The sequence below is a fragment of the Podarcis erhardii genome, assembly GCF_964252035.2.
Source record: "Podarcis erhardii genome assembly, chromosome: 17".
In the NCBI taxonomy this organism is placed as follows: Eukaryota; Metazoa; Chordata; class Lepidosauria; order Squamata; family Lacertidae; genus Podarcis; species Podarcis erhardii.
The window spans coordinates 4,047,225-4,292,461 of NC_138515.1; the positions used below are offsets into that span (position 1 = coordinate 4,047,225).

A 245,237-nucleotide genomic window follows, 5' to 3' on the forward strand; every position below is an offset into this window, starting at 1 on the left:
GTGTCCCTATTGAAAATCATTTTGTTAGCTTGGGCCCAGTTCTCCAAACTGTTATGGTCATCTTGAATCCCGATTTTGGCTTCAGCATCAGTTGGGTGTCATCTGCAAATCTGACGAGCATCCCCTCAATTCCTTCATCCAAGTCATTTATAAAGATGTTGAGTAACAACAGAACCCTGCAGCACCTTACTTGCCATTTTTTTCCGGGGTGATGAGGAACTATTAGCAAGCACACTTTGGGCTTGTTACAGATAGGTAGCCGTGTTGGTCTGCCATAGTCAAAACAAAATAAAAAAATTCCTTCCAGTAGCACCTTAAAGACCAACTAAGTTAGTTCTTGGTATGAGCTTTCGTGTGCATGCACACTTCTTCAGATACACTGAAACAGAAGTCACCAGCCCCTTCTATATAGTGAGAAGGTGGGGAGGGGTATTACTCAGAAGGGTGGTGGGAATGGGTGATTGGCAGATAGCTGTGATGGGCCTGTTGACGACTCTTAACCGACTGCAATAGGTCTTACAATAGGTCTTAGGCTCATCACAGCTATCTGCCAATCACCCATTCCCACCACCCTTCTGAGTAATACCCCTCCCCACCTTCTCACTATATAGAAGGGGCTGGTGACTTCTGTTTCAGTGTATCTGAAGAAGTGTGCATGCACACGAAAGCTCATACCAAGAACTAACTTAGTTGGTCTTTAAGGTGCTACTGGAAGGAATTTTTTTATTTTGTTTTGACTTTGGGCTTGGTCAGTCAACCAGCTACAAACCCAGCAACCAGTTACCTCATCCAGCCCACATCTTACAAGCTTCTTCGCAAGAATATATTTGCCAAGCCTAAAATTATTTTACTTTTTCAACAACATGATGTGCCTAATTTACAACTTCTTTTAGCATATAAAATTGTACTATTTGGCATCTTAATGGAACTTAAGAGCAGTCCTGTGGATTTTTTAAACCCACGCCAATGAGTAGAGCCTGCTCCCAGATAATTGGAGCTTCAAAAGCATAAATGTCATGCAGTGTGGAATCCTATGCCTACTGAGAACTAAGCACCACTGAGTTTGGTTTGGATAGGTTTGCAACCTTGGTTTTGTACAAACAAAAAACCCAGGCCACTGGATGCAGGATTTGCCCCCTAGTATTTGCAAACCTAGTATTCTCTGAATTTACTATTTTTCTGGCCTTCACATTTTTAGGATAGGTGGGCACCAGAATGAGACTCCATAAGCTGAATCTGAACACAGGCAAGACGTTACCCAAGAGCCTGGATGGCTACCAGTTAATTTTGCACAAAGTTGTGGGGGTTTTGCGGTGCCTGCCTGATATTGTCAGCAAAATGCCAGCCAGGATCTCACCCGCCCCCTCCCAATTCTTATCCTTTCTGGGTGAAATTTATTAAGGTAGAAAAACCAGTTGCAAATGACCAGTTTACAATTTTAAGCCCCAATTTTATGCACCCCCAAGTTGCATTCATTTTAGTATTAATGTTAAGAACTGCCTTGCTCAATCAAAACAAGGTTTATCTGCCAATACTTTATTCTGTCTCTTGAGTTCCTCGCCAGCAGGGTATGACAGCAATAGCCATTCTCCTGTTCTTTGCACCTGCCGTTCTGAGTGATACATGGAAGTGCCATTTACCTACCCTACCTAATATAAAGCCAGTGATAAAACATAAAAAATAAGATGAGGCCACAGTCACCTTTGAGCAGGCAAGCCCCATGCCATATAAAATAGGGTGCTTGTGCAGCAGATGCTCCTAGCGGATTTTGCCGAGAAAGGGGGTCATTACAATGGGGAGAAAAACCTCTCTCGCACAACCTTTTCTCAAATGCAGTTGCTTCCCCTCTGCAATGCACTTAAACATGAGTTGGTGTTCCTCCATTCTGTTCCAATTCTTTATTGGACAGTCACAGAAGCTTCCTACGATCCCTCCAACATTTCTCTCCCCCTCCCCTTGCTTCTACTATTTCAACTTATATGTGAGCAGGTTGGGGGGGGGTGTCCTAAAAAACAACGCCCAACTTGGTTGCCCTGTTTTATGAGAGGCTCCTGGTGGGGGCTGTTGGTGCCTGTCCCAATTCTTTGTCATCCTCTTCCCATCCCCATCGTGGTGTAGAGCTAGTGCATGTAACTTTTATATTAAAAAAGTCAGTATTAAGGGATATACAAAATCTTACCAAAATAATATTTTATTGTTGCTCATGTACAGTGGCTGGCCACTACAGAGGATAGGGAAGGGGGCTTCTATTGAGAGAAGCGCCCTGGCCCACAACCAAGGATTTGTGTATTGTCCATGTTACTTTCTAGTTTCATTATTGTATTTGGTTTTCCATTGTCGTCTTTTTTTTTTAAAATACAGAATTTTGTTTTTCTGTTACGCTTATCTGTCTGTTTCAATAATGTCTAGAACGCAATCTTTCCCTTCGGGATGGGGTTGGGGGAAAAGATATGGGCCTGATTTAGTCTTCTGGGAGTTGAAGAGGAGGCAATGGAAATGTTGAAATCAGTGTCTTGCCATGGAAGAAGATATTTCCTTGCAAAAGAACCCACCCTGCTGCTAAAACAGCCGTTTTTAAGCACAAGGAGGTGGCAGAGGTGGAAGTTGGCCTCCTGTGCATTGAAAAGAAAATCCCTTCAAGGATCCTCAGCCCTTTGGGCCCTGAACCTGTATCCCCTTCAGCACAGGAGAGCCTTTACCAAGTGAGGAGCAGAGGGACCAAGCAGCTGTGTCTGCACAATATACTTAGGCCTGTGCAGAAGCCTCACACACTGAGACCAAAAACATCTCTGTCATCCAAGTTGCTCCTTTTGATGCTTTAAAAATAAATATTAGTCTCTTGCAGCTGGGGGTGAGGGGAATCACACAATCCCATTTCCCCAGCCATGTCCCTGCCGCACCAGCTCAACCAGAACTCCTGCAGTCGTGGTGCCTGCCCCTTGTTCTTCATTTCTTTTTCTTCCTCACCAAGGTCCAGCCATCTTCAGGATCTGCACCGGAGGAAGGTGGTGGGCTGGGCTGGGCTCCATTCATGCTGGGAGCAGCACTGCAGTCCATAGCCTGGGTAGGGGAGAAAATGAGACAATGTTATCGGTGACTGGATTTAATTGCTGTTTTCTGGTAATTTCTGTTTTTAACACTCTGGGCCAAAAACCCAGTTTGTAGCCTTCACTGTTTGAAAAATGCAGTAGTTCGTAGGATTTACAAAGGAACATGCTTCACAGAAACCTGTCTCTGGGCAAGTCCAAGGAGCCATGTTTCTCACCAACCAATTGCGGTCTAAATCTGCTGAATTAAATAGCCAGTTCCTTAACCTCATCATCGGACAAGTTTAGACTGGAGCAAATGGCTCCTGCCATCTGGACCTTGGTTATGCAACATAACGGTTATTTCTCCTTCCTTCATGGCATTCAGCCATGTTTCCCTCCTCTTCCCTCCATCCTTGTGTCAGCCTACTGAGTTATGAAGAAACTTGAAATCTGGTTCTGAATAAAGCCAGCAGATCAGAGGTTATGGAAAACAAGTGACAGGCTGGCTGTTTTCGTTTTCTGTGCAGTTTATTTGTCATACCTCTTCCTCAGTCCCCTGTTCCTCCTCACTGCTGCTTTCCTCTGCTGGCTTTGATTTTGCAGCTGCCACCTTTGCCTCTTGCTTCTTCTGAGCCAGCCGGACAATGGCTTCGTGCACTGCGGCTCCCTCTCCCTGCTGGCACTGACCAAAGAACAGGCGCAATTGCTGGCTTACCTACAGTGCGGGAAGAGGGTCAAGTCTCTTTCAGCGAGCAGAGCAAGAACTTCCACAGGGCTAACCGCTGCAGCAATGCCCTCCTCCAGAGCTGGCACTAGAACAGCATCTTCCATCAGACCACACACACAGCTCCTAGAGCAGAGAACGGAAGCCAAAGGTTCCCGTTCTCAACTTATCTGCATGTTTACTGCTGAAGTTGGCAGCCATCTCATTATACTTCTGTTCATACTAATAAAAATAGCCACAAGATACAGGAAAAAGAATGCCATTTATATTGGGGAGAGTTCTTTCCATCTGCATGCACATTTGAAGAGGGCTGAGCCAGGGTCAGAAATGGCTCTGGGGCCAAAATGCTACAGTGTGCAAGTCACAAGGCCTTGACATGCAGCCGTCCTAATGAAAAAAGAGACGTTGCCTTAAAAGCCCCTCCTCCTCCAGACTTTTCTCGCTGGGAGAAGTGTCTGCCAATTTTTTTCCAGCTTAGGAAGCTGATAGATGTTATGTTTTTATGCCACCCTTCCTCCAAGAAATTCAGAGTAACATACGAGCTTTCTCCCTCCTAATTTTATCCTCACATTAATCTTCTGGGAATGCCTAGGCTAAGAGGCAGTGATTGACCTAAGGTCACCCAGTAGCTAAGCAAGTCTCCCTGGTTTAAGGCTCTAGTTTGCTGCTATGCTGTGCTAACTTTCAGTTGACTGGATAAACCGATCCTACTCAAAAAGCAAGAGTAATTTTGTGTGTGTGGTTGTTCTAGCTACCGGTTTTAAGATGGGATTTCTTGCCTTGCAGAAAACTGACAAAAACCCTGCCTTTTCTCTGTTATACTATCCTCTGCTGTGCAAAAGGTGAGAAGCAGCATTTGGAAAAAATTGGCTTCCCAGATTTGGAAGGCAACTTCATCTGACATTTTCCTTCTCCACTGTTCTGTAGCTGCAGTGCCTCAATGTACAGTGCAAGAGTGCCCCACAGTGGTAAATGGCGGTCAGATCAGGGGGGAAAGAGGCAGTTGAAATGTCTAGGTCCTGGGGCTGGATTACGCGAATAAGGGAGAAATGGATACAGCTGGAGCAGAAGGTGTGACAAAGAAAGCAACCCTTTAAGGGCAGAAGAATCTATCCAAACACAAAAAAAGGAATAACTAGTTTGATGTGTTTGTGCTGCAAGGTCCAAAATTCATCTTCCTGCACTGCATCAAAGGCATCTATATGAGGCCTGAGAATTTGAGGGTTAGAAATATAAAGTTCTACTCATATTTACAGAAAGGCTTTGTAAAAGCAAAGTCTCAAGTGCATTTTTTTTTTTTTAAATCAGCTTGCTGTGAACTAGCGGAATTCATCTCAATGGCTGCAGGTTTGGGTCTGCCTTATAATAAGCTAACATTCCTACCCCAAATTTTGGGTTTTTTATATGTTTTCCTTCATATTGAGGGGACTGGGGCGAATGGTTTCAGCTCAGATTGGCTAGCAATCCTGGTGCTTTATTTGTGATTTACATCCTTGGCTTGCTTTTGCTCTCCAGTTGTGACACTTCATACAATGGATTGTGTAGGTTCCTTTGCAGGACACTGACACGGTATGCCCTGCCTTGCATTTGGACTTGGTGACTTTCTGGCCTTCTTCCAGCCCTATGATTTTTAAAAGCATCCAATCATCAGCAAGGAAAAATCAAGCCGTTCATGACCTCCCACGTGCCCTGGTGACTTGCAGACCAGTCTGCTAGACTATCTAAGGCCAACCCCACTTGAGGTGTCAACAAATACTGAAGCATGGTAAAGTGGGCACACCTGAGACTGGCTCTGGCTAGGTACAGAATGGGGAGAAAAAGGGGCTGAGTCCCATTTCAGTCTAGAGCAGGGGTCTGCAACCTTTAAGACAAAAAGAGCCACTTGGACCCGTTTCCGAAGAAAAAAAAACTGGGAGCCGCAAAACTCGTCATTATAAAAATAACTTTTTTGTCACTTTTTTATTATTTCTTTGTTTGACCCCTCAGAATTACTCCTCCTCATAGAAATAAACGTTAAATTAACAAGTTACCTTTTTTTGTGTGTCTGTTCTTCACTCCCCTTCAAAACAGTGACTAGCGTACATGCCCCTTACAATGTAGCGGGCGGGCAGGAAGGTGACGTCGGGACGGTGTGTGACTAACGCATGCACCACCCCCATGCGACATCATAGCCAGTACAGCACCCGCCACAGTGGGGAGTGTCGGGGCGCACAATGCGCCTCCTCCCCTCGCTAGTATCCGCCCCGGAGCCAGGGCAAAGGTGTAAAAGAGCCACATGCAGCTCCGGAGCCGCGGGTTGCAGACCCCTGGTCTAGAGGAAAGCAATGGTTTGGGGAGCTCTGGGAGTTGCAGGAAGAATCATTTCTGACACCAAAGCTTCACAACCAGCAGACAAAGTCACTCTGCTTCAGACTGTAAAGAGGGGATTGCTCATATGACTGAATGCTCCTTTGTACCCTAGGGACGCGGGTGGCGCTGTGGGTTACACCACAGGGCCTAGGACTTGCCGATCAGAAGGTCGGCGGTTCGAATCCCCATGACGGGGTGAGCTCCCGTTGCTCGGTCACTGCTCCTGCCAACCTAGCAGTTCGAAAGCACGTTAAAGTGCAAGGAGATAAATAGGTACTGCTCCAACAGGAAGGTAAACGGCATTTCCGTGCGCTGCTCTGGTTCGCCAGAAGTGGCTTAGTCATGCTGGCCACATGACCCGGAAGCTGTCTGCGGACAAACGCCGGCTCCCTCGGCCAATAAAGCAAGATGAGCGCCGCAAGCCCAGAGTCGGTCACGACTGGACCTAATGGTCAGGGGTCCCTTTACCTTCTTATCTTAAAAAAAAATATTCTAGATGTACAAAACTAGATGCAAGGGAGAAAAGTTCCGAGTGCAGCTTTCTCCCCAACATGATAATTTTGGAAGTGTAATTTTTTCTTTTTACACCAAGCAACATTCAGTCACATCAGCCCTTCTTTGCAGTTTGAAGTGGTGCAGGCTAGGTTTTCTCGCCTGCTGCTTGTGAGAAACAAGTCCTAAGAAATTCCACTGCACTATCAAAGGGAGACAGGAGATCCAAGACAAGAGATGATGCTCATTCTCAGTGGGAAAACCAGCCAGTGCAGGTTTGCAGGAAGGAAGCAAATGTGACACAGCCTGGGAAAGACCTATACAGTCCCTTGGAGCCTAGACTAGATGCTTCCATCCCAACAGAGAGGGTGTGTGTGTGTGTGTGTGTGTGTGTGTGCAGGTGTAAGGAAGAGAGGGCTTTGCATATACCTGAGCTAAGCTTCCATCTTCTATCATAGTGTCAAATTCATTGTTCATCAATTCGGCAAGGAAATCTTCTATCTCATCCAGCTCCAAGTCAGCTACAGAGAAGAAGGTAGACAAGGAGTTAAAAGTCTGTGTAGAAAAGAGGAAAGAATTCAGTGATTCAAGTGGCCAGGAACTCCATAAGAGATGCCAGAAAACAGGTATGGGGACCCGTTGGCCCTCTCAGATGTTGCTGCACTGCAGCTTCCATCATTCTTGACCACTGGCCTTGCTGGCTGGGGATGATGGGAGATGCAAGTCCAACAACATTGGATGAGGGGTGGTGCACAGGTTCCTCCATCCCAACCATAAAGGTGGGGATTCAGGCTCACAGATAGTACCCTGCCCAAATGAACCCCAAAGCCCCCAGATGTAATCATTCAACCTAACTCTCTTGCCAGATGCTCTGCTCGTTTCTGCAAGCACCTCTCTGGCTGCTACTTCTAGGTAACTGTGAGACCAGCCTGACTTGAGATGCCCACCACAACACAAAATAAAATGAGGCACCCACCATGTTGTGCCAAACACAGGGCAGACCCAAACTCTGTGGGTCTCCTGTCTGATGTTCTGCCTTTTAGTGGACCGGGTTAGTATTTGTCCTGTTCCTGATGTTCACAGATGAATACTTTTATTATTCTTATTTTCTGTTGTGGATTTTACATGTTTGATAAGTTGCTCTGTAATTTAATATTTCTTAAGTTGCTTTGAGATGTTTTGTTAACAGCTATGAGCACATATAATAGTAACAGGTTTATCTTCCATGGAGTCTGCTATCTGGTTCAACAGAACATTATCTTGTTTAGGGACCTCACCATTGCTTTGAAAGTATTGCTCCACAGCCTCCACCATCCATTCAGCTTTCTCTTGGCTGTACGCCCCTCCAAAGCCATTTTCAACTGCGACCTGCATCAGAAGATGACAAAGCTACATTCATAAAAGAGAGTAGTTAGGCAGTTCTGCAGGAAGCAAACTCCAAGCTAATGACTTGAGGTTGCTTGGAGTGAAGACACAGATATCAAGAGTACTGGGGCTGGTTTAATACTATCTTCACACAAGGTGATATCCAATGTTGATATAGCCAGAGTAGATCCATTGAAAATCAAATGACTTAAGTAACCAAACTCCATGGATTTTAATGGGCCAACTCTACATATGACTTAGCTGATACCACCCACATGTTTTCAGTCCTGGTTTGCACTACAATAATGTAACTAAACAGTTTTTGGGGTTTTCAGAAGATGAATTAGGGGAAAGTCACTTCCTCCCTTTGTCACAGATGTGTTATGGCCATGATGGGCAGGGCATCTACCGGGTAGCGTCAATGACATCACCAAGACCACCTCCAACAATCCTTGGAACCTTCATTTTTTCATTTAAGATGGAGAAACATAAATGTGTGTCAAAATAGTCTGCCTAAAGCACAAAGGAGGGGGCATGAGTGACAGCCCACATGTACAGTGACACAGCTTTCCATTTTCCTGTTTGTACTTTTGTACCACTTCAAACTGCAGATGAAGACCTCTGTATAATAACTAAAAATAAAGAAGTGACCCACATTGTCACCCCTGGTTATTTCAAATCTCCTGGTTCTTTTTTAAAATAAATTTTAATGGGGCTTATAAAGAAAAATATAAAGATTATTATCAAATATCATTTTTTTGTCCAAACTAAAACATTAATCTAAAAGCAAAAAAAGAGAAAGAGCTAGAAAAAAGGAATAGAAAAAGATTGAGAGAAATTAAGAAGCTAAAGAACTTCTGATTCCTCATCTGACCACTACAGTGGTACCTCTAGATACCACTCTAAATACCACTAGTTCCGGAGCCCTGTTCGTATCTAGAAGTAAACGTAAGTAGCGACGGCATGTCTGCGCACGCTCGTGTCGCTTTTCGCCGCTTCTGCGCATGACGTCATTTTGAGCTTCTGCGCATGCGCAAGCGGCGAAACCCGGAAGTAATGCGCTCCGTTACTTCTGGGTTGCGGAGGAGCGCAACTCGAACGCGCTCAACTCGAAGCGTATTCAACCTGAGGTATGACTGTATATACAAACATTCATTCACTCCACTTTTAACACCTAATAAAGCCACTTTCTAGTAATCATAACCTTCAATCCTCAAACCCAAATGTCATCATTTATTTTTCTTTTTAATGCAAAGCCTATGAGAGGTTTCCAGTCTTCAGTAAATATTAACAATGACTTTTCTCTGATTAAACATGTCAGTTTTGTCATCTCAGCTAAGTCCATTAATTTTAGCAAAATCTTTTGGTTCTTCAAAATCATGCAACATTGAGAACATCAGGCCTAAGGCCTCCCTAGTCCAGGATCCAGTTTCCTACAGTGCCCAACCAGAAGCCCACAGGCAGGGGAGAAGGACAATAGCACTTTCCCACTGCTGCTTCCTGACAGCTGGTGTTCAGAGAGGCATGCTGCCTGATTCTAGAGACAGCATGCAGCCATGACGGCTAGTAGTCATTGACAGCCTTACCCTCCATGAATAAGTCTATTCCATTTCAAAGCCGTCTAAGTTGGTAGCCATCACTACACCTTGGGGAAGCAAATTCTACAGGTTAACTGCACTGCTTGAATATCTTGCTGCCTTTTGTCTGGCATGTTTATTCAGATGTCAGTCGCAGAGTGCTTATGCCTAGGTGAGTGTTCTTTGGATTATAGCCAGAGTTTCCACCGGTATTATTTTTTCCAGGATGTTTATCAGGTGCACATAGTTGTGTAACGAGTTCCTATTCAACAGCAGAGTATGCTAACCAACTGTAACTATTAATTGGCTCAACACCAGTTGCGCATGTAGGTACCATATTGAACCCCTTTGGCACAGAGTTCAAAGTTCTGAAAATTATACTTATTCAGGAGGTATCTTTGTATGCCATATTAAAACTTTTACAGATCTGTGGCTTCTATATAGGAAAAAGGAGTACTTTTCTAGTTGTATTTTTGAAGTTGAGAATTCAGTTTTTGTGATAGCTACTCAGCCCCTAAAAAATTGATTCGTTTTAATTTATTCCATTCTTTTTCTGGACACATGCAGAACAGGGACCATGCTTAGAAACAGTGATGGGAGGTGGAAAATTTTCCAGTTCAATTTTTTTCTATGGATGTCTTTCAGTTTCATAAGGTTTCATAAGGTTCATAAGTAATAATGAATGAATGCCAGCTGCAAATATTGTACTGGGCAAGCTTGGCAGTTTCAAAGTTTTTAGCTTTGTTTATTAAATACAATTAAAATAAATATGTTAAATTAGATCACAATCTAGGCATCATAGAATTTTCCAATGCCAACTTACAAACATTTTGCAGTTTTCCAGAAAACCCACATCATGGCTTAGAAATACATCTAGCGGGAGCTGATATAATAAAGTTAAAAAGTAATGCTTAAAATGATGTCATGGTTGCAGAGAAAAGTTACCACCATTTGTACGTGTACATAAATAGCAGCAGAGAAGACACATTTACAGCCTCACCCAGTGCATTTTTACCCCTAAATCCTGGCCTGTATTTTGCCAGAACGAAGGTGGCAACCCTACACACCAGCAACCAAAGTGCACAGTAAAGTATGAAGTCCGCTTCCATCTGCCTCACACTTTGCTTTAAAAGCACATTTCCTTTTTCTACTATTATCTGAGCTCATGGGAAACAACATGAGGCAGTGATGGTCAACAATTTGGATGGATTTAAAGGACGATGAGACTAATAATAATAATAATAATAATAATAATAATAATAGTAATAATAAAATTTTATTTATACCCCACGCTCCCCACCCAGAGCCGGGCTCAGGGCGGCTAACACCAAATATAAATTACAATAAAACGTAATAGGGGGAAAAACAACAAACAAACAAACAATTAAAATATGGCTTAAAATACAGCTTAAAATGCAGCCTCATTTTAGTAGTAACTCAGAAATCAAGACCATCAAGGGAGGAAACATCAGATATTCACCCGAGCCAGCTATCCATGTTGTTCCTACATGGGCCAACAAAAAATCCAAGGGAAAATTTATATACCAAATCCTATATAAGGGGTCAAAGTGAGTCCAAGCCGAAGGCCAGGCAGAACAGCTGCGTCTTGCAGGCCATGCGGAAAGATGTCAAATCCTGCAGGGCCCTAGTCTCTTGTGACAGAGCGTTCCACCAAATCGGGGCCACTGCTGAAAGGGCCCTGGTCCTAGTTGGAACCAATCTAACCTCCCTGAGACTTGGGACCTCCAAAGTGTTATTTATGGACCTTAAGGTTCTCCGTGGGACATACCAGGAGATGCGGTCCTGTAGGTACGAGGGCCCTAAGCTGCATAGAGCTTTAAAGGTCAAAACCAGCACCTTAAACCTGACCCTGTACTCCACCGGGTGCCAGTGCAGCTGGTAAAGCACTGGATGAATGTGATCCCACGGCAAGGACCCTGTAAGGAGCCTCGCCACGGCATTCTGCACCCGCTGGAGTTTCTGGGTGAGCCCCGCGTAGAGCAAGTTACAGTAATCAAGCCTGGAGGTGACCATCACATGGATCACTGTGGCCAGATCAGGGCGAGAAAGGGAAGGGACCAACTGCTTAATACGACGGAGATGGGAAAATGCCACCTTTGCTGTGGCTGCAACCTGCGCCTCCATAGAAAGGGAGGTGTCAAAGGTTGCACCCAAACTCTTGATAGAATCCGTGTAGCAGAGAGCTATTGATGGCTATGAGCCAAGACAGCTTTGTTCTGCCTCCCCTGAAGGAGGCGGTATGCCTCTGAATGCCACATGCTGGAAGTGCAGGAGGGGAGAAAAGTCAGATTAGCCTCAACCAGAGCCAGGGCCTTTTCAACACTGGCCCCAGCCTGGTGGAACGCTCTGTCTCATGAGACCAGGGCCCTGCGGGATCTGATTTCTTTCTGCAGGGCCTGTAAGACAGAGTTGTTCCGCCTGGCCTTTGGCTTGGAATCAATTTGACTCTTTTTTGATTCTCTTTCTTTTTCCTTTCTCCTTCTGTGTTAGAATTCCTATTTGGGGACTTCCCTGGCTTTTTTCTGGCCCATGTAGGACCAGTCTACATAGTAAGCCTTGGTGAAGACTTAACGTTTTCACCCCCCCCCAAAAAAAGTTTTTGATTTGAGTTTCCACTGAAATGAGGCTGCAGTGTGATGTAGCGGTTAAGAGCGGTGGACTCGTAATTTGGTGAACCGGGTTTGCGTCTCCGCTCCTCCACCTGCAGCTGCTGGGTGACCTTGGGCCAGCCCCACTCACCCCACAGAGTGTTTGTTGTGGGGGAGGAAGGGAAAGGAGAATGTTATTCACTTTGAGACTCCATAGGGTAGCGATAAAGCGGGATCTCAAAGCCAAACTCTTCTTCTTTTAATGTTGTATTTTAATTTTTTTAAAGTTGTATTTCAATCAATTGTTTTTATATCGGGTGTTAGCCGCCCTGAGCCCAGTCTTGGCTGGGTATAAATGAAATTTATTTTTATTATTATTATTGCTTTGCTCCTGTCCTGCTTGCATGAGAGCAGGATGCTGGAGGAGATGCGCCACCCGCCTGATCCAGGGGGGCTCCTCTTATGTCCTTAAGCCAACTCCGCATTCTTTGAACCTGCGGCTACAGGAAGGAAATGCACTTTGCACATGCTTTGCCTCCGCCTCCCTCCCGCTCCCTGCCTGGGGCGATGAATCCTACCTGCAGAGCAGGCCAGCTGCCCAGGACAGCCTCGACCCCTTGTCGGAAGAGGCCACGTGCCTCCGCCCGCGGAGTCGCCATCACCGAGCGGCAGGCAGTCCCCAGGCCGAGCGCCGAGCTCTCGATCAGCAGAGGAAATGGCAGGCGGGCAGGCGGAAGGAGCCGAGCGCGGAGCCCGCGAGCGCCCCTCTCCTTTGTCAACAAAGGCAGAATCCGGCAGCAGAGCCGCTTCGAGCCCAGCCGGCGGCGCGTCCGCCTCCCGCCATCTAAACACAAGGCGATATGTTGCTGGTCTTCCTCCGATGCTTGTTGCCAAATGCCACTGGACGGCGTTGGAAACTCGGGGCTTCCCAGTAACCACGCTTGTGGGAACATTAACTTGGCAGACAGCCACAATCCGTACAGCTACGATTCAGGCATCATCATGGAAAGCTAGGCGATCTCAGCTGGAATCGCAGAAAGTCCCCGGACAGGCTGACTTTCTGTTTTTTTATATATATAAATATATTTATTTGTTTTTACAGAAAAAGAAGAAACATCACAAAAATACAGAACAACAAAAACAATCATAAATACACATAGAACAGATGAAGAGAGCAAAGTACAGAAAAAAGAAAATTCCATCCATCAAAAAAAGAAAAGATTAAACATAAAAACTCCAATTTTTAAATTCATGACTACAAAGCTTTCTTTCTTGACTTCCTCACGCCTCCCTTTTTTGTGTTCCTCTTTGTCCAATCAGATACAGCAAATCCTTACCCTCTTTAGAAACTCATTTCTAATTATTAAAATCAATTCTATTATGTCTCCGATCTTTCCTCCTTATGTTTAAATACCTTTAGCATATTATTTACTTTTGACATAATATGACTTTAATCTTTCACCCTTTTTCTATTACATTTTTGCATACTTTTTAACACTGTATCACTAATGCCATATTATTTTTATATCCAACATCATTTTAGCATTCATGAACTTTGCAGTATTTCTGCAGATAGTCCTTAAATTTCTTCCAGTCCTCTTCCACCGCTTCTTCTCCCAGGTCTCGGATTCTGCCAGTCATTTCTGCCAATTCCATTTAGTCTATTACTTGCATCTGCCATTCTTCCAAGGTGGGCAAATCTTGTGTCTTCCAATACTTTGCGATAAGTATTCTTGCTGCTGTTGTCACGTACATAAAGAACGTTCTATCTGTCTTTAACACCAATTGGCCGACTATACCCAAGAGAAAGGCCTCTGGTTTCTTAAGGAAGGTATATTTAAATACCTTTTTCAGTTCATTATATATCATCTCCCAGAAAGCCTTAATCTTCGGGCACGTCCACCAAAGGTGAAAGAAAGTACCCTCAGTTTCTTTACATTTCCAACATTTGTTATCAGGCAGGTGATAAATTTTAGCAAGCTTGACTGGGGTCATGTACCACCTATAAATCATTTTCATAATATTCTCACTTAGGGCATTACATGCCGTAAATTTCATACCGGTGGTCCACAACTTTTCCCAGTCAGCAAACAAAATGTTATGACCTATGTCCTGTGCCCATTTAATCATGGCTGATTTAACTGTTTCATCCTGAGTGTTCCATTTCAACAGCAAGTTATACATTCTTGAAAGGGTCTTAGTTTTAGGTTCTAACAGTTCTGTCTCCAGTTTCGATTTTTCCACCTGGAAGCCCAATTTTTTATCCAAATTATAGGCCTCTCTTATTTGATAATAATGAAGCCAATCTCGCACTTTGTCTTTTAATTTCTCAAAACTCTGCAAATTCATTTTGTCTCCTTCCTGTTCTAATATCTCCCAATACTTTGGCCATTTGGCCTCCATATTGAGTCTTTTCAGAGCCTTTGCTTCCATGGGTGACAACCACCTTGGGGTCTCGGACAGGCTGACTTTCTGAAGACTTCAGTGGGTGCCTGGCAGGATGCCACAGCCATGATCCTGCAGTTTTTTCCCTTCTGCTCTCACCACAGCGGCACCAGGAGCAACACCGCTCCCCTCCACCAACTGCCCGCTCCCACTGGGGTAAACTATGATGGCCAACAGCCACCATAGATGGAAACTGAGCTTTGCTTCCATTCAAAAGCAGCACTGCTGCCTGCCAAACCCTAAAATAGCTACCCTGGGGCATGGGCAGAGCTGGGGGGCACCTGCCCCCCCATTCAAGTAAATAAATGAAAATACTTAACTAACTGACCAATTGCATAGCAAATAACTCAGTTCCCCCTCCCAACATAAAGCCTGCCCCCTAAAACATCATTATTATTATTATTATTATTAATATATATCCTGCCCTCCCCAGCCGAAGCTGGGCTCAAAGCAGCTAACAACAATAAAAGTAACACAGCATTCTAAAATCAATTCAAAATCAAATTAATGGGTTAGAGTTCTATGAGGATTACCAAAGGAGGGGGTCAGACTCTGCCTTGGCCAAAGGCCTGGTGGAACAGCTCTGTCTTGCAGGCCCTGTGGAAAGATGTCAAGTCCCGCAGGGCCCTAGTCTCTTGTGACTGAGCGTTCCACCAGATCAGGGCCACAGCCGAAAAAGCCCTGGCTCTGGTTGAGGCCAGCCTAACCCCCTTGGGGCCTGGGACCTCCAAGATGTTTTTGTTTGAAGACCGTATGGTCCTCCGTGGGACATACCAGGAGAGGCGGTCCTGTAGGTACGAGGGTCCTAGGCTGTATAGGGCTTTAAAGGTTAAAACCAGCACCTTAAACCTGATCCTGTACTCCACCGGGAGCCAGTGCAGCTGGTAAAGCACTGGGTGAATGTGATCCCGCAGCAAGGACGCCGTAAGGAGTCTCACCGCAGCATTCTGCACCCGCTGGAGTTTCTGGGTCAGTCTCAAGGGCAGCCCCACGTAGACTGAGTTACAATAATCAAGTCTGGAGGTGACCGTCGCATGGATCACAGTGGCTAGGTCAGGGGCACAGTAAAATAAATTATGGCTGCGCCCATGCCCAGCGGGCCAATGAGTGATGGTGTGGTCATCAGACCATGACCCTTCTGAGACCTTTGGTCAGTGCCTGACTTAGCTAGCAGACCTGAAAAACATATCACAAACACGAATGTATCTTCTCTCCATGAATGGCAGGAAGCCATTTAGCTGGGGAAAACCTTTTCCGCCAAGGGCAAGCAGATACAAGATCTTTCTCAGGTCAAACCCGAGGACCAAATAAAGCCAAGAATGCTTCCAGATAACCTGCTTATTCTGATTTGTTTTCAGGGAGAGAAGACAGTGTTAGCTACTTATTGAGAATTCATTCAGACTTGTTTGTGGGGAGGTTAGATAATGTTGCATCAAGCAAATTTTATCCCACACTTTCAAGTGCATTTCCCTATCACTGTCCTTATCACAAAAAGTCCAGTCTTTTGGGGAAGAGGATTGGTTGTGCAATAACTCCCAAACAAGTATAAACTAGGAGTCTTGGTTGACCACAAACTTGACATGAGCCAACAGTGTGACGCGGCAGCTAAAAAAGCCAATGCAATTCTGGGCTGCATCAATAGGAGTATTGCATCTAGATCAAGGGAAGTAATAGTGCCACTGTATTCTGCTCTGGTCAGACCTCACCTGGAGTACTGTGTCCAGTTCTGGGCACCACAGTTCAAGAAGGACACTGACAAACTGGAACGTGTCCAGAGGAGGGCAACCAAAATGGTCAAAGGCCTGGAAACGATGCCTTATGAGGAACGGCTAAGGGAGCTGGGCATGTTTAGCCTGGAGAAGAGGAGGTTAAGGGGTGATATGATAGCCATGTTCAAATATATAAAAGGATGTCACATAGAGGAGGGAAAAAGGTTGTTTTCTGCTGCTCCAGAGAAGCGGACACGGAGCAATGGTTCCAAACTACAAGAAAAAATATTCCACCTAAACATTAGGAAGAACTTCCTGACAGTAAGAGCTGTTTGACAGTGGAATTTGCTGCCAAGGAGTGTGGTGGAGTCTCCTTCTTTGGAGGTCTTTAAGCAGAGGCTTGACAACCATATGTCAGAAGTGCTCTGATGGTGTTTCCTGCTTGGCAGGGGGTTGGACTCGATGGCCCTTGTGGTCTCTTCCAACTCTATGATTCTATGATTCTATGATTCTATAACGATACAATCTGAATTTGCCTGCAAGTGATTGAAAATCACACAAAAATAGTGCCAGTCTAGGAGCACCTTAAGAGAATTGTAGGAAGCAAGGAGAAGAATGTGGACTGATAACATCATGCATGATGGCAAAATAAAACCAGTCACAAGTATTTGGGTGCCTCCTTCCTCCCGTTCACAAAGTTCTGGATCCTGGAATTTCTGATCCTGACAGTGTCCTCAGTATTTATTTGAATTATAATTTCCCAGTGCAGATTCTCCTCACATTCCACCCAAAAAACATACCTCAGGACCCAATGTGAGATTATGAGAGTAGAAGATCTGCCCTACAATGGTGCAAAATCCTGGGTAGGGGATCTTTATTTATTTATTTATATTTATTTTTTACAGCCAGACACTAATTCCTGACTCTCATGATCACATCTCACATCTTTGCTGAATTCCATCAGGAAAATTATGGATCAGGTGCCTTGTGGCACAAAACCCACAAGAGCACAAATTGGCATTGTCCTCTGGTGACTTGCAACACAAACTGATTCATGTCTTCTACTCAGAAGTAAGCTCCACTGTATTCAATGGGATTTTCTCCCAGGGAATGGGTATATAGGAGTGCAGGAATATAATCTATATCTGTAGTTTCTTTCCAGAAAGATGCACATATTGTTTGAAGTTGATAACATTTGTTTTCTGCTGCTTTGTTTGGAAAAAAGGGGGACCATGGGCCAGCAGAAGATAGCATGCCGTGGATTAAAAAAGAAAAAAAAAACTTTTAAAAACCTGTTCCAGTAGAACAGTTGTTATAGAAAAAAAAATAGGGGTGTTGGCTTTTGCTGCCCAGTTCCCCAAGGGACTGAGTCCTCTAGTCCATGATTGGTCAGAGATGAATGGATGGAGGCAAGATCCATAGAAAGAAAGGCAGATTTTTGTTGCAAGAGTTCCCTCCCCTCCCTGCAAGGAGGTAGGAGAGACCCAGAACAATGATGCACAAGCCCCTATAAAGACAGCCCAAGACCACCCTCCAAAATATCATCCATGCATCACAGAAGGAGGCATTCTCCAGCAAAAAATTGAGTGCTGCTTCTCTCCTGCCAGGATACCTGATGATGCCTTACTTGGTTGCATTTTCTGGGTAGCCTGGCCATTTCTTTTCGAGGATAAATACTGTACTTTAGTTCCTGAATCTCTTATGCATATTGATAGTTTGTGCAGCCTAACTGATACTTGCCAGACCATATTTGCAAGGAGGTGCAAGCCCTTACAGTCCAAAGATAATTGGAAAGCTTTTCCCATTTCCTTCCTCCTTGCAGAGAAATATTCGAGGTCAATTTGGGAGTCAAAATGTGCTTCAGGATTGCTCTTCTGTACTATTTCAGTCACCTAGTTTATATACTTATGTTTTTGTGTTTGCCGTGTACATTTATGAACATTTATTCTACATTTGAGACCTTTGAATTCTGACAACTCAAGGCATGGCCCTCACGCCTTCTCTTGTCAACACTGAGGTAACTCCCGTTAAAATGCGCGGCAACGCAACGACCCCCCCCCCCAATCCCTTCCCATTACTGGAGGCAAAGCAAAATGGCCGACGTGGAATCTCACCCGCCGCTACTCTCCCGCCACATTCCCCGCCCGCCCGCCCGCCCGCATTCTTCCCACAAGAAGAAACTACAATTCCCAAGAAACCCCGCGCGCAAATAGTACGATGCCAAGGCTGGCGGGGGGGGGGGGCCTGCTGCTGGCAGACGCAGTCAAGTCAATGGGGATTATCTCCTCTCTCTCTCTCTCTCTCTCTCTCTCTCTCTCTCTCTCCGCCCTCCTTCCCCGCCTCGCCTCATCTTAGCGGGCGATGGTGAGGAAACGGAGGTTTCAGCATCTGGGTCTTTTCTGGGGGTAGTTTCAGTGGCTGTGGAGAAGTAGTTGCCCAAGAGTGAGGGGGGGCGCTTTACCCGCCCCCCCCCAAAGAAGAAAGGTCAGTGAACTAAAATGGAGGTTCGGTCGGAGAAGGTCTTGGGGAGCGGCGTGGTCCCGACGCCCGAGGCGGTCCGCTCCTCAGTGCCAAAGTCCCGCGAATCCCCTTTTCGCTTTTTTTTTTTTTTAATAATTTTTATTGGGTTTTTACATTTTATAACAACAAACACACACACAAAGACAAAAACACACAAACACACAAATACAATTACATACCCTAATTTTCTTTACCCACTTTCATTGACTTCCCCCCACCCCCTCCTCTTACATCCCAGTTCCAAAATTAATTCAGCAAGTTCTTACCTAACCTCTTAAACATAATTCATATTGTTTTTAAAAATTAAATTCTTTTTGTTTATCTATATTCAACTTATCCAATTCTCTTATAATCATTAATTTCTTTTTTTTTAAGGTCGATCTAACTTCCCTTCCACAAATTTTCCCTTTATTATATTAATTATAGGTCACATTGACCAAGTAAAACAAATCATAACATTTTATAGTTCTATTCTCTCTCCCCCCCCCTGCCCCGGTTTCTGTCCCTTCCCAGACAAATGTCCCAAAAACAAACAAAAAATAGTTCTTAGCCCGGATTCCTCACGTCCGAGGCGTCTGATTCTCTGTCAGTCCCTCTCTGCCAACTATATTGGTAATCCGCGAATCCCCTTTTCGAAAGCTCCCATACGTGCCCGGCTCTCTTGCAAGGGGCTCAAGGCAGGCTCCGGGCCGCCAGCCGCTTCCCTCCCCACAATAACCCGGTGAAGTAGGACGGGCTGAGAGAGGGGGGCCGCTGGCCTGAGGCCGCCCAGAAGGGACTGAAAGCGGTGTCTTGGCGGGCATCGCCTTCCTTGGCACTGCAACCACCGTAGCCTAGGCTGGGTCTCAAACGAAATGGGGATATGCTTGTGGGCATCGATCAAGCCGGAGTTTCTGAGCCCTGCAGCGTTTGGTTTTTGCCTTTGGTCCTCCTTCCTTTCGGTTGTCACTTTCCGCTGTAGATTTCCCTCACACATGTCCTAAATTCGGGAGGCAATATGCTTACAGTATTTGGCTATGGGAGCTAATCTGAATGAAACAGAAATTGGATAAGAATAAAGATGTGATCATATGGAGTCAGAAGGGGGACATTAGCTATGAGTACTTGTGCATGAAAGAACTGAAAGGTCCACTCTTCTTAATTCTGAGAATAACTAAAGCATGCCATTCCTTCACCCTGGCAGCAACACATTACAGGAATGCATTCCCTAGTTCATATTTTGAGGACATAAGGTTCCCAACTACTCTTTTATTGGTCATCCGCAGTGTGCTAGTTGCTGCTCCCGGATACAGTTTATATCTCTGTCCAAGGTTTTCCAACACACTTTCTGCTTGCAGGAAAGCAGGTAGCTTTTGGGATATTGGTCTCCTGTTTCTTACGGGCTTTCAATTAAAATCAACAACACATTTTTGAGTGGATGGTCAAACAAAGCAGTGCTATAAAAATGGCCCCTGTAATCGGAAGCATATTATTTTGGGACTGAGATTGTGTGTGTGTTTATCCCTGGATATGCAAGGGATTGAACCACTGCATTCAAAGTGGATGCTCCACCACTGAGCTATGGCCCTCCACGAGTGGTTTTCTTACACAGCAACGCTGACCTCAATATTTATGGGATATATCTTCCAGCACACCAAGGGTTGTACATCAACCAGTCTCTGAAGACTGATAAGGATTATGATTGGATCAACTGGCAATAGTTATAAATTCTGTATAGGATAGTAGTCCTGTGCCTTCACTAGGTCAGTGGTAGAACATCTGCTTTGCATACAGAAGGTTTCAAGTTCAATCTCTGGCATCTCCAGATAGGGGTGAGAGAGACTCCTGCCTGAAACCTTTGGGAGCTGCTGCTAGTCAGTGCAGGCAATACTGAGATAGGTGAACCAATGGTCTGACTCAGTATATGAAGGAATCTTATGTTCCTAACAGAAAAGGGAATTTCAGCATATGCAGGTTTTTCTACTATACTGTGATGGGAGGAAGTGCACTGTTTGGAATACTTCGTTTTACAAGGTTTAGGAGCCCTGTTTTTCATTGAAGCAGGTAGTACTAAGCGTGTTTTTTTGTGTGAATGCATTTCAGTAAGCGCCAAAAGCAATTGTCTCAGCAGAATAGTTGAAACGGAGTGGGTCTATTCAAAAACCATGAAAGCCAGCTTTTGGTGATTAGGCTCTAGTATCCCTCTTGTTCCATTAGTTTGGTGGTTTTCAATGTTCCTGTATTTGAGAAACCCCTTTCCCATTTATTTATTTTTGCTGGTGAGCCCTTGTGTGTTACAGTAGATTTTGGAAAATGGGGCACAGATTTCTCCTTAGGCTTGCTTTACTCATGGTACAGAAAGGGGTGCTAGAAATTGTATTTTATTACTTCAGACTGCAGGTGGGGTTACCATTTTTTATGCTCCTGCATGTAAAAATGTTCCCTGCAAGAAGAACACCAGCATGTTGAGAAGAAAAGGACTACTATCTACCACAACATTTTTGTTTGCTGCTTTAGCTTTTAACTGTGCAGCATTCAAAACTTTGTTGCCCAGCCTCCAGTCTGAAGTGGTACAATCCATTCTGCTTCCTCAGAACTCATACCCCCTTAGTCGCAGACTATTGAGTGGTATTCAGCTAAGTTTTACTTAGAATAGAACCACTGAAATGAATGAACATGATTAAGACCTGTCCATTAATTTCAATAGGTCTACTCTGAGTGAAATGTAATTGACTATTACTACTGTACTTTGTAAATGGGACGCGGGTGGCACTGTGGGTTAAACCACAGAGCCTAGGGCTTGCCGATCAGAAGGTCGGCGGTTCGAATCCCCGCGACGGGGTGAGCTCCTGTTGCTCGGTCCCTGCTCCTGCCAACCTAGCAGTTCGAAAGCACGTCAAAGTGCAAGTAGGTAAATAGGTATTGCTCCAGTAAAAAGGTAAACGGCGTTTCCGTGCGCTGCTCTGGTTCGCCAAAAGCGGCTTAGTCATATACGCCAACTCCCTCGGCCAGTAAAGCGAGATGAGCGCCACAACCCCAGAGTCGTCCACGACTGGACCTAATGATCAGGGGTCCCTTTATCTTTACCTTTACTGTACTTTGTGTTCTGATGATACACACATGTACTGCAGCAGGCACCAGCTCTTTTAAAATGGTGTTTGCCATGTTTGTTTTTATAATTTGTGTTTGTTTTTTAAATTTACATGTATTTAAACAATTTAAAATCCTGATTAATCAGTATGCCATTTTAATTAACAAAAGTTTTAAAATTGATTGAAGCTCTAGAATAAATGTGGAAGTATGTGTGATCTTTTCAGTGTTGTTTTTGGTTTTGGAAGATGAGAGAGAATTTTCAATGAAGTTTATGTTAGAAAGACAATGGTTGTGGAAATTGGTGTAATTTTCATGTTTTTATTTTCGCATTGAACTGTGAGCTTGGTAGTGTATGAGCATCAAATGTGATTTATTTCTGATTAAAATGTGCAAATTTGTGGTTGCTATGTATGCTATAGTTGCATTTGTAAATTTGTGGTTGATGTTCTGTTCCTGCACAAGAGCTGCTGAGAACGTGAGGCTGTCTGTGTGTGTGTGTGCGCACGCACGTTTTGCTGAGCTTGGCATAGTCATGCTAGCACATCTTTAAACCGACTAAATTAAATGGCATGTGTCTGCAGAAGTGAGCTAATACTATCACCATGTCTTATTTCTGCCTGCTTAATGCTCTCACAGAGAGTGGAAATCTCCACTGCTGAAGATGGGAAAGAACATATTCGTTTGACATCCGGGTGTTCTGCCTTTATACACCATCCATCTCTGTGTATCTTTCTCCCCCTCTCTTTTATAGGGCAGATGGTTTACCCCATGTAGTTTGCTTCATTGAGACTTTGTTGGCATGTCAAGCTGTACGAGGGCTGCCTCTGCTTCCATCTCCTCCTCCTCCTCCTCCTGCTCTCTGTGTATATATGGAGGGGTTTCCTCCGAATAGTACAGCCCAGGCAGAAGGTAGAAGGGAGAGGATTGCTCTTCACCTGCTTATCAGACGAGGTTCACCATTACCCGGAAGTTCTTCCTTGTAAGGAGGTGGGGGTCTTTTCCCCCCTTGATGCAGTAAGCGTCCCCCACCTCCTTTTTACTGCTTCCATGGGGTTTGTTTGAGAGGAGTCCACAGAGATGGAGAGATGCCTCCCCGCGGGCGCTAGCCCAAACCTTATACACTTGGGTAAGGAGGGGGTGGTCTAGGGATGGTTTTTGTTCCCTGAATGATGGGTGGGTAGTAAGAAGAGAGATCGCAAAAAGAGGAGGGGGTCTGGGCGGCTTTTGTGCATGTGACTACAGTATGTCTGGATGAATCGCCGTGCTGAGCACTGTTGGGAGTATTGGTGGTTGGAGTAGAAAATGGATCCGGCCGGGGATTTATGTTCTTATCTAAAGTACCAATACTTAGAAATTAAATTATTTGAAATCAACACGACTTAGTTCCTAGAAAATATGTGCAGCCTTGAGGTATCAATTAGTCCCCCCCCCCCCAGGCTGGGGGTGATTTAATCTGTGAGTGGTATTTGGTGTTCAAAAGACAGGTGTGTGGGGGGTCACGATGGATGGAATTTCTTTGTTGGGTGAGTCATGTGCTCAAAAATGATGAGGCAGGGAGGAACGATAGAGCTGGAATTTTATACTGATATTTTATTTAGCATGTGGAGGAAAGAGGCAGAGTACGTGTGTATAGAATTCCAATGGACTAGATAGGGGAAGAGAAGAAAGCCTCTTCTTAAATTATTTGTGGCTTTTACTCTCATTGTTCCACAATGTCCTATTAACCACATGCCTAAAAACCCCCTCTATTTTCCCTTTTGTATGTGCTTTCTATTATTGTTTGTTTGCATCTACCCTCCTGTGTTGTGGTATCAACCTCATTCTGCGGGATTTTTTTTTAAAAGACCTTTTGTGTGTGGCTGTGTAGTTCCTCCACCCCTAGGAATTTTGCAGACTGGATTCATCAGTGGGGTTTTTTTCCTCATAGAGGGGAGAGTGTATATGTAGATTGTGTTTGTTTTAAAATAACTGTGGCTACAATACTAAACACACTTCCTGGGGGAATATCCTCCACGGGACATCCTGGGACTTTCTTCTGAGTAAACATGCATAGGATTGTGCTGTTTGAGTAATTTAGCTTTGTTGGTGAAATATTTCAATTGGGATGGGTGGGTGGGGGGTTTGATCAGCACTTCCATCTGGGGCATCCCTCCTTGTCTGATCACCCAAGTTAAATATATAGTTCCTTTGCTTTCCTTAGATGGATTTTTATTAATTGTTCTTCAGAACCATTGCAGCTGTTTGTCTGTTTTGTACCTTATATCATGTTATTTTTTGATACTTTAATATCCAGCTGCCTTTAGGTTGCATATGAAATGAAAGTCATTTAATAACAGGGACAAATAGGTTGGTGAGTGCTTTCTGCATACTTTTGTTGTGCATTAAAAAGTATCAATCAGACAAACCCAGGTTTCCTAGTTGTATTATGAATTTTTGCTCATGGTTTGAGACTGTAAAAAAAGGCATTTAAATATATCCTGCAGCTATCTAGGTTCCTGGTTTAGTTCCTGTTGCCGGCAGAAAGGTAAGAACTTGGGAGCTGAGCAGCAGATTTTATTATCTGGGTCATGAAAGTGGAAATAAAGTCCCCCGTGACTTGGAATTTTGGCTGCTAGATATCCATTTGTCTCAGAAAGGTGCAATGCATAGATCAAGATTCCATTAAGCTCTTGTTGCTTTGGCAGTATGGAAGGATCTCTGGCAATAGGGTGGTGGTGGTGGGGTCCCTCAGAGGGTGTTGCTGTTGCAGAATTCTGTGATTTATTCACACCACTCATCAGAAGGAGCCCTCTGTCCCCTGTTCATGAGTTTATTGCTAGTGTCTGCAATTATGATTTTAAAAAAATACAAGGCTCCTTAGAACAGAACCTGAAAGCAGAAACAATTCAGATTATTTTAAGTTACTGTTGAAATGTACATTTTAAATAAAAGTCATGTAGAGTTCCAACAGTTCTTAAAAAAAATATTAGCCAGCTGTTATTTGTGTGCGTATCTTTCGGGAGCATAGCAGACAGTTTTGACTTGTAGCTGAACCCAAACACTGCTGTTGGTCAAAGACCAAGACTCCTTAAAAGAGGTTGGGTCCTTTACTGAATAGTTTAAGCATCAGAGACTATGCATTTCAGCACTAGCCTGGTAGCCATGGGCAACAAGGAATTCCATGTAGGTGAGTGAGATGGAGTGCTTTGTCCCTTTTCTGCAGCCAGCATAGAAACACAACAGACTGCAGAAGGGATCAAACTCATCATCACTCGTCAGCTAGCCCCAAGTAGGTTAGTATACATTTCTCCTTTTTGCATTCTTATAGCTTTTGTGGATTTCTTTACAAGGTTGTATTATTTTGTAGAGTTAACAACAATTCTACCTAATTTAGTATCTTATCCATCTTTTTAATTTATTTGTGGGTGACTTTTAAAAAGTGGCAGCAAATGACTCCTGTTGAAACCTGAGGCAGTTAGAACAGGACCAGAAAGGGACCAGAGCTCCCTTTATCAACCCTATTAAGCTAGATAAGCTTGGATTTTGTGTAAAATTTAAGAGAACTGTTCTGTTTCTTGGACCTAGTAGTAAACCCTAACACTAGACTTTGTACCTCTCTCAAAATAAGAGGTGGGCATTCCTTCCCTCCATAGGCATGGTTAGTTCTGGACTTCTCCTTGAGTGTTGGGCAGGAGATTGCTTTGGGATTATTGTTTTAGTTTTGTATGCTGCCTTTTTGCTTCCTATAGTCACTTCTCAATATCCAACATGATATGGATTCTTCCCTTTTTTAATATACCTGCCTTCTGAGCCATAGTAGGTGATGCTAGCAGTTTTTATTTTGCCTAAAGTATGGAGGAACATTGAGTAAAAGAGACAGTCAAAGACTGAATTGGAAGTATAGGTAGTTCTGTGAACATTGTGATCAAATATGGCGGACCAAATCACCATTCTGATAGTACAAATAGAGAAAGCATTGCTTTTAAGTCAGGGTTCCTGGTTTGTCTTATGTTTCTTTTCTACTGGCTAGAATATGTAGATTTAGCATAGTTACAATGCTTGTTTACTGATCATAATGAATATGGTACTATCTGTTTAAACTCTCCTAAATGCCTCAAACAGCTTTTTCCTAATTTGCAGGTGAACTTTTCCCAGTCCTGAATATAGCTTGAGTATATGGCGCTTTGTCAAATGATCAGCTACAAAGTCACAGCTGTTCTCTATTCCAAGAGTAGCAGACATTTTAAATGTTAAATCATTTTTTTCTGCATAGGTGAGGTTGAGACATTTCCTTGACATTTCTGAAGTCTCTGTTATGTTCAAGAGTTGATATTCTGGCAGATGCTGCATTTGTAACACTTCTGGCTCTTCCCATGCCTTGTCCAGGGTTTTCAACGTAGTCTTTAAGAATGAACACATGGGAAGATAGCTTTTGCATATTGTGAAGAAAGCGTACTGGAGAAAATCTTTTGGGTGAAATCCAGTTCAAGCGGAACAGCTTTCAATCCAGCTGAGGAGTCTGCTAACATAAGAGAAGGGAAGGTGATTTTTGCTGATTTTCTCCTTTCTACTGCAGCACCTTCCACACTATTCTGGAGGGTCACCCAACAGTTTGGAACAAATTTTCAACAGGCATGGTGGAAAGGGCAAATTGTCAAAAATCACCTCTCCTTGCTTAGTAGACACCTCAGGTGGGTCAAAAGCCATTCTATGAGCAAAATGGCAACGTTTTATTTCACCCTTTGTTTTTAGAAACATTAATGATGATCATGATGATGATGATCATGGAGTTTTAAAAGAACAAAATACCCTGTGATTTCATATTCTTCTTCTTCTTCTTCTTCTTCTTCTTCTTCCCATAAAATATTAATAGTCATTTAGATAGTGCTTTCTTAGTGTTGAGCCTTCTTTCTATATGTTATCAAAGTTATTCTAATAAAGATGAGGGGCTGAAGTTGAGTCTTCTCAGCAGCCACCCAGTGAGTTCATGGCTAAGGTTTGCTCCTGGCTTGCATCTAAAAAACCCTTAGTTCCTATGCTGCTGCTGCTTTCATTCATGCTGGACAGCTTATTTAAAGTGGCATAAGCTTCAATCACTTTTTGACTTAGCCAAAAACCAATCCTACATCTAATTTCTGGCTAACAGCTACTATACATCTATGTTCATAGCTTGTCTGATTGTGGAAGGTAGCCAAAACTTGTGAGCTGGCTCTTTTTAACTTTATAGATGTGCTGATTTGTTAACCAGAATCTCTATTTTTCTCTGTCAGTAAAACTGTAACCTCTTCCATCTATGAATGCTGTTTTGAAACAAAGTTCAGCATCAACTATGACTGTTGTTTCCTCATAAGAGACTTACAAGTAGGAACCAATGTAGAAATCATTTTGATGCTAAGGCAATTTCAGTTACTGTGGTTGTTAGAGATTTGTTTCTGACACTGAATGTGTTGATCATTTGTATTATAATTGTATGGCCAAGCTCACCCATCAAACTTCCTCAAAAGAAAATTTTCTGGACTGGCCTTTCTCATCCGTCATAGAGGACTCAGAGATCTCAGATCTCTTTATTGCAACCCTTCCTCCACCCTGCAAAGTTTTATACCCATGATAGCTAGAGACTCTGTTCCAAAATATTTATGTGCATTATTCAGATTACAGATATGATTAATCTTATAATTGAATCTGTTCTATTAGATGGCTAAGGTTTTGAAGAATCATGGATCAGGGAAGGGGAATCTGCTGTCTGGCCATTTGTTACCCTGCCCAAGTTTCTTTAATGTGAGTCAGAAGTTAATCCAGAAGCATTCAGTGCCAGAAGAGATATGATGGATTAGATAGTCATAGGTGGAAACAGCATTATTATTGTTTTTCTGCATAGAGTTGAATGGGACCTTGAAGATCATCCAGTTGAAGTCTCTGCAATGGTAGGTTTCCATTGTTCTGCCATTTTTTTTAAGGTTAAGGAAGATGATTGCATAACTTCTCTGGACGACTCATTCTAGTGCCCAACTATTTTTATAATATGGAAGAGTTTTCTGATATCCACCTTCAGCCTACTGCAACTCAAGCCTGTTACTCCCTCTTCTCATTGGCAGCCATATTTAAAATATATGTTTATTGGCATATTTTATAAAATATGGTTACCAGTGCTAGATAGCATTACTTTAGCCCTGTTTAGGGAAGTTTTTAATGTTTGATGTTTTATTGTGTTTTTCATACTCTGTTGGGAGCCACCTAGAGTGGCTGGGGCAGCCCGGTCAGATGGGCAGCATACAAATAATAAAATTACTATTATTATTATTAGCTGAGACCTAAGCAGTGCTAAACAAGGTCAGTATTGCTGCTTCCTATGGCTTAAATATAGCATTATGTTAAAGGAGATGAACCCAAAATGGCATAGTAGATGCGTTTTTTGGCAATCCTGTCTACTGCTGACTTGCTTTCAGTTGTGGCCAATTATAACCTTGGCCATTCTCCACTGTATTCAAGTCTAGATACTTTCTTCTATTTTGTTTTAAGTATTTTCCTCCCAAGTTGTAGCTGTTAAATTGCATTTTATTACTTTAAGACAAGACAGATAGCCAATGCTTTCTCTCAGTATTTTTTTATCTGTTCTACTAGTTTTAGTCTGGCTAATTTGTGGGCTCAGTGCATTGTAACCCAACCACATTCTCCATGGTTGGGATGACTAAAAGGTAAAACAAAATTGAACCCCGAATAAGTAAAAACATTAAATTGCCCCCAACATTTCTGTGATCACATAGTCTTTGTTTTCTAAAATGACATTGTGAGCAAATGAAGTAGTTGATTTAAAAAAGAACAAAAACAATGAACCTTTTTAAAACTAGCATTTGTGTATACAAGCTGGGGCTTCTCTGCAGTTAAGAGTCACCATGGGAATGTCACTGGCTCAGCTGGCTTTTGGCCTCAAGGGTGAACTGTTGATCATATGTCATATGTCTGCACCTGTTAGCATATTCGCTTAGTACCATTTTTGCTAATGACCTTGGCAGCAAAGTTGCACCTGTGAATTCATTCACATTTTGCCCCATCTTGTCTTTTTGGTGGTGCTGGGGTAGCTATTAATAACATTTATTGTTACAGAGTGAGCAGGTTGTTATGATTAATTTTCATAGCATATATGAATTTAGAATTTCTTTTAGCCTTTTGATTACATAAAGACAGCAGAGCTACATAAATGAGATATTGATAGAATTTCACTGGCTTCTTTGGTATAATGTATCCGCTGTGTTGATCTGAGTATCACTAATCATTTCCTAGCCATAACATGGTGGTGGCGGACCTGCTGGCAAAGGTTGCCACAAATCCTAGTTATTTTGAGATATTTTGTCAGATGATTTTTGAAAATCCAATTTAATAATGGCTTGATTATAGTTCTAGCTACATGTTTAGCAACAAGCTGAAAGACTTCTCAATATTTGGTGAAGCAAATACTTCTTTTTACAAACATTTCTTTTTGTATTGTATGTTCTGCTATAGCTTAATAACACTGTCTTTAATAATGCTGTTTATCAGCCACCTAAGACAGAAGGCTTGCCGATCAGAAGGTCGGTGGTTTGAATCCCCGCGACGGGGTGTGCTCCCATTGTTCAGTCCTGGCTCCTGCCCACCTTGCAGTTCAAAAGCACATCAAATTGCAAGTAGATAGATAGGTACTGCTCCAGCGGGAAGGTAAACGGTGTTTCCGTGAGCTGCTCTGGTTCGCCAAAAGCAGCTTAGTCATGTTTGCCACATAACCCGGAAGCTGTACGCTGGCTCCCTCGACCAGTAAAGCGAGATGAGCGCTGCAACCTCAGAGTTGTCCGCGACTGGACCTAATGGTCAGGGGTCCCTTTACCTTTACCTTTACCTTTAAGACAGAAGTAGACTGACAAGTCTGTAATATCCTTGGTCTACCTTTAAAAAAACTGGCATTGCTTTGACTACCTTCCAGTTTAAATATATAACTTAGTGATAAGTCACATACTTTTTGTAAAAGATCAGCAATTTCATACTTGAGTTCCTTTTAACTCTGGGTGAATGCCATCCAGCTTCAATAAGTTGCCAGTTTTGAACTTGACAATCAGTACTAAAACTACATCTAAAAATATTTGACATAGTTAGTCTGATGCAATCCGCCAACACAGTTGTTCAGGTACAGGTAGCTCTCCAAAAGTTTCTTCAATAAAGACAGAATTCATTTAGACTCCAGTACAATTTTCTTATCCATCTTCAGCACACATATTTATTTATTTATTTATTACATTTATATCTCATTATTCTCAGAGGAGCTCAAGGAGGCACACACAGTTCCCTCACCCCCATTTTATACTCACAGAAATTCCTGTGAGATAGATTAGGCTGAAAGATGGTGACAAACCCCAGATCACCCCATAAACTTTCTGGTTGAGTGGGAATTTGAACCCTGGTCCCCCAGTCCTAGTCCACCACTGTTAATCAGCACACCACTGGCTCCTTTTAATGGCTTGTCATTTGATGATTCTACTGTCCCCAGTTTCCTGCTTGGGATAAACCAGACTTCTGCAGCCTGGTGTCCTCCAGGACTATTTATGAGATTACTAAAAAGGAAGGTTGCTTTTTATTTCTGAGTCTTTGAAATATACTTCAACGGAATACAGTGGTGCCTCGCAAGACGATATTAATTCGTTCCGCGAGTTTTTTCATCTTGCGATTTTTTCGTCTTGCGAAGCACGGACTTTGGAAAAGCTTCAAAAATCACCAAAGTCTTCAAAAACCTCAAAAAAGGCTACCACACCGCGTGCTATGAGTTGCTCTTCGCAGTGAATGCACGGTTTTAAGAAAAAGGAAACAAACTTGCAAGACAAAGGAAACAAACTTGCAAGATGTTTTCGTCTTGCGAAGCAAGCCCATAGGGAAATCCGTCTTGCGAAGCAACTCAAGAAACGAAAAACCCTTTCGTTTTGCGAGTTTTTCGTCTTCCGAGGCATTCGTCTTGCGAGGTACCACTGTATTTTTTACCTGGTCTGTAATTATGAAATGTTGCTCAAAAGTGAACTGAGATTGTTGACGGAAAAGAATGCTTTAACCCACGGTTGCTTTGTGAGATAGTTCAAATATTTGTTTTCTTTCCCCCCCTTGTGTTATATTTCTTCCCATATTGAAAGCTCACATTCAGAATATGCTTTCACAAAGGAATATTTATTTAGCAGGGACCAGATACTTTTTGTCTTTAAAAGATGCTCAGGAGAACTGCAAAATAGTTTCCCGTAGACATGCTGTGATAATAGCTTCATAGGAGCCTTCTGTCAGGTACATTCTACTTAGCTGCTGAATGAACCACGAGGTTTCAGCTAGCTCTGTTTAAAATGAATACATTGTCTTCCCTACTTCCCCAAGATTAAACTTTGATAAAACAGCATGGTTGGACTGAATTATTTCAGAAACAAATTATATATTTAAAAGCCTTTGATGAGCTGGTTACAAAGTAAGGTGAAGGGAAGCCAAGTAGATGTGCCTTTGTTGCAGTACAGTACATATTTGTAAATAAACTTGGCATATGACTGCAAGTATCTAGAGGGTTTTAAAGGGAGTCCATTAACTCATCCATTTGCTTGAAGCTTTGTTGTTGTTGTATGCTAGCTGATTAAATGCATTTCCATTGAACAATTGATTTTTTTCTTTTTTACATTTGAAAGCTGTTAAAAAAAGCCTCAAAACCGCATTCAAAATCCCAAGCACTGTGGCCACAGTGCTACCTTCATAATACAACATGCTAGCAGGAAATACCAGTTTATCCAGACTTAATTATTAAGCATCCACAATGCACATTCATAACATGAGAATAGAAGTACTTCTTTCAGTTAATTTATAAGGAGCAATTGTGGTAAGGGCAGGACATAAGGGGAGTGGTGTCTAAGAAAAGCTGTTAGTTGGTTTCTGTTGTTCTGAGGCAGCATATGTCAATTTAGATACATACACTGCCTCAGATAAATGGCAGTACAGTATTAGGATTTTTGATCAACAGACTGGGGGTTCTGTTCCTTGCTCCCTTGTATGACCCAGTGGAAGCAATATGATTCCTGTGTGTGTATGTACATACTTCCTAATTTCTTTCTGTTTGAAAGTTTTTTGCATGGAGGTAGGCTTGAAAAAATGTTTTTATATAGTGTGAGGCCACAATATTCACTGGCCTGTCTAAGCATCCAATAAGAATTGGAATTTTGATATTTGTTTAGGTCAGGGGTCTGCAACCCGCGGCTCCGGAGCAGCATGTGGCTCTTTTACACCTTTGCCACGGCTCCGGGGCGGATATACTAGCAAGGGGAGGAGGCGCACTCCCCACTGTGGCGGGCGCTGTACTGGCTGTGACGTCGCATGGGGTGGTGCGTGCGTTAGTCACGCACCATCCCGACATCACCTTCCCGCCCGCCCGCTACATTGTAAGGGGCATGTACGCTGGTCACTGTTTTGAAGGGGAGTGAAGAACACACACACACACAAAAAGGTAACTTGTTAATTTAACGTTTATTTCTATGAGGAGGAGTAATTCTGAGGGGTCAAACAAAGAAACAATAAAAAAGTGACAAAAAAGTTATTTTTATAATGACAAGTTTTGCGGCTCCCAGGTTTTTTTTTCTTTGGAAATGGGTCTAAAAGGTTGCAGACCCCTGGTTTAGGTGAATGCAGTACTTTGTAATACAAATAATAAAGTGAGAGATGACCAACAGGAAAGGTGTATTTGAGAATGTTAGCATTAGTTCGGCTTTGGCAACTGAGTGAACTAATTTACAATACTGTAGTTGAGTAGGAGGGGAGGAGAGATACTTAGGTCAGCAAGTTCTTTTTGTACGTCAAACAATCAGTGCTTTTGTATACAGTATACTTGATGTAACAGAATATATTGAAGCCATTATTGTGTATGATTTGATCTATATTGCATGTAACTCTCATTGAGTTTAAAGCAATAATAAAGTTTCAGCAAAAAAAGAGGAAGAGCAAATAGGTTTGTGTTGCTGGGATTAAGGAAGACCAGATTAATTAAGTGAAAGCTGCGTTTTTGGTGGCTGGCTGCTTCGTATTTCACTTTCTAAAATGATTCTGTTTTCCCTCCCCTCCTTCTTGTTACAGGTTGCCATGGGAATCTTATGATAATCTGAGAGGAAATAAGTCCTGGTAACATTGCCGTTACTCATGATGTGCCTGAAGTGAAGAGGAAGGGAAACACTTAACATATCCAAGTGCCAAGGCTCTGCTGTGTCATGGCTACGGACTCTGGTGAATCAGCCAGCACAGAGGAATCAGAGAAACCTGATGGAGTCTCTTTGGAAGGTAGGGACTCCTCTGCTGTTGCCCCTTTGACCATGGAGACCAGGACCAAAGAGGATGTCAACACACCTGCCTCTGGGGCAACCACAGAGAGGAAAAGGTTTTTCCGAAAGAGTGTGGAGATAATGGAGGATGAAAAGGCCTTGGAACCCACTCCAAAGGATGAACAAGAGCAGTTTGTGGTGGGTGACCAGAGGGTGGCTCATCTTTCTTCCAGCGGTCTGGTGGCAGGCCAGGAGGCCAGATGTGAGCATGGCTCGAAGGTGAATTTGGAAGCTTCTAAGGAAAGAACCAAGAAAGAAATAGAAGAGGAGGCCGAGATGAAGGCTGTGGCTACATCGCCTGGAGGAAGGTTTCTGAAATTCGACATTGAGCTGGGGAGAGGGGCCTTCAAAACAGTGTTCAAGGGCCTGGACACAGAAACCTGGGTAGAAGTCGCTTGGTGTGAATTGCAGGTTAGTGTAGATGAGTTCCATCAGTCATTCATGTGTCTGTCTGGTGTTCAGAAGGGCTAACTTTGTCCAGCTTTTGAGAGGTACATTTTGGGATATCCAGAAACCTACATGACTAGAGTGGTCATACTGCAGAGGCTTCTAATGCAGGAACTAGCAACTTGTATGGCATCTTGAGAAAGCTGGCTTGCATTTTTTAAAAGAACAAGTTACTAGTCTTCATTGTTACAGATAAAAATATACAGTGGTACCTCGGGTTACATATGCTTCAGGTTACAGACGTTTCAGGTTACAGACTCCGCTAACCCAGAAATAGTACCTCGGGTTAAGAACTTTGCTTCAGGATGAGAACAGAAATCGTGCTCTGGCGGCACAGCAGCAGCGTGAGGCCCCATTAGCTAAAGTGGTGCTTCAGGTTAAGAACAGTTTCAGGTTAAGAACGGACCTCCGGAACGAATTAAGTACTTAACCCAAGGTACCACTATATTGTTATTTCTGCTAAATTCTTAGAAGCCAGAGATAATCTGCAATTGTTGGGCCACAGGTCTTTCCACTACTTCTGCCTCCTGCACTTCATTGCCACTTCTGAAGTATTAACAATTTTGACACCTTTTACTCAGTTCATGTCATAAACTGGGAAAACATCCAATCATGCAGTGCTTACCCCCTCCCAAATAAATAAACTGCACTAAATAAAGTACACATGTTAAGTAAATTTATGCAAATTGTCAACAGAACTGGGTTTTGTTGTGGCTTCAGTACGTTTTTTAAAGCACTGAATTTCAGCACCCCTTGGCTACATTCCTTGCCTATGATAGGATCTCGCCTGAGTTGGTATTACTTCATACAGACTTTTATAATATATAATATTGTGAGTATCTCAGATAGCAAGGAATTTCTTTTTTTCACCAGTTCACAAACCAACTGACTAATCAATATTTATTTATAAGTAAGCACGGGAAATAATTGCTTATAAATACATGGTTTACATATGGTTTCTGAGTGGTTTCCTAAGCAGACACTATTAATGGGTGGTTTCCTCTAATTTAGGAGGTGAAGTATCATGTACTATTATCTTAGTGGAATGTTCTCCCAGTGATGGAAGTGTATGTCGAAATGTGGCCATAAAGTTGGAGTATACACTAATTGCTCAGGAAAGTGCTTGCCTCAATTTCCATTCTCAACTAGACATTGCCTACATTGCTTTCCCTTGCCCTCTTTGCTTTTGCCCTCTATCCATCTCTTGCTTCCATAGCTTCTGTCCTTTGCTATATCTTGACCCTTACTTTAGGCTCCTGCCTCCTCCTCCACTTCTGTTCTGTCCTATTCAGATAGAACTTGTCCCTAGGATTACTTTAGGAAAAGGCCTCATCAAATGTTGGCATCATGTGTATGGAAACATTACTGAGGGATGGATGAATAATGATGCAGAAGTAGCCAAATTGGTGTGTTCTAGATGTTGTTGGACTACAACTCCTATCATTTCCAACCATTAGCTGTGCTGCCTGAGGCAGATGGGAGCTGAAGTCCATTAACATAAGGGGAGCACTCTTAGCTACGTCTGGGTTCTTTAAAAATTTGCTGCTTCTTCTCCAGGTCTAGTGTTGTCACTCACTTCTCTTTACAGCCAGTAGTTCTGCTGATGTTGCTGATGTTGCTCATGCCTATGTGTCCACATTCATTCTTAAGTCTTTGCTTCCTTCCAGGTCTGTTAAACACCACCACTTTTGCCCCTTGGTTGCTATGCTTGCCAACAGGATAGAGCTGCAAGTGGGCCGTGGTGTTATGGCTGGTGTGAGTGTCACAAGATGCTTTTTTTCCAAATGCAGGTGAAACCTTTTGTGTGCAGTTCATTTGTAGTGCTCTTTGCCAAGTTTCAGACAGTATTTCTGCCACAGGATGACCAGTTTTTTAAAAAGGGAAAGGTTCTTGTAACTATGGGCCTAGTCAGGATTTATTGGGGGGGCAGGGCACCCATCTGCCATCATCCTCTGTCTGGCTCTGTCTAGCAGATTCAGAATGAAATGTCTCAACAACAGTTCTTTAAAATTACTTTAAATTACATCCCCCCTCTGACCGTAACAACAACAAATGTAAGCTATGAACTCTGCACCAATCTGAATTCTGAACTTGAATAAACTAAACTATATCATTGACAAAGCCTGAGGGCTTTCTGTGGTATAAATAGCCTGTGAGAAACTTCCACTTGTTTCTACACAGGCCCTGCAGGTGCTTGCTTTCAGGAGAAAATGCTGGAAACTATGAGAAGCTTCCAGAACCAAATTACCTGTGATGTGACTGGTCAGTTGGCAGAAGCCACGCCTATCGCTCAGTTGGATTGACAGTTGCATCGCTAGAAAGCGCCACAACATACATCATCCAAATGACCTCCGCGAGAATTTCAATTTCAAATTTCCTGATTATTTCTACATTTACTAAAGTATTTTTATTTATTCACTTGATGGGGGGGGGCAGCCTGTAACTTTAATAGTTGTGTGTAAAAGGTGGCATTTTGGAAGGAGCAGGGATGACCAAAAACTCAAAACAATGAAAGATGCAGAAATTCTATTGTTTACATCTTGCCAGCAAAGCATTTTGGAGGTGGCAGCAAACAAGACACAAATAGACTTTGGGGTGAGGATATTAAAAAGGGACTAGACAAATTCCTGGTGAATGGGCCTATCAGAGGCTATTAGCCATTATAGCTTAAAGGAACTTCCAGGTTCAAAAACCTGTTGCTGAAGGAAAGTGGGAGAGCTGTTTCCTGCTAGCAAATTTCTTGGAAACAGATACTTGACTACTCTGGGAAACAGGCTGCTTGACTAGGTGGGCCCTGATCCAGCAGGACTCTTACAATGTTTGGCATCTCTATTGTCAAAGGTAGTTTATTTACTTGTCCTGTAATAATAAACTGGATGTGGGGTTGGACCAGATGAAGAAGAGTTTGTTTGGATTTGATATCCCGCCTTTCACTCCCCTTCAGGAGTCTCAAAGCGGCTCACATTCTCCTTTCCCTTCCTCCCCCACAACAAGCACTCTGTGAGGTGAGTGGGGCTGAGAGACTTCAAAAAAGTGTGACTGGCCCAAGGTCACCCAGCAGCTGCAGGTGGAGGAGCGGAGACTCGAACCCGGTTCCCCAGATTACGAGACTACCGCTCTTAAACACTACACCACACTGGCTCTCATGAACCTCGGGGGTCTCCCTTCCAACTTTCCAACTCTCTGATTCTATTGTGCCCCCATAGTTGTCCTGCTTTGGAACAGATAGACTGTAATAGAGGACTAAGCATATTATGGGAATAGCAGGTGAATGCATTAGAAAGACCATTCAGAGGGAAAGCACCATTTTAAAGCAAGCCAGGTCATTGCTTGCATTTTCTTTGTAATGGAAAATTGATTTGAGTAGCTATGATTCAAAAAACAGTGTGTGGTTGTTCCCTCACCCGCCCCCATATACCCATCAGTGGGTGGTGGAATAACTACTGAATGCCTAATAATTGGTTTAATCTCCTCCACAGCTAGTTTAGCCTAAGCTCATCAGAATTTTCCATGCCATGCATCTAAACAGCTCCTCTGCAGTGCTGGCTGAGTTTAAAGCAAAGCTTATGCTGTGCCATATTTGTAGCCTTATCAGTTACAACACTCATTGATCCAGCACCGCAATCTATATTCTTTCCTCCAGCATTGTCCTGAGCACATTAAAAGAGTAATTTAGCAGGGCTGTTTGTTTGGATACAATATCAAATCAATAAATACAATATGTGAGAATTTCAGTTGGTATGTTTGTTACTTAGACCTACTTTTAAATATATTTATTTCAAAGTAAGCCCTATTGGAAGCATCAGAATTAAACTTTCTGTGTTTATGAAAAATGTTACTAGCTATATTTTTAACTCATTAATTACTGAATGAAAGTAAATTCTGGTCCTCAAGCTTAAGGAACGTGTTTGACCCCAGATCTTGGTTGTGAATCAACTCCAAGTATTGTTGGTCTGCAAAGCTTATATAGGCTCTTTTCTTAAAATATAGATGAAGGCATTTTAGCTCTGAACTCTTGCTGTGGTAGCAGATTCCATAGCTGGACACCTCTCTGTGAAGAATGCTTTTGCTATCCCTGCCCAAATTGTTTGAGGGTAGAACATTGTCAGGAGACCTGGGTTTTATTCTTGGACTCGCTATTACTTTGCTGTGGGACTGGAATGTATCCTTTTTCTGTGCCCCATCAATAAAAAGTGGATGACATATTTGCAGGAAGATGTAAGGCTTCTTGAAAAGTGCAGTATGAGAAGTGCTGCATAACCTTTAGTCAAATCTTTTGGTACTTGTGATCATTCTAGGGCTTAGAGATGATTAATGCTAGACTGCATCTGCTCAGCTTTTGCTGGGGCTGCTTTAACTTTATCAGCCGTAATAACTCATTGCCCACTTTACTGTCAGAATCTATTTTAAATCCCTCTCAAAGTTTGCCCCAGAAACATTCCATGCTAATTCCTCTTTCCTTGTGTGCATTGCAGGTAAGGAAGTAATTAAGTCAAATATACATCCCAGCACTGACAAGATTAAAAGATGTTTTATACATGAATGTCAGATCTAGATCACTTCCAGATAGCCTGTTTATTGAGCATTTGTCCTGCTTTGTTTGCACATTTTCGGGGGGAGGTTAGATGAGATGGGCTGTTTATTGAGCTTTCGTTTGGAATGATTGATTTGCATAGAGGTTATATGACATTGCATCAAATGATTGCTCTCCCACACTTTTCAATGCATTTTTCCATCACTTTTTTTTAGCTGCATTGTATTTTTATATTTTATTAACAGGTAGAGTTGGTTTGTATTGGAAATAATGAACTGCTCTGTGGAGGAAGTTCCTCAATAAGCAGGATATATTAAAATAAGTTTTTTTAAACTCTTCCTGCCCTTTGTGATCCCAAGGACAGGTCACCATAGCAACTGTTATTTTTCATGTTCCAAAGATGCACATAACCACAGTCACTTAGAGACAACATGGGAGGGAGGGAGAATGAAATGTGTGTTCCATCCATCCTTGCTTCACATACTCCACTTAATTCATTACTTCCGGATTAATTATGTCGACCTGAAAAAGTTCAGAGGGTGGTGGTGCATAGGTGGGACTTTTCTGTGGTGGCTCCACGTAATGTCTACCTCCCTACCTTCTGCCCTATCAGTCTCAGTGAGCACTAACCTCTACTGGTTTATTTATATATGTATTTATAAATAAAAGAATAAACACACACACACACACACACACACACACACACACACACATACACCTTTCAACAAAACCCTCAAGGCAGCTTGGTTTATGGCATTCCACAGATTTCCATCTTGTTGTATAGCATCTACATAACTGGAAGGGGTTGTCTGAAGAGTTGGGGGCGTGGAGTCATCAGTAAGCTAAATGTCCTTTTCTATCAAGGAGAGCATGTTGAGCTGGTGTGTAGGATCAAACATCAGCTAACAAATTGGGATTTAATCAACTTCTGGGTGGTAGCTGTCTAAGTGATATTTAATCCAGACAAGATAGAGGTGTTTTTGGTTGATAGGACTAGTAATCCTGGGATAGTGATGCAGCTAGTTTGGGATGGGATTAGACTCACCATGGAAAATCAGGTCCACAGCCTGGGAATGCTCCTGGACCTGGCTTTGATCTGGATGGTCAAGTGGCAGAGTTTGCCCAATTTAAGCTGATATGCCAATGGTGCCTCTTTTGTGGGAGGGAAACTTGGGGCTGTATTCATCTAACCCTTATATGAAGTAGGTGCAAGAAATTAATGGACCTAAGTTAGTCATGGTGGATCTACTCTGAATGAAAATGTGTTGAATACAACCCCTGGGCGTGATCACTCATGCCTTATTTAAACTGACTGTCAGGAGCCATACTGTATCTCCAGAACTACAAAATCAATTTCATGCCCTCACCTCGGACACTGATTCTTGGCCAGAGGAGCAAGAACAGTGGTTGCAGATCTCAGAAGACACTGAGGTGGCAGTGAAAGGCACAGCGTACAGAATTCCTGCTGCTCCCCAGAGAAGGAAGAGACGTGTGGTGGTGGCAGCAGGTGACTCCCTACGGAGGGGGACAGAGGCAGCAGTGTGAGGAGGAATGGCTCCACTTGACCTGATTGTCTTCCTTTCTGAATGACTGCCATAAGTATTGGAACTGAGTGCCAGTCCATTGGAACAACTTCTTAGTGCTTCTTTCCAGCATGTGTATGTCTTTTCAAAAGGAAATTACATCCCTGTTGGTTGGAAATTAAATAAGAAAAAAAAGTCGTGTAGGAACAGCATGAAGGTTGCTCTCCCCTCTGAAAGCTTTGGTTACCAGCAGCATTAACAGCTAAACGCGTAATTCTAGTGCACGTTTGCAGCTGACCACTATGCTCACATTGTTTTTTGCAATCTATTTAGCATGGAATCCTTTGCTTTCACATTTTTTTTTTTTTTAAAAAAACTCTGCCTTCTACATAATGGCAGATTTAACTGTTTTTGGTCTTGCTAAACGGAAGTATCCAATATTGGTTCCTGTGTCTGGTAATTTTTATCCCCGAGTGAAGCACTTCACTGGCACTGTAAAATGTGTATCTGAAGAAGTGTGCATGCACACGAAAGCTCATACCAAGAACTGACTTAGTTGGTCTTTAAGGTGCTACTGGAAGGAATTTGTTTTGTTTTGACTGTAAAATGAGAAATACAAAACAGATAAAATGATACTTTTTATTATATTCTCTTCGGTTGTTGAAGACACATGCATACCTTGCAGTTACTTAGAGCTCTTTATCAACAGGAAGTTGGTTCAATAAAAGATCAGATTAATTAAAAGTGTTCTCTTTTCTACTTGCAATTTATGCACATTTAACTTGTGCACGTTCAGCTTTGCACACTGAACAAAAAAAAATCAAAAAGAGGTGGAAAGAGACTTTAGCAGTCCCATCCACCACTGAATCCAATTGGAACCCAACGTGTTTTGACTATACACAATTTTGGCTTTAGGCGATATCCCCACAGCATAACCCCCCTGCAAGTTAAGAGTTGCTTGTATGAGAAATTGATTCAAAAAGTATATGGTCTCAAAACATGGATTCAGTAAGGGTAGATCATATAATTGGTGGCAATACCAACAAGGCCATAAATTCATTATTTTACTACATTTAAAGAGATATTTGACCACATGGAATAAGGAAAGCAAATCTTTAATTTTAGAAAATGAAGATGAATGTAAGACTTTACAAGCATAAGTACCTTCTGCTTTTCATCAGTTGCCTATATGGCCCCCATCTTCCATCGCTTATATTTTTTAAGCCAGGCAAAATGTTTGCCCTTCTGCCCTCTAATATTAAGCAGCTATCAGATCTTCTGAGTGCCATTTAGACTATTGTTTATTTTGGCTTATTAAAAGGTAAGAGATTATGTTGGAACATCAGTCATTTTAAAAGGTAATCAACAAAAAGGAAACATAGAAACTGAACTAGTCATGGAAATTGGCTTCATAGGCAGGTGATCAGCACTTAAGTAAACAGTGGCTCTTTGTCTTTGTTCCAAAGCTGTTGGAAAAGTTTTGTCTTTGCAACTGCAAAGAGTGGCTGACGTTGGGATGTCTTACAAAGCATCAGGCACTTATGTGGAAGGAAAAGAAAGTTTGGTGACAGAGGTCTGCTTAATTCTCAGATAAGCTGGTTAAAGCAGCAATGGTAGTTATCAAGAGTAGAACAATGTATGTAGCTGCTCACTACAGATTTTAATATCTGTATGGATTGTAATTGCTGGCAGACATGGAGTGATTTATGGGAAGGTATTCTGTTGACCATAAGGGACGCGAGTGGTGCTGTGGGTTAAACCACGGAGCCTAGGGCTTGCCGATCAAAAGGTCGGCGGTTCAAATCCCTGCGACGGGGTGAGCTCCCGTTGCTTGGTCCCAGCTCCTGCCAACCTAGCAGTTCGAAAGCACAAAGTGCAAGTAGATAAATAAGTACAGCTCCAGCGGGAAGGTAAACAGCGTTTCTGTGTGCTGCTCTGGTTTGCCAGAAGTGACTTAGTCGTGATGGCCACATGACCCGGAAGCTGTACGCCGGCTCCCTTGGCCAATAAAGTGAGATGAGTGCCACAACCCCAGAGTCATCCGCGACTGGACCTAATGGTCAGGGGTCCCTTTACCTTTACCTTTATTCTGTTGACCAGTCAGCCAATACAGCCAGGATTTGTGGTGCTATATGGTTACATGTGCAAAGCCACCCAGGGGCTTTCTGTTCTTAGCTTGGATTGCACAGCTTTGCAGTAGAAAGGCTAGACTTGATGACCTAAGCCCAAACTGACTGGCTATGTTGCAGTTTCTGTACTATTTCTTGGGACCAGCTTTTAAGAGAAGATGATATATGAAAGAAATTGAAAGATCTGGACTGACTTCCCACTTTCTGCAGAAATCTATATTAGCATGGGTGGCATTCTTTAACCATTTGCAGCCCTTCGTTTCAACTATCTGCAAAAAATCGAGGGAAAAATTCTGTAAAACTCTTGTGAAGCTTTGATTGTTCTGCATACAGGGGTTAGTGAGTGCTGAAAGTGTATATGATTGTTTTTAGTTTCTAATGGTTAGAACCATCATGTTAATAATTATTGCACATGCTGTGTAAATGCAAACACTGCTCCATGTTCCAAAGAGGTTGTAGCTCAGAGGGCTTATGTAAGTGAACAAGAGTGAACTTTTGCTAAGTAAGCATATGTTTCTTTTATTTAGTCATGGAAAATAAAAGATGACCCTGGACAGCTAAACTGCGAAGAGAGTTTGGGATTAAAACCTACTGTAAAAAAATGACAATTGCATATGTTAAGAAAGGGAAGCATAAGACCATTACATAATTTAATACATTTTGCATAAAACTGTCTCTAAATGGTACGAACAGATAATTTGCCATTGTAACTTGTCACCTTTTTAAAAAGAACAACAAAACAAACAAAGGCTTTAAAATCTATGCTGTTGTTATGGAGGGAAAGAAATTAGCATATTATATAGTTCATTGAAGCAGAAAAGTTTCCTGTTCCAGTGCCTGTTTTGCTAATGGCTTGATTTCTTGGTGGGCCAATTAACCATTTTTATGTTTATGGATGGATAAACCTGCTTAACTGCTTGCTTGGAGTGCATTAGTGGGGATATTTAGCTTATAGTGAGTAGTCTCAGCAAGGCACTTTGTTGCATGACACCCACTAACATATACACCTTTCTATAACTAAGTGAGGACATTATACAGTAGTAAGTCCAACCATCTTAAGCATAAAACACCCCCAGCTGATGCCTGCCTTAATTTCTGAGGTAGGAGACAGCATATCTTCTTTCTGTACCTCATGCCACAGGATAACTGCTCTTCAATTTGGCAAGCTGTTTCTAATATGTAAATTTATTCTACTTTACAGTAGGTTATTTCTTGTCCTGTCTTCTGGGCAGGATGAACAATTCCCTGTTTTTCATTTTTTGAGATACATCTGTAAAACTCTCATATTAGCTCCCCGCCGCCTTTTCTTGAGGCCGTGTATAATGATCTGTTTCAAACTTTCTTCATGCTGTGTGCTTTCTAACCTAAACTTACTGTTTTCTAAATTATTTCCAGCTTAATGTTTCATGGAACAGAAATGCCCAGAACTGAACATGGCACTGCATGTGAGGTCTTGCTAGTGCTCAGTGAAATGCTACTAGCTATGTTTTACCTCCTCAGTTGGAGGCAGTATACCCCTGAAGGCCAGTTGCTGGGAATCACAACTGGGGAATGCTGTCATGCTCAGGTCTTTCTTACAGGCTTTCCTTTAGCATCTGGTCGGTCACTGAAAACAGAATCCTGAACTAGACAGATGTTCCACTGCCTTGATCCAGCAGGCTGTTCTTATGTACTTTTCCTGAGTCTTGCAAATGATAGTCCAGATTTCACATTCTCTGACCACTAGTACAAAGGCTGTTGTGCTAGCATAAGGGTGAGAATAATGGTTTGGCAAAATGAAATCCATCACAACTATTACACTAGCAGAAGTTGATGAAACTGGTTGTGCAACAGGAAGTATTTGTGCTATAGTCATCTGTTGTGCAACCAGTCACAAGAACCATGCTGGCTTCTTGCACCTTCCCATTTATTTATTTATTTATTTATTTTATTTGACTCCTTAGTCGCTTGTCACCTAGCAGGTGTCCAAGGGACAGAAGAACATAAACATAGGCACACTATAAAATAGAACCATTCTGCTAGTGCAACAGGGCTAAGGGACTTTCACTTAGCACCACATTGAACTTCGTTGATGGTTCTGCTGATCGCATAGCCAAAAATGGCATTTGTCTTTTGCATCCTAATTTTTGACTTATGGCTCAGTGGTTATTCTGGATAATCAGCTAACTGTTTAACCAGGAACTGAATTGTTGACAGTCAGCAATTGACCAATTAACAAAAGGTTCCATTTGAAACAAAGCTTGCTTGTTGTAAATTAACCTAGCGTGAATTTGGAGTGCAGTTTTAGGTGGGGCCTTTGATGCCAGTTCAGTTTGTGTGAACCAATGGGAAAAGGATGGTGTCCGATTCCTGAATGCTATTCAAAACTCATTATTGTCAATGGAAAATAAATGGCAAGTACAAATATATTATTTCTCCTCCCCAAGCTAAATGTGCGTTTGTGTGGGAAATTTTTTTTGGGTGCACTACATATGTCATGAGTTCAAGTTTCTGTGTCAACAGTATCTCTTTATGGAATTTTAGGGGGGGGGTGCTGAAAGTCATCTAGTCCAACCCCACAAAGAATGCAGGAATCTCAACCAAAGCATCCCGGACAGATGGCCAGCCAACCTCTGCTTTAAAACGTACAAGGAAAGAGAGTCTACCACTTTCTGAGAGAGTCCGTTCCACTGTCAAACAGCTCTTACTGCAAGCTGTTAAGTTGCATGACTTAATTGGTTGCATTAAGTCAATAACATCAAAAACAATTACTCTATAATCAGTTGCATTTCAACCAGCCTGAAGGAAACAATAAAATGTTTGCAGCTTTGCAAAATCACCCATCATCATTAATTTTGCAAATTGTTGCTTGCTGATCACTTGAACATAGGCACATAAAACAATTGAGTTGTTCGGAGATCCTTGATTTGTCTTTCCTGTAGAACTGTGTTGAGCGAAGTGGCTGTTCAGAGCCCCATCAGATGTGAAGAGGCCAGCAGTGCCCACTTCTCCTTGGGCTGTTGGGGGTGGAGGGAAGACTGCATCCTCTTGGCATCTGTCCCTTTCATTATTGCTCCTTCCCTTTCTCATTGTGTTTCCTGGCTTTGCTGCATATATGTGCTGCCAAATTTATGCTAACTGAGCATCAGCCAAAGGAATTAAAGGGGATTGTTAACTTACAATCACTCATTTGCCGTCATGTTGAGTAGGGCTGATGCATTTTGTGGTATTTTATTTGTAAAGAGAGAGTTCTCTTAAAAGTGTGTGTGTGTGTGTGTGTGTGTGTGTGTGTGTGTGTGTTGTACATGTCTGTCCTCTTTGCCTGAATGTTTGGTTTGGGTTTAAGGCAAGTTGGAAGTTTCGGTAGCAGGAAAAAGGAAATAATTTGCCTATGTATAACTTAGGTCAGCATTCATAACTGTTTTATTTTGATTCAATACTTAGATCATAAAGGCAGAAGTAGGTTGAAACATAGCCCAAGGCACATCTTACACTTTTACCCTCCTCTTAAACACAGAATCCTCTGTTGAGTTAGTATTTTGTTCTGTTGAGCTGAGTTTGCTGCATATGTCCTTGACAGAGGTTAGAGATCATCAGAAGCCTGGTACTGATATAAAGTGTTCTGAACTCAGCAAGTATTAAAATCATTTATTTTGACTTCCAGATGAGTGGCATCACTCCATAGTTCATCCACCAAAATGACCAGCAACCTCTGTGTTAGAACAAAACAGGACTGAAATAGACCTAGATAGTCTCATCTAGGAAACTGATTGCACAACAACCTACCACTCAAGCACTTGGGGTAGGAAGGGAATATTTGCAACTAGGTCTAGAGGGGAATTTTTCAGGATGAGTTGCAAAACTTCTTCATTTAGGGTGGTTGGAGAAGCCCTTCTTTGAAGGAAGTGTTGGTCCAATCTCTTCCAGGCTTGATATTATGAGCCAAGAAAAGCAAAGGGTTAAGTATATAGGTTGTATGTCCAAGGACTCTGTCCAGCAGCTGAAATTCATCCAATGAAACAAGCTTACGTGTGCTCTGGTTACCTTCCCTGGTGACCAAGTCAAGGCAAATATGAGTGGTTTCTATTCTCAAAGTGGTGGTGGTGGTGGTGGTGGTGATGATGATGATAATTTATATACCTCCCTTTATCAAAAGACCCCAGGATGGTGCACAATACCAGAAATGCACTACAAGACACCAACGATAAAAACATAATAAAAACATAGTAAAAAGCATACAGACAGCCTAATCGTAAAACAAACATATTAATAACACTCCTCTTTCCCTACACTTTTACAGGCCATAGATCGTTTAATAGCCATAGGCCTGGGTAAAGAGAAATGCTTTTTCCTGGTGTCTAAAGACATATAATGATTGCATCAGGGGAGTCTTTCTGGGAAGAGCATTCCACAATCGGAGCCATCACAGAAAAGACCCATTCTCTTGTTGCTACCCTCCAAAATTGGAGGGGGGGGGAGCTAGAGAAGGGCCTCAGATGACAGGCACCACAATGTGTCAGAATAAGCCTCTTGAGGATTTATTCACTTATACCTGGCCAAGCTGGAGAAGGCCTTAGGGCACCAGAAGGACCTCCACTGGATGACACTGTGAGGATGCAGCAGTGTTGGAGAAATAATGTTTCTTCGCTATCACTGCCACTATTGAGTAAACCAAAGAAGGAGCTTTTACCTGAAATTGCACAGACTTGCGGGGAGTCTTCTGCCATGTTCATTCAAATCAGCTTCCAAGCTGCGTCATAGCCTTCAGTTTTTTAGTATATCAGGGAGCCAATCGGGTCCTGCTTAGTATATATAATCTGTAAGTGTGTAAAAACCAAAGGCATCTGGGAAAACTTTCTTGAATGTTTTTCTTACTTTAATGCTCCCCACGAAACAAATTTCTAGAAGCTTAGAATTTCTAGAAGCAGCACTTTTCATTCTTTTTGCTGACTTGACTATGGCTGTATCCATTCATTGGGCAGTATCCAACGAAATACTGTAGGACTTCTAGTGGCGCATTCTAAGTTCCCCCTTCCTCTCCTCTTCCCATGCACTCCCTAAACCTGTTCTAGATTTCCTCACACAATCCAGAACAGAGGAAGGGGAGGGCATAGGTGTATGTGTGTAGGGGGAGAGGGAAGTGCAGGAGATTCTCTTCTGTTAATTGAACTGTTTTGTTGGATACCGCCCATTGCTTTTATCACTCGTGTTTGGTGTCTCTCTCACTGTGTGTTTAAAACAGCAGTGTGACCTATACTTGACCAACCTAGACCAGGAATAACAGCTACACCAAAACCAAGAAAGAGTCTTATGGAACCCGATATACTAACAAATTTGTTTTGACATAAGTTTAATTAGATGCTTGATAATTCTTACACAACATAACATAGTGATTCTTTGTACATCTTTTCTTCATTTTAGGACAGGAAGCTGACCAAAGCTGAGCAGCAGAGGTTTAAAGAAGAAGCTGAGATGCTCAAGGGATTGCAACATCCTAACATTGTCCGATTTTATGATTCCTGGGAATCAACTGTTAAAGGAAAGAAGTGCATTGTATTGGTAACTGAGCTGATGACATCTGGAACACTGAAGACGTATGTTTTTTCTTTCACAAATTTGATATAGTGTTTTTTTTTTTAAAAAAATGTATATTCACACCTGCTAGGACTGTTTTCACCCACTCCCCAATTTTGTGGTTGGCATTGTAGGCCAGCCACATCAAAGTTTAGGCACTTGGCACCAGAGCTGCATTGTGTCATATATGGGATATATGTAAATATCTTGCTACCCATCTGTGGCATGGTGGTTTGCTGATTAATCTGTATGGTTGAAATCTCCTTCATATCAGTACAGTGCACTAAACAGTTTTGAATTTGAATATGAGGCATTCAGATTCACAGACTTGTAAAGTCACAAGACTCATTGGTTGTCCTTGGGTAAACCCTTATATGATAGGTGGAATAAAGGAAACAAAAACTGAATACAAATAAGCCTTTTAAAGTTCTATAGAAATTATAACCAGTGTAGTTAGCATTGATGGTTAAGTTTTCTTTGGGGTGGGATGGGGGTAGAAATAGGAGAGTGTACTGAGAAGTCTCTTGAGCAGCGAAGATCAACTAAATTGCAAAATTGCTGCAGTTAACTGATTTTTAGGGATTACTGTTTTCAAGCTGACAGATCATATACGTTATGTGAGTTGGTTATAATCAGGAAAGAAAGAAAATGTGCTGGGAGTTTTGTACTGGGGCTGAGAAAGCATTGCTGACTATGTAGAAATTCTGTATAAAAGAATATTATGGAATACACAGCGTAACAAGAAAGATGGAATGTATGACTGAGGGACGGAAGCCTATTCTGTAATTTTGGTCTAGTCCTTCTCTAATTTCTACCACTACTTTCCCACCCCCAGGTGTAGAAAACTGTTCAGCAAAAATTAAGGCTGTTAAGATAAATTAAAAATGTCAAATAACTTCATTTTTACATTGATGCTACTACTTGAATTTATAAGACCCCCCCCCAAAAAAGAGAACTTGTGAGTTTACCTGTGTGAAATTTCAAATTTATGGTGGGTCTCCCTTGTGAAAAGAGCCTATAGCTCATCAATAAGTTACTGTATGAGATGTATAAATCAATGGGCCTTCTGTCAAGCTCCAAGAGAGCTGAATGGCTCAGGATGTAACAATCAATGGCACAATTTGTAATAGAAGCAAAAACCAAGAATGCTGCTGATAGCTAGAGAACAAACGAAATTAAATCATGCTTAATAGATATCAAAGGCATGGGAGACCTTTTCACTTGGAACTGAAAATGTCATAAAGTGGGTGCTTGTCAACTACGTATAGCTGGGCAGGGAATTCCAAAGTCTAGGTGCCACAGCAGAAAAGGTCCTGACTCGAGTAGCCACCCACCTTCCTTCTGAGCTGGGGTAGGAGTGAGGGGAGGGCCCTGGAAGCAGGGCCTGCAGATGATGGTAATGCAGTGGTGGATTTACATGTGAGGGAGCAGATAGTCCACCAAAAACTCCAGTTTTTTGTTTGTAAGCACAGATTTCTGCATGTAAGCACTGTATTAATACAATAACATCTGCATGTCCAAATTAATAATTGGGCAGTCAAATGATGGATCACTTGAGATTTCCACAAGACAGCGGTGCCATAGGTCAGTGTCTGGTTGTTGGTGGTTCATGCCCATTCAGGGACAGCTGTTGACAGGATTCCTACATTACAGGAGGTTGGATTATATGACCCTCGGGGTCCCTTCGGACTCTACAATTCTATGATTCTAAGGCCCACATATAGCACATTAGATGTGATTGTTATAAACAGTTGAGACAGATTTCCTTGTAGTATGCTGACTCCCTCTTTATCTTTTGGTATTCTAACCCAGTGATTATTTTTCATTTATGGAACCCCTGCTCATGTTGTGATATCCTGCAGAACCCAAACATCGCAAAAACTTATTAATATTATTGGAATATTACTCAGAATCACTGAAGTGTCAGTGTAAAATTCCACAGAAACTTGATTGAAAGCACTATGCAAGTGGATTAACTTGATGGTGTGGTTAACATCTGCGGTGTGGTGTTCTGTCTCATAGGTACTTAAAGCGTTTCAAAGTCATGAAGCCAAAGGTGTTAAGGAGCTGGTGCCGACAGATCTTGAAAGGGCTGCATTTTCTGCACACAAGGACCCCTCCTATCATCCACCGTGATTTGAAATGTGACAACATCTTCATCACGGGGCCCACTGGTTCAGTGAAGATTGGCGATCTGGGACTGGCCACCTTAATGCGCACATCGTTCGCTAAGAGTGTCATTGGTGAATATAGTGTGTTTGTGTACTCCACTGGAGAGCCACTTGTGGTGTCTCTCTCTTTGTCCGCAGTAGAGACTGGAATCTGCAATTGTATCCAAGCAGTGCTACTGCTATAGTGCATAAAGAGTTCAAGACCAGGCTTCCTAAAGTCTGCCTCTTGACTGGTTCCAGTGTAATGCTTCTGATCCACTGGAAGATTTTGACCATAAATGAAAAACATTTCTAACACACTCCAGTGTAATGTTTTTAGGTCCTAAATTCAGTACCTGAATTCTGCTGCCTCATAACTGAAATCTAGTGATTGAAGGGTGGACCCTAATACATGAGCCGCCATATTATGGTTACTCATCTGCATGAATTCATTCATGGGCCATTTGCTAGGTTGAAGCCCCTTGGCTTGTTCACACAAATCAAAGGCAGCTAACCAAAGTTTGAATACATGTGAAACATAAATCCAAACAAATAACAAGACTAAGCACACTAATAACAGAGTCCTTAACCATGATTCAATTGGCGTAGTCCCCAAAGGTCCGTACTGTGAAACATAGGAAGGAACATAGGAAGCTGCCTTATACTGAGTCAGACCATTGTTCCATCTTGCTCAGTGTTGTCTACACTGACTGGCAGTTGCTTTCCTGCATTTCAGAAAGAAATCTTTCCCAGTCATTCCTGGAGATACTAGGGATTGAAGCTAGGTTTGAACCAGTCAACCAGATGCTCTACCATTGAGCTTTGATCTTTCACCATAGATGGAGCCATCAGGGCCTTGCTATGTAGGGCATTCCAAAGTAAGGATGCCATGACTGAAAGAGTTCTGTTTCTGATACTTGCTCGTCAAATGCCTAATTCAAATGCTAGAGGTTCTGATAGAATAGAAGTATGATTGTTTCTTTTTATTTTCTTCTCCTTGGGGTTTTTCAGGAAGTCAGAATATGCAGAATTAGGGTGGACAGGTGGGATCTGCAGCAAATTTTTCTAGGCAGTCATATTGTCTTTTGGGATGTTCTATGCCATGTTTCTCCTGCAATTTTTTGGTCCCTCCTTCTAATGGTCAGTTAGCATTCTGTGTCAACTGAGTACAGTGTACTTGGTTGTTACTGAATTAATTTTACCTCCTCATATATTTTTGTTACAGTGGTGCCTCGCAAGACGAAAAGAATCCGTTCTGCGAGTCTCTTCTAGCGGTTTTTTCGTCTTGCGAAGCAAGCCCATTGACGGCTTAGTGGATTAGCGCTATTAGCACTATTAGCGGCTTTCAGCGGCTTTTAGTGGCTTATCTGCTTAGCAGATAAACGGCTTAGCAGCTTAGAAAAAGGGGGAGGGGGAGGGGAAAAAACCCGCAGGAACTCGCAAGACATTTTTGTTTTGCGAAGCAAGCCCATAGGAAATTCGTTTTGCGAAGCACCTCCAAAACGGAAAACCCTTTCGTCTAGCGGGTTTTCCGTCTTGCGAGGCATTCGTCTTGCGGGGCACCACTGTATTAGGTTTTTTATTGTTTTCCAAACTTGCTGTTTCCCCACAGCTAGTATCTTCCTCTTTTGTGTGAAATGCAGCAGTTTGGCTATCTAAGGATCCACATTCAGAGATTACGTTCGCTATTTTGTATTGTTACAAAAGTTGGGTGCCTCTCCCTCTCTCTGCTGAGCAGTAGCAAGAGTCCATAGGATTCCAGGCACTCACCTAGGGTCTGTGTTCCTTTGGAGAATTGAGACACGGCGGGGACTGTCATAGCTTTAAGACATATCCACCTATTTACAGCTTCAGTCTGCATGGAGGGAGTCCAGATCTTACACCATGGTCATTTCAGGAGGGGCTTGTCCCCCACAGCAGTGCAGCCATGGAATCTAAGGCATCTCTCCCAGCCAGCCTTCAGCCAGCCTGCCCAAGATGGATCCCCATCTTTCTTCCTCCTTCTTCCCGGAACAGCTTGCTAAAGACTCCCTTTTCCTGTCACTTCAAACACACACCCCATCACCTTGGCAACATCTATCTCCCCAGGCCAATGGACCCCTCTCAGATAGCCCATCAACCCATTTTGCTATGTTAACAGATTAGCTCTTTGCCAGGCTTGCCAGGCTGGTTTGCATAAGCCAGTCCAGGGATTCCTTGTCTGGCACAGTTCTGCAGCTTGTACTTTCATACATATCCCCGTTAATCAAAATCCTACCATTTATTAATTTCTAGGGTTTAGGGGGGTCCCCCCACCAAATCTATAACGGTATATAGGAGGCTACTGCATGGAAAGCAGCAGCACTTGCAAAATGCTTGTTGGTGGACTGCAGCAGTCCAAAATGTGGAAAAACGTTGGCTTCTTTTTACTTTTTCTCCAGGAACTCCTGAATTTATGGCTCCTGAGATGTATGAAGAACATTATGATGAGTCTGTTGATGTCTATGCTTTTGGAATGTGTATGCTGGAGATGGCGACCTCTGAATACCCATATTCTGAATGCCAAAACGCAGCTCAAATCTACCGAAAAGTCACCAGTGTAGGTGTAAATGTAACTTCTTTGTTAGGGTAAACTTGTATATTGGGAGCTTAAGGCAACTAAGCCAATTATTCAGAACTAATGCTAGTCCTGTTGCCCTGCAAAGCAGCTGCTAAACTTAGCCTGGACTTATCTAGACATTGCTGAGTTTTTTCTAGAGTGACTGATAGTTTCAGGTGTGTCATCTGCAGAAGAAGTTTAACTACTGTTTGGTGTTCAGATGGCACAATATGCAAGGGTAAGCTTGCTTATTTTAGGCCAAAAATTGAATGGATGGTTCCTTAACCAAACTTTGTCTATTTATTTATTTAATTTCTATACCACTCTTCACCTGAGGATCACAGGGCAGTTAACAATATTGAGCTGCATAAGTGTCAATCCCTGCATAATCTTTTCCTCCCAGCTTCATAGTCAGACTGGCAACTCAAATGATGTGTTCATTCAGACATCAAAAATAGCTTCCATGCATTTATTCTCTGGCTAATGTGTGTGGCTTGTTCTGTAGCTGTAATGAACTAGTTACACTGAAGGTCGGTGCATTGTGTGTGTGTGTGTGTGTGTGTGTGTGTGTGTGTCAGAAAACAGATCAGAGGAGAAGGATTTTGTGGAAGTATTTAATAGCAAAATCATAAGGATTCTGTCGGTCATTGCCAAAGGTGCTCCCTCAAGTTACCAGTAGTTGCAGTTTTCACACTTTACCATATTATGGTATTTTCCCACTTCGCAATAGAGGTTGGCCAGGACAAGGTCAAAACACAATGGTGGGACAGAAGGAAAACCCAAATGATACTCTCTTTCTACTAATTAACATGGATGCAATTTATTGAGAAGTTGTCTTGTGCAAACTGTATTGTCATGAACAGGAGCTACTGTGCTTTTGCACAGCTGTTTATTTCTACAGTGCTCTGCTCTTCCTGGCGAATTGTGCCCTGTGGGCCTGAGCTCTCATTTCCCCCTCTGCTGCCTGTAATGGCATCCAAAAACCAAACATTTGAAGCAGCTGCTTCACTTTGTCTCATGGTAGGGGAGCTGCTTCTGGGTATTGCCTAATGTAGTTTTTTTATATGTACATTCAGAGTACAATATTTTAGCATACTAGCCAGAGTACTCAGATAGTTTTGATGATATTTATGTTTCTCCATGATGAAACTGATACTTTCCTTGATTGTACATTACATTATAATTTCCAGGAGTTGAGGATACATCCTGGAAAGACACTTTAGAGGTATAGAAGACAAAGATTCTCAGCTTTGTGACAAAAACATTTTGCAGGACACTTGTGTGTTCTGTGTCCCCAAAGAAAGCAACATTGGGGTGTAGCTTATTCTTTATTAGGTTAAGTTTCATGCACAGGAGAGAAAAGTTCTTATTTCTGGCTGTGAATGGCCAGATAAGGGTAAGAAGAGATTAGTCAAATGAATTAGAATGATTTTTGACCCCTTTCACAATGCATATTACATAAAGCCTGGATATCCAGCTTGATTTTGTTTAGAAGCAAAAGCTGGGATTTTAAGAAAAGGAATAATGGCTGCAGTTTGCAAGTCATTTGGGTGGTATTCACTGTGACTTATTTCCAAGTGAAAGGGTTTATATGGTTAAGATCTACTGTACTAACTTAGGTTGCTTGGAAGAGCAGTTGGGGATTTTCCATAATTCTGTGTAGCGGCAATGGAGAGAACTCCTGCTGGGTATTATCTATTAACATCACTTCTATTCATCACTTCTCTCCTAGGGTATTAAACCTGCCAGTTTTAACAAGGTTATTGATCCAGAAGTGAAAGAGATCATTGAAGGTTGCATTCGACAAAACAAATCTGAAAGGTGAGCAGGTCTATTTTATTGTGCTCTTCCTCACTCCAAGTTGTGCACCCTAAATTTAAGGGGTGGTCATTGTGAGTTTAACTAGGGAGTTGTTGGTACAGTGGTGCCCCGCAAGACGAACGCCTCGCAAGACGGAAAACCCGCTAGACGAAACGGTTTTCCATTTTGGAGGCGCTTCGCAAAACGAATTTCCCTATGGGCTTGCTTCGCAAGACGAAAATGTCATGCGAGTTCCTGCGGGTTTTTTCCCCTCCCCCCCCCCTTTTCCTAAGCCCTAAGCCGCTTATCAGCTGTTCCGCTAAAAGCCGCTAAACCGCTAATAGCGCTAATCCGCTAAGCTGTCAATGGGCTTGCTTCGCAAGACGAAAAAACCGCTAGAGGAAGAGCCTCACGGAACGGATTAATTTCGTCTTGCGAGGCACTACTGTATAGGCAACAAAAAACCTGATTAAGCAAAGCATTCCAGCTTTGCATAGTGCTTTTAAGCACCTGCATAATGCCTTTCGAAGAAAACTGGGAAGCTTTTACTGTTTCACTTTCTCTCCCCTCCCTGCAACAGCATGGTCTTGAGTGAAGGGAAATTAAGGTGTCTGCTTGATTTCCCCTGAAATACTGCTAAGTGCTTAAACTGTAAAACAGTGCCCATGTGGTGCGTATAGCAAGATGTTGATGCAGTTCTGTCTCAGAGAAGCTTGTATCTGTCTTTAATTGGATCTTTAAAACTTTTTGTTTAGTATTTTTTTGATGTGTCATAAATGCTGGCTGTCCAATTTTGTTGTTTTTAAATGCGGTTTGTCAGTTTTTAAGCAATTGTTCTTGTTTTTAAATTTTGTTTGTTTTTTGTGTGCTGAATAGGTGAGTTATAAACTTATTGGATAAATAAATGTAACACCTATCACAGAAGTCCCTCAGGGAACTTTAATATGGGATGAAAGCAACCCACCAGTTGTCAGTTATACCACTGGTGTGGGTAGGGCCAGATTTAGGTTTGATGAGGCCCTAAGCTACTGATGGGGCCCTTTATATGTCCAGCTGTCCTTTGTCAACAACAAATTGTCACTGTTTTTTGTGTTGAATATATGCTATATGGTAATTTATGGACCTAACAGGTCCATACACAACACAAAACACTGTTGCTGTATGTAAGTTGTTCTTTTGTTTTTTGTTTGTTTTGGAAATGTACATCCCGTTCTCCCCCCCCCCCCTTTAAATTTCCCAAGGGAGTGGGACCCTAAGCTATACCATGTTTAGCTTATATGTAAATCCAGCACTGGGTGTGGGTATCATAAGACACTCTGTGATTGCCCATTATTTTGTTGCCAGGTTATCCATCAAAGACCTTTTGAATCATGCCTTCTTTGCTGAGGACACTGGACTTAGAGTGGAACTGGCAGAGGATGATGACGGACTGAATTCTTCCCTGGCTTTGAGACTTTGGGTAGAGGATCCCAAGAAGCTGAAAGGCAAGCACAAAGATAATGAAGCCCTTGAATTCAGCTTCAACTTGGAAACAGATGTCCCAGAGGAGGTGGCTTGTGAAATGGTATGTATTACAATTGCTTCCCTTACCTTTTTTCTTTCTGAGTTGACAGCATCTCCAGCCGCTTCTTATTTGCTAAATTCCGAACATGGGGTTTACTGAACCATTTTTTTTATTCCCACTTTTACACTTTCCTTTAGAGAGTGTTGCATTTTTATTCTTTATTTCTTTGCTACGCTTTTATGTTGCCCAGTCACTGATGCTTTCTGGGCAGTTTATAAGAAGGTTAAAACCATAAAACAAGACTATTGCCATGGACAGCATAGGACCAAACGTTTTCCGTAGGGGTAAATCTTGACTTCTTTGTTGCACACGGTTCAAAGATTTGGTTTATAAGGAGAAATATTTTTGCAACCCAGTCCTACAGAGGATGACACAGAAGCAAATGTTTAGGAACGTCTCCCTGAGAACTAGGCTAGGCTAGAACTTTCTCCATGGAGCCAAGCTACAAGTTAAGTGGGAGTTCTGTGCCTGGAACTCCCCACCATTTCTTAAAAAGAAACCGCACAGGAGCAAAGGGGTATAACATCCCATCTCCATTCCATGGCCTTGATCCAAAACTCTCTCTCCACCCATCTACCCAGCTGCTTTTCAAGAAACAAAAAAAGTCTGTGGGGGGAAAGTGGGGTTCCAGTCACAGAACTCCCACTTAACTTCAGCATAATAGTGCACTCCACCCTGCTCAGAGCTGCAAGTTTAGTTTTCTGTGTGCAGGGAGACATTTGGACAGGTAGTAGTGCATTTTACGTACAAGTCATAAGGTCACCTAAGGACTGGTCAGCTTCTTGCCAATGGGTGAGCATGATTTCTGAAGCTGTGGTTTTATACTCATTTACAGTATGTGAATCGTAAGCCAGCCAAGAGCTGATGAAGTTTTTGCATTAGTGTAAACAAGTCTCTTTCTCCCTCCTTTCCTCTTACGGTTTTGTTTCATTTATTCTCCTTTGCCCAAGTTATCTGTTTAGACTGCAGATTCTTCATTCTGCCTCACTGTTGCCTTGGTTTTGTTTTCACAAAACAATTGGCTACACAGCAACCAGACAAGTAACAGCTGATGGCTAATGATACTGCAAGGAGTCATAGCAGTGCATCTGCTCATATGTATATGCGCACAATTGACTCCTGCTTAAGCATCACCCTCCAGCCAGCTATGAAGTCTCCTAAATTGTTGCTTCAGGATGCTTTGTTCTGTGTCTTATGAATGGCTCTGTGATGTTGTGCTCTAAAGCTGTTGTTTGGGTCTATTTTCCCTTTATTTTTCAACTAGGTTTGGATGTGACTTTGCTAATAGTTGGTAGCTAAGAACCTCTTCTTTGATGGTTCCATTTTAATGCAACACCTGTGCTTGAATTCCTTGTCTTTTAAACTGGATCACTACTTGAAAATATAACTGTACGTCCCATCAGTAGAAATCTGTCATGGATAATTCAAGGATTTAGCAAGAGCCACTTGTTACGTGACTGTTTTCATAATAATTCCTTTTCTGGAGTAGGATGGACAGTATTGTGGTTATATTTATCTTGTTCTAATTAACTTGTTCTAATCAAGTAACATAAATATCAGAGGTGGGGAATATCTGGCCCATGAGCCAAATGTGGCCCACTAGGCCTCTCTCTCCATCCCTTGAGATTCCCCTAAGCCGTGCCCCTCACTGGCACGGCCTTGGACCTTACTTGAGTGTTCTTGCTTGCTTGGAATGTGTCCTTGAGCTGCAATGATGTCTCTTGTTTTCTGGAGAGGTGTGGCTTTTACATGCCTAGAACATAGTGTACTATCCAAAGGTAAGAGACAGATTTGTTGCTCTGTCCACTTTTGCTTCTGTCTCTACCCATTTTCATCACAGTACATTAATGTTGAAGACAGTCACATAAGTACTAATTAGTATTGATCCAGCCAATGTACTTGACCTTAACCCATAGCCAAAGTGTAGCAGCACTTGAATTTGTGGGTCTGTATCTTGCTTGCTGGACGCGGTGGCACTGTGGGTAAAACCTCAGCGCCTAGGACTTGCCGATCATATGGTCAGTGGTTTGAATCCCCGCGGCGGGGTGAGCTCCCGTCGTTCGGTCCCAGCTCCTGCCCACCTAGCAGTTTGAAAGCACTCTTAAGTGCAAGTAGATAAATAGGTACCACTTTATAGCGGGAAGGTAAACGGCGTTTCTGTGTGCTGCGCTGGTGCAGGCTCACCAGAGCAGCTTCGTCACGCTGGCCACATGACCCGGAAGTGTCTCCGGACAGCACTGGCCCCCGGCCTCTTAAGCGAGATGAGCGCGCAACCCCAGAGTCGGTCACGACTGGCCCGTACGGGCAGGGGTACCTTTACCTTTTTATCTTGCTTGCTGTATTGTTTGGCGCTCCATACAATAGGTGCAAGATTGATCTAGTATGTGGTCAATGCAAGTTCTGTTGTAATGGAACCCTGAGTTAATGTGGAATTACAGAAAAGCATTGCTAAACACCGATGGATACCAGTTCAGAGGAGCAGAGTTATACTTAATAGAACCGTTCTTTTTTGATGTCCAGGTGAAGTCAGGATTCTTCCACGAAAGTGATTCTAAAGCTGTGGCTAAGTCCATCCGGGATCGTGTCTCCCTAATCAAGAAGACAAGGGAGCGGAGGCAGGTGGGCTACCTGGAGGAGAGAAGAGACTCTCAAAGCAAGCTGCCAAGTGGGCTACCATTACTCCAGCCACAGGGCTCATCATTCACCGCTCCTTCCCAACAGAGCAGGACGGAGTGCGAGGAAACAGAGGTGGACCAACATGTCCGACAGCAAATCCTTCAACAAATGCAGCACAGCTCCTCCATTGCTGGTAATGAGCAACCAAAGGCAGCCTGTCCTCCCAAATGCTATCCTGAACTAAGGTTATAAAGAGTGAATCAGAGCATCATTTTGTTCATCCAGATGCATCTCCACAAGGCATTTATTGAACTCCTGGCACTTTTTCTGCTTTATTGGAGGTCAATTAGCATGTATACTGTGACATGTATCTGTGGCAGTTGCCCACAGTTTGAATTGTTGGCTAATATCATGTACATCGGTCTTTACCAATCTGATGCCCTCCAGATGCTTTGGACTAGAACTCCCATTAGATGTTTTGGGCTGAATCTCCCATCAGCCTCAGCCAGCACAGCCATGATGATCTGATGAGAGTTTTCTAATGGACAGCCCTTTTGCTCACAACCATTTGCCTACTCAAAATTGCTGCTCAGCCCAGCTTCTTTCTCCTTTACTGATACAAAGACTTGTACCATTTTTTTCCCCTCAGAAGGGAAAAGCAGCTTGGGGTAGCCAAGTTGTGTGGCCGTTTTGAGCCTTTTCCTCCTCTTCTATGCTGCAACTCTTCACACAACATAGAGCCACCTGCTTGCAGCCACTTTGCCCAATAAAAGAACATCTGAGGTCAGCAGCTACCCATGATGTTGCTCCCTGTTCAATTGATAGACGTGCCACACTGGAGTAGTGAAATTAGAACAGCAGGTTGAACGTACCTCCGTAGTACTGTTGGCCAGGCAGAGCCACAAATGAAGCAACCAATTAAAAAAGTGTAGAATATGAATACCATTTGCTGGGTATCCTAAGTGGGGAGAGTTCTCTTGAACTCAGGTCCTGCTTGCGGGCTTCCCATAGGCATCTGGTTGGCCACTGTGAGAAAAGGATTCTGGACAAGATGAGCCTTTGGCCTGATCCAGCAGGGTTTTTAAAAAACATTTTTTTCAAATGTAGTAGTTGTAGTAGTAGTAGTTGTTGTTGCTTACCCACCCTTCACCTTAAGGTCCCAGGCAGGTTACAACAATTAAAACGTAACATTAAAACAAGAGGGTCAAAACTAAGTACAATTCCAGTTACTGTACAATAAGACATTTGATTATTCCCAACCCAGAGTAATGTTCCATTACAAATCAGACCTTATTTGGTGTTCTGTTTCCTTGTCACCATTTGTTTGGCATAAACATGTGATAATATTGCTTGGTTCCTTCACAAACCGCTCCATAAGTGTTGAATATTTCTGATAAGGATGCTGGCTTAAAGGTCAGGAGTTTGTCCTTGCGAAAGAGCATATAGTTCCCAAAACAAGGCATGGTCATGGATTGGTGTCATTGGCAGAGCTGAGAAGAATTCAATGAAAAAGCCTTTGTTGCCTGATCAAAAGGCCCAGATTTCAGAATTTACATGGAATGCAAGTTTGCCATGTTTATGTCTGCATAGGATTATGTTCTGATAAGTAGCTTTATCCTCTTTTGTTTTCACAACCATCTTGTGAAGTAGGTTAGGTTATGGGAGCCTAAACCACTGAAGCTCATGGGCTTTGTAGGTCTGTGAACCCTAGTTTAAGCTCAGCACTCTATCCACTGCTCCAGACTGGCTCCTAGTAGAAGCAGGAGATAATATTCCAAAGAGGTTTGGGGCATATGTACCTGAAGCGTACAGTTCAGTGGCAGAGTACCTGGTTTGCATGCGTAATATTCCAGGTTCAAGCCATGACATCTCCACATAGACCTGAATTCTCATTTTTGTCTGAAACTCTGGAGAGTTTCTGCTAGCAAGTATAGACAACATAGACCAAACTGAATGCGGTGGACCAGTGTTCTTACTTGATTTAAAGCAGCTTCCTGTGTTCCATGTAGAAAACTTACTGATGCCAGCTTAAAAGCATAGGGTTGATTTTTATTTTTTTTAAAGATTGGATCACCCTTCCTTGCCCTCAACTAGAATGCAGGCTTGCATTTTCTTGTATTCTTTTCTCAAGTAAATATTTGATCCTTGTAGATGAGGCATTTGTAGACAGCTCCTGTTATGCCCCTTGAATTCAGTGTAGCACTATAGCAGTTGTTCCATCAGCTTTTCATCTTACCAGACAGAAAGATGTCTCCTCTCCTAGCCCCATACAGTGTTCCCAATTTTGGGAGGTGGGGTGTGGAGGGAGGAGAAGGGTGGGAAAGCTTCTTTGTACTAGTGGACATCCTTTTGTGGGATTCCACCAATGGGGCCTGTTCATTAAGTCCAAGTGGTTTGTCTGCATGAGGCAGTGATAGGGAGAAGGATGGGAATTGTTATGGATTCCTCTGAAACAGCTTATCTTTTGTCCTTTCCCTCCTCTTACACTGACGCAGCTGACAGTTTATCTGAGAGAGGAGCAGGTTCAGTTATACTTTCGGATGCCTCCAGCCAACATAGCCTGGCTTTCTCCTCGGAACAGATTATGGGCCCCCAGCAGGCCCCCAATCTCTCACAAGCTGAAAACAGTGTTCAAGGACACATCTACGCTTCCCAGCAGCTGGTGGGACATTACCAGTCGATGGCAGGGGTAAGTGACCTATCATTTTCTTAAATATGGTAAGAGAACTGCTTGTATCGAGTTTCTGGAAATGTTGTCATGACTGTGCTAGTCTTAGAGAAGGAATAAAATAAGATAGCTAAGGCAGTATCTTTTATTCAGTCGGCCTCTGTTGATTCAGGATACACAGAACTGAGAGCTGTGCAGAATTCTCTGACAATTATAAAACTTCCTGAGCTTAATGGTAGGATATAAGTTAAAAGGATATAAACAACATTTACTTGTATGGATTTTTCAGATAGAGGGGCATTAAACAAAATGGTGATTTCCCATCATTCTACCTTCCTTTTGCTCTCTGTGTATAGACCAGGCCTTTGTCTTTTTAAAAAAATATAGAAGTCAACCGTTTAAAGGTCCTAGGTTTCTCTAGTCTATACATGTAGTAGAATTAAGATAGCCTAGAATGGGAGGAGTCCTGAGCTTGTTCCACCATGTGTATCCAGAGGCACCCTTTATCATCCATTGAGTTTGCCTTTTCGTAGAATTATAGAATTGTAGAGTTGGAAGGGATCCCAAGGGATGCCTTGGAGGAGGAATGTTTTCCTAAGAATGGTAGTGAAAGGTGTAAGAGATGCGTGGGGGCCCTTCCATACATTCTCTTAAGCTGTTGGATTCTGCAGTAATGTAAGTAATGTTACAACAGTGTTTTGTGTGGCTCACTAATGGTATAGGTTCACAGTCTTTGCTGTGGGTAACATGTCTCAGGATGATGTATCATTTCCCCAGGAGAATACGTTGCCGTAGAATGCAGGCAGGGCAGCTGAGACCAGGAGAGCTGAAGCACAGGCAATCAATTAGTTTTTCTATGAACGGTCCATTTAATTATCTTTTTGTTAGGTGCAACAACAGCCAGCAAATGTGGCCCACCCCAGCGCTTTACCACTAATCCAGAGTCAGCCTTCAACCCTACCCACCCACAGCTTGGCCCCCCCTGTGGTTCCTCAAGCCCAGGCGTCTCCTGTTGCACTTCAGCAGTTCACACCGAGGCTGGTAAGGGCTTCCAGGGATAGTCCGACTGACCTGATGGTCCTTTCAAACCATCATTAAAATAGCATCTCACAAGGGCATCTTGGACTCTGAGCCATACGCCTACAAGGGACTTCACACCATGACGAGAGCAGGCAGTCACATAAAGTGGGAGATAATGTAGCAGGCGTTCTTGTTGTTGAAAAAGAAATCTGTCCGGATGATGTGTGTCGCTATGGAGAAGTTGCATGGGGCAAATGCGCAGCCTCTGGGTTGTGTTGGGGGGAACACCCCCCAAATGACATCAAATGTTGAACAGGTGATGGAGTTTGCTTCACAAGTCGAAGTTAAACTGCACATTGCAATATGTCCGTATGTAACACAAGCCTGATGGTCATTTCTTCACTGCAAAGGATTCTCAAGAGGGGGCAATTTGCAATGAAGAAATGACAGGGGAGAAAGAGTGTCACTTTTCTTCTGAAACTTTTACTTCAATCTGCTCCCCCCCCCCCCGGGGATTTCACAGACATTTTTCTGAAATAAACTTGGTCTGAAAAACTGGCAGAAGAAAAGTGCTTGGCGAGGGAAGGGTTAAACATCCCCCACCCTGCTGCTTCTGTTCATAAACTGTCTTGTCTTATGAACACTGTGCAGTGGAAGAGGAGACACTGATCTAATGTTTCACCTGCTTACATTTTAACAGGGGGTTTGGTCTTAAGTGCATCACAAAATGATACCTAGTAGGTGCCATGGCACTCCGGCACCCATACCCCAATCAGTGGTCACAATAACAAGAACATAGGAACATATGGAAGCTGCCTTATGCAGAGTCAGATCATTGTTCCCTCCATCTCAGTAGTGTACACGGCGGCTCTCCAGAGTTTCAGGTGGGTGTCTCTCTTAACTCTACCTGGAGATGACAGAGATTGAACTGAGGACCTTCTTCTGTATGCAGAGGAGATGCTCTGCCCCTGGGTTGTGGCCCTGTTCTGTCAGCATCAGGAGCAGTGGTGGTGGTGCAAACATTTTCATGTACAGAGTATTGCTCTTTTATCTCAAAAGTATACATTACATGCAAATGTGTGCAATGGTATGCTGAACTAACTGCTTTAGGAGGGATAAGTGGCAGAAGAAAGACATTGCTCAATCCTTTCTCTACCCATTGCTTTCATACATTTGTAGGTAAAGGTAGCTTAGCTCTGAACACTTGGAAACTGATATCTCTGCAACAAGTTGTGTGCAGCAAGTGGAGAAACGCACGTTGCATAAAAATTAATGGTGCAGAAAGGCTCTTGCACCAGGCTGGGGAATCTGCTTGATAGGTGGGGCCGTGGTGGTGTGGACCTCACAAGGTGCCATACTTTATTTACAAAAGCACTGCTTTGGGAGAGGATGGAAGAACTCCACATTCCAGCAACAAGAAGTGACTCTTGCCTCTGAGAAGTTCTCACACTTGAGATACATTAGTCACAATTAACCCCAAAATGGTCGCTTTTGTAAATAAATTATACCATTTCCTTTACCATCTTGTGGAAAAACCACTTTGTAATTTTTGGGTGTGTCTGGAATTGATGCTGTCCTCCTTTTCTTAAGGCAGCTGCCTGAGCAGGCGTGCTTTACTCTGAATATCTGATCCCGTGTCAGAGTTGTAGGAGTTTTTATATGATGCAGTGGAGGCTGAAGCTTGAATGATAAATTATGAGCTCTGTTTTAAGCAGAACTGAATGCACGCTAGGAAATGCTTGTAGAATGAAGCAGTGGCAGTCGGCTCCCTGTAGAATGTATTCATAGAATGGACCAACCTTCATGAAAAATACTGGTAGTTCTTCCTCAGGTACCCTAAACATAAGAATTCAATCCATCATCCCACTCCTTCATTCTAGTTGGAACATAGCTAAGTTAAATACTGGCTGTCCAGCTACTGAAATACTTTTGAAATTGCAAAGAAGTGTTAGTGGTTCTTTGCTACCCTTCATATAGCTTACAGATAAGGTGGTTATTTTGGAGCACTGAAAGTGTGTTGCCAAGGTGATGGAATTTTACAAGCGGCTGTTTATTAACTTATACAAAATCCCTTGAATGTTGATGTTCCTTCTACAAGTTCTTTTTGTTATAGTCTTCTCAGAGTGATTCTTCTGTTGGTGGTGATGGTGAGGTTCCTTATAGTAAGATTTGGAGAAGGGACGATCAGTTTAACCACTTTTTAAAATATCTTCTTCTCACCAGGCTCCAGATGCACAGATATCCTACAGTGCAGAAGGGCAGACATTGGATGGATCCATCATGGGAGTCCCCCAGCAGATCTTGACAGCCACTTCCCCTCAGACTATCCCTGCACCACAGATGGTGAACCAACACCTGCCAGCTAACATACCATTGACCTCTGCTGCTAGAATCGGCAGTCAGGCTCCAGCTGCTGCAGGATCAATGGAACTGGAGCATGCTTCTGCCGGCTTTGCACCTGCTGGTCATTCACCTGTGCTACAGGGGCAGCCTTCAGTTCAGTTTGTCAACAATATGCCAAGTTTAGCACAGGCTCTTCCTAACCCTTCAGCTCTGCCGTCAGTTCCACAGGGAGTTACATCCATTCAACAACCCCAGCAAGTTCCCCAGCAGGTGTCAGTTCAACAGATGCCCCAGCAAGTACCCCAGCAGGTGGCACCCATGCAGCAGCCCCAGCAAATTGTTCAGCAGGTGGCACCTACACAGCAGGCTCCTCAACACATGGTGTCAACGCAGCAGGTTCCCCAGCAGGTGGCACCCATGCAGCAGCCCCAGCAAGTTCCCCAGCAGGTGGGATCCATGCAGCAGACCCAGCAAGTTCCCCAGCAGGTGGCATCCATGCAGCAGACCCAGCAAGTTCCCCAACAGTTGGCACCCATGCAGCAGACCCAGCAAGTTCCCCAGCAGGTGGGATCCATGCAGCAGACCCAGCAAGTTCCCCAGCAGGTGGCATCCATGCAGCAGACCCAGCAAGTTCCCCAACAGTTGGCACCCATGCAGCAGACCCAGCAAGTTCCCCAACAGGTGGCATCCATGCAGCAGCCCCAGCAAGTTCCCCAGCAGGTGGCATCCATGCAGCAGACCCAGCAAGTTCCCCAACAGTTGGCACCCATGCAGCAGACCCAGCAAGTTCCCCAGCAGGTGGCACCCATGCAGCAGACCCAGCAGGTTCCCCAACAGGTGGCATCCATGCAGCAGACCCAGCAAGTTCCCCAACAGTTGGCACCCATGCAGCAGACCCAGCAAGTTCCCCAACAGTTGGCACCCATGCAGCAGACCCAGCAAGTTCCCCAACAGGTGGCATCCATGCAGCAGACCCAGCAAGTTCCCCAGCAGGTGGCACCCATGCAGCAGACCCAGCAAGTTCCCCAGCAGGTGGCACCCATGCAGCAGACCCAGCAAGTTCCCCAACAGGTGGCATCCATGCAGCAGACCCAGCAAGTTCCCCAGCAGGTGGCACCCATGCAGCAGACCCAGCAAGTTCCCCAACAGGTGGCATCCATGCAGCAGACCCAGCAAGTTCCCCAGCAGGTGGCACCCATGCAGCAGACCCAACAGGTGGCACCCATGCAGCAGCCCCAGCAAGTTCCCCAGCAGGTGACAATGCAGCAAGTTCCCCAGCAGGCGATGTCCATGCAGCAGACCCAGCAAGTTCCCCAGCAGGCGATGTCCATGCAGCAGACCCAGCATGTTCCTCAGCAAGCAACATCCATGCAGTCCCAGCACGTTCCTCAGCAGTTGTTGGCTATGCAACAGCCCCAGCAAGTTCCCCAGCAGGTGGCACCCATGCAGCAGCCCCAGCAAGTTCCATCCATGCAGCAGCCCCAGCAAATGGCCTCTATTCAACAGCTTCAACAGGCAGCAGTAATGCAGCAGTCTCAGCCTATTCCCCCACAAGTGGGCTCCATTCAGCAACCTCCACAAATTCCCCAGCAGGTTGGTTCCATTCAGCAGGCCCAGCAGGTTGTGCCAGTACATCAGGTCTCTGCCATGCCACAGCCGATTCAACTTCCACAGTGCCCACAGTATCCCACGCTGCCCCTCGATGCTTCGGCGCAGCCTTCCCTGGTGCAGCAAGAGCAGCAAGCTATTCAGATGCACCAATCCACAGATCAACATCCTTGTGTAGGGCAACAGATGTTATACCACCTGCCTTTACAGCAGCAGAAACAAGAGCAGTTTCTTTTCCAGGGCAGCTCTACGGAGCAGTTGGCAGCTGTCACTCAACAAGTTGTAGAAAAGCCGCAGCAGGCCGAGCTCTCGGGTTCAACTCCAGAGCAGGTGGCTTATCCCATCCAGTACCACCTGCAAGCCCCAGAACAGCTAATATATCAAACGCAGCCCCCCCACCAGCTCCCAGCTTCAGAGCAGCTGACACCTCAAGTGCAGCCCACCAACCAGCTCCAGGCACCAGAGCAAGCACCATGTCAGATGCGTGTCGCTTACACAATGCAAGGCTCCGATCAGCCTCCGTGCACAGAGCAACTGGTCTATGCAGTCCCTGGAGTGTATCCAGGACAGCCCTTGGACCAACCAACATATCCAATGCCATCTTTTTACCAAGGACAGGCAGCTTTCGTAACCCAACCAGCGCCATATCTAATTCCGCCTCCAGAGATCCAGCAGGCTCACTTAGCAGTACAGGTTGCAGATCAACGGAGTTTTGCCATGCGCTCTCCTGAGAAATCGTTATATACGGTGCAGGATAGTGGCGCTGGCTGCATGGAGCAGCAGGTTTGCCTAGGGCAACCGGTGGAGGCCCATGCTTATCCCTCCGAGCAGCTCCAGCCTGAGCCATCAACATATCTGATCCAGCAGGATTCCGGCATAGGGCACCAGCAGCTGCAGCCTCCTCAGGCGGGACACAAGTTTGCAGAAGGCCAACAGCCAGGATCGCAGGCCCCTTTTGTCCCATCTCAGCCATCTTTTATCCCACAAATGCAGCCACAGGCTCCCTATCAAGAGTTCAACCAGCATGCTATTCCTCAGCCCCTCAACGCCACAGTCCCACAGCCTGCCCCAAACGCACCACAGACTGTGTCTTCCATGCCAGAACAGTCAGAGCCAGCTCATGCAAGGCAACAGCCGCCAGAACTGCCCGGGCACCTGCATGGTCCTAGCCTCCTCCAGCAACCTCCAGCATTTCAGCCAGCTGATAATAACCAACCATTTACAGCTTCCTCAGTACAGTCAGCATATGTGCAGCAGCAGCAGCAGCAGCTGTCAATGTGCCAGGGGTCCATGTTGCCTGCAGAGCCAGTGGTCCAGAAGCAGTTCCCTTCAACGAGTTCTGGAGCAGCAGCAGCAGCCCTGAACCAGCAAGCATCACTTAGCGCAGGGACACAGCCACCCCAAGAACACGTTCAAGGACAAGACATTTCACAGGTATATCATTCGTTTTTTTAAAAAAATCTTGTTTCCTAGGATTCCCGCCCCCTTCGACAGAAAAGAGAGTCACAATAAAGTGGCTAAGTATTTTGACTTTTTAATGGTGATTGCATACTTTAGGGCCAAACTGGACGAGATGTTCCATGCTTCTGTATCTGGCTGTCAGGTCATGCACCTCCACACTGGCCTGGCTTGCTTGAGTGTGTTTGCGGGGCTGCAAAGCACCTTTGAGCTGTGGTACGATCATGGATTGGCTGGATGCAGAGCTGTGGTACGATCATGGATTGGCTGGATGCAGAGGAATGGTGGGAGGCACCAGCCGAGGAACCCCCCCCCCCAAGGGAAGAGGGCTCAGAGCCAGGGCCTTGGTGGTGGGTGGCCAGAGAGAGAAGAGGGTGAAGCAGAAGAGGTGACAGGGTTTAGTGAGAAGGGAGATACTGTGGCAGAGAGCAGTCCAGAGGCTGGGGAGGAATGGGGCCAGAAGGCAGAGGGGCTGGCTGCGGAAGAAGCCAGAGAGTCTCCCTCTCCTGATGCAACCAGCTCCTTTCCTGGTCTCCTAGAACACACAGAGAAATCAAGAGGGCAGGGCAGAGCCGGGTTGTGCGCAGATGCCGCCTGAGACTGAGTGGGAAAAACCCTGGAGAGGAGGAGTCCCAGTGGACCCTGGGAAGGCAGGCATCTTCAGCCCTCACAACTGCTTCATTGGGGCAAGACCTTGAAAGAGTTGCTGAGACTGACAGGCCAGACTTGTGGTTTGTTTCCATTGATTTATTGTTTTGTTGCTGCCCTATGCCTGAATCCAGCCCTGACAGATGTGCCCCTTGCTTCCTGAATGAAGAGTGGAGAGGCGTGGGTTGAAACCCAGAGTGTAGCCTCCTGTGTACCAAGGCAAGAGTTGCATCTGTTGCTCTGCCCGCTTTTGCCCATCCCGCTTCTGGCACACAGGCCCTGGAAGGCAGCCCAGGAGGAAATGCAGCTCTCCGGCAGAAAAAGCTTTCTCTCCCCTACACAGTCCCCACAGCTTGGGTTTGTTTAGCATGGGATGGTGGTGACATTTCCTTCTGCGCAAACAAGACTCAACCAGAAACTCTTGTTCTTTTGAGAGGGTGCAGAGTTAACCAAAAGTGTTTCCTGTTTTGTGTTTAATTTCTTGCTAATCAGATTTGTGTGCTTCTAATCTGCTTCACAAGTGGTATTTTTGACAACTGGCAGGCATAGCTTTCCATGAGTGCTATGTGCAAGACTGGATTTAAACAATGGAAAAATTGTTCTAATCCAGTAGCCCTGTCAGGAAAAAGAGGTCAACCCTAGTCCCTCCTTTCTTTGTCTATGGTCACACCTCTGCCAACCTAATGGTTGCCTTGTAGCTCTGTCAGCAGAGCATGAGACTCTTAATCTCGAGGTTATGCCCCACATTTGGCAAAAGATTCCTGCATTGCAGGGGGTTGGACTAGATGACCCTCGTGGTCCCAATTCTATGATTCTATGATTTTCTTCCTGCTTCATCTTAGCTGGCCCTGCTTTGTCCAGCCACACTATCTTTCAACCAGCAGTGTTCATCCAGCATTCTTCTCCACCCCTTTCCTGCCCATTTAATACAGCTTTGACTGCCTTGTTTCAATAGTCCTCTCCTTTTGTCGGTCACTTTCTTCCTTAATTCCCTGTCTCTTTTCCTCTGCTTCTACCATCTGCTGTTCTTTTAGGTTTCTGTGACTGCTTCCACACTGGACATGTACTGCTTCCTTACTCATGCAAGATGGCATGAACAAAACATTTTCCTTTCACTTTTTCCCTGTTCCACTTCCTTTTTTATGAGCTTAGAAAATGCAACTTTTTCTCAACTCTTTTCGTAGCTGCATACAGTACATTCCCTGGGCATTGGTGGGCTACTGTGCTGTTATTCTGGCCTATAGTGACCTGTATAGATTGTTCCACCCCTTTTCTAGATTGCTGTAGCTACTTTTTCTCTCTCTGGTTTGTTTCTCCTCTCTAGGAATTAGTTCTATCAGTTTGACCTTTCTCTTTCCAAAAAGTGTTGCACTCTTTCTCCCACTCCTTCTTACGTTGCAGCAATGGGGCGACATGATAAGGAGTACCGTGAAGGAGGAGGTAGTCTTCCCTTCCCCCTGGTCCTAATGGCCCCCCTCTCAGTAACTGGAGTTGGGAAAAGAGGACTCAGAACCTGGCTGCAGAACAAAGTGTTAGGGTCTGCCTTCAAGAAGTGTGGAGGCTGAATTGCTCTTCAACTTTCAGCTGAAAGCAGAACCAAAATGATGAGGGATTGCTAAATCATCCATACCTGGAAGCACCTTTTATCTCTGTTCATTGCAGACTCTTTCCCGTTCTTTTGGCTACCTGAGCCCCTTGTTCCTTAGCTTCATCATCTCCTGAGCCCTCTTCTTGCTCATCTTGCCTACCGTGACAAGATAGCACACAGTTTCAGTTCTAGACAACCTGATTTCTCATTTCTGAGGCGAAACTATCTGAGCATCCCCAGTTGCCTATTTTGTGTTCTCAGCACTTTCCTTGTTGCAGTTGTGTCTGTGGATAAAGGTTTCTCCATTCTCCTGCATATCTAATCATGCCACCAATGTCATTTGTAGCTATTTGTGACACCTTCAAACTGTGTACTGGATTATAGACTGTAATCTAGTGATCTAGCACAATGCTGTGTCTATTCCATAAAAAGGAAAAATGTTGTGGATAAACTAGGTTTAACCTCCTTAGAATGTTTTATCCTTTCTGCTGTGCATGCAAGAGGTGTTCATTCTAATGATCTTTAGAGATTGTATGTCTTTAACTGTAGAGTAACTTGCCTCAGCTTTCCACTTTAATAACTTTTATTTTCACTTTTTCTCCTGGGATTGCAAATAGCAAGCATACATTTCTGAGACTGTAAATATTTTCCTAACCATGGATGGGAAATATTTTCAAAGCAAATGCAAAGCTTGGAATAGAATCTCCAGAGCTAGATATTATTCAAGGTTATCTTTAGAACTGGTGCTGAATGCTACTAGAAGAAGAGGGGGGGGGGGGAACAGATCCGGGTCCTGAGGATGTCAGCCTGGAAAAGTATGATTGTGTTTCATTTCAAGCACACAAATTGTTTGCATTTTGTGTAATTACTTAATTTGCTTAGTATCGCTGCATCCAAGTGAGGATGGCAAATGCAGAACCAACATAATTAACTTTCTCCCTCCCTATTTCTAGGCTTCCATCTTGGTACCAGAACAACAGCCATCGGTTCAAAAGCAGGATTTTGTTCAAGGGTGAGTCTGCTCCAAGGTTATTTTTTTTGGCCTGGTGGAAGGCAGGAATGCTAAGTGCATGGAGATCAAAACTAGTGAACATCTCCATTTTCTATACAGAGAAGACAAGCTCAAGGCTTGCAGAGGGGTGGGAAGGGGGGAGTTCACTTCAACCAGAAGAAAGCTGGCAGAGTTGTGGTAGGAAGAAACATTATTGAAGCATATTGTACACAAAGATAGGAGCTCTCATCATTCTCTCCCTGCTAAGAACTTCAGTTAAATTTAGGGAAGTAAATACTTAGGATAACTGTTAGGAATTTTCTGATCAAAGCAGTAGTGTGCTAGAAAGTTAATTTATGGATTTCACTGGAAGACTTTAGGTTTGGGATTCCCAGAATTTGCCAGTCCTCAATGCCAGCGCCAAACCTTTTGCCAAATGAGATGTGAACTAAATGGCACCTTCCCTAGCCCCACCTCACAGACTAAGGTCACCAGTTGAAAAGCGGTTGCTACATCCATCTCTCCCTCCTCCCCAGTCATGTTACCACCCACTTGCTGCAGGGTCCAGCCTTGTGCCTTATTACCCTAAGGTAAGGACTAGTCCTGGTCCTCCCCATAACCCCCTTCTGTACATCTGCAAAGGTGCCATCTATCCATTAGCTTTCTCTGCATACCACCCCAAGCACCACTAAGACAAAGTAAAGAGAACAATAGTAAGAAAATGTTTGTGAAGTGCTTTTCCTGAGTGTTTGCAGTACTTTAGAAGACACTTCGTACACAACTACGAAGTTGTGTGGGAGCCAGTTCTCCATGGCTTCGCTACTTCCATTTTGTTGTAGTAACCTTGAGTTCAGTAATCTGGGCCTTTCTCACCTGATCATTGCCTAGAAGACAGCGGATGGAAGGGTGGGCATTGTTGGTCCCATCTATGTGGCACTGGGATGTTGAACATGACCACAGTGGCATAGAAAGAAGTCAGGGAAATCCCGCTGCCCCACAGATAGGGTAATGTATACAATAGGAGGACCATCAACAGCCCTGTAAGCTAAGCTAATATTCTCCCCATTACAGATGCGGTGTGTCTGTCTCTCTCTGTGTAGCTGAGACTGGGAGAAATGTGGTTTGTCCAAGGCACCCATGTGAATTGCACCCATGTGAATTTAAGTGTTTAACCATCAATGGTAATGTGACAAAATAAATGCATATACCATAGACAGCAATGTCTGCATACGGTACCTAGCCACCTTCAACTCACTTAAAAAGTAGTGTTTGCCAGCCCTACTTTGATCTATTTCCCTATTCAAATATTGAGTAGGTTTGCTGCTGTGAGGTAATGCAAGCCCTCATTTGGGCTAGTTGATAAAAGGAAAACAAAAATTTACTTAAATTAATGTTCAGAAGTTACAGAGAGTTTCCCCTCAGAAGTGTCTCGGTGTGCTCCTTCTAAGAGTGCTCACCTCTTTTCCTATCTTTTAAGACTGATCCCTGATGTAGCCATTCAGAAGGAAGGTGCCAATGGATGTGACCTTCCAAGTGGAAATGGCAAACAAGACAAAAGCAAGCAACGGAGAGCTTCATGTGCCCGAACAGAGAAGGGAACCAAATTTCAGCTCACTGTGCTGCAGGTATGTATGTTTTAACAATCTAGGCTAAACCATGCATAGCTCCAGAATAGAATTCAATTGAATAACATCTGTCTGGAAAATATATCTGAGGTTGTTTATCTGGGCTCTACTACCACCGTTGTACAAATTCCCATTTGCAAGCAATGCTTTAATGACTATAAATTCTGCAACTATGTGTGGAATTCAATTGGAGTATGTGTCCAGAGAATGAGATCCACTAATGCAATGAGACTTTTCCACCCTCTCCTTACCCTGAATGACCTCAAACCTTTTCTGGGTTTCCCCCCAGCCCCCCCCCGAGCAGATTTAAATGGTGCAGGAGGGTGCACAGGGGTAATAATAATAATAATAATAATAATAATAATAATAATAATAATAATTTTTTATTTATACCCCGCCCTCCCCAGCCAAGGCCAGGCTCAGAGCGGCTTACAAGCAATAATAAAAACAAGATGAATGATTACAACTTAAAAACAAAAATAAAATACAACATTAAAATAATGGAACATTAAAGTATTAAAATGTAGCCTCATCGCAGGAGGAGAAGGAAAAGAAAAAAAAAAGAGAGGGAGGGAGGGAATCAAATTGGCTCCAAGCCAAAGGCCTGGCGGAACAACTCTGTCTTACAGGCCCTGCGGAAAGAAATCAGATCCTGCAGGGCCCTGGTCTCATGAGGCAGAGCGTTCCACCAGGCCGGAGCCAGAGTTGAAAAGGCCCTGGCTCTGGTTGAAGCCAATCTAACTTCCTTAGGGCCAGAGACCACTAGGGTGTTGTTATTTATGGACCTTGAGGCTCTCCGTGGGGCATACCAGGAGAGGCGGTCCCGTAGGTACGAGGGTCCTAGGCCGTGAAGGGCTTTAAAGGTCAAAAGCAGCACCTTAAATCTGACCCTGTACTCCACCGGGAGCCAGTGCAGCTTGAAAAGCACTGGGTGAATATGCTCCCATGGCAGAGACCCCGTGAGGAGCCTCGCTGCAGCATTCTGTACCCGCTGGAGTTTCTGGGACAGCTTCAAGGGCAGCCCCGCGTAGAGCGAATTACAGTAGTCAAGCCTGGAGATGACCGTCGCATGGATCACTGTGGCCAAGTCGGGGCGGGAAAGGTAAGGGACCAACTGCTTGATGCGGCGAAGGTGGAAAAATGTCGTCTTAGCTGTTGTTGTAACCTGCGCCTCCATGGAAAAAGGGCATCAAGGATTACACCCAAACTCTTAACGGAAGGCAATGGGTAGGAGAGGATGGAAAGTTCCATTGTACGGGGACTCCTCATTCTGGACATGCAACAACTTAGTTGAATCCTGCCCTTGGACTCCAGATAATCATTTGTTTTTCTGGTTAATATATGTTAAGAAGAAGCTCTTTGGCTCAGTCAGTTCTTATATTCACAGATCATATTTCCGGGGGCACCTCAATATGGGGAAACAGAATAGCAAGTTGTTCTTTTAACACCATCTTTGAGCAGAAGAGCACTTTTATAACTTCTATAATCTCAGATTTGCCTAGAATCAGTCTTTGTGGATGGTAAATTGTGGGATGAATTTTGAGACTTGCAAAATGGACTGATTAAAACAATTGATTTATCCAATGTTGTACACAATTAATGTTTCTACTCTGGTTTGTGTGTCCGCTGTCAGAGATAGCAGATGACTTCACAGTTTTTTGTGTATCTTTTTAGCTTAAGTTTATTCTTGCAGCTTCACAAGATCAGAAAGGAATGGGTTCAGATCAGTTGCTTTTAAAACAACACAATGTGTGAACAGGATCTAGAATCCATTCCAAATGTTATTGAAGGCAAGTATTTGGAATCAGGTCATAACTGGAGGGAAAAATTTGAATATAGTCTTTGGGTGAAGAAGTATATTTTCAAGCCTCCAGAAAATGCTTATAAAGTCTTTTGATGGAATATTTGAAACTGAGGTCACTGAATCCCAAAGACCAAGTGCTGGCATTTTCAACAGATGCCAGATTCTACAGAAATGAATCGTTTCTCTATTCATTATCATACTATAGGACAACATATAATATGTACATAATTATCTATTTAAAACAACAACAAAGATAATGTGTAGTGTTAAACCTTTTTAGTTATTGGTGCTTTGCCACTTCAGCCTTTGGAAAAGTGCTGTCATTTTACAGGATTGGTGTCACACCAGTCAGGTAGAGGTCATCTTTGTTTGCTAAGAATTGGAGAAGAAGAGGCAGGTTCTGACTCTATCTAATTACTCAATTCCCCCCCCCCTTCAATCAGGTGTCAACATCGGGGGACAACACGGTGGAGTGCCAGCTTGAGACTCATAACAACAAGATGGTCACATTTAAATTTGATGTTGATGGAGATGCTCCGGAAGACATTGCTGACTACATGGCAAGTTTCATAGAGCCTGCTTTCCGCTAGAGATTTTTTGTTCAAATGCTTGGGTTGCTCGGGACAATGTGCAATAACCTTGTGTCTTGTTCATAGCATTTCTCAAGATATGGAAACCCCTGAGGTCTAACCTTAGTCTTCCACTTGACATGCCCTTGACTTGCACAGATTATTTTGAGAACTACCTTTGAGAGGCCTTGGGGCAAGATCCTAAAAATGGGGCTGCTAGAGGAATCAATGAAAACTGGGCTTGGAGGTTTGACTAAACTCAGCCTCCCAGGCACTGTCACCTTTGGAAACGTCGCATGTAAGGACTTCAGGACAAACGTTTTAAAAATCCTTAAACCATTTGAACTAACCTTCTAAGTTATTATTTCAGGTTTGCTGCAGACTCCTGCAGGACCATCTGTTGTTCCTTGGGTTAATAAGATTCAAAATGGTGTTTTAGCTCTAAACATTAGAAAATCGGGGGGGTGGGGAGTGCAGGTTGGATAAATTCATTTAATTCAATGGAAGAAGGTCTTGCCTCCTTATAGATACTCCCCCCTTTTCCTATTTCCTTCATTGCACAAGTTGTGTTTTTATATCTCGTTTATAATTTTATCCATTTCATTCACTTCTGAATTTTTTATTTTTCTTTGACTTTATCATCAAAAGCTCCTTGTATTAAACTTATATTATTTTGTTGTTAATGTTTGTTTTTCTCTCGTGTGTATTGTCTGCTTTTGTTGTTCAGTAAAATTTAATTTTAAAAAAAAAATAAGCGGCCAAAGACTTTGACAATAGTACACATTTCTTCTTTAGACATAAAATTTGCTGCCTGATCCTATACATCTTTTAACTTGGGTAGGGGGTTTGTATAGCCCCACTCAAGGTGTTGTGGATTACAAATCCCATCAAGCCTGATCCTTTATCACTGGCCATGCAAGATGGGCCTAATGGAGTTGTGGCTTCCATATCTCATCAGTTCGAAACAAAATAAAAAAATTCCTTCCAGTAGCACCTTAAAGACCAACTGAGTTAGTTCTAGGTATGAGCTTTCGTGTGCATGCACACTTCTTCAGATACCTTCTTCAGGTATCTGAAGAAGTGTGCATGCACACGAAAGCTCATACCTAGAACTAACTCAGTTGGTCTTTAAGGTGCTACTGGAAGGAATTTTTTTATTTTGTTTTGACCATGGCAGACCAACACGGCTACCTATCTGTAACTCATCAGTTCGAGGCAGCATGACCAGTGATCAAGAATACTGGGAGCTGTAAACCAACAGCATATGAAGGGTCACAGACTCCACATCCCTGATTTAATGGGACTCATTTCCAGGTACGTATGATAGGATTAAAACCTTAGATTAATACTACAGAAAATACTGAATGGAGGACATTGATCTCCGATGAGGATGTGGTGCAGGGGCTTGTAGTTTCAAGCTGGTTTGACACCTGATGCAGGAGCACACCTGGAACTATGTAGGTGTGGATTTGATCATTCCTTGGATGGAGACCCCATGTAAGAATGGGGTGTTTGTTGAAGACTTGGATCCCCCTGCTTACGTACAGTCGTGATTTCTAGTACTATGCAGGGGTGTGGAGTGAGAGTAGACTTTATCCTTTTTGCAGATGGCAGGCATCACTCAGGTAATGGATTCCACTGGATGCACTGAGGCTAAACCCCACCCAGGGAGCCATTGGGTGCTTCTAGGGGTGAGGCCAGGACCTGTGAGCAGATTTTGAGGGAAACTTTCTTCCTGTGGTTGGCTTCTGGATTATAATTAGGTCTGGGCCCTGATTTTGGCATTTTGCAAAATAATATGTTTAGAAAAAGGAATACTTAAGTATAGCGATACCATTTTAGAATGAGTATGTTTCTTCCTTATTACTGGGGAAACTTGAGATGGCTTCTTGCTACATAGACACTGGCACAATTTCAATTGTTTTGGCTATATATGAGTATTCCTTCAGCCAAACAATATTATTCATTTGGAAAGCTAAGATTTCTCTGATTGTATAAAATGTGATAGAAGATGCATTTACATCTTCTACCCTGTTTTTTCCTTCCCATGTTAGGTTGAAGATGACTTTGTGTTGGAAAATGAGAAAGAGAAATTTGTTGATGAATTGAAGGCTATTGTTTGCCAGGCCCAGGACATCATCCGCAGTCTTCCAGTTGAAGAGCGGACTACTGGCACAGAGTCTACACCTTCTGATCTTACCCAAGTAAGTTATGTTTGTTTAGTGATACCACTTTTCTGGGAAAGTGTGTGCTTGTATTGGGAAATTCCCTTTTTATATTTATCTATTCATTTTTAATTCAGACAGGATCTTCTGAACAAGTTCAGATAAACCCAGCATCTACTCAAACTGGCAGTAAGTAACTATTTTAAAACATTTAACATTGAAGGTCAAACAACAAAACAAAACAAAACCACCCTCCTTAAAGGTGAAAGTGATGAAAATAGTGGATATTTTGGCAGGAACTAAAGCAGATTTGTTCCTTGTCAGTTAGGCTGCCTTTCGTCTCTCAAATCTTCTTATGGTAGCTCACATCTTAGGTGGAGTCATCTTGGCACTTATAATTGATTCTCTGCAATGGTCCTGATAACTGTATGGGAAGATTCTAAAGATTTTGAGTGACATTATTCAAGGCTGAAATATGACATTTAGAAATCTTCTATCAATTAAGCAGTATATACATTTAAAATAAATAATAAACAAGTTCTTAATGAGTATAGCCAAATTGGTATCAATTCTGGGGGTGGTTTGATGTAGCTGAGCAAAGAAAAAGGTCTGGATTTTACCTTTAGGAAACTAGAATCCAAATTCCTTCATTGTGGTTGGTAGTAACTCTTCACATTATCCTAAAGCAGGTGAAGTTACAAGCCAGCTTTCATACTTATAGAAGGATAGCCAATTAGGTGCCCTCCAGATGTCATTGGAATACATGGCCAAATTGCCGGGGGCTGATGGGACTGGAGTAGGATAATAACTAGAGGGCGTCATTCTGTCTACCCCTAACTTACAGTTGGTGATGTGGTTTGAAGTGTCTGGAAATGTAGCCAGTTCAAAATTTCCTTTTTGAGGTTGACTACAAAAATACCCCTATGTTTATGTAGCAAATATCACGTGTGGTGTCATCAGATGTGAAATGTGGCGTGCACATTTAAATGGCTGAGTTTCCATTTAAGAAATACAGAAGCAATGGTTGAAAGAGGGAAAGATGCTCTCCCTTGTGTATGGGATTTTTCGTAGTGGAAAGTGAAATGCACACAGTCAACTGTGTTCCTTTATGTGATACGAATGCAGTTACTTACCATGATGGACTACTTTTCAAGCACATCAGAAGAGGCCAACATTTTGCTTGGCTACTCTTTGTTCCATTAACACTGAATGATCTCTTTTTCTCTGATTTTGGTATGACCTTTGTATCAACAGAACAATGCCAGTGGTATGTTTGTTTTTTACCCACAAGTTGAGCATCTGTCTGCTCTTGATTTGTTATTTCTTCCTGCTCCAGTGCACATATATTTTTGTGTCCCTGGAGGACTGGAACACTTTGGCCAGGATCCAACAAACCATAGTTCCGTGCAATTAAGGGGAACTTTGGGTGTGTTTCTGAAAGAGGAGTCTTCCTTACCGCATGTCAGAGCAATTCTGAAACTGAGGAGAACCTTTCAAAAGCAGACTGTGATATAGTATAGGGATCAGCTGTTCAAAGATATGTATATATATATATTTAAATCAAGCATGTTTAGACCCTGGGTAAGCCTGAAGTTATTGTGCTGAACACATTGCTAAATGTTTATTTGGACTACTAATAAGAGGTACATATTACAGTTACTTGTTTGTTAAATTTGTATCCCACCAAATGGTGTTCAAGGCAGCAAACAGTGCTCAAGCAATGAATGTAGATACTGTTCCTAATGGCAGAGTGTTACAGGTTTTTGTCTCATACCAGCAAATGTTCTTTAATACAGTATGATATAAGCAGAGTAAGCACTATGATAAAAATGAGATGTACAATGCCACCCAGGTCCAAATTGGAGAGTCCTCTCTTCTTGAGCCAGAAGGAAATACTGGATTAAAAGTAAATCTACTGAAACTGGATAATGGCCCTATTATTTTATGGATAATATTTGATTCATATGTTCTTGTTAAATGATTTAAGCTTCTTAACTTGCAGCCTAGAGTCACGGGCTAGTTTCTGGTAATTTGGTGGGACTGTTTGTGAGAAATAGTAGTGTAACAGAATATTCCTGTTGTCGTCTGAGCAATGTGACATGGAAAAACCTGCAACAAGTGCACCAATGCATGCCTGATCCTGACTTTATTTATTTATTGCATTTACCGTATTTTTCCAAGTATAAGACTAGGTTTCCCCCCCTAAAAACATGTCAAAAATTAGGGGGCATTTTATACACAGGGCCATCTCCCCACATTTTCTTAAGTCTGAGTCCCCCAGGATAGTCTTATGCATGGGGGTGTTTTATAGATGGAAAAATATGGTATATCCCATCTTTTCTCCAAGGAGCTCAACATGGCATACATAGCTCTCCCCCTCCTCATTTAACCCCCACAACAACCCTGTGAGGTAGGTTAGGCTGAGAGGCAGCGACTGGCCCAAGGTTACCCAGTGATCTTCATGGCCATGTGGGGATTTGAGGCCTGGTCTCTCAGACCCTAGTCTGACATTCTAATTTCCACACTGGCTTTAGTAAAGACAGGGATGGGAAAGGAGGTACATGCATGGCACAGTGCAGACTCTAAAGCAGAACTTTCCAAACTGTGTGTCATGACACGTTAGTGTGTCGGCTGCCATGTGTCGGTGTGTCGCACAAATGCTCCCCGCGCTCCTCCCAGGGCTGCAAAGGGGTTAGTTTAACTTCTGGTTTGCTAGTAAAACTGAATTAATGCGTTGCGAAATTGTGCATGTCAAAAAAAAAAAAGTGTCAGCAACATGAAAAGTCTGGAAAGCTTTAGTAGTCCCTATAAATAAAGGGGAAAGCAGCAGAACTCGGGCAAAGCCAAGGAAGGATGGCTTCACCGGCAGCACTCATTTTTTTCTGTGCAAGTACACTGATCCAAGGAAACCGGAGAAAGTCAGATCACATGGCTCCATGGCAACAATCCCACTCTGATCAACTGAGTTTACTCCTCCTTTAGTCTATTAGAATTGCAGCCATGGTGCCTTAAGGCCAATTCCAGAATCCTGACTGCTAGGCCTTGTTCCTAAGGCTTCTGCTCACAGCAGCAGTGATGTTCTCATAGTCCTGTTTAAGCACATCTTGATTTTGTTTACTTGTTATGCACATGAAAGATGGTAGAGGAATGATCATCTCCTGTACTTCTTTCTTTCCTCACAGGTGAATCCGCTCCTCAGTCATCCCCTGTTGGCCGCTGGAGATTTTGCATCAATCAAACAATAAGGAACAGAGAAACCCAGACACCTTGCACTCTTCTACAGTCAACTACAGCTGCCCCGGGGTGTCAGATAACAGGTGAACATGTGATGCTGTAGAAAGCCTGACTCAATTTTGACTTGTTTGTGGTAAAGTGTAGCATCCGTACAGTTTCAGAACCGTAGCCAGCACTGAGTCCAGGCTTTGTGTCTCAAGTAAGAATGGCTCAGAGTTTCAGAGTGGAAGTTTCCAGGTTTAAGTCTTTAATGCTGCTGAAGATCAGAAATCTCTTTGTGGGGAAGAATTCCCTTCCCTTGAAGGCAAGAAGTCATTCTCTATCCCTTGGCATAGCAACTCCTGTCTAGTACAGAAAGCATGGTCTTAAAATAATAGAATCACAGAATGGCAGAGTTGGAAGGGACCAAAAATACCAGTTGCTGGGGAACACAAGAGTAAAAGTGCTGTTGCCCTCATGTTCTACTTGTGGACTTCTCGTCGGCATCTCATTAGCTACTGTGAGAACAAGATGCTGGAACAGGATGCCTTTGGTCCTGATCCAGTAGGGTTTTTCTTATGTGTAACATATGACAAACTTCCTTACGGCATCCAATGCTCCTGACTCCTCCCCAGTTGATTCCCTGCCTTCACCCATTGCTTCATTGTTCCCTTCTTTGTGCTCCTCCCAAACAGATGTCCCTGTGCTACCCACTTCCTCCTCCTCCTCCTCCTCCTTCTTTTAAAATAATCTTTATCAATCTCTTTTTCTTGACTTTCCCTTCATCCTTTATCGCTCCTTCAGGTGGGCAGAAAGCCAGCAAGAAAGAAAGAAAAAAAATGCAACATATTAGGCTAGTTAAGGAAGAAAAATTTAAAAAGAAGCCCACTGCAGCTACTACGGAGCCTCCCACTGAGACCTTTATTAGCAAGAGCTAAATCACCTGTAGATTTGCAACTCTCACCTCCTGAGCCAGCTCAGCCGACATCCCAGGCAGCGTTTGTCTCCTTGGAGACCAGATCAGTCTCCAAAGAAGTACCCTTTCCATCTGCTTTGTAAAAAAAATAAAAAATTAGTTGAAATGAACACCAAGCCAACCAAACAAAAAGCCACCAGACTAGCTCAGAGGATTGTATACTGTTTCCCCTCAGGCAATGGAACAGTTAAAAGTCTCAGTTGTGGTTGCTGCAGTGGAAGTCCTTTTATTGGACTCAATCCCCCTAGGCGCAATGACACATTTTCCCGAGAAAAAAGTGGAAAGAAGGCAGACCACCTTACTTTAAAAAGTCCCATGAGGCTCCTGTCCTGGCTGCTGTCTTTACCTCTTTAAATTCTGCTATAGCTACGATTCTTTGGCTGGAGAATAGACTGCAAAATAAGGATCGAGACAACAATACCCATCAGAGGGTATTGGTCAGACTTACTACGGAATCAGCATTCATTCCAATGTCAACCTAGGTGCTGTTTAGCCTTCTTCAAGGATCATTGTAGCATTCACAGTAGCTAGAAGGTCTTGAACTTCCTGGTCAAATCAACCAAGAGACCCTTGGCACACATACGAAAAGGAAGCAACCTTACTCTTTTCAGCCCAATAGGACCTCCTTTGACCAAGGCTGTATAGAATTCCTAAGCTAGTGTAGTCTAGTTCCCATTTCTCCACTAGACCTCACGATTCCTCCACCAGACAGTCCAGAATACACCAGACAGCCCTGGCACCAGCTACAAAAAGCAAGACAACAGTTCTGGTGGTTAGGTGGCCTTGGCTACAAATAGCTCGGTTCTCAACTTCTGTCAGTGTAAGGACTTTTGACTGCACAATGAAACTTCTCTCCCTGCATGCCCTGGACCTCCTAAATCTGTTATGGGGTTTCTTTTAATCCCCTGGAGCTGATTTGGGAAGAGCGCAGGGTACACACAGGGAGAGAAGAGTAGGTAAAGCTAGGTACAAGTGCATTGACATGCTGGTGGATTTTTCAGTAGATCCCACCTCCTGCTTCAGGGCTTACATATATAGCCTAGGGTTGCCATATTTCAAAAAGTGAACATCCAGACAAAAAGGTGTTGAGCTTCTTGAGGGTGGGCATCAGAGTTGTTGAGCTTTTCTTGCAAAACAGCAAAAATAATTGCCATTTTTGAGCTATTTTGAATAATTATTTATGAAAATTGGCAAAAACGGCACTTCTGACATGGCTTGCCATATGTCCGGATTTTCTGGGACATCTTGCCAATTTCTGTCCAGACACTGCTTTCGCCCACAGTATTCTGGACATATGGCATCCCTAAGATAGCCTTTTCTCAGCTCTTCACCCCAAGACGGGGCTCATCTACACTTCCTAGTTACTCTGGCCTTTACAGAGCTACAGCTCCATAGATTAGCTCCCCCCAAACCATCTGACCCGTCCGGAAGACTTTACTGCTTAGTAACACAGTGGAACACCCACTTTATTGCTTAGGGACACAGTGGAAATGCTAATCTTCCTCCCAGCAATGACAGACCTCACCCCTGTCATCCAGCCTCTCTGGGAAGAACTTCAGAACCCTGGCAAACATCCACACAAGCACTGATTTCTCAGAGGCCTGTTTCTTCATGGCCACAGGAGCACACAAGTTCCTTGAGTTGAAAGGCCACCACATTTTTATCATTGTTATCCCAAAGTGTGTCCTTCCTAGTCCATGAGGTTTCAGAGCTGGGAGCCCTGGCACATCTTGTGACTTTTTCACGAGGGTAGAATAAATCTGTGCCACAGCCTTCTTTCCAAAAATGAACTCTGCTTTCCACCGAACAGAACAACTGATCTTGCCCTTCTTTTGCCCCAGCCTCCCTATCCCCTGTCACAGGCTTAGTCTTTACAGGGTTCTAAAGACTTGTCCCAGACGCACTCAAGCCTTCCATCAAACAGACTCCCCATTTGTATTCTTTAATCCCCAGGTCCCAGGTCCCTAGGGGAAAAAGACTTCACCCACCATATTAGTGAGATGGCCTAAAGCCTCCATGGTCTTGACCTATCTGGTTCAGCACCTCCCTACATCACAAAAATGTCATGGCACACACTCCACAAGAGCAGCACCAGCAACATCAGCAGCCATGCTTGCCCCTTCAGTTGCTGATGGCATGTAAGTGGTCATGTGGGAGCCTCCTCCTTCCTTTCCCTTTGCCTCCGTAGAGGTGACATTTGACAGCACGTTCCAGCATATTCTTCATCATTGTTATTCCCACTGGTTTATCTTAAATTCCCTCCCTAGAATCAGAGTACAGTGGTACCTCGCAAGACGAATGCCTCGTAAGACGAAAAACTCGCAAGACGAAAGAGTTTTTCGTTTTTTGAGTTGCTTCGCAAGACGATAATTTCCCTATGGGCTTGCTTCGCAAGACGAGAACGTCTTGCAAGTTTGTTTCCTTTGTCTTGCAAGTTTGTTTCCTTTTTCTTAAAACCGTGCATTCAGGGGGTGCAGTTGCGACTTGACTTTGAGGAGCAACTCATAGCACGCGGTGTGGTAGCCTTTTTTGAGGTTTTTGAAGACTTTGGTGATTTTTGAAGCTTTTCCAAAATCTGTGCTTTGCAAGACGAAAAAATCGCAAGACAAAAAAACTTGCAGAACGAATTAATTTCGTCTTGCGAGGTACCACTGTATCTTGAAAAGGTAAAGGACCCCTGACAGTTAAGTCCAGTCGCAGACGACTCTGGGGTTGCGGCTCTCATCTCGCTTTACCAGCCAAGGGAGCCGCTGTTTGTCTGCAGTCAGTTTTTCCGGGTCATGTGGCCAGCATGACTAAGCCGCTTCTGGCGCAAGGGAACACTGAAACCAGAGCAGCGTATGGAAACACCATTTACCTTCCCACCGGAGCGGGAAGCACATTTTTTGGCGTGCTTTTGAACTGCTAGGTTGGCAGGAGCTGGGACCGAACAACGGGAGCTCACCCTGTTGTGGGGATTCGAACCGCCGACCTTCTGATCAGCAAGCCCAGGAGGCTCAGTGGTTTGGACCACAGCGCCAGCCGCGTCCCTCAGAGTAGCTTAGGCATATCCCATTCCTGTTGGATGCCTCTTCAGGTTGAGAAAGGAACATGGAGCTCCTGTTGACCAGTGTGTCTTGGCACACACATTCATCTGCAGATACCTCCAGTCTGTGCTGAGTCATCTCTTACCTCTCTCTTCCTGTGTTTTGCCTTTTCCTTCTTTGACTCTGTCTCAACTTGGCCATGGGATGCAACTGGAGCAAGCATCATTTTAATAGATTATATATGATATGAATATAATTTTATTTCTTATGATGTTTGTTTTTTATTTTAATGATAGTTTTTTCTATGGTTTTAGCGAGTCTCGTTTTTATATGTAAGCCACCTTGAGTCCCATTAGGGAAAAGGTAGGGTAGTAATAATAATAATAATAATAATAATAATAATAATCAGCATCTAATGCAGCAACAAAGTTAGTCACGTGCTCCCTGCCTCATAGAAGGGTGCATTGTTTACCCCAAACAAGAAAGTACCTTCACAGTAAGCACTGAAAAAGCACTATACTTTTCTAACCAGAAATCAGGTTTATTTCTTTTCTTTTTTAAAAACCTGTTTTTCAGGGCAAGTTCCCTCACAAAGCAGTATGCAAAGACAGTTGTATAAAACATAAAGGAATAATTTAAAATCTACATTACACTTTAAAAAAATAGCAGTAAAATATCACTAAAATAAAATGTTGTAGATTGAAATAAAAAAAATACCTTTAATGTTCCTTTAAAATCATTAATGAAAGACCCATGCATACTTCATGGGGGAGAGCAGTGCATGGATCAGATCAGGTTTAAACAGAGATAAGAAATAATGTGTGGAATGAAGTGTGCTCACAGTTATTGTGGTCATGCAGTTGTCTTCTTTTTATTATTAAAAAAATACAGTCTTACTGTGCCAGGTGAAGACTTTTTTAATTGACTGAAGGTTTTAGTTGCCCCAATGTTTTTGTTTTGTCTTGACAGGTAATTTTATCTTGTGCTCACTTTTTCCTGCTGTTTTCACAACTTTACTGTGTTTCTATATTTATGAAAAGTATTATGAGGCTTTTGTAAAAAGTGGCATAGGAGTGTTCAAGATGAATACGGAATTACAATAGTGACTGGCCCTCATAGGACACATACATCACCTTGAGCTTGTTATATTTATATAATCATATACATTACACTCATTTATAAAAAATACTATGGAATTTATTTTATAATAGCCTAAAAGCTTGTTCTGCTGCAAATATGTTGGGCTTGTTTTTCTGAGCTGTTTCTGAAGCAGAGGTGGGAAACCTTTCAGCTCAAGGCATTTTCTCTTGAGCAACCTTCCCGGTGCCATATGGTGGGTGTGGGCAAAGAGAGGAGGCAGGGAAGTGAGAGGCAAAAATGGGCAGAGCAACAGATGCGATTCTTACAGTAGGCTGCATTCCAGCCAGGCAAAAAGCAGAGGTTTCTGCACACATGTGTTCACACCTCTCTCCTTCCAGGCAAGCAACAGGCATTATCACAATTCCAAGGACATAATCCAGCCAAGCAAAAGCAGTCAAGGAAGGCACCATTGAGGTGGAAAGGGGTGTGACCTGTGGAGACCCCATGGGCTGAATAGGAAGGTCAAATTTGCCCCCTGGCCTAAGTTACACACCCCTTCTCTAAAGCCAGCAACCCTGGTTTTTAAAGTCATAATTTTGAGAACTATCCCATCTTGAATTGCAAGTTTTAGAAGGGACACTCTCTGCAGTTAACAGGGGTTTTGTCCTTCTAAAGCAGGCTTCCTCAATCTCGGCCCTCCAGATGTTTTGAGACTACAATTCCCATCATCCCTGGCCACTGGTCCTGCTACCTAGGGATCATGGGAATTGTAGGCCAAAAACATCTGGAGGGCCGAGGTTGAGAAAGCCTGTTCTAAAGGGCCATACTGCAACATAGCTTTCCCTAGGGTGTTATTTGTCAACAGTTTTATCTCTTTGTGTTTTCAGACCATATAAAGGAGAGTAGCAAAGAAGATCACCCCCAGGATTGTCCACAGGCTGTGGAAAATCTCAGCAGCCAGCACAGAACGATCCCCTCTTCCAGCTCAAATGAGCTAAGTGACAGTATGGTATCTGAACCCCAAACATCGGAAACTGAGCAGTCAGCAATTCCTCACCAAGTGGAAGGCAGCATGGATAAGCTGCTGTCTTCCACTGCTGGTGACAATTATGATGTTACTGCTTCCGATTCTTCTGCTTGGCCAGAGTCTTTAGAGGCAGAGACCCAGGCTGACGAAACTCACTTATCTTCATATACACCCCATCCAACATCTGGCACTGCGGAGCAAAGTATGCCCACTGAGGCCTTTGTGGCCAGACCAACCACCTGCCACATCCCAACCACTGAGGAAGCAGATAACGCCATGAGCACAGAACAGGCCAGTGCTTTGGCTCAGACCCCTGGACAAGAAGGCGCCCCCTTCGCATCCACTCTGGAGTCAGACAGTGAGGGCCCCCCTAAGATGGACTTTGTCGACAACAACATCAAAACTCTGGATGAGAAGCTGCGGACGCTTCTGTATCAGGAACACAGCTTGTCGGGCACTTCCCCTGAGAGCCAGAAAGACACACAAAGTGCCGTGGAGTCTCCATTTTCCTCGTCTGCTGAAGAAACTCTTCCTGGCCCAGTTCTTGATGCACCAGACTCCCCCCAAGAGACCCAGCAAAGCCCCACCAAGCTTTCAGACCCCCAGGCTATGCTGATCCCATCTGCAAGTCATCCAGACAGTTTGCGAGGGCTGATGAGGGAGCCCAGTGCTATCACCTCTGCTCCCAGTGATCTCTGTGCGCATGTGAGTACTGACAGGGAGATTGGCTGGGGTTGAAATCTTTTCTTCCTGCAGCAAGAAATCTATAGCTATGCTAGATGGCTGTACAAACCCATTTGCTAGCTTAATGGGTGCTGGCAAGTGAGAGGTAAGTTTCCTTTTCTGGCATACTATTCCAACATTTTGTCCTGGATCAGTTTTATTAGAGTGCTTGATGAATATCTGGTATCTGGGAGTTACCAGTGCTGGGAGAGGCACAGGGTGGGAGTTAGATGATATTTTTACAGCAACAGTTTGCCTATATTAATACAGAACTGAACTTTACTAGGCCCTACTTGGGCTAAGAATTGGAAATGTCCTATTTGGAGAAAGGCATTGTAAAATTGTTGAGCAGTTACATATAACCTCCTAACCTGTCATTGGCTATTTTAACCTGACAAATTGATCTTTTTTAAAAATAGGCACTTCATTGAGCTTGGAGATTTGAATGTGCAACCCTCAGCAAGAAAGCAATCTCTAAAACAGAGATAGCTAACCAGGAGCCCTGCAGATGTTGTTGGACTCCCAGCTCCCACCAACCCCAGCCAGGATGGCCAGTGGTCCAGATGATGGGCATTGGTAGTCCAACAATACGTTGGCTACCCCTGCTCTAAAATATTTAAGGTTCGACTTGTATAGTGCAAGACTCCCCCTTGCCATTATTCAGACACCACTTTCTTCTGTCCCTTCCCCACCCACTTCTTTTGTTCAGGAGATGTCCCCGGAGGCTTCATTTCCTGAGAACCCTGTGGCCTGTCCTGCTTCAGCATCAAGTGGTGGAGCTGTGCACCTGCATGCAGGAGGTGGATATTTTGGCCTAAGCTTTACTTGCCCTAGTCTCAAAAACCCTATTAGCAAGAAATCCTGGACTCGCAAATTAAAAAGCTGGGCATACAGGCTACGGCAGACCAGCTTTTTCAAGAAATCAAAAGTCCGGCAAGGTAGTGTGCTTACAGTCAGGGATCTAGACTAGGTAACATCTGTTTTGATTTATTTAAGTATGGTTGTTTTATTTTCTCTCTCCCCCCTTTTTTAGCATTTCCTGCCTCTTCCATTTATACATTTTTGCTCCTTTACTCATTTGTGTAACATTTCACCCACCACCACTTTGTTTTCCAGTTTGATTAACCAGTTTTTTCATTCCACATAGAAGTGTAGGTCTTTAGATACAAAAAATAAAATAAAAAGCCTACATGTATAATAGAATCATTCTTTTTATAATGCAATGTTGCTTTTTAGTATTATCAGGGTCCCAGCTTTGCCTGACTGTGTTCTTTTTCTTTGTGTTCATTTTCGACAAAAATAAAATAAATTACACAACAGAGGAGATGACTGGCGATGTTGCCCCTGATTGGATTTCTCTCTCTGAGCATGCAACAGTGCAGAATAAAGCACCCGGTCAATCTGTGGCTGGATCATTCCAGCGAGGCCGATTTCAGGTGCGTATAATGTAATCCACAAAACCATGTAAATCCAAATATGCATGCAATGATTGTCTTACTTCAGCTGTTTGTTTTCATTACTACCTTGCTTTGCTCAAAATTGCTCAAGGGTGGGGGACTGTCTTCAGGCTAATGGCCACATTCCCATCTGGACAACCTTCTGGGAGAGTGTGTGACAGTGACAGAGGCAAAATGAAGGCAAAATTTACCATTGCCCCACCAACTCTTTTGATATGTTGACTATTAGGCATACCTCCTGGACCAGGTTTTGCTGGCATTTCCCCATATTTGGATTTTTTATTTTATTTTTTGCAGCTGGTGTAGGTTTGAGCCATCTTATTTTAACTAGATAAAGCATTTGATTTAATCTGAAGTTTGAACTACGGCTTTGTTGGAGATTTGCATTCTGCCTGTGGCTTGTTCGTTGCATTAAACCAGTAAAGGGCTTGGATAATTGGTCTAAAGTTATGATGCGCCAATTATGAGTTATATAATGCATGTTCAGTCCACTATTTCATTTATTGTGAAAATCACAGTTTCAGCTTTTGCCAAGTTTATCTATAGTTCGCATTTATGAAACAAATCTTTGTCACAGCTTCATATTGTGACTCAACTCATACTCTTGGAGGTATAAAACTTCAGGGAATGGGAGGTATAAAATTGGAGCCACCTAGTGGCAAGAAACAAATACTAGAATAAGGAGAGATCATTTTTACTGAACTTTCCAGGGACATAGTTGGTCTCTGCTCAGAGCTAATCTTTTGCTGTAAACCCTCCAGATGTGAGAGCTTTTAAAGGACTGTGAGCTGACTCTTCTGAAAGGAAGAGGCTGGTACTATTGCAAGCTTTGCTAATCTGATTCATGAAGAGTAAAGAAGCTGTTGTCATCTTAGTTTTTATCACTGCTTTGAGCTGAGCTAAGTGAGCTAAAATCCCTACTTGACATGGGTCTTTCTTTCCATCTACTCTTGTTCAGTTTGCTGAGTGGATATGAGAAACATCTCCCCACCCACAAACCCACACATCAGTCAGAGCATCACTGTGGAGCAAGCCATGTATTTTACAAAGAACAATGTTTTCCATTGAAGGTCACCCCATAAACAGAGTGCACAGGCTATTTGACAAAGCAGCCAGTTTTTCATGCTGTTGTTTCTTTCTTTTTTCTTTTTTGTAATTGGATTAAATACTTTTATTTTTACTACATCTCAGATCTGTGAGGGGGGGAGCCTTTACCCAAATAGACAAATTGAGGTCCAAATTTTCCTGAGTTGCAGCTTGAGCCAAAAGTTGTGTAAATGAAGATAACTCCTACAACTTTCTAGCAGGGAGGAAAGAATGGCAGATTGCCTAAGCCAGTCAGGACCCTAGGAAATCCCCAACAGCCCTGCTGGCTGAGTTTTGGAAAGCGGTGTCTCAGCAGAGAGCTAGGACCATCTGAAGCCTAAAGTAGGCTGGCAAGGTAGTTGGCCTCAACTACCTTGATGACCTAAAGGGCCTCGTCCTATTCTGCAAGCATTGATTCCTGTGCCATGGAAGGGATATCAATATTATTGGAGGCTCATTGTTTGAGGAAGGTTGAGAGCTCCGTTGTTGGGCCAGAAGAGCCCAGGGAGAGATGCTGAGGGCCCCTCTAAGTAAGGCAGCGTGTATTATTTCCTCATCAGTATCTTTCTCAGTGTAGTGCAAGAGCCTGGGATTGGGGTCATGATACCAAGAAAGCATTGGGTCATATAGACATTGGTCAACAGAGATCTGAAGACTTTGATGAGGATGTAGGGGGGGGGGAATTATGCAAGGTTGAGTTGGTTGCTCTTTAGGTGGGAAGGCACATTGCCTGAATGGCACACCCTGCGGGACAACTGTGTATACACCAAACTGAGTCTGGACACTTAGCAGTCATAAAAAGTATATTCAATACAAAATGTAGTTACTGGGAAGAAAAACCTTGTATACTTTCTAGAGCAACAGGAGAATACCTTTGCAGCTATGGTCTGGCAGTTTTTACTTTGAAACCAGTGCTCCCAGTGCTACAGTGATACATATTGTGGGGAAGATATTGGGGAGGATGCTAAAACCTTCCTGAAGCTTTTCCTTACTGAAAACTGAGGGTCCTCTGTGTACATGTTACCCAGGGATTGGGGAGGAACAATCTTCACGCATGAATCAAGCATATTACAGCACTGTACTAGAGATTAAAAAAGGAGGTGTTCTTCACATTCTCTGGCCTCAGTCACCCTTAGGCTCAAAGGAAGTCATAAAGGAGGTGGAGGCACTGCTTGGGGTGGGATCATTTCCCACTCTACAACCTTTCAGGCTGCAAGGTCTTGCCAGACTCCTTGGACTCAGATGACACATGCCCAGTACAGACCTCACTGTTGCATAATGTAGGAGGCAAAGGCTGCAGAATTGGGCAGTGGCCTTTTGAGAACACTGGCTGTTCCTCAGAGGGAGTGTGAACAATACCAGATCAGCCAGCCTCTGCACTCTGCTGAGGCAACAGTTCTCCTTGTGTGTAAATGCGAGCACATGAGCCAGCACCATCTGTGGTGCTCTGTCCAGGGTCCTGAAAAACCCCTGACTTGCCTGTTGTGACTCTCTGCTACCAGGAAGTGTGTCTGATACAGTCAGCTTCCCCTGAGCCTTGAGCTGTGTTCTTGCAATACGTGTGGCTTGCAACAGGTATCATACTCAGCCTACCAGAGAGGTAACCTCCCAAATCAGGGTACATGAATATTTAGAAGCTTTGGAACCTACATTTGGGAGTATGAAAAGTGCTGAGGAACTTATCTATAGATTTCATAGCAACATGCAAAGGTGATGAGAGGAGCTGTCTACCTACCTGCAGTGACTAGAGAAAATCCTGCAACAAGCGGTCTCAGAGGTGGCATGATGCTTGACCAGATGGGTCAAGGGAGTGTTGTCCTAATAGTAGAGGGGACTCTCTATGATAAACAGTTCTTAGTAAAAAATTGTCTGAAAGAATAGTTACTAGTGCCTATGGGTTCTTTTCAGATAATGAAAAGGGCTGTGTCTGTTGCTCGCATCTCTCTGCAGTAATTCTTCATGCACTATAAGTATTTTGCATTCTTATAGTGCATCTTTCCTGGTGAACCGTATGTAGGTCTGTACTGTATCATGTAGCTCCCTGTGCTTTAAATTGCTGTACGTTTTCCCCCTGTCTGTCTCTCACTCTCTCTGTTCCCCCATCAATGTATTGCAGTCCTTATAAAACCACTCAGTTTTGTCTTGACTGTGGATAGTTTTGCTGCAGTTGCTATAGGATCTCCTAGCAGGCCTTTGCAAGGCATATTAATGCATATTAATTCAAAGTAGTTTTTAAAGAAATCTATGAAGCTGATTATTGACAGTTTTCTTAGTGTATCTGGCATTTTCTCTTTGAAGTCCTCTCTTCATAGATATTTAATACATGGGGTGAGGGGAGTTTATTCTTTGTTTGGTGTGGTCTTTTTAGCAGTAGGGTCAGCTGACATTTATGTCCCTGTAGTCCAGGTCTCTCTTGGCATGACATGATACACTGTTTCCCCCTTTTTCTGAATGGAAGATAAGAATTTGCTCTCCTATTTAGGTCATGTAAGTCAAAGCTTTTATGTGCATTTAGTAGTTAACATACATAAAACCTTTTTATTTGTGCAAGGTGTGGTTGAACATTTAAAAAATATATATGCAATATTTTTAATATTTCATATTTTAAATCTATTTTAAATGATATTGTTATAAATGTATCTTGTTCCCGGGTTAAGCATTTGGAGATAAAGTAGGTTAAAAATCCAACTAAGGAAATGAAACCCCAGGAATCCTGGCTCTTTGCAACCCCTGCTCATTCCTTGTCAACTCTTAACTACAATCTGAGGCCCAGTAGTACAAGTGTGTCATGTTGAAGACACCAAAGTGGGAGCTGCCGCCTGGGCTTGAAGTTGTAAAAAAATATTCCTTGGGGACCAAATCCTGCCCATTTTTCTACCCCGCACTAGGCCAACTTTTCTATGAAAGGGAACCTACTCAGCTGACGTTCTCTTTCTGCCTCTCTCTTTCTCTGTGTGTGCTTCAGGTCATCACAGTGCCACAGGCTTCAGGTGGTTCAGATAGTGAACCCTGTGAGATGCCTCCTTCCTCAGAACCTGGTCCAGAAGAAGAGGCTCCCAGAAAAGGAGAAATTGCTATGTTGGCTGGTGCCATGGGTGAAACAGATGCATCCCCTACCACCCCTGAGCAGCGGGACCTGGAGGAGAAGTCTGCTATCGCTAGCAGGATGCAGTCCTTCTCAGAGCCATGGGCCAAAGGCAGTTTTGTGCGGAAGCAGCCTAGCTCTGACAGTGAACTTTCTGCCCCCATGGGTGGTAGCCTGGAGGGCTGGGAGCGAAGCCAGCAGTCGCAAGAGGAGAGGGATGGCACCCACGTAAAGAGGCGCAGTTCACTCTTTTACTCCCCCTCTTCCCCAATGAGCAGCGATGATGAGTCTGAGATTGAAGATGAGGACCTGAAGGTGGAGCTGCAGCGTTTGCGGGAGAAGTAAGGGCACTAAAATGGGGCCTTGTAACATATTCGTCAAGGTTCTCATTATAACAAGGGACTGAAATGTGGAAAGGGTGGAGCAGAGTCAGACTTTCTTTGTGCTCCCTTACATACATTTTTTGATTTTGAAGTTAGATAATATCACAAAGCTTCGGTAAGTCTGGGTCTGCTATTTCCAGATGATTCTGCCACTATTTAGCAAGCCAGATTGGATGGCCAATTTGATGAAGGAATTCTCAGGTGATCTGTCATACAACCAATCAATGTAACTGAATCTACATAAATTTTCATATGAAGGAAACTAATTCTGAAGGGGGGAGTCATTATTTCTTCCTTTTTTTAGATTATGTATAATTGTATCATAGTAGTCTTAATCTTAGAAGTGGCCTTCCCTTCTGGGTGAGAGAAGGAGCAATGCCTCTTCTAAGAAGGAACTTTCAGCCACAGAGTTGTAAGTACTTACCTTACAAATAATTACCTTACAAAATATTTTGCCTGGTTAGCAAAGGGCCGCTTTTTAATCAAAAAAGTTAATTAATACATCAGTCTAGGTGAATCTATTAAACACTGCAGCCCTTACGATAGATGTGTGATATATTAAGTAGAAGTAGGGCAGAGCAACCTTATCCTCTAGTACCCTAGGGAGACAGGGAAGCTGCCACTAAACTGGCACAACATTTGCCATATCCAACCCTTGCCTGTCACAGAAGGTGGGTGGGGGACACATGGCTCTGAAAAGAGTAGGGTGGAGCAGCAGCAGCTCCACCCCCAGCAGCCATGGCAACGCCACCTGCACTTAATGTTCATTTAATTGTGGCCAATGTGGCAAAAATGCCCTATGGCCACCAGACAGAGCCAATTGACTTATGCTGACATAGAGGCACCCCTGCTGCACCCGTGCCCCACCCGCAGCATGCAGTCTGCCAAATATACAATACAATACAAATATACAATGATGTCCCAGCACCTTCTGCTGTGCGAGTGGCCAAGAGCCGCAGGCATCCCTGAACAGAGGAGTCCAGTTCCTCTTACACTGCACACTGCTGACAAGTACTGTTTTTCTTCACAACACAAAAGAAAGGAAAGAGAAGCCATATAACACAACATCCGAACTGCTGCCTTGGGAGAATGCCTGCAAAGGGACGAGAATTCAAGGCCACCAAAGGAGAAAAAGAGCATTTTGCCACTTGGGGAAAGGGAAGGAGAGGATAGGCCCAAGAGGAGCCACAGCCACACATTGACAGCAGCAGCCTCCAGTAACTCACAGTGTAGGGAACATGGTTGGGAAACGAGAGATGCAAGAGCATGCCCCAACAAGGGGAATATGACTCCCATGCACTTTTAGTATGCCTGAGCCAGCTGTAGTCATCGCAGAGGCAAAAGACAGGGAGCTCGTGCACATGAACCCACACTGGAGACGCCACAGAACAGTTCCCTAACTATTTAGCCATTGCAGCAAACAGGAAGCAGATACCTTATGGGACATTTGCTTCCCTCAGTTTCAAGACATATGCTGGATTGAGACACGTCAAAGAAGCGATTCAGTTAAACGCGTTGCAAACTCATACAGGGAAATCTGGTAGGGAAAGACAGGACTCCACAGCGCCATCTGGTGTCACAGTGTCAGATTGCATATACAACGCATATAAAATGCTTTTTCTTTACCAGTCTAGCTGAGTCCATAGTCATATATACCAGGAACACATGGGCTGCAGGAGAAACCTCTCACCTGTGGAGCAGCTTAAGTTACACATGCTGTGTGTTCCAGGTCTCAATAAAAAGTACAATCCAATGCTACAAATGGGGGGGGGGGGCAGACTTAGGAACTGCTGAGCCAATTAGGAGGAGCCCTGCATGGGCCAAGAAGTCCTTTTGGCCTACCCCTCCCACAGCAACCCATGTGAGTGAGGAGAAGGTAAAGGAGCTCCTAACCCTGAGCCTTGGCACAAAAAAGTCTCTGCCTGTTCCCTGGGCTGAAAGTCTCACAGCTGGTCCATCACTCTTTGCCTGCATCTAGTGGCTGCTGAGGTGGGTATTGAGTAAGCCAGGGCTTGGCTTTGTCTTAAGGCTTTGTTCTCTTCCTCTTCTGTGTAGACACATTCAGGAGGTAGTGAACCTTCAGGCTCAACAGAACAGGGAGCTGCAGGAGTTGTATGAGCGACTGCGTTCCATCAAAGATAGCAGGTCAGAATCCTCTGACATCTCCCTGCAACTGTCGTCTCCACGCCGGCCCAAGTCTTTCAAAAGCAAGCTGCGTAGCAGGCCACAGTCTCTGTCGCATGTTGACAATGGCATCGTTGCTCCCGGTAAGAGATGGGAGTGGGAGGTGGTTCAGAATATGGGTGCCGGTGTAGGGAATTGTCAAAGCTGAAGGGTTCCTTAATGTAGAAGAAAAGTCCGAAGTTCACGAATGCATGAAAGAGTCCGGTTCACAAAATAAGTTTTCCTTTCCACTTTGCATTCTTTGCCATGGGAATTCTATATTATTTCCTTGTTGACTCATTACACGTGATGTAGTAGAAGTCTAGAGAGCTTCCCCATTGCCACTTTCCTTTGTTATGTTTTGCCTTGGTGAGCTGAACTTTTCAAAAATCTCTTGACAAGAGTCACTAGTTGGGTGCCCAAATCCCTTGGATACAGATCCATTCATTTGTCATCTTCTCCATTCCCACCCCATAGTTTTGTTACCTCTAATCATGTGCCTCCCCCCCAACTTTCCTTTGCCTTACAGAATGCTGTTGTGCTACCACTGCTGCCTCTGTGATAGACTATCAGTTGAGCATTCAGGCCCATTTGCTGCACCAGAGCTGTTCACAAGCAGAGACTAGCCAAGGTATTTGCACGTTCCATTCTTCTCTTCTGAAATGTCAGTGTTTTATATTTAATATCTTCCTGTTGGTAGATGACACCACCACTCCATTGTAGGTCTGTGGATGACAGATGTATATTTTGCAGACTAATAATTTTCACATCTCTGCAACTTCACCATGCAAACAGAATCTGATAGCTAGCATTGTGTGTGTGTGTGTGTGTGTGTGTGAGAGAGAGAGAGAGAGAGAGAGAGAGAGAGAGAGAGAGAGAGAGAAAGAAAGAAAGAAAGAAAGAGTGTGTAAAAACAAGTTTCTAGCTGCCATGACTGAGAGGTGATTCATATTTTATATAGTGCTTTTGGTACACCAGTATTTGCCGTAAACATCTAGAGTTTGGAAAGGGGATACATACTTCAGTACATGTTATAGAGGCATTGCAGGAGATTGCAAACTTCTGTGGCTTCCAATCTTCGAGTGTTTGGGGGATGCATCTCTTTCCACTTCACTTGTTTCTGCCCATCCTGTCAATGTAGTGTTGATGCTGTGTAAATGGTGAAGCTGAGAATCTGGGAAATAAGAAGGCAGTAACACAGGCTAAACCTTTAAAACACATTTTGCTTCTCAAAAAAATCTCAGCTTGTTTAATGGCTGCTGTCAATTGTAACTGTGAGGGGTAAACTACAGTGTGAGAATTAACTGAGGGGGGGGAATGTGCTTTAAAGGTTTAATGTATTTAGAAGCCCTGAAACTGGAGCCTGTGGGCAAACCTTCCCACCACTGGGTAGGACTGACTTACCTAGCTCCTTCTTTCACAACCAGTTCTAAACTATCGCCAGGCCACCTAACCTAAATCCCCTCGTTTTTCCCTCCCCCTGCTCCTCCTGTCATTGATTTAAAAGCAAATCTAAATTAAACGGCAACCTACATTTGGAGATAAAATAAAATAAGCTTATATATGCAAATCTGTTGAAGTGGCAAGGCTTACTCAGAGTGCAAATCTGATTTTCTTTGCTACGGAAAAATGTACTTTTTGAAGTTCAACACCATGGTCCTGCCTCTCATGATCGCTCTTCCCCTCGCCCAGTGGCATCACGTGGGCAGGGCCAGAGGGGCAGTGAGCTCGGGCGCATTGGGGCGGGCATTTTGCTCCTCACCGTCCTGCCAGCCCAGCGCTGTTTTGCGATGCTGCAGGACTGTGGGAGGAAGACGCAGCAGACAGGTGCCCTTCCCTGTTCCGGGTGCATGCCTGTTGCATCCTCCTCGCGCCAGGGGCGAACGAAGGCGTGTGACACCTGGGGCAGGGCATCACTATGTAGGGTGCATGTGTGGCGTCGCTACGTACGATGCATGCGCTGCACGTAGCAACACCGCACATACGCTGTACATAGTGTTTTGTCGGCGGCGCCGCTCCAGCGCCATATGGAACGGTGCCGGGATCCTCTGCTTGTGGCTGCAGTTGCGAACGGAAGATCCTCTACCCGCGTTACATACAGCGCATGCATGCGACGCCGCACATATGCTGTACATAGCGGTTTGCTGCCGACACCGGAATCCTCTGCTCGCGGCTGCAGCAGAGGCATCCGCGGGGTGCCTTCTTGTCACCCCCCCAATATGGCACCTGGGGCGCACTGCCCCCCCTTGTTGCAATGCCACTGCTTCACCCAGCCCTGCAGCATTGCTAAGTGGTGCAGAGCTGGAAGGCAGAGTGCGCCCTTAGGATATAGGTGCGTTGCGCCCTCCAAGGGCTGCAGGTGGCAGGGGTGCAGCTCAGCCCTACTTGGTGTCAGGGGGAGGGTACTCCAGCGGCATTAGTGGTGTGGGCTGGGTGAGGGCTCTGTACCCACATGTACCCACACCAGCCACGCAATCTACGCCGCTGCCCTCCCCTGTGGGAAGAGACCCAAACGGCACATCCCATTTTTACGGATTGTTTCTGCTTTCTATAATGTCCTTTAAAATATTTCCCATGCCCTCAGACCAGCTCTGCATCGTCAGCAGCACTGCTTCTTGTCAGCAGACGACGGCCAGTAAGAAAGGGATGTTCACAGATGACTTGCACAAACTGGTGGACGACTGGACAAAAGAAAAGGTGGGGAACTCCCTTATCAAGCCAAGTCTCAACCAGATCAAACAGAACAAGCATCGGCTGGACTCCGACAGCTGGAGCAAAGTATATGAGGTGAGGGGGGTGGGATTTCATAAAATAAAGTTCACAAGGGTGAGCTTGTGCAAGCTGAGATACCTTAGCTGTTGTCCTGCTGGGGGTGACCTTGCTCCCCACCCCCACTTAATCATTTTCACAACCCAGGCATTATGGGGAGGCACCTGTTTTTCTCTAGCTATTACACTATGTGTAATAGCTGGAGTCCATGTGAACTCAGGATTGTCACCTCTTCAGGGAGGGGAGGAGAGAGGGTTGCTCCTAGGTTTAATCTCCAAGACTTCACTCCAAAACTAGCAGAGTGGATCTAAACCAAAGAGTTATAGAAGCTCCCCCACCCCCCCGTCTTGCATTAATGGACCTGGGAAGCCGCAGAAGGACGGACAGATGGAGGAATGGGGACACAGGCACAACATCAGTTCTAGGATGCAAAAGTGGGAGCAGGTGTCTAAAAAGAGTAGCTTCTCCCTATAAAATTGTATAAGTCTTGGAAAAGAGATAAAGATCTGAAAGGAACATCCTTGCTTCCTCCCACGTGCCAGAATTTGTGCTTAAGTGTGTCTACCCACCTCTTAGAGTCTCTACAACAGTTGGAAATATTACCATATTGAGAGCCATCTCCAGTTCAGTTAGACTGGAAAAATCCAGGCTTTTAGTTTTCATGGTGATCATGAGGATTTATTTATTATATTTGTCTCCTGCCTTTCCTTTAAGGAGCTCAGCAGAGTTCAGGCTGCTCTCATTATTTTATCCTCAAAACAACACTGTGTAATAAGTTCAGCGGAGATATGATGACTGACCCAGTGCCACTCAGTTAACTCTGTGACTGTTTGAGGGTTTGAACCTGGGTCTCCTTAGTCCTCATTTGACTTCTTAGCCACTGGCAGGGTTGAGTTGTTTCACTTCCTACATTTCAATCCTCTCCTGTGCTCCTTTGTTAGGAAGATACAGCAAAAGGTACAGAATCAATTGAAGCAAGGACTTCCTCTCATTTTATGTAGTACCTCAAGTAGTGCCTCTTTCCCTATGAACCTACCCAGACCCTGAGGTCATCTTCTGAAGCCTTTCATCATGTGCCTCCTCCATAAGAGGTCCAGAGGGTGGCAACATGAGAATGGGCCTTTTCTGCAGTGGCTCCCCATTTGTCCCCCCCCCCCCAATTTTTTAATTAGTTTTCCACAAAATTTTTAAACACACAAACAAATAAACAAACAAACATAAATCCTAGCCTTATTAAAACTAATCTTATTAACATTGTTAAGCGAGTTCCTTGTATCCCCTTGGTTGAATTTCAGTGTATATCAGTTTAACGGTTTTCCAAAACCTATATTCTCATAAAATTAACTTAATCACTTAACATCTTTCTTTCTTTCCCAATCTAAATTTCAATTTTATCACATTACATGTTTAAATCCTAAGCCTATCTGGTATTTGCAAGTTTTCCAATTAATTTAACTTAAGATATTTAACTAAATAATCTTTAAATTTTGTCCATTCTTCCTGGTAATCCTCCACCTTCTGGTCACGGACTCTTCCAGTCAGGTCAGCTAGCTTCAAAAAATCCATCATCTTCATCTGCCAGTGTGGCTCCCTATTTGAGGAATGCTTTCCCCACGGAGGTTTGGCTGGCATCTTCATTATACACCTTTCCTTTTTAACCAGGCCTTTGGCTGATTGGCATGCCCTTTTAAAATGTGGGGGGCGGGGTGGTTATTGGGTTGTTTTTGTTTCTCTTATGTATTTTCTGTTTTTATATTGTGATTTTAAGCTGTGACTGCCCTGAGACATGCAGGTATAGGGCAGTATACAAATTTTAATAATACTAATAATCATCATAATAATAGTTTCTTGTTTCTTTTGTTTTTAAAGACGACAACATCTACAGTGGGCTACACGTCCACATGGATTTCCTCGCTTTCCCAGATCCGAGGGACCGTACCAGCTGCTTTGCCCCAAGGACTTCCCCTGTCCCCCTTTACCGGCACACTATCGCCATATGGAGTACCCCACGTATGCCAGTATAACACCATGACAGGGACAACTTACCCAGTGCAATGGGTGGGCATTTCAGGGACAGCCCAGCAGTCTGTTGTTGTCCCTGCCCAGCCTGTGGGACCATTTCAGCCAGGGATAAGCATGCCAGCCTTTCCAGCATCACCTGTGCAAAACCCAGCTCCCATCCCCCCAAGTCCCAAATGAAGGCGGACGGCTAAAAGGATGATAGATATGGGGACTGTGCCTATAACTCATGATTCCATTCCTCTGCCTTGCATTCTGCGGCCTGGATTTTGGGGTGAATTCCCCAGAGCAGCAATGTGGTGGGAGATTGCCTTTGCATTCTCTTATTTGAATACTTGATATAATATTCTTTGGGGGGTTTTTTTTATATCATACTTGAGAGAGCTTTGGCCTGTGCATCTCATTGTTCCTGAGATGGACAGCATGCACATGTGCTGCTTATTAATGACCCTTCCCTGTCATTCTGGCCCCAGGTCCCTTGAGTTTTTGAGGCTGATAGCAACCCTTTTTAAATTGTTCACATACTGGCATCTGAGTTAATTTATTGAAGGAGTGGGAGCAGCAGGGAAAGTGACACTTTGGATCCTCTTTTAATTTTACATTTCTGTCTGGTTTCATTGGCAGCTTTCATTGACGGGTGGTGGTGGGGAACAGATTTTATTTGCAGAAAGATTTGCTGTCACTGAATCCTGTCTTAAATTCTCCCCTCTCCTACCCCAAGTGACAGGGCTTTTACAGTTGGAGGACCATTGAAGGAAGAGACACAAATGCCACCTATTACCTGTTACTGAAAGGCTTGTAGTTGTTCTTGAGCAATTTAGTACAGCTGTTTATATAATGGCAGCTCAATCCTCATACGCACATGACATTCAGTGGATCCTTTGGGGCTGTTGGCCTAAAGTTAGTACTTGAGTTTGGGGGATGTAGCTTTTTAAAAATTTATTTTGCAGTTAGTTTGTTGTGGTGGAGAGGAAGCTGCAGAAAGGGTGGGAACAGAGTGGGAAATAGCCAAACGGTATTTAACAACATCTCCCATTTCACCCCTTTGCCTCTCTTTTATGATCCATACTTCACAGTTTTAAGGACTGAAACAGGTTGGAACAGGCGCACAGAGTTTTGCATTGGAACAGGTGCACAGAGTTTTGCATTGAGTTGTCTGCCTTACAGTGGATTCAAATGGATAGATGCTCCTACTTTTGATTAGTGTTGTCTCTTGCAGCATAAAACACCTAAGTGGTTGCTGTACTTTGATCACCTTCTGCCAAGATTAAGAAGTCCCATCTTTACGGAGAACTTTTGAAAACTGAGTAGGTTGTACATGCATTTATGATGGCAAGAAAGTAGTGCCAGGCTTTCTGGTTTTCTGACTTAAAGAGAAAAATGTGCCTGTTCAAAGATAGCAAGAGATCTAAAACTATTTTGAATAGGTTACATGCATGAAAGTCCATTTCCTGCTGGAGTCTTGTACCTCACATAACCCCCTTATTTTATAAACTATATTTCAGCTGCCCTATAAGGCCCATGCTTGCAAGTTCATCTCTACAGGAGACTAAGTCAGTTACATTGACCTTATTGGGCCAAGGGCAATGCAACATTGCACTATAGTTTAAACTATGGTTTAGCCTACATGAGTACCTTGCTCTTCCCCCATCCCTGACTGTGGAGCCAGGAAATAAGGCGAAGGCTTGTTTATCACAATGTGACATGTGAATCCTCACTTATGGTTTTTTTCTGCCCAGAGAATAGAAGCCAAGGTTTGTTCTTGGCTTACCACATGATTTATCTGCAGGAAACAAACCACAAACTTGTTGTGAATTCACACATCACAACAAGCCAGACTCTGGCTTGTTTCCCCCCTTGCATGATATAGCCCTGTGTTTTAAACCATACTTTATTTTAAACTATTATTTAATGTTACATGCGAACTGGGCCATAGACTATGGAGGTCTTAATTTACTGAGTTTTAAGACTATAAGACTTATAGTCTTAAACTTTTTTCAAGGTAATATTTCATGTAGCAGTTGATTCTTTTGGACCCCAGAATCCTTGAAATATATTCCTGATGCACAGGAATATTCTCCCTTGATATATCTGGACTGATATGTCAGGGAACTGATATTTCAAGCTCTGGTTCACTTTGAGTTAACAAAGTTAAATGTTTGTCTTCGGAGTGCTGTAAGAGATTTGCAATGCTGTTGAACATGGAAGCTGGCTTGCTTTGCTGATGGATATTTAGAGAATGAAGAGGAGGGAGGCTGTATCTCTCTACCTTAAAGTGATTGGGACTTCAACTAGATAAATCCTGTTTAAAATGATGGGATTAAATAAATCAGAGTACTTTGGTTTGGGCCTACCTGTAATCCCATCCCCTTTTTTGGAGTAGCTGCAAAAACTCAGCCTCTCAAAGGGACACTTGAAGCTCCAGTGAATTTGGGAGCCTCTGGAAGTTTTGTGGCTTTCCTTCCCTCCCCACCATGAACAAAAGATCCTGTTTCCCATGCATTATGCAGCCTCCTTGTTCTGCCTGCAAAGATTTGCAGTGCCTTGTGATAGATAATCTTTAGTATCTTTTCAGATTTTTACTGGAAAGTCAAAAAAAATAGTTCTAGTCTTTTGAAGTTTGATGATGTTTAAACAGTGCATTGCTGCATCTCTCATTAGGATCTGCAGCAGCTGAATTATATATACTTTGGGGTGGGGGTGGGGGTTCAGTTTGAAGAACTGAGAGAACAGTGTTATATATTTTTTCTTTCTTTTTTGCAAAATAGAAACACAATCCTGTTTGTTTTTTAAAAAAATGTTCCCCTGCTATCTCTTTAAAAACGGACACTTTGACTACAAATACATGTTTTCTAGTTAGGATAACTTGTAGGAAAGCATGGAATTGTGTGCTGTCTTTGAAAACTGTTGCCAAGTTAGCCGACTTGAAAGCCTTGAAAACACAAATCTGCTAGGAAATGGTAGAGGGCCTTATTTCCCCCAGCAATTGTGTGTGCCTTGGGTACACCAGTGGTACACCAGTGTTTTTTGTGGCAGACGTGCACAGTGCAAATGGCAAGCATGTGTCCTTGAACACTGGTGTTCATGTGTCAGGGTTCCATTGGTCCAATCAAGGTTTCCTGCTTATTGTTGTAAATCTCACGTTGTGTCTTGTGCACTGAGCCATCTGACCATTCCACGCTGCTCGGAGTTCCCAGAGCCATTGCTTCACATTTGACAATAGGGGACTCCCTTTTGCAAATCCTGACATGGTTTGTTCGTCTGTCTCACTTCTGATAATGGAATGAAAATGGTGGTCATGAAGTAACCTATGTTCGCCAGTGCTTATACCACTGTCTGTGGCATTAAAAGCTAGGATGGAATTAAGGATTACGTAGGGTAAGTGGCTGCTGACCCAAAGAACTGCCACCCCTCTCCTCCTCTTCCCCATAACCTCTGGCAAAGGAACTTGTGATGTGACATCATTGTGCTCACATATTCTTCTTGTAGAGTATGTGGGGCTACTGTTTTCAGCGGCTGCCATGTGTACTTTGTAACATCTGGTTTCCTGCCATATGTGGCCAAAAATCAGAGGATAAGTCCATACCAGGGTGTGATGGAGCCATTGTTGCCCTTAAGTGTGCGTGATTTTTTCCCTGCCCCACAATTCTTTGGTTAAACATGTGTTTGTGGGATTTTGAAACATAACCAAAGCCTGTTTCACCATCGGTGACAGTAGAGGGGGTGGCGAATCAGTGCACAGTGGGCAGTGATGCTTCTTCTCACATCACCTTCTAACTTCGGAGGAAATAAAGACAAACTTGACCTGACTCCCATCTCTGCAGCTAGGGAGACCTGAGTGAACCACAGTCTAGAAAATGGAGAGAGGCACTGAAATGTATGTTTGACAAAACAGGAAAAATATTTGGTATGTTTTATATGTTGGGTTTTGAATCTCTACATTTAATGCAAAACATTTACTATCCAGTCCCCCCCCCTTCCTTCTTACATTTTGCTGTTCTTTCAAACCTGAATCCTGACAAGGATCAAACTGTGAATTTGGTTTTGGGTTTTAAAAGGCACTTTTTCTGCTGTGATGCTTTGAGACTAAGCTTGTATGATGTTAATGGAATGTATCATTTTAATAACTGGGTGGATTTTTCAGTTGTATTCCAGCTGAGTTGCTTTTCCATGTTACATTTCAAGTTTCATTTTCTTATCTACCTCATTTGTTAGTGCTGTTTCAGTCTAGGCTGTGAACTAAACTACCATTCCTGTGTATTTCTTGTCTATTTTAAATTTGAGGTGGTGTTTTTACACACTTGGCTCTTCACTCCCCCCCCCAGCCCATTTCCCTGTTTGTAATTTGGCACTAGCCACTCAAGCTGTTTACTATTTTAAGGAGGATATTTAACTTTCACAAGGAAGACTTCAGAGATTTATTCATCACATTGAGTTAAACTTATAGCGACATGTGAATGAATAGAACAAGTTCATGCATTGTCTACTGTATGTTGCAACTGGTTGTGGCATCTTAGCAAAGTGTGTGACCCACTGCCTCATTAGTCTTCCATTTGACAATGGGAAAAATTAGTGCAAAAAGCTTGCTTTGTTTAGGAAGGAATTCTTCCTTTGTATATGCATTGAATTATTGCTGACAATTAAACTACTGAGGGTGGTGCCAACATAATGCTACTGATCTCTTAACCATGGTCAAGGGATCCACAGCAGAATGTGGAATTGCACTCCCTTCTTCAGTCTCTACTTTTTTGGGGTGCAAATTCCTCCCACCCTCCCCTTCTGCTGGCCTGACTCACAGTTATAGTTTGCGTTGGCCCCAGTCTCAACAGTGGTTAATGTTAAAACAAGGGTGTGCTGTTTCCCAGCTAAAGCCAAATTTCTGGTTAAAAGCAAACCCCCTTGTATTAGTCACAGCTAAGCTTTGTGGTTGGATCCAGAGTTTTTGTTCAGTTGATGGTAAGACTTCCGTGGGAACAGGGAGGGAAGCAATTTCCAGCTACTGCCTCGCCCCCCTGCAGCCCCCCCCCCCGCAAATCTGCTGTGGCCTCCCAATCCTCTGGAGCAGAGTTAGGATGGGAGTTGGGGGGCTGTAGGGGGAATCACAGAAAACGGATTGCCTCCCTATTGCACTGACAAAAAGAAGCCTAACCATCAGCTGAGTGACTCTGTTGGATGCAACCTGTTACCTTTAACTGTGATTAAGACCGATGTGGAGGGAACACACGGTCTCATCCCGCAGCTTGATGCCTTAACCAAGTTTAAAGTGTTGGGAGTGTTAGATTGGCATAAGCTCTGAACAAGGTGTGCAGGGTACCTTTGGAAGGCAGGGGCCTTCTGTTGCATTTAGGCAATAAAATGATACATTCCTGGTTATTTTGAATTCTGAAACCCAGCAACACTGTTATTGTAAGTGCTGTCATTTTTGTAGGCTGTACCTCTTTAAAGGTGAATTGTATTATTTCAGAGTTGCTTCAGTTAATCAACTGAAGTCCAGTTTAGCATCTCTCCTGGAATGTTGTCGTGGTTTTTTTTGTTTTGTTTTGTTTTGTTTTTGCAAGGGGGGGAAGGGTTGTGTATTTTTTATACTTATACAGCAGTTAGATGGTGGAACGGCAAAACTGATTCTGTAAGGAGTCACTATACAGACTTGGGTCATCCCCTGCCTCCTGGTTGTCTTCAAAAACTATTCTTCTTAGTAAATATTTATGGTGTCTATATTCCACCCCACACCTATAATTTATTCACATTTCATTGTATAAGAAGCTGTAACTGTGAGCAGTGTAGTACAAGAAAATTGGTTCACCAAACCAAATTCTACCCCTTGCATGTGAACAGTTGTTCACAAGGGCCTGGTACAACTGATGGGATGCTATTCTGCCCCTGCCCCCTCTAGAGCCCTGAGAATAAAATGCTGCTAAGGCATTATGCATTTTCTACTTACTACCTTGCAGCTCTCATTGAAGCTAATGGAACTGATCCAGCTTAAACCAGCAATGATTATCGCATATAGTATGTAAGAACAAATCCCCTCCTTTTTAAAAATCACCATTTATCTTATTCTTTTGGAGTGCGGAAGGAGTTGGTTTCCAATGAAAAAAAAAATCTTTAAAAGGCTAAGCATGAATTTATAAACTTTCTGCTAAACGGAGGCCTTACTTGTATCCTCCCGCATAAAATGCTTCCTTCACAGGATGTATTTCTTATGTAGAGACAATCTCCATGTAGAAAAATGTGGAATATGGCCATGGGCAACTGCTTTGCTGCAAGTCAGTAGAAAGCATGACTTTGGAAGCCAGTGCCTGTAAGAACCTGTATACTTGCCATATACTTCACATATGATGATGGACAATGCTTTTCCTACAGTGAGATTACCTGTATGTAGGGGGAAAAATTATGCATGAAGTAGCCCTTAGTGATGGTGCAGAAAGTGCAGAAAGTCCTGTGGAGCACGTTGTGGCCTGTTATGCTTCAACCAACCCCTTGTAGGGCACTTGTTATATACAAAGCTCTTTTTTCTCACTTCCATCTGACAGAAGGAAGAAGATGGTGGCTGCAGAGGAGGGAAAAAGAGGTGTCCCTGTCCTGTCAAGTGGCAAGGAAAACATTTTTTCTTGGAATCTGTGGTAAAATATATCCGAGTTGTACCACAGATAGAGGCAAGCACAAATATACATAAATTGTTGGAAGAAAATGCAAAAGAGTAAGGCTTTAATTCTCCCTTCCAGGGCCATAGATTTAATTTGCAAGACTAGGAACAAACTTCTGTTTTTGTATTTTCAAAGCATCCTAGAAGGGTGTTGTTTTGGTTCATTTATGCCTTAGAGAACCATACATTTTGGCAGCCATTTTGGAAGTGCAATTGTCTTTGAGGTTCCTAATGCAGCTTCAAACAAGCAAACAAAAGACCTCTCAGTTAAAACTACTATATTCTATTTAAAAAAGGTCTTTCATTCTGTTTTTTTGTTTTTGTTTTTGCTAGAGATTGCTGAGGAGCATGCAGGCCTACTAAAACAGCATGATAAATTCAGGTATATGCTGTGAATAAATGTCTCCTTAGATTTCCATACTTGCTAACAACTTCTGAATTTCAGAAATATTTTTTATGTATGTGAATTATACTTTAATGTAGCATCTTAGGACTTATTTTTTAAAAAACCCTTTCTTTACTTTTTTACATTAAGGCTGAGATTTTTATGGCTGCATAGAGGATGCAGGTGACCGGTTCATTGTTAACAGGGATGAGGCATCCCATTCAGTTTTTGAAAAATCATAGCCCAGAACTTTATGGTAGAAAACGAATGTCTTTTATCAGCAGTTGTTTCCATGTGTTTTTTTAATTATTTTTGCAAGCTGTGAGTTGACTTCATTTGTACACAACCATTAACAAATATTTTTTTAAACTGTTATAAAGGAAAATAAAGGCTGTGTTGAAAAAAAACCCCAATTAAATATAGTCTGGATGTTACTGCAATTTCTGCTAAAGAGGGGTGAGGGAAAGCCAAAGGAAATAAATAGTATTGCTGGAAAATACAGTGTAAATATTACGGCATTGTGGCTTCTTTCTTAGCAATACTTGTTCATCTACTAATTCATTGATACATTGCATTTTAGATACATTGAAGCCTGGGAGCGAAAACTTCAAGTGCTATGGAAGTTTGGGATAGGAAGTATGCCCTGAATATGCACTCTTCGTTTGTAACTTTGAAGAGTGCTCTAAAAACTTTTTGTTAGGATGGCAGAAAAATCTGTTAAATGAGTATATAAATTTAAAACACCAGCAGTCCAGAGAGATTCCAGAGGTAGAAAAAGAAAACACCAAGATATGGGGCGGCTGCATTCCCTTACCTCAAAACAATCTATTTAATTTCTGCTGTAATAGTTTGCACCTTCTTATCTAGTCTACAATCTTAGATAAAGGTGTGTTTAGTTTTTGTTTAAAAAACTGATTCATTCTTTATTTTTCAATTAATAAAGGTAAGTTATGGATTATATCCAGTCCTGATCAGTCACAAGAGAACCCCCCTCCCTAATATTCTATTATTCAAATTATTACTTTGTTGTGGCATGAATATCTATGTAATACTATCTATAATTTTATCTTGGCCTTCATACAAGGCAGTCAAAACAAAATAAAAAAATTCCCTCCAGTAGCACCTTAAAGACCAACTAAGTTAGTTCTTGGTATGAGCTTTCATGTGCATGCACACTTCTACAGATACTTCTTCAGGTATCTGAAGAAGTGTGCATGCACACGAAAGCTCATACCAAGAACTAACTTAGTTGGTCTTTAAGGTGCTACTGGAAGGAATTTTTTTATTTTGTTTTGACTATGGCAGACCAACACGGCTTTTGACTATGGCAGACCAACACGGCTACCTATCTGTAACTGATATAATTATTATTATTATTATTATTATTATTATTATTATTATTATTATTATTATTGTTATTATTATTATTATTATTTATTATTATTTGTACCCCGCCCATCTGGCTGGGCCTCCCCAGCCACTCTGGGCGGCTTCCATAAAAACCAAAAATACAGTAAAATATCACAGATTAAAAACTTCCCTGAACAGGGCTGCCTTAAGATGTCTTCTGAATGTCAGGTAGTTATTTATCGCTTTGACATCTGATGGGAGGGCGTTCCACAGGGCAGGCGCCACTACCGAGAAGGCCCTCTGCCTGGTTCCCTGTAGCTTTGCTTCTCGCAATGAGGGAACCGCCAGAAGGCCCTCGGCGCTGGACCTCAGCGTCCGGGCAGAACGATGGGGGTGGAGACGCTCCTTCAGGTATACTGGGCCGAGGCCATTTAGGGCTTTAAAGGTCAACACCAGCACTTTGAATTGTGCTCGGAAACGTACTGGGAGCCAATGTAGGTCTTTCAAGACGGGTGTTATGTGGTCTCGGCGGCCGCCCCCAGTCACCAGTCTAGCTGCCGCATTCTGGATTAGTTGTAGTTTCCGAGTCACCTTCAAAGGTAGCCCCACGTAGAGCGCATTGCAGTAGTCCAAGCGGGAGATAACCAGAGCATGCACCACTCTGGCGAGACAGTCCGCGGGCAGGTAGGGTCTCAGCCTACGTACCAGATGGAGCTGGTACACAGCTGCCCTGGATACAGAATTGACCTGCGCCTCCATGGACAGCTGTGAGTCCAAAATGACTCCCAGGCTGCGCACCTGGTCCTTCAGGGGCACAGTTACCCTATTCAGGACCAGGGAGTCCTCCACACCAGCCCGCCCCCTGTCCCCCAAAAACAGTACTTCTGTCTTGTCAGGATTCAACCTCAATCCATTAGCCGCCATCCATCCTCCAACCGCCTCCAGGCACTCACACAGGACCTTCACCGCCTTCACTGGTTAATCTTGTCCCCCAACCCCATCTATCCTCTTAACAGCCATGTGGGGTAAAAAATATTCTAAAATCCACGGTTATGCAGTACCTTTACTAGGAAAGTAGTAAATAAGTTTTTGAGTTCTTCAGCACTGTTCATCAGATTGGACATTAAGCAAAGCATTAGAACAGGATGGCCAACCCTTTTAGGTCTGTGGGGCACATTTCGATTTTTGAGTGAGCGTCATGGACATCACATCATTTAGTCATATTACCACACATACACTGAAAAGAAAGCGCACACATCCACTCACTTTCCCAAGGGATCTTGGTAAAATTTTGATCCAGTAGAATTAACTTGAGCCTTGAAAAGCAGAGTTGAAAGAGGAGTTGAAAAATAGTGCCACTCTTCTAACTTCTCTCAAGGAAGAAAAACCTCCCTTCCAACCCAAGGGGGCAGGCGGCTGAGGCTTTGTGGGCACTAGGGGGACACATGGAGGGTACCATGGCACACTGGCAATCCCTGCATTATGGCGATTAGCCACTTGGTGATCCTGGGTGCAACTTGAAACCTGTGCAATACCTGTTAAGAGCCTCATCCAGTTAAGCCTGCAATCTCCATGCTAAGAGTAATTGCACACATTGTCACTTCAATTTCAAGCAAGCTTTTTCCTATTACACCGTCACACATTTAATATCCAGAAGGATGAAGAGTTACGGAAAACCCAACAGCTGGCCCACTATTTTGAAGAAATTTTGGTTGGTCCCAATAATGCCCACTCTGGGATTGTGGATTTCTTTGTGTTTATTATCAGACACAGCTTCTTTGCTTCTCAGGGAAGGTAGGTGAGTGTTGCTGCCTCAGGCTTGGTTGCAAGCTAGCAGCATTTTGCTGGGTATGGTTGCAATTTCACCCATACCAATTGCCAGCAGTGGAGGACGGCGGAACCAGATCACCGTGCAATTGAGGCTGCGGTTCTTTTTATCGTTCCCTCCCACCCTATAAAATGCACATTGGTAAAAGAGTTATCTAGACAGAGGAGAAATTTGCCTAAATCCATGCTCACATTAAAAAGGGAAAATACCGTACACATGGCCATGAGCAATTTACCTTTAAAGGTAAAGGGTAAAGGGACTCCTGACCATAAGGTCCAGTCGCGGATGACTCTGGGGTTGCGGTGCTCATCTCGCTTTATTGGCTGAGGGAGCCAGCGTACAGCTTCCCGGTCATGTGGCCAGCAGGACTAAGCCGCTTCTGGCGAACCAGAGCAGTGCACATAAATGCCATTTACCTTCCTGCCAGAGTGGTACCTATTTATCTACTTGCACTTTGACATGTTTTTGAACTGCTAGGTGGGCAGGAGCAGGGACCGAGCAATGGGAGCTCACCCTGTCGCAGGGATTCGAACTGCTGACCTTCTGATCGGCAAGTCCTAGGCTCTGTGGTTTAGACCACAGCGCCATCTGCATCTCTAACATTTTACCTTTAGGAACGGTTTAAAAACAGGCTGTTTCCAGGCTGGAAACAATACTCCGAACTTGCTTAGAGGGTTGCCCCCCCCCCCCACAAAGAGGGCCAAAGTCTGGCAACCCTCATAAGATGCTCTGTCGCTGCTGAGCATGCAGCCCCGCCTGGCGAAATGTGCAGGGAAATATGCAGCCTCCCCTGACAGGTGTGTGCCGGCTGTGCTTGGGCAAGTAGGAGTGCATGGCTTGCCCTGGGAGAAGTTATTCCTTCCTTTTCATGGGAGGCTTGTGGCCCAATAGTCTTGTTACCACCGACAACATTGCAGTGGTCTAGGCCTTTAATTCCCCCATTTTCAGAAACTCGGCTTATCTCCTACTGCGCTTTCTTCCCGTGTGTGTGTGTTTCTTCATTTGTAGCATTCAGATCCCACTTTTTCTTCCAGAGATGCTGCGTTCCCCCATCCTCAGCTACTACCCCACAACTATCCTGTGAGATAGGCTAGGCTGAGAGGCAGCGACTGCCCCCCACCGGCCACATCCAGTGAGCTTCGTGGCCGAGCGGGAGATTTGAACTGTAGTCTCTCCCAGGTCCTAGTTGGGCCACTCTAACCAGTGTGCCACGCTGCCTCCGCACCGCCCCATCCGCCGGGCTCCGGGCGCCTCTGCCAAAGGCGGGCTGGGGTCTCAGGCCTTGTGCGAATCCTGAGGAAGCGGCTCTTCTTGTTTACACAGCAGCAGGAGAAGCCCCGACCCGACCCAAGTGGAGTGAAGATCTGCTTCGGGAGCAAGCAGGGAAGAAAGAGTTGCACGGGGATCTGCTGCCCGAGGCAGCTGTTAAGCTGTGGGTGAACATATCAGACGAGACACAGCAATTCTTCAAACAGCTCTTGTTTATTCACAGGCCAGAACAGAACTGAACTGAAGGGTTCAGCCAGCCGGCTTATATAGAGCTCCACTACAATGCAACTGTAACAACTTTCTGTAACTATCCAATCACTGAATGTCACTTTCAATCCCTTATTTGCATGTGTGGACCTGAGTGAAAACTACCTACAGTATCCCCCTGCTGGCCCAGGGCGAGAACTTCAGTACATACAGCAGTTACCTCGCCTTCCCTCATGGCGGGGCCAGTCTGCCTGGCAACCAGTCCCGCCTGATTCTGTCGGCGGCGTCCTTCCCAGCAAACACCGCGCGACTCCCGGCGGCGGCCTCGGCTCCTCTGAGGCCCTTCCTCGACCTGGCGATCCGGACTACGTCTCCCAGCATGCCAAGCGGGACACAGAAACGTGACAATATGGCGCCCAACGAAGGCCCAACCAGGCACCCGCTCCCCCTTCCGGGCGGCCTTTCTCCCGTTACTGGAGCCTATGAGCCGGTGAAACCGAGCGGCGAAATAAAAACGTACGAAGGCCTTCGTATGAGGCGGCGCGAGGCCGGCTGCAGGTTGTGGCGCTTTGCAAGTCTATGTTCGGCAATGAGCCTCCGACTTCCGCCCCTCCCTTGAGGCCGTGCAAACTCACAAGGGGGAGATCAGTCCGTACAGAAACATGGCGGACCCCTCAGGCCACCGGGAGTTGTAGTCCCAAGTCGGCCTAGTCCAGCTTTTGGCGGCCCGGAGAACAACTTTCCCCGAGACTACAAGTCCCATGAAGCTATGCGGCCCCTGGAAAGCGCGAAGAAATCATAACAAGATGGCGCCTTTCCCGCCCTGCCGGGAGTTGTAGTCCTGTGGCCTCGCATGGTCCTTCTGACTTAATGAGAGACCAGCAGAAACGGGACTACACTTCCCGACGGGCTCCGGTTTCAGCTGCGGGGGAAGGAGGAGGAGCGGAGGAGGAGAAGGAGAAGAAAGCTACAACATGGCGGCCGCGTCCATTCCCACGAACCGGGCGCTGTGAGGAGCCAAGCGCCAGGAGCTGGAGCAGCTCTGCCTGTGCCAGGTCCTGGTTCCGGGGGTGCCCGCCCCGTCGCGGAAGTGGGGCTCGCACCCCTCCGCCGCGCGCGGCCATGGGGGTGCAGGGCTTCCAGGAGTTCGTGGAGAAGCGCTGCCCGGGGGCTGTGGTGCCCGTGGACCTGTTGAAGCTGGCGCGGGCCGTGGGGGGCCGGGGCGGCGGGGGCCCTGCCTACTGCGCCGCCTTCCACCCGCCCCCCGCCGGCTACCCGCCCCCCGCCGGGCCCGCGCCGGGCCTGGGAGCCGTGGTGGGTGCTGGCCCCTACGGTCCCCCGCAGCCCTTGCCCGGCCCCGCCGCCGCCCCGTGCCCCGCTCGGCTCCTGGTGGATGCAGATTCGGCCTTGCAGCGCCTCTACGGCGGCTACCAGACGGACTGGGTGTGCGGGGGCCAGTGGAATGCTATGGTGGGCTACCTGGCTGCCCTCTCGCAGGCCTGCCTCTACCAAGGCGGGCTGGAGCTGGCTGTCATCTTCAACGGAGGGCTCGGCAAGGAGAGGCTGCCTGAGTGGGGCAGGAAGGCGCAGGCGGAGAGGCAGACAGCCCAGCTCATCGCGGGGCATGTGGGCAACAAGGGGACCCCGCCACCCCGGGCCTGGTTCCTTCCCCCGGCCTGCTTGGGGCACTGCGTCCGCTTGGCCATGATTCGATTCCGGGTCAAGGTAAGGCCCACACCACCACCCGAAACACATCCCATTGCATTTCGTAGAGTTCTGCTTCGCAAACGTTGACCATCTCTGTTGGTTCTTGCACGTCTTCACGCTCAATTGTTTCCTGACTCCCATTTCAGTGGGCATTTTTGTTATATTTCGTTCATCTGTTGCCCATCATGGTTTTCCAGGTTTCATTCTATCTCAGAATTCCTTGTCACTCAGCACCTGTTGCCTTCCCTGTCGAGCAGCTCTGGCACCTTTCTTTACAGCTAAGGCCCTCTGCCTACTAATTTTGCAAAAGTGTTGCCCTCACCTTGTCTGCCACTGATATTTCTTATTGCCTTCCTTTTATTTTGCCCTATGCATTTTTAATTCTAATGCCTAGACTATTATGTTCCTGACAAAGTCAATGTGTGAGTTGTAGTTCACCTGAGAGCCAAACATCAAGCAGTGGAGCATCCTTCTTGACATATAGCCTGGCCTTGCAAAAAAATAAAATAAAATCTGCGGAGGTTTCTAACTCTGGAAAACGTCTACTATGTTGTCCATCCAAGTGCATCTGTTTTCACTGGGCAGGGGTGGAGAACATGTGGCCTTCTAGATATTAATGGCTTTCATCTCCCATTAGCACCAGCAAGTGACATCTGGAGAGCCACAGTTTTCCTCACCCCTGATTTATGACATATTGGCAGCCTGAAACAATCAGTTTTCTACCTAGTTATAAAACCTCCACTGCTTGGTCAACTGGAAGTGATTCTTCCTTACCACAGGCACAGTTTTTACAAAGTTACCACAGGCTACAATTCTTCCTTAACACAAGTGACTGGCAGCTTATTAACCAAATCTGTACTGTGTCTTTTCACACTACCCATCCATTTTTCAAGCCTGTTACATTCTGTCCCTTCTCCTTCTTTATTCTATTTTTAAGTACTTAAATTTTTGTAATCTCTCTTTAATTGATTCATTAATATTTTTGAACCCAAGGTTTTTGGCGTTAGATTTTTCTTTGGCTGAAAGAATAACATGACTAATTCTGGGCAGATCTTCGCAGTGTAACCATCTGTGCAATAAGAAATAATAGCAAGAGTGTTTGCGTCACCTATTTAAGCCAAGCCTGGACAATTGTAGGATTGAAATTAGCAAAGTGTTATGGGTTGAGTTTTCTATGGCTGTATGAACTCTATATTGTTTACTTTTGCTAGGAAAACTAAAATTTCCTAGAAAAATGTGGACTGGACCAACACCTAAAGTTAGTATCTAGGACACAGTTGGATGTGCAGTTGCTTCTGTAGGCTTCTGGTATAAGAGCAAGGTGCATACTATGCTTTATACAAGAAAATGACATTCAACAGGATTAGAACCCACACCCTCATGCTCACACAGAAGTGCTCTAGTCTGAAGCATTATACTGCTAATCCAGATCAAAATATATTTGAATCATTTCGCCCTGTGAAGGGTGATTGTTTGCTCCCCATACCTAACAGTGGGCAAATGGCAGAAGTACTTTAGATGAAGTGATGTAAGGCAATATAGGGTAGCCCCCGCCAGCCCCCCCCCCATAGTAGGTAACACAGACACACTCCGGAAGAACAAGAATTGGTGAATCCCCTTACAGCATGGTATGATGCAGTGCTTCTTGTAGTCTTTGGTTCTGGCAACTGGAATTCAAATCTGAAATTGACCAAGAGAAGTCTCTGAGTTGCCCTGCCTGGACGTTGCACAGCATTTTGCATGATCCTTACAGGGTTAGGGGGCTGGTGGAAATGACAATCAAAAAGGTCTCTGTAGGCAGATGTGTGCGAGAAAAACCGAGCGGTGGGAATAGAATTGAGCAGCAGCAGTGGGAAAAGTGGGTATGTGAGCTTGTTCCATGTCAGCTGGTGTCACATAGTGGCTGTTAGCGTGAGGCCAGGAAGTTCCATGTTCAAATCTCACTTCGGCCACAAACCTGCTATGTGGTCTCAGGCAAGCCACTGTTCTCTCAGCCTCCCACATGGTCCCTCCCATATGCTGACCAACCTTACAGGGTTGGTGTCATGATTACTGATTGCTAATGTCTGCAAGCAATTTTAGAATGTAAAAGATGGACATTAGTTCAGGCTTCCTCAAACTCGGCCCTCCAGATGTTTTTGAGACTACAATTCCCATCATCCCTGACCACTGGTCCTGCTAGCTAGGGATCATGGGAGTTGTAGGCCAAAAACATCTGGAGGGCCGAGGTTGAGGAAGCCTGCATTAGTTAGTCCCTTCCTCCCTCTGTCTGTCTGTCTGTCTGTCTCTCTTTTCTCTCACACACACCTTTCAAAGCTGTGTGTAAAGCAAGTAAAGGCAAGCCCAAAGTTGTATATCCAATCCTTGTGATTTCTAGGTCCCTGTTACCAGGGTTTTCCAAATGTTGATCAACAAGTTCTTCACATTTGAGGATAGCCATTTGAGAATTCTAGAATAACTGCAGTATGCCCATGGTGAACTGGAACTTGGTTATCTTCTAGGGTCGTTTAAAAATGCAGCGCAATTGCTGTCATTCATGTGTGAGATATGAAATTGGTCACAGCGTTCAGTGATGAACAAGCTGCTCATCTCCTGTGTAGAACCTGATGGGTTTGCTGGCCTTTTTAAAGACACACATTAAAGACACTTACAAGAAGCACAAGCAACTCCTTGGCCAGTGTGAAAATAGGATGCAGACTAGATGGGCCTTTGGTATGATCCAACAAGACTGTTTGTATGGCGTGCTTGGAGCAACGTGTCTGGCTGTAGATGGAGAATACTGGAATTCAGCTATATTCCCTCAAATAGCTGCATGTAACCTCCTGAGGCCAAAGGTAAACTGGCAAGCAAAGGCTTGGAGATCAGCTGAAGCTGAATAAGCTTTGGAAACAGCTGACCTGAAACAGATGAGCTTTAAATACAGCCTCATTTAATAAATGATCAACCCATTTTTAAAAAGTGTGTTCTCAGCACCACTTTGAGTGCATTTGGAAAAGCAGTTTTACAATCTTGGGCACACTCTTTTAATAAAGCCCTGTTGATTTCAGAGAGAGAATTGAATCTGCCCTTAAATCATTCCATTTGAAATAAGTGAGACATAAAACGTACTTTAAATCTAGATTGTATGTTGTTCAGGGGTGGGAAACAGTTGAACCCAACTAGGTTTTGGTCTTGTACAGTTATCTCTGCAGTGGGCAGGATCCAAACAATTCCACATTAGGTCCCATATATCCAAAGAAGCTTTGAACGTGGGCTTCTCAAAATGTTAGTTCCCATACCACAGGGCAGTTTTGAAAACTGAGGGAGATTTCAAATGCAGATTATAATAATCCAGGTTGGTTGGCTGTTCCATTGTGTCAGGGCAGAGAAAAGAGGAATGGAACCCCACTGGGCATGCCCAAGCCTGGGCTGGTATAGGAGCAGTTCTTTGGATGCTGACCTGTGTATTTCTGTATATTGTGGGCTGGATGGATTGAAGGGAACCGAAGCCTCAAATCAGAGCAAAAGTTCTTAATAGTTTGCCGCTGAGCATTCCATTCCATTCTCCCTGTTCATTTTTGCTAAGAGGTCTTGGGTTTTGCGCTAAAGAAATCCCAGTCTCTCGCAGTTCAGAATCAGTGCTTCAAGTCCATTATGATTTGAAGCCTGTGTGTCTAAATTTTGCTCTGTTGCACGAAACCATTTTGTTTTCAATCCTGTGTGTCATGGGAGAGCAGGGAGTGAGGCTCTTAAAATGGTTGGAAGCAGTAAGTGTGTGGATATAAAGCAAGAGAGAGATGTGGAAGGATGGGGATTCATACACAGTGAAGTATGGCAACTTTCTGCTGGATTCTATACTGAGATACCATGTCACTTGTAGGCATTTAGCATAAATAGCCCTTCATGTTTTTAAGGTTCTCTTCCTGTAAAAAAGAGAGAGAGGGAGGGAGAGATCTAGGAATTTGCTCCCCCCCCCCTTCCTTAAAAGAAAAAACTACGGGGCTGTGTACTGGAGCAGAGGCCATGTTCTGTGCTGTCTATCATGATTGTGGCTTTAATCTCTTAAACGAAGATTTTAGTTACAAGAAATAACTTTTCAAATTCTTTTGTTGTTCATTTTTGGAATGTAAATTTGTGAGTGTGTTACCTTAGGAGTATAGTCTTTTCGAAGTGTGGATGGTTGGTCCTGAAACAGTGTTAGAAACTCATGTATATCAGCTAATCACCAAATGGCACCTTAAACCAAGGTTATGGTTGCCACAACGCAATGTCTATGCATCTTTTTTTAAATGAAGTTTGTTATGAGCAGCGGCGCCGAGACCTGTCGGGGCGGGGGGCGGAACGGGGTGTCCTGGGAGCACGTGGGTTGTGCTCCAAGTTTGTCCGCGTGCGTCTCTGCGGCCATGGAGGGAGCGAAGGCGGCTCCGGCTAAGGCGGCTCCGGCTCAGCCGGCCGACGAAGAAGCCGGGTCCGAGTGGAGCATCCCGGCCAACGCGCCCGCCTGCATGGAGCGGCACGTGGATGGGGCCCACTACCGGGCAGATGGTTCTTTGCTCCTGGGAGCTTCCAGTTTGAGTGGACGTTGCTGGGTGGGTTCTATTTGGGTGTTCAAGGACCCATCTAAAGCTCCTAATGAAGGCTTTTGCTCTGCGGGAGTTCAGACTGAAGCAGGAATAGCAGATCTGAAATGGGTTGCTGATAAAGGCATCTTGGTAGCTTCGGATTCAGGTGCCGTGGAACTTTGGGAACTAGATGAGAATGAAACTCTGATCGTGAACAAATTCTGTAAGTACGAGCACGATGACATTGTGACAACAGTGAGTGTCCTTGCCAACAACACACAGGCCGTCAGCGGCAGCAAAGACTTCAGTGTGAAGATCTGGGACATCCCTCAACAAACAGTACTCAACACCTATAGAGCTCATTCCAGTCCAGTGACATGTGTGGCCTCCTGTCCTGGAAAAGACACCGTGTTCCTGTCCTGTGCAGAGGATGGCAGGATTTTACTCTGGGATACCAGATCACCAAAACCAGCAACTCGGATTGCCTGCAGTGCCTTTAGTAACCTCCCTACCTCCCTGGTGTGGCATCCACACCGAACGGACACTTTTGTATTGGGTGACGAAAGTGGGACTGTTGTCCTTGTGGACACAAAGAACACAGACTCTGCCCTAAGCTCACCTGTGCACTCCCGAAGTGTCAACGGATTTGCTTTTTCTGCACATATCTCACCCCTGTTGGCTTCCATCAGTGAAGACTGCTCAGTAGTTGTTCTTGACTCAAGCTTCTCAGAAGTTTTTAGAAACCGGTCCCATCGAGACTTTGTGAAAGGCTTATCGTGGTCACCATTAAACAAAGTCTCACTGACGACGGTTGGATGGGACCACCAGGTTCTACATCATACAGTCCCAACGCAGAATAACCATCCTTCTGGAAAAAACAACATAACTTCATAGATCTGTGTGTTCCATTTGGGGTCATTCTCCCTGGAATAGCATCTTTTTTGCTTTCGGTTTTTTTGTTTTTGTTTTGGTCAAGTCCTGGGGATGAATATGGCCTTTGCAGCGATGAAGAAAAGTCCTGTAGCAATTTCATGTTAGGTGAGCACTAGCTCATTTCAGCCACTGTTTCAGCCAATGAGATTCTTTGAGCATCAGAAGTCTGATTGATGGTGACAGCGCAGTACAAAATCATAGATAATTGGGTTCATTTTGTTTTAGTTCTATTTTTTTAGAACCTCCAAAGTTGTAGAGAAGTGTGTGTGTAGCCCTTTTTTGAATGGGAAATTAATACAACCTTGCAGGAATTTCTAGGCTATTTTGGGGGCAGCCTTGCATTGGAGTTTTAATTATGACTTTGAGAGACTGTGAGGTAATCCTGCCAAATGTGGTCTAAATTGTCCCATCTTGAGGATGCAGTGTATTGTGATACGGAATCTCATCTGGGATAAAGTTATGTAGATATAGACATGAAAGCATGCTATATGTATAGCCAAGCAGTGGGTGAGATTGAACTCATGAGCCCCATCAGTGGAGAGTTTGAACTAAGGCTTAGTTTTTAGGTTGTGTCCTTGGAAGAGGGGACAACAAAGCATTCTTGTAGAACTTTGGTTTTGAACTGAGCTGCAGAGAATTGTGTGCAAGATTGGGATGGGGTGGGTATCACACCGCTCTACAGCTCTTGAAGCCTGCGGAACTACTTGCTCCCAGCTCTCAGGTTACATTATGTAGAGCAAAGAAGATAAGCTGATAGGAAGCCATTACCCCCCCCCCCTCAGAATTAGAAACTGACAACATTGGTGTTTGCAAATCTATGTAGTTGTTATGTGAAATCCCAACTGTTGTTGTGCGTCTACAGCCAGTATCCAAGCAGGAAGGCTCATCTGTTGTACATTTTGTTTTGTTTAATGTATTCACACCCATGTCCCATTGTGGAGTAGAAGATGTAAGGTGCGCATGCTGATGTCACACATCATGGTTTTGTAATGGGAGAACTGCTGGGAGGCATCCCCTTGTCTTCCATGATTTTCTGGAGCAAAGGAAGACAAACTGCTTATTTGATGTCAGCAGCAAGCACTACTCCAGGACGATTGTGACATGAAATGGATAGAGATGATCGCACGCAAAAGGGAAGGCAGTTTTTGAAATAAATCCCTTTTCATTTTTTTTTTTAAATGAAGTTTGTTATGATTATTTGTTTCATTTCTATACTGTTTTATATTTTAAAGAAAAAAATATCATAGCAGTTTACAAGACGTTAAAACAGCAAATAAAAGAATCCAGAATAAAACAAATTCAAGCTTCAAGGAAAATATTTCAGATCCTTCTCTAAGGGACATTTGATTTCCCCCATATTTATTTACCTTCCTAATTTATATAGGTGCCCCATGGCAGAAATACTCTAGGAAGCCAGGGTGGTGTAGTGGTTAGAGTCTCAGACCAGGACTGGGAGATCAGGGTTCAAATCTCCACTCAGTCTTGAAGCTCACTGGGTGACCATGGGCCAGTCACGGCCTCTTAACCTACCTCATAGGGTCATTGTAGGAATTAACTGAGGAAGGGGGTGAACCATGGACTCCTTGGAGGAAAAGGTGGGGTATAAATGCAATAAATACGCTCTTCTGCTTACCTGCTTAAGAAAGTTGGAGGGGCAGCCAGATGGAGATGTCAGTCGCCAACTTGGTGCTCAGAGATCTCCACGTGGTCACAATTGGACTTGCTCCAGTCGCAAAACACACCTGGCGCCTGGTGAAGTTCTAACACTGTCCTGAAATTATTGTGTCTTATTGTTGGCTTGTGTGGGGACAGATTGTGATGATGCTAGGTGTTGGTAACATACAGATAAATTGTATATCAGTATGTTGGTACTTGTCTTGCTATTTTTGTGGTGATTGCTATGGCTCTTAAGTGTTTCTCAGGGCAATGAACCTATAAGAAAGGAAGGACAGAGTATGATTTAAGCTCTTGGATGAAGTAAAACAATCAGCAGCAATACCAGCATTCTGTATTTACTGGGTGGGTGGGCATGTAATCATTCAATGCAGAAAACAGGAAAGGACACAAATAAAAATAATAATTGACAGATGTTTGAGAGGCGGCAGGAGAAGCAGAGACACACTTCGATTTCTGATCCAATGAAGTTAAATTTCCAAAATTGCAGGTGGGAGAAGGCAGCCAACTTTGCTGAATCAGCCTGATGTCTATGTAGTCTAGCAACCAGCCTAGTCTTTGGGAACACACAGGTGATGGCTTGCTCCTGGTATTCAGTAGGTTTTATGCCTCTGAATATCAAAGGTATTTATCATGGATGTGAGTATGGATGGTCATATTCTCCATGAATTTGACAAAAAATAGTTTATACAAGCTAATTGAGCTAGTGAACCATCACCGTGTCTTGTAGGAACGAATTCCATCATTTTATCCATTAACCCTCCCTAGCAAATTCTTCATCGTATTCAGGAGGCCCTTTTTCATGTTTTTCAGGGACAGGATCTTTAAGCCTTAGGGGTTTGCAAAATGTTCTTCTGAAAGGGCTAAAGATTTCAGCTAAAGGACCAACGATCACTAAGGAAATGCTAGTGGCCGCCATTTATAGCAAGAGTAACGTCTTGCTTCCCATTAAATGTCAAAAAAATTATTTATTTTTGGGTTGGGGCAGAGGAATAAAGCCTTAAGATTACTGTGACAGGACCCAATCCCTTAAATGTTCAATAGTTGGATAATAGGGTTGTCAAAAAAATCCCAGGATCTGCCTTTATATTGTTTTTTAAAATCCTGATTTGAAACTTTATAAACAGCCGTGTTCTCGCTGCTTTGCCATTAATCACCTTTGGTTTTTAAGAGTTTCTGTCTTTCTTCCAGTTTGTTTTGCTTGGTTTCTTTCTCACACTAAAATAGCTTTCCAGCCTCTGTCCCCTCTTGAGAAATATGTAGGGAATCGCAGTAAACCATTAACTGTATAGGTTACGGGTGCCAACCATTTTGGGCCTCTGGGCACATTTGGAGTGAGTGCTGTGGGTGCCATGCCCTCCGATAACTTCTCTTCTCCACCCTCACACCACTAGGACTGAACGATAGAAGTGCACACACTACACTTTCCCAAGGGGTCTAGGTAAAAGTCAGATCTGGGACTGTGAGTCCTGAGAAGCACATAGAGCTGAAAAGGGAAGTGACAAAGAACATCAGTCTTCCAGCTTTCTCCTTCAGACCTGTGTACTTTTCAAGTGAGAAACAGGTAACCATCCTCACCACCTCATTACCAAAGGGGGAAGGGAATAGAAAAACTCAGAAATTCATAGATGCCTGATGGCACCTGAAAGCAGCATAGTTGTGATCTCTCATGTTTATCATGTCTTTTTCTTGAGAAACAAGGAAGGTGTAATTTATATGTCTTTTTCTTGGGAAGAAAGGAAGGAAGGCTGTTGACCCACTTGATAGGAGATAAAACCTGTAGTGTGGGATGTCTCTTGAAAATTTTCAACACCTAAATCTAGTGTACATGTAATATTTTACAACCTCCTAATCATGGGATGCGGGTGGCGCTGTGGGTTAAACCACAGAGCCTAGGACTTGCCAATCAGAAGGTCGCCGGTTCGAATCCTCGCGACGGGGTGAGCTCCCGTTGTCTGGTCCCAGCTTCTGCCAACCTAGCAGTTTGAAAGCATGTCAAACTGCAAGTAGATAAATAGGTACCACTCCAGCGGGAAGGTAAACGGCGTTTCTGTGTGCTGCTCTGGTTCGCCAGAAGCAGCTTAGTCATGCTGGCCACATGACCCGGAAGCTGTACGCCGGCTCCCTCAGCCAATAAAGCGAGATGAGCGCCGCAACCCCAGAGTCGGTCACAACTGAACCTAATGGTCAGGGTTCCCTTTACCTTTAATCATGGTTAAGAGATAGGAACCTCCTTCCTCCCCACTCCCTTTCCCCATCTTATTCTCCTCCTTCCTCTTTAGTGTTCTATTTCCCCTGAATTTATCACAGACCACGGTTGACTTTAACCAGAGTTTGCAGAACAGCATGAAACTGAAATACATGATGTCTAGACACCTTGTTCTGATGACATTTTTGATATTCACATGCCATACCTTTCAGCTTCCAAAGGGAGGTGAACCGCTTTCCTGCATATATAAGCAGATGGAGTCTGTGGAGGAATTGCCCTGAAGTGAATTCTGTACTGGGTGGGCTTAACAGAAAGCACGAAAGAGCTTTGCTGCAGTGTGCCTTTTTACTCAGCCTCGTCCCTTCTTTTCTGCAGGTGTTCCAGAGCCTGGAGGATCATCATCAGGAAGTGGTATCCTTCTTCCGGGAGAATGGTTTCCATGGGCTCATTGCCCATGACTCTGAGTATGCTCTCTGCAACATACCTTCCTATTATAGCTCCCATGCCCTCAAACTGAGCTGGAATGGCAAGAACCTCACCACCAACCAGTTCCTGATGCAAGAAGTGGCCAAGCAGCTGGGCCTCAAGCTAAGCAGCTTTCCCATCTTCGCTGCCTTGCTCGGTATGTTGAAACTGGATTGGCTGAGTGGTGAAGTGAGTGAAGGTTTCAGAGGATTGGGTCCAATTCCCTGCTTGGGCAAAAAGCTCACTAGGCAGCCATGAGCAAGATGCTCTCCCTTGGCCTAACTCACCTCCCACAGTTGTTGTGAAGGCTGTAAAAAGAGTGAAACATTAAATCAGCAGGAGTAGGCAGTGGCACAGTTCAGCAGCATATATTTCAGTGCCTTGACTTTAAAATGAGGGGTACAAGTACTCAGAAAATTGTGTTAGTGAATTGTTTCACACACAGTCTTTTCTCTGCCTAACTATAGCATTCCCAGGGTGTCCCAAGATCCGGCTTAATTTTACACATGGAATGTGTGGTATCTCTCAAGCTAATGAGAGACCCAGGAAGGGCTGTCAGATCACAGGTGCTAAATTCATTTTCACACTCCCAACTTCCCCCCAACTTCAGTATTTGGTGCTACTCAAGCTGGGAGTGTCTGATCTGGGGGAAAGAAAAAGAGGGTTAGGATGTGTCCAGATACTGGCGAAGGGCTGCTGTGTATTTATTTATCTAATTATTATATTTATATCTCACCTTTCCTCCAAGGAGTTCAAGGTGGGACACATGGTTCTTCACCGCCACCCTTAATTATCTTCACCACAACCCTGTGAGGTAGGTTAGGCTAAGAGACTGACTGGCCCAAGGTCACCATTCATGGCTGAGTGGGGTCCTAGTGCAACACGCTAAATCACTACACTGCACTAGTATTGGTAGGAACTAGAAAGAAACTGGAAGGTTGTCTGAACATGTGAAGCTGCCTTCTGCTATATCTGATCCGTGCAGAGTTAGATCATCCTGCCTAGTATTGTCTGCTCTGACTGGCAGCAGCTCTCCTGGATAAGATATTTTTAACTGGGATGGCATTACCTCTGGGCTACAGCCCCATGCCAATGTGTGTCTTTTCAATATGAGAAAGAAGAGGAACGTGCAGTGAAGATGAGAGAGAACTTAAATTCTGTTCAGGACATGAGTGCTTAATATTTCCTCAGGGAAAAGGCTTTGAGTGAGGCTGGGAGCATCTGGAAAGTGGTTCTGTAAGTGATCCACCATACCTATGACCTCAGAAAACTTTAGGAGACGCCTTGGTCAAGGCCATAAGAACAATCCCTATGAGTCCAGCTGAACAGAAGTCTAGAATGTGGATGGAAGCCAAATATGCTTGCAGTTTCTGGGTCGTTGCTGGCATAAGAAGCTTCCACAGAGAGAAATTGAATGTGGACAGAGAATTCAAGTTGCTCCTCTCAGAATGAGGTATTGATAACTCCAGACATACTCTCCTTAGGAACTTCCGCCACCTTGGTTGGGCTTGGATTCAATTTGTGCTTTGTTTCAGCTGGAGGAATATGTGCAAATTAAGTAGCTTCATGCAAATGTTTATAACTTCTGTACTAGAATGTGGATATGTGTGTGTTGTGTGCAGGAGAGTCTTTAACATTACACTATACTTAATGTATGGAACGTGGGTGGCACTGTCGTTTAAACCACAGTGCCGCTTGGGCTTGCCGATTGGAAGGTTGGCGGTTTGAGGCCCTGCAACGGGGTGAGCTCCTGTTGTTCGGTCCCAGCTCCTGCCAACCTAGCAGTTCGAAAGCATGCAGTGCAAGTAGATAAATAGGTACCACTCTGGTGGGAAGGTGAACGGCGTTTCCGTGCAACCCCAGAGTCGTTCGCGACTGGACTTAAATGTCGGGTCCCATTACTTTTACCTTTATACTTAATGTGCTTAAACCTTAACACTAGCAGGTTCAGTCCAGTGAGACCTGTTTCTGCATACCTGTGTTTTACCTATTGGAAAGGCAGAGAAATAAATTGGATGGGGCGGGGGAGAGGGTTTGAATCCTCTTGTTTGTTCGCAGCTGTTCAGTTATTATCCTCTTTTTTGCTCCCAGGGAACCACATCCTTCCAGATGAAGATTTGGCTGCCTTCCATTGGAGCCTTCTTGGACCAGACCACCCACTAGCTTCACTCAAGGTAGTGCCAGCATCCCCTTGTCCTGTCTTGAGGGCAGCAAGGCGGGAAACCCTGGACTGAAAGGGCTGCAAATGGATTGCCCTTTGGGGAATGAACTGGTGCAGTGGTGACTTGTGAGGTGGATGGGAACTAGCACTCCAAAATCTTTTGTCCACAACTCTTGGGAGACATGATTGTTTCTGAGGAGCGGTGGGAGAGGCAGTGCTTTTGAAAACAGTTCTGGGAAAGGGTGGCTCTGATGTTTAGAGTGGTGATGCTGAGGATAGCTCTACTTGAACTCCGTACGACATTTGTCCTTCAGACAAGTGGGAGAAATGCAGTTTGGACCAAGGCTAATAAAAACTAAGATTTCTGTCCCTAGCTCTGGAAGAGGAGTGGAGCATATGGGGGCTGGTAGTTCTCCTGATGTTGGACTCCAACTCCCATCAGGCACAGCATAGCCAATGGTTAGACATGATGGAATTTGTAGTTCAGCAACTTCTGTATAGAGATATAATGGGGTTAGGCTAGGTCTAGAAAAAGGAGTCACAGCACGACTCTTGGGGGGTCAGGGTGCATTTTTTCAGCATCACATTTTTGTTTGTTTAGTTTTTTGTTTTTAAACTACTGCCACAGCTTCATATAGCTGGTGGACTTTTCATGGATATAGCCACACAACAAGAAGAGGAAATTCATGATGAACCTCTGGCATGGGTTACTCTCCTGTTCTCTGCCAGTGTCATGTGCCGTGCTGGCTGCTGTAAAGGAGCTAAGATCAGTACATGCTTTATGCCCTAGGCAGTCGTATTTGTCAGGTGTATGCCAGTGTTTGATTTGTGTTGTAAGTATCTTTATTTGTGTGAAAAGGTATGTCTACTAGCCCCACAAGGGTTCTCAAGGGGGCTTAGGAAACAGTTATAATAATGCCATACAAAACCTACATTGGAATTAGAACATCTTAAATCGATACAACAGCCAAGATAAAACCAAGTACATTAGTGATGCTTGCTCAAAGGACTAGCTAAACAGAAAGGTCTTGGGAAGTGAAAGGGGATAAGGAGGGTGCCATTCCTGAGAAGGCCATGCCCCTTAAAGTGACGGGAGCGCACCCAGAGAAGGGTCTCCCCTGATGGTTTGAGAAAATGAGTACCTCCCAAGTAACTTGGCAAACACAAAAATGTATGAAGAGGAGATAATATGACTTCAGACATGCAGTGGCAGGGAGCCGTAGCCGATTTGCAGCTTCCCTGGTATCTGCTCACTTCATATCCCTTCATGTTTAGAGATTCCAGCAGTCTTCCTTCATATTCCTTTACTATAGCAAATGCCAAACAATATGCTGTATCCCCAGCAAACATGATTGTTATGTGAATCTGCCCTTAAACTCTGGTGTCAAAGTCAGTGATGCGCAGAGGATCCTGCTTTAGGATAAGGCAGTTGAACCAGGTGAGCTTCTGTCACTAGCAAGAGGTGCATAATAGGGTGGAGCCATTTCAGGATCTGGGAGCACCATGCTTCTGCACTAGGGATCAGCAGCTGGGAGGCCCCAGGGCCAAATTTGGTCCCTGAAAGGTACAAGCCATGTATTTTCCTACGGCACCCCATTGCAAGTCCAGAGAAGAAAGAGACATGTAGAAAGGGTCTGCGGCAGTAGGACTTCTGTTCATCCACCTGGTGGGTGTGGGGACTGTCCCCAAAATAGCCCTCTGGTAGAAGTTGTTGCTTACCAGGTCTGTAGAGCACAGAGATGTTGCCTTGCTGCTGTTTGCCTTTTCCAGGGATTTTAAGTGCTTTGTGTGCTGGTTCTAGGTGCGCGCCCATCAACTGGTCCTGCCACCCTGTGATGTAGTCATCAAGGCTGTGTCCGAGTATGTCAGCTCCATCAAAAATCCCTCCAACTTGGATGTGATAGGGAGAGATGTCTTCAAGCACTCCCAGGTGAGACAGAGCCTGTGGTGCAGGGCTAAATTTCCACCTATCCTCGCGGCTGCTGTGAAAGTTGCAGGCAGTGGAGAGGTTTGGGATAAAGGGATCCACAGAAGGAAAAGAGGCTTATTTATGGGGACTGCTAAAATGAGGGTTACATCCTGGGTTCCCATTTCAGCGCTTCCACAGTCCACAGCAGCTGGTTGGTTCATAGTGGCCTGTGCCTCCAAGCCCATAACAGTAGCAGATCGCATAACATTAAAGCCCTCTGTGCTGGTCGGCTTGAGCAGGCAGTAGGATTTTCACACCGAATGCCATTGCGACTTGCAATTGGCTGCACTCCTGTCCCCGCCCCTGTCACTTTCTTTTCGTCTGGTTCCTCCCCAGTCCAGGACCGAAGATAAAATTGAGCGTTTCAAGAAGGCTGTAGAATACTATTCCGTGGCCACGAAGGCACCGCCTACCCCAGTGGGCCAGTCCCCGTATGTTCGTGAGTATCCAGGCGGCGCTGGTCAACCTCACCTCTCTCTCAGCCGTGTTTTCTCCCGCTGTCCAAGAAGGTGAGGCCCTGCCTGATACCCTATGGCGCCCTCCGCTGGGAGAGATCAAGTCTGCACTTTTCTCTAGAGTTGCCACCTCCTGGCCCAAAGAGGGCTTGGGTGCCTTTCATTAGCCACATGGCTGGAAGAAGTTTGGAGTGGCTTTTCCAGTGGCCATTACAGGGAGCCAGAAACTCCACCTTTTGAACTTCTCTGTGTCACGGTCTGCTAAAGGCACTGGAGCACCTTTCCAGGCCAGGGGCTGGTAATCTCATTGAGCCATTCACACATTCTGCCCTCATACAAAACTACTGTTACAGCCATTCCTCATTGTCCACAGTTGTGTGTTAAAGTTGCATAGCAAGAGTGCATTCTCAGGATCTCTTAACGAGGCATAGCTAATCTGGGTTAAGTGCCTCTGAATATGCCTACTTGTTTAAGGATATAGGTGCCTTGATGGACTTTAAATTCCCCTAGTCCAGCATCTTTTGCAAGAATCTCTATAATCAGAGGAAATATGGAATCTGTTGAAAATTGAACAATGGTTTGCCAGTGAACTGCAGTCTACTATTTACCTTTTGCTGGACAAGAGAACTGGCACCCCCTACTTTCTTTTTTTTTTGGTCTGGAGTGACTTTTCAGACAAAATTCTTCCAGGATTTCTGGACCAAAGTATGTGTCCTCATTCTGTATTGAAGACCACCCTCTTCTCAGGAGATTTACACAGATCTTTGAGAGCTACTTTCCTAAACCATGCTGCCATGTGCAGGGGTTCCAGCATGGCAGAGTACCATAAGGTTGGCCAAAGGTACAAAGTCAGAGTCACCAGCTTGGGAAAGACATAAATGACTTTCCTTCATAACACAAAAATATGACTCCCCCTGCTCACACCTGCTTTTTGAAATGTTCATCAACCACATCCTAGTTTAACCAACTTGTACATTGGCAGGTATCCACACTCAGTCTTTTTAGTGGTCCTGGCAGGGGTGTGCTGGGAAAATGGAGATTCCTGTATTTTAACAAGGTGACAATTCTGTGTTTCAGTTCCAGCTTTTGGGCCCAACCACTTTGGAGGGGCAGCACCTATGAACCGCAATCCAATGGTACCGCTCCCTTCTGGGAAGGCTGTGGTAAGTCCCCAGACTTGCTTTAGGCAGATGTTCAGCTTTTCTTGACAATTTTGTTCATTACTGTGTTCAAGATAGACAGGTCAGTGGCTGTGCCTCCTTATTGCTCATTGGGTTATTGAGGGGAGCCTACAACAAGCTTATTTGTATTTCAGTGGAGGGTGCGGTAGTAAAATTCTGGATTGTGCTACTTCAGGCAGCAAGGGGTATTCGTGTGTCATTTTTAAAAATGCTCTCTTATGCAAAAAGCCACATACGTATAACAGACTAGCACATAAAAAAGAGGCTTGTGATAAACATATTCCTCTAGTTTACAGCATTCAAAAACATGACTCCCTCTCTCTCCTGCACTCAGACTGAAGTAGTACAATCTGGAATTTTACCACAGTCTGTCTCATTCTTCATAAAGTATAAATCTGCTGACCAAGGCCAAATTCTGTGTTTGCAAAGGGTAGCTCTACACCTGCAATTCATTCATATGCAGGTGCTCTTGCAAGCATTTGGTTCCGTTTCAAGGAGAGCTATAAAACTGTACCATGAGAACGATCCCCTCCTGTTACCACTGCCCCCTTTAAAATCTGTTGCATTGCATCTTCTGCCAAGCCAGGGCTGTGCACATTCCGTGAGTCTGTGATACCATAATGGAGTGTGGCATCTGACGCATGTTATCATCATAGGCATCTCAGCCTTTAAAAAAATAAAAGTCATGTTACTAATTTTTATAGTTGCTTGAGCTATAGATGTAGACAGTACATGATCGCAGAAAGAGGATTGGACCATATCTCCCAAGGGAGAAATTTCAGTGCCTTGAACCCGCCCTCCCATGCAGAAACACATAAAAGTGCCTTATACTGAATCAGGCTACGGCTCCATCTATTTCTGACTGCCAGCCACTGTCCAGGGTTTCATGCAGAGCTCTCTCTCATCACTTGTTCTTTGAGCCCATTTTTTACTGCAGATGCTGGGGATTAGAGACCTGCCTGCAAAGCATGTTCTCTGCTGCTAAGCTGTGGCCCTTCTCCAGGTTTGCTCAGGTAGCTCCAATAACAATCTGTCAACTCTTTCCCCCCCTTTGCTTCCATCTCCAGTTTGCACCTCAGATGGGGCCAAAGATGCAGTACCATCCGCCTTCCACTCATGGCGGTGTTGCCACCTCTTCGTCTTTCCTTCCCGGCCCTGGCTCCAGTTTTCTCTTCTCTCCACATGGCCTGGTGGATGCAGCCCCTTTCCACGAGGACCCTGCTCTGAAGGGCGGACACTTCAACAACTGGCCTGTTTCATATGATAACTGCCCCGCCAAGTTCCCCAACCACCACCTGAGTTCCAAGCCCTCCCCATCGTCTGGGCCTGGGTCTTCGCCCTCCTCCTCTTCTGATGGAGAAGAGCACAACGGAACCAGCTCCAAGTGAGTGGGGACCTAGCGGCATTTTGAGATCTGCAGGACAGACTGGGGTGGCAGCTATGGATGTATGGAAGAAGGTGGATTGGAGGGGCCCATGACTGCCGTTCATGGGTCTGGGAAAGTGTGTAGCATTGAGCAGGGATGGTGGAACCAGGAGGATTCCTCAGTTTTGATCTCATGGTGTGGTGCGGTGGGGGAAGAAGCTGGATAGAAGGGCCAGGTCCTGGCTTTGCTGCTTGCTACAGGGTGTGAGACTGCTGACGTATCCCTTTCCTCTCACTGCTGCAGCCACGTCTCTGAATCCGGGCCTCGCAAGTCTGGCTGGGAGGATCCTGGGGCTGAGAAGAGGATGACTCAGGGCTGGGGGCAGCCACCTGGGGGAACTGGCAACTCGGAGAGGAGCCTGAGTGGGCCTGAGGCTCACATTCCTTCGCTGCTCTCCATGGCGACTCGCAACCACATGGACATCACCACCCCGCCCCTGCCCACTGTTGCCCCCGAGGTGCTTCGGGTGGCTGAGCACCGGCACCGGCGAGGGCTTATGTACCCATTCATCTACCATGTCCTAACAAAGGTGAGGTGGGGCAGTGGATCTTTTGAGTTATTTTAACTGGATCTCTGTGGGGTGGCCTGGAGGGCAGCACAGGGGCTGAGAGCCAGCAGTCCTGGACCCTCAGTTTCCAACCCTCCATTTCCAGGGTGAAATCAAGATCCCAGTGTGCATTGAAGACGAGTGCAACACCGAGCTGCCGCCAGCAGCTGTCCTTTTCCGGGCTGCGCGGCAACATATCTATGGTGTCCTCTTCAGTGTGGCTGAGACCCAGAGACGGATGGAACGGCTGGCTGTGCGCAAGCGTATCCCTGTGAAAAGTAGGTGATCCCTTCTTCAGCCTGTGGTTGCTTTACTGTTCCAGTGTTGTGTTTGTGAAAGTGGAAGGTGGGCCTCCCAGAGGTATCCTGGGCACTTTTTGGAATATGGAGATTCATTGGCAGCAAGGGGCTTTTTTTTTATTGCCCACTGTGTTGAACTGCGGTACAGGTTGGCCTTGACTTGCGGTACATGCCTGCTGAATAGGTTCGGTCGTCACTGATAGGCAGCATCCTGGTTTCCTGTATCTGTCCTCCAGGTGGGCTGGGTCCAAATGGTGTTTCTCCTGATCATGTGAGCTTGGGGAAGTGTATTCTGTATCTCCTTACAGGAACAGTGTGCAAGTGTTTTATCCTCGCAGTCAGATGGGCCCTGTTCTTTCCTCCATAGCTCCTCCTGTTATCGTCAAGGAATGGTCGGCGTACAAGGGGAAATCCCCACAGACTCCAGAATTGGTATCGGCCCTTGCTTTTCGAGAGTGGACATGTCCCAACCTCAAGAAGCTGTGGCTGGGCAAAGCAGTGGAGGACAAGAACCGACGCATGAGAGCCTTCTTGGCCTGTATGAAATCTGACACCCCCGGCATGCTCAATCCCGCCAATGTCCCCACACATCTGCTGCTTATGTGCTGTGTGCTACGGTGAGTGGGGCAGGTCTGGGTTTGATAGGTGGGAATGCTCAGGAAAGAGGGCTCCTGAGACAGGATGGGTGGAATGGCACAGCAGGATTTGGAAGAATTGTGGCTCTGGTGGAGTGCCAGTTACATCGTCTCCTGACTTGAGGCTTAAAACCTATTCTAGTAACTGAAAGTACATTTTATTTACTCATTTTGAGTTTCCAAGAAAATACAAGCTATTACAAATACAAGAAAATACCTATCTAGCTAGCTATTAATGTTGAGTTCCTGTTAAAATGCTTGTAACCTTCTCCTGCAATAAAGTTAAATAGAAAAAGAAGCTGGGCAGTGTCCCTTGTGTCTCCTTTCCTCCCCAGTATGTGGTGGGGTAACTTTTTTGATTTATAAATTATGTCATATTTTTAATTTTTTTTAAGATACATGATACAATGGCCTGGGGGTCGGATCCTGCATAGACATGAGTTGGACGCCTTCCTGGCCCAGGCTGTGTCTGCTCAGCTATATGAGCCAGATCAGCTTCAAGAACTGAAGGTAAGGTTGAGTTTGGATTTGATTTTTGCAATCTTTATACCCTTAGGGCAGGAGTGGGGAATCTAGGATAAGGTTACCAGACGTCCCTGTTTCCCGGGGACAGTCCCCAGATTTACAAATCAGTCCCCATACAAAACCCATTGAAGTTGAAAAGTGTCCCCGGATTCATTGAAAAAAATCTGGTAACCTTAATCTAGGAACCCTCTCAGATGCTGCTGGACTACAGTTCCCATAACCCCTGACTATGAGAGTTAATAGTCAAATTGCATTTGGAGGGCATTGATTCCCCATCTCTGTTGCAGGGAATCTGGAAGGCAGCTCAGTGGATTAGAGCTCGTGGGCTAAGGAAGGGGAACCTTTCTTGTCCATGAGAGGCAAAACCTTCCTGCAAATCATGCATTTTTTGCAGATGCACTCCCCTTGTCAATGCTTCCTTGCTGCCATTCACTCACCCATCCCACCCCATTCCATCCCATCTCCTCTCATACTGCTGCTGTTCCTGCTAACCCAAAACTTCTCATTTTGCAAAACCTGAAATTTCAGACTCCTGTCTTGTCTCTGATGGCAGATGATACAATGGGTGGAATTCAGTATTGTGCTAGGACAAAACATTCTGTCTGCGCAAGTATTGCAGCCCTTCTCCCTCCCTCTTTCCTCCTTGCAAGGTGTTTTGGATGTTCTCTTGATGCCTCCCTCACAAGTCAGTTTTGGGACTCATGCAGGGGGTGGGGGGAAACCCCATTGTGCAAGTGGAAGTCCTTGCACGGGGCTTCTGCTGACAAGGTTTGTTAGACTGGAATTCACCTATGTTTGGGCTGTTCTGCTCCAGACTGCAGGTGAGAGATCATATATTCCTTGTACATAGAGAATGAGCATGCAGGCTTTTGGTGGTGGTTGAGGGAGGGGTCTAGTCTAATATCTTGGCTTTCTTACTGGTATTCTAGTTTTCTGTGTACAGGGAACCTTTTCTGTGCATGAACATTCCATCATGAGAGCCCCGGTTACAGAGGGGCCATCCACAAATGGGTTTACTACCACTTCCTGTTGCTTATGACAACAAGACCTAAAACTTGTGATGTACATAAAGACATTCTGCATGTATGACATTGGATTGCATAGACCTTTAAGCAGAGGAATTTGATGTAGAGCAGTAGTGAAAGAAATCCGTGGCATAGTGTTTAGAGGTGTAACAGGAGGGCCACTGTGATCTTTAAAAGTTGTCTGAAGCAGGGACTTCTGGTTGGAACTATGGCAAACTGAAATAACGTCTGCTAGCGCTACACTAGCAGAGATGAGAGGTGGTCAGGGGATAAACCTGGCTACCTAACTCCCCTTGGGACTAAGGGATGTTGAAGAGCACAGCCTCAGATATTCTGAAGAAGACATTCATTGTCATACTGAGGGAAAGATAAATCTCTGTGGAGGTGAAATGTGGAGGATAAAAACAAAGATGGAAAGGATTTGCTGAAATATCTAATTGAACTAGAATACAAAAAAGGGAGGTGTGAGGAGGTCAAGGAAACAAGCAGATAAAAAATAAGTTATGGGAAGGTTTGATTTGCTTTTTGTTTGTATTTTTCTGTGTTGTTTTTTTTCCCCTCCCCCCCCTTTTTTTGTCTGTTTGTATCTACTATGATGTATTGCCTTGTTTTTTCTTGCCTAATTTAGTGTTTTCTTTTTGTAACCTTTAAAACTGGAATAAATATTTTTTTAAAAAAAGAAAGAAATGTGTCTACAGCGAGGTGAATATATTGGTTTGAGCACTGCATAATCGCTCTTAAACTAGAGCTTAAAGTTTGCACCCTCCTTATCTTAATTATTATTAGTAGGACTGGAAAGAAAGGAATATAAATTGGATTCTGTATTTGTCAATTAATAACACACAGAGGGAAAAGACTGCAGACAGTTAAAAGCAATAACAGATAACAGGCGGAAAGCCTTTTCAAGAAGATCTAAATAATTTACTGCCTGGAAATATTGGAGCTCAAAATTGCTTATAATTTATTTTTTACGTCTTTTGTAAACCCTTGTTTCCGTGTGCTGAGTTGATGGAAAATGAAAGTGGGAATTGCTGTCTGCGTCACAAAACACAGGGAAGCGAAGACAGCGTAATATATCATGCTGACACCAAAGACATCACTGATCCTTAAACTCATGCAAAGGCACAGCTAATAGACTTAAGAAACAGATTACAGGAGATGGTTAAGGAGATTGGGATACAGAATAACGAATGGGAGGTGTAGGATCTGCAGTCGGCGAACAGAGGGACCATTTTTGTCTATAAATGTGAAAAAAATACCAGATGGAGCTGAGGAGACAGATTTATGGCAGCCAGAAAGGTGGGAGCTGATGACGGAATCTGCTGTAAAATTGGAAATTTACTGACCGCAAAAACAGCTGATGACAGTTCAAAGCATAGTTTTTTATACTGAATGCGCTTTCAAAGCTGTGTCTGATGAGATGTGGAATAACAAATAGGCAAACAGAAAAGGAGATGGGGGGAAAGAAAAGAATGAAAAATGATTTAATGAAGATTTAACAGGCAAACAAAGATGAATTACCACATTACTGAGAAAGGTTGGAACCCCTGAGGAGAAACTCACCAAGAGGAACTGGGGGAAAATATACATATTGGACACTTGAAGATAACAATGCATAAATGAAGAGCTACATTATACTTCCTGAGTGAAAAAAGATGTCTAGGTGTCTGGGAAGAAAATTTGAGATCTAGAAGATCCCATCTAGCAGAATGGGGAAAACTGGATATTTCTGGAGTGTAAATGCTACATATTTTGAGTAATCGAAAATACAAATAATTGGCAGATAGAGAAGCGGAAGCCTTCCCCCCCTTTCATCCCCCCCCCTTTACTCTGTTTTCTTTATGATTGCTTATTTTTTATAGTTTATTTTTCTTTTGATTTCTTAAATACATACAGAGAGGTGATAGGAGAGGGTCTTTTCCAGGGTGTGAGACTGAGGAAGAGGTAAGCTCTCCCAGGTGACAGCTGAGAAGACTCTTCCTTATATGGGGATTGAAGTTTATGAGCAAGGGCTATATACATATAATTTGGTGTTTTATTATTATTACTATTATTGATGTTAATGTTTCCTATCTGTTCTTTTTCTGTCTCTTTTCTTCTTCTTCCCTCTCTCCTCTGTTTCTTGTCTTTTTGATTCTATTCGCCTTAGATACTATTTTATTGTATCGTGAAAACTTTAATAAAAATCTTTGGAGAAATAAAAGTTGCCTGAAGCAGTAGAACCAGCCCTCCTTTTGTTAAGGAAAGAGGTGCTGGGGCTCAGGTCTGCTTGAGAGCCAGAAACCATGCCCTCTGGAAGAGAGCCCTGCTTTTTTTAAAAAAATAAATAGAATTTTTATTAACAAGCCAATCAAATCACATTAGTTCCAAATCACATTAGTTCCAAATTATACAGCCAGTTTTTTAAATTTTGTTGGGGGTGCCCATAATCCAAGCTCCGGAAGGGGGTCCAAAAATCACTTATATTGCTGCTTTAATTAGACAGTTCTATCCAGTTCTGTCCAGATAGTCTCTTTATTACTTTCTTCATCTTGTTGTTGTTATCATCATATATTCCTTTCTTTGCGATCTCTGATAATCTTCACAAGCGGGTTGGAAAGAAACATCCTCTGTGTGGGTTTTACACTCTCCAAAAATCATATCTCATAGGGACAGACATCATTCCACACCTCCGTAAAGAATTTATCCTCGGTCTGTCCATTAATTTCCCTAGGCTTGCCAAGTATATCCGAGGGCTCTGCCAGGTTTAGATCACATTCCATTCATCATTCACATTCCGATGATCCTGGTCCTCCTCCCCCCATCTTTTTTAGACAAGCCTGTCTTAGCAAGACGCCATTTAAAACTGCGTCATAAAATTTTCCTCCGTTCTCCGATATTTACCAGTCCTCTCTTCAATCAATAATTCACTCCACACAGCTCTTGAGTTCCTGCTTGTGATTAATAAAATGCAACGATTCGTCTTTCTGGGGTGGAGGGTTATTAATACTCACATAGGGCAAAGAAAAGAAAAGTTTTTTCCTCCACCCACTACCTTTTCATTCCAAACATACCAGTCTCTTAATGGTGGTTCATCACTTGATTTATTTGTCCCTCCCGTCGCTCCGGTCACCGAGATGCATTAATCAGCAGTCTTAACTCCCGAACTTCGCTTGATGTATGTGCTTCAGCTTCTTTCCAATTATATTTTCGAGCTGAAGCAAACCAGAGCGCGATTGGAGAAAGCGTCCGGAAGAGCCGACTTCACCGAGGGCTTGTGCCAAGTGACCGGGCACCCCCTTCTTTCGATTCCAGGGGTGCATTATGGACACCGCTGGCAAGGCAGTCCCCCCCATCTCCTTGGGGGGTTGGGAAGGCTGCATACTTCCCATAGCAGCCTCTTATTTACCTCGTGTGGGTCGGAGAGATGTTATTGTCGGCCATCTTCCAATGCGCCACCTGGTGCCCCCCCCCGAGAGCCCTGCTTCTTAATATATTAAATATGGAGGGAGGGGACAGGTTGCAGGTACTCCCTGGGAACGAAGGACACATCATACATACCTGGAGGTATTTGCATCTATTATTTTTTTGTTCCATTAAAAACGGGGCATGGTCCAGCAAGGGATAGGTAGAAAAGCTAAGAGAAGAGAGGGTGGGAGTACGATACCCACATGAGCCGTGACTCCAGAGCGCATTGCCTAGTGTAGAGCCACTAAAAGTTTGGCGCACAGAGAACATCTGGCAGAGAGAGGTCTGCCCTGATGAGAGATGGGAAGATTTGGTGGAACAGGCCTGAGCCCTAACAAATTTTGGTATGGGGTATTTGCGTCCAGTTCCTGCTTCTGGCCCATTATGTAGTAGATTAATCTCTCCAGGGCTGGTGAGAGCAGGGACCTCAAAAAGACACTTTTAACCATGGGTAGGCAAACTAAGGCCCGGGGGGCGGATCCGGCCCAATCACCACCTAAATCCGGCCCGCGAATGGTCTGGGAATCAGCGTGATTTTACATGAGTAAAATGTGTGCTTTTATTTTAAATGCATCTCTGGGTTATTTGTGGGGCATAGGAATATGTTCATTATTTTTTTTTCAAAATATAGTCCGGCCCCCCCCAAGTGGACAGTGGACCGGCTCCCTGCTGAAAAAGTTTGCTGACCTCTACTTTTGACGGATATGCTCTCCTCTTTTTAACCCTGTGCTATTCATACAAGTAGGTCTGACTTGGTTGACTTTGGAGGTCAAAAATGAAAGCCCTGTGCTGTGTCTCAGGCTTCCATCTGATACTTATCATCATCATCATCATCATCATCATCATCATCATCACCATCACCATCATTTTCCTGTGCTAAGCCTCATTGTTGCTCTCTCCTGCATTACAAATACAGGCTTGTGGGTAACTCACTCAGTTACTAAGGTCTCCGTGACAAAGTGGGGGACTGTTACTAAACGGAGCTCCTTGATGGCTGAAGGTGTGTTGCTTCCATTGCAGATTGAGAAGCTGGATCCCCGGGGAGTTCAGCTGGCTGCCCTATTTATGAGTGGAGTGGACACAGCCCTTTTCGCCAATGATGCATGCGGGCAGCCCGTCCCTTGGGAACATTGCTGCCCATGGATCTACTTTGACGGGAAGCTTTTCCAGAGCAAGCTAATCAAAGCCACGTGGGAAAAGGCACCCCTGATAGACCTGTGTGATGGACAGGTAAGGGTTAGTGTTGTGTATTGAGTCAAAGGATTTTATATCTGTATTATTATTGTCTGTATTTGCATTAGGGTAAAGTAACTGCCTTTTGGTTCCAGAGGGTACAGCTACTATTGGTTCATTTAAGCTGCTGTATTTGGATCCTCTGTCTTATTGGTTTCCTCCAAAAGGCAGGACTGTGATTGCCTGATATTGTTCCCTCCAAAATGTATCCTTTCTAGCTAGTTCCCTGTCCCTATAAATGTAGCTCTCCCCTCCTCAGGTCTCAGTCTTGTTGCTTCAATAAAGAAGTGTTACTAGAGAACTGTCTCCAGCATATTATGTCAAGAGAGCTGAAATCACAAACCCCACGTCACAACAGTTAGCACTCCTAGAAGCAAGTGGCTGCTGAGCAGTTGATCCTGCTGCTGACTTCCTGAGTTGTTGCTGCTTAGTCCTTGATTCAGAGCCACATCTAGTTGTTCCTGTGCATTCTACACATGCTCACCTCCTAGTTGTAGGTGAAACTAAGAGTGTTGTCAAAAGTTCTCTGGCTGCTGCTGTCTAATGCCTTTAGTTACTCCCCCCCCCCCACCGCAGCACCCACCCACCAGCAGTATTCAACAGCTGAATGTGCTTTTTTGTGTATTGTTAAGCTGCAGGCACAAAGCTAATGAGAAACTGCCACTCTGCCTGGCCTGCTGCCATGACCAAGCCTCTGAGCAAAGTGGTATCTGGCTTCAATCTATTATCTGGAGAACGTACTTAATTACTTCATACTGAACAGAATACACCACAAGGCTCTCAGTCTCGTTAGGCATTTTTACATCCTACTGATTACAGTGGGGGAGTCAAAGTGCTTAACTTTGACGGGATCACATTCTCCATCGTCTGTTCAAATAGTTGTCAATGCAGCACATAATATGTGCCCTTGGCACCCTTCTTTCCAAGATCATACCCAGGGCAAACTGCCCTAACTGGCCCACCCTAGTTACACTCCATGACCTTGATACTGTTCTCCTTCGAAGACAGAGGTCCTATGGCTAGGTTGGGATGGCATAGGGATGAGGGACCAACTCCCTTCTCTTGCGGGGGCCCAATTAGTGCCATTGCCTTCCGTTAAGAGTTTGGGTGTAATCCTTGACGCCTCCCTTTCCATGGAGGCGCAGGTTACAGCAACAGCCAAGGCGACATTTTTCCACCTTCGCCGCATCAAGCAGTTGGTCCCTTACCTTTCCCGCCCTGACTTGGCCACAGTGATCCATGCGACGGTCATCTCCAGGCTTGACTACTGTAATTCGCTCTACGCGGGGCTGCCCTTGAAGCTGTCCCAGAAACTCCAGCGGGTACAGAATGCTGCAGCGAGGCTCCTCACGGGGTCTCTGCCATGGGAGCATATTCACCCAGTGCTTTTCAAGCTGCACTGGCTCCCGGTGGAGTACAGGGTCAGATTTAAGGTGCTGGTTTTGACCTTTAAAGCCCTTCACGGCCTAGGACCCTCATACCTACGGGACCGCCTCTCCTGGTATGCCCCACGGAGAGCCTCAAGGTCCATAAATAGCAACACCCTAGTGGTCTCTGGCCCTAAGGAAGTTAGATTGGCTTCAACCAGAGCCAGGGCCTTTTCAACTCTGGCTCCGGCCTGGTGGAACGCTCTGCCTCATGAGACCAGTGCCCTGCAGGATCTGATTTCTTTCCGCAGGGCCTGTAAGACAGAGTTGTTCCGCCAGGCCTTTGGCTTGGAGCCAATTTGATTGATTCCCTCCCTCCCTCTCTTTTTCTCCTTCTTTTCCTTCTCCTCCTGCGATGAGGCTACATTTTAATATTTTAATGTTCCATTCTTTTAATGTTGTATTTTATTTTTGTTTTTAAGTTTGTAATCATTCATCTTGTTTTTATTATTGCTTGTAAGCCGCTCTGAGCCCGGCCTTGGCTGGGGAGGGCGGGGTATAAATAAAAAATTATTATTATTATTATTATTACACTCTATGAACTTGATACTGTTCTACTGGAGGGATACGGCAGCGGGAAGTGCCTGGCACTTTTATAATACCATCAAACTCTGGTTCAGTTATTTTTTTGTCTCCCTCCTACTCCTCCTTGATCCACAGAATGAACAGGTGTCCAAGGTAGAGAAGATGAGGCAGAGCATCCTGGAAGGCATCAACTTCAACCGCCAGGCTCCGCCTCCCCTGCTCCCACCTCCACCCTTTGTATCTTCCATGGCCCCATCCTTTTACCCTATGCCTCTCTACCCTCGCGCCATTGGTTCTGTTCAGCCTTCAGCCCCTGGGAGGACCAGAGGCTTCACAGGTAAGTTGCTGTGCTTCCAGTTGCCTCTGTTACGTGTTTGCTTCATATGATATATAGCCTGCTTCTCTCTAGCAAATAGTGAGCCAGCCACTGGGAGTAACATCATATCCTATTTGCCCTGGCAGGAAGCTCTTGATCTAATTTGCACAAACTTCCTCCTGCAGGCTCCCCCCTCCCACTTATTAGGGGTGGGTTTCTTTTCTTTTTAGGCAAGCTGTTCCCCACCTGCAGTCTAAAGTAGTACAGCCCCAGAAACGGTTTTGCTTCCTCGCCTGCCCTCCGTCTGTGCAGTGATCTCTGTTGCATTTGCAGCAGGGCCATTTCTTTCCAACTCTCATGCTTTGACCTTGAGACCCTCAGCTGTCAGTGCAGGTGATCAAATTAGGGTGCAAACCAGCCTACTCTGCTTAGTTGCTTACTGATTCTTCCCTTTTCCTAGGTCTTCACCCTATCCCGCCACAAGGAGGCAAATTGGAGATTGCTGGCATGGTGGTGGGCCAGTGGGCTGGAAGCAAGCCATCCCGTGGGCAGGGTTCCTTCGGCATGCAAGTGGTATCCGTTGGAGGCCCAGGGAAAGGGTAGGTGCCACTAGACGGGTCACCTTGGCTTCGTATAGCCTTGGTTGTCAGGAAAGGGTCTTGTTTCCCTTTGTCCCCTGCTGTTTTATGAGATTTGGAGCTCCTAGTGAGGAGTGGGGAGCCTGGCCCCTGGATTCAGCACCTTTCTGTGGAAAGGGAAGATGAGTCTCAACAGTTTGGGAAAAGAACGAGAAGACCAGTAAATCGGGATTGAGTGGGGAGAATCTAGAGCAAGTTGAAAGATCTTAGAATTAATTAAAGATTAAAGCTGAATGAATCTGCCTTTTTAATGAATTAATTGTTTCATCAATTAGATTTTAACAGATACCTTTTGCGATAAAAGGATATATAACCAATTTGAGATTTAGGATACTAAGCTAACCAATTTAATAACTTACTACTTTGGATGGGGAACGTTATAAAATAACTCATTTCCATTCGTAAAATTGAGGTGCTGCACCTTTCTTTTCTGTTGCAGCCGTGGTCGTGATAACTCTGGAAAAACCCCCAAAGGAAACAAGAAAGTGAGCAAGCAAGTATGTGTCCCTGCCTCCCCTCTTGTTCCCTGTGCAGTATCCAAACCCTTTTTTATGTCACTGGTGGATCCTCCTTTCCCTGCTCTTCTAAAAGTATCTGCCAACTTGCTGCCAAGGGATACCACTGCAATGGCCCACTTTCTGGGTACTCTTCATGTCAGCCACTATGAGGCACACTTTGGAAGAAATAAAAATGGATGCTGCAAAATAGGGCTTTTGGAGGTCTGTCCCCCCCCCCCTTGGGAGAACCAAGCAAGGGGCCTTGGGAGAACCAAGAATCCTTTCTTTTGCCTGCTTATTTTCAGCTCCTTTTCCTTCTAGGGGTGGCTGAGTTTTCCATCCATAAAATGAGGGTGATGTTTTAGCCCATCGCCAGCAAAAGAAGCCTTTCAGTATAAAGATTAGCAGGTTGCAATTCACCTGTCTATTGAATGATTCCTAGGTGGAAAAGAGCTACCTGGGTATGAGAAATAAGAGAACTGTTTCTCTCCTTGGACTTCACGTCTTACACCTTTTTGGGGGGGGGGGTGACATTAATTTATTATGTTTGATTCTGCTACGGAATTCCCCCCCCCCCCCATGTTTAGTTCAAGGTATTCTGTTCCACTTTTGCTTTCTTTTATTTGGCACCTGTTATTATATTTCATATTATATTTATTATGTTATTATATTTCATATTATATTGCAAGTAGATAAATAGGTACTGCTCCAGCGGGAAGGTAAATGGCGTTTCTGTGCACTGCTCTGGTTTGCCAGAAGCGGCTTAGTCTTGCTGGCCACATGACCCGGAAGCTGTACGTTGGCTCCCTCGGCCAATAAAGCGAGATGAGCCCCAGAGTCGGTCACGACTGGACCTCATGGTCAGGGTTCCCTTTACCTTTACCTTTATTATATTTCATTATATTGCATCTTTTGGGATGGAAAAAACTCCTCATGATTTGGCAGTGTGATGCAGGTGAGCGAGTGGCTCTGAGGTTAAAAGAGTTCACCTCGTAGACTGGTTTGGAAAACAGTATGGACTCTGTGTGTTATGCTGCATGCAAGGCAAAGGATTTTGATAGAAGCAGCCTTCTGTCCCCATCTCAGAAGTGTTTGCATCTTTAGGCTGGATCTCTCTAGTCAATATCCCAGGACCTGGGTGTTCTACTTAGTTTTTCCAACTCCAACCCCCGCTAAAGGCCTCCTCTTGTACTTGCCAGGGCTCTGCAGAAGGAACTGCCAAGACACCAGAGTTCAACAACAACAACAATGGTGGTAACAGCAGTAGCAACAGCAGCAGCCGTCCTCAGTCCCAGGTGAACGGGAACGGGGGCACCACGCCCACAGGGGGCGAGGACCCAGGGGCTGGAGCCTGCCCCTCAGCCACATCACCTTGTGCCTTAGCCAGAGACGCTGACTCGTGCAATAACAACAGCCCGTTCTTTGGGACGCTGAGCGGGGATCCTGAACGGTGCCCGGAGAACAAGCTTTCCTTCCCAGCTCTGCAGAAAGAGGAGTGAATGGAAGCCGCCGTGGGTCCGATTGGCTGGCAGTGGGGCGGTGGAGAGAAGTGTCATGGTGTTGCAAGCTAGTGGGACAGGAGGGAGGATACACCACTTCTGCAAATCCCCAGAATGGAAACATTTGAGCTGGTGAGAATGGTTAAGTGGTGAGGATGTCCGGAGCAGAGCTTTCTTGACAACTCACATTTGGAGGGCTTGTGTCATGGGTGCTTCTTCTTCCCTGTGAGTAGCAGATGCAGCCCTGGAGGGGGGTGGAGTGACATGGGATGGCTTGGGGCTCTTGTCCCACCTTGGGTGACCACATCGGCACTTTTTGCTCTCTGCCCCTTGAATTTGCCATTGTGCCAATCGGATCCCAAAGAGCGGCATTTTTTGTTTCCTTTTAAATTTTTTATTTGAATTTGTTTTGATTTTTTTTAATTTTATAGGGGGGGAGTTGTTTTTAGGGTGCAAGATTTATGGTAATTCTGGATATGGGGAATGGGATATTTTTTAAAGGAGAAAAAGCCGGCAAGGTTTTATTTTAAAAAGGGGCAGATTTTTCCTGCCTGCCTTGTTAATTTCTTGCCAGCTCCCCCACCAGCAGGCCAAACAGCAGTGTTGCTTGGGCGGGGGGGATGGAGGCAAACAGCATGGAGCGAAGTTTTTTGGGGGGGGGGGTAGGAAAAGACAATGATTTTTAAAAGAGAGAGAGAGAGAGAGAGCAGCACAGCTACTGCACCTTATACTCCCAAGTGTGTATAGCAGTCAGCTTGTGCTTTTTATTATATATAAGAGAGAGAAAGAGAGAGATTATATTTATATATAACGTGAATAGAGCTATATATAAATATGAATGCGGCAAGCCCGGAAAGGGTGAAAACGTTCCCGGGAGACAACTTGCGTTCCGAAATGCGCTATGCGTTCTTAAAGGACCTGTGTCCCCAACGGCCAGCAGTTGGCCCTGCTAACAGGGCTGCTGGGGCAGATGAACCAGGCCTCCTGATATCAGACAGAATACTTCTTATCCTTCAAGCGGACGAGCACTTACTGTTACAATTCCAGGACTGTGAGCAAACGAATAGGGCTGGGGCTGTAAAGGGGTTTGGGGCTAAGGGTGGATTGTCCCCCTGTTGCCATGGGGCGGGTGGTGGGGAGGCTGGAAGTCAAAAGAATCAAACCGACCCAGAGCCTTGGGGGGGGGGCAAGAGAGGGAGGGGTAACCCAGGAGAACATACAGCAGTTCAAGTGATATTCTGTTCTATAGGCTGAGTTGTGTGCGCCCTGCAGCTTCAGCAAACAATCTCGAAATCAGTGCAGGGCTTGGCGTTCTCAAATCATAGCTTTTGGTTTCAAAGCAACAACTATCTTTTTTAAAAACAAAACAAAACCCCACTGATATTGAATAGGGAAATGTTTTCAAAGGGTTTCTTAGAAGAGCTAGTCAGGGTTTTCAGTGCATTTGTGAGATGGCTTGGGGAGGTTTTAGGGCCTTGCACAACTGCCACTGCTTTTCTTGTTGCTGGTATCTCCCCCACTCCCCATCTCTCACCATTCGTTTCTGCCCCTTTCATTCCACCCATGTCCAATGCCATCTTACAGTTCTCTTGGGGAAAAAATTTTAGAAGCTGAATGCAGTGGTACCTCAGGTTACAAACACTTCGGGTTACAAACTCCGCTAACCCAGAAGTAGTACCTCGGGTTGAGAACTTTGCCCCAGGATGAGAATGGCAGTGGGAGGCCCCATTAGCGAAAGCGCGCCTCAGGTTAAGAACGGTTTTCGGTTAAGAACAGACCTCCAGAACGAATTAAGTTCGTAACCCAAGGTACCACTGTAACTGCAAAAATAAGCCAGTTCTCACACACACACACATATGGCACAAGAGAGACTGTGTAGGGAAACTGGGTTGTTGTTTTTAGTGCAGAGTACACACAGTTTTGCTTATATAGAATGGATAAAATGGGTGGTTTTAAAGTGAAGAATCATATAACTGAGGTGGGAGTTTGGGTGAGCAGGATTAAAGTTCTGTTGAAAAGAGTACACTAACCAATTTTCCAGCTGCATACGTCCATGCAGTCTGATTTCTGACATCATCCATGGCATGTGCCTCAGTTACTAGATTGTGAGAGTGTCAGAATGACCACTCCAACCTGAAATGTGTGTTGATTTTTATTTCTGCCTTCTGCTATCAATCAATCAATCAATCAATCAATCCATTCTCCAGTAGGCTGAATCCCCCACCTGTGATTCTACCATAAGAGGAACAGATGAAAAACAGTTGGTCAGAAAAAATGTCCTGATGGCTATATCTGCCTCCTTGACCACAAACAGTATAGGCAAAAGAAAGTACTTCCTAACGATGCATAGCGAGCGTATGAAATTAACTGCCACAAGGGTATGGTGATGGTCGCTGCTGTAGATCCTTTTGACAAGGGCTTTCGACAAATCCATGGGCAGAAGTTTATTTATTATTTATTTATTAAATTTTCATCCTGCCCTTCCTTCCCAAGGAGTATGGGATGTCGGTTCTGTAAATGTCTACTAACCTTGATAGCTGGATGGAGTTCAGGGATGGAATACGTTTGAATTTCAGTTGCTTGGAAGCAACAACAAGAGTCTTTGGGAAAAGGTGGGAGGGGAATCTGCCCTGTCACCCACTCAGGAATCTCTTTCTGAACGTAAAAGGGCAGTTAAAATGTGCCTAAGGCCTACGGTGTAGTGTTCATACTGTGTGTTGGGATCTTCCAAGGAGCTGAAAGATTCTCTAGGAATGGGGTGTGCTGGACCTCTAGGGTGGGGTGTGACCTACAGCTGCTAGAAAAAGTCACCTCCTCTCTGTATCAGAAACTCTAGTGAGAACTCTGTAGCCAACAGTTGGGAGAAGGCAATGCTCTATTTAGGTTGACATCTAGAGCAGTTGGGCAAGAGGATGGCCTGTATAGCTGGGGAACCAGGCAGGATTTTAGGAAGCAAGGAAGGGTTTCCAAAGGTTGGAGGGGGCACTGATTTAAAGTGCAGGAGGGTAATTTGGATCGTAAGCTCTTAAAGGCAGCTTGATTCTCACCCACCTACCCTACACCCCAGTGGGGACCCTTTCCTATCTTGTTAAAATTATTGTTCAAAGCAGCTGAAAACCAAACTCCCCAAGTATTAGAAATTCCTGTTTGTTCAAATGTATTGAAAATGGAAACGTTTTCTTTTGCTGAAAATATGACTGGCAGTTCTGTTCTGAATAGCAGGGTGGGGAGGAATCCAGAAAGAAAAACGTTTTGTCAGATTTATATGCTATAAAGTATCCAAGCAGAAGCACATTTTAGGGGGCTCTGCAATACTGTATACATAAATCACCAAAGCCTACCTGCCCCCAAAGGCTTCTGATTCTCTATTGTTAGGGTTAGATGTTTCCAAAGCTGGGTGAAGTCTGTGATCCAGAAGAAGAATTTACAAAGCCCTTGCTGGATCAGACCCAAAGCCTATCTAGTCCAGCAAGCTGTTTGCCCCAGTGGGAGGCCCACAGGCAAGACCCTCTCCGATCGTGGTCTCCATTATGCCTCTGATACTAGTGGAGGCAACCTAGCGATCATGACTAGTAGCCATTGATAGCTTTATGGCCCATGCTTTTGTCCAATCTCCTTTTCATTGAGGCTTTAAGCCTGTAATCCTGTACCCCCCCCCCGGCACGGAGTACATTTCATTGAATTCAGTGGGACTTGCTTCTGAATAGACAGGTGTCAAATTGCTCTGTCTGAGCCTTAATTGTTGGGGTCTTGTGAGGATTCCAGTAAAGCTCAGTTTTCTAAAACTGGTTTCTAGCCTTTTTGATGGAGGTGCAATGTACCAGAGATTTCTGAGAATGGAAGAGCTACCTTGCTGAGTCAAACCAGAATTTTGCCACCTTGCTGAGTCAAACCAGAATTTTGGTAGTCTTGTTTCCAGTGGCAACAAGCTAGATGTCCTTAAGATGTTCACAGGAGGGCATAATGGGAATGTCTGTTTCCTATTGTTTGTCCATCAAACATTTATTTGGAAGGGGGGTGTGGGATGGGAAGGATGCAAGAGAAGTTTTTCGGCACAGTTGACCTTCCTTCTTTTCTTACCTATGTATTTCTAAGCCTTTTCCCAGTCCCTTTTGCAGTCATTAATTGGGAGTCATCAAACTTCAGGACTGTGGAATATACTTGGGTTTTTTGTTGTTGAATCAAGCTCTAGGACCCTAGTGCAAAATACATGCTTTTCAGAATTACCGTATTTTTCACTCTATAAGACGCATCAGACCACAAGACGCACCTAGTTTTTGGAGGAGGAAAACAAGAAAAAATATATTCTGAATCTCAGAAGCCAGAACAGCAAGAGGGATCGCTGCGCAGTGAAACGCACACACATTTCCCCTTACTTTTTAGGAGGGAAAAAGTGAGTCTTATAGAGCAAAAAATACGGTACATATCCCAGACTTGATTTAGAGTACAGGAAGTGAATGGAGCCATTCACTCTTGGTAATCTCACATCCTTCCTTCATTTCAGCAGATAGACAGACTTGTTTTGCTGTTGCTATTGTTAAACACATGTGAGTCAGAAATCCTTGTTCTACAGTTATCTCCGAATAGGTCTCAGTTTGTTACATATATTTATTTAATTGAAATTTGTCCATTGTTCATTGAAGTCCCTTGCAGAATTTGGCTTGTAGCTACTGGAATCTTGATAGACTCTTGAAATTCAGAATTGCAGTAGGTATATACTACACAGCATTGCAGGCTTCCAGAACCTGACTCTCCCATACATACATTCTTTTTAAAATTTATTTGCATATCAAATCTGAGTGTTAAATCCCCATTTTTTTCTGTAAAGTGGTAACAGGATGAACCAACTCACACTAAGAACAGTATTTTCAGCTAATAATTTTCGGGAAAGATCTTTCCCAGCTCCTAGAAATGATTTTACTAGAAAGGGTGTATGATCTGGGATTACAGTATATAGGAAGCAAAAAAGCATTGACTCTGAGCTATGAATCTCACCATTAAAGCTTCCTAATTAAGCATTAAATGTTCTAATTAAGCAATAGAAAGAGCCCAGTGTAGATTTTGAAACATTGCAGCTGTAGGCAGGGGTGCATTCCTTTCTGAATCATCTTCAGTCCTATTCTCATTGGTATGCTATGACTGTAAAGTGAGACAAAACTTAAAATTGCATATTGAGGGTTTTAGAATTAGGGTTTTCAGAAAAGGCCTCACTTCAGCCTCAAGTGGATTAAACCAACAGTCTTGGGAAACTGGTGGAGAACAAGGAAGTGTTTTAAGTTTTAATTGTGCCCTGTCGCTGAATGTTCTCTGATCTGGGTTTGGCTTGATGATAACAGAAAAACACTTTATTCCCAGGTGTGAAGAGTAAATGTAAATCTTCCTTACACGATAATACTTCCTGTCACAAATGAGACACTGTTCAACCTCTTCAGTTGGGCATGCAGTTGTCATATGAAGTTTGAGGAGTGGGATTGCAACTTTAAATGGTGAATTTGAGAGGAGAGATTTAACACTCTCTTTCTCTCTTGGGGGTGTTTCAGTTGCTTTTAGCTTTGACAGTATTTGCTGGGATGGAAGACAACTTCCTCTCCTGACCAATGGCACACATTTCCAAGCAACTTAACCATTGCCAGTTCTGAGGTCATACCCCAGAACTAGAAAGACGCCTGCCTGCTTGAGCCATGCCTGCACTCGCACAGGCCTCGCAGCTATATTGCTTTGATATCATGTAGCCCAGGGGAGCAGCTGGATCTGCGTCACAGGCTTCTGTGACACATTTCCTTATATACCATATTTCCAGTGCTTGAAACCTTTGCAACTGGAGCAGATTGGCCCCCCTTTTTTAACCTCTTAGCAATGCCACCAGGCAAGCTATTGATTAGGTGGCGGGATTGATTTGACTTTGTCTGTCTGTCTGTGCAGACTGTAGCCATTAGTGCAGTCCCATCTGTACTACACATCTGAAACAGTACCGTACCACTTTTAGCAGGGTGGTGTAACAATCCCTCTTGCCAGGAAATGCTGGGAATTGTAGCTGTGATGTGAATTGGGGTCTCCTAACAGCCCTCGGCACCCTAACAAATCATTTGAGGGAAGCCATGCTTTTTAAATGTATGGTGCAAATAGAGCCAAAAATAGGAAAGTTTTGGGAAGCCCTTATCCCAAACATTTATATATTCCGTGATTCTGTGGGAGTACAGAATGTGATACTGGGCCCAGTCTTTAAAAACGAATCTTTCTAATTTTTATGGATACTAAAATAAACCTCGGAAGTTTGTGGGCAGCAGGCCTGGCTGGATAAGTTTTTCACTTTCAGGGTAGGGCTTCCCCCCTATGTAGTGCCCATTAGAACCAGGCTAAATTTGGCAAAACCTTTTTAAAAAAACAAATAAATTATGCAAAATAAGACTGAAAATGTGTGTTACTTGCATAATTTATACAGGAAGAAGAATTCGGTATCTGAATATTTTTGATTTTATCTTGTTTTAACTGGGAAGTACACTTCAACATGGTCTCTTCCTTGCAAGCTAGGCAAAATAAAGTTTGAAGTCACTCTACTCTAGATTCACTTGACAAAAATCCTAGATAAGTTTTCCTTTAAATTCAAAAAACGGATGTGGTATTGTTCAGAATTGCTCACTGCTTGCTCAGCCAAAAAGGTAGCAGGCAACATGCATCTTTAAAATATCTCTTATGAGAATTGTGGATACTTCCAGGTGGGAAGGGGATCATTAATCTTGAGCAATTTAATTTGAAGCTCAGTGTTGCATGAACGCCAAAGAGGTAGATGAAAATTCCTAGGTTTCTCTTGCATAATAAATCCAAATGACAAAACACCCTTCATGCATATCTATGGACTTTAGTTTAATTGCAGTTGGATAATGCTACCATTCCCACTAGTGTTACTGAATGTAAAATAGCATCTCTGATGTGATGGACATCATGTTATGATGCAAGAGTCAAGCTAACCTGACCTATCTTTTATAAACCTAATGAGAAGCAATAACCGGATGATTGCCCTCAGATGTCTGGTTCCCCATTATTTAGAATGTACTGCAGTAAGCAAATACCTTTTTCCCCAAGCTTGTTTGGCTCCAGCATGCAGAATTGGAGCTGGTCATGTACAGACTGGAGACTGCAATTTGTGTGATACAAGAATTCAGGCATCACCACCCCTAAGCGCAAATGATCTATAGAGGCACTGAGATAAGTCTGCTGTGGTTGAGCTGGAAGATTCTAAAACTTGCAGTCCTGTAGAAGTTAGCCTTGCTTCTGGGGAAAGTGGAGAAGCTTTCGTTCCTTGGTGTTGATAGCACTCCTAGATCAGAAGTGTAGTTCAGCTATGACTGTTGGGCAAAGGTGGCTCTGCTTTGGTTGGAATGAGATGAGCCAAAGTCCTTTGAGAAAATGATACTTGACTATTGAAAGAGGGCTCTTTCTAACTCTTAAAGCAGCTTTATGTTGTCATATTTAACCTTGCGGCGAAACAGTGCTGGTTCCCCATTTCTTGCAGCTTTTGAATCTGAAGCTAATATCGGAGGTGCTTTTGCCTATAGAGCCAGGAACCAGGAGTCTCTGCAAATGCGCCTAGCCATAACTAGATGGCCCCATAGCTATTTTTTAATAACAAAAAAGTTTGCTTATTTAAAAATAATAATAATGAAGCCCTGATTTGCAAACTTCAATTTTTTTTTAAGTGCAGATTTCAAAATTCAGATCCTTTTGTGAGACCAGAAAGCTACAGTCCTTGAATGTAGATATAATAACTCTGAATATACTTCTCTTGATCCTAAGACGCACAAAAGGGGGAGGTCCGTACGTGGCCTTGCGATGGATGGATCAGTCTGTTTCATGTGTCTTCATTCATAAATCCATTCCATTCAGTTTCTGCATTACTCTGGATTAGTTTTGAATCCACATGAAAATTTGTATCTAAAAACGTATTTTAACTCTGTATATACATTTCTAAACATTTAAACTAGGAATTTTGTTACTTTTTTGAGACAATCCCTGTGTCTCATTAATTCAGATAAATGCAAAATCTAAGGATAACTAAATTCTAATTCACTGGGGGTCTGGATCGGGTCACTTTGCATCAGAATTCACAGAAATAAAATTCCTCAGGATTCCTCTGTAATGGAATTCCTCTGTAATGAGACCTCTTTTCTCCACGTTTCCAGAAATTAGTCACCTTAGCATTGCAGGCTGTCTGTAAAATTAAGGACTTTTCAAGCATCTTGCAGTTCTGCCTGTGGGAGCTATTGTATGACAAAGAGGCAAAAATGTAGAGCTTGAATGGATTGTGGCTTTGTGAAATGAATGTCCTAATCATGAACAAACATCAGGTTTCCCTTGTGAGGGTGACCCTGAGGTAATAGTGGCATCAGTTGGACCCAAAGATTATGTTGAGTTGCGTTGTTCATTCTTTGAGAGCGGAGCTCTCAAATGCGGCGTTCTTGCTTTTCATTTGGCCTGTGTAACACTTTGGACTCTCTCCAGGGCTGGATCCTTGGATGGTCCAATCTTGGCAGAGTTCCTTTGAAGTCACTGGATCTGCACCCCACACCCAGAGCCATTGATCCCCAATGGAGTAAGGTCCATTAACAACAGCTGTAGGGATCCTGTTTATTAAAAATAATTGCTGTGTTACTAACTTTGATGCTGAGAATTATCTGAAGTAATATGACTTTCCCCTGCACTGTGCAGTGGACCTTAAATGCTCATAAGGAAGGCAAAATATGTTCCTGTGTCCAAATCTTCTTCCTCTTAGCAGGGCTTTTTTTCAGCCAGAACTCACCGGAATTCAGTTCTGGCACCTCTTATGTGGGCGCTATTGCCATTATAAGAGAACAAGGGAGGAGTTCATGGTGAGTTCCGGCACCTCTTTTTCTAGAAAAATAGCACTGCCTCTAAGACAAAGAAAGGTTTCTTTTTAATATGAGTTGAAGTGGGAACAAATCTAATACTTTTAACTTCCTGTACTAGGCTCCAATTCAAGATTCTCCTCTAAGCATGTTTCTTGAAGTCTTCATAAGGATCTAAACCATACAATCAAAGGCATGGATTTTAGCATGCTGCCTTCATTGTTTTGTGGGGGTGGGGTGGGGGGGCCTTTTAAAGCCAGCCTATTGACCAATATTTCCTACATTTCTCTTCCAAATATTTCATCCCATCCGAAGGCAGCAATGCGGGATCTGACTCTGGCTAGCCGTTCCCAAGGATGGCTACTAGTCAACTTAGCCAACCAGTTAGAGGGTTTTTTTGTCCAAATATACTTAACAGTACTTGAAAAGACTTTGAAGCCTTTTCAGGGGCAGCTTTTAAACTTTTTCTGATGTCGTTTAGAATTCCACCTTTCCTTGGATTCATACGCAAACAAGCAAGCGAGCCCTTAGGTCCCTGGGGGGAAGTCACAGACAAACATTATACAGGGACTTGAATTCTTGTGGAGGGGAATAGGGGTATCCCGGTCCACAGATTAAACGTGTGTATGCTAGAGCCTTTGAGGAAGGCACAGGGCCACTCAGTGGCCAGTTGGCACAAAGCACCAACATTTCCCCCTATCACGCAACTGTAACCTAGGCTGCAAATCCTCAGTATACTTACTTGGGTGTAAGCCCACTGAAATAATGGTGTTTCTTTCCAAGTAAATGTTATTAGGATCAAGCTGCAAGATGAATCATAAGCTAACTACAATTTTTTTTTTTAAATCTTGTTAGCATAATTTTACTACCGAAGTTGAATCATTATAGTAGCTAACTTACCTGACATGTATTTTGCTAAATATGCATGTTCTTCTATTTTTAATTTTAATCCTTCCAATTACCCCCACACCAATCTATTTTGTAAGTCCATTTTTATTGTTTAAAAGAAATCTAACACACACCTGTTTAGAGATCTTTCAGTCTTTAATTGCTATTTACCGCTCATTACACAAAGTCAGATAGCGTCGCTCATTTTCTAGGTTTTTTTTTTAAGATTAGAATTTTTTTCTGACTCCGTTTTGAAAGACCAACCCCCCGCTTCCCCCGTACACTTTATCTGTCTATAATATTACCCTCGCAGACAGGATGTACACTTTTTCTGACTTATAACCATTGCTCTTGTATTTTGGTAGATGCTTTGTTGATAGTAACTAAATGCCTAGTAAGATTTTAAAAGTAAAAACTTCAATCTCAGTTGTTACTTTAAGCCAATCTTTCCCCTCACACACCCTCTTTGAATAACCTTGGAAGTTGCATTTTTACCATATATATCTCCCCATGACCACCTTTTAAAATGTTTAGCCTGAGATTTTAGCTTTAAAGGGAAAAAAAAGCATACAAACCAATTTTTGATGAACAGAGTAAATCTGATTTTTTCTTTTCTTGTTAGTGATCCCCTGTCAATTGCAAGTTCATGCTTTATTTATGTGGGATAAATTCATTATTCCCTTCTTTTTAAAAATGGATTTTCTTTTTATGCTATATTAACACCTGTTCTTAGTGGATGGATAAATGTTATCTTTACTACCCCAACCTTGATAAACAAATCCCCATCTCCCCAATCCTTGCACCCCACACCAAGCTCCATAGGTTGTTGGGTTTTTTAATCAGTGTAAGTTTGGACAGGTTGCTCTAAATCAGGGGAAACTCGCAGTAGGTTTGCAATCAGAAAGCTTGGGTGTCTTTTGGGAATGTTTTTTGCTGGTGGAATCCTGGCGCGTTGTTCATCTGTTGATGATGGAGAGAGACTTACAGTGCTTAATAAATTCTATTCTTTTAGTAAAAAATAAATAAATGGTGTGTTTGTACTCCTGTGTTTTAAGCTTTGTAAAGGTACAAGGTCTGAAAGAAAGGTGTCGTGTCACTTTCGGTGCTATGTGTCTGCTGCAGCTCTGCAGAAGTCAAGAATTCAGCCTCATCCGAATTTCAGGTGTTCCTTCATGGTGTCCCTGCAGCCACTCATTTGGTGTGACGTCCATCTAATTCATACTTGGAGTAGACCCATTGAACAAATAACTTCAAGTTACTTGAGTGAAAAGGAAAGTGCGGTGCAGAACTGCAGATATTTTAAAACATGTATAGTGTATGTAAACCTGTCCACAGGGGCAGCAGATCTGGCCTCCAAGGAACACATTGCCCGCTCTCCTTGGAGGCTGGGTCAGCCACTTGTAGATCTTCACTCGTCCCTTCTTCTGGCCAGTGGGATGCCGTTTTGTGGTTCACCTCAAGTGCCAAAATGTCTTGGGCTGGGCCTGCAGTGGACTTCCGTATTTTTCACTCCATAAGACCATAAGACGCACCTAGTTTTTAGAGGAGGAAAACAAGGGGGGGGGATTCTGAATCAAATGTTGTACTAAACTATTTAATAAACTACTGGTATATCAGAATAATATTTCAACCATGTACAGTGGTACCTCAGGTTACATATGCTTCAGGTTACATACGCTTCAGGTTACAGACTCCGCTAACCCAAAAATATTACCTCGGGTTAAGAACTTTGCTTCAGGATGAGAAGAGAAATCGTGCTCCGGCGGCGCAGCGGCAGCAGGAGGCCCCATTAGCTAAAGTGGTGCTTCAGGTTAAGAACAGTTTCGGGTTAAGAACGGACCTCCGGAACGAATTAAGTACTTAACCCGAGGTACCACTGCAAAGTGAACAGCAGTCAACAGTGGCATTAAGAACCTTCATCACTGTCATTAAAAAATGAAGAGAGACTTTATCCCCTAGTAAGGGGGGCAGGCAATGGAAATATATGAGCTTCTCACATTGAGTCCCTTAGATCTAAGGATTATATGGTTTGGTCCTACACAATTATTTTAATAAAGACAAAAGAAGTGGGACTTTCTTCCTTTTTGTTCCTTGCAAAGAGCTCTGGGGGCTTTCATATGAGGGAGGAATGAGGGAGAAATCTGATTCAATTCCCATTTAAAGTCAAACCTACCTAATTCACACCTTCGTAAACAACACAAGGACCAAACCACAGCCGCCCTTCAAATTTCACACTTCTGCAAAGGAAGGCACTACTGCCCACTGGCAAGACCAGTGGCAGAGGGAGGATCTTGCGTGGCGACACGTTACCTTGGTTGACCACAAACTTGACATGAGCCAACAGTGTGACGCGGCAGCTAAAAAAGCCAATGCAATTCTGGGCTGCATCAATAGGAGTATAGCATCTAGATCAAGGGAAGTAATAGTGCCACTGTATTCTGCTCTGGTCAGACCTCACCTGGAGTACTGTGTCCAGTTCTGGGCACCACAGTTCAAGAAGGACACTGACAAACTGGAACGTGTCCAGAGGAGGGCAACCAAAATGGTCAATGGCCTGGAAACGATGCCTTATGAGGAACGGCTAAGGGAGCTGGGCATGTTTAGCCTGGAGAAGAGGAGGTTAAGGGGTGATATGATAGCCATGTTCAAATATATAAAAGGATGTCACATAGAGGAGGGAGAAAGGTTGTTTTCTGCTGCTCCAGAGAAGCGGACACAGAGCAATGGTTCCAAACTACAAGAAAGAAGATTCCACCTAAACATTAGGAAGAACTTCCTGACAGTAAGAGCTGTTCGACAGTGGAATTTGCTGCCAAGGAGTGTGGTGGAGTCTCCTTCTTTGGAGGTCTTTAAGCAGAGGCTTGACAACCATATGTCAGGAGTGCTCTGATGGTGTTTCCTGCTTGGCAGGGGGTTGGACTCGATGGCCCTTGTGGTCTCTTCCAACTCTATGATTCTATGATTCTACCAATGGAGATGTGGGACGTTGCCCACGTGAGTGTCCCAAGGGGGTGGCGTGCGCCCGCCCATCCCAGTGAGGAGGGGTCAGGGGGATTACATGGTTCCCGCTGTCCTTGCTTTACACCCCTGTAAGCGGCTCCTGTCCCACTTTGCTGCTTTAAAGCAAGCCACGGGGGAGGGAAGGATGGGAGCCGTGGCTTCTGTCCGTCCCTCCTCCGCGCAGTATTCTCTTCATAAGACGCATAGAAATTTCCGCTTTTTAGGAGGAAAAAGGTGCGTCTTATGGAGCGAAAAATACAGTCTATTACAATATTGCAACAGGCCTCTGACATGCCTGTCCTTGTCCCCATCTTCATTCAAACTCCAACATTCAAGGCAAACAGTATTCTACAGCAGTGGGTAGGGGACCCTCGTGGCCCTCTTGACATAACTCCCATCATTCCTGGGGTGGCCAGTGACCCGACATGATGGGCATGTAGTCCCTCAAAAGGTCTAGGCCAGGGAGACCCACTGTTTTGTCTAGGCATGAGCTGCCACATCTCACTGCACTCTTCCCTGGATTTCCTTGCAGAACACCTGGCAACACAACGAGCCCCTGGTGGACATTCATTCACGTTTGCACACTGTCTGATTGTAAGAAACATCAAAGCGGTTTGAAAAAAAAGAGGGGAGAGGGGAACCATGTAGCTCCTTGGAGGAAAGGTGGATTCTAGCAGCTTAACATTGCAGATAATGCAAGTTCTCTCTTCACAACCAAACGGCAGCTACACTACAGGTGAAACTCAAAAAATTAGAATATTGTGGAAAAGTTCATTATTTCAGTAATTCAACTTAAAAGGTGAAACTAATATGTGAGAAAGACTCATGACATGCAAAGCGAGATATGCCAAGCCTTTATTTGTTATAATTGTGATGATCATGGTGTACAGCTTATGATGTCCCAGCTCAGTGGGAGAGCAGCCACTTTGCATGCAGATGGTCAATCCCTGATAGGTCTGGGAGCTACGCCTGTCTGTCCACCTGAAAAAGTGCAGATGGTCCTGTGCTAAATGGATGAGAGGCAGATTCCTCCGTCCCCAGGAAGTTGTCCTGTGTGCAGAAGCACAAGGATCCAAACACACGTCTTGCTCAGCACACCACTTTCTTTTACTTGCACCCCACTCTGCCTCCAAGTTATGCTCCAAACAGCCCTGCAGGGTGGGTCAGGCCAATAAACAGACTCATTCAAAAGGGTTCAGCTCCAAGGGCCTCCTGGCAGTTCCCTCCTGTGAGAAATGAGGTTACAGAGATCCAGGAAGAGGGCCTCCTTGGTGGTGGCACCCGCCCTGTGGAACGTCCTCCCATCAGATGTCAAGGAGATCAATAACTATACAACTTTTAGAAGACATCTAAAAGCAGCCCTGTATAGGGAAATTTTAAATGTTTTATGTTTTTATATCTATTGGAAGCTGCACAGAGTGGCTGGGGAAACCTGGTCACATGGGCGGGGTACAAATAATAAAACTGATGTTGTTGTTTAAACCCTGGTTGAAGTCCAACATGCCATCCATTACGGCGCCACCTTGTCTCTCATCTTCCTGCAGCTTGTGCAGGAGACCTTCCTGCAGGCTGCACAGGGGACTCAGAGCCCACCATCTGCCCCGACTGTCGCCACACCTTGCCTCTTGTAGAAGGGGGCGCCTGGCCAATACTCACACATGCAAGATGTCCTCCGTCACATCCAGTTCCTTGCTGATCCCTTCTCACTCTCTCTATTCAACGTCACTTTTGTAGTCTATGTTTAATATTTCTGGGAGAGCTTCTAGTCCCTGGTTTTTGACTGCGGAGCTCTGACACGGCCAGGCCAGAGCACTTCTGTGGCTTGTAACCAGGCCCAGAACATTGGTACCAAATGAGTGTCGCATTTAGTGTCATATGCACTTCATTCTAATACAGTAATATTGGAATTTTCTGGAAGAGGGGAATTACATGCACTAAAATAAATATTGGAAGAGGAAGTGTGAGTCATTGGTGCTCCCATTCCCCAATATACTCTCTGTGTGTGTGTGTGTGTGTGTGTGTGTGTGTGTGTGTGTGTGGTGTGTTTGTAGGAATTCTCACTGCAGGGGAAGGTGTGCTGTTCCCTTCAGCAACATACCGCCCTGAAGAAAGAAAGAAATTTTCACAAACTAATGTGGAAAACATTGCAAAATGCAATTCTGGCCCTCCTGAAGATCTGGGTGGATAGTTCTTCTAATGCCTGGGTATCCCTGACCTGCAGTGGCTCTGGAAGGATCTTTCTTAGCAGCCCTATCTGGAAATGCCTGGGACCCCACCTCCTGCATACAAAGCATGCACTCTGAAACGGAGCTATAGCCCTACCCCAACGTGCACTTACTAGGGAGTAAGTCTTTGGAAGCACTCCGACTTCCTTCAAAGTAAACTTACTTAGGGTCAAACTGCATTTCTCATGATCAGGAGAAAACAAAAGGGCCTGACTGAACATAAAATATTGCATCCCTAGATAACCCCAATTGCAGAAATTGGACATGTTGTTGCTTAGATGCACATTTAAAAATATTAGTAGTTTATCTCCTACTAAGTCATAGTCACTAGACCCAGTGATTTCAGTGATTCCGAGTATGACTTAGCTGGATATATGATATTACCTTGAGTATGACTGATGTGTTAGGTCACCCTATAGTTCTACAGGGGAATATTATACGTCTCACTGCAGTGGGGAAGACTGTGGCCTAGGTGGTTGTGCTTAGTCTGCTGCCGAGGTGATATCTGTTGATGGGCAACTTCAGTGTCCCTGCTCTTCCTTCTGTATCTTTCAGCCAGACCTGGAATGCCCGGCCATTCAAAGAGAGGACACCTTCATACAGAGGACTGTCACCTGCCCACATCTTAAGCCTCTGACAGCCCAGAAAACTGACAACTGCCTTCTGTAAAATAGGACACCTGAGCATCTTATATTTGCTCTTCCGCTTCTGCTAATGACTGAACATAATGCCATTTCCTCTTTCATCCCGGCCTTTTCCACATTCTGAATAATCTAAGTAGAAAAGACAGTCTTTTCTACAGTACGTATTTTGTTCCCTATGACAAGGAGTGCTAGGATGGGAAGCATCCATGTAATCCACCTTGTCTTAGACACACACCAGGGATGCATCAGAGGAGCACTTTGCTTCATTTAGTTCTTAAGGGGGAGAGATAGATAAAGAGAGAGAGAGAGAGAGGTTGCATTGGAAGTAAGCAGGGACACCGCAGGGGCTTGAACGCCGTCCTGGAAACCAGGAGCGCCAACCACCAGCGTCTTTTGCTTTTTTTTGGCCAATTCAACAAGGTGAAAAGCAGGTGGCGCTGTGGGTAAAACCTCAGTGCCTAGGACTTGCTGATCGTAAGGTCGGCGGTTCGAATCCCTGTGATGGGGTGAGCTCCCGTCGTTCGGTCCCAGCTCCTGTCAACCTAGCAGTTCGAAAGCACCCCTAAGTGCAAGTAGATAAATAGGAACCGCTTTATAGCGGGAAGGTAAACGGCGTTTCCGTGTGCGGCGCTGGTGCTGGCTCACCAGAGCAGCTTCGTCACGCTGGCCACGTGACCCGGAAGTGTCTTCGGACAGCGCCGGCTCCCGGCCTCTTGAGTGAGATGAGCACACAACCCTAGAGTCGGTCACGATTGACCCGGATGGGCAGGGGTACCTTTACCTTTACCTTTACCAGCCCTGAAAGCAAACTACAAAACTAAATACATTTTTCTGCACTAGTTATTTCTGAAACAGTCTTCAAGGATCGCCCCACTTACAGCGCATGGCAGTAATCCCACTCTGGAGGTTACCAGAGCATGGATAACTGGGCAAGACTATCCTGGTTCAGGATCAGCAATGGCTGGCAAGAAGCGCTCTTGGGTCTTTTTACACAAGCACAAACCCAGGTTTCAGCACGTGTGCCTTCAAGAGGGAGATGCAAGCTACAAGTGTAACTTTTGACAAATGCCAAACAGAAATCCAACAGGTGAAGCTTTCACCAGAATGCAAAGGTGGTGACCGAGGTGCGGGAGTTTTGCTTGCTGTTTAAAAATAGGAGCCTACCAAAAAGAAAGAAAAAAGGCAAATCTTGCTATATAAATAGGACTTCAAGGCCATGCCATCCGTTTTGGCTCCTCTGCCACTGGGCCACCTCCTCTTCCTCACTGCCAGCTATTAGCTGCTTTCCCCCTGGTGGCAAGAGAGACAGAGAGACGCAGCAATGGGAATGGGGAACCTGTGTCTCTCCCGGTGCTGCAACAACTACAACTCCCATTATCCCTGACCCTCGGCCATGCTGGATGGGGCCAAAGAGAACTGGAGTCCAGCAACACCTGGAGAAACACTCTGATTAAGATTTTGCTGGGGTTTGTGTAATTGATTAATCAATATGGTGAGCCGGCTCAAATATAATTAATCAGTTAACACATGCAGACTATAAAGTAAAGCTCACTGAACAATTTATTAAAGCACCAGATTCTATGTACTTTGTCTTATATCAAGGCAGTCCCAGGCTTGCCTGCTTCTCAGCACACAAAATCTATCAATGTCCAGAACACAAAGCCACATCTTGGCTCTAAGGATGGCATGTTCAGCGCCCCCTCTGACATCAGTAGTCCATGGGCAAGTCCAGAGTCCAGCCAAAATTATTGGGAAGCTTCCTGTTGCAACCATCTGTCAAACCACAGGAGGCCCAAACAGGTCCATCGTTTCCACAACCAAGCAGAGATGCTCCAGGAAGGAGCTGATGGACACACACAGAATCCGGGCTTCATCCGCTCTCCATCGACTGCAAAATAATAATAATAAATATATATATTGTGCAGACTGGAACATAAAACGTCAACACTTGCACTACACTTAACAGTCCAATGAACATGCCACTCCTTCTGCCAATATCCTCATTCTATTCCAGTCCTTCAGCTTCCGTTTTACTCTTGGCAGACACTGGGCACCTGGTCCAATAGATTTGGATGCCAGAAAATATACTGTTTCACTTAATTATTATTATAGCACTACCAGAATGCAAAGTACAGAACAGAGAGGAAGGGAGGAATTATTCTTATTATCCTCCTCCTCCATATAGTATCATCAGCTTCTATAGCACTATACAGAAAATACAAGGGGATAGATCTCTGCCCTGACAGGCTTACAGTTTAAAATTTAGCACAGGAGAGGCACGTGGGGGCAGGCGAAGGAGGCGATGATTTGACTGACAAGTGCTGAGCTTTAGTTACAGGCCTGGCAGCTGCCTCTAACTAAATCTTCTGGTAGACGGCTGTGTTGAGCCTGGCCTTAATGAAGCACAGTGGACCAACACCAGCTGATGACATGGCTCCCCAAATCTCTATTCTGATGAGAGCAGCTTTTGCATCTCATTTGGAAACCAAGGAGATTTTGGAGCACTTTGTGCTTCCTTCTGCAGACGAACTTTATGGGGGAGCTGACTTCATTTTCCATCAGGACCTTGGCACCTGCCCACACTGCCAAAAGTACCAAAACCTGGTTCAATGCCCATGGGAATGAATTACTGAAATAAATGAACTTTTCCACGATATTCTAATTTTTCGAGTTTCACCTGTAGAGTCCCGTTTATGTATCATTTATTTTATAAGATTTACACACTGCTTCATTGTGAAAAGCGAAAAGCCCTCAAAGCTGTTTACAAAAAGGTATATCAATAAGAACGAAAAAAATCACCGCCCCACTTTGAAACATGCATATACATATTAATTGCGTTTTGCCTTTCCGCAATTCAAACCACACTCAAGGCAGCTAAAACATGAAACGTACAACATAGGAAAAGTAGTCGTATACAGTAGATAAAATACATGCGATGGTCATCTCCAGGCTTGACTACTGTAATTCGCTCTACGCGGGGCTGCCCTTGAAGCTGTCCCAGAAACTCCAGCGGGTGCAGAATGCTGCAGCGAGGCTCCTCACGGGGTCTCTGCCATGGGAGCATATTCACCCAGTGCTTTTCAAGCTGCACTGGCTCCCGGTGGAGTACAGGGTCAGATTTAAGGTGCTGCTTTTGACCTTTAAAGCCCTTCACGGCCTAGGACCCTCATACCTACGGGACCGCCTCTCCTGGTATGCCCCACGGAGAGCCTCAAGGTCCATAAATAACAACACCCTAGTGGTCTCTGGCCCTAAGGAAGTTAGATTGGCTTCAACCAGAGCCAGGGCCTTTTCAACCCTGGCTCCGGCCTGGTGGAACGCTCTGCCTCATGAGACCAGGGCCCTGCAGGATCTGATTTCTTTCCGCAGGGCCTGTAAGACAGAGTTGTTCCGCCTGGCCTTTGGCTTGGAGCCAATTTGATTCCCTCCCTCTCTTTTTTTCTTTCCTTCTCCTCCTGCGTTGAGGCTACATTTTATTTTAATGTTGTAATATTTAATGTTGTATTTTAATTTTGTTTTTAAGCTGTAATCATTCAACTTGTTTTTATTATTGCTTGTAAGCTGCTCTGAGCCCGGCCTTGGCTGGGGAGGGTGGGGTATAAATAAAAAATTACACTGGGCAACAATTTTTTACATTTTGAATGTTGTCTAGATTTCTACAACTGATTTAGGGTATTTTTGCACTGCTGAATCAGGAAATGGCATCCACTTCTCTCCATCAGGTCAGGTTTACTGTAAACTGAATGGTGGGCATTGATAAAGGTAAGTACATATAAATTGCATGTTGCTTCACCATTTTTCAAACTTCAGGGCTTGAACTTCCGTTTCTTGGGACTCCTGGAATGCTCAGCGGCAGGGAGGTCTCTCTTCAGAGTCCAACAGTAGTCAGCCATCATGACTGTGTCCCAGCGACCCTGATACCTGGTCTCCATCTCTTTCATGTCCTGATGGAATCTCTTCCCCTGCTCGTCACTCATTGAACCCAGGTTCTCAGGAAACCGGTCCATATGTGAAAATAGGTAGTGCATCTTGATGCTCATGTTGCAGCCCAGGTTTCTGAAAGCAGTCAGCATGTTGTTGACAAGTTCTGCGTAGTTTCTGGCCTTATTGTTGCCAAGAAAGTTATTCACTACCAGAACAAATACCTTCCATGCTTCCAGTTCCACTTCGTTCATTGATTTTCCGAACTCTGGATCTCTGATGAGCTGACGGATCTGAGGACCGTCAAAGATGCCAGCTTTCAACATCTCCATGGTCAGTCCTGGAAAAGCATGGCACAAGTAAGTGAAGCAGTCACCATCTTTGTCCAGAGCCTTGGTGAACTGCTTGATTAAGCCAAGCTTGATGTGCAGCGGTGGGAAGAGTATTCTGTCTCTGTCCACCAGAGGGTCGTTGATGACGTTCCTTTCTTTGCAAGGCACCAATTCCTCCCGCACAGGCCAGTCCTTCTTCGTGTAATGCTGAGCACGGTCCCTACTATCCCACATGCACAGAAAACATGGGTACTTGGTGAAGCCAGACTGTTGTCCCAACAAAAAGTTCACCATCTTCAGGTCAACACAAATAAACCACTTATGCTGATCATAACCAATTTTCTCCAGCACATACTTCACCGCTTCATAGTTCTCCTTCATTGTACTCGAGTGAGCCAGGGGTATAGAGGCAAACTGGTTGCCGTTGTGTAGCAGAACACATTTCAGTGATTGCTTGCTGCTGTCAATGAACAGTCTCCAATCTTTGGGTTCGTACTGTGGCACTCCAAGCTTGAGCAGAAGCTGCGCGATATCTGCACAGTACACCAAGTCCTTCTCTTCCGAGAACAAACGGAGGTACTCTTGATGCCTGTTGCAGAAGAAGCTGATGCGAGCACTGTCAGAGAGGTTTTTTCCCTTCAATCTGGATGCCAACAGTTCGGCAGAGTCCTTTGACAAGCTGAGGTCGCGAACTAGATCATTCAACTCCTTTTGGGAAAATGGATGTGAAGCATCATCTTCAAGAACCACTTCTTCTTCTTCATGTCCTTCAACACTGGAGGCATCTTCGTCACTAATGTCAGGAAGTTCTCCGAAGATAGGCACTGGAATTTTATCACAATGAGCTACAGGACAACGTGCTGATTGAAGATCAGGATACTTTGTGGGGCCGCTGCCCCATTAACTTAGTTTTGATCCTCCAACTTTATGCTTTGCTGGACCAATTTATGGAAGATTTCGATGTTTTATGACTTCAAACTGATCCCTTTTTGACATAATCACCCAGAACTATCAGACCTGAATACTTCTTGTCATTAAAATAATCATTTCCAATCAAAACAATTATCTGACAAGGCATTTTACCCCCACAACTTCTTCTAAAATGCTCCACACAAGCGTACATGTGAACAAAAACGTAAAAAAAATGGCATGTGGTCATAGCTCAAAAACTTGACCTGATTGAGCAAAACCAATGTGATTTATGGATTCAGCGCATCAGATTCATCCTAAATCAACTGAAAAAATGCAGACAACAAATTTGTTAAAAAAATAATAAAAAAATTCTTTCCAGTAGCACCTTAAAGACCAACTATGACTATGGCAGACCAAATTTGTTGTTGTTGTTGTTGTTGTTGTTGTTGTTGTTGTTGTTGTTGTTGTTGTTGTTGTTGTTCTTCTTCTTCTTCTTCTTCTTCTTCTTCTTCTTCTTCTTCTTCTTCTTCTTCAAGCCTTTAAAAGAATCCACCACCAAACTGAATAATTTCTACACAAGTCACATGATCTGAAATAAAGATGCAACAAAACCCACCTCAACAACCGCCGCAACGAAACTCAGCAAGCAAGCACGAAAGTCAAAATACTGAAACAGATTCGCATTGCCTCGACTTTCTAAGCATCTGGGTAGGTTTGCTTAAGCAATGAGCTTCTTAGCAGGCGCTGAGAAAAGCAGAGCAAAAGGGCGCGCTGGATCTCATGAGGCAGGGAGTTCCGCAGTTCCCCGGCGCGGCCGCGCTAAAGAGCCGAACGGGGATCTGCGGTGTTTTGCTCCTCTCGCGAGGGGCGGGAATGGCGTCTATCCCGCCTTTCAGATGTGGAACGGCAGCTCTACCCCTTCGTATCTCTACGACGCAGGCCCCTCTTCCGTCCCTTCCCAAGATGGCTTCCCAAGCGTCCCGCGCTGCGCCTCCCCTAAGATGGCCGCCGGCGCCTCCTCGAGTCTCTCCCTCCCCCCTCCCCCCCCCCGTGGTTTTGAATAAACTTTATTGAGGAGCCGGAGCAAGAGCAGGATCCCGGGCCTGGCCGAGGCCTCTAGAGTCGCCGAGAAGCAGCGCAGCCGCTTGGGCGCCAGAAGGCCTCGATCCCCGCCGTGGAGTTAGGCGCTCCTGCCCGGAAGGGAGGAAGAAGCCCGGGACGGGGCGTGCGAGTCCGCGGTGCTTCGCCTCCGCTGCGGGCCCGGGGCGAGGCGTCTCTGGCCGCGACGAGGGAAGCCCCTCCGGACAAGACTCCTCCCGGGAGTCGAGGGGAGCCTGGCTGGGAAGTGGGGGGGGGGTGTATTTGGGGGGGGGGGCCTGACCGCGAGAGGAGCTGGACCCGAAGGTCGCCCCGGAGAGCGCGATGTCCCTCAGCGCCTTTGTCAGCAGCTGGGAATCTCCTGTGGGGAGAAACTGAGGCAGCGGGCAAGTTTGGGGCTGCAGCAGATGCAAGAGGGATCCTGCCCCCCGAAAAAATAAACCTGGGAAGTTTATCCCAGGAAGGCGAGGGGGGTCTCCCCCCCCAGTAGGGGGGAAGTGGGTGCAAACTTGGGGAGGCTGCCTTGGAGGGCTTCGGATGATCAGAAGCAGCCCATGAAACTTCAGGTCGAAACTTTGGGGTTCAAGAGACCGCCTGCAGCCAAGCCCTGCTGTGTTTTTGGGGGGGAGGAAGAGGACGCCACGGACATCGCAAGGATCCAACAAGCACGTTTTGCAAGGAAGTTGGTGCTTGGGAAGTTGGAGTGGGTAAGGGGGATGAAATAATTTAGCCCCCACTCAGCCGGGCCAAGACTGGCTCTCCTGCAGACTTCAGCATGACCACGTCCTTCAACTTGCCGTAGCGGACGCTTGGACGTCGTTTGGTTCCTGGAGGGTCTTCCTTCGCTTGAACTTGGTTCCGCCATGGCCTCTGTCCCTGTGTATTGTCTCTGCCGCCTGCCCTACGATGTCACCCGCTTCATGATTGAGTGCGACGTTTGCCAGGACTGGTTCCACGGCAGGTGAGAAGAAGGCGGCACTGGGTGGGAACTGACATTTGGAGGTAGCGGCTCCAAAGCCCCTGTTTCTTTAAATCCAGGTTATATCTGCTCTTGGAGGTGCTGCCTTTAATCGGGGGCCTTCATGGGTAGAATGCCAGTTATTCTCAAAGGGCTAGTTGCTCTAAGAATCACCTTGCTGGATCAGGCCAAGATTTAAAGCTTGATTCCTAAAAGTGGCCAGTCTGAGACCTCTTGAAGGCAGGAAGGGTCTTCCTCTATTGCTTGTCCTCATCATCTGGTGTTTAGGGTTGATCTGTCTTTGTGCATGGAAGCTTCTGGATGGTTGCCAGAAATCGATTGGGGGACCGTGACATTCATCCATAGGAACAGGAGTTGACCAGCGGACTTCATGTTTATACCTGCCAAACAGTTGACATGCCTTAAGTCATGGATGGGGAAACTAGCTCTTCAGGTGTCATCAGCCCCAGGAAGTGTGGCTGGTAGGAGTTCTCTGTCCCCCATCCCTGTCCTAAGCTCTTACAGTGTCAGTTGGTGTGGAGGCTTAAAATAAGTTAGCCGTTCCCCCAAACAGGTAAGCAATGTGCTTAAATCAGACCATACTGGCTATTAAGGGATCTGAAGTTATAGAAGTGCAGGATCTGAAGTTATAGAAGTGCGGGATCTGAAGTTACAGAAGTGCAGCAAAAATTTAAGAAGCTGTAATCCTGTTTCTATTGTGCTGTTTCAACCCCACACAGCTTCTTTTTGCACTTGCATGCAGTGCAGTCATGTTTCATGGAAGATGTGAGCATAGAACTGCTTTCTGTTGTGCCAGATTTATTTATTTTATTTTTATTGCAGTTGTTTATATCCCACCATTCAGGATACAGATCCTACCAAGGTGGCCTTCAAATACATATTCTAAAAATAAAATGAAAATAGTAACATATCAAAAACACGTTAGGGTCTTTTCTACATGATGGTTGTTGGCAGTTCATCCAGGGGTGGCCCATCGGGGGCATGTCCTGAGGTGAACTTCAGCTGCCTCCTTTTGCTCCTGGAATTCCTCTCATAGGGTTGATGGTAGAGTACTCTGTTTTTTGCCAAACTGTCAGACACCCATCACCAACAGTCGTATCTGGATTAAATTTCAGATTGTTCCTTCATTTAGCCAGCGTTTTTTTCAACTGGTAGCAACTGCATGCAGAGCCTCTCACACAGCTATTTCTCACACTCCCTTCTAGGACATTAATAGGTGAAGATGCCTTCACTACCAGGTCGCAGGATGGAACGGACAGACAGTTGATTAAAAAATGAGCAACTAGGTGCAACTTCTTAAACAAAGAGTGTGGATGTTGGAACGTGGGGTGTTTATCTTTTAAGGAGCATTTGGCTGCAATTCCATCTTGTCCTCAGGACATGCTGGCTTAGAATAGAAAGGGTTGCCTTAAACTGGAAAGGACCTGTCTAGCCAAGTGAAGTGTCCCATGTATCTTTGAGGTTTCTGGCAGATGACTGTCCCATTCCTCTTGAACTGGAGACATTATATATACAAACTAGGCGCTCTGACTTAGGGTACAGTTCCTGTGTTTCAGAGTTAGAAGAAACTGTCTCTGAGCTTGTACAGGGTGGTCATCTAGGGCTGGGTGGTTTAGATTTTGGGGATATTGCTTCTTTTAGAGCAAGTGGAGAACCTGTGACCTTCCAATTGTGGTTGGACTCCAGCTCCATCAGCCTCAGCCAGTATGGCCAGTGGTCAGGGATGATGGGAGTTGTAGTCTAATGACAGTTGGAGGCCACAGTCTTCCCATACCTGTTATAGTGGTTGTTGTCTGTCTTTTGGAGAGGTATGTGACTGACTTTCTCTCTTCAAGCTGTGTTGGAGTAGAAGAGGATGCAGCAGCCGACATTGACTTGTATCACTGCCCTAACTGCCAACTTCTTCATGGACCATCTGTCAGTAAGTTATGGTCCTGCTGTGATTTTTCAGTGGGGTGAAGGCTTAATAGGATATAATTGTATACTAATTCCTGCATGGATGCTGTCTCATCACAAATCACAAAATCTGGTGTATTGATCAAATCCCTATGAATGAGAGCTTCTCTCTTTTTAAAAGTGCTACTCCTTGTGGTTCGAGAGAGAAATTCTGTAATATAAAAACGCAATGTGTCTGCTAAAGGATGCAAGAACAGAGATCGGGGAAAGCATTTGTGGCTTTGCACAGTGCCTCAGGGACTCCTGTCCCAAATTTCCTGCCTCCCTTGCAGCTTTGCTGTTTTCAGTTCTCCAGTATTCAATCCAGTGTTTTTTGACTAATAAAGGTAAAGGTACCCCTGCCCGTATGGGCCAGTTGTGTCCGACTCTAGGGTTGTGCGCTCATCTCACTTAAGAGGCCGGGAGCCAGCGCTGTCCGGAGACACTTCCGGGTCACGTGGCCAGCGTGACAAAGCTGCTCTGGTGAGCCAGCACCAGCGCAGCACACGGAAACGCCGTTTACCTTCCCGCTATAAAGCGGTACCTATTTATCTACTTGCACTTAGGGGTGCTTTCGAACTGCTAGGTGGGCAGGAGCTGGGACCGAAAGACAGGAGCTCACCCTGCCACGGGGATTCGAACCGCCGACCATACGATCGGCAAGTCCTAGGCACTGAGGTTTTACCCACAGCGCCACCCGCGTCCCTGTCTAATAGTCAGGACTTAATTTTTCAGAACTGAGTACATAAAAATTCTGTACTGAGGCAAGCTGGTTCTGTAACCCTTACAAGTTATGCAGATGTGTGCTGTTCATCTCAATTGGCACAGTCTGTTTGCGTTTTGAATGTTTTACATCATTCCAGTTTATGCAGATTTGCATAAACTGTTTGCATTGTTCCATTATTTTACAGAGTTTATTTTTTAAAGTAATGTACAGTATTTGTTAGTTTAGAAGAGGGGTAAGGACCTCAGTCCAATCCTCTGGAAAGTTTCACCTACTCTTCTGGCTTCTGTAATTTCAGCAGGTATTGCCCACACACTTTCAAGCGAATCTTTTGCAACCACCAGGAGTGGAAATTTGGGTGGGTTTTTTTGTTTGTTTGTTTTTGAATGAAGGCTGAATTTTGTCCAATATCTCATTCAGTTCTTCTCCTCTGCTTTAGAACATTGTGGTGTATATGCATCTCTGCTGATGTTGGCATATCTCCATGTTTAATCATTGTGGGGATAAGGGAGTTCCAGCAGCAGTACAGAGTTTTTAGAAACTTATTCTTTGCAAGTTCTCTCATTTATGCAACCATTAAAGAAAGATACAGTGTTGAAAAATGGACTGTCCCTGGTCTAGCCCAATAGCTGACCCACAATTTAGGGTCTTAGGAGGACGCCTTTAGCTGGAGGTTTCCGCAGGGTGGTGTTTGCCAAACCTGATATACTTTCTAACACTCTACTATGGCCCTTCTTTGTTTAGCACAGACCTACTCATGTGTAGGCCCTTGACTACAGGTGTGTGTGTGTGTTTTGTTTGTTTGTAACCTCCTCATCAGGAGTATTCTCTTAGCTCCTTCAATATCTTTGTCACCTTCCTCTGCTTATGTCTTTTTCTCTCCCCACCCCCTTTTACTATCTTGCTTTCCCCTCCCCCTGACAGTGAAGCGGCGCCGGGGGACCCAAAAACAGCCCGACTCATGTGCAGTCAAAGAGGTTGGCAAGGCGGTGAAGACCGGAAGCAGTCTGTTCATCAAGGAACTTCGCAGCAGGACGTTCCCTAGGTGGGCACATGCTTGGTGATTTTTGGGTGACCCAAGAGGAAAGAAGGAAGACTTTACAAAATCCATGTTACAGGGTAGCTGGTATTCAGGTAGAGGGAAGCTTTCGTTCCAGAAGGCCAAGAATGCACTGTGGACAAGCCCTTTTTATTCCAAACCTGCCTGCTCGGGTAGAAGCTCTCTGTCTGGGGCTTTGTTTCCCAGCAACTTTGTGCAGGATGGGATGAATGGTACAGCTGTAACATCAGGGCTCTTTTAACATCAGGACTCCTTTAGCTATAGTTAAAATGAGGATTCATTTCCCTCTGCCTCTGCTTAGAGCAAATGTTCTCATTTCCACTGTAACTGTGGTTAAAGGGTAAGTCAGCGCCTATGTCAGGTATAGGCAAACTCCGGCCCTCCAGATGTTTGGGACTACAATTCCCATCATCCCTGACCACTGGTCCTGTTAGCTGGGGATGATGGGAATTGTAGTCCCAAACATCTGGAGGACTGGAGTTTGCCTATGCCTGACCTATGTTATCCTGAGTAAAGGTGACCAGGTTCAAAGTCCTCTATTAGTGACTCAGCTGCTAAAGGGGCTTGGTGGTGGTGGTGTACTTAAAATACAGCAAGTGGTCAGTTGTCCACCTCATGCAGTTCACGTGCAGGACTACAGAACCACTCCATATATTGGCTGAACTTGGTGAGCTCAGAGTGGCCTCTGTGCCTCTTGAGTGCTGCCTGTAAGATGGTCTCCACCACCTACTTTTCAATCAAAGATATTGTGCTTCACGCTTTTCCACCATTCCATGTGATCCTGATTTCTTACTCAATGGGCAGTTGAGCCCTGAGATGATTTCCCCCCAAGGTGATTTAGTAAAAATGATATGGAAGAAGAATGTATGAATGATTTGTTGCCTCAAGGTTGGAGTTCATTTTTCTGATGGTATTTTGAATCCATTAATCATGAAGCAGAGATGCATTCCAATGGGTTGAAGTCCAGTAGTCTGTTGAACTATTATTTTAGGTTTTTTTTTGTTTTTTTTAATAATAATTTTTATTAAGTTTTCACAACATAAACATAACAACATAAACATAACAAGAAAAAATAACAATACAACATAGAAAAAGAAAAAACACAGATCATACAAACTTGAAGACTTCCCCATACCTCTCCTGTTCTGCACCCTTATTTCACAATTCTCTCTAGCAACCCTTCAGTCAATTTTTACATATCACCTCCTTAAAACTTCTTCCCTATGGTTTATAGTTTACAGCTGTAAATCTTTATTTCTTACCCCTCGACATCTTTTCAGTCCTTAATTTGACAACAATTCTCAAGATACACTTTAAATTTCTTCCAGTCCTCCTCCACCGCCTCCTTCCTCTGGTCACGGATTCTGCCGGTCATCTCTGCCAGTCCCATATATTCAATCACCTTCGTTTGCCATTCTTCCAGAGTGGGTAGTTCTTGCAACTTCCAATACTTTGCTAGTAGTATTCTTGCTGCTGTAGTGGCGTACATAAAAAAAGTCCTATCCTTCTTTGGTACCAATTGGCCCACCATACCCAAGAGAAAGGCCTCTGGTTTCTTAGGAAATGTCCACTTAAGGACTTTCTTAATTTCATTATAGATCATTTCCCAGTAGGCCTTAATCTTTGGGCAGGTCCACCAAAGGTGATAAAAGGTTCCTTCAGACTCTTTACATTTCCAACATTTATTGTCAGGCAGATGATAGATCTTAGCCAGCTTGACTGGGGTCATGTACCACCTATAGATCATTTTCATTATGTTTTCTTTCAAGGCAGAACATGCCGTAAATTTCATGCCGGTGGTCCATAACTGTTCCCAGTCAGCAAACATAATATCATGACCTACATCTTGCGCCCACTTAATCATTGCTGATTTTACCGTTTCATCCTGTACATTCCATTTCAGCAGTAGATTATACATTCTAGAAAGATTCTTAGTATTGGAATCTAATAGCTCTGTTTCTAACTTAGACCTCTCACTCTGAAAGCCTATCTTCCTGTCTTGCTTAAATACTTCATTTATCTGATGATAATGCAACCAGTCTCGGACTTTTGACTTTAGCTTCTCGTAGCTCTTAAGTTTATATTTATCACCATCATGTTCCAAAATTTCTGAGTATTTTAACCAATCGGAGTCCATGTTGAGTCTTTTAACTGCCTTTGCTTCCATTGGTGATAACCATCTGGGGGTTTTACTTTCTAATAAATCCTTATATCTAATCCAAACATTATACAGCGCCTTTCTGACAATATGGTTTTTGAAACTCTTGTGTACTTTTACCTTGTCATACCATAAATACGCATGCCAACCAAAATTATTGTCATATCCTTCTAGATCCAAGATATCTGTGTCCTCAAGAAGTAGCCATGATTTCAGCCAGCAGAAAGCTGCTGCCTCGTAGTAAAGCCTTAAGTCCGGCAGGGCAAAACCCCCTCTATCTTTCGCATCTGTTAAAATCTTAAATTTAATTCTTGGCTTTTTGCCCTGCCAGACAAATTTAGAAATATCTTTTTGCCATCTTCTGAGGCACTCCACCTTGTCTAGAATTTGTAATGTTTGAAACAAAAACAGCACTCTTGGCAATACATTCATTTTAATAACAGCAATACGGCCTAGCAAGGAAAGTTTCAGCCTCGACCATGTGTCTAGATCTTTTTTAACTTCTGTCCAACATTTTTCATAATTGTCCTTAAATAAATTAATATTTTTTGATGTTACATCCACCCCCAGATATTTCACTTTCTTTACTATTTCCAAACCAGTTACACTCTGGAATCTATCTTTCTCTTCCAATGTCAATTTTTTTCCCAACACTTTCGTTTTTTGCTTATTCAGTTTAAACCCTGCCACTTGACCAAAAACTTCAATTAGTTCTAATACTCTTTTAGTACTCTCATCTGGCTGTTGCAGTGTTAACACCAGATCATCTGCATATGCCCTTAATTTATAGAATTTCACTCCGACCTGAATCCCTTTAACCAGCGGGTCCGCTCGAATCATATTTAATAAAACCTCCAGGACCGATATAAAAAGAAGGGGGGATATCGGGCATCCCTGTCGTGTCCCTTTTTCTATTGAGATTTCGTCCATAACCATACCATTCACTATCAGTTTAGCTTTTTGTTCAGAATATATCGCACCAATACCGTTTTCAAATCCCTGGCCTACCCCCATCCCATGGAGATTCTTCCTCATAAAACTCCAACAAATATTGTCAAAGGCTTTCTCCGCGTCCACAAAGATCAAAACTGCTTTTCTGTTAATCTCTCTTTCCAACAATTCCAAAATGTCTAAAATGTTCCTCACATTACTCGAGATATGTCTTCCTGGGAGAAAGCCTGCTTGGTCCTTATGAATCTCCCCTGCTAGAATTCCTTTAAATCTTTTTGCCAAAATGTCTGCAAAAATTTTGTAATCCACATTTAGTAAGGATATAGGCCGGTAGTTTTTAACCTGGTTTTTCCCAGTCTCTATCTTCGGTATAAGTGAGATAAATGCCTCTTTCCACGATTCAGGAGCCCTTTTCCCTTCTAGAATTTGATTACAAACCTCTTTTAACGGTTGGATTAACCAGTCTTTTAACATTTTATAATATCTTGCCGTTAAACCGTCTGGTCCTGGTGATTTCCCCACTTTCATATTCTGAATGGCACCCTCTATTTCGTGTTCTGTTATTCTCCCATTTAGGATCCTTCTACTTTGTTCTGGAATTCTTGATAGTCCATATTTTCCAATAAATTCCTCTATCTTTTGTTCATCTATTGGCCCTTGAGTATACAGTTTCTTGAAGAAACTCTGAAAACAATTGCTTATTTCATTTGGTCTGGTAATAATTTTCCCCTCTTCTTCAAGGGATGTCACGGTGTTCAGTTTTTGTCTTTTTTTCAATTGCCATGCTAGCAGTTTCCCACATTTATCTGCTGATTCAAAGGTCTTTTGTTTCATCTGTCTTATTTTCCATTCTATTTCCTGATTCATCAGTTCCATATATTGCATCTGATAGTATTTTATTTCTCTCAAAATTTGTTGTGACTTTGGATTAGATCTCAATTTTTTCTCTGCTTCTTTCATCTTATCTAGTATTTTCTCTTCCTTCTCCTTTTGCCTTTTCTTCTTCAAAGAATTCTGTTGAATAAGGAAACCGCGCATCACGGCTTTGCTTGCATCCCAAATTATTCTCTTCTCCACTTCTGTTCTTAGATTTATTTCAAAATAATCTTTTAATGTTTTTTGGGCCTTCTGATAGATTTCTTCATCTCTTAAGAGGGTGTCATTCATTCTCCATCTGAATGTTCCCGCTGTTGTTAATCTCATTTCCATCTTCACAGCATTATGGTCGGAGCATGTTTTAGGGCAGATTTCTGTTTTTTTCACTCTTGATGCCAGATTACTAGAAATCCAAATTTGGTCAATTCTAGTCCATGTCAATTTTGCTTCAGAGAAGAAGGTTCCCTCTCTTTCTAGAGGGTTCCTTGTTCTCCAGATATCTATAAGGTCCATGGTGTCAGTCATTTCAAAGAAGGTCTTTGGTAGTCTCCCATCCTTAGATATCACAAGTCTTTGTGCTTTATCCATGTTCGTGGAGACTACTCCATTCATATCGCCCATCATCACGATTTTATAGTCCATAAAGTCTGTTAGAGTCTCATGCAGCTTCTTGAAGAATTCCGCCTTCCCTTCGTTGGGAGCATACACTCCTACTATTAAAAGTTTTTCCCCTTGTAGTTGAATTTCCACTGCCAGATATCTTCCTTGCTCATCTTTAAATATCATTTTAGGAGCCAGTCTTTCTTTGATATACATCACAACGCCTCTTTTTTTAACTTTGTCCGATGATATAAATTCAAGGCCTAATCTTCTATTTATAAGGAGCTTCCTATGTGCCCTTGCAATGTGTGTTTCTTGAAGGCATATTAAGTCCAATTGTTCTTTCTTTAAGATATGAAAAACTTGTTTCCTTTTTCGGGGAAGGTTCAGGCCATTACAATTCCAGCTTAAAAGCTGCAGGGACATCTTTATTGATGGGTATCTGTTCCTCCAACCGCACCACTGAGTTGTTCTTCAGCCGATAGTGAATCAAGTCCAAATGATAAGTTAGCAATGTCAGTTGGTTCTTTTACGCTCACAGTTCCTTTCTGTAGATCTTCTGAAAATCTATCCAAAAACTGGTCCTTGTCCTGTATTGTTTTAATCTTTGTCTTCTTCCCTTTAAAACTGAAGGACAATCCTTGTGGAAATTCCCACCTAAATGGGATGTTATTTTTCTTCAGCAGGTCAACAAGATCTTTAAAGTAGGTTCTCACCTGTAGAATATACCGAGGGATATCCTTGAAGATCTGTACTTGAGAGTTCTTTATCTCCAAAGCTTTCTTGTAGTGTAGGTCTAAAATTTTGTCTCTCTCTTCTCTAGATCTTAATGTGATTAAGCAATCCCTTGGCTTGAACTATTATTTTAGAAAGTTGTGGCACAGCAGGTCCAGTGAGCAGCTTGTTAACGGTCTGATACAGTCTTGATAGCAGGCTGTTTCTTTGTTTTATGAACTGGTCTGCTATTTATTGTTTTCTGACTTTCCTTCTGACTCCTTGGGGAATCTCCCTGCAGCTGCTCACACCCTTGGTCCTGCCCCACCCCCCTGCTGCACAGAGCGTCTCCAAAGAGAGTCTTCTAGGCTGCAGCTGCGGGGGGGGGGGGAGCCTCCTCCCACCACAGCAAATAGCAAACCAAGTCATATAACATAGAAGGCTAGGGCAATCAGCTGAGTCTGTGGTGGACTCTCCGTGTTCTGTGACAGATGCACTAATAATAATAATAATAATAATAATAATAATTAATTATTATTATTATTATTATTATTATTATTATTATTATTATTATTTATTATTTATACCTCACCCATCTGGCTGGGTTTCTCCTGCCACTCTGGGTGGCTCCCAGCAAAATTTACCTAAGGGATAGAAACTTGGGATTGGCTTGTTGCTCTTGGGCCTGACTCCCCCCCCCCCACTGCTTCCCCAGTGCGGACGAGGTTATCCTAAAGCCAAGCGGGACCCAGCTGACCGTGGAGTTTCTGGAGGAGAACAGCTTCAGCGTCCCCATCCTTGTCCTGAAGAAGGATGGGCTGGGCATGACCCTTCCTCCGCCTTCCTTCACCGTGCGGGATGTGGAGCATTATGTGGGTGAGTAGCAGAGGAGCGTTGCCGGCAGAGTGGCCAAAGGAGACCTATGTGTTGGGTGCTTCATTCATTGCAGTCAGGAAAGGGAGCCAGCAAGTCACACAGCTTGGTGTAATGTTGTCCTTTCATCGCAGAGGCGGTGTGGTTACTTGCAATTGCACTTTGCGTATGATTGCATGGAGAGAAAAATACCGTATTTTTTCGCTCTGTAAGACGCACCTTTTCCCTCCTAAAAAGTAAGGGGAAATGTGTGTGCGTCTTATGGAGCAAATGCAGGCTGCACAGCTATCGCTGAAGCCAGAACAGCAAGAGGGATCTCTGCGCAGCGAAAGCAGCGATCCCTCTTGCTGTTCTGACTTCGCTTCGCTGGAGAGGCGCTGCACAGAGAAGGAAAGTTGAATCTGAATCTACGCAGCGCCTCCTCCTCTAAAACTAGGTGTGTCTTATGGTCAGGTGCGTCTTATAGGGCGAAAAATACGGTAGTTTGTGGGAATAATCTTATTCATCCTTTCTTCCGTGGTTGTGTTCGATGAGAATAAATAGGGAGAAGAAGTCTTATCTTTAGCCACGTGGGTTGGTTATCCCCCTAGAGCCATTATTCGTTTCCCAGCCTCTTGGAGGGTGCGTGTCTATGCTGACTTACTTATCCTCTTGCTCCACAAATGCCACCCCAAAGGCAAAAGATATGTGTGTGGAAGCAGCAGGTAATGGGGAACAGTGGGTTTCTGGCCCTTTGATAGCAGTTGCTGGCCAAGGTGCTGGAGGAGAGGAGCGGAGATGTTGGCAGTGCTGAACGTCTGACAGTTCATTGCGCCACATTGGTGGGGAAACCCTGCAAAGAGATTCCAACTAGCCATGAAGCTCGCGAGGGGTGAGAACAGGACTGCCCTGCCATCTCCCGCGACTGCAGCCTTCTCGGACACTTGCCCCATTATCTGAGCTGCCCGGAGTGTCGGTTCTTTTTTCAACAGGAGCTGACAAGGAGATTGATGTGATTGACGTGACTCGCCAGGCCGACCTGAAGATGCGCCTGGGTGACTTTGTCAGATATTACTCCAGCAGTCGCCGGGAGAAAGTACTGAACGTCATCAGCCTCGAATTCTCTGAGACCAGGCAAGGAAAAGGGGGATATGAAAGCAGCTATGTCTCCTTGTCCTTCATTTTCCCCAGTATTCACCCTACCCAGCAGAGAGAAACCCTGGAGCTGGAGAATCCCCACTTTTGCCATGAAGCTTTAGTATCTCCCGCCCTACTAAGCAGTAGTATCCCTCTCCTCGCTAAGTGTCTTTGTTATTGTGGGGGTGCAACAGAAATCTGTCTCTTCTTGTTCTTCCCTCTCTCACAAATGGGTGTGTGTCCATTCCCCCCCCCCCCGATAGATACGTTGCTTGTGTACCTGTTGGGCTTTTAGCAGGTCATTGGAAGCAGTTTTGAATATGAAAAAGAATATGGGCATTTCTTCTGAAAGCTCATGATACACATTAGTTGGAGTGCGAAGATCAGGTGTAGGGAACCAGTGGCCTCAAATTGATGTTTTGCTACAACTCATCAGCTTGACCATTGGCCAAGCTGATAAGCTGATGGGATCTGAAGTCAAACCACAGGGATAGGGATGCAGTCATCCTTGAGCTGGAGGGACAAAAAGAGAAGGAAGGCATTTTAAATTATATAGCAGCCAAGAGAATAACTGCTTAACCCTTTCCCTTCCCATTGTTTTCACATTCAATATTGCCCTTCCTAAGAGCTGCTCTCCTCATATATCATGCAGGGTCCACATTTCTTTTTGTTTGCAGATGGAAAAGCAGATGGAGTCTGTACAATTTTGAGTTTACAAAGAGTAGGAGGGGAAAGGGTTAAGCACCTGCTGCTTTTCCACTCACAGTTGCAGTTCCCAGGGTTCCTTTCCTGCCTTTATTTTAAAGTGTGTGTGTGGGGGGGGGGTCCTAGCACATTCTTCCCCATGTAATGGGTAGTTTGGCCCTTGATCAGGAACCTACTAAATGGGCTGAGGTGAGACACTGTTTTCTCAGCCTGAGTCCCTCTTCGCACCACCTGGGGATGATAGTTATACTGACTTATTCTTACAGCGATATATTGAGACAGTGTATTGTAATTTGAACACTCCAAAAGCCCTATATAAATATTAAAAATAGCTGCTATTATTATTGGGAACCAGACAGAGGGCCTTCTTGGTAGTGGTGCCCGCCCTGTGGAACGCCCTCCCATCAGATATCAAGGAAATAAGCAGCTATCCTATTTTTAAAAGACATCTGAAGGCAGCTCTGTTTAGGGAAGTTTTTAATATTTAATGCCCAGAGTGGCTGGGGAAGCTCAGCGAGATGGGTGAGGTATAAATAATAAATAATAAATTATTATTATTTAGATTTTAATCCCATCCCATCCTATGTGGTACCCATATTGCAGATGGAGAAATAAGGCAGAGAAAGAGAGTTACTTGCCCAGGTGACTCCTCGAATGAGTATGGATTTGAAATGCAATGTTCTTGGTCTAAATCCACTCATCTCTCTACAGTGGTGCCTCGCAAGACGAAAAGAATCTGTTCCGCGAGTCTCTTCGTCTTGCGGTCTTTTCGTCTTGCGAAGCAACCCTATTAGCGGATTAGCGCTATTAGTGGCAAAGCGGCTATTAGCGGCTTAGCGGCTTAGAAAAAGGGGGGGAAAGCGAAAAAAATTGCAAGACTCGCAAGACGTTTTCGTCTTGCGAAGCAAGCCCATAGGGAAATTCGTCTTGCGAAGCGCCTCGAAAAACGGAAAACCCTTTCATCTAGCGGGTTTTTCGTCTTGCGAGGCATTCGTCTTGTGGGGCACCACTGTACTGGATTACTGTTCTAAAATCCTGTCAGGAGAAATTTCTGCAAGATGGACGAGTTAACTTGTTCTTCCTTCACAATTTTTCAGGCTCTCTAATTTGGTGGAGACTCCAAAGATTGTGCGCAAATTGTCCTGGGTAGAGAACCTGTGGCCAGGCGAGTCGGTGTTTGAGCGTCCCAACGTGCAGAAGTACTGCCTGATGGGGGTGCGAGACAGCTACACGGACTTCCACATTGACTTTGGTGGCACCTCTGTCTGGTACCATGTGCTGCGGGTAAGAATATGAAGGCCTGGGGGTGGGCAGGAAGGGAGCTTGATCTTAGAGCTGAGCCACAGAACCAGCAGACCTCCCGGATGTACTTCCACTTCAGATTCTGGGTGATGGTTGAATGTTTCATTGTCTTTTTTCCACCCTCTCCCCAAATATTTTCATTTTGAAAGAAGTACATTTTGCACATGCTAAGGGTTGCATATGCTAAGGGTTCAAGAGCCATTTGCCTGAGTAGGAGGATAAAAATTAGCCTGGAGCACCAGGCCTGGAGTCTGAGGTGGCAACTGGTATACAGTCAGATGAGTCTGCCGTCCTTGTGTTTATGCTTTCTGTTCTATGAGGAATGAAGCTAGGCAGTTTGCTTAGCAATATGGGCTTGTTTGGAAGCTCCTGAAGGGTATCATGAGGTCTCTGCCAGGCCTAGCAAAACTGAGCAGCAGGGAGCGATTTCTTGCTTCCGGTTTGATCTTCACATCTCCTGTTCCATCCTTACTCCAGAAGCTGCTGGCTGTTTTTACTGCTGCTGCTCCTTTTCTGGAGCTGGTACTCTTCTTCATTTTCTTTTCTGGCAAGAACTGCCTCTTGTTAGGTGGTTGAAGCCCCCATAGACGGAGGCTGAAGAAACAGAGTATGTTGAGTTCAGAGAAGAAAGAGGATTAAGAATGGAATAGGTAAATTTCAGGTGCTTTAAAGGATGTCAGAAATTGGAGGGGTTTTTGACATCAACATTGTTTGAATGGCAGGAAAGTAGACCTGGCTGGGTGTGTGTGTGTCACAATTCCATACAAGCACACGGGGAAACCACAACAAGCATTGTGGTTGTCCTCTGTGTAATTCTCTGACACTCCAAATCAGCCTGCCTTGAGGTTGAGGCAAGGAGCTGGACTCTGCAGACTTGATAGCAGCCATGCTGTTTGCTTGCTGCACATTAAATGCCCCCTTGTGCAACAGGATGCTTCCTTCTGTTACCCCAGCCCTCTCTGCACTTCATAGCATCTGCTTTTGCCCTGTTTGCCAGCTCTTTTGCCCCTAAACATTAGAAGTGGTGTATCAGCTCCTTTTCACTACCATCTGTTCCTCGCAGGGAGAAAAGATCTTCTACCTAGTGCGTCCCACTGCTGCCAACTTGACCCTCTTTGAAGCCTGGAGCAGCTCTTCCAATCAGAACGAGTTGTTTTTTGGGGACCAGGTGGACCGATGTTATCGCTGCCCCGTCCGGCAGGGCCAGACACTCTTCATACCCACAGGTATTGAGTCAGTCCAGCCCGCTGCTACTCCTGGGGCCTTTGTTTTTCTCCCACTCAGGGACACCTCTCCTTCCATTGTGAGTGACTTGCATTGACACAGAATAAACTGCAGCTCAAAATGTGGTGAAGTCCAGCTGCATCTAGCAGCTGGGGGCACCCTTTCCCTTTCCTCTCATAAGCCATGAGTCCTTCTGGGAGGCCCAGTCCTTCGTCCATGTGACTGCTTCCTCCTTCCACTTTCAGGTTGGATCCATGCCGTGTTGACTCCTATTGACTGCCTGGCCTTTGGGGGAAACTTCCTACACAGTCTCAACATTGAGATGCAGCTCAAGTGAGTTTGGCTGTGAGCGCTTTGCTGGTCTGCAGCGAGGCATCTTGGGAAGTGGCGGGGAGGAGACTCGATCACCGGTGGAGCACACCCTTTGGCATGCAGAAGGTCCCTGATCCAGTCTCCACATAAGGGTGGGAATGACTCTGGTCTGAAACCCTGGAGAATCTCTGCCAGTCTGTACAGACAGACCAATGATCTAACTTGGTGTAAAAGCTTCCTTTATGTTCCTAAATGGGATCAGAGCCAGGAGAGAAACATAATCACAGAACAGAACGTGCTGCTCAGCACGATGCTTTGCGCCCCCTGCTCAGTGTTGGCTGGATCCAGAGCTGTGTGCATGTCTTGATTTCTGTGAGACCACAGAATGGGATACTGGGTGAATTTCAGTTTTTAAAAGTGCCAGTTTCTAGTCCTTATGGTTACACTGATAATGCTGGTGGAACTGCTGAGGAAGGCTTCTGGAGGTTGCCCGGCTGGGTCTTGAGGGGCCTTCGAAACTCCTTGTGCCTTCAAGCAGTTGGCAGCAGAGCAGGACAAAGGATTTGAAATTGTGCAAATAGATTTAATTTACAGAATTCGTTTTGGGGTGTATTTCTGATCACCAAATTTAAGTTCCTCTGGCACAGAATTCCATGGTTTTAGAGCCTACATAACCTCACTGGTCTTTTTGTTTCCTCCTGCCCAGGGCCTATGAGATTGAAAAGCGTCTCAGCACAGCAGACCTCTTCAAGTTTCCCAACTTTGAAACCATCTGCTGGTACGTTGGCAAACACCTCCTGGATATCTTCCGAGGTGGGTATTTGGTCCTCCCCTCCATGCAGTGCCCCTTCCGTGCCCCCACAAAGCTGCTGGGCATGAGAGCTCCGGCTGCTAATGCGCTCTGTCTCCCACAACAGGCCTTCGAGAGAATCGCAGACACCCGGCTGCTTATTTGGTTCACGGGGCCAAAGCCCTGAACACAGCCTTCCGCTCCTGGACTAAGAAGGAGGTAAAGTGTTGCAAGAAGGGCCTTTCTGGAGCTGCAGCTCTTTGTGTGGGGTTGCTGCCCAGGGTTCTGATGGACTCAGGGCAAAGCTTGCCTGCCCTCCTGCCAGCAGTCAAGAATAGACAAAAACACCTCATAGACTCCACCAGCCTGCACATCGGGGAGAGAGCGAGTCCATAAACTTTCTCCCTGGTGCATTTCCTTTCTGTGGACGCCATTTTTATTTTGTATGGAGAAGCATTCAGTCCTGAGCCTCCGCTTGCAGTCTGAAGCGGTGCAGCTTGGACACAGGTTGACCACCTCTGCAAGGTCTAGGCCCAAATCCCAAGAATTTGAAGGGGGAGGAAAGTTGTGGGTGGGATCCTGTGGCATTTCAGAAGTTGTTGGACTCCCAACTCCCTTCATCCCTGACCCCTGGGCCCTACTGGTTGGGGCTGCTGGGAGCTGAAGTCCCACTCCTTTTGGAGAGGTGCTTGCTGCCAGCCACACCCCTTTGCCAGTGGCACTTCAGTTGGGCACAGAGGGGCAGAGCTTGCAGCAACCTGATCTCCTCCTCCTCAGGCCCTGGCAGAGCACGAGGAAGAAATCCCTGGCACCGTGCGCCCAGCGCAGCTCATCAAAGACCTGGCCAAGGAGATCAGGCTCGTGGAAGTGAGTATGAGAAGGAAGCCGGACCATTTCCTCCTGGCATTGAGGGGCCTGTATTCCCAGATGGGGAGCAGCGTTGAGAGTAGCACCATTTCTGTCCAGCCTTGAGTGCCCTTTTCATCTCAGATGCAATTGCTATAGGAAAAGACTGTGAAGAGAATAATTGGGTGCACTCTTCCAGGTGCCATGAGAAAGCTGCAAAGATAGCGCAGGACAGTGCGCACCCCAGAAATGATCTCTTTCAGCTTCTGCCTTCTGGAAGAAGGCACAGGGTTATAAAGACTAGGACTAGCCGTCTGAGAAACAGTTTCTATTCAAATGCAATTTTGGTTTTAAATGCAGTGTAAGGTAGTCTCTATGGGAGTATACTGTATTTAATTATGGGGTATCAGAGTTTTTAGGGGGCTAACCAGGCTAGGATAGCGGGCTTGTTGGTTTTTGAATGTCTGATGTAGATTTTTTTCAATTTCGTTGTTCTGTATGGGACAATGACAATAAAGATTATCGTATCGTATCGTATATAAGAAAAAGGATGGCCACCAACTTGGATGGCTTCAAAAGATGATTAGACAAATTCATGCAAGGCTGTCTGGCTAAGAGCCAGGGTGGCTGTTCTCTGCCTCCGCAGCTGGGGCAGCCATGCTTCCAAAGACCACTTGCTGGAAATCACAGGAGGAGAGAAGGCTCTTGGGCTCAGGTTCTGTTTGCTGGTTCCTGTGAGAACAGGACTAGATGGGCCCTTGGCCTAATCCAGCAGGCTATTCTTACATTATCTGGGCAGACCAGTAGGTGAGGGTTTGCCACAGTTTATTACAGCTGCCTGCAGGATATACTATAAACAGCCTGGTATAGCTTAGAGCCAGCACCTGGTAGGCCCATTGACTAGGGCTAGGGCTACACTTTGGGGCTTGTTGCAGTTATGTTGGTGCCTTGTTAAAGAGGAACAAAGTCCCCTGCAGTATTCCTTTCGATGAACGTCTGGATGACTGTCACATCTCGTTCCCTGCAGCTTTGGTGCTTATAAGATGTTGTTCCTTCCAAATAGGAGATGTGCTCGCAGGTCATTGTGCTTCCATGCTGCGCTGCTTGAAGCAGAAGCCCTGGGTAGTTGCCGGTGTGCCTGTTGCAAGCAGATCTGCTAGTTCCAGTTAGCCTTTTGAATCAATAGGCTGGCATCTCTGCTCATGAGTTGATATACCCCATAGAGACTGGAGTGTTCACTTGCAAGCAGACCCCACACTGCGTCTGAGGCATGTGACTGAGTGTAACTTAGTGCCCAAGAGCGAGAGCTCAGAAAGGACCCGGTTCAACTTTCACTTCACCCATGTGAGGGAAGAGGGGCCCATCCCATTGGCTCTTTGGCCAGTAATTCCACAGCTTGCTGGATCATGTTCACGGTGTGCTCAGAGCAGCCATGGCAGAGACTGTAGCCTGGCTGTTTATACCACACCGTAGAGAAAAGCATATATTCTGGCAGCCCAAACACATGCACAGAGGACTTGCAAGCTTGGTCTTTCTGTCCTGGGGAGATACCAGACAGGTTTTTCCGACTGGCAAATGCCTCCCGCTTGGTTTGTAAAGCGCAGCAGAAGGCAGGGCCCAGCCCAGCAGCATTTCATAGCATCAGGTCTACGTTAAGGGCTGGGGGGGAGCAGGACCGATGTCTCCTTTGGGTTCTGATGCTCACGCTCTTCCAGGATATATTCCAGCAGAACATTGGGAAGACAGGCAGCCCATTTGGATTGCAGAGGGGTACCCAGCCTGGTGCAGCCACCAAAAGGGGAGACCAGAGCCCCAAGGAGCTGAGCCAGCACAAGGCCAGCCGGAAGTATGTTGCCTCGGTCAAAGCCTTGGAGCAGGAGCTACTGGACAAATACAAGCAGCAGGCCCTGAAGGCAGAGAGTCCTGGCCAGGAGGAGGTGAGCTGCTATTGTGACTGTGCGGCGCGTACTCAGAGGGGGCTGCGCAGTGGGGTTCTCCAGAAGGCGAGTTTTGAGTCCAGATGGATTGGGGGAAAGAGGGAGAAAGACTTGGGGTACCTGTCTCCTGAAGCTTTGAACTCGCTTTCTGATTAGCGTATAGCATCACCCCCTTCTGGCCTCCTGTAGCCTACCCACCTTTTCCTTTCCAGTTTGACCTGCCAAGTTCCAGCCTGGAAGACACAGATGGGGAACCCGACCTGGCGGAGGAGGAGCTGCCCATGATGGTCGCCAATGGCCGGGGCGCCAGGTTCGCTTTTCTGTGCCTGCGTTATGATGTGCAAGAGGGGCCGGGCGGGATGGGAAAGCAAGACAGAATGGAGAGCTGAGCTGGTGATGTTCCAGCAATTCTGGCCTGCCACCTTCACCGCTGCCTAGGGGTTACCTCAGAGATTGTCAATTAGAAGCTTGAGAGGGCCAAATCCGCCACCCTTCCATAGCCCTGGATCTCGAGAACTGTGCCTACACCCACTGCTTCCCAAGCTGAGGCAGAAGCAAAGGCATCAAAAGGAGTTATGGCAGCAGCTGTGGGACTTTCCCACGTAATACACCTCAAGCCCCCGCTGCCAAGACACAGGGTATGAGGAGATGGAAAACACTGCAAGGAAGCAGCTCTGCCCAAGTTTTTTAGAATTAGGTGGGTGGGATGGGGTTTGAACCTGGTGGTCTCCCTAAGTTGTGGAACTGCAGCTTCCACAATCCCTGCCGCTGCTCTTCTGGCTGACACTGTTGGGAGATGGAGGCCAGCAACATCTTGAGGGCCACAATTTAGCCCTCCTTGCTGTAGCTGCTGTTCCCACTGTAGGAGAGAGAGTAAAAGCTATCTTTACCTTTGCCTTGGCTAACATGGAAGTGAGCCAGTGGGCAGAGACAACGCTGCCTTCCCTTTTTTGCCCTTGCCCACTTCAAAATAATATGTGGCCCCCTCTTTAAATAGCCGACCAGTGGCAGAGCAGGGGACCAGGTCCCACCTCACTACACTACCATCCATAGGGATGAATCTAGCCCATTATTTCCTCCAAGTTGCCCAGAGTAGCGGACCTGCTTTTTCTCCTTCACCATTTTTACCCTGTGAGGTGGAGGCTGTGAGTGGCTCAAGGCTGCCCAGAGAGCTCAATGGCTCTGTGGGAATTTGAACTTTTGGTGGCAGGAATGATGTGATTCTATTCCAAATCAGCATTTTCCATCCCCCAAGGAGTGGTGACACTGGGGTGGGAAATAAGAATGGGGTTGTATCCAGCTAAATTTGACTCAGGGTAGACCATTGATAATGATGGACACAGCTAACATTGGATACAACCCAGTGTTCTTTCCCCTCCTACATGGCTCCTCCATTAGGGCCGAGCCACCAAATAACAGTAAAGGCAGATTTTCGTGATGTACAGATATTTGTACAGAGAAAATGGTATGGGGCACCCAAAACAGTACCGAGCTGTGTACAGCAGCTGTTGGATCGGGGCCATGAGAGGCACGTGCCTGACCAGTCGTAATGTTTTCTCCTAGCAGGAAAATCAAGGCCTCTGAACGCAGCCGGAGCCATAAAGGGGCACTGGCACAAGTTCCCCACAGCCCATCGGATGCTGAAGCCCCCGATATGGACTCTGAGGAGGACCTGCAGATTGACGAGACGCCGCGCAGGGAGAGGAGGAGCTTGGTGTTGCACAAGAGGCTGCCCAGTATGTCCCCCCCTTGCTTCTGCCTCTCTGCCTGCCAACGTCTCTCTTGGGTTGGGAAAACACATATTTAATTCTATTGGCGCTATAACCCGCCCTTCACCAAATGGTCCCGGGTGGGTTAGAAAAACATCTCAATTAAAATTAAAAAATCTGCAAAAGCAACAATGATCAGCTTAGCAAAGCAGCAGCACAAGTGAGCATTGCAGGAGGAGGGAAAACAAGAGGTCCATCTTGACCGCTCGTCAAAAAGCATACAGTGGTGCCTCGCAAGACGGAAAGAATCTGTTCCGCGAGTCTCTTCGTCTTGCGGTTTTTTCGTCTTGCGAAGCAAGCCCATTAGCGGCTTAGCGGATTAGCGCTATTAGCGGCTTAGCGGATCAGCTGATAAGCGGCTTAGCGGATTAGCTGATAAGCGGCTTAGCGGCTTAGAAAAAGGGGAGGAAAGGGGAAAAAACCCCACAGGAACTTGCAATACATTTTCGTCTTGCGAAGCAAGCCCATAGGAAATTCGTTTTGCGAAGCACCTCCAAAACGGAAAACTCTTTTGTCTAGCGAGTTTTCCGTCTTGCGAGGCATTCTTCTTGCGGGGCACCACTGTACAGGGATAACTTCTGAGATTTAACAGGCAGTTTTGTACACAGTTACAAGCATTTATTGGCAGGCATGAGTATAAGGTCTAGGAGCTTGCTTTTAAGGAACAAAATTAACATTAAAGTTTAAAGAATTGGGAGCATTTCACATTCTTGATTCTTTTTCTACTTCTGTGGAATTGCAGTATATGTGCACAACTCTATAGAGTTTGCCTTTCTCCACTTCCTGCTTTCAAGGAACTTTTCCTGTCACTCATCTTCAGTGGCTTGTTGAACAAGCTCTGCCCTCCTCTTTGCCATACTCATCTTCCAAAGGGGCTACACCTCACCCCCCTTCCCGCCCAACTCCTGCTTCAGGCATTATTAGCAGCAATATCGTAGAATTTCCAAAGTCTCTGCCTGGCTAAATGACAAACTGGCAGCCCGATCCTGTACCTGCTTGGTCCTTGCCCCCTTCCCAGCTCACAGGTGTTGCACTGCAATCATCTGGTGGGTCTATGCAATAGTAGCCCCTTCCCTTGCAGATGCTGGTATGCTTCTGTCACAGCTCCCAATCCCTACTCCTTTGTGTCCAACAGTTAATTTAACATTTGCTGTCTTTTGATTCCAAGAATTTCCCCGGAAGTTGCCACGAGCCAAGCCCTGCTCCGACCCAAACAGAGTGCGGGAGCCAGGGGAAGTAGAGTTCGACATAGAGGTAAGTTGGGCTCGGGACTTCAGGAATGTTGTGCTAGCAGAAATGAGGTTTCATTTAGGTTACGATCTCCCTGGAAATTTGAGTCTGACATCTGGAGGGTTGTGGCCTCCTCATGGCCTTACTTCAGGGAAGTAAGCAGTAAGTTTGTTTATTTTAAGGCATTCTTATGTCACTTAATCATTAGCAGTTCAGGTCAGGATGGCCATTTCAGGGATTTTTCTGGAGTTGAAGATTCTGGAGCAAGATTCACACATTTGCTCTTGTTTTCATTTTATTATTTTTATAATTATTATTATTAGTTTTGTTTGTTTGTTTGTGCCACCCATCAGACTGGGTTTGCCCAGCCACTCTGGGCAGCTTCCAACAAATTAAAACACAGGAAGACATCAAGCATTAAAAATGTGCTTTTATTGTTTTTTGAAATGTGCCTTTATTATTGATCCAAGCTGCCTAAAGTAAAAAGAATGACTAGATCAGCGGGGAAGTGTGCGAAGTGTGTGTTTTTAATAACCTTTCTTTTTGTACCACCTAAGTGGAGAGAAGAAGCTTAGTCTGAAACATGGCCACTTTCCTTTTCTGAAGACTGGTGCTCTGGGACGGGCATCATTCACCCTGTCTTGCTGAATCATTTTCCTCCTCCAATAGCGACGAGCAGCAGAAGAACCATGAGTTCTCCTGAGGCTCCTTCTCTGTCCCTCAACACTGGGCTTCAACCTCCAGGGGGAACAAGCCACTTCTCCCTTTACTAGGTTTTGTGGGATGCAGACCAGTTTCTGTGTGAATATTTCCTCCACTCTTGCAGCCTGGCTGCTCAGGTTCCTCTTAAGGAGGGTGGGAAAGAGGGCTCTGCCTCTGCTGCTGCAGCCTTCTATCGGACACAGTGCACAGAGAAGCAGGATAGAAACTTAATAGGTGAATTGCCAACCAAGGCTCTCTGAACTTTGTTCCACTCTCAGGAGGACTACACCACAGAAGAAGAGGAGGACGCCTCTGGCGATGACCAGCTGGAGGGCAGCAGCAGCGCCGCCGGGATCCTGGACCTGCTCAAGGCCAGCCGGCAGGTGGGCGGTGCAGACTATGACGAGCTCAGGTGAGAAGCAGCCGCTGGTGGGCCTCAGGTACTGCTGCTGCTCTTGAGGCCTCTGGACAGACCTGCCCATGGGACGTTTCGGGGCACTCTTCCCTTCTCTGCAACAGATGGTTTGTCCAGAAGTGCTGGAGGGGGCTCTCTTCTTATAAGAGCAAAAGAAAGAGGTGCTTTCTCCCTTCCTTTTAGGTGGGGAGCCTCCAGGCCACTCTCTCCCTGGCCACACACCCCTCCCCAACCATACCGTCCACATACTGGCACGAGGACGCTGGCTGGTTGCCTAGAAGGAACTGTCACCCATGGGCTTGAAAAGGAGCCCCACATTTGAGAGTGCATTTCTTCTCTACAGTCTACCCTCTTCAAAACTGAGATGTTGTCTTGCGTGCATGCGTCACCCAAGCAGCCCCCTTGGGGTGTCCTGTCCCCTCCGCTTTGCCAAAATGGCTGTGCTGGCAAAGGATGATGGGAGTTCTAGTTGGAAGCACCTGGAGGGTGCCAGGCTGAGAAAGACCTGCTCTCAAATGGGGGAGGCAGGAAGCCAGTCAGTCACCAAGGAGAGGAAGAGGCAGAGGAGGAAAAGCTAGAGGGGCACCACTCCCAAACCTCCAGTTTCATGTTGTACCTGCCATGTGCGGGGCCAGGCGTATAGGAGAGGTAACCTGCCCACCCATCACGTTCACACCTAGGTCCTCCCTGCTCAGTCCAGTGGTACCTTGGGTTACAGATGCTTCAGGTTACAGACTCCGCTAACCCGAAATAGTAACTCGGGTTAAGAACTTTGCTTCAGGATGAGAACAGAAATTGTGCGGCAGTGGCGTGGCAGCAGCAGGAGGCCCCATTAGCTAAAGTGGTACCTCAGGTTAAGAACAGTTTCAGGTTAAGAACGGACCTCCAGAACAAATTAAGTTCTTAACCCGAGGTACCACTGTATTGGTTTCCCTGTGTCTGATCACAATGCCAGTATGGCCATGCTCTCCCTCTACTGGAGAGCATAGAACAGGCTTCTTCATGCAGCACAAAGGCAGTCATGGCCACCAAATTGGATGGCTTTAAAAGAGGATTAAACAAATTTATGGAGGAGGTGGAGGAGAAACAGAAGAGGGCCATCGATGGCTACTAGCCAGAATGACTGGTTTCTTATCTCTGCAGCAGTGCTTCTGAATACCAGTTGCTGGAAACCACAGGGGGCCGGGGCTCTTATGTTCATGTTCTGCTTGCTGGTTTCCCACGGGCATCTGGTTGGCCACTGGGGGAAAAGGATGCCAGACTAGATGGCTCCTTGGCCTGGATCCAGCAGCCCCTTTTATGTCCTTCTCCCACTTTCTCTTGTCATGGATTTCTACTCAGTATTGATAGTTAGCAGAGCAAAAACATTGCAGAATTCCCTCAAGAATAGACCAGAGGCAAATGTATTTCATCCAACAGAGTTTTGCTGCTACTGAAGGCAAATGAGCATCTTGGTCACAAATCCAATACATTTGGCACTGTTCAGAAGGAATCCAGTTGCAGCAGACTTAACTTAAACTTACAGTAACTTATAATAAGTCTGAACGTTAACACTGAGCATACTATGTACAGAACACCACGCCAGAAAGGAAAAGAGATAGAAAGAGGGAGCCAGGCTCCTTCTGGCATTATTATAGTCAGCATGACCTTGTCAGAAAGAGATAATAGAACCAGTTTAAGCCAACTGTACTCAGCTTCTCTGAAGGGATAACCCAAACATCATGAACCTTCTGCTTGTTTCTTTCATGCAGAGAAGCTTCCAGAACCCTCTTGAATTAATTAGAATAGGAAAGATCTCTACACATCAAATCAATACCTTCTGTACTAAGAAATGCAAACAGACACCTCTAGCGCTGGGGTCCCCTTTCATCTAGCTCCCTCTTTCTCCAGTAAGAGCTGTGTATGTATTCTGCGGGTCCAAAGAAGCTCAGAGTGTAGCATTGGTCAATGGTCCAGAAGAAAATTTCCTCGTTTTATTTCATTTCATTTTATTCATGTAATACATTTTTATCCCGTCCCTCCTTCCAAAGGAGCTCAGGGCAGCAAATGTCAACATTTTTTAATTATTTAACAAGATACATAGACTGCTTTAGTATAGTCAAACCTCTTAAGCAGTTTACAAGAAATATTAAGATTATCCATAAAAAAGTTTAAAATATTAAATGTAAAAGAGCTTAAAACATGTCAAGACTTACACATCTGGATGGGCTTTCCTAAAGAGAAATGTTTTTAGCAGGTGCTGAAAAGGATACAGAGAAGGCGCCTGCCTGGTGTCCCTAGGCAGGGAGTTCCAAAGTGTAGGTGCTGCCACACTAAAAGGTTGAATTTTTTTTGAAACAGTGCAATTTAAAATAAAGTTAAATCATCTTTAAAATAATTTAATTTTCTTTTTTAAAAAAATGAAATTTCAGTCCTATCCCTTCATGGAGGCAAAGGGGGGCTTGAGGGAGTGTGGGTGATGCCTCCTGCCTGCCATCTCACAAGTCGGGGGTGGCGGGAGCTGAATATGATTTCCAGCTGTCCAGGGGCCCTGCAGAAGTTCATAGCTGCTCCTCCTCCCCAAAGCTAGAAAAACCCAGAATAAATTTGGCAAATACAGTCATACCTCGGGTTACAACTGCTTCAGGTTGTGTTTTTTTGGGTTGCGGACCACCGAAACCTGGAAATACTGGAATGGGTTACTTCTGGGTTTCAGCAGTCGCACATGTGCAGAAGTGCTAAATTGTGCTTTGCACATGCGCAGAAGGGCTGAATCGCAACCCGCGTGTGCAGACACGGGTTGCGGACGTACATCCTGCATGGATCACGTTCGCAACCTAAGCGTCCACTGTACATACAAAGTGCACAATACATTTCTCAAAATAAGAGAAATGATGCCTGTTTGCTGGATTTCTACAGCTTTTCTTGGGGCTCACCTTTACTTATTTTGTCTAAATAAACATGGATTATGCTTGAGCCCCTGCTTGTGGACGCTCAGCTTTGCTGCCAAGTCAGGGGCTGGGTCGGCAGTGCGATGTGGGTTGTTGTGGCTGATGCCGTGTGCCTCTTTTGTGCCCCCCCCCAGTGATGCACCTGCCTCCCCCAGCACTCAGGAAGCCATCCAGGGCATGCTGTGCATGGCCAACCTCCAGTCGTCCTCATCCTCGCCAGGGGCCTCCAGCTTGCAAGCCTGGTTGACAGCGGGGCACGAACGCGGCTCTGCGGGAGCCTCCGGCACTCAGCGCTCAGGAAAGAGGCCCATCAAGCGGCCGGCCCATCACAGCACCGACAGCGAGGAAGAGGCCAGCATGGACGAGCAAGAGAGCCTGGGCGCCTGCTTCAAGGATGCTGAGTACAGTAAGGATGGCCTGTCTGAGAAGAGGGGCTTTGCTCTGCAGTAACAGGGCAGGGGGAGAGTGGCAGGGAAAGGGGGAGAGAGAATGAGGTCCAGACAAGGGCTGGGACCCTCCAGGGATTGCAGGACTATAGCTCCCATCACCCTGACCACTGGCCCTCCTGGCTGGGGCTGATGGGAGTTGGAGTCCAGCCACATCTGGAGGGCCACCGGGTTTCACCAGCCCTGCTTTAAAGGAAGCAGCAAATCTGTAGACCCGTAATTCAGGCTGGATCCTTATACTCTAAAGGAGGCTTATATTGCTCCAAAAGGTGCAAAAGGTTCCCAGGTGACTGCTGAAGTGTCACACGGCTTTGGTCTGTTCACTGTAATTTGGCCTTTGTCTGGGTAAGCAGCACTTTCCCCCAGAGCAGGGGCCAAAGGGCGATAACGCCACCTGCTGTTGTCTCCCTGTTTGTGCCGCCACTACCCCAAGGCTGGCAGCTGACATGGGGCCGGGCTGAGCTGCCCGAGCTCAGTGGCTGCATGCCCTGTGCCCCTCCTCCCTATGGGGCAGGGGGCAGAGAGAGTGAGAGAGAGTAAGAGTAGACTGGCCTAGCAGCACCGAAATTCCCCACTGTGACACCTTTCTCTGGTTTGGCCCTTGCCCACCCTTGTGCTGCTGGAGAGCTGGATTGGAGGGGTCCTTCCTGGTCTCTGTTTCTGTGAATTTCAGACAATTCCTGTAGAAGATTTAGGTGGTAGCAATCTCACAGTTTAATGCCACTCAGAAATTCCAGCATTTTGTTTTTTAAATGTTGCTTGGTCTGATTGTGAAGATGTGGGCTAAACGCTGCTTACCAGTTTTTTGTAACTGAAGTGCCTGTATAGAACTCGGTCCTGCCTGATTCCTTCTTTCCGTAGTTTACCCTTCCTTGGAATCAGACGAAGATGACCCAGCCTTGAAGTCTCTACCAAAGAAGAAGAAATGCACAGATGATGCGCCTTGGAGCCCCAAGGGTAAGAACCCATCTGTCACTGGGACGGGTGCATTAATGTGATGCTGCACAGAGGCAGGAAGAGCACCAAATTCAATCTCCTGAGTTTATTTGCTTTATAATGTTGTTGCTAAACAAGCTTCTAGCCTTGGTGCATCCAAAGATATGTTTGAAAGTGGGTGGCTGAAATGCCTGTGGAGATGAGAGGATTTGATGAATAAGTTTTTCGCATTTGGGGACTAGCCTTCTGTCTCCCACATTGGGCCTTGGCCTTCCCCTGAACATCACTAACCCAATAAATTGTGCAGGTTTGTTGCAGGTGTGCCGTTTGCTAGCTATGTATGTTTTGCAAGTTGCAGAATCTAGCTTTTCTTTGTGCAAAGGATGGGAACCCCCGAGGTCTAGATTTTGTATTCTCTGCACTTCAACAAAAATCTGTGCTGAGTAATGCAGCCCGTTCTGCAATTCTGCAGCATCATGGAGTGCAAAAGAGACTGGCCTCTCAGGATTGCTTGACTTAACTGAAGCAATTTGGTTTGGGGAGACTTTTCTGGGGAAGGCAAAAAAACAAAAACAAAAAACCAACACACAAATAAGCACACACACAGCCTTTGCTGTATGGAAGGGAAGAAGGGCTTTTTCTTTTAGAAAGAAAGGTTTTGGGGTTTTTTAAAGAAACAGCCTGTTAAGCAGTGTTGAGAGGGCTGTACTTCATGTCCCTGAAATGCATCCTGAGTGAAGGGCACCCTCCATTCACACTGCATGCTGTTCCCTTCTCTTTCCTTTGCTCATATGCGCATATACCTGCCATTCCTGGGTGTGGCTCCTCCTGGATTGAAAGCTGCATCTCCTAGAAAGCCTAGGACAGGGACGTCCAATTCCCAATGGACTGTGATCCCACTCACAGTATAAAAAAACTCGCAGTGATCTACCCATCATTGTTGGATGGACTAAAGTTGTTGAGCTTTTCTGGGAGGGAGGGAGGGAGGGAGGGAGGGAGGGAGGGGATGACTGCAGGGCCAGAGATCTACCAGGATCTTCCAGGATCACCCCACGATCTACCAGTAGCCTGGCCTAGGGGGGCGTTCTTGCTTGTGGGGCAACACCGCAAGTTGTGCTGATCGCTGTTTGTGTAGCATTTTCCATTCCTGTGGGTCCCTCTCCATGCTCCCACTTGGAGTAGGGAGAGCGATTTCCTTTCCTTTCCTCCTTTGAAATCTCTCTTAGTTGGCACAGGATGAGGGTGTTGTTCTTCCTTTAAGCCCAAGGTCCAGAATACCATCAGGAACACAAGCAACATTTCTTTTCCTCCTTGCAGCCCGGGTCACCCCAACACTGCCCAAGCAAGACCGCCCCGTGCGTGAGGGGACCAGAGTGGCATCTGTCGAGACAGGATTGGCGGCTGCGGCAGCTAAACTGGCTCAGCAGGTAGGTGGCAGGACTTGCTTTTGAGGTGGGAAGAAGGGACAGAGATGCTGGGATGTCTTTGAAGACACCGGAGAGGCTTTTGCTTCACAAACTCAGAGGCCTCAGGATGTTTCAGGCAGGGTAGGGGCTGGAGTTCGGTAGAATATTTCTGACCTTCATCGTTAGGGGATCAGTGTGCTAACTTATTCATTAATTGCCTTTTCGTCAGTGGTTCGTAAAGCAACGTTGTGACTAATAAATCTGCATGAGCTACACCTATTCAAGTACTTTGTGTTTGGATTAGATTTCACAGAGTATTCTTCGTGGGGTTTGTGGCCAAAGAAATAACTTTTGTGTAACCCTATAAAATAATCCATTTCTGGAATTATCCCCAGCCACTGCTAACAGATAACTTTAGTGACCCAAAGCAGGGATGGGCTATGAATTCTCTGCCCTGGAGCTCCCATCCCAGGGAGAAGCCAACATAAGTCCCATCAGCCCCAGCCAGCTTAGCCAGTGGTCAGGGATGATGGGCATTGTAGTCCAGCAACATCAGGATGGCATCATCCGGTGGCACCTCCTGCACCCTGCGAAAGGCTGGCCATGATCCAGAGATTTACAGAAGATTGAAAGAAGTATATGAATTATCTGAAGAGCAATTGTAATCAACAAATTATTCTAGTAGGACTACAAGAAATGTAAGGAGAAATATATGAAGTGTTACAAAGTTGAAAAAGATGAGATATTGGTTATGAGTTTGAAATGTAATAGGGAAAATAAGAAATGCATACTAAGAGATTAGACTGGAAAACTTTCAGACAGGACTGATGGAAGTCAAAAAAACTGAATAAGATGTAAAAGTATGTTTAATTATTGTTGAAAATGGTATGTTAAAAAACTAATATATAAATAAAAAGAAAGGCTGGCCATGATCACAACTAGAGCTCTAAATAAAGAATTCCTTCTTTGCTTTCTCTCTGTCTGTCTTAAGGAACACCAGAAGTTGCAGCGACGGAAACTTGTGAAAAAGAAGCTGCCCTCTCCCAAGCCACCCAGCCCGGAACCAGAGCTGGAGCCGGAACCAGAACCAGAACCAGACCCAGAACCATTGGAAGCCGAAGTGGAACCAGACCTGCCTCTGCCACAGCAGGATCCAGATCCTGGAGCGGCGAATCTGGCGCCCACTCCTCCCACCCCAGAACCCAAGCAGGAGCAGTTTGCTGGCAGCCTGGTGGACCATGAGTACACCGCCCGGCCCAACGTCTTTGGCATGGCCCAGGTGAACCGCAGCTCCACGCCCATGGCACCTGGCGTCTTCTTGTCCCAGCGGCGCCCCTCGGCTGGCTCCCCAGGTCCTCAGGCAGCGCAAGGTAAGCTGGAGTGTGTGGACTTTGGGAGGCTGGTGCTGTTGGCGCAGATCAGAGGAGGATCTGGGGGTGTTCTAGGAATCCAAAATCATTTAGTCCAGAGCAGTCCTTGCCTGAACACCATCCCACTGGACTGCTTTCTGTGTCGATGAGCAAGTGGGAAAGATTTTTCCTTCTCTGGCATCAAGGTGTCTTGGGCTGGTTATTGGGCCATGCCACCGTGGGACTTTAATAATAATAATAATAATAATTTTTATTTATACCCCGCCCTCCCCAGCCAAGACCGGGCTCAGGGCGGCTAACACCCAATGTAAAAACAAATTGATTGAAATACAACTTAAAAACAAGATTAAAATACAACATTAAAACATTAAAATACAGCCTCATTTCAATGGAAACTCAAATCAAAAACTTTTGGGGGATGAAAACGTCAAGACTTCACCAAGGCTAACTTTCCAGACTGGTCCTACATGGGCCAGAAAAAAGCCAGGGAAGTCCCCAAATAGGAAGAAGAAGAAGAGTTTGGATTTGATATCCCGCTTTATCACTACCCTAGGGAGTCTCAAAGCGGCTAACATTCTCCTTTCCCTTCCTCCCCCACAACAAACACTCTGTGGGGTGAGTGGGGCTGAGAGACTTCAGAGAAGTGTGACTTGGCCCAAGGTCACCCAGCAGCTGCAGGTGGAGGAGCAGGGAAGCGAACCCAGTTCACCAGATTACGAGTCCACTGCTCTTAACCACTACTTCCATCACAGAAGGAAAAAGGAAAGAGGGGGAGGGGATCAAACTGATTCCAAGCCAAAGGCCAGGCTGAACAACTCTGTCTTACAGGCCCTGCGGAAAGAAATCAGATCCTGCAGGGCCCTGGTCTCATGAGGCAGAGCGTTCCACCAGGCCGGAGCCAGAGTTGAAAAGGCCCTGGCTCTGGTTGAAGCCAATCTGACTTCCTTAGGGCCCGGGACATCTAGGGTGTTGCTATTTGTGAACCTTAAGGTCCTCCGTGGGGCATACCAGGAGAGTAGACAGAAGTTGTGTATCTTGTTTGGATAAGTTGACCTCTGGCTGTCCTCATCCCTGACTCAACCATTTCCCCCCCTCTCAGGGAAACGCCCCAAGAAGGGCTTAGCGACAGCCAAGCAGCGGCTGGGACGCATCCTGAAGATCCACCGTAACGGCAAGCTGCTGCTCTGAGTGCCACCCTCGCACTGGCTCCAGACCTCACACCCCTTGGGCACCAGCGGACGAGTGAGGCACGGATGAGGCCCAGAGACACTGCCTTCGTGTCCTCAGGAGAGCTGCCGGGACAATGGGGTGTGGATGAGCCCCCCGTGCTACCTCTCCCTCATGTGGATCAGGGACAAGACTGAGCTGCTCCTGCCACTGGAAGCATGGGGCTAGATTGGCAGCCGCTCTGATGTTGAGCTGAACCATGCTTCCTTCCCCTGAAGAGACAGACAATGCCAGAGGCGCAGAGGGGCTTCATCACGCCCATGGACTCTCCATCCCTACCTCGACCCGCTGCACTTCCTTTTCTGTCTATTTTGGGGCTTATACCTCTGTAGAATTCTCCCCCTCCCACTGCCATATTGCACACAAGGATATTGGTTAGACATTTCTTCCCAGCGACCTTTGGCATTTTCATTGCTGTACACAAATCCTGGCACACAGTGCTTTTAATTTTCTTTTTTTTTTTTAAACAGTCTTCCTTCCCCTCCCCCACTACAAAAAAGAGGGAAGCAACTGCTTATTGTCCTCACTTAAAGCAGATAACCCTTCTCCTTTCCCAGTCTTCTAGAAGTCTGACCCCCTTACAGACACACCTTGAGGGGGGCACTTTGTGCTCCAGAGCATCACCCGCCAGCTCGGCAAACTCCCAAGAAAGCAGGACAGGGACAGCTCCCTGGGGAAATGCAAAGGTATTTTCCCCTGCGCTGCTTCTCAAGAACTTGGGTTTGAGGAGAGGGCAGGCTGGATATAATTGGATTTCAAAAAAACCCAGCCAGCTGCAGCGAGTGAGTCGCCATCATGGCTTATGCACACAAAACCTGCCATTGGTAAAGTCACATTCATTGTGTGAGTGGGAGTCAGGTGTTGTTGTTTTTCATGTCCTTCCAGATCATAAACTCCCTGCACATTCAAGATTAGCATTTTGGGGGAAGGCTAAACTAGTGTCTTCCCCTGACTTGCCCAGTTATCTGTGTGAAGGGGGTTCTGTTGTTTTACTGTTGTTGCTGCTTTGTTTTTAATCTAGCACACAAACCCTTCCCCCACTTGTCAGAAGTGATACAGGCCAGTGCCAGCTACATCCAATGGGGTTCCTCTGGTGGGGGGCTCAGAGTGTCTCCCCTGTAATAGATCTGGTAGGTTTTCCTTTATGACATGAGGGTCTCCAGTAAGGCTTCACAGTTCTTCCTACTGCAAATCTCTTCTATTGTTGATTCCCCTTCCACACCCCACTTTTCTGGGTCTGTTTTTACATTCTTCGCATGAAGCAGTCTCCCTTCCACTCCCCCCACTTCCGACCCCTACAGCGGCAGGGAGGGCACCATGCCCCCTAAGCAAGGACTTTAAAAAGACATTTGTACCCAGCTGCACGGCTCAGTTTATATGGCTGTGTACCATATTTTTATGCCAGACTCCAGCAGGCTTTGTGTAAATGTTTGAATTCTATTTTTTAGGCATCTCTCTAGAAATGTGTGTTTTAAAAAAAAAAATCAAACGAGGCTGAAACTTTTTTTTATATATATTCAAGGTTAGAATAAAACCTTTGATGGTTTAGCATGGCTCGTATATGGGGCACATTTTTCTGATTTTTTTTCCAGGAACGAACGCCTTCATGTGGGTTGCTGGGAGCTCCCCTCTCTCCAACAAAGTCTGAAGAAGTTGGGCTTTTAGTGTAAACTTAGGGCTGCATCTCACACAGTACTCAGGTTGAGATACCACTTCCAAAGCATAGATGGCATGCCAGTTTTGAAGGGCACCTGTGCACATTATTTTCAGCTGGGTGGCTTTAATATTGGGGCTAATGTGAAATTGTTCCCCATTTCTTTTGTGAACATTTTCAACAGTGTCTTCAAAATATCTCCCTTTTCAGCAGTTCTTTTTTTACATATCTTGGAAGAAGAAGAAAGACATTTTTCAAGTGACCCGAGTTGCATTATCAAGCAGCCTGATCAGATTGTGGCTGGTGACACTATGACATCAGGCCTAGTCTAGTGATGCTGCCCTGTTCAGTATGTGATGGGTTCACCCTTATAACTAATTCAAGAAGGAAGTAGCAGCATGCAAAACCATCCCATTAAACAATATTTTTAGCAGCTGAATTCCCTCACAATCTAGGTGTTTTCTGTCCCACCAATATCACTAGCTTCCGCCTGAAATCAAACCAGCCATATATTCAGTTCAGCCATATTTGAAATTCATGAAAGCAGCAGCTAAAATCCTTTTTCTGCTTAAGTATATTATAACAGTGCAGGTGGTGAATAACATCATCTGTATCAGGTGCACACAATACTGGTTTGCCTCTTGTCCCTTTTGCGTAGAAGCAGCAGGCTGATCCTTCTGCATTCGATGTTGTATTTTTGAGGGGTATGCAGCGAGTAACATAGACCTTTGCAAGTGGCTTGCTACAGGTGCAGTCTTACTTCCTGCCAGGCAGTAGTCCAGACTCTGGGTACCATTCAACTATCCCTCAACAGTCATTTACGTTTTATTGTATGAATTGTAAAATACAATTTAACACATGAAAAGAGAATGTTGTCTTGCCAGAGCTGGTCTCAAACTTCTGGGAAAGAGGCTCTTGGCTGCAGTATTCAGGGGCAGCCTTACTGAACATAAAGCCAATAAATAAAAATGAATGTATGTAATGTAACAGCATCACTGGGAGACATTGGGCTCCTACAGTGATTGGGAGGGGGGGTTGCCTGTTTGCTGTTGTCTGTGCTATCACATTGTTGGGGTCTAATCAGAAACTTTATGGGGCCGAGAATGGAAGAGGCCTTCTAGCCATTCCTGTGCAGGGACCAGGATGATGCACTTTAAATCCCTCACATCCATTTTCTTGGTTCTGCTGCTCTACTGGCCCCACCGCAGCCTTGTTTGCTTCTGGATTGGCCCTTTAGTGCAGAGGAAAAGTTGGTACAGAAGTGGGGCTCATAGCTAGCGGAGGGATTGACATGTCATTTAAGGGAATAAAATGCAGAATAAATTGGCAAAGCCTAGTGGGCTCCCTGACTTGTAGCTTCCAAGGTACAGGGGTGAGAAGGGCCACCTTAAAATAGTAAGCAGCACCCCCTTTCCTGTTAACTATTGAACAACCTGATACCCATTCTCCATCAGTGGAGGAGGGTGTCCTGAATGGGTTGCTCTCCTCTGCTTATTCTGCGGCTCTGAATGGATTGCTGTCGGTTAGAAAAGAGGTTTGCATCTTGCATGGGTTGTTCTCAGATTTGACTCCTCATCTTCATCCTGGAACTGAACTCTCCTTTTCACAGATCAGTTCTCAAGACTTAATGGTGCCACACTTCTGGCCAAAATGCTCCAAAGAAAAGGGATGGTTCTTTGCAGGACTTTTAAATAACTGCATTAAGCACAAAGCAGAATTCTGCATATCTGCTAGCTGGTTTGTCTCCACTTTGCACCAATGAAACCATCGAGGTTTCTGAACCCACCACTGGTAAGTGGCTCTCCTGCAGATCTATTCCAACAGTGTTCTAGTGTTGAAAAGAGCAGAGGCCACAGTGCATTTGCTGGAATAGGCAACTGTTGCAAAAGGGACAGGCAGCCCTTATTCTTCATAGGCCAAGCAGGGCAGGCTTCAGTCTGCCGCTAAATCTACCTTTGACTGTGTTGCTGTTTTTTAACAGTTTGGGGTTTTGGAGGGCCAAATATTTGCTGGAAAGTTTGCCAGGGGAGGGGGAGAGAAAAAGTGAATATCCTCCCAGCATCAAGGATGATGATGTTGAAAATTTGCACAGCCTTTCCTGTGGAATGAGTTACCCATTCAGGATTCCCTGCACAAACTGATGAGGAGACACCTTGGTGAAAAATCCACTGTCCTTTTCTATATGATGTTAATAAAACAGTGTAATGAGGGCATAATTTTAAACATGTCTGCACTGTGAGAGACATTTAAAAAAATAACTCGGAAAAAACTATCCTTCCTCCATCCCCCAGAATCTACTGCAAAGGTCCTGGGAGGGAGACAACAGGCTCCCCCTCCTGTTCCACACCATCCCTGTCGCGTAAGGATTGGGGGGGGGGCGAGGTTGGGAATTGGGAAAGTCCTGGACTTTTGTCGCTTGCTACCCCAGTTGAGTGAAAGATGGCTGGCTCACAATTCCAGCAGGTTGGAGGTTACGTAGGAGCTGTAGGGAGCCCCCAACAGCCCCTCCACATCTTTGCGTTTCAGCAGCCAGCATGGTGCTTCATGTGCCCTCCAGGATGAATCCTTCAGTATTTTGGTGACCTCGGTGACCAGGGCTTTGTTAGAGCCCCTCCACATCCATGCTGCTCGCTCCCCTTCGGTGGGGGCTGGGGAGAGCCTGATGGTGTCCCTCTGAAACTGGCCTGTGGAAGAGCAAATTGGCAAAACAGGAGCACATGATGTGTGTGGTCAGGAAAAGGCAGGTGGGGAATCAGACTGATGAAGCATCCAGTCAAACTAGCCTTACTATGCTCATGTCTAGCACAGATCTTGTTTTCTACAGCAGGTGGGGGGAACCTTTGGCCCTCCAGCTCCTGTCACTGAACTATACCTCCCAGCAGCCCCAGTAAGTATGGTCGGCCATGATGGGAGATGTAGTTCAGCAACAGCTGGAGGGACAAAAGTTCCCCACACATCTGCAGCTTTACTTGCTGCTTAGGAATACCTTCTGTCCTAAAAATCGGGTTTTCTGAATGGTAGACACTGAAGTGACAGGGGCTTCTGGTCTAAGTGAAGGTGGAGTGGGCAAAACATTTGGGGTGGGGGAGCCTGGTGCCCTCAAGACTCCAGCTCCTATCAGCCTCAGCCAGTATGACCAATGGTCAGGGAAGCTGGAAGGTGGAATCCAGGATCCAGCGGTGGCTGGAGGGCACCAGGTTCCCCATCAGGTGCTACTGTGATCCCTGGAGGATCATCTTGGAAAGGAGGGAGAGGAGATTTCAAAAGATGGATAAAATTCCCAGCAAGGTTAGAGAGTTTGCTTTGGGTATACTGAAGTTAAAATTGCAAAAAGGTACTATAATTAAAGAGCTTGCATTCTAGTTACTCAGGATCAAGTTATAGGCGACTGTAAAAGCATCTTTGAATCCTATGATTGAGATCTTCCTTCTCTCTCTTTTTTATAACTGGCAGCAACTGTGGCAGGTTGTGTATGGGAGAGGCCCAGAGTGGGACCTTATCACAGAGGAAGGGGGCATTTAGCCCCTCCCCTGCTGTTTTTCTCTATGAAAATTGCCTATTCCACTCAACTGTTTTTACAAATAGGCAGGTAGAGTAAGGGCACTCCTAAATAATTGCATTGCAGTCTGGACTAGGGCAATGCGACCCTAGGACTCTCTGGCCCCTGCCACAGATGCAACCTGCATCAAACTGCTTGTGCAAGAGGGATGGTGTTAGTTAGCAGCCTAAAAGCTATATTTGTAAGAGGAGTTGCTCACCTAGCAAGCCACCTGCTGAAGCTGACAGCCCCTTGCTGTTCACCACATAGAAGCCGAGATGATCCCGCTGCAGGGCCGTGGGGTGACTGTAGCGATGCAGAAGAACCAGGAACTCCACTTCGTGACCAATCCATACGGTGACGTTGGCTTCAGGCCACACAGAAATTGCCAGCTGGGGCTTGTGGATTAGAGCCCGCTGGGCAAAGGGCAACACCAGCTCACCTTCACCATGGAGCGTGACGCCCTTCCGTGTTACGCTGATCACATAGCCAACTTGAGGGTGTTCCACTGCTATGGTTATGGCATCAAAGTAGGTGCGGGGACGCTCCTCGTGGCCTGGCCTGAAAGGGGCCCCCATTAGGTGCCCGTTGACAGACAACCCTGGGGGCAAAGGAAGGCAGCACTCTGTAATGAAAGAACAGTCTTTCCATTTCCCCACTTCCCACCTAGAGGGAGAAGGCACAGAACCCAGGTGTTCTGGTCTGCAACTGCTCTAATCCAGAGGTGGGGAAGCTGTGGGCCCCCAGTACAGGTTCCATCATCCCTGGCTACTGGTGAGACTGGCTGGTGCCAGTAGGAGCTGGAGTCCAACAACTGGAGGGCCACAGGGTTCCCATGCCTGCAAGTCTATGCCAGCCCACTAAACCAAAGCGTATTTCTGGCCATGCCACACCGAAAGCACTCTTATAATGCTCTTAACAGTCCTAGTGTCCCCATAATAATCTTAGGAACTGTAGCTTGTTAAGGGGGCTGGGGACTGTAAGTGTGAAAGGTCTCAGCACTGTTAACAACTACAGTTCCCAGAATTATTTGGGGTAAGCCATGCCTGTTGGTATAACTGCTTTCACTGCATCTAAATAGGAACATATCTCCTTACTCTCAGGATTTGTCAACTAGCTAACATTCTCTCTTCCTGCCCAGTTACTAGAATTTGAGAGTACAAAATAAGGTGGTAGACTGTGTATCTAGTGTTTTAATTAGATTTTCCTTTTTATAATATGTAGATTTTGTGTTTGTGTGCTCTGCCATTTTTTGTTTGTACTTGCTTCCCATCAGAGATGAAAAGCACTTTGTAGTGTACAAAGGGCACTGAGTCCTAGATCCATTTTTAACAGAAGTTGATTCTCTTGATAAATTATTTGCACATCCTCAGAGGCACTGTCAGATTCTTTAAAAGTTGTCCAGGTTGGATGGAGACGGGTTGGATGGATAGACACACTGCGTAGGCTTGCAGGCACACATACCTGGCTTGAAATGCCAAAATTATTGAAAACAAGAGGTTGGCTATACCTATCCTTCTGTTCTTGGAACCCTCTGGGTTGGTTCTGAACAAGCCCAACCCACGTTGAAAGGAAGGCAATGCAGCCCTTACCTGTTGCAGGGTCGCTCACCAAGCGCAGGACATCACCTGAGCATCCATCCAGAGTAAAGCACAGGTTCCCCAGTGAATGTGGCAACCTTACTACAAAGTGAGGGTCTCCATCCACTGCAAGGGAAAACAAACAAGGGTGTAAGATGCTAAATGTAAAAATGAGGGAGGCATGGGAATCTGCATGGCTGGGAATAAGATGGCCTTACCCCAAGAGGAGAAGGTGAAGAAGCCAGGGTCAGATGAACCTACCAAGGAGCCTGGAAAGAGAGATGGAAGGAGCAGCATTAGACGCACTGATCATTAAGCGGCACTCTCAGCATATCTAGGCAGCAAGTACCACCACACATCTAATTTTGGGGCCAAGGTAGGTTCTGCCTCTTTGCCTAGCAGCTAACCCAAATGGATTTGGATCAGCTGTCTTGGCCCATATATAGAATGCTGCAGTGCAGGCGTTGAAAAGGATCGGCCAGCCAGGATCGAGCTGTTTACTTTGAAAATGCTCACCTCCCCCCACCACCACCACCTTGGGCCAAGGCAGGGCAAAAAGGGCAAAAGATGGCAGGTGAGGAAGGGTGGATTCAGAATGAAATCTTGGCAGGTGGTGGTTGAGCCAGGACAAAACAAAGGCAGTTACAGGCCATGGGCAAAGCCTGGCTGAACCCAGACTTGAGTGGCTTTTCGGATTCCGTTTCTGTCCAACAGAAGACCTCGCTGGACCCACCAGTTATCAGCCCTGCTGCCCTTATGCACCCATCCTGCAGGGATGTACCTGAATCACCGTCCGGTTCTTCTAAGAAGTCTGCAAAGGAAAGTCTATTTTCAGAGGAGTCGGGCAAACCTTGGAAGCAAACCTCCCCTGGTACCACCACCCTCAACCCCCTTTCCCAAGGGGCTGAGTGCAGCCCAGCATTTCTCTGAATCCCTTCAGTTAACATTGCTAATAGAGTTATCTGTTTCTGCAGAACCCAAGAGAGTCACTGAAACATCGGTGCTGCTTGCTGTGGGATAGAAAGAGAACAGTGCTGTTGCTTTGCAGCCAGGAGCAGGCGACTACAATGGGCCTGACTCCAGGCACTACCTGCTTGGAAGGCCACGACGCCTTCCCAAATACTATCAGTTTGAATTTATCTTGAGCAGCTTTCAAGTTTTATACAAATGCTAGTAAATGGAGCTTGCATTCTGCAGGCATAGACCAATGATTTCTGGCCCCTCCCCACAAATCCATGCCTGAACAGGATTCACACACACACACTTTTGTGAGATATTGGGCTTGGCTTGCTTGGTCCTGCAATGGCTGGTCTCCCTTACGAGAGAAAATTATTGTGCTGCGTTTTGAGTGTTGGTTTCGAAGAAGTGGCCCATTTTCAGGCTTTGGGTCGTAGGTATGACATGGGGGCTTCGTGTATATTATATTTCAGCTTTCTGGTTAGCCTGGAAGTGGTATGACCAGAGTGGGAGTTTACTTCTTGTCTCCCATTTCTAAGGAGAGGCTTTAAAATGTCCCCATTTCAGGCTGTTCTAGTAATCACAGAATTGTATGCCAAGCCTGAGTTTCTGGAAAGCACTGTTATCATGTTAGGGTACATTCTGAGGCCACTTTCCCATATGCAAGCTTTCCTTTACCTGATGCCCTTCAGATGTTTTGAATTGCAGCTCCCATCATCCCTGACCTCTGGCCATGCTGGGTAGGTGCAGAGAGAGTTGCAGTCCTAAACAACTGTAGGGCACCAGGTTGGGGGAGGCTGCTGCATATTAATATCCATGTGGGATTTCTGTAAAAAGAAAGAAAGAACTGGCAAGGCCCTGTGTTCATGCCAGCCCTGATTCCCAGCTGAAAAACATCTCTTAACCACCAGAGAGGCAGGAAGACTGGAATCTGCTAAAACCTTTTAAAAGAGGAAATATGATGACCTCGCCAGCTCCCCAAAGTTCAGAGTGAGTGACTATGATGGCAGAATTACCTGAATAGTCTTCATAATCCAGAGTTCCTGAGGAGAAGACAAACAAAAGTTGAGAGCTTGAGCCATTTGGGAGCAGAATGGGAAGAAGATGGCATAGAGCACGGGCAGCGAACGTGACTCCCTCTAGACATTGCTGGATTTCCACTTCCATGATTCCCAGCCGTTGGGCACGTTGACTAGGGCTTGATGGGAGTTAAGAGTCCAACAACATCCCAAAGAATGTAGAGCAGCAGCAGGAGAGGACCTGGAGGAAAGCCAGCCTGCTGGGAAGAGTTAGCAGTGAGGGTGCACAGGCTAGAAGGAAGGATGGGAAGGGAAAGCAATGGGTGCTAAATGAGGAGAAAGATGGTAAAGTTAGAGCACAGGTTAAGGTGGGAGAGACAGAGCAAGGAAGAAAGAGACCACAAAGCTGGTTCTTCGGACGGGTGACACCAAACGCTGGCAGAGCCAAAGAGTTGTTAAGACCTATGAGTGTTGAACCAAGCCAATTTCCTCCTCAAGCAAGACCTGTAGCCTACCGAGTGCTTGGGAGACCAGCAGCATGACAATTGGATTAAGGATGCTGGAAGTGAGGCAAGTGTTGGTCAGGTGTAGAATAGGTTGCAGATGTCAGAGGAAGGCTGAAACATGCAAAGCTACTCCTATTTCCTTGCACCTACCTGCGTGTCCCCGGGGTGTCACGAAACTATACACAGCCGGCGGGTTCAATGACTCCACATATTCTGTGTCCTGGTCAGTGCCTGAGCGTAGCTCAGACTCCCCGGGCAGCAGGAGGAGGCTGATGTCTGGCGCAGCGGTGGTGCTACCAGGAATCCTGCTTTTACTCTCTGACTCTGCTCCCAGAGTCACTAGGGGTGTAGCTCCAGATGTTGTGCCCCAAGGCATGGTGCTGTTCCATGGGGGCTTGTCAGTGTGCATCTCTGTGGCTGCCCCACCTTTGGGAGTTGTTGTCTTACTCCAGGGAACGTTCCCTGCTTCCGCCTTGGCAGTACTTGCCTGCCAGCTGGTAGGCATTTGGTGCTGGGTGACAGGGTTTGGTGTCATCTCTAGCTGCTCCCAGGGACTGGACTGACCCCCTAGGACCTTGGCACTGCCAGGCGGGTGCCCCGTCGTGGGAGGCCTGCTGTGCCCTGTGCTGGCGGTCCCTGCCAGGACCTTGGAAACAGCTGTTCCTCTAGTCTCCAAAACAGAGTGTGGCTGAAGCGTGACCTTCAGTCTCCCAGCTCTGGTGGAGCTGGGCTTGGGGGGTTTGATGGGCGGCCTGGTTGCCCTTGGGGAGGCTGTGGCTCTGGGTGGTTTAGCAGACCCACGGATGACAGCAGGAGTCAGAGACATGGCAGTCACTCCTGGAACTGGTGTGGGAGTTCTGGTCGTTTTGGTGTGACTGGGAGCAGGAGGCACTGGGGAAATGAAGGCAGTGGCGGGAGTGACGGCAGTCATGGCAGCAAACGGTGGGGACGTGGCTCTGCCTGCTTTCGTGACTCTAGCTGCTGCCACTGGGACCAGGGGAGTGGGAGCAGATCCTGGCCTTGCTGTGGCCTTTGGGGATTTTGCAACCACGGGGACGCTGGTCACTCCAAGGCCAGGTGTGGCTTTTGTCACTTTAGAGAGCCCCGATGCAGTGGAAACCCCCAATGTTGTGGGGGTGGCCTTGAGTGCTCTGGTCACCCCAGGAGGGCCGGTAGTAGCTTTCGCCGGCCGGCCCTTCTCTCTGTCCTCATCTGGCCGCACCACAATCAGGGAGGTGACGGGGGTGACAAAGTTGTACTTGAGTGACAGGTTGGTGGCCTTTTCAGTCAGCAGGCGGCGGGCGGCTGTGTCATTGGCTCGGAACCGGGCCTGCAGCAGGTCCTGAATGGTGAAGTAGGCCCAAAGCCTTTGCACAAAGCGACTGATCTTGTTGGCATCCCCAAAGCAACCAAAGGGAGCAGCTTCTGTGGCGTTGGCAGAGATGTCGTTTTCCAGGCTCAGGGGGCCCTCCTGGCCATGCCCCGTGGTGCGAACCCGCAGCTCTGGTGCCCCTGGCTTCACCCGCCCGGCCACAACCAGCTCAGAGCCCAGGAAATAGTTGGGGAACAGGTTCTGGGTGAGGTCTTGTGCCACCCCATCCAGGTAGGCCAGCTCCACATCGTACAGCAAAGGGCTGGCGATCTCGTCGTAGAAACCCTTCAGCTGCAAAGTGGCATCGGCATCCTCATAGATGCGGCGAGCGACGCCGCGGTTCTCCAGCGACAGGCGCCTCATCAGCCCGTAGTCCGCATCATCGCCGAAAGCCAGGCCGAAAAGCGAGGTGTGCCTTTCAGAGCCTGCTGAGCATTGGAGAGAATGCGGCTGCCGGCCGTCACGCCTGAGGTGGGCTCGCCATCTGTCAGGAAGATGATCAGGGGGATTCTCTGTTCCTTCACAACTTTCCCTGCTGCTGGAGAGCTCCGGTTGAAGACAGAGGCGGCAGCAAGCAGAGCTGCGTTGATATCAGTCCCTAGGGAGCAGAAGGCCCGGGAAATCAGAAGACAGGACTCCTAGGTTTTCTGAGAAGAACAGTGGTGTCTAAAGGAAGGGATAGACTCAGAGATGGCTATGAATCTGGGCTCCTGAGTCACATCCAAAGGGGAGAATTTGGGTTCTAGGACTGCCTCTCCTGGTATGCCCCGCGGAGGACCTTAAGGTCCACAAATGATAACATTTTGGAGGTCCCAGGTCGCAAGGTGGTTAGATTGGTCTCTACTAGGGCCAGGGCCTTTTTAGTACTGGCCCCAACTTGGTAGAACACTCTGTCACAAGAGACTAGGGCCCTGCGGGACTTGACATCTTTCTGCAGGGCCTGCAAGACAGAGCTGTTCCCCCTGGCCTTTGGTTTGGACTCAGTCTGACCCTTATGTTTCCCTCCCCTTATGGTCTTGATTTATCAGTTACTTTTAAAATGAGGGTGCATTTTTAAATTACATTTTAACCTGTATTTTAAACTGGTTTTTTCTTTTCCCCCTATCATGTTTTGTTTTGTTTTTACTGTGATTTTATTGGTGTTAGCCACCCTGAGCCTGGCTGTGGCTTGGAAGGGCGGGGTATAAATTATTATTATTATTATTATTATTATTATTATTATTATTATTAAGCACTGGCAGCTTTGATCTACCCCCATTTTGGCTCCTGTGTGTAAGAACGGGGAAGGCAGAGCTCAAGAGAGCAAATATGGAGCATTCTTTCCAATACCCCAATGGCTGTTTGTGTCCTTGACTCCAGGACCAGCACACCAGCAACACCCCGCCTCCCCCAGCAATTATCTTGGCCGGCCCAGAACTCACATCCGTCCGCTTCCATCTTGCTGACATAGTCCTTGGCCTTCCGGATATTCTGAGGCGTAGCTTGGAGGGAATGGCTGGGCATCCACACATTCACAGCGTCCGAGAAAGTAACAATGTTGAAGTAGTCATCGTGGTGGAGGTCGCTCAGAATGACGTGCATGGCCTTTTTGGTCTGAGGAAGAAAGCGTCCCTACGTAAAACATCTTAAATAAATGGTGATCCATGTTTCCCAAACCACAAGGGGCTGCTCCTTGAACCTGTCCGGACTCAGGTCCATGCAACTTTTCTGCAGCTCAGAGTTAATGGCTCGTGAAGTGCACAACACTCGCCTCCTCCTGCAACTTGCATTTTTTCCTCAAGAAGGTGCCATGTGCAAAGAGTTCTAAGTTCAGAATAATTTTAGTATTAGCTATGCTTAATGAGTCAAAGCAGGCAATGACTGCCACACAAAATTTACTTACTTACTTCTTTACTGAATTTTTACCTCACCCTTACTCCCCAGGGTGGCAAGCAACAAATACAATTGAAATTTAATTTATTTATTTTAAAAAATTAAGAACATCTAAAAACAATTTAAAACAGTCACAGAAAGGGTGACTGTTCCCGAGTCCCCACAAAAGCTTCTCTTGAGGTTTACGTTGCTGAATGGGGCCGGCTTTGGTGCAGCAGACCAAATGGGAAGAAGGCGATTTGCTGAAAATTTGGAGGAGCCATTTTCTGTGAGGTGCTTCTTCCTTTGCACACAGCATAAAAACCTGGTAATGCTCTGACATTATTGAATTGTACTAATTGTTTTAATGGATTTGTCGTTTGCTTCGTCAGCTATTGCGTTTGCAATTATAGCGATTGCCTTGTTTATTGTTTTTTAATGCTATTGTTGTGATTCTTTGTGAGTGGCTTTGAGCTCAACATTTGTTGTTAGAAAATATTAAATCAACTCAGCTCAACAACATTTAAAGTTTAGATTCAACATTTAAAACGGATAATCCTTTATCCGTGTAATGTAGTGCTAAGCATATTGGACTAGGACTGTGTTCAAATCCCCACACAGCCATGAAGGTTGCACAGTGACACTGTGGGCCAGTTACACTCTCTTGGCCTAGCCTACCTCACAGGATTGTTGTGAGGAGAAAGTGGAGAAGGAAGAGAACCATGGTATGCCACCTTGAGGAAGGGTGGGATAAAAATGTAGCCATAATACTAATAATAAGTTCACTTCTGTTTGTCTTCACACGGGCCTGTTCACACTGACATTCAGCCCTTGCATGGCACTGAGCCCAATTCTAGCATATAAGCACCAGGAAATTGGACTTAGAAGATGTGCATCTTGGAAATAACAACCCATGTTTTCCTTCTGGACTGTGGCACATGTGCCAACACAAAGACACCAATTCAGGGCAAAGGGGCCCTTCCTGCTTGCAACTTCACCTGTTTCATCTTGGTGCCATACATGGAGCCACTGACATCGATAACAAACACCACGTCCTTCTGTACAGGGGGCAAGCCCCTCGGGGCAAAGAAGTGGACAAAGTAGCCATTGTAGATCTGTGAGAGAGAGAGAGAGAGAGAGAGGGAGAAGTAGAACGATCACTCTGGAAAGGGTGCGCACTATCATTTAATCCAGGGGTCAGCAACTTAAGGTCCATGGGCCACAAGTGGCCCATTGGGGTTGTTTAACTGGCCCCCAAGCCACCCCCGAACCAAGCAGCCTGCTCAAAGAGTCCCCACGCACTGCAGGACCACAAATCGCATCTGCGTAGACGCAGATGCCGGAAATTACGCATGTGCAATCCGGCCCTCCAAGGGATTTCCGCTGGAGTGAACCGGCCCAGGCAAGGTAAACCTTGCCAACCCCTGATTTAATCCCACCCTACACAAATGCAGAGTGCAGTCCCTAAGACCATTGTATGGCACCTTGTACGCCTCCTTCCAGCAACTCCTGCAGCCAAGCTGGTGCCAAACGTTTTGCTCTGCTTTCCTTTGGACCACATCAGTGAGGCCGGCAGGGGGTCTTGTCATTTGGGCAGCCCAGGACTTCCACACACACTACCTATGCTTGCATCCCAGAGAAGTCACTTTGGTGCTGCTAATGCAGCAAAACCAACACAGGGGGCAGCACTTAAGAGTTACTGGTCTCTGCAGCCACAGCAGGTACTGTGATTTTCCAGTGGTTTGACTTCAGTGGTTTGACCCCAGAGCCACACTCCATTGTCTCTTGAGACAGATGGATGCCAAAAACAAACAATCCCAGGGATGGGAAACCTGTGGATCTCCAGATGTTGCTGGGTTTAAAATCCCACCATCCCTGACCATTGTGCATGCTGGCTGGGACTGGTTGTAGTTAAGAGTCCAACAATAGTGGAAAGACAACAGACTATCCCTGCTGTTGCATTACCAGGTTCCAAGGAAAGATAGCCGGGGATGGAAATTATCTTCCTATCCTACAAGCACAACTGCAGGAAAAGTGCAGGATCTGGTATTGGGTGCAGAATTTGACTTCCTAATAATCTCACCAACCTTCCTTCCTTTCAAGCAAGTTTTTATCACTCATACGTAGTAATGAGATTTGTATGGGCAATACAGAATTATAAGAAGAATTATCAGGTCTAAATAAGATTGCCCAGTGTAACTGTGCCCCATGCAGAGACTGAAACACTGAGAATACTGTAAATGGAAAGTACTTTATAGAGACATTCATTTGCATAAGTGATCCAGATTGCATGGTTCTGTTTTTACAGAAGCAGGACTTATTTTGAACCAAGAACTCACAGTCCTGCCTGCCTGTGACCTTGTAGAGGCATCTGGCTGACAAACGTTGCAACACAGCTGGACTAAGCAGCCCTTCAGTTTTATCTAACAAGGTCATTCTCATGCTTGCATTGGTCTCTGCCTGGATTTCTCTGTATCACAGTCTTTGTTACCCTTTCTAAGGCAGTCCTGAAGCCCCAAACGTTCCATCTAGTCTCAGTTCTGGTTGGGTAGTCCTTTCCCTAACCTGTACGTCTCCTGCAACATCCGGCATGGTCACGTCATACTGAACCACAAAATCACCCATGATTCCTGAGCTGGAGAACTCCGCCTGCTCTTGCGGGGTTGGAGTGAAAACAATCCAAGCACAGTGTGTTCCTTTCTCCACCCGAGTAGACGGCGGCATAACAGCATCACCTGAAAGGAAATGGCAAATTCATCCATGGACGAGGTTGAGGGTTGCTGGCTCACCCATGAATGACAGCAACAGCACAGAATGAACTCAAGTGTGTGAATCAGCCTTTACAGATCTAGCACTACGGACAGAACTTCCAAATCCTTTTAACTGGGGTCAGGGTTCATCTACACTTCTGCTTGTCCCAGGCCTAGAAAGCAGGGGTCCAAGAGGTTTTCCGCTTGCCCTGTGCTTTCCAGGCATGGGTCTGAGTGGTTTTTTGTTTGCCCGGCCACTTTCCTCAGGAAAACCCACTCTTTACCACTGTATCAGAGCAAATGTCAACCAGCAGAAAATCCAGTTGATGTTTGCTCCGATTCAGCAGTAAAGAGCGAGTTTTCACAGGGGAAAGAGGTGGGAGAAGCGGACGTGTAGCACATGCATGTGTGAACTATCCCCAAGACTTGGAATCTACAGGATAGGTGCGGTTCTGTTTCCCAGGTGTATCTACTTGCCTTTGCTGAAAGCCTAAGATTTTGGGAGCAAAAGCTACAAAACCAACACCCAAATCTGCAATTCACCTCCTCCTGTGTTGCAACTGTGGTGAAAGCAGGTGGTGTCACAACACAGAGTGTACCGCAGTGGTCTGGAACCTGCTTAAACCTGGACAGCCGGTCACACCAAAAGTGCCAAAGCTGCCACACCAGTTCCAGGAGTGACTGCCATGTCTCTGACTCCTGCTGTCATCCGTGGGTAATGAACAAATTACGCTAGTAGGATAGCAAGAAGTTTTGTAAGCATGACTATTTGAAATATTGCAAGAAAGACTATGAGAATTATTAGTTAATGATAATTACGAGTAATAGAGAAATTAAGAAATGCAGAATAAGTGGTAAAGAACGGGAAATCATCAGAGGTGTTGACGGAAGTCTAAAATACAGTCATGCCTCAGGTTAAAGTCGCTTTGGGTAAATCTTTTCAGGTTGCGTCCCGCGGCGACCCGGAAGTAACAGAACGGGTTACTTCTGGGTTTCGCTGCTCACACATGCACAGACGCTCAGAATGACGTCACATGCATGCACAGACGCGGTGAATCGTGACCCGCGCACACGCAGACACAGGTTGCATTCTGCTCATGATGCGAACGGGGCTCCGGAACGGATCCTGTTCACATCCAGAGGTACCACTGTATTGTATAAGATAAGAAGTTATGTTATATGATTGTTGGAAATGATATGTTAAAAAAAACCTAATAGAAATGTATATATAAACCTGGACAGCCAGTTGACTATCAAATTAAGAGATAATAATAAAGCACAATGGAGAAACGTATTATCCTTTTTTTACAAAAAAGGCCAAAAGTGACGCTTATCTGGAAGCCCCCCAACCATGCAGCTGGAGAACGCCATACCTCGAAGGGTGTTGGTCAGCAGTCGGCTCGTGCGGAGTGGCAGCACATGGACGTAGCTGATGCCAGTGCGCTCGGAGATGCTCACCTCCACGCTGAGGTTCCTTACCACCTGATGGGGCCGGATGCTGATGGCATGCTGGTACTTGCCCAAATGCCGCTGCAGCAGCTCTTCATAAGTCAGCTCAAAGGCCACCTTGCCCCCTGCCTCCACGCTGGCTGACACCCTGAATTTTTCCGTTTCTCGGTCCCTGGGAAATGTCACTCAATAGCAGGTTATCGGAGACGATATTTGCTCTTTGAGAACCCACTTGGCAGGACCCCTGCACATGCGGTAAGCCCGCTCATTATCGTTCTCGACTGGTTGGGTGAACAATTTTGCACAAGCACAGAGCAGGCTGAAATTGGGCATGCTTTCAAAAGTCTTCCCGGAGGGGGTTGAGTGGTGGATGTCACTGACTTGCATGCTTCCAAACGGATTCTGAGCCTGGGCCAGCCAGCCAGCTCAGCCCTCTCCCATGATCGTCCCATTCTCCCTTCCACCATTCCCATTCTCCAAAAGGGCAGCCACCATTTTGTGGACACTGAGCATGCTCTGTCCTCCTTAAGATTCCCCCCCCCCAGTATTTTTTTTTTTTTTTGTACTTTGGCAAACCTTGAGGTTTCCCCAAACCTGAATACTTCATTAATATACTCATTTTTATCCACTTTAGGTACACTTTATATGCATTTCTGTATGCTTTATTTGCTTAGAGAATTGCAAGGCAATATTCAGAGAAGGGAGGATTTTGAATTGTGGCTGCGTTTCAGTTTGTGCATTGCTTCGGAAGGTTTGAATCAGGAAGGTTCTCCTTCAAATGCAAACAGAATCAAATATCTCCCCCACCCCAAGTTCCAGTCCTTATGCAGTCAGAAGAGCTCCATCCAGAGTTGCGAGGGGGTGGCAGAACCCAAAGGTTTGCAAAAGGACAAACATTCATTCTTCGGGGGGGGGGGGAGCACTTGGGTGGAGCCTCCCCAAACAGCGGAATGGAGCATGCTCAGTGGGAATGGAATGCTGGTGGTGAGCAGGGGACGGACTGGGCTATCTGAGAAGAGGGCTTAGCTACGCAGAAGCGCTTCACACTGCAACATTTTGTTGCAGGTTGCACTGATTGGTCTCTGTTATTTCAGAGCAGGGTCGTGAGATTTGGGTCGTGACACGTGAGATTTGATTTGTGGGCACATGAGATGCCCCTAGCTATCCCTGGGGGAGGGCAAAGGTTGCATGGCGGGAGGGTCCTAGGGAGGGTCTCTTACTTGGTGCCAACATGAGCTGCTGTCTTCCCCTGTCTACGGGCTTCATCATACATCTTCTTTGCCTGGTGCTTCTCCTTCACCTCAGCCACATAGATTTTCTCATTAATGGTCCTGGTAGGGACAGAAGAAAAGTCACCCATGATTCCTTGTAGACTCTGCTAATACCATGAGTACAGATGAGATCAAAAGAAACAATAAAAAGTGACTTCTTTTAAATACTGAGAGCCAGTGTGGTGTAGTGGTTAAGAGCGGTAGTTTCGTAATCTGGGGAACCGGGTTCGTGTCTCTGCTCCTCCACATGCAGCTGCTGGGTGACCTTAGGCTGGTCACACTTCTCTGAAGTCTCTCAGCCTTACTCACCCCATAGGGTGTTTGTTGTGGGGGAGGAAGGGAAAGGAGAATGTTAGCCACTTTGAGACTCCTTAAAGGGAGTGAAAGGCGGGATATCAAATCCAAATCCAATATAGACCTGTGAACAGGTAAAGGGAACTGAGAACAACAGCTGTAAGAATTGTTCTGCACTGCACCCTCTTTACAAAACAGGATGTGGAAAATAATACTGCTAGCTTCCTACCCTGGTAGCTCTAGTTTCCCAAAAATCTTCCTGAGCCAGGGCGCACCAGAGCACAACTCTGGCATCTGTTTTCAATGCCAGAGATCAACCCTGAAATATATAGTTGGTTGAGTGTGGGAGAGATGAGATTGACAGCAAGCTTCAAAGGTCTGCGATTGGCTTTATTCAATAGGAAATTGCAAAGACACTCCAGTGTATCGGAAGAACGAGTGCTGTGGCAACACTTTTACACTTTGGAGTAATCAGAGATAAAGGAGCTCCTATGGAATGATCCCATGTAGCCTCAAACACCAGGATGGAGTTGGCAGTAGTGAACTTACCTTTCCCCACCCCCCACACCAGTTAAACTTCTGGAAATTTATATGAAGACTCCGCTGAATACACACATCAGGGATGAGACACCTGTGGCTCGGCATGCGCTGTTGCACTTTCACTCCCATTGCTGACCATAGTACCTGTGGACTGGAGCTGATGGGAGCCCAAGAACATAAGGCGAGCCTCCTGGAGCAGACCATCTATTATTATTATTTTTAGCAACATGTATATTTTATTTTAAGGATGCGGGTGGCGCTGTGGGTTAAACCACAGAGCCTAGGACTTGCCGATCAGAAGGTTGGCGGTTCGAATCCCCGTGACGGGGTGAGCTCCCACTGCTTGGTCCCTGCTCCTGCCAACCTAGCAGTTCGAAAGCACGTCAAAGTGCAAGTAGAGGTATCTCTTTAAAACAGCCTCCCGCCACCCGGCAAACCCATCCTCTGCAATTAAAAGACAACCTCATTTGCCATGGCAGGGAAGGAAAACAAACTTCCCGCAGCAGCTTGAACAAGCCTTGCCTGTGTTCCAGGGCCTGCAAGCAGGCGGGCCTGAGAGGATTCACCACCAGAATCAAGCCTCTGCCGCCAAGTTTTCTTTGGCTGCTGGGACAATCCTCAGCCTTATCCCCAAGGATGCTCCTGCCCACTCAAGGGAGATTCCTTCTCTGGGCTCCATTGCAAGGGGCTTGAGGCGGTTTCATGAGGAAGTGGGAGGGGCTGGTGTGTGTCTGATGGGGAGCTAGGCAGAGAAAAATCTAGCTCTGGAGTTCTGGAACATCACTTGTCAGCTTTCCCCAGGGCAGGATTCCCAACTTCTTGCGGCTCTGCAAGCAGTTCTGTTCTTTCTCAGACCAACCACTGCAAGATTTCCATGGTTTGGCTTCCTCTGCCTTTAACAGCTGTTTACTTTGCAGACATGAGCAGGTGATAATGTTTAGCTCCATGCTGTGAACAACTTCACCTAACTCCTGCAGATCAAACAGCTGTGAAAGACACAGGAACAGAGTTTTTAAAAAATGTTTGATTGGCAGCACTGATGGTCAAGGGTTGCCCCCTCCAACCATATTCCATTACACTCATACTGAATGGGCCATCTAAACTTCTTATTTTCTTTCTCCTTCTCTTCTTCATGTTTACTTTCCTCATCCAACTCTTTTCCTACCTGTTCTTATTCACACATTACTCTATGCCTCACCCTCAGCACATGTCCATAGCTGTCAATGTTTCCCTTTTTAAAAGAGAAATTCCCTTATTCCAAACAGGATTCCTCGCAAGAAAAGGGAAAAGTTGACAGCTATGCACATGTCTGCAGGGAATTCTCCATTGCAGGATGTGCTGAGCAGGTCTGGAGACCTAAGAAGAGGCGCTTCCAGACTTTGTGGGCAGAATTCAAGTATATTGGACTGGTCATGTTGTTCAGATGCCTGATTATTGTTTTCCAAAGCAACTACTCTATTCCCAACTGAAGTGTAATGCCAGTGACAACAAAAGAGGTTTCAAGATGCTCTCAAGACAAATCTTTAAAAATGTAGTATAAACACCAACAACTGGGAAACACTGGCCTGCAAGGGCTCCAGTTGGAGAATAGCTTCTACCAAAGGCATCATGGACAGAAGCATGAACTCAGAAAGAAAGGGAGAAATGAGGAAGGTACGTTTGGCAAATCCTCACCGTGATCAACTCCTGCCCGGTAACCTATGTCCCAAATGTGGAAGGATGTGTGGATCCAGAATTGGCCTCCACAGTCACTTACAGACACACCGTTAAGACCATATTCATGGAAGACAATTTTACTTGGCTATGAGTAATTGCCAAGGAAGAAGAATGGACTGTGGACCTGGGTCTTGAGCAGAGCTCCTTTCCTTGAACCATTTAAATAAGTGTGGTCCACCGTGAGGCCCAAGGGCCACATGCAGCCCTCAATTCCCTTTCTGGTGGCCCTCAGCAACATCTGAAACACACCCCAGCCCTTGTGTCACCTTCCCAAAGCTGGGTAAGAAGGTGTTGGGCTTTGGGAAGGAGCTGTGAGGGTTTTAACAGGGTCCTAGAGTCCTCATGTCTCCTTCCCAAAGCCTAGTTAGTGCTTGTTCAGCTTTGGAAAGGAGGTGGAAGGGCTCTAGGACCATGCCAGAGCATTGCACATCCTTCCCCAAGCCCAGCTCCTTGCTTAGCTGACTTTAGGAAAGTAGCGTGAGAGCTGGGGGAGGAGGGGGCTTCAAATTTTGGGCAGTGTGCAGCCCATGGGTTCAGTGTCAAAGTGCTGCTGTGGCCCACTTGGTATGAAAAGTTGGAGCAGGGATTGAACCTGCGACCTTTTGCTTGCAAAGTTTGTGTTCCACCACTGAGCTACATCCCTTTCAGTCCCATAAAATTATGGCTCTGTTATGGTGCCTTCCACCAGCTTAGACTCACATGGTGAAGTTGGAAATGAAGGCTGAAGTGGGCAGGTCCAGATCAAAGAAAGCTTCTTTTGCCTCTGCGTGTGGGTTGCTCATGAAAGTCCACACCTGGGTGGAGGCATAGCGAGACACAATGGTTGAGCGCACCAAGAAACTGGAAATGATGAGCTGAAGAGAAAACCAAAAGGAGAGTCATAATGAATATCAGCCATAAGGAGCCCTCTGAGAAGTGTTACCTGGATCATTTGTGAGGTAGGTGGACTTGCAGAAAATAACCATGAGAACCCTCCAAGTAGGACCAAGCCCTCTTGGCACACCTGCTTTGTGTGGGGCCCCAGCTGCACAGAATAGAGCTGGATTGTGGGTGGAGAGGGGGAAAACAGCTCCAACTACAGCTTTTCAAGCCAAAATAAAATAAGATTTATTCATGCAGACATTAATATCTGTATCATTTGATCACTGATTGATTAAGTTCACAAAATATCAGCATTTGCAGGTAGCCCTTAATTATAAGCCATTCCATTCTTCTAAAGTTTTAATAGTAAGTCGGGAATGTCCAAAGTCCATTTTGGGGGCCTAATCCGGCCTGCCGGTCAGTTTAATCCAGCCCCTGTGGCAGTTTATTTCCTAGGGTAAAATCCTAAAACAGGAGTCAGCAAACTTTTTCAGCAAGGGGCTGGTCCACTGTCCCTCAGACCTTGTGGGGGACTGGACTATATTTTGAAAAAAATTATGAACGAATTCCTATGCCCACAAATAACCCAGAGATGCAATTTAAATAAAAGGACACATTCTACTCATGTAAAAACACGCTGATTCCTGGACTGTCTGTGGGCCGGATTGAGAAGGCGATTGGGCTGGATTCTAATAAAAGACCAACAACTTTGGTCGGCCCTCACGGCCCTCCACTTCATCAAATCTGGCCCTCTTTGAAAAAAGTTTGGACACCACTATGGTAAGTGGTTGACTCCAGACAAAACAGGTTGTGTTGTGTTCCCCCTTTCTTAGCTATTTTGCATCCCCAAGAGACAATTAATTATGCAGATAAAATTATGGCTTGTATCCAACAGAGCTGTCTCGGTAGCGCCAGGACTACTTTTTTTTATATATATAAATATTTATTAAGGTTTTTTTTTTATAAAAGAAATGCACAGATAATAAACAACATTAGTTATATCATAACAAAATTTCATAACTTCTTTGGACTTCCTCACGTCTCCTGCTCCCACTTACATCGTTGAGAAGTTTTTTTCAAGCAAATTATCATCTTGTTTACAATCTTATATCCACTCATTTAAATATAATCTAACAATTCTCCAAAAGGTTTATATTTTCCTTAATCTCACTTATCATCAAATTCCAATCTAATTTAGTGGTGGCCAATTATTTATGATCAAGCATCCTTCTTAACATTCAACCAAATTACAATATTTTTGTAAATAAATCTTAAATTTCTTCCAATCTTCTTCAATCCTTTCTTCTCCCAGGTCTCGGATTCTGCCAGTCATCTCCGCCAATTTCATATAGTCCATCAGCTGCATCTGCCACTCTTCCAGTATGGGTAGATCTTGAGTTTTCCAGTTCTTAGCGATAAGTATCCTTGCTGCCGTTGTTGCATACATGAAAAATGTTCGGTCCTTCTTTAACACCTTCTGGCCGACAATACCCAGGAGGAATGCCTCTGGTTTCTTAGTGAAAGTATACTTAAATACCTTTTTCAACTCATTATATATCATTTCCCAGAAGGCCTTCACTTTAGGGCAAGTCCACCAGAGGTGAAAGAATGTTCCTTCATTTTCTTTACATTTCCAGCAGGTAGCGCCAGGACTTCTGCCTATGCAATGAGATGTCCACTTGCTCTCCCTGTGTACATGCCCCCTTAATCTTCTCAGAAGGAGAAAACCCAGAGCAGATTTGGGGAGGTGCACAGGGAAGGGAGAGGGACGACTTCACTGGATCCAATCCTCTGGGTATATTCTACATGATCCAAATATATATGGTAAATTAATTTAATGCATGGTGATTTGAGGCCCATACAGATATGTGTTTGTTTTCCCTAAAAAAGAAACCTTGCTGGATTCCACCCTGTTAATCAGTCAGTCTACAACCACTCAAGATGCTAGCCTCTATTAATTTCTTTATTTTATTTCTTTGTTATATTAATATAGCACCTTTTCTCAAGGTGCTGTACGTGGTTCTCTCCCTCCCCATTCCATTCCCACAACAAAACCCTGTGAGGTAGGTTAGGCAATTAGATGGTGACTGCAAGGTCTTCCAGTGAGCATCATGGCTGAGTGGGGATTCACACCCTGGTCTCCCAGGTCATAGTCCAACACTCTAATCCTAGGTGCCAAAATCCCAAGGGAGCAGAAAATAATAATAATAATAATAATAATAATAATAATAATAATAATAATAATTTATTATTTATACCCCGCCCATCTGGCTGGGCCTCCCCAGCCACTCTGGGCGGCTTCCATAGAAACCAAAAATACAGTAAAATATCACACGTTAAAAACTTCCCTGAACAGGGCTGCCTTAAGATGTCTTCTGAATGTCAGGTAGTTGTTTATCGCTTTGACATCTGCTGGAAGGGCGTTCCACAGGGCGGGCACCACTACCGAGAAGGCCCTCTGCCTGGTTCCCTGTAGCTTTGCTTCTCGTAATGAGGGAACCGCCAGAAGGCCCTCGGTGCTGGACCTCAGCGTCCAGGCAGAATGATGGGGGTGGAGACGCTCCTTCAGGTATACTGGACCAAGGCCGCTTAGGGCTTTAAAGGTCAACACCAACACTTTGAATTGTGCTCGGAAACGTACTGGGAGCCAATGTAGGTCTTTCAAGACCGGTGTTATATGGTCTCGGCGGCCGCCCCCAGTCACCAGTCTAGCTGCCGCATTCTGGATTAGTTGTAGTTTCCGAGTCACCTTCAAAGGTAGCCCCACGTAGAGCGCATTGCAGTAGTCCAAGCGGGAGATAACTAGAGCATGCACCACTCTGGCAAGACAGTCCGCAGGCAGATAGGGTCTCAGCCTACGTACCAGATGGAGCTGGTAAACAGAAAAGACTATTTATGTATGCGACTACGGCTGCGCAGATGTTATTGGCCCAGAGAAGGAAAGAAGATAAAGTCCCTACCAGAGAAGAATGGCAGATTAAGTTGATGGACTTTGCCGAATTGGCAAAAGTGACTGGAAGAATCAGAAAACAGGAAGATCCAAATTTTAATAAGGAATGGGGAAAATTTATAATTAATCTTAAAAACCATTATAAACAGTTAAAACTGTTAGTAGGATTGGAATAACACTTGTAGTTTAATGGTGAATTTTGGACATAATGGAGATGTAAAAGATTTGGATTATCATAAAAGATGCAGGAGGAAATGATTAACAATAGGACCCACAAAGGGAGATTCTTTGGAATCTTTGTTTTTATGTTATATACAGTGGTACCTCGGGTTAGAACTTAATTCGTTCTGAAGGTCCGTTCTTAACCTGAAACTGGTCTTAACCTGAGGTACCACTTTAGCTAATGGGGCCTCCCGCTGCCGCCGCATCGCCACCACACGATTTCTGTTTTCTTCCTGAGTAAAGTTCTTAACCCGAGGTACTATTTCTGGGTTAGCGGAGTCTGTAACCTGAAGCGTCTGTAACCTGAAGCGTCTGTAACCCAAGGTACCACTGTATTGGATATTTGACTGTAAAACTTTGATCTGAAAACTGAATAAACAAACAAACAGGCAAACAAATATTTTTGTGGTGCGGTTCGTCAACCAAATAATGCTTTTTTCATTTGTCCTGCCACTTTTCTCAGGAAAGCCCATTGTTTGAATCAGAACTAACAATTGGCATTTGTTCCAGTTCAGCAGTAAGCCGTGGGTTTTCCCAGGGGAAAGTGGCAGGACAAGCGGAAGTGTGGGCAAGCCCTTAGTTGAACACCACCTTAAATTTCTAACATTTGTAGAACTTGAGATACAAGGCTCAATGAACAGAAGCTTTTCTTCTCTCTCTCTATGTATTGATGAGAAACTTCCCTCCTCCCCACTTTGTGTGCTTTACTTTGCCTGCCCCACACCCTGGGGAAAAATCCTGTGGGTACCATTGCAGGTAACTGTTTGTTTTAAATTTGGGGTTTGTTTAAAATTTCAAAATGGCATCCCCCAGCTGCAGACAAAGCAATGGAATCTATTCTACCACCTCTTTCTGCTACCTTTGCATAACAAACCTTGCAGTGACATGACTGGTAAAAAAAAAAGGATGGTTGATCAGTAATAAATTAACTGGTAATCCAACATGATCACCTACCTCTGTTTTGGGGGTCTTCACTTGGCGTGTAGACCTCTGGAAGAAAACAAAAAGAGTTTGTTCTTTCAAAAGGAAAAGTGAATGTGCTGGATCAAACTAAATTACAAGCAACTGCATGGGTTGCTGTCCCCAAACAGTTTTCCAAAGCAAATCTGTTTACTTTGGTGTAATCAAGTGTCTCCCAAATACTGGAATGATTACGAAATTGAAATGTAGAAGAGAATGTGCTAGCTGTCACTGGATGAATGTGGTTAAAAGAGCTTGATCTGCAAGCACCCTGATGTTCCAGGGACAGTTATGGATCCAGGGTGTGACTTTCTTTCTGCTTGCGGACTTCGCATGGACATCTGATTGGCCACTGTGGAAAACAAAATGCTGGACTAGATAAGAGTTTGGTCAAATTCAGGGCAGTACTCTTAAGTTTCATATGTGCTTAGGAGAATTCCCAGACTGTAAGCTTCAGTCTTTAAGAAAGACCAGACCCCATTAACAACAGCAAAAAGTCACACCATTTCCTTCAGATTACAACCTGCCAAACCACAGAGTCAGTCTGTTTTACAGGAATATGTAGTTTCCTTTGAAAGCCTTGGTTATAAAATCTGTTTACAATGAAAATTTGTCTGGTTTCGGTCAACTGGACTGTGGCTGGGGATGTGGAGACACAGACATTTATTTCTGCCATGTTATAGCGAAAGAGAGTGATCTGCCCTTCTTTTATCAGGTACAGTTTTCAGCAAGCACTGTGCCTACCCTACACCAGTTCTAGCCTGTTCTCAGCAGTCAATAATGGATGCCTGCTGTAATTCCCCCTTTTTGCACAAATCTTGGAGCTCCTTGGCCTCTCATTGGAATCTGCAAAACCTTTGGTTCTAGGGGTGTGCCAAAACGACCAGTTTGTGTGTGTTTTGACTCATTGGCTAATTGACAATTTCCTTCATATTTCTTCATCATGTCTTCTGTATATTCCTAATTCATCTTGCCAGGTGTCTTCAAAGAGTCCATAAAAGTTATATTCCTAAGCATCTGAAAGTCAGGCAAGCTTTGCCTTTACCTCAGGGAATCCACTGAACTGCTTGCTTCCTTTCAGGTCATGCCATCCCCACCACAGGTGACATTTCCAGTTCTACCAACTTTGTTTTGCATGCTCAGCCAGCCATTTCTTTCCAAACATGCAACTACGTTCCCCTTTGAAGATTGCAAGCTCAGGAAAAAGTGTTATGATCTGTGCCTACTTAAAACAAACAGCCATTTATTCTGAGTGGAGATTCAGCTAGCATAGGCCTTGGGTTCCAGAATAAATCATGCATTTTCACGAGTAAATATTTTGTTCTAATTTAAATTATTGTGACTCCTAATGGGACTCACACCCCATTTTAGCATCAACAATGTCTCCAGCTCACTTGCTCAGCCCACCTTCCCAAATATCAAGGAAACAAAAGCTGACCACCTTGAAGGCAAGGCCTGTGGTTCTCCTGGGCTCAAGTTTGGCTCACCATCTCCACTTCAAAGACAACTGTTGAAGTGCCAACAGTGGAGGAATGGCAGATGAAGATGATGGACTTTTCGGAGCTAGCCGACCTGACTGGAAGAGTCCGTGACCAGAAGGAGGAGGAGTACCAGGAGGAATGGATGAAATTCAAAGACTATTTAGTTAAATATGCTAAGATAATTTAAATAGAAATACTTGCAAATACCAGATAGGCTTAGGATTTAAATATGTGATGTTATAGAATAATATGTTTAAAGCTAAAATGAAAAGAAAGAAAGACGTTAATTAATTAAGTAAATTTTATGAGAAATTTGTTTTGGAAAACTGTTACAATGGTATACATTGAAATTCAGCCAGGAGGATTCGAGGAAGTCACTTAACAATGTTATTAAGAGTGGAATAATTACAGTTAGGATTTATGTTTGTTTGTTTGCTTATAAATTTTGGAAAATCAATAATTTTTTTGAAAAAAATAAATAAAAATAAAAGACAACTGTTAAGTTGTGGGTGAACATATCAGACGACACAGTGATTCTTCAGACAGCTCTTGTTTATTCACAGGCCAGAACAGAACTGAGCTGAAGGGTTCAGCCAACCTGCTTTTATAGAGCTCAGGTACAACGCAACAGTAACAACTTTCTGTAACTATCCAATCACTGAATGTCACTTTCAATTCCTTATTTGCATATGTGGACCTGAGTGAAAGCTATCTACAGTATCCCCCTGCTGGCCCAGGGTGAGAACTTCAGTACATAACAACAACCATGTAGCACAGTTGGATAAAAGCTCAGCTGAAGAGCTGCTGCTGAGAGTGGCTGAGATTGTAAGCCTGAAGGTAGGGACTGCTTTTTTCTTTGTTGACCTGTACGTAGTTCTGGGAATGTTTTCAGCTGAAAAGTGGGGCACAAATGCTTAAAATAATTTATCGATAGCTATCAATGTATTGTGACTACATAAGCCATAAGCCCCACCCAGCTTGACTAGCAAACCCTCCAAGTATCTCGATTTTCCAGGGACAGTCCGGGAATTACAAAAGCCATCCTGGCTTCTAATTTGATCCTGGAATGTCCTTTCCCCCCCTGCCAGTGCTGCCACCGCCAAGCTCAGGGAGAAGGATGAGCCAGTGCTTGTCTCAAGTGGCAACAACCTCTCCATCGCTGCTGCTGCTGCTGCTGGCCTCCTCCCTTGGGAAGCTTGTGACAGCTGCTGGAGAATGGGCAAAGAGGAGGAGGGGCTGCCACCACCGAGGCCCCAATCCCACTTGACATGCCGGCTAATGAGAGTGGGAAGAAGAAGAAGAAGAAGAAGAAGAAGAAGAAGAAGAAGAAGAAGAAGAGTAGTAGTAGTAGTAGTTTGGATTTGATATCCCACTTTATCACTACCCTGCAAGAAGATCAAACCTATCCATTCTTAAGGAAATCAGCCCTGAGTGCTCACTGGAAGGACAGATCCTGAAGCTGAGGCTCCAATACTTTGGCCACCTCATGAGAAGACTCCCGGAAAAGACTCTGATGTTGGGAAAGATGGAGGGCACAAAAGAAGGGGACGACAGAGGAAGAGATGGTTGGACAGTGTTCTCGAAGCTACCAGCATGAGTTTGACCAAACTGCGGGAGGCAGTGGAAGACAGGAGTGCCTGGCGTGCTCTGGTCCAGGGGGTCACGAAGAGGCGGACACGACTAAATGACTAAACAACAACAAAGGAGTCTCAAAGTGGCTAACAATCTCCTTTCCCTTCCTCCCCTACAACAAACACTCTGTGAGGTGAGTGAGGCTGAGAGACTTCAGAGAAGTGTGACTAGCCCAAGGTCACCCAGCAGCTGCAGGTGGAGGAGCAGGGAATCAAACCCGGTTCACCAGATTACGAGTCTACCACTCTTAACCACTACACTACACTGGCTCTCCACACTAGAAGGACATCAGGCAGGGATGAAACTCCTTAGTGTTTTGATTTTTCATTTAGATACAAATCAAGTTATTTTTAAAAACATGGGGGAGTATCGTAAAATAAATTGAGACTTATTCATTAATCATTAATTATATTGACCTGATGTGTTTGTTTTGATGGGAACTTTATAGGTTGGTTATCTGTGTGGACATGCTGTCATCTGATTTTTTTAAAGATTCAGCCCCAGAGAAGATCTTCACAAGTTTCTTGTGCCAGAAATATTGTTTCCTGTTCCGTTTAGAACACAAAACCTTTTCCATATCTTCCTTGATTTTATGAAATATGGTAAATCGCATCATTCTAGGGCAGCACTGCCAAATCTACATGGATCTGGAATATATATATATATATATATATATATATATATATATATATATGTGTGTGTGTGTGTGTGTGTGTGTTTTATTTTTCAAACAGTTTCTCTGTAGTTAGAAAGAGCTGAGGTGAGAAGCATTAAAATTAACGTTTGAGGTCCAGTTAATTTAACCATGATTTTAAGAAGTAAAAAACAGCAGAAGATGTCAGATTAGAGGAGACAACTTTCCCTAATTTGTTTCATTGCAGGCACTGCTTCACGTGGTAAAAAATGTTCTAGGACACTAACCACTTTTTAATGCTTGTTCTCAAATCTTGCCATTCATGGATTGCACCTGCTGTGGCTTTTGGTCTATCAAAGTCTGGATGGAAATAAGTCGCAGCTGCCATAGACTGGATTTGGACCAAGATATTGCACTGATGGTGAGTGCCTGGAATTATGTAGCAAATAGGGACTCTGATTCCTCTCAGCTACAACAACGAAGTCCAGTACTACCGGGCATGAGAAATACTTCAGACAGCACGTAGCTTCCCCCTTCTACAGCTGGTCAGAGTTAATGAGTTAATTTCTTAGCCTGAATAAACTGAAAACTAATATTCCTGGGTGGGAGGAAGAGATGGAAAATCAAGGCATCTCTGTATTCTGCTTGATGTCAAGCTGGTACCGTTTTTGGTCCCATTAGATAAGGAACACAAAATAGGTGAGGGAATACCAGACTCTGTTGGAAGAAGAATATGCAAGAGTTTGAGTCATTCAGAACTCTTCATCTAGCAGAATGGAAATAAGCTGTTACCCAGTTTTGCAGTCTGTCTGTAGAGAAAGAGAGAGAGAGTGGACTCTTTATTCTGCCCAATAAGGAGTTCTGCGTAACCCTAATGTTATCATTCTACTTCACCTACTACTTCCAACACAGATACACCCACTTCCCTATTCTGCATTGCACAATCCTAGGCAATTTGATCGGAAAAGAGAACACTTCACTAGTGTTTCCTCCCCTCCCTTCTCCACCTTTTGGAACCCATTGATTTTTCAAAGGCAGAAGAAGAACTCGGGAATATTTCTATTCAGCCTTTCCACTGCTCTTGAACTATCTGTCACTACTGCCTCCAGCTGACCTGACCGCTCAGTAGTCCTCTTAAAACAAAAAACAAAAACAACAGCCAAGCATCATTTCACTCTTACATTTGTCTGGCTCCCAGCAGGACTTACCTCGTGAGAAGGTATGTGGATTTGAATAGGGTGCCCTGTGCCACATAAAGGTGACAGGATCAGGAAGAGACAGAAAGAATATCCCAGGAGCTGCTCCATGGTGGTGGTGACTGGCATGAAAGTTCTGCCTCGTCTTTGCGGAAGGCTTTGTGGATGAGAACGCCTCCTTGGCATCCCTTTCGTTCGTGCTTTTAAAACTTAGGTTTCTTTTTTCTTTCTTTTTTTCATAAAAAGGACCTATAAATGTAGCATTCATCCTGATACAAGCCTTGATTGTCCATGCATCCAAGACTGGAGGGTGGCCAGTTTCACTCGCTACTCCATAAGATGAAATGAAAACAAAATATTCTGAAGAGCCCGTGTCCTGTTTTCAGCACTTGATGAGGGCTCTGGAAAAAAATAAACAGACCACAAATATGCTGCGTAAATAGACGATGGGTCCAGATCGCCAAGGGGACAGAAGAAGGTCACTGCAAAATGACTAGCGTTGCTGCTTGTACCTGCTGCAGTGTTCCTTGGCAGAGAAGAAACCAAAAATAGGTCAAAGCTTCCTAAACAGAGGAACAGAAAACTCCCCAGTTCATTGGATGTGTGGAAGGAAGGGAAATATTTCCTCAATGCATGAGTCTTAGTGAATTTACACAGTTCCTTTTGGTCCTCATCTAATCCTCTGGTTTTTGAAAGCAGCACACCTTCCTCCTTGCAATGAAGCAAAAAACCCAAAATGCAAGAATGTCCCTTATCGCCTTTACCATTTATCTTAGCGTTGGAAGTCTTGGCAAGAAATATATATGAAAATACAGAAATTAGAGGAATTTGAGTAGGACAACGGAATTATAAACTAAGAGCTTTTGCTGTTGATGTGGTTCTAACCTTAGAAAATCCACTGGGAGAGTGTACCCAAAGCCCTGGAAACTATAACAAATTTTGAAAGCTTGGCAGGTTTCTATATCAACAAAGGAAAAATGAAGATGTTAACAAAAATTTAGATCCCCAAACCAAAGAAACAATAGAAGCCATATCGGAGATTTAAATAGTGAAGAAGGTAAAATATGGATTTCAACTACAAACTTAAATCTTTTTCAGGATAACCATACCAAAAACTGAAATGAAATTTAAAAAGATATGGAGAGATGGGGAATAATGAACTTATGAACTTATCATTGTTGGGAAGAATATCAACAATCAAAATGAATGTCCTACCTAAAATGATGTTCCTCTTTCAAACAATACCAGTGATTAGCAACTATGCTTGCTTTAAAAAATGAAAAACAAATATGCTGAAATTCATATGGCAAGGGAAAAGGCCACATATTAAATTCAAAATTTTAACAGATACAAGAGGGGGGGGGATTCAGCCTTCCTGATCTAAAAATTTATTACGAGGCAGTATGACTAAGTTGGGTAAAAGACTGTATGGAATTAAAAAATACTAGTTTACTGGACTTGGAGGGATTTGACCTACGGTATTGCTGGCATGTGTATCTATATTATGACAAGGCTAAAGTGCACAGATGGTTCTTAAACCATATAATTAGAAGAAGAATATATTTGGTTTGGATTGGGTATAAGGACCAAACTGGCTATCACCCATGGATGCAGTGTCAGTGAAGAAGATAAATATAAAAGGAAATTGAGGTACCTATAAAGATATTATAGAATTCAAAGAAGGCCAACCAATACTAAAAAAGAGAGAAGACATACAAGATTGGATCAATGACTGGTTTCAGTACCATCAAAGAAATGAGATATTTAAAAAGGATAAAGAAAAAGGATTTAGTAAGAAAAGCTCAGATAAGAAACCAGGATGAATACACCATAAGAAAGGAGTGGAAAAACTTTGGAGAATATTTAAAGAATTATAACAGTTATATAAATCTCCAAGTAGGACCAGAGTTATGAAGAGCAGCTAAATCAGTTAGAAGGTGTGGAAGGATATGTAGCACAACTAAGAGTAAGAAGAAACCCATGGAGGGAAGTGCAGGGAAGTTGAACAATGTAGAAGGATAATGAAGAATATTGTGAAATGGATGTACTAATTTATTGTAAAAGCATAAATATATATATTTTAAAACAACAACACCAAAATGCCTAAATTTCTACTGCCCAATGTGTGGGATAAACAATCATGTTGACTTGTACTGGTTAGATTATGGAATGAGGGCAGGGAGAAATAGAGGGAAACCCAGGACCCCCCACTTCTCTTGGTTCTTCACGAGCACTTTTGATTTCATACAGGTAACTCCTATTTTATACTCATGTCCTAACATCCTTCTTTTGTTAGTGCTTGCAAATTTCACATAATTTGCCCACAAATACCTCTCTCTATCTCACATGCATGTTTGCTGGATCAGAAGATGGCTGTCACCTATTGTTTTTATTCAAAGATGCACCACCCTATCATGGGGAGTAGCCAGGGCCTCCATTACATTTATTTCCTTAATCCATTTAAAAAGCCACCTACGCACTGGTTGCAATCAGAGTATCTGTGGTTGTTCTTGCAGAACTCTGGATATTTAAATGTCTCTGCACAGGGGAACATGATCTCTACTGCTCTGTCGCTAAGTTTGGAAAGAGCCATCTTGCTCTGTGACCAGCTGAACATGAGGCAAGTTGTGTTGGTTGCTTTAAATGCAGAACATGTTGCCCTTCAAATATTGTTGGGCTCCTGTTCCCATCAGCCCCAGCCAGCAGGCACAGTGGTCCAAGATTATCTGTGTTAGGAGTCAAACAACTTCTGGAAAGCTGCAACTTCTTCATCCCTGCTTTAGATAGATTGTGTGGACACTTTTAAGAGTCACAGACAGCTGACCTGACTGGAAGAGTCCGCGACCAGAAGGAGGAGGTGTACCAGGAAGAATGGATGAAATTTAAAGACTACTTAGCTAAATATGTTGAGATAACTTAAGTGGAAAAGCTTGCAAATATTAGATAGGCTTAGGATTTAAGTATGTAAGGGTAGGATTTAAAATGTTTAAAGCTAAATTAGAAAGAATGAAAGATGTTAAGTGATTAAGTTAAATTTTTTTTGAGAAAATTGATTTTGGAAAACCGTTAAAATGATATACAATGAAATTCAACCAGGGGGATTCGAGAAAGTCACTTAACAATGTTATTAAGATTGTTTTTAATTACAATTAGGATGTTTGGTTGTTTGTTTGTCTTAAATTTGTTTGGAAAATTAATAAAAAAATTGAAGAAAAAAAAGAGTTGCAGACAGGCAGATCTGATGATGGATAATAATTTGCTAGGATGCTTTCCAGTTTGAGGGCCATTGATATGAATGGCAGCTGCACAAGAACACAGTAGAGCACTTGTTGAGAGGAACAACTATAGAAAGCTGCTTTAGACCAAGTCAGAGCACTGGCACTTCCAGATGAGTATTGTCTAAACTGACTGGCAAAGGCTCTCTGGGCTTTCAGATAGGGCTTTTCCCCAGCCCTGCTTGGAGGTGCCAGGAGCTGAATCTGGGACCTTCTGCATGCAAAACACATGCTCTGCTACAGCCATTCTGTTGTGTATTGAGTCAAAGGATTTTATATCTGTATTATTATTGTCTGTATTTGCATTAGGGTAAAGTAACTGCCTTTTGGTTCCAGAGGGTACAGCTACTATTGGTTCATTTAAGCTGCTGTATTTGGATCCTCTGTCTTATTGGTTGCCTCCAAAAGGCAGGACTGTGATTGCCTGATATTGTTCCCTCCGAAATGTATCCTTTCTAGCTAGTTCCCTGTTCCTATAAATGTAGCTCTCCCCTCCTCAAGTTTCAGTCTTGTTGCGTTAATAAGGAAGTGTTACTAGAGAACTGTCTCCAGCATATTATGTCAAGAGAGCTGAAATCACAAACCCCACGTCACAACACATTCCTCAATTTCAACAAGGCTTGCACAAGAGAAATCCCTGGTTGGTTGTTCATCATTTTAATTGGTGAGATGGGGTGCCATTTGCATTTTTCGGCTTAGGAACTGCAATTCTTGGGCCAGCCCTGGCCAAACTGCAAACAATTTAAAAGGTTCACAAGCAACATGAGAAGTGCCTTCGTCTGCATGCAGTGCCTTAAAAGAAAATGTGATGAAAATGTTTTATAGATAGTATATTACCCCCGTCAAATCGGCTAAAATGTATAAGGTAAGCAATAAATATTGGAAATGTAAAGAAAAAGAAGGAACTTTTTATCATATGTGGTGGGAATGTAAAAAGGTGAAAAACCTCCGGGAAATAATATATAATAAGATGAAAAAAAAATTAAAATATACATTCATTAAAAAACCAGAAGCATTTTTACTAGGCATTGTAAGGGAGGATATAAATAGAAATTATTATAAGCTGTTTTTGTATGCAATGACGGCCGCAAGAATACTATTGGCACAAAAATGGAAGCAAGAAGAATTACCGACAAAAGAAGATTGGAGGATGAAACTGATGGACTATGCAGAACTAGATAAACTAACGGGAAGAATTCGAAACCGGCGGGACCAGAGATTCACGGAAGATTGGTGTAAATTTACGGATTATATGAAAAGTAAATGTGATGATCAGATTACATTTGTAGGTTTGCAGGAAGTTTTGTAAGGGGAATAATCTGAATTATTGCATTATTGAACGAAAAGGATAATAATAGTTATGATAATTAAAGGCACTATGAATTTAAGAAATGCAGAATAAATTATAAAAATGGGAGATCTGCAGAGGCGCTGATGGAAGTCCAGAAAGATTGTATAAGAGGTGAAATTTTGTGGAATGTTTGTTAATTAATACGCTTTAAAATGAATAAAAATTATATTAAAAAAAGAGAAGTGCCTTCGTCATATCAAAGTCCCCAGGTAATTATCTATACTAAAGTTTACTTAGCATAAATGGATGAAAAAAGGTTCTACTAATATATTTCTGCTGCACTTCCTTCTTCAGGCAACTCAACAAAGTTGTATTTTAAACAATGGACTCCATGAACAAGCTCAATTTAAATGAACTGAGATTGGGTAAAAGCAGGAGGTGGTCTAGATGCCCTGTGGGTAACTTTTATCCAACTGCCCTGCATAAGAAATTAGGACATGGAATAACTCGATAAAAATAGACCTGGAAAAAAAGACTGACAGATCTCTTTGATCTTGCAAGGCTAAAGGGAAATATATTATTGCCATCATAATCAACAGAATAATCTTTAAGATTTGCAGTTCCAAAAGCAACAGTGTGGGCAAACTACTGGAAAGGTACGTCCAAGTGGTTGTTTTTTTAATTAGAATATGCTGGCAAAGTGTTGGTGTTTGCTGCTTGGACGGAGGAGAATAAACCTGCACTGTGTCCACTGGGAACTCTGGCTTGATTCCATGGGCCAGCCTATTTCTATCCCATCCCAGTTCCTAGAGGTGCTAACTACTGAACAGGAACAGCACAGAAGAAATGCTGTGTTTTGCAGAGCTGGTGTAGCATAACATTAGTGACTAAGGGCAGAACCAGATGTCATAAGAAGCATGTCTCTTTCTCTGTCTTTCTCAGAACCGTTGCTTTCTCACTAGGGTGAGAAATTTAGCGTTACTGAATTTAGCATTACTGATTTAGTATTACCTGAAAGCAGAGTTTAAACGGTGATTCTGTTGTGACGTGGGGTTTGTGATTTCAGCTCTCTTGACATAATATGCTGGAGACAGTTCTCTAGTAACACTTCTTTATTAAAGCAACAAGACTGAGACCTGAGGAGGGGAGAGCTACATTTATAGGGACAGGGAACTAGCTAGAAAGGATACATTTTGGAGGGAACAATATCAGGCAATCACAGTCCTGCCTTTTGGAGGAAACCAATAAGACAGAGGATCCAAATACAGCAGCTTAAATGAACCAATAGTAGCTGTACCCTCTGGAACCAAAAGGCAGTTACTTTACCCTAATGCAAATACAGACAATAATAATACAGATATAAAATCCTTTGACTCAATACACAACAGATTCCACATAGAATACAGCATTGTATTAACTGGAAGTCCCCGTCCCCATTTTGAAAACTTGCTTTGAGGTGCAGGCTTAGTGATATCACATGAAGTAGCCAAATAGTGCTGTTCCACAGCAGGCATCCCCAAGAAACTACCAGAACTAGTTTTATCAGGACCTTGACCCTGCAGGGAAGCACATAAGTGCAGTTTCACAGCAGATTAACCTAAGTGCTGCTTTGCTCCTCTCTAGTGATGTCAGAGGCAATATTTTGTCTTGCCAAACGTTATCTATTTGCTCATCATGGTTGTTTTCCTGTTCATGAAATCGGTTGGATACCTGTTTCATTTCTGTGAGCTCTCTATTGACAGATCTCCCTAAAACAACAAAGTTAGGGAACAAAAGTGTTTTCGGAATAGACAAGAGCAACACTGTCTTTCTCACTATGCAATATAAAAGGATAGGCAGTGTGTTAATTCTGGAGGTGGGCAATCAAAGGGAAAATTCCAGATTCAAGGTTTGCTTGGTAGCCTGTGGGAAAGAATTATCTCTCAGTCTGACATTTTAAAGAGATTGGAATTTTAGAGCACTTTGTTTGCTGGAAAGTGGAATGTAAATGATAAAGAATGGTTTGTTATATAAATAACAGCACATCCAGACAAAACCGAGGAGTCTTGACTCCAGCAGATCCTGATCAACATTGGTGGCTTGTGTCCCTTGGGATTGGAAGGGAGGAAGGCAGGGAGTCTACCACTTAGTGGAAGCAGCACCCATGACAGGCAGAATCAACTAATTCTAGTTTTTGCCCACATCCTCATCTCCATTAAGTTTTATAAGGGCTACTTTTATTTATGATCCATATAAAAAAAACCCACTTTGGAAATCGGCTATTTAACTCTGACAATCCTTTATTTATGTATGTTCCTTGCTTCATGGTACATAATTGATCATTACCAGGTTGAAAACCTTTGTCCTATCGTTTTCTTGCCTCTGTCTTTAATGACAATGTGAACTTCTTGACTTCAATCTCCTGATTTAGGTGGTTATCTCTCAGCCCCCTGGCAGTTGTGCTGTAAGGTGCCACAAGATACCATCTTGTCCCCAATGATATTTAACCTGTGTATGAAACTATTGGGAGCAGTCATTAGGAAAACTGGGGCAAGGTATAATCAGTATACAGTGGTACCTCAGGTTAAGTACTTAATTCGTTCTGGAGATCCGTTCTTAAGCTGAAACTGTTCTTAACCTGAAGCACCACTTTAGCTAATGGGGCCTCCTGCTGCCGTCGCGCCGCCGGAGCCCGATTTCTGTTCTTATCCTGAAGCAAAGTTCTTAACCTGAAGCACTATTTCTGGGTTAGAGGAGTGTGTAACCTGAAGCGTATGTAACCTGAAGCATATGTAACCCGAGGCACCACTGTACTGAGGATACCCAAGTCTATTTACATTGTAAAGCCAGTGTGGTGTAGTGGTTAAGAGCAGTGGACTCGTAATCTGGGGAACCGGGTTCGCTTCCCCGCTCCTCCACCTGCAGCTGCTGGGTGACCTTGGGCCAGTCACACTTCTTTGAAGTCTCTCAGCCCCACTCACCCCACAGAGTGTTTGTTGTGGGGGAGGAAGGGAAAGGAGAAAGTTAGCCACTTTGAGACTCCTTAAAGGGAGTGAAAGGCGGGATATCAAATCCAAACTCTTCTCTTCTTCTTCTTCTTCTTAAAAGTGCTTATGCTTAGGAAGTGTGCATATTGTAGCTGCATACACACAGAGAGAAAATGCAAAAATGTGTACTTAGATAAAGTTGCCACAAAATGTGTATACTGGAAGAAGATTGCACTAAAATTAGAGAAACTGAAATTTTCAGATTCATTCAGTGGTCTCAGAGTCTCAATAATTGGTCAGTTGCTTGCTTTGGATGGGGTTGTATACCCCTGAAGCTGCAAGTTCATAGTATGAGGTGGAGCAGAGGCTCTTGGATACTATTGCAGGTTCTGTGCTGGGATAGAATCATAGAATCATAGAGTTGGAAGAGACCACAAGGGCCATCGAGTCCAACCCCCTGCCAAGCAGGAAACACCATCAGAGCACTCCTGACATATGGTTGTCAAGCCTCTGCTTAAAGACCTCCAAAGAAGGAGACTCCACCACACTCCTTGGCAGCAAATTCCACTGTCGAACAGCTCTTACTGTCAGGAAGTTCTTCCTAATGTTTAGGTGGAATCTTCTTTCTTGTAGTTTGGAACCATTGCTCCATGTCCGCTTCTCTGGAGCAGCAGAAAACAACCTTTCTCCCTCCTCTATGTGACATCCTTTTATATATTTGAACATGGCTATCATATCACCCCTTAACCTCCTCTTCTCCAGGCTAAACATGCCCAGCTCCCTTAGCCGTTCCTCATAAGGCATCGTTTCCAGGCCATTGACCATTTTGGTTGCCCTCCTCTGGACACATTCCAGTTTGTCAGTGTCCTTCTTGAACTGTGGTGCCCAGATAACCTGACCTCTGTTTTCCGTGCTAATAACCTAAAGCTTGCACTACTGCATTGCGCTGCATGTGGGGCTGACTCTGAGGTCGGCCCAGAAGTTGCAGCTAGTGTAAAATGTAACAGCTAAACTTCTCACTGGGACAAACTATACACTGCTGTTGAAAGAATTACAGTGGCTGCCCATTAATTACTTGGCTTAATTTAAGGTATTGGTACGACAAAGCCCTATACAGCTTAGGACCAGAATCGTTTCATCCTTTATGTATCTAAATGATCACTGCGCTTTGCAGGAAAGGGTCTCTTGCAGATCATTAGGAGGTATGCTCTGTACAATGTAGGAATCAGGCCTTTAGTGTGGCAGCACCTGCTCTTTGGAACACCATCCCATTACGTAATAGACAGGCATAATTTCTGTTTGGGGCTTTTAAGTGAACAAACAACTTGTCCATTGGCTTGGAAACTTGAAAGGGATAATCTTACTGTTTTATCTTTTTGTTAATGACATAGAAGTTTTCTATAATCAAGCATCATATGAATTTTAGGAAATAAATAATATTGAATGGTCCCATCTCAAATGAAAACACTTGGCCAATTTGCATGTAACGCTAATGCCTGGCTACATCTGAATCTGGGCTCGTGAGCAGTAAACATTAACAAAACTTGATTACAGTTTGTGACTTGTTTGGAGCAAGATAAAGCATTAGTCTGGGTTCAGACACAATGCTAAGCCAAACTATGACAGCAGCAGCATCGGAGAAGTACAGTGGCCCAGATCTTTGCTTCAGGAACCTGCATATTTGCTCAATTGCACTAAGTCAGGGTTTGTCTTAGTGTTAATATGTGAACTGAGTCACTGTCTGCCACTGTTATGCACTGAGTTGAATAGGATTCAGAATGCAGCAGTATGATTGGTCCTAGAACAATGCAGCAGTATGATTGGTCTGCAGGAGCCACCCAATCCAGCTCCAGGTGGAAGTGAATCCACAACCTGATTGGCCTACAGGAGAATCCCGGAATTAGCCAATCACGTGCGGCCCATTGTGTAAATAATGTATATAAAGCATATATTTTGGGGGAACTTTCATTCCTCACTACTATGAGCTGAATAAAGAGCATGAAATCCACACTCGACTCTGAGTATATTTCAGCCACATTTGGCAAAAACTAAGCACTACAGTAATTTAAATTTGCTTAATGAGGTGCTATAAGACCTTATGCAGGGATTGCAATGCCTCAAGTTTTTTGTGGAGAGAGGTGCTAATTTGAAAGAGCCCCCACTCAAAAGGAGCCTCCATTGCCAACAAGCTGATAAAAATGAGGAAAAAAATATTGCAACTAATTATTTATTAAGTGAAAAAGTGACAAAATGTATAAAAGTAGTGGGACTGCGAATGAAAGAATATAGTAAAGCAATGGATTTTGCCTTCTCTATATTGAGGATGAATGGCAATGACCCTTCTGAAGTTGTGTTAAAGCACCATTCTGCTACCCCAAAATGTATTTTGCTTTCCACATCTGAAACAGTGACTCCTTATTCCAGAGCCACTACCTTCTGATCATTCTGCCAAAGGCCATATCCTTCTCTGGCCTGAGCCTGTTGAAGATGATGTGGCTGGAAAGGGAATCAGCTTGGGCTGCCAGTGACGGGCCTAACACAGAAAGTCAGAACACAATTCCCTTGGGCTGACTCCAACCATTATTGTGTTTCTTTTAAAAAAACAACAACACCCTTACAAAAAAACTTAATTGTATCCTTTAGCAGTAATACTACCCTACTAGAATAAGTTGCACATGAATCCTACAGTTGTTCAGTTCCAGTAGTGTCAGGAATAAACAGCCATGACTAACCAATGGTACCTCTGCTAAGGAATGCCAAAGCCTATTTAATTGGGAGGTTTCCACTTTGGTGTGTATAACCTAGATCCTGCCATAGAGAGACTGGGGAGACAAATTACTCACTGGAAAAAGTTTTATATAGAATGGAAGAGTTTACATCTGTTTGAATTTTCGTAACCTTTTAGTGCCAGTCAGGGTTCACTACCTACTATTTCACACAGAGACACTAAAAAAACACACGTTTTTTGTGGGGTTTTAAAAATAGATATAATCAATAACAACAAAGAGTCATGTGCATTTTAAAGACTGATAACACATTTATTATGGCCTAAGGTTTCATGGATTAACACAGCTACTTCTCTGGAAATTTTAATAACTGTAGTATGTAATGTATAACAGCATAAAAATGAAAACTTCTCGAAAGAACCTACAAACAGCATACGTTTTCTTTTTTTCCTTTTTTCAAATTTTTTTTATTGGTTTTCACAACATTATAAACAAACAAACACATAAAACAAACAAACATAAATCATAACCTTATTAAAAATTACACTTATTAACATTGTTAAGTGACTTCCTTGCTTCCCCTTGGTTGAATTTCATTGCATGTCCTTTTAACGGTTTTCCAAATCATAGTTCTTAAAATAATTTAACTTAAACATTAACATCCTTAGATCTTTACATTATGAAATTAAATATATTAATTCATCACTTAACTTAAATAAAATCCTAAGCCAATTAAGTATCTGCAAGCTGTTTTCAGCAAACAGCATACGTTTTCTGTTCTGCTGCACACAGGGCCAGCCTGAGACCTTTTGGCACCTGAGGAAAGATGTGCCGCCGACGCTTCCCTCCAACGCCACAGATCTGGGCCCACAGCCCAGTGGGATGAGATGCCTCAGGTCGCCACCAATGAGGCACCAAACTAGCTTAGGGGCTCAGATTTCTGTGGCACCAGTGGTGTGCGGTCAGTGGACTTGGCTAGCCCCTAAATGGTCCCCTGGTTCCATCCTTCTCAAAGCCTGGGAAGCTTCTGCCTGGCTTAGAGAAGGAAGCATGATGCTCATGCGCACACTGTCTGCTCCCTGCATCGCCCTCGCAAGCTGGTGCCTCTGGCCCCAAAGGTTTCCCTACAAAACATTTCACTGCACACTACCGAGTGGCACCCTATGTGACGCCAAAGTTTGGCGCCTCCCGCCTTCCATCCTACATCATAGCTGCGGCGCCCCCAAGGCATAAATGTCAACCTTTCCCTTTTCTTACGAGGAATCCTATTTGGAATAAGGGAATTTCCCTTTAAAAAAGGGAAATGTTGACAGCTATCCGCCAAGGGTCTGCGCCCAATGCAACCAAACTGGCCATGCTCCCCTAAATCCGCCTCTGCAGGGCAGAGCACATGGCACACATTTCTAGCCACTTTCCACCTGTCAGAATTTGCCGCCTGAGGCAGCAGCCTTACTCTACCTCATAGTAGGGCTGGCCTTGGTTGCCTTTACAGAGGCTGTGTATAAATTCCTGTTTACTCTCCATCCAGTGCGCTCCCACCACTGGTTTGGGAAGTGGTGCACACACGTCAGCCACAGTTCCTATGTATCCTGTATCTATGCTGCCATTTATTATGAAACGTTGAGTTTTGATGCATCCCCGCCCTCCCGACCAGCTTTGATGCAAACTGAGGAAAAAATGACCTAGCTGCATTTTAAGTGGGGTGATTTGTATCCATCCGTAAAGAACTGCTGTGGGGACAGGGAAAAGAGTTTTGCCCCTTCTGGCAAAACAGGGAGCCTTTTCCCCACCTCCAAGCCAGTGCTGTCCTTTCAGATTATGAAGTTTATTAAGGGAAATATTCAGTTCCTTGCTATATTGTGATTGCGGCCTGACTGCCCCCCTCACCCTGCTCCCCCCCCCTTTTTACTCAAATGCAGCTCCTGAGACAATTTTGTTCAGGTAACAGTAGTGTGGAAAGACTGTTTAATGCACACAGCCCACCTGTTATTGAGGCACCTAACCATAAGCCTGCATTTTTATCAAAGCTTCTATATATTTCAATCAAGGCTTGTATTTAAAAATGAGCTTAAAAAAAGGATTTTCAAATGTTTCATGCCAGGCAGAGAAAACCTTGGCCATTCTCCTAAGACAAGAGGGCCCCATTGATTTATAGTAGAAAAACAATTCTCAAAGTCATAAAAAGGGAGAATTACATATGCTGCCCCAAGGCTGAAAAAACACTGGGTAAGATAATACTAATGTGCCTCCCAGTAAAATGAGCCAGATCTTCTTTCTAAGGTTCAAAGGCCAGGAGCAAATGGAAAGAAAAACATTTAGCTAGAAGAAAGAGAGCATTTTTGGGGAAGTCTTTTTCTAAAGCCATTCTTTCTTAAACTGAAGAGGCTTCTTTTAAAAGCTGTTTTACTGAGTTTCTTCCTTTTTACTTTGAAAAGCTTTATTCTTTTAAGAGGCTACCTATGATAAATGTATGAAATATATTAGCTTAAATATATTGGCTTAAATGTAATTATGCAAAGGATTTAAGGAATGCTAGATTCATATTTCATAGAGTCATATTGCAATAGGAGACCAGAGGGGCAAATGAGCCTAGCCCCCCCCCCCTGCCAGACAGAAGACGCCATCCAAGCAGTCTTGATATATAGTTGTCAGGCATTTGTTTAGAAACATTAAATGAAGGAAATCTTTCAATGTTGATGTGAAACTCAAGATCCTTGACATCTGTTGAACATAAAAATGTAAGATTAAACATTTGTTTTAGAAGGCAATAGGGCAAGAAGGGCAAGAGGTGAGCTGGTAATTAAGATTCCATGTAAGATATATTATTACTTATATGTCATATATATAGCTCTTTGTCTCCCTTATAAGGGCAAGGAAATGGGTGTATCTTTTGTGGGTGTATCTTTTGTGATTGGTTCTACCAAACAGCCAATAGGAATTTCAACCAGGCTGATTGGACAGAGGCAGCCACAGGAGGAGCAAAGGGGGCTGGATTAAGGGAATATAAGTGCTGGCCAGAATGGCAGGAGGCCAGGCCAGAGCTTGGTAACCACGTACCACTGAGCCTCTTATTTATTTGTCTGACAAATAAATTACTATTTTAATTTCTCTATTGCTGCGTTGAATATTTCATTCCAGCTAAGCGTTAACCACAAGCAGGGTGCTACATTTTATGGTGCCGTGACTCGGATAAGTGGTCTGCTGGAACGCAGCCCCTTCGCCCTACTGGGCAGGGTACAAGAGAGAGGACAACTGCTTACCCAAAGCGCGCACTGGTAAATTTTTCCAGGGGAACGCAGAAGACTCGTCTGTCTGATACCCTGCTCACTGGCGGCGACGGACCGGGGGAAACAGGGAACCAACCAAGGGTAAGTGCACAAAGGGATTTTTGGCCCTCCAATTAATTAGGAGGAAGAGAAGTCTTGATCAAACTTCTGCGTCTCAGTAAGGGGAAACTGAGTACGCTAGGTGGTTGGGTACATCAGATGGTGGTCTGGTGGAGGAAAAGGGAAGGATTGGGAGGTAGAGTGTGGTGAAGTATCCAGCGCATTGTATGTGTGAGAAAGTACAGAGCAATCTGTAGCTGACCTGAGTGTGGAGTGGGCAGTACTTCGGTTCCTAGTAAGGCGACTTCACTAGGCAAGGAAACCCACGAAGCGCGTCTGTGAGTGACTGAGTGGATACTTCACAGGGCCATACAATGGGAGTTGGGGGTTCAAAGGGGGAAAATACACCTCTTGAGTGTATGTTAAATAATTTTAAGAAAGCCTTCTCAGGGGCATATGGAGTCAAAATGACGCCAGAGCGCTTGAGAACGTTATGTGAACTAGAATGGCCAAAACAAAATACTGGATGGCCATCTCAGGGAACTTTTGATATAAATTTAGTGAGCAAACTTTGGACTGATATCGCCAAAGAAACTGGAGGGTGCCCAGAACAATTTCCATATATAGATTCCTGGCTGAGCACATTAAATAAAAATCCTCCATGGATAAGGGAATGCAAAGTCAAACGATGCAAATTATTGGCTGTAAAAGCCGAAGCTAGGAAAGGAATCTTGCCAAATAAACTCAAACCCATTTTTGAGGGGCCAGAGGAAGAGGTGCTTCCACCTCCACCCTATGCTCCACATCGAAGGGAGCTTAATCCAAACACTCCACCAGTTGTAACCCCAAGGCAAGAAACTGGAATGAATAATGGGAGTGGAGTCACAGAGTTTGATTCCTTGATAGATTATGATAAATATCTTCAGGAGGCATTGGAGTCCTATAATAAAGCCCAAGCAGAAGTGGTTATTCCACCTGTGACTCCTAATAGACCTCCATCTACAGTCTCCTTTAGTGGAACAACTGATTGCCCACCCCAAACCCCTGTACATCCAAGTCCCAGAGAAATATTACAGAAGTTACAGGGAGACCTTGCTCGGTCAGCAAGCAATACAGCCAGGCGTATAAAGCTGCTAAAAGAACGCCTTGCGACAGATACCATCCCCTATGATTTGAGGCCCCTAGAGCAAAGTGAAGAGAAAGGTCACGTAGTAGCCCCTCTTAGAAGAGTATTTGATGCACTTGAGGAGCCTGCGCTGGTTAATGGGCAACCCGGACCACGGCCACCTCGAACTTCGACCCTGCAATATATTCCATTCACAACTACAGATCTGATGAATTGGAAAACACACACCCCATCTTTTGCAGAAAAACCTCAGGCTATGATGGACTTGGTGACTTCAATAGTAAATACTCATAGTCCTACTTGGACAGATTGCCGCCAGCTCCTGAATACTCTGTTCACCACTGAGGAAAGGAGAGACATAATTGAAAAGGCACAGATATATTTGCGTGAGCAGGCCAGAGTGGGAAATATTTATAATATTGACCGTCATCTCCAAGATAACTTTCCCTTGGAAGATCCTAATTGGGATCCAAACAATGCAATTCACCTGGCCAGACTTACCACCTACCGCCAGACACTTGTGCAAGGTATCCGCAGGGCATGCCAGAAGCCCACTAATATGTCTAAAGTCTCAGATGGGTAGATGTGTTACCCGTAACACTGTTTCGTGTTCGGTGTGCACCCACAAAAAGACTTAAGTTGTCACCTTTTGAGCTCCTGTATGGGAGACCGCCCTCCTTTGTTCAGGATATTCCAGCTGACCTTAAACAAATAGGAGATCATGTGACACAGGGACAAGTGCAATCTCTCTCCCGTGTTTTTGTTTCTCTTAACAGGTGGGCCCTCGAGCGCACGCCGTGCAGCATTGCCGAGCCGATTCATCAGTTCCAGGCTGGCGATAGCGTATGGGTGAAAGAGTGGAAACGTGATCCACTTGCACCTAAGTGGCGTGGACCTTACACCGTCTTGCTCTCTACTCCAACAGCGGTGAAGGTAGCTGAGGTGACCCCCTGGATTCATCACTCTCGTTTGAAGAAGTCTGAAGGCAGTTGGACGTGCAAAGGTGACCCCTCTAATCCTTTAAAACTAACTCTCTCCAAAAACCCCTGTATCTAGCCCTACCGGGAACGGGCTAGGTCACGGGCAACATTTGACGACCGGCCTGCTGCAGCCACAACCTGGAAGCTGGCTGACCTGCGCACGCCTGAAGCTTGAGGAGCGTCTGAACCAGCGACTGTGAACGGAAAGATTCTCTAATACAATTGATTGACTGCCCCCCTTGTGGAACAATTATCAGAGATATTACTCATTGGGGATCCTCGGGATATATGTTTTGGTCTTGGTGGTTCCCCATTTCTGTCACTGGGGGAATTATATTGGGGCTAATAATTATTTGCTATCACAATAAGGTAATCTTTTGTGGAAGGAATGCATATACTAGACATCAACATGATTTTATCATTAATCCTGATCCCTTGGGAAGGGGAAGGGTCCTTGAATCTGACCAAATTGGCTAAATATGGATTCAGCCATGACCACAATATGTGGGTAGGTTTAGCTGAAATGGTAGCTAATGTTGCAAATAGGACCAATTGCCTTGTTTGCTCTCTTGGGCCAGATGATTCAGAGGGAGGTATGCCCTTATTACCGATACCATTAGATGCTATTGGTATGGTAAGCGAAATGCCACACCAAACTGAAATACAGAATTTCCCCGGATGGAACTCAACTAAACCATTACGAGTTATACCTGTACAAGGGGAATTCTGTGTACATAAATCATCAGATGCAGCTGATTCTCCCATGATAGGCTCTTCTCATTGTCACTATACTTGGGATTATAAGAAGAATAGTCATACCTGGGCACACGGTACTACCTATCGAACTCGGAATACCTTGCCCTGTGCACCTCCTTTTATTCACGCATGGAAAGTGGTGTGGAACATAACTGTGACAGAAAAAGGCAATCTAACATACTGCACTGTGAACTCTCTACCCCTTTTGGTATTTCGCCTTCTGTATTCCCCGTACCAAAAACCTCAGACCCGATGGTTGTGGTGGATATGTGGAGAATGGGCGTACAAGAAACTCCCTTCCAAATGGAGTGGGACTTGTTTCTTGGGTTGGGTATTACCACCAATGTGGATTATGCCCACTAGTTCGGCCAGGCGAACACGAAGGAATGCTGATATTTCTCATATAGCAGGAGGAAGTACCCAAAGTTGGAGCGGTACTGATGATTGGCCGCCAGAGCGCATTATAGCCTATTATGATCCTGCCTCCTGGAATCCTGGTGAGCTCATACAAGGGGCACGGGATCCTATTTATAATCTAAACAGAATAATTCGATTGCAAGCAGTAGTGGAACTTGTAACCAATGCAACGGCCCAGAGTTTGAGACTTATTGCACAACAGTTGGATGAAAGTAGAGCCGCCATTTTGCAGCTGAAAATGGGAATGGATTATGTACTTGCCAGGCAAGGAGGCCTATGTGGAGTCTTGAACTTGACAGGGAATGCCTGTTGCTTTAACATTTCTGATAATGGTGAGGCAATCCGTGTGTTGGCCACAAAGATGGAGAATATAGCACATGTCCCAGTACAAACATGGGAAGGATGGGATATGGGATGGCTCACCAATTGGTTACCTAATGTCACAGGACTCAAAGGGATACTATTGTCTTGCTTGTTTTTCTTGACAGTAGTAGTATTGGTTTTATGTATGATGCCATGTATCATTTCATGTTTTAGAAGTACAATTAGCAAGATGGTTTCAAATGAAACTCTACCTCATATCATGGCCCTATACAGAGCTTTACCTCAGGAATATGATGAAGGTCAAGCTATCAAGGACACTTGGGATGAAGGTCCTTGAGCTTGAAAGGGGGGAATGAGGCACCTAACCATAAGCCTGCATTTTTATCAAAGCTTCTATATATTTCAATCAAGGCTTGTATTTAAAAATGAGCTTAAAAAAAGGATTTTCAAATGTTTCATGCCAGGCAGAGAAAACCTTGGCCATTCTCCTAAGACAAGAGGGCCCCATTGATTTATAGTAGAAAAACAATTCTCAAAGTCATAAAAAGGGAGAATTACATATGCTGCCCCAAGGCTGAAAAAACACTGGGTAAGATAATACTAATGTGCCTCCCAGTAAAATGAGCCAGATCTTCTTTCTAAGGTTCAAAGGCCAGGAGCAAATGGAAAGAAAAACATTTAGCTAGAAGAAAGAGAGCATTTTTGGGGAAGTCTTTTTCTAAAGCCATTCTTTCTTAAACTGAAGAGGCTTCTTTTAAAAGCTGTTTTACTGAGTTTCTTCCTTTTTACTTTGAAAAGCTTTATTCTTTTAAGAGGCTACCTATGATAAATGTATGAAATATATTAGCTTAAATATATTGGCTTAAATGTAATTATGCAAAGGATTTAAGGAATGCTAGATTCATATTTCATAGAGTCATATTGCAATAGGAGACCAGAGGGGCAAATGAGCCTAGCCCCCCCCCCCCTGCCAGACAGAAGACGCCATCCAAGCAGTCTTGATATATAGTTGTCAGGCATTTGTTTAGAAACATTAAATGAAGGAAATCTTTCAATGTTGATGTGAAACTCAAGATCCTTGACATCTGTTGAACATAAAAATGTAAGATTAAACATTTGTTTTAGAAGGCAATAGGGCAAGAAGGGCAAGAGGTGAGCTGGTAATTAAGATTCCATGTAAGATATATTATTACTTATATGTCATATATATAGCTCTTTGTCTCCCTTATAAGGGCAAGGAAATGGGTGTATCTTTTGTGGGTGTATCTTTTGTGATTGGTTCTACCAAACAGCCAATAGGAATTTCAACCAGGCTGATTGGACAGAGGCAGCCACAGGAGGAGCAAAGGGGGCTGGATTAAGGGAATATAAGTGCTGGCCAGAATGGCAGGAGGCCAGGCCAGAGCTTGGTAACCACGTACCACTGAGCCTCTTATTTATTTGTCTGACAAATAAATTACTATTTTAATTTCTCTATTGCTGCGTTGAATATTTCATTCCAGCTAAGCGTTAACCACAAGCAGGGTGCTACATTATGTACTGAGTTGAATAGGATCCAAAATGCAGCAGTCT

The 245,237-nt window shown here is 44.7% G+C and overlaps 5 protein-coding genes, 5 long non-coding RNA genes and 1 pseudogene across 54 annotated transcripts; 5 read left to right on the plus strand and 6 right to left on the minus strand.

Moving 5' to 3' along the window:
- Positions 1-2,175: 2,175 nt before the first annotated feature.
- On the minus strand, positions 2,176-12,866 carry TSR2 (TSR2 ribosome maturation factor). The gene is made up of 5 exons (XM_081845832.1): positions 12,724-12,866; positions 7,872-7,962; positions 7,024-7,115; positions 3,571-3,744; positions 2,176-3,060 (listed from the first exon to the last, which is right to left on the minus strand). The coding sequence occupies exons 1-5, from the start codon at positions 12,802-12,804 to the stop codon at positions 2,947-2,949; spliced, it is 552 nt and encodes a 183-aa protein (XP_081701958.1). The 5' UTR covers positions 12,805-12,866; the 3' UTR covers positions 2,176-2,946.
- A 5,770-nt stretch (positions 12,867-18,636) lies between these two features.
- Positions 18,637-105,992, plus strand: WNK3 (WNK lysine deficient protein kinase 3). Of its 43 annotated transcripts, XM_081845882.1 has the most exons (31): positions 22,682-23,017; positions 32,980-33,632; positions 47,255-47,427; positions 49,430-49,650; positions 51,978-52,135; positions 53,868-53,956; positions 55,280-55,499; positions 58,020-58,308; positions 60,611-60,804; positions 61,672-61,824; positions 64,027-64,455; positions 64,555-64,593; positions 64,633-64,776; positions 64,828-64,866; positions 64,906-64,971; positions 65,023-65,400; positions 65,467-67,188; positions 70,402-70,460; positions 71,917-72,064; positions 74,312-74,428; positions 76,492-76,641; positions 76,740-76,791; positions 79,785-79,919; positions 85,785-86,629; positions 87,357-87,585; positions 87,968-88,083; positions 92,156-92,616; positions 94,714-94,925; positions 95,351-95,452; positions 97,406-97,608; positions 99,460-105,992. In XM_081845882.1, the coding sequence occupies exons 2-31, from the start codon at positions 33,111-33,113 to the stop codon at positions 99,787-99,789; spliced, it is 7,995 nt and encodes a 2,664-aa protein (XP_081702008.1). In that variant the 5' UTR covers positions 22,682-23,017; positions 32,980-33,110; the 3' UTR covers positions 99,790-105,992. The 43 variants fall into 43 exon arrangements, with proteins under 43 accessions (XP_081702025.1, XP_081701998.1, XP_081702008.1 ...); XM_081845883.1 differs by adding an exon at positions 25,094-25,163 and having other exon boundaries at positions 64,027-64,776; XM_081845863.1 differs by having other exon boundaries at positions 64,027-64,776; positions 65,023-65,322; positions 65,362-65,400.
- On the minus strand, positions 80,551-81,339 carry LOC309332750. The gene is made up of 3 exons (XR_014152325.1): positions 81,240-81,339; positions 80,780-80,866; positions 80,551-80,613 (listed from the first exon to the last, which is right to left on the minus strand). It is a non-coding gene; the product is annotated as an uncharacterized lncRNA (long non-coding RNA).
- Positions 94,883-111,769, minus strand: LOC309332747. Its single transcript, XR_014152323.1, has 3 exons — positions 111,515-111,769; positions 95,842-95,995; positions 94,883-94,997 (listed from the first exon to the last, which is right to left on the minus strand). It is a non-coding gene; the product is annotated as an uncharacterized lncRNA (long non-coding RNA).
- A 454-nt stretch (positions 111,770-112,223) lies between these two features.
- FAM120C (family with sequence similarity 120 member C) lies at positions 112,224-145,311 on the plus strand. The gene is made up of 16 exons (XM_081845909.1): positions 112,224-113,019; positions 122,734-122,980; positions 124,915-124,997; positions 126,786-126,914; positions 127,290-127,392; positions 128,486-128,571; positions 129,657-129,973; positions 130,259-130,544; positions 130,669-130,840; positions 131,229-131,478; positions 131,892-132,006; positions 137,514-137,723; positions 139,814-140,015; positions 140,455-140,593; positions 141,072-141,129; positions 142,329-145,311. The coding sequence occupies exons 1-16, from the start codon at positions 112,417-112,419 to the stop codon at positions 142,626-142,628; spliced, it is 3,300 nt and encodes a 1,099-aa protein (XP_081702035.1). The 5' UTR covers positions 112,224-112,416; the 3' UTR covers positions 142,629-145,311.
- LOC309332679 (methylosome protein WDR77 pseudogene) lies at positions 117,308-119,645 on the plus strand (annotated as a pseudogene). Its single transcript has one exon. The product of its transcript is annotated as a methylosome protein WDR77 pseudogene (transcript).
- Positions 119,717-122,723, plus strand: LOC309332749. Its single transcript, XR_014152324.1, has 3 exons — positions 119,717-121,854; positions 121,889-122,014; positions 122,372-122,723. It is a non-coding gene; the product is annotated as an uncharacterized lncRNA (long non-coding RNA).
- Positions 145,312-147,404: 2,093 nt separating the features above from the next.
- Positions 147,405-149,477, minus strand: LOC309332745. Its single transcript, XR_014152321.1, has 2 exons — positions 149,339-149,477; positions 147,405-148,893 (listed from the first exon to the last, which is right to left on the minus strand). It is a non-coding gene; the product is annotated as an uncharacterized lncRNA (long non-coding RNA).
- A 10,269-nt stretch (positions 149,478-159,746) lies between these two features.
- LOC309332568 lies at positions 159,747-164,269 on the minus strand. Its single transcript, XR_014152184.1, has 2 exons — positions 164,031-164,269; positions 159,747-160,137 (listed from the first exon to the last, which is right to left on the minus strand). It is a non-coding gene; the product is annotated as an uncharacterized lncRNA (long non-coding RNA).
- Positions 164,270-164,804: 535 nt separating this feature from the next.
- Positions 164,805-197,605, plus strand: PHF8 (PHD finger protein 8). 2 transcript variants are annotated; one of them, XM_081844901.1, is made up of 21 exons: positions 164,805-165,473; positions 167,327-167,412; positions 169,075-169,195; positions 175,225-175,385; positions 176,354-176,495; positions 178,301-178,487; positions 179,569-179,731; positions 179,975-180,062; positions 180,748-180,854; positions 180,959-181,050; positions 181,609-181,698; positions 183,393-183,614; positions 183,827-183,924; positions 185,178-185,350; positions 186,552-186,637; positions 187,594-187,727; positions 190,795-191,066; positions 191,968-192,063; positions 193,360-193,469; positions 194,440-194,818; positions 195,918-197,605. In XM_081844901.1, exons 1-21 carry the CDS (start codon positions 165,376-165,378, stop codon positions 196,004-196,006), a joined length of 2,994 nt encoding a protein of 997 aa, XP_081701027.1. In that variant the 5' UTR covers positions 164,805-165,375; the 3' UTR covers positions 196,007-197,605. The 2 variants fall into 2 exon arrangements, with proteins under 2 accessions (XP_081701027.1, XP_081701028.1); XM_081844902.1 differs by having other exon boundaries at positions 185,181-185,350.
- Positions 197,606-198,508: 903 nt separating this feature from the next.
- Positions 198,509-226,863, minus strand: ITIH6 (inter-alpha-trypsin inhibitor heavy chain family member 6). The gene is given in 18 exon segments (XM_081844833.1): positions 198,509-200,383; positions 201,458-201,838; positions 202,830-202,943; positions 203,036-203,086; positions 203,599-203,628; positions 204,791-204,817; positions 205,450-207,081; positions 207,084-207,269; positions 208,093-208,264; positions 209,521-209,637; positions 211,088-211,257; positions 212,646-212,893; positions 213,942-214,052; positions 217,242-217,396; positions 221,530-221,565; positions 226,491-226,687; positions 226,690-226,701; positions 226,704-226,863. Coding segments are annotated over 18 exon segments (3,918 nt in total). The 5' UTR covers positions 226,747-226,863; the 3' UTR covers positions 198,509-200,147.
- Positions 226,864-245,237: the final 18,374 nt, after the last annotated feature.

What these genes read in the sequence shown, in the direction of transcription:
- WNK3 (XM_081845899.1), top strand. Translation starts at nt 33,111, where the DNA reads ATGGCTACGGACTCTGGTGAATCAGCCAGCACAGAGGAATCAGAGAAA. An exon ending in CCCAGCAAGTTCCCCAGCAG is followed by an intron (nt 64,867 to 64,905) that starts GTGGCATCCATG and finishes GTTCCCCAACAG; the next exon opens with TTGGCACCCATGCAGCAGAC. An exon ending in CCATGCAGCAGACCCAGCAG is followed by an intron (nt 64,972 to 65,022) that starts GTTCCCCAACAG and finishes GTTCCCCAACAG; the next exon opens with TTGGCACCCATGCAGCAGAC.
- FAM120C (XM_081845909.1), top strand. Translation starts at nt 112,417, where the DNA reads ATGGGGGTGCAGGGCTTCCAGGAGTTCGTGGAGAAGCGCTGCCCGGGG. An exon ending in GAGGACCAGAGGCTTCACAG is followed by an intron (nt 140,016 to 140,454) that starts GTAAGTTGCTGT and finishes CCCTTTTCCTAG; the next exon opens with GTCTTCACCCTATCCCGCCA. An exon ending in GTTGGAGGCCCAGGGAAAGG is followed by an intron (nt 140,594 to 141,071) that starts GTAGGTGCCACT and finishes TTTCTGTTGCAG; the next exon opens with CCGTGGTCGTGATAACTCTG.
- TSR2 (XM_081845832.1), bottom strand. Translation starts at nt 12,804, where the DNA reads ATGGCGACTCCGCGGGCGGAGGCACGTGGCCTCTTCCGACAAGGGGTC. An exon ending in GCAATACTTTCAAAGCAATG is followed by an intron (nt 7,116 to 7,871) that starts GTGAGGTCCCTA and finishes TCTTCTCTGTAG; the next exon opens with CTGACTTGGAGCTGGATGAG. An exon ending in AACAGGGGACTGAGGAAGAG is followed by an intron (nt 3,061 to 3,570) that starts GTATGACAAATA and finishes TCCCCTACCCAG; the next exon opens with GCTATGGACTGCAGTGCTGC.
- PHF8 (XM_081844901.1), top strand. Translation starts at nt 165,376, where the DNA reads ATGGCCTCTGTCCCTGTGTATTGTCTCTGCCGCCTGCCCTACGATGTC. An exon ending in AGGAGATCAGGCTCGTGGAA is followed by an intron (nt 181,699 to 183,392) that starts GTGAGTATGAGA and finishes ACGCTCTTCCAG; the next exon opens with GATATATTCCAGCAGAACAT. An exon ending in CTTCAAGGATGCTGAGTACA is followed by an intron (nt 191,067 to 191,967) that starts GTAAGGATGGCC and finishes TTCTTTCCGTAG; the next exon opens with TTTACCCTTCCTTGGAATCA.